A 287575-nucleotide genomic window follows, 5' to 3' on the forward strand; every position below is an offset into this window, starting at 1 on the left:
GATTAGCTTTGTAGACCAGGCCAGGTCTGGCCTTGAACTCACAATGATCCACTTGCTTTTGCCTCACTGAGTGCTGGGATTAAAGGTGTGTCACCACACCCGGCTGAGACAGGGTCTTGTGTAGCCCAGGCTGGCCTTGAACTCAATTTATAGTAAAGGGTGACTTTAAGCTTAGGATCCTCCATCCTCCACCTCCTGAGTGCTGCATTACAGGGACGTACCACATCACAAAATAAGCTGCGGATATACTTTGATTTGTAGAATGTTTGCTCAGGAATCCCTGAGTTCGGTCCCCAGCACCACATAAACTGGGTCTTACGGCACATGTATGTAGTCCCAGGCAAGAGAATCATAATTTCTTTCTTTTTTTTTTTCTTTTTCTTTTTCTTCTGTCCTGGACTCGCTTTGTAGACCAGGCTGGCCTCAAACTCACAGCGATCCGTCTCTGCCTCTGCCTCCCACGTGCTGGGATTAAAGGCGTGCGCTACCAACACCCAGCAAGGATCACAATTTCAAGGCTATTCTCAGCTACATTATGAATTTGAGGCTAACCTGAGAGATCTGAGATTCTACCAAAACAAACAAGCTAACAAAGAAACAAACAACAAAACCCAGAGATCAAAGAAGAAAGGAAGGAAAAGTCACAGGGAGGGAGAGAGAGAGAAAGGAGAGGAAAGAAAAACGAAATTTGAGACCGAGTCCAGCTATGTCTAGCCTGCCACAAACAAGCTGCAACAACTTTGGGACTTTCAGGTTTCTTCATCTGATTTTTTTTTCTTTTTTTGAGACAGGATCTTACTCCACAGTCTTGGTGGATCCCCCTGCCTTTGCCTCCCCAGGACTTGGATTACAGTTCCACGCACCACTGGGCCTGGCTAGTTTTCTTCTGTTTGAACTGAGGACATTGGTGTAGATGCCTAAGCTCTAAGAACCATGAACTTGGAAGCCACATCTGCAACTCCAAATCTGCACTTCATGTGGTGGTTTTTAGAAACGGGGGTCCCAGCTAGGCGTGGTGGATGTTCCCTCTGGTTTTGTTTTGTTTTGTTTTTTGAGGCAGGGTCTGTCTGTGTTAGCCTTACTTGTCCTGGACTGGCTTTGTAGACCAGGCTAGCCTCTACCTCCCGAGTGCTGGGATCCAAGGCAGATGTTCCTTCTGTAATCTCAGCTCTCTGGAGGCTGAAGCAGGAGAATCCTAAATTTGGGACCAGTCTGGGTTACAGACTAAACGGAGGGCATGAGACACGAGGGGAAGGAAAAAAAAGAGACTATCCCTCTCCAGGGTTTTCCAGAGGGTCCGGACATGAGAAAGGAAGACAACCCACCATAAAACGACTATGTAATTGAATCAGAAAAGTGGTGGCGCCGGGCGTGGTGGCGCATGCCTTTAATCCCAGACCTCCAGAGGCAGAGGCAGGTGGATTACTGTGAGTTCAAGGCCAGCCTGGTCTACAAAGTGAGTCCAGAACAGCCAAGAAACCCTGTCTTGAAAGTCCAAAGACAAACAAACAGAAAGCCCGTGGCTCCACATTCAAGATCAGCCACCTCCTGCTCCTATTTTGTCTTTCCAAAAATCCCACCGCAGGCGACAAAGCAGAGGCTCATCAGGGCTGTCACAGGCAGACCATATTTTCATGGGTGCCTGGTCTGCATCATGGCAGAGGGGATCAACAGAGCACAGCCTGCCCCACATCCCGTTTGGAGGATGGCACTAGGTGCTTGGGAATCTGACTTGAACATGGGAAGGGCTGAGAAAGCACACAGAACCCTGAAGGCTGAAGAGGCTTTTGATTCGGGGGCAAGACTGTGAAGTGTAGAGAGTCCTCATGATGTGGCCAAGCAGAGGAAACAGACTGTGAGGAGAGCCCGTCAAGAGAAGGCTGAGAGACTTTACCCATCAAGAGATGGCTGGGAGACTTTACCCGTCAAGAGAAGCCTGGGAGACTTTAAGGAACCGAAAGTCACTCAGACAATCAGGACTGCAGAAAGGGGATGTATTGGTGTATGGGGGGGGGTGCCGGAGGAAGTGATGAAGAGGGGTGAAAGTCCGGGGAAATATCTAGGGTCTAGGTCATGGGAGTCTTCAGGCCTGCGGAGACCTTAGGTTCTATCTACAGCCAAGGACAATATTAAAGAGTTCGAAATTACGCATGGCCTATCGAGCTGGGGGGTTCAGGAATCCTTGAGGGTCCAGAGGTTAGCTAGATGTTGACGTGGTAGATAACTTTACTACCCCAATTTGATCATTACACACTAAATACCTGTATGACACCCTGAACAGCAAGGTGAGGAGCTGTGTCTATTTTTCTGGTACTCAGAAGACTAAGGCAGGAGGATCAAGAGTCTGAGGCTAAGTCGGGTGGTGGCTCATGCCTTTAATCCTAGCACTCGGGAGGCAGAGGCAGGCGGAAATCTGTGAGTTCGAGGCCAGCCTGGTCTACAGAGGGAGAGACAGGACAGCCAGCGCTACCCACAGAGAAACCCTGTCTTGAAACAAACAGAAAAAGAGTTTGGTGCTAGCCTGGGATACATAGTGAGAGTCTGTTTCAAAAAAGAGTTCATAATATACCCTATAAATATGCACAATTATTGTGTATGTCTTAAAGTTTGGGGGGCTTGTCGCAGAGGAGGGGAGACAGCAAGATGGCTCAGCAGGTAAAGTGCTGTGATGATCTTAGTTCCGGCCCTAAAATGGACAGAAAGGTACAAGGAGAGAACTGGTTCCAGACAGTTGTCCTCTGACCTCTATGCTCAAGCCCCAGCACACGTAGCACAGGACACACATGAATAATAATAGTAATAATATCTCCAGGCCACAGGGAAAGAGGATGCACTCAGTCCTGATGTGACTTGATAAGTTGGAGTGGGTTGGTATGGGAGGGGCTCCCCTTTCCTGAGGAGTAGGGGAGAGGGGTAGGAGGAAGAGGGTGGGGCCCAGAGGACGGGAGGGAGGGAGAGAGGGAGGGAGGGAGGGAGGGAGTGAGGGAGGGAGGGAGGGAGGGGCTATGATCAGGATGTAAAGTGAATAAAGAAGGAATAAGATTAATAGTAATAATAATACTCATTTAAACATTTTTACATTTATTTACTTCGGAGTGTGTGTGTGTGTGTGTGTGTGTGTGTGTGTGTGTGTGTGTGTGTGTGTGTAGGGTGCTGGGTGGAGAACACACGCAGCATGCTCTCAAATGCCTGAGGAGAGTTAGCAGATGTTCCACTTCTTCCACCAGGAGAGTCCTAGGGAGTTGCAGGCTCGGGGGGGAAAGTACCCTTGTCTGCTGCACTATCTTGCCGGCCTTTACTCTTCCATTCTTTCTCCCCCAATTCTGCTTCTATTTATTTATTCACTTACTCATTTATTTATTTCATAAATATATTTTGATCTTTCCTCTCTCCCAACTCCTCCTAGATGCTACCAATTTCATGTGTTCTGAGTCACAGTCTCTGTGAATTCATACGCGTTATGAGCTCTGCAGTGTGTGTGTGTGTGTGTGCACGCGCACGCGCACACCCACCTGCACACACACATTCATTGAGATAAAGCCCATCTAGGCTGGCTTGACACGTAGGACAATCTTCCTACCTCCTACCTCCTGAGTGCTGGGATTCCAGCAACTAGCTACCACAATGTACTGAAAACAAACAAACCAAAAACAACAGAATGTAGGAGAAGGAGACATAAAGGAAATGGTGGTGGTCAGTGTGTAGACTGCTGAGAGTGGCCTGACTGGAGCTGTGGCAGGGAGGCGGGGAGTAGTGAGTCACCGGGGGCTGAGGTTCAGACGAGGAGGCATACTGGTGACAGAACTGGGACAGAGGTAGTGGAAACGGACGGACGAAATGGACAGAAGGGAGAGGAGATCTACAGGACTTGTGACTGACAGCAGGGGAGGAGGAGGCGGCGGGGCGGGGGGGAGGGAGGGGACCGTTTCGAAGCTCAGGTATCTCTGGCTTGCACAACAGGGTAGAGGTTTATGTCACGTACTAAGAGGTAAAAACAATGAGAACATTTGGAGGGCAGGCTGGGAGATCAGTTTGTGTTGTAGGACATCCGAGAGAAGGTACCCAACAGACAGTTGAGTGTGCACACAGGCAAAGTAAGACAGACAGGCTGCGGACTTGGGGAAGGGGCTTATCTTTATCCTGGAACTCATTTGCCTAATGGCTTGAGAAAGAGAAGCAGGAAGACACAGGAGCCAGTGATCCTAGGTCCTGAGGGATGGAACTGTGTGAGTCAGATGTTGGACGAAGGGTTTCGTGTACTAAGGAGAAAAGGCTAGGAGTCAACATTGCTGGTTAAAACTTGCTTCCTTCCCCAGGCGGTGGTGGCGCACGCCTTTAATCCCAGTCAGGAGGCAGAGGCAGGCGGATCTCTGTGAGTTCGAGGCCAGCCTGGTCTACAGAGTGACTCCAGGACAGCCAAGGCTACTCAAAGAGACCCTGTCTCGAACAAACAGGAAGAAGAAGAAGAAGAAGAAGAAGAAGAAGAAGAAGAAGAAGAAGAAGAAGAAGAAGAAGGGGAAGGGGAAGGGGAAGGGGAAGGGGAAGGGGAAGGGGAAGAGGAAGTAGTAGTAGTTATACACAATTGTAAGCTGCCATGTGGTTGCTGGGAATTAAACCCAGGTTCTCTGGAATAGCAGTCCCTGCTCTCCAGCTCTTTTTACTATTTTTGAATGAGGTTTTACAGTGTACCTCAGGCTGGACTAGAACTCATGATGTAGTCTAGGCTCCCCTCAAGCTTGTGGCAGTCCTGCCTCATCCTTTTAAATGTTGGAATTGCAGGTATGAGCCATCACATACTCATTTTGCATTAAGGAGGTTTTTGTTTTGTTTTTGTTTTTAGAGACAGATTTCTCTGTGTATCCCTGGCTGTCCTGGCTTTCCTTTGTAGACCAAGCTGGCCCTGACCACACAGAGATCCACCTGCTTCTGCCTCTGGGATTATAGGCAGGCGTGTGCCACCGTGCCCAGTTTACACATTAAAGACTGTTTCATTTCGAAATTTCAAGGTTTTTTTTTGGTTTTGTTTTGGTTTTTTGAGACAGAGTTTCTCTGTGTAGCCTTGGCTGTACTGGACACACTTTGTAGACCAGGCTGGCCTCGAACTCAGAGCAATCCGCCTGCCTCTGCCTTCGCAGTGCTGGGATTAAAGGCGTGCGCCACCACGCCCGGCTCAAATGTCAGAATCTTAGACATGAGGTCATGATGTATTCAGGCAACAAATTACTTTAGAGTCCTCTGAGCTGTGAGACTCTCCTGTTTCTCTTGTCTTTGCTGACCTGGAAAATTCCATAGGTCACGCATTGTAAAATGCTTGCTCTATTGGAATTCCTTTGCTATTTTCCTCACAATTAAACTAGGCTTGTGAGTAGAGGAGAAGAAGAGTGACATTTTTCTTGTATCCAGTCTGGGGAACATACCATCAACATGATGCATCACTGTCTGTGTTGACCTAGATCACCTGGATGAGGTGGGAAGTCAGGTGTTCCACAGTAGAGTTCCTTCTCCTTTCTGCTTGTACTCTGGAAAAATAACTTGTTAGGTGCAGCCTTCATTTAAGGAGTTGGGCAGGGTTTGATGGTGAATGCCTGTAATCCTAGCACTAAAAAGGCTGAGGCTGAAGGATGGAGAGTTTCAAGCCAGCCAGGGCTATTTAGTGAGCCTCTGTTGAGAGAGAGACAGAGACAGAGACAGAGACGGAGAGACAGAGAGACAGAGACAGAGACAGAGAGACAGACAAAGAGAAAGAGAGACAAAGAGAGAGAAAGACAGAGCAGAGAGAGCAAGCGACAGAGAGAGACAAAGAACAGAGACACAGAGACAGAGAGGCAAAGAGAGAGACAGGGCAGAGAGAGAGCGCGCGACAGAGAGAGACAGGGAGTGAGACACAGAGAGACAGAGCAACAGACACAGAGAGACACAGAGACACAAAGACCAGAGAGGAAGGAAACCAATAAAAGAAGTATGGAGTAAAATCTTTCTAGAAGATATATATTTCATATAACATATATGTGTTATGTAAACATGTTTTTGTTACAATCTCAGATGCGGGATATGGGGATGTTTCAGATTGACTGCAGCAGCAGACTGTTTGCCTGGTGCATGCTCTGGCAGGGATGTGATTCTGCTAGCTGAAGATAGTTTAATCCTGGGGACTCTAGAGAGGGTATAAAAAGAACAGAGCCCCACAAGGCAGTGGTGGCCACGCCTTTAATCCCAGCACTTGGGAGGCAGAGGCAGGCGAATCACTGTGAGTTTGAGGCCAGCCTGGTCTACAAAGTGAATCCATGATAGCCAAGTCTACAAAGAGAAACCCTATCTCTAAAAACAAACAAACAAACAAACAAACAAACAAATAAATAACAAGAGCCCCAAAAAGAGTGGTGTAGCTGTTCCTCCTCCTCCTGCTGTTGCTGCTGCTGATGGTGATGATGATGATGATTTGTCAAATTGTTGAAAGAAAAGAGACAACAAGAAGAATTGGGAGGTATTCAGACAACACAAAGATGGGTCTTGCCCCAAGGAACTGAAGGATCCTAGTCAGCAGGAAATAGTCTAAAAACATCTCAGGACCCCTCTCCTCTCTGCTTGCATCTGGACCCTTCTAGCCACTGCCAAGAACTGGATACAGAGCTCTAGGGAAGAAACCTCCCTCAAGCAAGTCTCTTCCTGTCCTTGAGCAAAGTATCAAATAAGGACTAAATGGACCAAGGCCGGTATGTATCCATGATGAACACTTATTATTCTGTGCCGGATGCTGGGAGGGCAACAGCAGATTGGGCTTGCTACTTTTCTTTCCTTGATAAACCCAGTTGTTCTGTGCCTGTTTGTCCTCTGTTTTCAGAGCTCATCGCTCTGTGTTTAAGTTTTGGCTCTCTGCCTTGTTCTATTTTTATTTTTATTTATTTCATTTTTAAAAGATTTATTTTTTTAAAGATATCGTATATTTTATTTTACTTTAGTAGGTGTATGAACATTTTGCTTGCATGTATGTCTGCTCACCAAATGCATAAAGTGCCTGCAGAGTTCAGAAAGTGGGTGCTGGACATGGAACTTGGGTCCCCCACAGTTTCCAGTGAGAGCCACCCATACATAGCTAGTAACTGGCCCAGGAGCTTGCACCCGGGAGCAACCAATCAGATCTATAGGTCACACTGACCAGAACAAATGAAAAATTGCCCACTCCCCTGTGCATTCTAACCCTGGTCCCTTGTCTTAGTCCTGGTCCCCTAGTTTGTTTTTTTAGGTAAGATTTCCCTGTGTATCCCTGAATGTTCTGGAGTGTGACTGTAGATCAGAGTAGCCTTGAACTCAGATATCCACCTATCCTTACCCTGAGTCCAGAGATTAAAGGTGTGAACCACCACACCCAGCTCTATATAAATAAACGTATTACTTTTTCAATAGAAGTTTTAGCATGTGTGGGTGTCGCATATGCCTTTAATCTCAGCACTTGAGAGGCAGAGGCAGGTGGATCTCTGTGAGTTCAAGGCCAGCCTTGTCTATAAAGCGAGTCTGGGACAACCAAGGCTACACATAAAAACTTTTTCTGGAAAACTGAAAAGAAATAAATAGAAGTTTTTAATTTTGGTGAACTGCAGCTTATTTTTCCTCTCATTTCTAATGTGCTTTTGTGTGAGATCTACAATTCCATTGGCAGTACCTATTGTTTTTAGATTTTGTTTTAATTTTTAAATCATGTGAGTGTGTGGCACTGTGTAGGTGTGTATCCACAAGTGTAGATGCCCACAGGGGCCGGAAGAAGGCCTTACATACCCTGGAGCTGGAATTATATGTGACTGTGAGCTGTACAGTGTAGGTGCTGCGAACTGGACTGCGGTCCTCTGCAAGAGCAGTACAAGCCCTTAAGTGCTGAGCCATCGCTCCAGCCCCCAGTGAATAACTATTTATTGAGTGCTTCCATGCGCCAGACTCTAGGGATTCCATAATTAATGCAATAAACTTGGTGCCTGTCTTTGTGGCAGTTGAGTCTAGTGAAAGCCGAAGCCATAGTCCTCTGGTAACTGCAGGAATAACTTGGCCATTGTGATTAAGGCCATAAGAAGAGGCCCCAGGGCTGGAGATAGAGCTCAGTTAGTTGTGTGTTTGACTGGCATATTAGAGGCCAGTGTTGCCGTCCTGATCCCCAGCACTACATCCAAACCAGGTGTGGTGATGGATGCCTAAATTTCTAGGGAGGTGGGGGTGAGAGGAACAGGAGTTCAAAGTCAGCCAGCATGAGGTGTATTAGATGATATTTGAAAGAAGAGGAAAAAGCAGTCACCACTGTTGGCCAGGATTTGATGAATGAATAGAAAAGACAAAACAAACAAACAAAACAGCCCCAAAAACAGAACTTTTTTTTTTGGTTTGGTTATTCAAGACAAGGTTTCTCTGTGTAGCCCTGGCTCTCCTGGACTCACTCTGTAGACTAGGCAGGCCTGGGACTCACAGAGATCAGCCTGCCTCTGTCTCCTGAGTGCTGGGACTAAAAGGTGTGCACCACCAAGCCCAGGTTGTTGCTATTTTTGGTTCATGGATCTAAGACAAAGTCTCCCCATAGAGCCTTGGCTGTCCTCTAACTCCATGTATAATAGGTCAGGCTAACCTTGAATTTGTAGCTAGCTCCTATATCTGTTTCCTGAGGGCTGAGATTACAGGCATGGGTACTATGTTTAGCCTGGCATGTTTTTTTTTTTGTGTGTGTGTGTGTGTGTGTGTGAGAGAGAGAGAGAGAGAGAGAGAGAGAGAGAGACAGAGACAGAGACAGAGACAGAGACAGAGACAGAGACAGAGGGACAGAGAGAGACAGAGACAGAGAGACAGAGACAGAGAGTGACACAGAGATATGAAACACATTTAGAGAGAGACATCCAGAGACAGAGAAGCAGACACAGAGAGACACAGAGACACAAAAACCAGAGAGGAAGGAAACCAGAAAAGAAGAATGGAGTAAAATCTTTCTAGAAGATATATATTTCATATAACATATATGTGTTATGTAAACATGTTTTTGTTATCATCTCAGGTGTGTGGGATATGGGGCTGTTTCAGATTGACTACAGCAGCAGACTGTTTGCCTGGTGCGTGGTCTGGCAGGGATGTGATTCTGCTAGCTGAAGATAGTTTAATCCTGGGGACTCTAGAGAGGATATAAAAAGAACAGAGCCCCACCAGGCAGTGGTGGCAGAAGCCTGTAATCCCAGCACTTGGTGAGGCAGAGGCAGGTAGATCTCTGTGAGTTTGAGGTGAGCCTGGTCTACAGAGTGAGTTCCAGAACAGCCAAGGCTACACAGAGAAACCCTGTCTTTGGGGCTGGGGGTGGGAAATCTTTTAAAAGACCAGAGCAGCCTGGCATGGTGGCCCACGCCTTTAACCCCACACTCAGGACACAGAGGCAGGTGGATCGCTGTGGGAACGAGGCCAGCATGTTCTACAAAGGGAGTCCATGATAGGTAAGTCTACACTATATCTAAAATAAAACTATATCTAAATATATATCTAAAAATAAATAAATAAATACAAAGCAAGAGCCTCAAGAAAAATGGTGTCTTCTTGCTGCTTCTGCTGCTGCTGCTGCTGCTGCTGCTGCTGCTGATTTGTCAAATTGTTGAAAGAAAAGAGACAACAAGAAGAATGTGGAGATATTCAGACAACACAGAGATGGGACTTGCCCCAAGGAACTGAAGTCTCCTAGTCAGCAGGAAGTAGTCTAAAAAGATCTCACCACCCCCTCCCCTCTAACCTTCTTTCTCTCCTACCTAGTGTTATTTTGAAATGGATTGGGGTGGAGAAGGGGGGGGAAGAGACATAAGAACCCAAATAAAATAGAAAAAATAAATAAGCCAACAGACAAACTTTGTCTCTTCTTCCCCACATATTTAAGTATTCTTTGATTTCTTTAACATTTTAAAAATTATTTTATACATAGTTATTCACTTTATATACTGATCCAAACCCTCCCTCCTCTCCTCCAGTCCCTCCCTCCCTCCCTCCTCCATCATCCCCCTCCCTCCTCCATCATCCCCCTCCCTCCCCCATCATCCCCCTCCCTCCTCCATCATCCCCCTCCCTCCTCCATCATCCCCCTCCCTCCTCCATCATCCCCCTCCCTCCTCCATCATCCCCCTCCCTCCTCCATCATCCCCCTCCCTCCTCCATCATCCCCCTCCCTCCTCCATCATCCCCCTCCCTCCTCCATCATCCCCCTCCCTCCTCCATCATCCCCCTCCCCTACTCCTCAGAAAAAGAGCCTCCCTCCCCCATATTCATTCATTTCTTCTCGTACTTGGGAGGTGGAGGTAGGAAGATCAGAAACAAAGCAACAAAACAGAAATTTCTTTGTATCAATCAGAACTTTTGAATACATTGTGTTATAATCCACTGTGGTTATGGTTTTTTTGTTTTGTTTTGTTTTTTATTGTTTTTTGTTTGTTTGTTTTTTCCACACAGGGTTTCTCTGTGTAGCCTTGGCTGTCCTAGACGTGCTTCTAGACCAATCTGGCCTCGAACTCACAGTGATGTACCTGCCTCTGCCTCCTGAGTGCTTAAGATGTTTTTTTTTTTCTGTGTGGTTTTGGCTGTCCTGGAACTCAGATCCTTGGGATTAAAGCCGAGAACAACCATTGTCAATTATGGTTCTTTTTTATTGGTAATTGGTTGTAGAAGGTATGGCCTGGCTGCCAGGTTTGTTTTATTTAAATAAATATGATTGCGTGCATGGACGCCACGGCCTCTGTGTGTGTGTGTGTGTGTGTGTGTGTGTGTGTGTGTGTGTGTGTGTCTTATTAGAAATCAAAGCTAGTGCTTTCTGAAGTGAACAGATGTAAATTTTATCACTAACCTGCAGTGTTGGAGTATGTCATGTTTATATGTGTGTTTCAGGTCTGGCCTTGATGTGTGGCCCCAGCTGGCCTGGAAGTGACCATCCTCCAGTCTCAGCCTCTGGCTAGGATTGCAGGGTCCAGCGTAGCTCACATTCTCCTTTAAAGTACTTGTTATGTTCTTATCTTACATGTCTGCATTTTCCTCTGCATGCATGTGTGTGCCCTGGTATCCTCAGAGGGCAGAGAGGACATTGGGTCCTCTGGAACTGGAGTGACTGATGGCTGTAAGTGGCCACGTGAGTGCCAGGACTTGAACTCAGGTCCTCTGCAGGAGCAGTAGGTGTTCTCAAGCACTAAGTGAGCCAGCACTCCAGCCCTTCTTTCTCCTACTTAAGCAGTCAGAGTTCAGGCAGAGGAGCAGAAGGCCTAGGTGATAAGCAGGAAGAGGTTCACTTCCGGGCCCTGGCTTCGGCAGTTCGGAGCCTTGCTGTGGCATTTGGGAAGGCGGTGGGACTGGCCTTCAGGAAGGACAGACTGAAGCTCCCAGGCATAGGCTGCACTAGGCTAGGGCTGCAGTCTGCGGACCAAAATTCTTTTGTCAGGGACACCTTCGCCCTGCTCCTAAAGCTACCTGGTTGATGAAATCAGTCCCTCAGGTCACCTCAGAAAAACTTCCCGGCACAGAGTGAGGTCATCATGAAACAGCCCACAATACCATTTAAGTTGCTGTTTCTTCACTGCCTGGGCCCTGGATCGCAGGCAAATTCACAAAACAAATGGACTTTCATACCTTTCTTTTCTCTGTAAAATGTATTTATTTCTTCCCTTTACATCCTGATCATAGCCTCATGTCCTCTCCCCTTCCGGCCCCACACTCCCTCCCCCTCCCACGTCCCCCTCCTCTATTCCTCAGAAAGGGGGAGCACCCCCCCTCTTGTCCTCCCCAGCTCATCAAATCCTACCCGGACTGAGTGTGTCCTCTTCCCCTGTGGCCTGTGTAGGCAGACCCAGCAGGGGAAGTGACCAAAAAGCTGTCAAGAGAGTCCATGTCAGAGACAGCCCCCACTCCCCTTACTAGGGGACCCACAGGAAGCTTGAGCTGCGCACCCCCTACATCTGTGTAGGCCCCTCTGGGCCCTGCTTAGTTGGCTCTGTTGGTCTTCTTGTGGGGATCCTGTCACCTCCTTATATCTTTGAGGAAGCCTCTAAACCCGGGGCTCCTCATTGGCTGACCAGGGTTTTGGGATTACCGTAGATGGTCCTGCTGTAAAGCAAAGGTTTTACTTTCTAAATTATTTCAGTGTGTTCAGTTCTTCGGCAGCACATATACTAACATTACAACAGTGTAGGGAAGATTAGCATGGGCCTTGAGCAAGGATGGCATGAAAATCTACCCATCTCTCCATACATTAAAAAAACAGAAACAAAAACGAATACAAACCAACCCCTGGTGCTTCAAGCCAGAGCCTGGTGAGTGCTAGTCAAGGTCACTCCCACTGAGCCACATCACCAGCCATGGGCTCCTGGCTCTTTAGGACACAGGATAAATGCCTCTGTCTTTTTGGCAGGTGAGGATCCAGATAGAATACACTAATCCATTTGCCATGCCCCAGGCCCCACTTTGAACATCTTTAGCATCCTGAGCTGAGCCACAAGGAATCTTCAGTCCTTCTGAGGGAGGCCCTGAAGACCCCTTACCTTTATCCCAAAGGGCCCTCACTGCTCTACACCTACAGTTAGCCTGGGAGTCCATGGGCTTCCTCCCCTTTCCTCTCTGAAGGACCCCTCTCCTCTCTGCTGTCATCTGGACACTTTCAGCCACTGCCTGCCACCAACCAGGTCAGGAGAGCCCCGTCCCCCCCACCCCAGAAGTGGATACAGAGTGCTAAGGAAGAAACCTCCCTCAAGCAAGTCTCTTCCTGTCCTTGAGCAAAGTATCAAATAAGGACTAGATGGACCAAGGCCGGTATGTATCCATGATGAACACTTACTGTTCTGTGCCGGATGCTGGGAGGGCAACAGCAGATTGGGCTTGCTACTTTTCTTTCCTTGATAAACCCAGTTGTTCTGTGCCTGTTTGTCCTCTGTTTTCAGAGCTCATCGTTCTGTGGTTAAGTTTTGGCTCTCTGCCTTGTTCTGTTTTTATTTTTATTTATTTCAGTTTTGAAAGATTTATTTTTTAAAGGTTTCATGTATTTTATTTTACTTTAGTAGGTGTATGAACAATTGGCTTGAGTGTATGTCTGTTCACCAAATGCATAAAGTGCCTGCAGAGGCCTGAAATGTGGTGCTGGACATGGAACTTGGGTCGCCCACAGTTTCCAGGGAGAGCCACACACACAAAGCTAGTAACTGACCCTAGGAGCTTGCACCCGGGGCCAACCCATCAGATCTATAGGTCACACTGACCAGAACAAATGAAAAATTGCCCACTCCCCTGTGCATTCTAACCCTGGTCCCCTGTCTTAGTCCTGGTCCCCTAGCTTATTTTTTTGGCAAGATTTCCCTGTGTATCCCTGAATGTTCTGGAGTGTGACTGTAGATCAGAGTAGCCTTGAACTCAGATATTCACCTATCCTTACCCTGAGTTCTGAGAGTAAAGGTGTGAGCCACCACACCCAGCTCTAAAGATATAAATGTATTACTTTTTCAAAGAAGTTTTAGCATGTGTGGGTGGCACATATGCCTTTAATCCCAGCACTTGAGAGGCAGAGGCAGGTAGATCTCTGTGAGTTCAAGGCCAGCCTTGACTATAAAGCGAGCCTGGGACAAACATGGCTACACTAGAAACTTTGTCCTGAAAAACTGAAAAAAAAAAAAAAGAAGTTTTCAGTTTTGGTGAACTGCAGCTTATTTTTCCTCTCATTTCTAATGTGCTTTTGTGTGAGACCTACGATTCCATTGGCCGTTGGTAACTATTGTTTTAAAATGTTGTTTTAATTTTTAAATCATGTGAGTGTGTGGCACTGTGTAGGTGTGTATCCACAAGTGTAGATGCCCACAGGGGCCGGAAGAAGGCGTTACATACCCTGGAGCTGGAATTATATGTGACTGTGAGCTGTACAGTGTAGGTGCTGCGAACTGGACTGCGGTCCTCTGCAAGAGCAGTACAAGCCCTTAAGTGCTGAGCCATCGCTCCAGCCCCCAGTGAATAACTATTTATTGAGTGCTTCCATGCGCCAGACTCTAGGGATTCCATAATTAATGCAATAAACTTGGTGCCTGTCTTTGTGGCAGTTGAGTCTAGTGAAAGCCGAAGCCATAGTCCTCTGGTAACTGCAGGAATAACTTGGCCATTGTGATTAAGGCCATAAGAAGAGGCCCCAGGGCTGGAGATAGAGCTCAGTTAGTTGTGTGTTTGACTGGCATATTGGAGGCCAGTGTTGCCGTCCTGATCCCCAGCACTACATACAAACCAGGTGTGGTGATGGATGCCTGAATTTCTAGGGAGGTGGGGGTGAGAGGATCAGGAGTTCAAGGTCAGCCAGCATGAGGTGTATTAGATGATATTTGAAAGAAGAGGAAAAAGCAGTCACCACTGTTGGCCAGGATTTGATGAATGAATAGAAAAGACAAAACAAACAAAACAGCCCCAAAAACAGAACTTTTTTTTTTTTGGTTTGGTTATTCATGACAAGGTTTCTCTGTGTAGCCCTGGCTTTCCTGGACTCACTCTGTAGACTAGGCAGGCCTGGAACTCACAGAGATCAGCCTGCCTCTGTCTCCTGAGTGCTGGGACTAAAAGGTGTGCACCACCAAGCCCAGGTTGTTGCTATTTTTGGTTCGTGGATCTAAGACAAAGTCTCCCCATAGAGCCTTGGCTGTCCTCTAACTCCATGTATAATAGGTCAGGCTAACCTTGAATTTGTAACTTGCCTCCTGTCTCTGTTTCCTGAGGCCTGATATTACAGCCATGGGCTACAATGTTTAGCCTGGCGTTTGTGTGTGTGTGTGTGTGTGTGTGTGTGTGTGTGAGAGAGAGAGAGAGAGAGAGAGAGAGAGAGAGAGAGAGAGAGAGAGAGAGAAAGAGAGAGAGAGAGAGAGAGAGAGAGAGAGAGAGAAAGAGAGAGAGAGAGAGAGAGAGAGAGAGAGAGAGAGAGAGTCAGTCTTGTAGTCCTAACTGATCCTCGTGCTTCTACCTCCCAAGGGCTGAGATTACTAACATGTACCATTAAGGCCAATTTATGTGGTACTCAGGATGGAGCTCAGGGCCCTTTTACATGCCTGGCAAATATTCTACCAACTTAGCTTTCCCTTTCCACCAAGCCATTCCCCTTTTCTTTTTCATTTAAGAGAAACGAGACTCCCTGTGCCACTCAACATGGCCTTACACTCCTGTGTTCAAAGGATCCTACTACCTTTGTTTCCCCCAGTTGCTAGAAGCATTGGTTAAATGCCACTGTGCCTGACTCCATGAGCTAAATCTTGACAGAAAACAGACATGCCCATCTGTTGAAATGAATGGGCGTAGGCAAGCCAGGGAGGCTGCAGGCACTGTACATGGTATGTCAGCGGGAGTCGGGGCATTTCCATAGATAAATAAGGTTAAGATATGAAAGGCATGTACAGGTTTATTCTCTTCAGTGCATTTCAGACTTGCCTTGGACTCCCATTTGTGACTTGGATGCACACAATATCTGACATATTTGCTGGGTATTTAGAAAAAAAAATACTGCTTTTTCCAAGACTTGAACTTGATAAGTAGTCAAAGATGAGCCCCCGAGCAGCTGACCCTTCTGCTCCCATCTCGCAAGGGCTGGCATGACAGGCCGTGCCACTCTGCTACCCAGCTTACTTGGTGCGTGGAGTGGAACCTCTGTGCTTGGGCATGCTACCCAAGCACTGTGTTACCCGAGCTGTCTACCTATCCTACTTTTAAAACTGGGCACAGTAGCTTATATCTGTAATCCCAAGACTCAGAAGGGCGAAGCAAAAGCGTCCTTGAGTCTGAGGCTAGTGTTGGCTGACAAACTGAGCTCCAAGCCAGTCTTTGTTGAGAAATTCTGCCTCAAAACAAAACCAGGTATGAAGAAAAGAGGGGTGGGGGGAGGTAGAGGGAGGAAGGGAGGCAGGGAGGGAGGGAAGGATGAAGAAAGAGCATATCTGTAATCCGAACACTTGGAAGTGGAGGCCGAAGCATCAGGAGTTCAAGGCTAGCCTTGGCTATACAAGACCCTCTTTCAAAATGAACAACGCCCCCCGCAGGACTATAACAGTACTAAAGGTGTATCTCAACGGTGAAGCATGTGCTTCTTGCAGGGCATCCTGGGTCCCACCCCAGCCCCAAATAACAGTAAGTAAATTAGTCAAAGAGCCACCAATGTCCCTCTGGCACATGTGGAAAGCAGCCAGGAGTAAACACAAGCCCTGTTTCTGTTCTTTCTGTCTTTTGTGACACGGTCTCATGCAGTCTAGTTCGGCACTGAACTCACTTATACAGTCAAGAATTCCCTTGGACTTTTTTTTTGTTGTTGTTGTTTTGTTTTTTAAGAAAAGGTTTCTCTGTGTGGCCTTGGCTGTCCTGGACTCACTCTGTAGACCAGACTGACCTGGAACTCACAGCGATCCACCTGCCTCTGCCTCCCGAGTGCTGGCATTAAAGGTATGCTCCACCACACCTGGCCTGTGCCCATTTTTTAGATGTAAAGTGACTAAGTGATTTGGACTGTGGTCCCTGCTCCACACATCCCCACTTCCGCTGCCAAGGTGAATTGGGCTTTCTGAGGGCTGGCAGAGCCTTCCCACTACAGAGCTGAATCTTCAGTCTCCTGGCTTTTGAGGGAAGATTGGCATGGAATGAGCATTCAGGGGGCACCTATATGAGTGGCCTTATAGAAAAAGTAAGAAGCCAGGCATCTTAACTATTACAGGTTTGAGGACAAGCATCCACCCTGCTCTTTGTTTTTTGTTGTTGTTGTTGTTGTTTTTGTTTGTTTTGGTTTTTTTGGTTGGGTTTTTCAAGACATGGTCTCTCTGTGTTAGCCTTGGCTGCCCTGGACCAGCTGGCCTCGAACTCACAGCAATCCACCTGTCTCTGCCTCCCAAGTGCTGGGATCAAAGGCATGTGCCTGGCTCCACTCTGCTCTTTGTAAGAAAACGAACTCAGCTGCTAGATTTCAGCATGGCTTTCCATAGTTGATCCTGTCGTTAGCTATGCCTTCCCACAGCTTTTTCTCATCACTGTGATATGGCCTAGCCTACCTCCTCCATGTAAAATTGAGGGTTGGCTGCAAAGGACACAATGCCATGCTGAAAATGCTCTGTGCCTAGCATCAAGGCATTGGCATTTCTGGTATGCTCTTGGAGGCAACACTGGTATGCTCACAGCAAGAGAAAGAGTAAATTCCCCGAGAAACAGAGTTAGGGAGATGATGCAAAATTAAAATCTAGTGCTGGATAGGGGCAGGCAAGAAAGACCTTTAAAAGCAAGAGTAGGGCAGGTAAGTAAGTGAGAGGGTTGGGAGATGGGTGCAGAGGAAGCAAGGGGGGAGGACTTGACTTGGCACCCAGGGACATGAGCAGCAAAGGCTTTCCGGGGAGGAAGGCTGGAAGGTACAGGAGGCTGGAGGATGAGTGGGAGCTGGCCAGTGAATGTAGCAAGTGCCAGGAACTGCCAGTCAGTTTGGCAGGATGGGAGCTAGGGAGTGTCTAATGATAAGGCTGCAAAAAATCGGATGGGAGTCCGGATCACAAAGGGCCTCCTAGGCTGTGCTAAAAGAGGCACGTTGATGAATTTAGCCAAAAGATAGCTACTCAGGAGTCATGGAAGGTCTCTAAGCAGATAGGACTCAAGGAAATCACTCTGGTGGTCACATGGAGGATGCATGGCTGTGCTGGGCGAGAAATGAGGACAAAGGACTCCCAAGGAAAGTGTCCCTAGGGCAATGCTTCAAGGAGTCATGCTTGAGCCACGGAAGACTCCTAAGGCAGGGCCTTGAATTTTTTTCCCTCTACACCAATGGTTCTCAACCTTTCTAATGCTGTAACCCATTATTATTATTATTATCATTATCATTATCATTATTATCATTATCATTATCATCATCATCATTATTATTATTATTATTATTATTATTATTATTATTATTATTATTTCGAGACAGGGTTTCTCTGTGTAGCCTTGGCTGTCCTGGACTCACTTTGTAGTCCAGGCTGGCCTCGAACTCACAGCGATCTGCCTGCCTCCGCTTCCCAAGTGCTGGGATTAAAGGCGTGTGCCACCACCTCCCGGCCTTGCAACCCTTTAATACAGTTCCTCATGGCCTGGTGACCCCACCCTCAACTATGAAATTGTTTCATTGTCACTTCAGAACTGTAGCTTTGCTACTGTTATGAATCATGAGGTAAACATCTGACATGCAGGGTATCTGATAGGGGACCCCTGTAAAACAGTTGTTGGACTTTCAAGGGGCTCGTGACCCACAGGTTGAGAACCACTGCTCCACAGCGAGGCTTACTTAGAAGCACAGAATTGGCAATGCGAAGCTCTTCAGCGGACTAAAAGTTTCCTGCTTCCTACCCCTTGCCTCCCTTTCTTTCTTCTAGACAGACAGACAGGCGGCCTCTGGAGGAAAAATCAAACCCACTGGTATAGTAGAAAGTGCCCAGCCTACCCTGAATTCAAATCCCGACTCTCAGATAGGGACCTTGAGCAGAGTGCCCACCTCTTTGAGTTGCAGTTTCCTTGTCTGTAGACCAGGAGTAAACACACTCACTGGGAGAGCTGTTCAGATTGCAGAGCTGTTCAGAATCCCACCACGCAGCATTCTAGAGAGGCAGGGAGTGTAGAGGATGACAGCTATGGGGGTAGCCACTGAAAGGGGGTCAGCAGGGGTCATGGTGAAAGTGCATTATCTGCTAGGGTAGTTCGGGAGGGATCTTGTGGCTGGCATATGTTAGCTCGGCTTTAGAATCTCAGCATGCATGAGATTCTGGGTCTCATTCCCAGCTCTACACAAACCTACCACGGTAGTACCTGCCTACCATTCTAGCAGGTGAGAAGTCGATGTAGGATGATTCGAAGTTCAAGGCAAAGCCGGGTATGGTGGCGCACACCTTTAATCAGGAGGCAGAGGCAGGCCGATCGCTGTGAGTTCAAGGCCAACCTGGTCTAAAAATGAGTCCAGGACAGACAGGGCTGTTACCCAGACAAGCCTTGTCTCAAACAAAAAACAAAAAACAGGCTGGGTGTGGTGGTGCATACTTTTAATCCCTACACTCCGGGAGGCAGAGGCAGGTGAATCCCTGTGAGTTCAACGCCAGCCTGGTCTACATAGTGAGTCCAGGACAGCCAGGGCTACACACACAGAGAAACCATTGTCTCAAAAAACCAAAACCAACCAACCAAACAAAACCGAAAAGATGGGCACAGGAATAGAGGGGACTAAGGCCACATGCTAGTGGCACTTGACAGGATCTAGAAACTGTTTTCTCTCCCCTTCCCCCATTCCCAAAACATTTATTTATAAGCCAAAGGAAATGTCAGGTTACTCTGGCCCAATATGCTCAAAGTGTAGTGTTGGGGTCCGTGCAAGAGGAACAGCAAAACTTCTCTAGAGTTCACGGAATGTGGCCCACCAGTTAGCAAACCCACTATGGGTGTGTCTTGGCGAGGCACAAGCCCGGGAACTGCATGTCCTGAGGACTTCATGCTGTTATGGAGCACAGCTCTGCTTCTTACCTTTGCGGTCCTTATAATCCCTTTAATATGTGAATTGTGTGAGTGCTATAAAGGGGGCTCCCAGCCCCTCACTGGGCAGTATCATTGGCATACGCAATAACAATGCTTGAGCTCTTTCAGGCATTGCTGCTGGAACAGATTAATGATTCAACCCCCATCTCTGAAAACAACCTGCAGATATAGATTGCTAACAATGATCACTACCCTTAGAAAGGATTTGGAAAAATAGATTATTCAATAGGTTAGATAAGATGTTTTTGCTAGGGGATCTGACATAGAAAGTCTTAGGGGAAAATAGATTGTTTAACAAAGTAGGGTAAAGATGGTTTTGCTACTGGTCCTGATGCAGGAAATCTTAGGGGACAATCGAAGTTAATAAAAAGTGCTGCCTTAATAGTAAATCTAGAGACTTTTTGAGGTTGGCAAAGCAAGAACAATGGCCCATAGCAGCATTGGCTGATGTGACTCTTTCAAGCTGGGCTGATGGCTGAGATGACAATTGATTTCCTTATTCTATTTTTCTGCCCTCAGCTTCCTGATATGATTTAATAAAACATATTAATGAGTAGATGAGCACCTTTAGTACTTAAAGTAGAAATGGGTGATTATTTTTATATAGGAGTTTAGACTTGTGATTCTTTTAAGATCTTTCTAAGATGACTTCTTACAATTATTGATTCCTTCTTTGTAACTGCAAACTGCAGCCTGCCAGTAAAGAAAAGCTGGCTGAGAAATTCCTTGCTTGCTTATCCTCTGTAATATGTAATAAGCTGTTTATGTACAAATGTATGTGGTTCTTAGAAATAACTTGTTATTCATGTTTGTTCCTTACCCATAATACATAAAACATTTGATCATGTGAAGGTTTTGGGGAACATGCTTTTCTTACGTATATCCATTGTAATCATTATCTATAGAGAAATAGAATGTAAAAACATTGTGATTTTTATTTTTCTTTTTTAAAATATTATTTATTGTATATGAGTGCTTTATCTGCAGAAGAAGGCATCAGATCACATTATAGATGGCTGTGAGCCAGCATGTGGTTGCTGGGAATTGAACTCAGGACCTCTGGAAGAGCAGGCGGCCCTTTTAACCACTGAGCCATCTCTCCAGCCCCACATTGTGATTTTCATACTGCTTGAAAGATTTTGTTGGGGTATTTAAACTGTGAGAATAAGGAGAAGGATAAGAAAATGGATGAGAATAAGGATACAGATGAAAATAAGAAGACAGTGATAAAAAGAAGAACAAGCAGCTTGTTGAAACCTACATGCTGGAGTCTGGCTTACTTTGTTGTCTAGTGTAAATGTGTGTGTGTGTGTGTGTGTGTGTGTGTGTGTGTGTGTGCGCACGCACATGTGTTTCTTTTCTCTCCTTTCCCTTTCTTTTTTAGACCCTTGCCACCATCAGCTCTAGTCCCCACTAGGGGCCATCAGCTCTAGCCCCCACTAGGGGCCATCAGCTCTAGCCCCCACTAGGGGCCATCAGCTCTAGCCCCCACTAGGGGCCATCAGTTCTAGCCCCCACTAGGGGCCATCAGCTCTAGCCCCCGCTTGTCACCATCAGTGGAAGCTATTGCCGGTAACTATCAGTTCCGGCTTGGAAGCTTGCCCTCAGAGAAAGTCCACATGGTCGCCAGCTAGCCAGCCACAGGATTCATGCCCCACCTCAGTTCTCCCCAGTTGATGTCGAAGCTGGACATCGGTAGTGTAGGTCCTAGAGACACCGGGTAGGCTAAGACAGCAGGAAGAAGGGTTTAGGTCATCCCACGGATAAGAAGAAACTAATGGGTTACTACAGGAAGGTAGGGTAGCTCCCAGCACACAAGGGACAAACAGGCCCATGAGGTATATAGGTGGGGAAGTCTGGATGTATGAGCTCAGGGTAGTGTTTCTGGGATGTTCTGTAAAGACTTGGCTTTTCTCTGGTGTTCAAAGGGTGGACTGAGAGGACTGGAAAGTACAACAGTCCACTGAAATACTACGAAAGCACCGAGGGATCCAGTATGGTTTTTTGAAGTGCTGTTCTCTAAAGCACCATGTAGTAGTCCCAGTTACCCTCCCCCACCCCCGCCCCGCCCCCCACCTCCTCGTCCAGCTGAGCCAACCCTCCTATGTTCTGTTTCATTCATGGCGCTTTGGAATGAGAGAAATTTTCCAAAGCTACAACCTTCATATCCACCTTAACTTTTAAAAATTTGTGGATGAGAGCCAGGTGTGGTGACTCAGGCACATCTGTAATCTCAGGACTCCAGAGGCAGAGGCGAGTCTAGTCTACATAGTAAGTTCCAGGCTAGCTAGGATGAAGAGAGAGAGCCCTTTCTATGGAGTGGGTGTGTCTAGTTGGAGGAAACAAGGCAGAGTCAATTACTGACTCACAATATCAAAAATATAATTTCGAGGGCTTTCCTTTATCATTACCCATGATCCTTCCCTCGGGGACAACTCTTCTAGGATGAGACATATGCCTAAATCCAGACCTGAATGCCAGGGCTGAGGAATCGGGGGCACTGAGGGTTTTTTTCCCCTTCAGAGCCAAGGTGAAGGCCATTCCTTTGGTGCCCCAACTTCTGGCCTTTTGCTGGGAGAATGAAGCCCAGAGACCGCCATGGATCACTAGCTTGAAGGGATTTTTTTTTGGTAGCCTCTTCCATGAAAACATAAGTGTCCCCCCTCCCCCCACCCCCCCCACCCTATCACCCTGTGGTTAATAAGGAAAAAAAAAAGACACTCAAAGATAGCTTTGTTGTGTGGAAAGAAAAAAAAATATATAATCCACTTTAATGTACTTAAGAACTCTTCCACGCTACATCAGGCCAGGCACTGGTCAGGCCTGGCCAATCTCGGGAGCAGGTTACCTGACGGAGTCCACCTCTACCAGCACATGGAGATTTATTAGCAGCACACCCAGGCAGGCAGATACTAGGCATTCGCTCTGCATCAGTCTTAAATTATTTTTCTAAGGTTTCCTAGTAAACTTAGCATGTCAGTCTGAAACGGCCACTAGAAGCTTAATTTCCCCTCTCTCTTCCAAGGAAGATCACAATCCTTGCTCCAAACATCTAAGTCCCGTGGTATTGAGGCTGGGTACCAGGGCCAACCTGGTTCTTCACTCTCCTGTATTGATTCTTCTGACAGTTAGCTGGCTGCAGGAGCCCTGGGACAGGACTAGGGGCCCAGCTGTCATTTGACCATTGCAGGCCCAAACTGCATGGGGAGGAGCATCTATATTTGGGTGGGGTCAGGAACAACCTGAGATTGAGCTCTCTAGTCCATGTCACCTTCAACGGTTCTGGATAAAGGGGAACAGGTGGCGCAGAAGGCCAGTGCCTTGTCCTCCCTGATTGCCCGCTGCCTTCTTCTCCTTGGCTGCCCGAGCCGCCGCCCCTTTGCTGTGTGTTCCCATGGACTTGAGGCGGGATGCGCTTGGGGCGCGTCTCAGCAACCACCCAGTAGTGGTAGTGGTGGTGGTGGAGGTCGTAGTGCTGCTGCTGCTGCTGCTGCTGCTGTTGGCGTTGTCGCGCTCTCTGTCGCGTGCCAGCTCCCAGTCTTCTGCACCAGACAGCTCCCGCAGGCTCTGAGAAGCATTGGGACGCAGATAGTGACAAGGCCGGTGGCCACTGTAATCGCGACGCGTGGGGTCCGCCCCCAGGGCCCCCACCAGCACCTTGATGACCATATCATGGCCGTGCAGAGCCGCCAGGTGGAGCGGCGTGAGGCCACCGCTACCTGGGGCACTCACGTCAAATGGCAGTCCCCTGTGCATGGCAAAATCATGCAACAGAATGAGCTCCTCGTGGCGCCCGTGCTTTGCCAGCCAGTGCAGCACACTGTAGCCCGTGATTGGGTCGTTCCGCATCAGAAAGCTGGGCTCAGCCTCCAGCAGGTCCAGCAGCACTTCATAACGCCCCTCGGCGGCCGCCAGAATCCACGCGTGCTCCCGCGGCTCAAGGCACACTCGGCTGCTGCCTTGCCCGCTTGAGCGGCGGGACCCAGTAGTGGCGGGCTCCAAGCGCTCCTCCGACAGCCACCCAGCGGGAGCCGCCCCCTGCAGCCCCAGCAGTTCCCGCAGCGCCCCCCGCCGGCGTGTACCGCTCGCCCTGGTCACCGTCTGGGAGCTGTGGAACATAGGCTCCCGGGACAGGAAGGCACTGTCCTCGACGGCTTTGCCCGTGTACCTGCCAAGGCTACAGAAGTCAGTTCTGTAGGAGCGGCGCTGCTGGACGCTGGGCTCGATCTGAGGGGCGCTGGCCTCATTCAACTTGGCTCGCCTGTCCCAGGCCTTGGGCAGCGGGTTCGCGTCTCTTTGGGACTCAGCCATGATCTTCCAGCTGCCGCCCGGGTGGCTTCGATGTCTAGCGTTCGTTGGCCTTCCAAGGGCCCCACAAGGAGAGGAACTGGCGCTAGTGGTGGGGAAGGAAGCGTCTTGAGCAACTGGGCTCCGAGGGAGGGAGTGAAGAAGGGGAGGAGAAGGACGGGTGGGAGGGAGCAAACCAGGGGAGGGTGCCTTTGTGGGCGGTGGGGGGCGTGGAGGGGTGGGCGGTCCAGTCACGTCCTATATACCAGCCAGGCGTCTACGTTCTGGGTACCACTGCACGGGCGAGCGAGCGCAGCGACCTCAGGACACAACCGGCTCCACTCCAAAAGGCCAGGTGAGCAGTAGCCCGGCCTTTGGCACCCGCCAGGCAAACACGGGAGGGGGTGGGGTGGATATGTAGTTCTCTGGTCACCCCGGTTCTCAGCATCCCTTCAGCTGCTGGTGTGAAAGGCTCCTAGGGTTGCCCTTTCCTCTGGGGACTGTGCTGGGCTTCCAGTCAGCCTCAGGAGCTCAGTCTTGTAGTTTCTGGGGCGATCGCTCCCCACCCTCTTTTTTCTTTCAGTCTTATCGCTTCAGGAATCTTCCTGCACTTTGTCCCTGTGCGCTCTCTCCCTAAGCCTTCAGGGAGGCAGCTCCGCCGCCGCCGCTCAGAGTGAGTCAGGCTCCTCTGTCCTGCTTGTTCTGTAACCTTGACCTTCTTTGTAACACCGGAGTGCTGTTGGGGATTCCTCCAGAGAAACTTGAGACCGGAACTAGGTATTCCCCAAAATTCAGCCCTGGATCTCTGCTTGCCTCTCTGCCGTCTCCTGTCATTACTTCTCTGGGTTGGTTTGAGAAAGCAGCTTCAGCCTGGCGGTGGTGGCGCACGCCTTTAATCCCAGCACTCGGAAGGCAGAGGCAGGCGGACCGCTGTGAGTTCGAGGCCAGGCTGGTCTACAAAGCGAGTCCAGGACAGTCAAGGCTACACAGAGAGACCCTGCCTCGAAAAACCAAAAAAGAAAAGGAGAGAGAGAGAGAGAGAGAGAGAGAGAGAGAGAGAGAGAGAGAGAGAGAGAGAGGAGAGTGAGCAGCTGCAGGTGAGAGGTGAGAAGCTTAGCTGTCTGTCCTCTTTACAGTGTCATCCCTGATATTTCCTTAGGAGATTTGCTACTGTTAGTAAATCATAGCTTCTAGATTATTGAAAAATGTGGATAGTTTATCTTTTTATCTCAACATTAGATTAATCTTAGTCTTTCTGTTTACCAACAGATGGTTTTGCCTTTTGTTTTTGTTTAGAGACAGTATCTTATTCTAGCCCAGGCTGGCCTGGAACTCCAGGTGAACCTCCCTGGCTCCAGTCCCAAGAGACGACATTCCGAGACAGAGTCTCTCTGTGTTAGCCTTAGCTGTCCTGAACTCGCTTTGTAGACCAGGCTGGCCTCGAACTCACAGCGATCCACCTGCCTCAGCCTCCTAAGTGCTGGGATTAAAGCGTGCGCCACCACCGCCTGGCCGAGACGACAGTTCTTATATCTTGGAGATAGGGTCTTATGTGGCCATGGCTAGCCAACAATGACGATGGATTTCTGATCCTTCTTTGTCCTCCTGAGGAGGACAGGGTGCCATACTACTCCATCCCCCCAAGAAACACACAGGGTTTCCCTGTGTGTCCCTGGCTGTCCTGGACTCACTCTGTAGACCAGCCTGGCCTCGAACCCACAGCGATCCACCTGCCTCTGCCTCTCAGAGTGCTGGGATTACAGGCGTGCATTGCCACACCCTGCTAACACAGTAGTTCTTAACCTCTCCCCTGTGATGTGGTGTTAAGGAACTTAGCCTACAAGCAAGAGGGAGGAGCCACAGAAGGTTTCTGAGCCAGGGAGGGACACAGCCATGATTCAAGTTGTGTTTGGAAGATGATTTCGGGAGAGGTAGAGGCAGGAAGCCAAAGTATTCAAGCAGCCCAGATGAGGGTGGGTGGTGACCAAGCCAGCCCTCTCTTGGATGTTACAGTGTCACCAGCCATGGGCAGTGTCACACAGTGGCTTTTTTTCCTTGCTGTTCAAATATTCAGGGCCATCTCTAAATTGTGTTCATTTGTGACAGTATATGAATTGTAGACTATTTTTAAAATATTGACTCTACTAGACACTGGCAGATGTTTTATGTGTGTTACTTCTTACTTCTCCCCCACGGTCTTAGGAACGAAGAATCATTCCTACTTTCAGTTTGCAGAGAAGTTCGACCACTTGCCCAAGGTCACCCAGCAGGAAGTGGCAGCGTAAGTCTGGGTGACACGGTAGCCTTTGTTCTGGCACAAAGAGGCTGGCATTCAAGCCACGTTTATCTGCTGTAACTCACTCACATGGGCAACAAATTGTCACCAAATGGCAGAGTGTGACCTAGCTGATGCTATCTCTCATTCGGCCTTCTCTGCTTGCATCTTTTAAGTTAATCAATTTATTTGGGGGTTATTTTTGATATTAAGGTCTTATATAATCCACGTTGGCCTCAATCTCCTGATTCTCCCGCCTCCACTTACCAAGCAGTGAATTACATGCTTCTGTCACCATGCTTGGTTCTGTTTTCCCCCCCTGAGACAGGGTTTCTCTGTGTAGCCTTGGCTGTCCTAGACTCACTTCATAGACCGGGCTGACCTCGAACTCGCAGCGATCCACCTGCCTCTGCCTCTCAAGTGCTGGGATTAAAGGCGTGCACCACCATGCCAGGCTTGATTTTGATTTTTGAGATAGGATTGTTTTACATAGTTCAGGCTACCCTGCTACTCACTGTATAGCACTGACTGGTCTTGAACTCTTAGCAATCCCCCTGCCTCAGCCTCCCATTGCCTTCACACTCCCCAGCCTCCAGACAGGGTTTCTCTGTGTAGTTGTGGCTATCCTAGCCTTGCTTTGTAGACCAGGCTGGCTTCAAACTCACAGAGATCCCCCGCCCCTGCCTCCCAAGTGTTGGGATTAAGGGCATGCACCACCACACCTGGCTTCCTTCACACTCTTCTCTAATAGAATTCTTCATGTCTTTTTTTTTTTCTTTCCCGAGAGAGGGTTTCTCTGTGTAATAGCCCTGGCTTTCCTGGGCTCACTTTGTAGACCAGGCTGGCCTTGAACTCACAGTGATCCACCTGCCTCTGACTCCTAAGTGCTGAGATTAAAGGCATGCACCACCACGCCCAGCTTGTTGTTATTTATTTATAATATTTATTTATTTATTTAATATGAGTGCACTACCTGCATGTACTCCTGGAGGCCAGTAGAGGGCACCAGATCACATTATAGATGGTTGTGAGCCACCATGTGGTTGCCAGGAATTGAACTCAGGACCTTTGGAAGAGCAGACAGTGCTCTTAACCTCTGAGCCATCTTTCCAGCCCCTTGTTGTTATTTTTGATTGATTGATCTAAGGCAATTTCTTCATGTTTTTTGTTTGTTTGCTTGTTTGTTATTTGTTTTGTTTTGTTTTCAAGACAGGGTCTCTCTGTGTTAGCCTTAGCTGTCCTGGACTCACTTTTGTAGACTAGGCTGGCCTCGAACTCACAACAATCTGCCTGCCTCTGCCTCCCGAGTGCTGAGATTAAAGGCGTGCACCACCACATTGGCCTGAATTCTTCATGTTCTAAGATCAGCCTCAGCATCCACCTTATCCAGCCAGCCTCCTCTGGCCCAGCCCAGAATGATCCTTTTCTTTCCCAACGCCCTGTTTCTGTCACTCCATTGTCATCCAGCTAAGAGGATGTTGCCTGTTACATTTCTCCTCTTTCTCTGACAGCTTACCCCGTTCACTGTGCTTCTCCTCCTTTCTCTGGCAGGTCAATTAAACTCTGAACTCTTTGATGACCATACCACACTATCCTTGTATGTGCAGAAGAAATAAATAGATGCTACACTGCTCGGGTTGGTAGCCTGGGAAAATGTGATTTTTGTGGCAAGTGTGAGTGTGCGTGCAACTCCATGGAGCAAGCGTCCAGGGCAACTCTTATTACTGCATCAGATCAAATCTGTAGGGCTCAGAAACTCAGTGATTTACTCAATGTATAAAACTAAAGAAAAAAATGTGATTAAATTGTTTCTTCCTTGAGGCAAATGGCCAAAGCTACCTCTTGGCTTCTGTGGAGTCCTTAAAGATCAAGCCCAGTTCCAGGCCAGAGTGGACTCCCAAGCTTTCGTTTTCAAAATGAATTCTGATTGACAAGCAGCTATTCCGTTGCTCTGGAAACTCCCCTCTGTAACCCCAAAATCTGTAAACACAAAACCACATGCATGCACACACACACAATACTTCCAGAATATGTGAACAGCTGCAGCGACATTTTCTTTAAATCACAATGCCAGCATGGTTCATTTTCCTTGCTACTAAGCAGGCAGTTAGCTCCCTTCCTATCAGCATTAATAACATGTCTAGTTCCGGTACAAAGACTGCAAAGGCGGGCACCTGCCAAGCACTACACACCCACGACACGTGCTCTTACTGAACTTTATTTCCAGAGACCAAAGCCACACTGCCTCTCTACTAACTTGTTTCATCTCTCCTTTGAAAGCCCTTTTGCGGATTCTTTTTTGGGGAGGCTGCTGAGAATCTGGCCTGAGAGTTTTCTTCAGCCTTTGGGAGGCTAGGTGAGGAAGGCTCTGTCCCGGAGAATTGTCACTCAGAAGGCCCCCTGGGCAGGGAGGGAGCTTTCCTGTTGGTTCCCCTAGCTTGAGGGCCATGTACTTAGCTGGAGTCCGTGTCCCTTCCAGTGTGGGTGGGGGTGGCGGAGCCTCAGACTTGGGAAAAGGCCAGACAGCCTCGAGTCAAAGAGCTAGGTTTTAATTCTCTAATGTTCTAACCAACTTAAAGATAAAAGAGAGACAAAGACAGGAAGCTACAAGAAAAGAGAGACGAGAGTGTCTGCCTCATCCCTGAGTTTTTAAAAATATATTTTATTAATTTACTCATATTACATCTCAATTGTTATCCCATCCCTTGTATCCTCCCCTTCCTCCCTCCCTCCCACTTTCCCCTTACTCCCTTCCCCTATGACTGTGACTGAGGGGGACCTCCTCCCCCTGTATATGCTCATAGGGTATCAAGTCTCTTCTTGGTAGCCTGCCATCCTTCCTCTGAGTGCCACTAGGTCTCCCCCTCTAGGGGACGTGGTCAAATATGGGGCACCAGAGTTCGTGTGAAAGTCAGTCTTCACTCTCCACTTAACTGTGGAGAATGTCCTGTCCATTGGCTAGATCTGGGTAGGGGTTTGAAGTTTACTGCACGTATTATCCTTGGCTGCTGTTGCCATAGTTTGAGCAGGACCCCTGGGCCCAGATCTGTCTGTCATAATGTTCTACTTGTAGAGGGTCCTAGAAACCTACAAGTACCACCCCTGAGTTTTAAGCCAAGGGTATGTAAATTGCAGGAGTCAGACCCTGGACACCCCTGGCTCTCGCCTCTGGGATCATTCGGGGCAGCTTTGATACGTGTTGCTTCAAAGAGCCAGCTTTTGACACCTTTTGGCCTGAAGTCTGTGCAGTTTACCTTGAAAGTGTCTCTGCAAGGAACTAACCAGCCTTTTCACCCATCTTGTCTAGGGTCTTGAAGGGCGGAGAGAGAGACTGCTGCCAGCAGGGGGTGGTACATCAGCCTATTTCAAAGCTTAAGGGGAGGGGGGCGTGTCCTCCACCTCCAGACAAAGGCCCACACCCCCATGATGCCCACAACCACAGAACCCATGTGTATTTCAGCAGCAAGGGAATGGGGTGGAAGGGGTGAGAGACAGAAGGGATGCTGTCAACCTACTGAATGGCCGAGACGCTAGTTGTATGAAGCAACTGCTGGCCTTCATCTCCCTTGCATGTCCAGGATGGACCCTACGTCTAAACAAGTACTCCACTACTGAGCTACATCCCTAGCTCCCATCTGTTCAAACCCCTGGAAATGATTGGCCTAGAGTTAGGGGGTAGCTATGTGTACCACCAGCACCAGCAATGCCACACCAAAAGGTGACTGTAAGATGGGTAATTTGTATTGATGCTGCTTTATCATCTCTAATGCCTCTGTGGTTTTCGGCGTGGATCCTGTACAGAGGAGAGAATGTTCAGAGAGGCTCTAGCGATGTTGTCTAGGCTGGCTTTCACCTTAAGATCTTGCTGCTTCAGTCCGCTGAGTCTTGGGATTATGGTGTGTTCCACAAAGCCGTGCCTAAAAGGAGTCTTTTTGGTGTTGTCTTGGGAAAGGGCGTCACTATGGAGCCCAGGTTATCTTCAAATGTGGTCTTCCTGACTCCACCCCAGGTGCTGAGATTAGAAGCCTGCATCAGTGATTCTAGCTAATGCACGCTTGCTTAATTTCTCAGGAACACTGGGCAAAGCCATGTGTAGCCTCTGATGTCAGTGGAATTTGGCAGCGGACATTATAGATTCCAAAAAACGCATTAGTGCCCAGCAGGCAAGAGGAAGCTGTATAGAATATGTAAGTAAATCTCTTAGACTCCCAGGGTCCTCTGTCAAAGAGGAAATGAAGAACATTCTAGAGACTACAGGTATAGTTTCCTTCCAAAGACCTATGCTGGGGGCAGGGTTACGAGGCAGAGTCTCACTAATGTCCTTTCTGGTCTGGCTCTGCTTCCCAGGTACTAGAATTAAGTGTGCACCATGACGCCCAGATATAACGTCGTCTGGTTCTCAGTGAGATAGAAATCTGTCTTTCCACACTATGTGGGTGTGAGTGTGTGGTAGTTGAATGAAAGTGTTCTCCATAGGCTCACACGGGACTGCTAGGACCCCACTTGGTGGGAGGTGTGGCCTTGTTGGAGAAGGTGTGGTTTTCATGCCGTTCCCTCTCCCATTTCAAGATGTCCACTCTCAGATGTCCCTGCTGTCACACCTTGCTTCACTACCATGGACTCCAGCCGGCTGGAATCATATGTCCCAAGTCAACCCTTTCTTTTATAAGTTGCATTGGTCATGGTGTTTAGTCATAGCAATAGAAAAGTAACCACTCAGAGTGTGTGTCCCAGAATGGATGTGGCGTGGTGGTGGTGGTAGCAGCAGCAGCAGCAGCAGCGTGTGTGTGTGTGTGTGTGTGTGTGTGTGTGTGTGTGTGTGTGTGTACAATGTCAGATGTTGATCTCTGTCATTTTCCCCTTCTTGAGGCTTTTACAGTCGGAGCTATTATTAAATTTAAAACAATTTTTGTTTTATTTATTGTGCATATGTGTGATTTGTGTGTGATTTGTGTGTGTGTACATGTGCTCAAGTGCACAAGGTAGTGTGCATTCCTGGTGTGGGTATAGAGATCAAAGCATAACTTTGTGGAGTCGGTTCTATCCTTCTACCTTTTTGTGCTTCTGTGAATTGAACCCAGGCCACCTGCTCTGTCTGTATCATCGAGGGGAGCAAGCAGCTTTCCTACTGAGCCATTTAGCCAAGCCAGGATCTCTTTTTCAGTTTTTCCCTTCCAGACTATGAACAAGCTCTACTTTGCACTTTCCCGGTATTTTGAGTTTTTATTTTCCTCTATTCTTTCACTGGAAAAAAAAAAGTTCAAGTCTTATTTTGTGAGCTGGGGCTACTCAGAATAGAAGGTCATGTAACCAAGTTGAAGTGTATTTGAATCACGTGTTCACACTACTCAAAATGACCGGACAGTGGGCGGGGAGCAGAAAGGAACCTTTCGGCCTGAGTGGAAGCAGGAAACCTGACTTGACACTAGGGATCGAACAGCCTGGCTGGAGCCCAACAATCCGGCTTCGGGTGTGAAATGTGAAGAGAAACAGTATTCCGCACTTCATCCATACTGTGATGCTGCCCACTGCCTCCTCCAGGAAAACTCTGCAAGTATTACCATGTGCCGACACACGAGGGCGCTCTAGCAAGCCAATGAGTGAAAAAACGTGAGACACAGGGGCCCAGCTGGAGACAGAGGCTTTGCGCGTTGTAGGAAATTCAGGCTCCTGCCACGCCCCAGGCTGCTCACCCTTGGCTTTTAAGCAGCAGCAAGGAAAGGAGTACTGGTGCCAGGGCTTGTAGTAAGACATAGATGCCTTCTTGAAGAGGAGAGGAAGTATGTGGAGACGGAGAGGAGAGGACAGTGAGCGACACAGTGGTTTTTCACCTTATTCAAGAGATAGGAGGTGCTGGGTGGTAGTGCGCGCCTTTAGTCTCAAGACTCAGGAGGCAGAGGCCGGCACATCTCTGAGTTTGAGGCCAGCCTGGTCTAAAGGGTATACAGAGAAACTATGTCTCGAAAAACCAAACCAAACCAAACCAAAAAACAGAGAGAGAGAGAGAGAGAGAGAGAGAGAGAGAGAGAGAGAGAGAGAGAGAGAGAGAGAGAGAGAGAGGGAGGGAGGGAGCACACAAGCGCTTTAGGAGTTAATTCCGTGTTAAAATGCTTACTTAGCACGTGCAGGGCCTTGTCACTGAAAATAATTGACTTCTATAATAGTTAAGGCTTGGTATAATACTGTTTTAGATTTTTTTAAAAGGCATGTTTTTTCTTTCTTTCTTTTTCTTTTATTTTTTGTTTTGTTTTGTTTTTGTTTTGTTTTTTTGTTTTTTGTTTTTTGTTTTTTTTTGGTTTTTCGAGACAGAGTCTCTCTGAGTAGCCTTGGCTGTCCTGGGTTCACTTTGTAGACCAGGCTGGCTTTGAACTCACAGTGATCCGCCTGTCTCTGCCTCCCGAGTGCTGGGATTAAAGGCGTGCACCACCACGCCCGGCTTCTTTTTTCTTTCCTTTTTGTATGTGTGCGTGTGTGTTTCTTGGGCTGGGACTGAACTCAGGTTCTCACAAGTGCTAGGCAAGCGTGTTCTACTGCTGCCCTCTCCCCTCCAGTTAGACAAGGAATTGTGTTATCTATGCTGGTCTTGAACTCCTGCATGCAAATAATTCTCCCACCTCAGGCCTCACCCTCAAGTATAGGCTCAAAGATCCTGGATCTTTTTTTTTTTTTAAGATTTATTTATTATGTATACAGTATGCACCAGATCACACTATAGATGCTTGTGAGGCACCATGTGGTTGCTGGGAATTGAACTCAGGACCTCTGGAAGAGCAGCCAGTGCTCTTAACCGCTGAGCCATCTCTCCTGTCCCCAAGATCCTGGATCTTAACATTTTGTTTGTTTGTTTTTCAAGACAAGGTTTCTCCGTTTTAGCTCTGGCTTCCCTGTGACTCACTCTGTAGACGAAGCTGGCCTTGAACTCAGAAATCTGACTGTCTCTACCTCCCAAGTGCTGGGATTAAGGGCCTGTGCTGCCACCTGGTGGAACAAATCTTTATGTGCAAATGTGCTTTGCCTGCATGTATGTACGTGTAGTGCTCACAGAGTCCAGAAGGTGACACCGGATTCCCTGGAAGTGAAGTTGCAGACCGATGTGATCCACCCATTGTGGATGCTGGGAACTGAACCTAGGTCCTCTGCAAAAGCAGCAAGTGCTCTTTCTTAATGACTGAATGATTCATCTTTCCAGTCTGAGTCCTGGCTCGTTTGTATTTTGAACTATCTCTTTAACTTAGGCAACAAGTCAACAAGGTTTGTATAGAAGACAGTGTTTATCTCCAATTCATACATAGGACTGAGGGGAGGTCAAGTGATCTGCCCCAAAACTAACTGGCTCAAAAGCCATAGAGCATTCTTGGTGTTAGTGGTGTGTGCCTCTGATGTCAGCACTTGGGAGGTCCAGGATCAGATGCGCAAGGTGATCCGTGCTTTCAAAAGCCCACTCCAAGGCCCAGTGTATCTCCCTCTCTGCCTACAGACCAGGACGCAGCTCTCAGCCACTGCTTCCACCAGGACAGCAATGGACTAAGCCTCTAAAACTGTAAGGCGGCTCCCAGTTAAATGCTTTCTCTTATAAGAGTTGTTGTGGTCATACTATTTCTTCACAGCATTAGAACAATGACTAAGACAGTGTTTTAAGGCAATACATAAAAGAAGGGTGGGCGGGGCTGGAGAGATGGCTCAGCAGTTAAGAGCACTGACTGCTCTTCCAGAGGGCCCAGGTTCGATTCCCAGCAATCACATGGCAGTTCATAACTGTCTATAGCTCCAAGATCTGACACCCACAGACATACATGCAGGCAAAACATCAATGCACATAAAATAAAAATAATAAATAAAAAAGAAGGGTAGGGGAAGGGGCCGGGACAGTTAAAAGAGGCCTGGGGTTCAGCTTTCAGCACACAGGGGGCTCACAGCTCCCTGTAACTTCATTCCAGGGGACCCACCGCCATATTTTTGGCCTCTGAGGGCACTGTATGTATGTGGCACACCTGTACACACACACACATACAGGGGGAGGGGGAGACAGACAAGAGACTGACAGACAGACAAATAAGTAAATAAATAAACCTTTTTTGAAAAAAGAAAGAAGAAGCCAGGCGGTGGTGGCGCACACCTTTAATCCCAGCACTCGGGAGGCAGAAGCAGGCTGTGAGTTCGAGGCCAGCCTGGTCTACAAAGAGAGTCCAGGACAGACAAGATTACACAGAGAGACCTTGTCTTGAAAAACAAAAACAAAAGAAAAAAGAAAAAAGGAAAGAAGAAAGCCAGGTGAGGTGGCACTCACTTTTGATGTCAGCACGCAAGAGGCGGAGACAGACAGATTTCTGGATTTAAGGCCAGCCTAGTCTATGAAGAGTATAAAGGAGAGATAGGGCTATATAGAGAAACCAAAAGAAGAAAAAAAAATCACACACACACACACACACACACAAACCAAAAAAAAAAAAAAAGGAAAGAAGGGTTTGAGGGCTAGAGATTAGGTCAGCAGGAGATTGGTTGGTACATTCACGGCCCTGGGTTTGATCTCTATTAAGGCAATAAGAAGGTGAAAAGGAAAAATAAAAGTGAACAGGAGCTAGAGATGTTTCAGCTCAAGGCCTTAGGTTCTGGCCCCAATACCCTTTTGCTTTTTGAGACAGGATTTCTCTGTGTAGCCTTGGCTGTTTTGGACTCACTTTGTAGACCAGGCTGGAATCACAGCTATACAGTATCTCTGCCTCCCAGTGCTGGGATTAAAGATGTGTGCCACCCACCTGGCTCTTTTTTTTTAAAAAAAGGTTTTACTCTGTATCAGAAGTTTTGCTCTTTCAGCCAAGCGTGGTAGTAACATGTCTTTAATCCTAGCACTCAGGAGGCGGAGGCAGAGGAAGGATCTCTGTGATTCCAGGGCTAGCTAGTTCTGGGACAGCAAGGGATCCATGGTGAGACTCTACTTAAAACGTGTTACCCTTCCTCTGTTACATTTTGCTTTGATTTTCAGAAGCACTGATAGAATCCCGGGCCTTGGCATACATAGGCCGAGACACCCGCTTGTTTTGTTTAGTGTACTTTAAAAAAAAAAATTGCTTATTATGTATATAGTGTTTCACCTGCATTATGCCTGTACACCAGAAGAGGGCACCAGATCCCAGTATAGATGGTTGTGGGCCACCACGTGATTGCTAGGAATTGAACTCAGGACCTTTGGAAGAGCAGCCAGTGCCCTTACCCTCTGAGCCACATCTTCAGCCCCCTGTTTAGTGTACTTTTTGGCTGTATGTATTGAATGTGTGTTATTGCTTGAGCCCGTGCCACAGTGCATGTGTGGAGGTCAGAGGGCAACTTGTGGGCATCAGTTCTCTCCTCCTACCCTATGGACTGAGCTCAGGTTTCAGATGTCTCAGTAAGCGCCCACTGAACTACCTTGCCTACTGTGGTGGTTTGAACGAGAACAGCCCAGGAGGCTCATCTATTTAACTGCTTGGTCCCAGTTAGGGACTGTTTGAGAAGGATTAGTTTGGCTAGGGATTTGTTTATTGTTCCTGTTTATAAACTTATTTTATTTTTATCTTTACTATGTTTTTGTTTTTATCAACACTGGGTTCCACTGTGTAGTCTTGGCTATCCTTGGAACTCTCTGTAGATCAGGCTGGCCTCGAACTCACTGAGATCCACCTGCCTCCGCCTCCTCAGTATTGGGAATAAAGGCGTGCGCCACTACCTACTCTCTTCAAGTCTTTTATCATTGAGAGTTGTTGGATTTTGTCAAGGACTTTGTTTTCCCCATCTAATTTCATGATCATGTGGGACTTTTCTTTCAGTTTGTTTACTTGGTGGATTTCCGTATATTGAACCTCCCCTGCATGCCTGGGTTGAAGCCTACTTGGTCGTGGTGAATGTTATTTTTTATGTTTTTTTGGATTTGGTTTGAGAGTATTGGGTATTTTTGTATCAATGCTCATGAGTGAAATTGGTCTGAAATTCTTTTTGTTGGGTTTCTTTTGTGTGGTTTAGATATCAAGGTGACTGTGGCCTAATAGAATGAGTTTGGTAATGCTCCTTCTGTTTCTGTTTTGTGAAATAGTTTGAGGAGTAATGGCACGTTAGCTCTTCTTTGAAAATCTGGTAGAATTCTGCACTAAAACCATCTGGCTCTGACGTTTTGTTTTTTGTTTTGTTTGTTTGAAGACTTTTAATGCCTGCTTCTATTTCCTTAGAGGTCTATTTAAAGTGTTTATCTTATCTTGTTTTAAGATCTTGATCTTAATTCTTTTTTGTTTTGTTTTGTTTTGGTTTGGTTTGGTTTTTTGAGACAGCAGGGTCTCTCTGTGTTAGCCTTGGGTGTCCTGGACTCACTTTGTAGACCAGGCTGGCCTCGAACTCACAGAGATCTACTTGCCTCCGCCTCCCGAGTGCTGGGATTAAAGGAGTGCACCACATGCTCAGCTGCATTTGCTTCTTTTTGTTCTAGAGTTTTCTGGGTTTTTTTTGTTGTTTTTTTTTGAGACAGGGTCTCTCTGTGTTCACCTTGGCTGTCCTGGTCTCGCTTTATAGACCAGGGTAGCCTCGAACTCACAGCGATCCACCTGCCTCTGCCTCCCGAGTGCTGGGACTAAAGGCGTGCGCCACCACCACGCCCTGTTCTAGAGTTTTCAAGTGTGCTGTTAAGTTGCTTGTATGAGACATCTACAACTTGTTTTATGTAGGCACTTAGTGCTAGGAACTTTCCTCCTAGCACTGCTTTCATTGTGTCGCATAAGCTTGGGTGTGTTGTGTATTCATTTTCATTGACTTCTAGGGTCTTTAATTTCTTTTTTTTTTTTTTGAGACAGGGTTTCTCTGTGTAGGCTTGAGCTGTCCTGGACTCGCTTTGTAGACCAGGCTGGCCTGGAACTCACAGCGATCCGCCTGCCTCTGCCTCCCGAGTGCTGGGATTAAAGGCGTGTGCCACCACTCACGGCTTAATTTCTTTATTTCGTCTTGACCCAGATGTCATTGAGTAGGAAGTTGTTCAATTTCCATGAGTTTGTAGGCTTTGTGTTGTTTCTGTTGTTGTTGAAATCCAGCTTTAGTCCATGGTGATCTGATAGGATGTAAGGGATTATTTCCATCTTCTTGAATCTGTTGAGGTTTGCTTTGTGACCAAGTATATGGTCAATTTTTGAGAAAGTTCCAAGAGGTGCTGAGAAGAAGGTATATTCTTTTGTGTTTGGTTGGGATGTCATGTAAATACCTGCTAAGTCTAACATAGATCTACATTGATTTATATCTGTTATCTCCAGTATTTCTCTGTTTAGTTTCTGCTTTATGCCCTGTCCACTGGTGAGAGTGGGGTGTTGAAGTCTCCCACTATTAATGTGTGGGGTTTGGTGTATGATTTAAGCTTTAGTAATGTTTCTTTTACAAACATGGGTGTCCAAGTGGGGCATGGTGGCACATGCCTTTATTCCCAGCACTCGGGAGGCAGAGACAGGTGGATCGCTGTGAGTTCGAGGCCAGCCTGGTCTACAAAGTGACCCCACAACAGTCAAGGCTACACAGAGAAACCTTGTCTCCAAAAACAAAAACAAAAACAAAAACAAAAAATGTGAGTGTCATTGCATTTGAGGCATAGATATTCGTAATTGATATGTCATCTTGGTGAATTTTTTTTCTCTAGACAGGGTCTCTCTGTGTAGCCTTGGCTGTCCTGAACTCCCTTTGTAGACCAGGCTGGCCTCGAACTCATAGCGATCTGCCTGCTTCTGCCTCCCCAGTGCTGGGATTAAAGATGTTTGCCACCACACCCAGCTATTGGTGGATTTTTAAAAATGAGTATGAGGTGTCCTTCCCCATCTGTTTTGAGTAATTTTGCCTGAAAGTCTTATCTTATCACTTAGTATTAGAGTGACTAAACCAGTTTGCTTCTTAGGTCTATTTGCTTAGAAAACCTTTTCCCAGCACTTTACTCTTGAGGTAATATCTATCTTTGATATCAAGGTGTGTTTCTTGTATGTAGAAGGATGGATCCTGTTTTCACATCCATTCTGTTAGTCTTGTGGTTTTTTTTTAAATTCAAGACAGGGTTTCTCTGTGTAGCCTTGACTGTCCTGGACTCACTCTGTAGTAGCTGGAGTTATGGAAGGTTCCATGGTCCAGCAGTGAGTCTGCACCTGAGTCACCCTAGCTGTCCTTTTGGCTAGTGTGGTTTGCAGGGGCTCGACTGGAATTTTCTATGCAGCCTAGCCTGACCTCAAACTTGTCATTCTCCTGAGGCCTGGGGTTATAGGCATGTAGCACTACACACTGAAAAAAGTCTTACTTTTATACCATGAACCATATTGTTGAATCACACATTTTAGCTTTTAATATCTTTGCTTCTGAGGTAGGGGAATCTTATCAAAGCATCCTTTCATTTGTATAAAAAATTCTGTTTTGAGGTTTAGTTTTATACATTTGTATTACATTTGTGTGTGTGTGTGTGTGTGTGTGTGTGTGTGTGTGTGTGTGTGTGTGTGTTGGAAACATGTATACCACAATGTGTGCTGGGGGCTTTGGGGGAACAGAGAACAACTTTCAAAAGTCAGTTGCCTCTTTCTATTACATAGGTCCTGGGGATCAAGCTAAAATGGTGTCAAGCACCCTTAAGCCTTGGGTCATCTGTTTTTCTGCCTCTGTGTGTCTTTGTTTTGTTGTTGTTTGTTTTTCTTTTCCATTGTTTTTGCACTCTACTAGTCAGAACAGTGTTCTGTTCAGTGTTTCTATATTTAAACAAATCACTTTTGATCATAATGTATCTTCTCCTTTACATTTTCCCTTAGGCCAGAAAAGTAGTATGCTGAGAACTCCCTCATCTTAATAGATTCTAGCAAATACACACCTGGAATTTTAGAGACATTTAGCTTTGCTGCAGATAAAACTGCCCGCGCTGTCTTTTTGGTATAATGCTGATTGTTCAAGTCATTATCAGTGATTTTAGATGTCTCCCAGAAGTGTTTTCTACAAAAGGCACGCATTTCAGTTTGTCACCACAGTGTTCCGTGGACATTATTTTGACTATTTTATCACTGATAAGTGAAATATATGTATCCCCAAAGGCTGGATGAATGCTCGTCTTTTTGTTACTAAACTAGAAAATTCAGGGCTTGGGGGAGGGGGCTGCTTAGTGCTAGAGCACACACTTTAGCATCATTTACCAGACTTGGGTTCCCTCTCCAGTGCTGGGGGGAAAGAGAAGCCTTTTCACTTTTGGTTTTTTGAGACAGGGTTTTTCTGTGTATCCTTGGCTGTCCTGGACTCACCTTGTAGACCAGGCTAGCCTCAAACTCACAGCGATCCACCTGCCTCTGCCTCCCGAGTGCTGGGATTAAACCATGCCTGGCAAGAAGCCTTTTCTAAACAAGTGCTTTACGAGAAAAAAAAATCACAATTCTCTTTCTTCCTTGTTTGTTGTTGTTCTTGTTTTTGTTTTTTGTTTTTTTTTTTTGAGACAGGGTCTCATATAGCCACCAAAGGACGTGCATAACCCTATCCCACCTTTTCTGATGAAGCCTATAATTCCAAGGATGTTTGATGAGCGCCGTGCATGGCCCATGGGATTTCCCATGCAGGGACGAGGTGGTTCTGACAGAATGCCTCCTGGTTGAGGGGGGGTGTCCCATGCTTCCTTCTAGAAGAAATTATGATGCGAGCCCTTGTCGAGCACCTTCCTCTCCTGGTTGAGGTGGCTGCGGTGGCAGCAGAGCTTGGCATCTCCCTCTTCCTCCACCGCCGCCACTTAGAGGAGATCTACTGGCTCACGACAGAAGAGGAAGGCCTGGAGACCACTATGATGGCATGGCTGGACTCGGTGCAGATGCACTGCATAGACACAGTAGACACAGGGAGCCCATCAGAATGGCTTATATACCTGGATATGTTAATTCCTATGCAGGGGTTTGTGGCTCATGTGGTAGGCTTGTTGAAGCTATTACTACTACACAGATAACTAGCCCCAAAGATTTGGCCATCGCTATTATTGACAAAGGTAGTCAGTGAATTTAACAAATCTGGCATGAGTTGGGAGCTTCAATCAAAATTGATAGGCCTTGATCCAAATCTTTGATCATTACCATCACAGGGACATAGGAACACATACAGAACACATACTGTTGTGGTTTGATTGAGAATGGCCCACATAAGCTCATATAATACAGTCCCCAGTTGATAAAGGATTAGGTGTGTCCTTGTTGGAGGAAATGTTTGTTTTTCAAGACAGAGTTTCTCTGTGTGGCCTTTGCTGTCCGGGACTCGCTTTGTAGACCAGTCTGGCCTTGAACTCACAGTGATCCACCTGCCTGCCTCTGGGCTTTGAGATTTTTTTTAAAAAAAAAATACGTATTTATTATGTATACAATGTTCTGCCTGCATGTACACCTGCAGGCCAGAAGAGGGCACCAGATCACATTATAGATGGCTGTGAGCCACCATGTGGTTGCTGGGAATTGAACTCAGGACCTCTGGAAGAGCAGCCAGTGCTCTTAACCTCTGAGCCATCTCTCCAGCCCTGGGCATGTTTATTTACCTTTTGTATCTAGAAGTTAGTTTTCTTAAGTAATTTATTTAATTATGTAAATTTTATATGAGTTCATTTCCATCTGTTTTTAGTGTGATGCAGGATTCTGAAAGTTTTTCTAAGAGTAGTGAAGAGCTCAAGGGGTCCTGCGTCTCTATTTCCATCTGTTCCTGTTTTAAAAGGCAGCATTTCCTTGTCCATAGGTGTTCTACATCTGAGATGTCATGAAAGTGTTGCCACCCAGCAGATGCAAGGGTTTTAGTACCGTACACACAGAGTTGGGGGAAGGACGTGCAAAAATTAACACTGGAATTTAGAACAGCAGCAGAGTGAATATATTTTATTTTTTAATCTATCGTTGGTGGCTTAAGATACGCATCACCGTACGATTATTGTTTTATTTTTGTTTGTTTGTTTTTTGAGACAGGGTTTCTCTGTGTATCCTTGGCTGTCCTGGACTTGCTTTGTAGACCAGGCTGGCCTTGAACTCACAGAGATCCACCTGCCTCTGCCTCCCGAGTGCTAGGATTAAAGGCATGCGCCACCATGCCCAGCTCCTCATGTAGTTATTGTGAACAGCTTGCTTTATGGTCACTGTAACATTAGGGAGTAGGATAGACAGGAAATTAATAGTCCCCATGTCCCTGGAATTTGTTCAGAGCAGTGTGCAGAATGTAATGTTAATATATATATAATTGTGTATGTACAAATATGCACAAACATGTATATGCTGTATCATAAAGATCAGCACACAGACAGAAGGTGGTGGCGCATGCCTTTAATCCCAGCACTCATGAGGCAGGCGGATATCTGTGAGTTCAAGGCCAGCCTGGTCTACAGAGCAGGTTCTAGGACAGTCAAGGCTACACAGAGAAACCCTGTCTGGGGAAAAAAAAAAGATCAGCAGGCTTGAAGGCAGCTTTTCTTATCTGCTAAGCCATTGTCCCTGGTCCATGGGCTTCCAACTCTTGGTCCTCCTGCTTCCCCCACAAGAGCTGGATCCCAGATGTGTGACCCCACAGCCAGCTGATTCCTCGCCGGAAGCAGCTTGTTCCTTCCTTTTGCTTCGTAATGGGGCCTCTGAAGAGTTAAGGGCAGGGGTGGGAGCTGCACCCTATCTGCCATCTTCCTCTTGCCCACTGTGTCCTTCCAGTATCTCAGGTAGACCGTGCTTGCCTGGTAGGAATCTTTTCAAGCCAGTTTTTCCATTTGGGGAGGACTGGTTTAAGTAAAACCAGATGATATAATTTGTGACTTCACAGCCCCAATACAGAAATTGCATAACTTTGGGATATACTAAAAATAAAATGAGAAAGAATGAGCACTGAACTTTGATGCTGTCACTCTGATCCCTTTGCTGTTTAGCAATGACCTCCTTACAAAGGGACTGAGTGAGGGAGCCCTTGGCAACCCACGTTTTGGGTACATTTAATTTTTTTTGTCTGATTGACATTTTTTTCCTTTATTAATTAATTCTTGTTACATCTCAATGGTTATCCCCTCCCTTGTATCCTCCCATTCTTCCCTCCCTCCCATTTTCCCCTTATTCCCCTCCCCTATGACTGTTCCTGAGGGGGATTACCTCCCCCTGTATATGCTCATTTAATTTAATTTCTTCATATATATACTTAACATTTATTTCATTTGTGTGTGTTTGTGTGTGTGTCTGTGTTAGTGTATGTGCACATGTGTGTGCAGGTGCCCATAGAGGCCCAAAGAGGGTATTGGATCCCTTGGAGCTGGAGTTATAGGTGGCTGTGACCTACCCAATGTGGGTGCTGGAAACCAAACCTAGGTCCTCTGGAAGAGTAGCAAGTTCTCCTAACTGCTAAGCCATCTCTCCAGCTCTATTTATTTATTTATTTTGCTACCAAACACATTTAAGTAGATGTCCTAATATTTTTTTCCATGCCTCAATGAACTGTTTCTTGTATACCACATTTTGGTGATGGGCTATTACATCGCGGCTGTTTTCCAAATAATGGCTAGACATGATGGAGGATGGCTTGTACTCTCAGCAACTGGAAGGTACAGGAAGGAGGACCTTGGGTTTGAACCAGGCTGGGCTACATAGAAAGTTCCAGACTTGCGTGGAGTATACAGCCATACTCTATCTCAAGCAACAAAACAAGAACAGCTAAGGTAAAGTGGCTACTGACAAGTGACAAAACTAAGGCAGGGACATATGCTACGGTGTGATAGGGCCAGTATGCAAATCCTTCTGTTAACTTAGTGCTGCTGCTCCTTCTAGTTAAGTCAGTCACACAGACGTTAAGTCAGTGGAGTAGTATTTCTTAATTGTACTATCTCATCTGGAAGTGCCTTTCCCTCTGGGGAAGAGTATGACAGAGTAGGGCTGGGATTAGAGCAAGGTTGGGCAACACCAATGCTGTGCCTGTGACACAGTGCTAGGTTTCCGTCCCCTCTTGTGTTCAGGAGACAGCTACTATTAGAGGCTCTGGGATGGGACTTACCCAACCAACCCCAAATGCAGTCTCCTAACCAACACGTGAAACAGCCAGCCTGCCATCCGCCTGCTCCAGTAGGATGTTAGTTGTGTGCTAGCTAGGCACTGTGTTGCCTTCCATGGTTCTATCTCGCTGGGTTGTCACAATAGCTTTCTAAGGACAGAGTTGTCAGGCTAGGAGAGATGACGGCTCTGCTGTTAAGAGCATGTAAGAACTTGTGTGAGGTCACTGACAACTACTTGATGTGGTTGCCTTCAATCATTGCTTGAGATGGAGAACAGACAGAATTGCCTTTCCTGGGGAAATGGAATCCAGACACATCTAGAATGGTGCGGACTGCAGATTGGTGTTTCACTAATGAGATAAGAAAGGAAACTGGGGCTGGTGGGGTTTCTCAGGCTGTAAAAGCAGAGCCTGATGACCTGAGTTCGATCCCCGGGACCCACATGGTGGAAGGAGAGAACCAAATCATACAAGCTGTCCTCTGACTTATACACACACACACACACACACACACACACACACACACACACACCCCACTGTGGCACTGCCACCATACAAATGTAATTTTCAAAAAGAATCTAGAATGCTGGGTATTATATGACATACCTTTAAAAAAAAAAGAAAAGAAAAGAGCTTACAGAGTGGCACACCCCTATAACCTCAGCACTGGGGAGGGGCAGAGGCAGGCAGATCTCTGAGTTCGAGGTCAGCCTGGTCTACAAAGTGAGTCCAGGACAGCCAAGGCTACACCAAGAAACCCTGTTCCATAAAAATTAAACAACAACAACAACAACAAAAATCAAAGAAAAGGAAAGGAGATCAACTGGTTCTCAAACCTAGGATGTACTATATAGATAATATAGATATAGATATAGATATCGAGTTTTGAGTTCTAGCTCCCTACAGGAAATAGCATGCTTTGAGTGAGAAAAGTCTGCCCCCAGAAGCCCTGGCCCTAGGTTCCAAGATAAAGGCTTAGCTGCTAACTCCCAACTGGAGCATGTAGCCAAACCTACCTACAGGTTTTCCTGCCTTTTGTCTGGTCCTTTTGGTGAGTGGTGATGCTTCCAGGGGCAACAGAGAAACATCATAGGACTGTGATAATGCTCTACCACCCAAGAACATGATCAATTGCTTTTGAGATTTTCAAACCTTTGCTGTTTCTGACATAGAGTCTCTCTACCTCCCTAGTCAAGGCTGGCCTGATACAATGTAGTAGTCTCAAACTCGGGGCCATCCTCCTGCCTCAGCTGAGATCACAGGTGTGAGCAGCTATGCTTGGCTTGTGGCTTTTAAAAATTATTTTCTAGAAGTACCTGTTGCTGACAGTAGAAATTTGGGAGATGAAGCAAAAAATTTATCTTCTAGTACACACTTACAGAAGCATTGGTCTTGACAGTGGTCCTGGTCTGTCCACCTTGAGAGCAAGAGCAGTTAACACCAAGTAAGTGAGCTGTCCTAGAGTGGTCCCCCAAATAGTTTGGGAGTAATTTGATCTCCCATGAGTTGAACTCGAAGAGGGTTTGTGAGAGGCAGGGAGGTCTGACCTTATTCCTCTTAGAAGATTTCTAAGAACTGGGTGCTTGACAGAAGATTGAAGAGCCAGTCTAGCCTGCTTCCCCCCCCCCCCCGAGACAGGCATTCTCTGTTACACAGAGCCTTGGCTGTCCTGGACTCACTTTGTAGACCAGGCTGGCTTCAAACTCACAGCGATCCACCCGCCTCTGCCTCCCAAGTTGCTGGGATTAAAGGCATGTTCAATTGCTCCTTCTGTAGGGCTCCAAGCCACTGCCATTAACAGAGCGTATCAATGTGCTGCCCTTCAGATTGGCCATGCCCTCAGCATCTGGTGGGCATCATCGTCTCTTGGATATGGCTAGGCACAGTGCAGCCAATGGCTACATGGCAGAACAGATAGTACATTTTTAGAAAGTGGAATTTGAAGCCAGGCAGTGGTGGCGCACACCTTTAATCCCAGCACTTGGGAGGCAGTGGCAGGTGGATCGCTGTGAGTTCGAGGCCATCCTGGTCTACAAAGTGAGTCCAGGACAGCCAAGGCTGCACAGAGAAAACCTGTCTCAAAAAAGAAAGAAAGAAAGAAAGAAAGAAAGAAAGAAAGAAAGAAAGAAAGAAAAAGAAAAAGTGGAATTTGACATTTAGGGAGCTAAGGGTCTGAGCAGGTGCCACCTTCCTACCTTCCTTCTCCCATGCACACGCTGCCACCCAGCCCTGCTTCTTCCCTCAGCTCTGCTTGACCATTCTCACCCTAACTTTGTTTCTTCTCACTGTACCCCAGAGTCAGAATGCTCAGCCTCACACTTTATCATTTCCTATCTTGACACGGTCTTAAATGACTTACGTCTCAATTCCACATCTCGGCTAGTGTGTCACAAAGTGAGCACAGTGGGAACGGCAAAGATTGAGCGACCCAAACTGGAGGGGCTAGGGAACTGGGACTTAGAGACGATGGGTGGGGGCTGCCAGTCTGACGTCATGCACAGCCCATGGTAAGGATGGAGGGAGGCAGAGTGCCAGAGGGCTGCCGCTGGAGCTGTTGATCTCTCTTTGGGCGAGAGCCTGGAGCAGGGCAGAACCTTCAACTAAGGGTTATTTGATTAGCAAACGTAGCTCCAGAGTGGAATGCAGAGGAGATGTCTTCTTTCTGTGCCTGGTCTCCCCAGCCCTTTAAGACCTGCCTTCCTTATACTGATAAAAGCTAACACCAGAGCTGCCAAGATGGCTCAGTTGGGAAAGGTGCTTGCGGCCAAGCCTGAGGACCTCAGTTTAATCCCCAGCACTCCATGGTGGAAGGGAGAGAACCAAGTGACACTAGCTGTCCTCTGATCTCCACATATGTGCCATGATGTACAGGAGCAAACCCGCACACATGCATAAACACAAAAGAAGTTAAAATGTAATAAAAAAAAACAGTCTCTAAAAGTAGTCAATGGGCTGAAGAGATGGCTCAGTGGTTAAGAGGACTGCCTGCCCTTCCAGAGGTCCTGAGTTCAATTCCCAGCAACCACATGGTGGCTCACAACCATCTATAATGAGATCTGATACCCTCTTCTGCAGATAAAGCACTCATATGCAATAAATAAAATAAATAAATCTTTTTAAAAGTCCTTTTATAAAAAAGTAGCCAATGGAGCTGGGTGTAGTGGCACATGTCGTTAATCCCAGCACTCAGGAGGCAGAGGCAGGCAGATCTCTGTGAGTTCGAGACCAGCCTGGTCTACAGAGTGAGTCCAGTACAGCCAAGGCTACTCAGAGAGACCTTGTCTCAAAAAACTGAAAAAAATGGCAATGGACAGCTCATTCTCCACATGGGGAAGGGGGCAGTGGGAACTGACATGAACTCTGGTGCCCTCTGATTTCATCACTGCCCCTTGGTAGGGGAATAGGAAGCAGGCTGCCAGGATGAGACCTGATAGGCTGTGGCCATATAGTGGGGGAGGAGGTCCCCTTCTGTCAGAGGTCTAGGAGAGGAAGAATAGGGCGGAAGATGAGGGAGGAAGGAAATGGGAAGATAAGAGAGACAGGATAACAATCCCGGATGTAATCTGAATAAATTATAATAAAATACTAGCTGGATGTGGTGGCATATGCCTTTAATCCCAGGATCCAGGGAGGCAGAGGCTTGTGGACCTCTGTGAGTTAGAGGCCAGCCTGGTCTACAAAGAAAGTTCCAGGACAACTGGGGGGGAAAAAAGCTTGTACTTGCTGAGCTCTTCCCGCCACTGCTCCAACTCTTAAGTTTTCAAACACACCTTACCAGTTGGTTCCATTCTCATCCCCATTTTTCAGGTATGGAAACTGAGGCCCAGAGTAGTTAGGTGACTTTGCCTGAGACTGTACTGCTAGTATGTAGTAAGGCAGTGTGACTTTAGTTCAGGCTCAGCTCGGAGCTTATGCTCTGCAAATCGCTGCCTTGTGGGAGGGACCTTTAGTGCATTGACTCAACGGAATGGTTCTGATGACAGGCATCCCAGATGCAGAGGAATTCAATAGGGAGAGCAGCTCTGGTCACTAGCATCTTTCCTGGTGGTGCAGGTGACTGCCTTCCAGGCCTTGGGGTTCGAGATGCTCATCTGGGAGACCACAGCTGCCTCATGTGGCACAAACCGTATGAGATGGACCTCTAACTGGAGTCATTCTAATTGACCTGGGGGGGGGGGGTGGCCAGCTGGCGCTTTTTGGTGTTTTTGGTTTTGTTTGAAACAGAGTCTCTCAGTGTAGCTCTGCCTGTTCTGGAATTCGCTATGTAGACCAGGCTAGCCTCTTACTCATGGAGATGCACCTGTCTCTGCCTCCCAAGTGTGACACCACATGTGGCATGGTGTTGTTTGTTGATGGCAGTCTGCAGGTGTATAGGTTGTTTGCCTAAATCATTCTGGCTTCAAATGTGAAGAATCTGGCGGAGCATTTGTTGGTCGCGTCATGGTTTGTGATCATGTAGAGATCAAGTAACAGGACCTGCGTCTTAATTGACACTGAGCTGGCAACGGTCATCTGTGCCTTCTGTGATCTTAGAAAGCTGGAGAGATGGCTCAGTGGTTAAGAGGACACAGTTCTTTCCCAGGGGACCAGAGTTTAATTCCCAACACGTATATCAGGCAGTTCACAGCCGCCCGTAACTCCAGTTCTTGGGGAACCAACACCCTTTTCTGGCCTCTTCTCAGGATCCCACACAAATGTGCATACACTCACTCAACCACACACAAGTGCATAATTTTTTTTTAAAATCTTACTTTAAAAAGATTTAAAATGTGAAGAAAACCGGCCGCACCTGGCATCGCTGGGCTAGTGACCAGGCAGCTAAGACCCAGAAGCCTGCAGTGGTTCCCCACCTGTCAAGAAGCGGTTCCAGCTCTTTTGCAAGTTCAGCTCCTCCCTGAGGAATCTAGTCCCAGCCCCTTACAAGCCATTCTGGTGGCCAGCTGGCATCATCATGGGGACTTCTGTTCCTAGGGCCCCCTGGCAGCCAGTTTGGCAAGAGCGGTCTGGGAAGAGCAGTCATTTGATTTGTTTCCTGTTGGCCAGACGCTTGAGCTGCTGGAAGTGTGCGCAGATGCAATAACTAGCTTTGCTTTCACCGGCCCAGATCCGGAGGGGGGGTTGGGGGAGGGGACGGGAGGGGGAGATGCACTCCTTCCAGAGCAGATAGGGCCTGCATGCCTATCTAGAGAGCTGGGCCGACTTCACATTTGCCCACACATTTCAAAGGCTGTTAAGTGCTAGGGATCTGCCTCCCGCGTCTCTGCCTGGGCTCACAGAACACGCATTTCCCAGGACTCCTGGAAGACTGCTGCAAAAGAACAAGACAGATGCACACATCCAAACGGCCATGCACAAACACATCTGTATGAGTGAAAAAACGCAGATGGATGAGACTTTGCTACCCAAGCTATAGGAATGCGGAGTTGGGGATAGAGGCTGGGGAGACCGGTCAGGCTTTACCTGGAATCTCAGGCTCAAGGGTTGGAGTTCATTGGGAGCAGAGAGCAGGAAGGGAAGGGCCTCTTGATAAGAAGTGACAGGGAGCATTAGACATGTTGAACTGAAGGAGAAGGTGCATTGCAAACATGGCCGCTGCCTTTACAAAACAGGATGACCAGCCAATGGGAAAGATGACCAGGATGGATAGGCGAAGGCAGCGTGGAGGACTGCAGTGATAATGGGCCCTGGGAATCAGGAATCTGGGTGAATTCATGGCTCTGTGACTTACTAGGCCTCCTCCCCTTGCTCAATCACTCTGTCTCTCCTAGCTTTGGTTCCCCCACTGCTGTAGTGGGTAAGATACTAGTTTCTTCACTGTGCTGCTGTAAGGATGCGGTGAAAGGATGCCTGTAAAAGAATGCTTGGAATCTGCAAAGATAGTCAGCAATTGGTATCAAGTCTCAGAGCAGAGAGCCTGGTCCAGTGAGTGATACCGACAAATAGGTGGATTTCGGTTAACTCCTTTAAGAAGAGCTACCTTTCTTGGTGCGTCTAAAACTTTGAATGTAAATCAATAGTCTTCACCACATCTTCAAGGCTGTCAAATACAAATAGCCAAAACACTGAGAATGTAACATTTATATTATTCCTGATTGTGTCATGGTTCTTCTTGCTGTATGTAGTTTATTGTATATATGTGTAATAATATAAATGTATATGTAAAAATATGTTTAATTTAAAAAAAAAAAGAAGAGCTACATGCCAGGCATAGTGGCACAGGCCTTTAATCCCAGCACGCGGGAGGCAGAGGCAGGTGGATCGCTGCGAGTTCGAGGCCAACCTTGTCTACAAGGCGAGTCCAGGACAGCCAAGGCTACACAGAGAGACCCTATCTCTAAAAAACAAAAACATCAAAAAATGATAAATAAATAAAAGCTACCTAACCTGATAGGGGTCATATCAACCAGTTTTTAAACACTATAGCAAAATATCTATCCTAGAAAACTTTTTTTTTTGTCATACATCTGCCTTTATTGGAAACAGCAGGCGGACAAGTGTGGCAATGGTAAAAAATTAATTTACAAAAGCAAGGACTTTGTGAGCTTCCTGGTGGGTACCCTTGGGGACTCAGACATAGATGCCGACCCAGAGCAGGAGGAACAGGACTCCAAAGCCCATGAAGAGTGAGGCCACCAAGGAGATGAGGAGCTCTTTGTAGATGTCGCGTGTGTCCTTGGTGGAGGTGACCTCGTAAACGAAGAACCAGGCAGTAAAGAACATGCCGATGGCCAGAAGTACCACAGTCAGGTGTGGGAAGACAGCTGGGTTCACCGGGCTGGTGTACCTGCTCATGGCCTTGAGCTCCATTTTGCCCCGCACTGGATAAACCACCGGTCCGCCACCGGAAGAACACGTCGGCAGGAGTATCCTAGAAAACTTAAAGGAAAAAAAAAGATGTATTTGGGCTTCTAGTTTTAGATGCTATCAGTAGTTGGGGTATGGGCTAGGTGTTTCCAGGTTCTTGGTGTCCTGGTTTGTTTTCTATTGCTTTGATAAAACACTGACAAAAACCTTAGGGAGGAAAGGGTTGATAGGTTCTTGCAAGCCTCAGGTCACAATCCATCACTGAAGGGAGTCAGGACAGGAACTCAGTGCAGGAACCTGGAGGCAGAAACTAAAGCAGACACAGTAGAGGGAAGCTCCCTACTAGTTTGCATTCTGTGGCTTGCTCAGCTTCCTTTTTTAAATTAAAAAAAAAATAACTTATTTGGATTACATCTCATTTGTTATCCCCTCTCTTGTATCTTTCCGTTCCTCCCTCCCTCCTGCTTTCACCCTACTCCCCTCCCCCATGTCTGTGACTGAGGGGGGAACCTCCTCCTTCACTTTATGGTCGTAGGCTATCAGGGCTCATCCTGGTAGCCTGCTTACCCTTCCTCTGAGTGCCACCAGGCCTCCCCACCAAGGGGAAGTGGTCAAATATGGGGGCACCAGAGTTCATGTCAGAGTCAGTTCCCGCTCTCCACACAGTGATGGATAACGTGATGCCCATTGGCTAGATCTGGATAGGTGGTCCAGGGTTACTGTGTGTATTGTCCTTGGTTGGTCCAGCAGTTTGTGCATCAGCCTACTTTCTTAAATAGGCTGCCCAAGGGTGGCACTACCCGCAATGAGTTGGACCCTCATACGTTAATCCTTAAGAATGAAGATGCTCAAGGATTGTGAGCGTTGTTTTGGGGCCTCCTTTATGGGGTTCGTAGGCAGGAGGAGCTGGCTCTCTATTTCGGTTGGTAAATTGGGTCATATAAATCATCTTCCTATTGAGTTTGTCCTTGTCATAAAGCATCTGATTTTATTCCTATGCACACCCTTACACGTAAGCATCCGGTGGTAAAGAGGGGATTCTCCATTAGAGTGCACTGGAGGCCACAGTTCTCCCTTACTGCACATGTGCTCAAAACCGGTTCAGGCCATAGCACCCTTTGCTTCTTTGTACTGAGACATATATTTGAATATATTTGAATCAAAACTAGGTTCATTTTTCAGGGGAGGAAAAACCTATTCTATTGCTCAGAGAGGGTGCACATATAGGCTACTGTGGTTGCTAGGTGCATTGCTCGGAGTGGAGTGTGTGTGCTAGGCTATTCCCTATGCTTGTCTGCCTCACAGAGGGGTGCAGTTGATGGTGTCTCAGCCTCATGGATTTGAGCCTGAAGAGAGACAGAACATCATGGTACAAGAATTCATGGTAGGAGTTGAGAGATAGCTCAGTGGTTAAGAGCACTCCTTGCTCTTCCAAAGGACCCAGGTTCAATCCCCAATACCCACATAGCAGCTCGCAACTGTCTGTAACTCTAGGACCTAACAACCGTATGCCAACACACCTAAATTAGAATTAAATAATTTTTTTTTAAAAAGGAAAGAATTCATGGTAAAGTCAGGCATGGTAGCACATGCCTACAATCCCAGAACGTGAGAGGTAGAGTCAGGAGCTTCAGCAGCTTACAGTCATCCTTGATACACGGGGCCCTGTCAACAGAGCGAAAGCAAAGAGTTCATGGTGGAGTGAGCCAAGAAGCAGAGAGAGAGCTAGACAGGAAGAGGCCAAGGACAAGTCCCTGGGGACCTTCTTCCTCCAGTCAGGCCCATCTCCTAATAAACCCATTTATCTATGAGCTCAATAGTGCACGATCGATTAAGTCGGCATCCTCACAGTCAGTCACTAGCCTCTCAGGAGCACTACCACTTGGGGACTTTTGGGGCTGTCATATTTTATTTCATTTTCAAAATATCTTATTTTTACTTATGAGTATGGATGTATATATCTCTGTATAAGTATGCATGCGTCTCTGTAGTAGGCATCCACAGAGGACAGAAGAGGGTGTTAGAGCCCCTGAAACTGCCCAACATGGGTGTGTGGGGGGATTAAATGATAGCCCTCTGGAAGAGCACTCTCAAACCCCTATCTTATTTTCTTTTTCTTTTTTCTTTTCTTTCTTTCTTTTTTTTCTTTTTTCTTTTTCTTGGTTTTTTTGAGACAGGGTTTCTCTGTGTAGCCTTGGCTGTCCTGGACTCGCTTTGTAGACCAGGCTGGCCTCGAACTCACAGCGATCCACCTGCCTCTGCCTCCCAAGTGCTGGGATTAAAGGTGTGCGCCACCACGCCCGGCCTCTTATTTTCTTTTTATTTATGTGAGTATGCCCGTAAAGGCCAGGAGAGGGCGTTGGGTCTGCTGGAGCCAGAGCTAGAGGAGATTGTGAGTCACCTGATGTGGATGCTAGGAACCAAACTCTGGTCCTCTGAAAGAGTAGCAAACACTCTTATCTGCTGAGTCATCATGGGCTATTTTCTGTTCAGTTATAGCATGAGTTTTCTGAAGCAAGTGGCTGCTACGGAAATGGCAGGTTCATCTCCCTGAAGATGTTCAAGCAGCTGCTGGACCAGTATTTTCTTGGGAGCTCCATGGGGGAACTCCTGCACGTAGAATGCTGGACCATATGTGAAGGATTTGTTTTGTTGCTATGACAAAATGTGTGACAAATGCAACTTAAGTTTGATGATACAGGTCTCCATGGCAGGAGAGGCAACATGACAGAAACTTGAGGCAGCTGGTGCTCAGCCACCTTTCCCTTTGTATTGAGTCCAGGTGCCAAGGCCACGGGTTAGTGCTGTACACAGAGAGGGTCCCTTATGACATGCCCAGAGAGGTTCGGCTCCTAGGGGATTCTAGACTCTGTCAAGTTGTCAGTCAGTATAAACCATCACACAGCGTCACTGCTAAGGGCTCCTCCAACCCTTAGGGTTGAGGATTTTACCCTGTGTTTCCACAAAGTCCAGTCATTAGAATGTACTCTCCACCCTATACTTCTGTCTTTGATTCCACTGATTTTGACCTACACAAAGGCCTTGCCCCAAGAGTTATCACATTAAAACAATTATTTATGTGTATGTGTCTACGTAACCATATGTCACATGTGTGGATGGCCACGTAGGCCAGAAGAGGGTGTCAAAACCCCCTACATTGGGAGTTATAGGAAGTTTTGAGCTACCCGAAATGGGTGCAGGGAACTGAACTCAGGTCCTTTGGGAGAGCAGCCCAAGCTCTTAACTACTGAGCCATCTCCCCGGCCCCAAAGTCAGTTTATTATTATTATTTTTTTTTTTTATGGTTTGAGAATTTCAGACATACATATGTATTTTGCTCAAATCTATCTGCCCAATCCCACCCTCCAATTCTTTCCTACCCACCCAATGTTTTCTTTGAAAGGACATCGCTGCAGTCGGCTCACTGTCATGAAGGAGGAGTTTCACCAGCTCTTAGCTTGCCCTCCTACCCATTGCTGCCACTCGGCCCAGCTCATCTGCAACAGATGTAGCTTCGAGCAGGCAGCTGCTGGGCTTGGCCATGCTCCCACGTGCCTCCTTTGTCTACTTTGCCAGCCTCCGGACAGATGGTCCTAATTCTCTTCTGGGCAGCCCTTGCCAGTGGCTGCTGTTTCTCCAGGCACCACTGTCTTTAGACTTTTCCTCCCAGTGGGGAGCTGGAAACGACTCAGGCAAGATCTCCCTCCCTCCTTCTTAGACCCCCAACGACAGACTACAGTTGCATCCCACAAACATTCTCCTTAGGAAACCCATGGCTTTATTGGGCTCTCTCAGAGAATATGAGTGGCTGGTTACGGGTAAGAGCGTGGGTGACCCTAAAACAGCATCACTGGAAGCTCTGCGCCCATGGCTGCTTAAGGGGACCATCCTGCACGTAGCCCTACTCAGCCCATCTCCTCTAACTGCTTCCTGAGACCCCATCCCCACCCCCAAGGCCACAGGCACACAGCTAAGAAGCCCCTGGCTCTCCTACTCCTGCCCCTCTCCGAGGAGGCACCGTCCATAGTGTCAATAGTTACCAAGCCCAGCTGTGATTTTTTTTTTTGCAAGCACACACAGCTGGTCTTACAAAGACAGCAGCAGTTTGGCTCACAGGATGGTGCGGGATAACAACCGCTGTTCTCTGGGGCAGAAGCAGGCAGCTTGTCCACCCCAATGCCCTGTGGAACCCCCTCACAGAATACTTGGCTCCAAGTGGGGCCTCTCCATGAGCATAGCTGGCTGCCAGCTGGCCAGCTCCGCAGTGACTCCGGAGGAGAGCTGCCAAGGCCTGGCCTGGACCAGTGGCACTGAAGCACAGCCCCCTGATCCCCAGGGGGAACCCTGATTTCCACACTTGTAAGTGGCTCTCCCATGAGGAATGTGTTACTTCTCTGCTTGGGTGTTAAAAGCTGGCTAGAATAGGCAGCCTAGGCTGGCGGTGGCGGGTGGGGCGGGTAGGGGGGATGTTTGGAGTCCGGGGTCTGCCATTCATCTGCGCTGGGACCTTAGACAATGCTCATTATCTTTCCGAGCCTCCATTTTCCCATCCGGAAACTGGCCATGCAAATGACATGCTTGCTTCAGCTCTCTTGCTTCAGCTGCCTCCCAAGATGATGACAAGGGCTGGTGCAGCTGCTCGGAGGTGGGGTGGCAGCATGGCAAGCAAGTCCCAAGTCACAGATTTCTTCTTCTTCTTCTTCTTCTTCTTCTTCTTCTTCTTCTTCTTCTTCTTCTTCTTCTTCTTCTATTGTGGGAGCAGACAGCATTCACTATTGATTCTTTGAAGTGTTCAAGTTCACACAAAGACATGTCCCTCCTGTTCTGGCATCTGCTTCCCATCCTACCCACAGAACACTGCTGTCCTTCCTACTCTTCTCTACTGGAAATTATAGCCAGGCCCCTCCCTCATGCTAGGCAAGTGCACTAACACAGACATATGTCTGTAGCCCCCCCCCCCCTCTTTACAAACTACGACCCAGATAGGCATGTGCATGACTGCGATCCCAGCACTCAGGAGGCTGAAGCACCGAGGCCTCAACTATCCCAGGGTCTTTGTACATGCAGTTTCTCTTTCATGATAGTCTCCATCCTTTGGTGAGGTCTGCTTCCTCACTTTGTTCTGTCCTGGTCAAGTGCTGTCTGGCCAGGAGGACTCTAGAGAAAATTGCAGTGTTGGTGCTCTTCCGTTCCCATCACTAGCTTTGGTTGTATCCACAGATGTCACCCACACCACTTAACACGACACGTACTATGTCTGCATGACACTAAAAATGGAATTAGGGGCTGGAGAGATGGCTCAGCAGTTAAGAGCACAAGCAGCTCTTCCAAAGGACCTGGGTTCAATTCCCAGCACCCACACAGCAGCTCACAATTGTCTGTAACTTCAGTTGTAGAGGATCTGACACCCTTGCACAGACATGCATGCAGACAAAACACCAATGCCCACAAAAAAATCATTAAAAAAAAAAAAGAATTTAGGCGACCCTTTTCCTGGATGAAAGCAATTATAACAACATAGTCTTGTTCTTGAATGAATGGGTACCTAGAGGTAGATGCATGGTTTGGCCACAAGGGGGCAGCAAAGCTCTCTATTCAGAGGAAAGCCAGGCACCTTTGTGTGCAAATGGCGATCAACCAGCAGATCTTTAAACTACTGGGCACCACCCACACCAGGGTCACCATATGAAAAGGAAAGTATAGTTTAAGTCTCAGCTCAATTATTTACTATGTGCTCTTGGTTTCATTATAGCCTATAAAGGTGTGTACCACCACTGCTCAGCTGTGCCTTGTTTGGGGGTACCATTTTTCTTATCTACGATAGCTAGTGAATCTAAGTACTGAAATAAACTGAGAACCACATCTATACTGTTGTTTTGGGTTAATGTTTGCTTTTAGATTTATTTATGTTGTGTATGAGTGTTTTGCCGCCTGCATGTTCGTGCATCACGTTTGTGCCTGGTACCCTCAGGTCAGAAGAGGGTGGCCAGATCCCCAGGAACTGGGGTTATGCACGGTTGTGTGCTGTTAATTGGCCATGGCCCTCTGTAAGAACAAGTGCTCTTGAACACTAAGGCCTCTCTTTAGCCCTTGTTTTGTGTTTTTCAGACAAGGTTTCACCATGTAGTCCAACTGGACTCTAACTTACTAACCTCCTACCTCATCCTCATCCTCCCAAGCGCTGGGATTACAGGTATGGGCGACCACACCCACTTTGTGTAATGTTTAAATCAGGTTACACAAATCCTTCGCAAACATTTATCATTTAGTTATGGTGAAATCATTCAACGGTCTTTCCTTTTTTCTTTTTTTCTTTTTTTTTTCCCCCTTTGGCTTTTCAAGACTAGCTTCAAACTCACAGCGATCCACCTGCCTCTGCCTCCTGAGTGCTGGGATTAAAGGTGTGTGCCACCACGCCTGGCTCCTTTGTAACTTTTTAAAGTGTACCATATATTAGCTATAGTTGCTGTACTGTGCAATGGCACACCAGAATGTCTTTCTCCTCTCTATAACCTTTTCCTTTTGAGCAGTCTCTCTGTCTCTGCCTCTGCCTCTGTCTCTGTCTCTCTGTCTCTCTGTCTGTCTCTCTGTGTCTCTGTCTCTGTCTCTGTCTCTGTCTCTGTCTCTGTCTCTCTCTCTCTCTCTCTCTCTCTCTCTCTTCCAAGACATGGTTTCTCTGTGTAGCCTTGGCTGTCCTGGACTCGCTCTGTAGACCAGGCTGGCCTCAAACTCACAGTGATCCGCCTGCCTCTGCCTCCCGAGTGCTGGGATTAAAGGCGTGCGCCACCACTGCCCGGCTTTGAACAGTCTCATACCTCAGTCTGGCCTGTAACTTATTATATAGCTCAGGCTGCCCTACGATTCTCCATCTTCCCGCTTCTCCATCCAATTTACTTCCAATTCTGGGATTGACATCGGTCTACCTGTTGTTTGGTGTCCGCTGACCAACCCTTCTTTTTCCTTATTGTGGTCAATGTCACTGCCATATTATTTTTGAAACAGAGCATCTCTTTGTAGTTCAGACTGACTTGGAGCTTCTGGGAATCATCCTGCCCCAACCTTGCAAATGCAGGGATTACGGGCCTGAACCACCACCCAACTGACTCATTCATTGATAGGTTTCGCCTGTCCTTCCTCCTTGCCTACACTGGCTCCCGGAAACCGCCCTTCTCTTCTCAGCTTCTATGAGATCAGCTGTTACGTATTCATATGTGATGGGTGAGATGCCCCACCACTAAACATAGTGCTCTCCAGTGCTTTTCATGCTGTTTCCAGTAGCAGGCTTTCCTTCTTATGGTTGAATAGTATTCTATTGTGCATACGTGCCACATTTTCTTTATCAGCTCCTACGTTGATGGATTTCAGTACTTAGGTACTTCCTGTGGCCAGTGCTGAGATGAACACACAAGGACAGATGCCTTTTGGACGTGCTGACTTCATTTCCTCTTGGTACATACCCGTCTGGGAGATTGCTGAATCATCTGATAGTGTTATTTTTATTTTTTGGGGGGACCCCGCCCCAGCCTGTTTTCCATAACGGCTATGTTAATTTACACTCCTAGCTTGCTCTGCATCCTGACCCTGATTACAGCTGTGACTTCATGTATCTTCATGAGCTTATGGGGAACTGACTTCTGCCAATCTGCAAGCTCTCTGAGGCCAACTTCATGTCAGTACTTCCCACAGCTGTGTTGTAGACCCTAGCATGGCGCTGGGTGTATATCATCTGCTCACTGAGTACCAGAGTGAAAAAGGATACTGATTTCTCCTTCTTCTTCTTCTTCTTCTTCTTCTTCTTCTTCTTCTTCTTCTTCTTCTTCTTCTTCTTCTTTGTCTTCTTCTTCTTTTTCTTCTTCTTCCTCTTCCTCCTCCTCCTCCTCCTCATCATCATATTTTATGTATATGGGTATTTTGACTACATGTTTGTCCCTGTACCACATGCATGCCCATGTTCCCACAAGCTAAAAAAAAAAAACAACAAAAACAAACGAACCTTTATTGTACCTTACTATCAATTGCATATAAATATATAAAAAGTGAGTAGCCCCTATCCTCCCTTGGCCTCAAAGCCAAGGTCCTTGAAGAACTTTGTTCCCTTCTTTTCTTAAGCACTGGGTCTGATTGCCCAGAGAGGGTACTGCCTTCCCCCAAGGTCAGACAGGAGAAGAAGGGGAGGAGCTAGATGCCGGAGGGGGCGGTGTAGGGGGAGGGGACTCAATAGCTGTGTGGGAAAACTGTTCCTCACTGCTGGGCCAGTAGGTGTCTGCCACTTTTCTTGAAGTTTCTGCATGAGCAGAAACATCCCCACTGCTATGAGGAGGACTCCCAGAATGGAAAAGACCATGGTGATGGCTACAACGGCCTCTAGAAGGTTATAGGCCACCATGTTAGTTCTGGAAGTCAAACCTGGGTTCTCTGGAAGAGCAGCAAGTGCTTTTTAACCCCTGAGGCCCCTTTCCATCTCTGGGCACTGTTTTCTTTTGCCTGAACTTCTAGCATTGCCTGTGCCACTTCATATCCAGGAAATTGGCTATTCTGGCCTACTTCTGCCAGGAGGAGGACTGGTTGATGGATGAAGCCATATACACGGGGCCAAGGAGTAATGCAAGCTAAGTCTGCCACCACTTTCAGTTACGGCTGTATTAGAAAAATGAAAACAGTCAGATGTGGTGTTGCCGGTTGTTATTCTTACAGCACCTGGAGGGATGAAGCAGGAGGAGCTTGGGTTTGGGTCTAGTCTGAGATGGTTTGGGTCTAGTCTGAGATGGTTTGGGTCTAGTCTGAGATACAGGGCCAGTTGCAAGCCAAGTTGAAATATATAGTGAGATGTTTGTCTCTAAAAATAAGATGAGGGCCAGGCATGGTGGCACAGGTCTTTAATCCCAGCACTCAGGAGGCAGAGGCAGGCAGATCGCTGTGAGTTCGAGGCCAGCCTGGTCTACAAAAGTGAGCCCATGACAGCCAAGGCTACACAGAGAGACCCTGTCTCAAAAAAACAAAATAAATAAATAAATGAATAAATAAAACAATATGAGGGATCGAGAAGAAGGAAAGGAAGGGGAGAGAGTAGGAGAGGAAGAGGAAGAAAGAGAGGGACTGTCACTTCAGCTATGTTGACAAATGGCTTTGGATAAAGGAGGTGTTTAGATGGCACTGAAATCATACTTTCTAGGGCTTGGGGACACAATGGTCATCAGGATTGACATGACCTCTGTCCTTGAATAGAGTGAACCAGATAAGCAGGACATTATAGGACCACATGATTAGTCATCTCAGATGCACAAACACCATGTGCTCTGGAGTCCAGAAGTGGGCCTTGGTCTAAGTCAGGAGTGGGCAGGGGGGCGGGTAGCCTTGAACTTCATTTTTCTTCTTTTGCTCAATTTTTGAGGTCTGACTTAAGACAAAGTCAACGTATAAAGTAAAGCATTTAAGTGGGGGTTGCTTACCATTTCAGGGGGTGAGTGCATGGCCAGCATACTGGAGGACCATGGAAGCAGGCAGCCACGGGGATGGAGCAGGAGCTGAGAGCGCGTACATCCATAATTGGGAGGTAGAGGAGGGTGGGGCTAGCATGGACTTTTGAAACCTCAAAGCCCACCCCCCCAAGTGCCACACATTTTCTAACAAGGCCACACCTCCTTATCCTTCCCAAAAGAGTTCTCCCAACTAGGGACCAATCATTCAAATATATGAGCCTGTGGAGGCCATTTTCACTGAAACCACCACAAGGCCGCATCTCACTCAGAGCACAGAGTAGCCTCAGATATACCATGTAGTCCAGGCTTGCCTTGGATCCCCAATCCTCTTGCTTTAGCCTCCTGAACATCTGGACTTGTAGGAGTAAGTCACTTTGTCCCCTGAACCCAATTGAGCCCACCCAAGTCATTGATGGTTGGGGACTGTGAAAGGTGTGCTTTCGAAGGAATTTGAGCAAGGCACTCTCACAGGAAATCACTTGACTACGGAGCCCCCAAGGGTGGCTCTGCTTTGATGAGCAAGATTAACCTCCTCAGGGAAGGAAGCTGCAGGTCTGAAGCATCTGTCACTCAGTGGCTTGGACACTGTAACATAGGCAGTGTAGAGAGCTTAGTGTAGGGCGATTCACAGGCAAGGGGTGAATTTGTGGTTTGGAAAGATCTTGCCTATGCTGGATTGAAGACACTCTGGTTAAGCACTAGGAATGATGACAGCTCAGAGGGGAGGTGCTTCTGGGGAGTGGTTGCATATCTGAGAGATGTTTGCCCTAGCAACAACCCATTGTCCAAGGTACACAGTTAAGGCTACATTGATTTAGTGGGTGAATACTGTGTTTGTCTAAAACCCCCATAGCACACAGTTAGATAACTCAGTAACAGCGAAGAAAATGGATGCCTCCTGTACCCAAGGAGCACCCCGCCCCAGCCCATCTGTCGCAGAGAAGCCACGCAGAAGGGAAATGACTAGAAGGCAGTTACAGAAATGATCAGTTTTGGTTTTTCTTATTCCCAGTTTATGGAAAAGATGCAAGGTTTCTGGGAAGAGATCTTGCTCACAAAGTGTCTGTTCTCTGAGGGTGATGCTGGTCCTTTCTGACTGGGTCATGTACCTTTGTCTAACTCCCATGTCCCATGTCATCTAGAGGGCAGCACAAAGATGTGGAGCTTGACAGTGCTGCTGGATTGGGAGGTGCTACTCATGGCAGAAAGTGTCAGAGAGCTACCGCATACTTAGCCCATGTGACAGAGGCAGTGACTTACCCACTCTGTTCAGGCACCATCTTGCTGATGCCTTTCTATGTGTTTTTGTGGATTTGTTTGTTTGTTTGTTTGTTTGTTTTGACAAGCTTTCAAATAATCCAGGCTGGCCTCCAGCTCACTGTTTTTCCCCAAAGATTTGTTTGTTTATGTGTTTTATATATATGGGTATTTTATCTGCATGTGCACTGGCCCATCACAAGATGGCATAGAATCCCATGGGACTACGGGTATAGATGGCTGTGAGCCACCATGTGTTTGCTGAGAGTTGAACTCAGGACTTCTGAAAGAGTAGCCAATGCTCTTAACTGCTGAGCCATCTCTCCAGACTCTATTGTGATATTTTCATCTTCTGTGTGTATGCTCCAAGTACTGGGATCGTAGGCAATATCACCATGCCTAGTTTATGAGGAGCTAGGAATGGAAGCCAGAGCTTTGTGCATGTTGGGCAAGCACTCTTATCAACTGCGCTACATCTCTAGTGCTAGGTGTTTTGTGTTTTGCTTTTGTTTGTTTGTGTGGTGGTTTGAAAGAGAATGGTCCCCACAGGCTCACCTGTTTGAATGCCTGGTCCCCAGTTGGTAGAACTGTTTGGGAGAGATCAGATGTGTGGCCTCGTTGGAGGAGGTGTGTCACCATGTGCGGCCTTCCTCTCTGCTGTGTGGTCGTGTCTCAATACAGGAGCCCTCAGCTGCTGCTCCAGCACCATGGCTGTCTGCTTGCTGCCGTGCTCCCTGCCATGACATGACGCCCATGCACTCCAATCCTCTGAAACTGATCCGAGGGCTTCAGCCTCCTGAACACTAGAAATACAGGCATCCGTATACAGCACTTTGCCTGTGTGTACACCTGCATGCCAGAAGAGGGCGCCAGATCACATTATAGATGGTTCTAAGCCACCCTGTGGTTGTGGGGAACTGAGCTCAGGACCTCTGGAAGAGCAGCCTCGGCTGTCCTAGACTCACTTTGTAGACTAGGCTGGCCTCGAACTCACAGCGATCTGCCTGCCTCTGCCTCCCGAGTGCTGGGATTAAAGGCCTGTGCCACCACCACCCAGGCAAATGACTTTTTTTTAAAGGGGACAATGAATGGATGACATCAGGGAACCTAAAAATATCCAATGTCATAAATAGGGTATGCATATGCAGATGTGTGTAACCTATGTTAAAATGTATGACAGGTCTACACACACTTCAGATGCGCAGACTGCTATTATCGTGTTGCGGGGATGGCCCATGCTCAAGGACAAGCATGTGTCTGCATTTCTCGGTGAGGGAAGAAGCAGGGGCAGCCATGGAGGAAGCACACGGGGAGCACAGAGAATGAATTCAGATAGCTTTGAAGCCTGGCTCTGCTACTTCCCAACCGTGTGACCAGCAGGGCAGGAAGGGAAGTCTTCTGAGTTCTGTATCCCACATCTCTACCATAGGGGTCATACGTGTTCTGAGAATGTGGTGACCTGTGAGCATAATACAGCTGCTGGGCTCCCAGCACCTCTTAGGAGAAAGTCAGAGTCTGTGAGGGCCTTCCTCCCCTGTTGTGCTCTGTGTATCTGTTTCAGTATTCCTTTTGGGGAATGGCTTTCTCTGCCATGCTTGCCCGTAGAGTTGGAAAACATCAGCCTTCAGCTCACGGTGTACCCAGTGCAGTTCCGGCCACATCTGGACACGGTATGCTTCTTAGTCCCAGCGTTAACCTTTGACTGATACACCAGGTTGATTCAGCTGTCCACCCATTATTCAAGTAGCCATGGTAGAGAGAAGAGGTCTGATGGATGAGGTAGAGCCTAGGGGTCAAATTATGATTGCCTGAGGTTTGCTGAGGGTTAAATTGTGTGTCAAAGCCCCGAGCTTCATTACTGCAGAGTATGACCTTATTTGGAAATAGGGGTCTTTAGGGTGGAGTTCAAATGAAGGCCTCGTTGAGGATGACTGGTGTCTTCATCAAAAAGGGGAACTTTGAATCCAGAGACGGGAGTGCATAAAAGGGACAGTAATGTGAAGACACACAGGGACGAGATGGCCACATTAAGATGGAGGATCGGAAGGATGCCTCTCTTGAGACTAGGAGCCCCAAAGATGCCAGCAAAGCAACTCAGGTCTTAAGAGAGGCAAGGGCAGATTTCAGAGCGAACAAGGCTATGCCACAAGCTTGATTTTGGACTTTCTGCTTTCCAGAACTGTGAGGCAATAAACTCCTGCTACTCTCAGCTCTGTTATTTCACTGGGGGTGGAGGGAGAGGTGTAGTACTTTGCTACTGTAGCCCTAGCAAGTGGATGCAGGCAATGCTTCCCAGGGACCAGAAAGGATGAGTCCAGAGCAGGCGGATGCCCAAACCAGGGACCATTCTGCTCAGCAAGCCCCTTCACTGTCAGCCACTCTCCTTTCGGAATGAACCCATAATGTTTAGTGACACAGGATCCCCTGCAAGTGGTCCTCAAGGGGACTCGATAGGAGATGGCTGTTTCCAGAACACCACGGCCACTTGAAATCTACCGCCAAGTGTTTATTTAGTGCCTCCAGCTCCTTGATTCTGCACTAGGCTCAGGGGTTTAAGACAAGGGAGCGTGGGGACAAGGGGGATGGGGACAAGGTGAGAGCACTTGCTAATGGCCTGAGTTCAATTTTCCACACCTATGGCAGAAAGAGAGAACGGATGCCTCTGCGTCTGGACTCACACTGTGGCACATGTGTGCCCCTACTCGCACATGTCATACACATGCATGATAATAAATGCATTTTCTAAAAGCCAAGGAGAGCAGGGTATCGTAACATATTTTTAATCTCAGAACTCAGGGAAGCAGAGGCAAGAGGATTCTGTGAGTTTAGGGCCAGCCTGATTTATATGGTGAGGACAGTGGCAGGCAGAGCTACATACTGAAAGCCTCTCTACAGCCAGTTTCCAAGTGTATACCTATCAAATAATCGTCTGAAACTGATTTCATACACGTCACTATGTTGAGAGAAATGAAAACTTGTCTTCGGGCAGACACCTTGTTCAAGAGCGGGGAAAACTGGGTTTCACAAGGCTCTCTCCTGGCCCTGATGAAATGTTGTGTCTTGGGCTGAGGAGATGCCTCAGTTCCTGTATGTAAGCATGAGGACGTAAGTTCAAATCCCCAGTACCCGTGTAAAAAGGAAGCGGCCCGACTGTGCACCTGTAAGCCCAGGGCAAGGGACAGTGACAGACCGATCCCTAGAGACTGGCCAGCTCCAGCTTTAGTGAAGGGCCAGCTCTCAAAAAAAAAAAAATCAATAATCAATGTGGACAGCAAAAGAATAAAACATTCAACATCAGCCTCTGTCCCCCGTGAGCACATGCACACACTCGCATGTACACCTGAGAGAACATGTGAACACACTCCAGATGTGCAGAGGCACACACACTAAGCACACATATCCAAGAAAACCGATTCTCGTTTGTTCCCTTTTTTTTGTTCCTGAGGCAGGGTTTTATTATGTAGGACAACTGGCCTCGGACTTGCTATGTAGCTCAAGCTAGCCATTTATTTATTTACTTGTTCTGCATACAGATACTCACATGCCAACACATGCCACAGCATGTATGTGATGGTCAAAGGACAACTTACAGAACTTGCTTCTCTCTTTTGACCACGTGGTCTCCAGGGCCATGCCTGTTCTTGAATTTTTTTCTTTTTTTTAAAGTTTTGTGTATTGTGGGTGTTTTGCCTGCGTGCATATCCATATACCACATGCATACCTAGTGCCCACAGAGACCAGAAGAGGGCATTAGAGTCCCCAGAACTGAGGCTGCATATAGGTTTTTTCCCCCAAAGGCTTGAATCTTTAAGACCAGACTGGTCTAGAACTTGTAGGTGGTTTTCCAGCCCAGCCTCCTGAATGCTTGAGATTTCAGGCATGTGTTACCATGCCCAGAAAATGTTTAATGCAAATAGAAGGTATTTGGATCTCCACTGGCCATATACCCTTCCCACCTGCATTTATTTGATTCATTTTTTTGTTTTATTAATTTTTAATTTAACATGTATGAGTGTTTTGCTTGCATGTACATATGAGGGCCACAAGTGTGTCTGGTGCTTACAGAGGCCAGAAGATGGCATCAGATGCTTTGGAACTGGAGATAAAGAGGGTTTTGAGCTGCCATGTGGTTGCTGGGAATTGAAGCAGGCCCTCTGCCAGAGCAGCCAGTGCTCTTAACTGCTGAGCTAACTCTCCAGCCCACTGGTCATTTATTATTGCACATTTACTATATACATGGCTGTGTTTTAGATGCAGTGAGTATATGAAGAATTTAAGTATGGTTTGTTTTTATGAGTATGCACAGCCCACTTTTATAATCTTAGGAGCACTGAGGGGCTGAAGCAGGAGAATCACAAGTTGAAAGCTAGTCTAGACTACAGAGTAGAATTCCATCCCACAAAACTATGGTTTGGTTTGGTTTCCATTGACTACCAGCTTGATATCTGTGTACTCTTTCCTCAAAGTAAAAAAAAAGGGGGGGACACACGATGGGCACGATCTAGCATTTAAAGCCACTTTAGGAGCAAGATATTACTGGGGCCTAAAGCAGAAATAAGAAATTGACTGTAGATGAGCAGATGGCACCAGAATGAGTTCAAAGCCAGTCTGGAGAGCTCAGTGAAACTCTGTGTCAAGCAGTCCGAGAGGGCTCGAGATGGAGCTCAGTGAGGGTTAGGGCACGTGGCAATCAATCACAAGCACCACACCCAGAAAACAAACTTCCTAAGCTAGGGAAAGAAGATATCTGACTGAGGACTCAGAGTCCTCACGACACTCAGGGAAATAAGACATTGAAAGAGAGCTGGGCAGTGGTGGCGCACACCTTTAATCTCAGCACTTGGGAGGCAGAGGCAGGTGGATCGCTGTGAGTTCGAGGCCAGCCTGGTCTACAAAGTGAGTCCAGGACAGCCAAGGCTACACAGAGAAACCCTGTCTCAAAAAAAAACAAAAAACAAAAAATACCTTACAGGCAGTGGTGGCACAAACCTTTAATTTCAGCACTTGGGAGGCAGAGGCAGGTGGATCGCTGTGAGTTCGAGGCCAGCCTGGACTACAAAGTGAGTCCAGGACAGCCAAGGCTACACAGAGAAACCCTGTCTCGAAAATCAAAAAAATAAAAATAAAAAAGAAAGAAAGAAAGAAAAAGAGTTCATAGGTCCACCCAGTGTAGTGGAGTTCAGAGTCCCCCCCCCCCCAGCTTATTGAAAGATTAGAGTTGCCCTCATTAGGAACTTTGTCTCCACCATGGAGGTTGGCCACAGAGAGTCAGAAGAGTACCGGACTGGGGTAGAAAATGAGTGACCTGAGGCAATCGATCAGAGAGAGTCTGTAGATGAAGCCTCAGGGACATCAAGGACAGATGCTGAAATAGAGGTTCAGAAACCAGACCACAGATGGCTGTAAAGCTTCATTGTGGAGAGGAGGGTTTGCAGATAGCTAGCTAGAGATGATGGTGGGCAGGTGAAGTAAAATTGTATGCAAGCAAGGAGAGTCCAAGGAGATGCATCAACCACACTTGGGTGGATTCCTGGGGGCGTTAGGCATTGAGTGACTTGTATTTTGGGTTGTGTATTTAAAGGCTGAGCCATCTCTCCAGCCTGATGGTGAGTGTCGTAAATGCCATCTTGGAGCTGGCGGTGCAGCTCAGTGGTAGAGCACTTGCATAACATACCTGAGGCCCCGAGTTGCACAAATAGCACTACAGTAATAAGAGTGAATGAGAACGCGAGGAAGAAAACCAAGGTTCGGGGGCTGGGAGAGGTGGCTCAGTGGTTAAGAGCACAGTTTGCCCTTCCAGAGGTCCTGAGTTCAATTCCCAGCACCCACATGGTGGCTCACAACTATCTGTAATGCGATATGGTGCCCTCTTGTGGATTGCAGGTGTACATGCAGTCAGACCACTGTTTACATAATAAATAAATAAAAAAATCTGAAAGAAAGAAAGAAAAGGCTCAATGCAAGGCAGGCAGCTTGTCAGTTGAGGAGAGAAGATATATCAGTCTCCCCATGCTTTCTGCCTGCAGCCTTTAGAACACCCAGATAAGCCTTCTGCTCTGCGTCTCTGTTCACCAAGCAGCCTCCTTATTACTGTGCACATGGATCTCCAGCTCAGGGACAATGGGCTGAGTTCTCTCTTGTCCTTTATTTCTCAGCATGGTTTTTCCCCCCAAAGTGAAATGTATTTGATCATTCTCTTATTACAACAGTGATAAATGCTAATTATAGAAGAAATAGATGTGCAAAAAAGAGAGCATAAGGATCACGAATAATCCTTGAATCCAGAACAGCTACTGTCAAAAATTTCATGTGAGTCCAGATCCTCTTCATGTGGCTTTGTGCATACAACACATACATACATGCATACATACATACATACATTCCTATGCATATTTATTTTTTTAAGATTTTCTTTTTATGTATACAGTGCTCTGCCTGAATGTACTTACTGCATGCCAGAAGAGGGCAGCATATCTCATTATAGATGGCTGTGAGCCACCATGTGGTTGCTGGGAATTGAACTCATGACCTTTTTTGGAAGAGCAGCCAGTGCTCTTAACCTCTGAGCCATCTCTCCAGCCCTATGAATATTTATTTACCTTTTGTATCTAGAAGTTAGTTTTCTTAGGTAATTTATTTAATTATGTAAATGTTATATAATAGAGTTCATTTCCATCTGTTTTTAGTGGTACTGGGCATTGAACCTCATTCACTTGTTTATTTTGTAAGTATTGCTGTATAGCCTAGGTTGTCTTTCAGTTCACTAGTAGACTGGGATGGCCTCAAACCCATGATCATCTTCCTGCCTCGGCTGCCCGGGTGCTGGGATTACAGGTGTGTGTTGCTGTGCCCAACTTGGTTTGTTTGTTCGTTAGATGTGAAGCGTTGACGAGATGGCTCAGTGGATAAAGGCACTTACTGCCAAGTCTGATGACCTCAGTTCAATCCCTAAAACCCCCAGGTAGAAGAAGAAACCCAATTTCCCTAAGCTGTCCTCTGACCTCCATATGTTTCCTGTGGCAAATACAACTCCCAACCTTACATACAAAATAAACAAATGAAAAGACAGCCATGTTACATAGTATTAAAATGGAATTTAGGGTTCTTTCATCATCTTTTGGTAGCTATTTTTTCATAACTTTATTGTAAATAATGATAACAATTCGATTTTTATTGTCAGTTTATTATTATTATTATTATTATTAATCTTGTGTGTGCATGAGTGTTGGCATATATGTTTTGGAGGGCAGCAGACCTTGGGTATCAAGCCTCACCATCTCATCAAATTACACACACATCCAGATTTCTGTGGATTCTGGGGGCTTTGGTTAGGTCCTTATGCTTTCAAGGTAAGTGCTGTATCCACTGAGCCATCTCCTCAGCCCTACATGACCAGTTTCAATGGCCACACGATATTCTGTTGTATGAGTTCACTGTGACTTCTTTAAGTAGGGTCTCATTGGTGAGCACTGAGGTTGTTTCCAGTGTTTGCCTACTGCAAATAGCACCTCAGTCAGCATCCACCTGAGTAGACCGGTGTGCACGTGAGTGATCAAGCGCTTGGGATAAGTTCTCAAGGGCAGAATAACAAGATCAAGCTGGGTGAGCATCTGAAGGGCCACTTGGCCTTCGTGCAGGAGCTGTCAATCTGCACCCCACCACCTGGAGGCAGAGAGTGCTCATTTGCTGCAGCGCTTGCCCATAGTGGGCAGTTTCAGTCTTTTTAGGCTTTGCCAATCCGTGGGCACAATGATAGGTTATTGTTGCTTTAATTAGCATTTGAAATTGTTCCTGAGGTTTATTCATTTATTTAACAAATATAATTCAGACCGGGTTGGACGTCAAACACTGCATTAGGAGGAGACAAATGGGCACAGATGTTGATCTTAAAAAGGTTCAATCTAATGAAAGAGACAGAAAGTCATGAAATAGTCTCGTAAACAAAGGCCACACACACACACACACACACACAGACACACACACACACACACACACACACACACACACGGCACGAAGGACAAGTACAAAGAGCTCTCTGAGCATAAAATAGGGGGAGTTGGGCTTTTTGGGAAGGCTTCCCTGAGAGAGTGGTGATTGGGTTGGTGAGTGAGGGGGGATGCGCATTAGCAGGTAAAGCAACAAAGGAAACAGTCTATGGGCCAGCAACGTGCTCAAAGGCCCACAGGTAGAAGGGACCATGCTGTGCTTAGCATGGTGAGTTGAGGGTGAGTTATGTGCTGCGCCAGGACTTCTGGACTTTCAGGGCAGGTCCATCATCCTGAGAATTTTAGTGTTTATCTCAAATGTCAAAGAAAAGCAGGATCAGACTTATGCTATGAAATAATCACTAAGCCTGAAGTGTAGAGGCGGGGGGGGGGGGGGGGGCGGAGAACATAAGCAGATGAGGCAGAGGGGGTGTGTCCAAGAGGTGATGGGGCTTGAACCAGTGTGGTGGTCTTGCAGATGGAAACCAGTACACAGACACAGACTCTGGAAGTATTAGGATGGCTAAAACGGAAGCAGGAACTGCATCAAAAGTCTTCTTAGTGGTTGCTGGAGAGGGAAAATGGCCTTCTGCAGTGCTGTAGACATGAGTAGGTTACCCATGCTCTGTAAATAACCCCTACCCATGTTCCTACAAGCAACCCTAATTGAACTCAGCAAGTAGCTGGTACGATGGGCACACTTTTAATTCCATCATCAAGGAGGCAGAGGCAGGTGGATCTCTGTGAGCTGGAGAGACCAGCCTGGTCTACAGAGTGAGTTCTAGGACAGCCAGGGCTCTACAGTGAGGTGTTGTTTACAAACAAACAGACCAAACCAAACCAAACAACAAAACAAAACAAAAGCCAAGCAGACATGAAAGTATGAGGAGGACTGTAGAAGAAGAAAAAACTTCTTTAGAAGAAGAGACAGCAGCCGGGCATGGCGGAGGCACCTGGTGGGGGGACAGAGGCAAGCGGATCCCTGTGAGTTCGAGGCCAGCCTGGTCTACAAAGTGAGTCCAGGATAGTCAGGGCTACACAGAGAAACCCTGTCTCAAAAAGAAGAAAGAGGAAGAGGAGGAGGAGGAGAAGAAACAGCTTCATTGGAGGGATATGAGAAAATGACACACATATGCACATACTTTTTTAAAAACAAAAAATACATTAGGGGGCCAATAAAAGGCAGAAGGAAAGAACTGACTCTATGAAGTTATCCTCTGACCTCCACCCCGACACTCAATCACACACACCCATACCTACACATCATCATCAGTGCAACTTAATACATTGTAAATTTTTCATGTGTGTGCGTGTGAGTCTGTGCACCACCTGTGTGAGGTGCCCTCAGAGACCAGAAGAGAGGGCTTGGAGTCCCTGGATCTGGAGTCACAGATGGTTGTGAACCACAGCATAGGTGCTGGGAATCAAAACTGGGTCCTCTGGAAATCTCTCCAGCCCCAGATGAAATACAAAAATTTAAATGCAAAACAAAACAACAAAAAAAAAACAAAGCCCAACTAATCTTCAGTTGGATGTGGTGGCATGTACCTGTATTCTCAGTCTTGGCAGGCTGAAGACGATCATAAGTTCAAGACCAGACAGGCTTAATATAGTAAGGCATTCTCCCATCATAATCCCTATCCATCCCCCACCCATCCCCAAAACCACCCAAAACACCAATTGCCAGCAAGTGTTGACCTATCTCTATTCTGAGTCTATCTAGTTAATGAACCGTGTCCCAGGTTAGGCTCCCTTCTTCTGCTCAGGGCAGGCACGGTTCATCCTATGACCTCCAGTCTTGCCTTTGTGGAGCTTTTGTAAAATAGCATCTTGACTGAGATAGAATTCATGTGCCCCACAATCAGCTCTTTAAAAATGTACAACTCGCGGCCAGAGAGATGTCCCGGCAGTGCAGAGCACCAGCTGCTCTTGTAGGGACCCAGGTTCAATTCCCAGCACCCACATGGTCGCTCAGAACCTCTGTAACACCAGTTCCAGGGGATCTGATGCCCTAGTCTGGCCTTTGTGAGCACCAGGCACACACGTGATGCACAAACATACACACACAGGCAAAACATCATACACATAAAATAAGAGTTATACACAACTCAGGGACTGTTAGAATTTAACCATATATGTGTGGCTTTTACAATCACCTATTTTTAGAACATTTCATCACTTTTAAAAAAGCCACCCCATACCCATCAGCAGTCCCTCCCCAGTCCTTCCTGCCCTCCAGCTCTTGGCTGTAATTACTAATTACTACTACTAATTTGTAATTAGTGGGTACCAATCCACTGTCTATCTCTGTAGAATTCTTTATTGTAGGCATTTCACAAAATTAGAATCATGCAGTGTGGGGTTTCTTTTTATTTCTTTCTTGTTTCTTCATTTAGTATGTGTTCACAGTTCACCCATGTTGTAGTGTATATCAGAACCTCACTCACGGATTGTTGCAGACCATACTGTACTGTGTGGACACACTGCATTTTATTAAAAACCATCCATCTACTGATGGCATGTATTACTTCCATCTTGGATTAATGCTGCCATGAACACTGATGTACGCACTTTTGTATAGATATATGGTATTCTGAATAGTGTATATTTGTTATACATTATATTTTCATACACGAATATTATGTACCTTGCTCATCTAGTCCCTTACTACCCTTTCCTGTCCCCACCTTTCCTGCTGGTCACCTTCCTCTTTTCAAGTAGTCATTCTATTTCCATGTAATGTGTGTGTGTGTGCGTGCATGCGTGCGTGCGTGTGTGCGTGCGTGCGTGTGTATTTGTGGTGGCTAGTGATACTGGGCATCTTGTTACAATGGGTACATGGCAATCATCTTTATTCACATCTTTTGCTTTAAAATTAGTTATTTGGTTTATGTACTTGTGGCAATTCTTTATATATTTTCATCATAAATGTCATCAGATATAATATAGTTTGCAAAAAGTCCTCCATTCTTTTTTTTTTTTTTAGTTTGGGTTTGCTGCATGCTGTTTTCACCACATGCTGGGATTGCTCTCAAAGCTATAGAACTTTAAATCTCAAAATTGTCACACTGTTTCAATTCATTCATTCTTTTTTTTTCTTTTTTGTTTTCTGAGACAGGGTTTCTCTGTGTAGCCTTGGCTGTCCTGGACTCACTCTGTAGACCAGGCTGGCCTCAAACTCACAGCGATCCACCTGCCTCTGCCTCCCTGAGTGCTGGGATTAAAGGCGTGCGCCACCACTGCCCGGCACGTCCTCCTTTCTTTAGGTTCCCTTTTTCATTTCTTGTTTGGTATCCATTAGAGCAGAAAAATTTTAAATTGTGATGAAGTTAAACTTATCCATATTTTAACAATATTAAATTTATTTTATTGATACAAATGAAGAGGGAGGTGTTAGAGACATAGCTCGAATAATAAGAGTGCTTCTCTGGCATGAACAAAGGCCTGGGTTTGTTCCTCATAGAGCAGCGGTACTGGTGTACAGTTGTAATCTCAGCACTCCAGAGTTTGTTTTGAGACCTGAGGATCGAGAGTTCAGAGTCATCCTCAGCTACATACTGAGTTCCAGAATAGTCTGGGACACATGAAACCCTGTCTCATGTAGGAAAGGAAAAAGGAAAAGAAGATTGTTTTCAGGGATTATGCTGCATGAGTAAATTGGTAGTCACGAATTCTTTGCCAATGGCCAGGACGTCACCAGCACTGATTAGGTAGCTAGCTTTCCTGTAACACATGTGGTCCCTCTTGTTGGTCTTAAGTCCAATTAGAGAGCAAAGAAACTTCTCTTTGCCACAGACACAACCAATCAAAATGCAGAGTCGCGGAGCACAATCCCAATGGATACATTTACAAAGCACCCCCACACCTCATGCTCAGGGAACACTGCAGAAGAAGGGACCAGAAAGACTGTAAGAAGCAGAGGATCAGGGAGGTTTTAGGGAGTTTGCTGTGAGACTGTATCTCCTCAAAACAACAGAAGCTGCACCCCTAAAGCCTCATCTACATGACCACTCAAACGTGAGCTAAACAAGGATGACACCCAAAAGCCAGCCAAACTAGACAGGGAAAAGTCCACAAGGTGCCAAGCCTACACAGACAAGCAGGAGAGGTGGTCCTTCCTGGAGAAGAGCACACCAATTGTTTGTCCAAAGGCAAAAAGTCAGCCCTGAAGACATACATACATACAACATTATATGGACTGAGCAGGTTATATTTATGAATATATATGTGTATACACACACACACACACATAAACAATGAAAAGAGACCATGAATTGAGGAATATATGTATGTGTATATACACATATGTAATAACAATGAAAAAAGAGATCATGAATTTGAAGGAGAGTCGGGAGGGATATATGAGAGGGTTTGGAGGGAAGACCGGGAAGGGAGAAAGCTACAGTTATAATCTCAAAAAGAGAATAAATATTTAAAAGTACACATAGGACTGATAAAAATGTAAAAAAAAAAGTCACTTTTACTCAGGTGTAGCATAAAAAAAGACACTTTTACTCAGGTGTAGCAGCAGTCACATTTTAAAAAAGATTTATTTATTTATTATGTTTACAGTGGTCTGCCTGCATGTACCCCTCAGGCCAGAAGAGGGCACCAGATCTCATTATAGATGGTTGTGAGCAGTCATGTGGTTTCTGGGACTTGAACTCAGGACCTTTGAAAGAGCACCCAGTGCTCCTAACCACTGAGCCATCTCTCCAGCCCGTGAAATCACATTTTATGTAGATTTGTAAAACAGATATGTAAAAACAGGTAGTATCTGAGCAAATAAGAAGACAAGACATGCCCCAGCTGGCTTTTGTAAGGATTATACTTTACAGTGTCATGATTGAAGAGTATGAGAATGGGCGGAAACAATGATGCAAGGAAGCTAGTGCGGCTGCTTGATAAGCGTTAAGACAAGGACTAATACTAGACGCAAAGGCAGATAGCTAATAATAAGGAAAAGGCCAATTCGTTAGGACAAAATAAATAAATAAATATATATCTACCTGATAAAAGAGTTTCAAAGTTCACGAAGCAAAACTTGACAGGGCTAAAGGGAGACATGCACAAATCCAGGATTGATTTTCTTTCTTTCTTTTTTTTTTCCCAGGATTGATTTTCAAGCATTAAATAATTCAACCTCACATTCCATTCCTGGGAGAAAAAAATCTCACTTGGTTATATTATGTTCCTATGTATTTATAAGTTGATGTGCTAATATTCTGTTAAATACTATCTATGCTTTTAGTGTCATATCTAAGGATCCATTGCCTAGTACATGATCACAAAGATTTAACATTTAAGGGTTTTATACCATTGGTACTTACATTTTTTGATGGGTACATATGTGTGACATGCATGTAGGTGTGCAGTTATGTGACCTGTGTGTCCCATGCAAATGCAAGAAGGGCATGTTAGATATGTTCCTTTGTCATTCTACCTAATTTCTTTAAGACAGAATCTGCCCTCTGAGTTCAAGGCCAGCCTGGTCTACAGAGAAAGTTCCAGGACAGCCAGGGCTACACAGAGAAACTGTGTCTTGAAAAACAAAACAAACCAACTAGCCAACCAAACAAAGACAGAATCTCTCACTACACTTGAAGTTTGATGCTTGGCTAGGTTGGCTACCTAGTGAACTCAAGTGATAAACCTGTCTCTGCTCCCTAGTTCTGGGATTACAAATGTGCAGCCATACCTAGATAGTGTGGCTTTGAACTCAGATCTTTATACTTGCACAAGACCTCTTACCCACTGAGCCATGACCCCAATATAGTATTTATATTTTAAGTCTTACATTTGAGTCATTTAAATTTAATTCTTTTTTATTTTAATATTTATTTTTCACATACATTTATATTATTATACATATATAAAATAAACTACATATATCAAGAAGAACCATGAAACAATCCGGAACTACATAAATGTTACGTTCATAGTGTTTTGGCCATTTGTATTTGGCAAACATATTTCCTATCTTGGTGAGTCTAAAGTTCTGAATGTAAATCAACATGAAATCTCATCTACATCAACTTAAAACATCTATCTAGACTTAAAAACATCTTAACCTCTAATTAACTAAGCCTAATTGTAAAACTAAAAGAAAACATTTTATCAATGGTTTGGAGAGATGGCGCAGCAGTTAAAAAGTACTGGCTGCTCTTGCAGAGGACCTGGGTTAGATTCCCAGCATGCATATAAATAAGTTTAAAAATTAAAAAAAGATTTTATCATTTTTTATTTTATGCATGTGTTTACCTGTGTGTGTGACCTTTGCCCACAGAAGCCAAAAGAGGGCATTTGATACTCTGAAACTGATTGTGAGCCTCTGTGTGACTTCTCAGAATCCAATACAGGTTTTCTACAAGAGCAGCAAGTGCTCTTAAATTTTGAGCCATCTCATAAGACCTCTTTGTTTGTTTTTGAGACAGGGTCTCCCTGTGTAGCCGAGGGTGGTCTCAAACTCACAGCAGTCTGCATGTGCCTCAGCCTTATGAGTACTGGGAATACAAGCACATAGCATCATACCAAATTTGCATTTTTGTACATGGGATGTGGTAGGAATGCAACTATTCTTTTACATGTAGATATCCGTTTGTCTTAAAATACTTGGTTTGAGAGATTAATTCCCCATTGAATTAGCTTGGCAACTGCTCTGGTCCCTCCCCCAAATCCATGAATTGTGATTATAACCACTAGGTGATGGCACTAGAGGTGGGGTCTTTGGGAGATAAGCCTCTTATAGAAGAGAGCTAGTTAATACCTTCCACTATGTGAGGACATAGCAAGAAAGTGCCATCTGTGAGCCAAAGAGAACTTGCCAACACCTTGATTACAGATTTCCAAGCCTCTTGAACCAAGGAAAATAAATTTCTGTTGTTTATAAGCTGCCTGGCGTATGATATTTTGTCAATAGCAACCTGAATGTGCAAGACAACATTCTTGCTGAAAATCAATTGACTATAAACCAGAGGGTTTATTTCTGTACTCAAATCTATTCAATTGATCCTTATGTCTATTCTTAAGCTAGGACCTTTCTGTCTTTTTCCCATTGTGTGTATGTGCATGGTTTGCATGTGTGTAGGTACACATATGTGTGCTTGTGAGAGCCCAAGGTTGATGTCAGGAATCATCCTAGATGCTCTTTTACATTGTGCACTAGGGCGGGATCTCTCAGTCAAAGTCTTGCTAGCCAGCTTGCTCTGGGGAGCCTCTCTGCATCTTCTGAGGCTGAAATTGCAGGCTGGATTCCATGCCCCTACCCAGAATTTGCATGGGTTTCTGAGGATCTGGAACTACAGTCTTCGTGGTTTTAATGCTTAACCATGGAGCCCTCTTCCTAACCCCTCACTATCTTATTGTAACTTTGTGATGAGCCCCCACCTCTGTCTGTGTCTGTCTGCCTGCCTCTCTCTCTCTCTCTCTCTCTCTCTCTCTCTCTCTCTCTCTCTCTCTCTCTATCTATATATATATATGGCAGCATCTCTTTTTACTCCAAGCTGCATCGAACTTTGCCTTGGATGTGATACATTTTTCTTCTTTTGGAGTATTTGTTTGAGACTGGGTCTTGCTAGTTAGCTCTGATTGCCTTGATATTCGCTTTATAACTATATAGCCCAGGCTGGCCTCAGACTCACAGCAGTCCTCTCTCTCTCTCTGCATTTTTTATCTTAACCTCTCTAGTGCTAGGATGACAGGCATGTACAACCACACTTGATTAGCATTTTTTCGGTTTCCTTTTTGATGTTTTGCACTTTTGGGAATCAAATCTAGGGTTCAACATATGCTTAGCAAGTGCTCCTGCACTATTCAGCCCCTTTGGCACCCTCTACAAACCATTTTCACTATTCTGTGTCCTTTAAATTGCCATATGAATCTTGAGATCAGCTTTCCAATTTCAAGAAATAAAGGTAGCTTTGATTTTGATATAGATTGTTTTAAATCTATAGGGTATTATGGGCTTTTAAACAACTTTAGGCCTTAATAAAAAATCATTACAGATACATTTAGCAAGAGAAACACAACAGCTTGGAGAGATGGCTCAGTTGGTGGACTGCCTGCCACACAAGCAGAGGTCTTGAATTCTGATCGCCAGCACCCACACAAAAAAAGCTTGGGTGATGGAGGCACTGTGCATTGGGAACTCCAGCGTGCAGGGAGATGGAGGTCATGAGAGGTGGAGACAGGGTGGACCCCTCAAGCTCCTTCAAACACCAATCTAGCCAAAACTGATGAGTTTCAGGTCCAGTGAGAGACCCTGTCTAAAAGATAAGAAGATGAACAATCTAAGGAAATCACCTGACAGAACTGTCAGGCTTCCCCACACTCACCCCCACTCACACTCACCCCCACTCACACTCACCCCCACTCACACTCACCCACACTCACACTCACCCACACTCACCCCCACACTCACACTCACCCCCACACTCACACTCACCCACACTCACACTCACCCACACTCACACTCACCCACACTCACACTCACCCACACTCACACTCACCCACACTCACACTCACCCACACTCACATGGCCACACATACACACCACAGTCGATGCAAGAAAGCCAAGGCTGCTTCTCTTTGCAGGCGCTTGCCTAGCACGAAGGAGGCCCCGGAGTTGATCCCCAGCCCAGAATGAAACCAGTCCCCCTTAGGAAGGACCCACAGCATGAGCTGGTAACGGTGGCTCAAGCCTGTAATCCCAGCTATGGGGAGGCAAAGGCAGGAAGAACAGAAGTTCAGGGTCATCCTTGGGCAAGCTATAAGGACAGTTTGAGGCTCACCCGAGCTTCTTAAAACCTGTCTCAAAAAAGCAAAACAAAAGCAATTTATAAAATATTATCGAGCAGGGCTTGGTGGCGCACGCCTTTAATCCCAGCACTCGGGAAGCAGAGGCAGGCGGATCGCTGTGAGTTCGAGGCCAGCCTGGTCTACAAAGGGAGTCCAGGACAGCCAAGGCTATATAAAGAAACCCTGTCTCAAAAAACAAAACAAACAACAAACAACAACAAAACAAAAACAAAAAAAAGTTTGTCAATTTGATTTTTTCCCCCCGAAGAATCAGCCGTCTGTTTCATCCATTCTCTCTGTTGCTTTTCTGCTTGCTTTTTTTTTTTTTTTACTTCCACTCTAGTCTTCTTTCCTTTGGTGTTGATTTTTAAAAAATTATTATTTTAAAAATATTTATTATGTTATGTATATGAGTGTTGTGCTTGTATACATGTATGTATACCACGTGTGCACATGGTACCGGAGGAGGTGAGAACAGTGTTGGATCTCTGAGAACAGGAGTTAAAGATAGTTGTGGGTCACTATGCGGATGCTGGGTATCAGTGCTCTTAACTGAAGGGCCATCTTTCCAACCTTCTATTATTTTACTCTTGATGATGTGTATATGTGTGTGTTGGGGTAGAAGGATGTACACTTAAGCCTAGTGTCCACAGACGAGGTATAGACAAGGTTGTTGGATCCCCTGGAGCTAGAGTTGCAGGTGATTGTGAGTCACCTGACATGGATCCTCAACACGAGCAGCGTGTGCCCTTAATTGCAGAACCATCTTTCCAGCCTCTACTGCGGGTTTCATTTGACCTCGCTTTTGTAGTTTCCTGGTGTGGAAGGTTAGGCTATTTGAGAGCTTTCTTTTTCTTTTTAGTGTATGTATTTAGAGCCCCACGTTTCCCCCTATGCACTGCTCTAGCATTGCTCCTTAGCTGGTGGTATAGTATGCCATCGTCTTTATTCCTCATAAGAATTTTCCTCATTATCTTGTCATCTCTTCTTTGGCCCATTGCCGCTAGTGAAACTGTGTTGCTGACCTCTTTCCTGGTTACAGATCTCAGGCTTCTGGTTTCTTCTTTCAAGGACACTAGCCCCATTCAGGAAGGCCCCACCCTCATGAGCTAATTACCTCCCAAACATCCCAACTCCAAATACTGTCACAATAAGGATTGGGGTTCAGCCTGTTAACTTAGTAGGGATATGAACATGTTATATATATCGGGAACTCACTAATTTGCTTAATAACCATACAGATGGGGCTGGAAAGTAGCTCAGTTGATTAAGTTCTTGCCCAGCACTGGTGAAGCCCTCTGTTTGATTTCTGGCACCACACAAACAGGATCATGGTAGTTCAAGCCTCTAATCTCAGCATTTGGGAGATGGAAGCAAGGTTATTATTATTATTTTTCTTTTGGCTGCATTGCAAGTTTGAGGCCAGCCTAGGATACTTGAGAGCCTGTCTTTAAAAAAAAAAAAACAAGAAAAAAATAAGAAAAACCAATTAACATAGCTTTTAATTATATAACAGTGTTGTTTGAACATCTGACAGATTTTGACGTATTTAATTTTCGTATGATCCTATACTATAGGTTCTCTTCTTATCATCATCTCAATTATATGAGAAAACAAGCTTAAGGCCACATAGCTATCATGAGGCTTAAACCTAAGAGGTCTGGCTTCAGATTCCATTTTTTAAAAAATGCCACGCCACAGGAATAGGTAAATGGATGAATAGGCTCTACCAACTCAAACAGAAGCTATTAAAATGTCAAATATGTTCACTTGCTATTGGTGGGGTATGTGCACCAAAAGGCATGCAGGATTTAAACAGTGTAGTATTTAAGCCAAGAGAAGCTGGGTAGGTCCAGCTGTCATTGCCTCAGACCATGAACTTTGCAAATCTGATTTACCACATGACGTGATGGAGGATGCTGTAAAGAGCATGCATCTCCTCAGCCCTCAGGCTCTAGCCACCACCAGCTACCAGCTTCCGGGTTGCCTGGAAGAGGCTGATACCAGATCTGAAGATGTACTGAACTGCAGCCATTAGTCAAGGACTTTAGGGGCACAAGTCCTCCAATCCAACTTGCTAGCCCTCAGGTGATTTCCGATGTTGTGTTTGCTCATGAAAGTGACAATATACCCGAACACACTGAACTTGAAACAACAGGAGGCAAACAAGAGCTCTGCTGATTCGTTCAGAGAAGCGCCGACTCCAACTGGCCATGTGGATTAGGCAGATGGCGACTTGGAGTCTCTCATCTCCTATTGAGGGGCTGACTTGTGCCCAGTGCATTCATAGGCTTTGAAGAATGCTGTGCACTATTTGGTGGGAAATAAGTCATGGTCACATGAGGATTCTCTTCTCTGAGTATGGCTGGGTGGGGGGTTGGGGGGGTTGGGAAGGGTACAAAAGAGGGTTTAGACCATGGGGTTCTGAGAGCTCAGGGCTGGAGGGGGGAAAATCTCACTTTAGGTTAGATGTACAGAGCCAGGAACTCACAAGCCCAAAAGACTGGAGTCATAACAGCAGGGACAAAGCCAGCCTCAGGATGTGCCATGCCTAGCAGAGGTCTGGCACATTTGACTGTTCTGTCTTTTGTGTGGCAATCATGGTAGAGTGTAGAGGCCCACCTGAGTATAAGACAGTGATGGCATAGGTGGATGAGGCTCTGTTATAGCAGCAGCAAGTGCTCTTAGCTGCTGAACCGTCTCTGTACCAACCCCTGTCTTTTGTTTGTTTGTTTTATTTTGTTTTCGAGATAAGGTTTCTCTGTGTAGCCTTGGCTGTCCTGGAACTCACTCTGTAGACCAGGCTGGCCTTGAACTCACAGAGATCTTCCTGCTCTGATCTCCCAAGTCCTGGGACTAAGGATGTGTGCCACTAGTGCCCTGTAGTGAGATTTTGAAATGTTGGTTTCTTTTAAAAAAAAAACCACACACACACACACACACACAGACATGAACCAGACATGAACCGGACGGGGTGGCACATGCCTTTAATCCCAGCACTTGGGGAGGCAGAGGCAGGTGGATCTATGTGAGTTCGAGGCTAGCCTGATCTACAGAGTGAGTCTAGGACAGCCAAGGCTACACAGAGAACCCTTGTCTTAGAAAAGGTAAAACAAAACAAAACAAAAACCTCAGAAATATTGTAAGAATATGTTTTCATTTTAATCCCAGGTGTGGGGATAAGGGACTGCTTCACAGCAGATGACTATAATTTGCTTCGAAGTCTAGCACAGGCATGATTTTGCCAGATGCAGATAGTTTCTGTGATTGTGTGATATTTGGAATTCTGAGGGTTTTTCATAGGATATATAAGTGCTAGAGCCCCCAATAGGTGGGTGGTTGGGTGGTTGTTGGTGGCTCAGAGGGAGTTGGTTGCAGTTTGTTAAGTAGTGGTGCACAAAGAAGAAAACCAAGAAGAAATTAGATACCCTGACAGCAAATATCAAACTTGCCCCAAGGAACTAACCAGCAAGAAGCAGCCTAAAGATAACTTTGACCCCCTTTCTCACCCCTGACTTTATTCAGGGATTTCATTCCTTTCCTCTCCATCCTTTTTTCCCCTCTTATATCTAGTGTTAGAGGATTGCAAGGGAAAAAGAAAAGGGGTGGAGAATGGTGGAAGAAAGGAGAACCCACAAAGTAGCTAAAGTTCAGTTACAGTGCCCAGGAGCACCTCACTTTCTTAAAATTGTCAAAACCGAAGCCTCTATCACCAATCTGTCAATGGGACTCATCATGAGATAGGGCCAGACTAAATAGCTCCTACTGGCCTAGTTCATTTTGTTAAATACCAGTGTCCTATTCATATTATTGGGTCAATCAATACTGATCAATGGCCAACAGTAAGCCTGGAAATGTGCCCCGTTGAGTTCACACAGTTGATTAAACTCTTAGGGAATGCTTTTGCATTATTGTTCATACAATACACATTATTGAATAGATAATAAGCCATCTTTTATCAACGATTTATTCCATACATATTTGTATTTTTTATTAGATGACCTGCAATAGCAAATGTGAGTAGTCTGTCTAAGCAAGCTTTCCTAAAACTTTAGGTATTTTGCTTGGATTTATAATCAGACCCACAGCAATTAAATTTTTAAAAAACATTTTGTCATCAGTCTTCGGAAATTTTGTGCAGTATATTTTGATAACATTTACCTACCTTCCCCCATTTGCTCACAGATCCACTGCACCTTCCCTACCCACCCAACCTTATGCCATGGCAGTTTATTTAAATCCCTACTTTCTGACACGGGATTTGAGAACTACTATTTTTATTGCTATCACTGCTGAAGGCTGATGCATTGCCTTTGGGAACCAGGAGAGGGGATGGCTTGTGAATATCCTATTATGAGACCTTTGGTCTCACTTGAACAGACAGTAACAGGCCTTACGTTGAGATGGGCTGGGAAACCATTTGTAATGGAAGCCCATCTCATGCCCAGAAGCAGCTTTGGCTCTTTGGCAACTTGTGTCACAAACTGAGCGCATCAGGTCCCCAAGTTCCACAATAAGAAGTGTATTCTTAGGTAGATGAACCTCCATGTCATGCAGCAGCGCAAAGGCCATATGAGGGCCCCTTTATGATATGACAACATGGAGGATGCTTAGTTTATCTGATACGCTGACTGGCTTTAAGTGAGAAAAATGTTTCCATAAGATAGGACCATACGCAGGTTGACCATAAAAACAAACAAGGACACCAGTCACCAATTGACCGAAGGTACTTATTGTGTACTTGCTGTAGTAGATAAAATAGCTGATCAGGGGAAATGAATGTAAATTCAACTTTGAAAAGAAGGAAGCAGGCTATTTAAAAGTGCTCTCTGCACCGCTGTGATATTTAAAATACTTAGCTGAGGGACTAGGGATGTAGGACATTTGATTTAGTGTTTGCCTAGTTTGCATAAAGACCTGAGTTCAATGCCAGCACATTATAAACAGGGCATTTTGATACATATCTGTGTGATCGCAGCACCTTGGTGTAGAGGAAGGTTAATTCAGAACATGGCTGCTCTGGCAAGAGATCACATCCAAAGATCTAGGTCTGTGTGATCCGGCTGGAATACAAACATGTCTCTAATCCAGGGGACAGAGGCAAACAGATCTGAGTTCAAGGCCAGCCTGGTATAGAGCAAATATCAGGTAAAGAAAAGCTTAGATCCAAGCATGGTGGTACATGCCTTTAATCCCAATCAAAGGTAAAGTTAGTTTCTAGAGGGAAGCACCCATGTTTGAAAGTGATGTCTAGTTGAGTGGCAGAAAAAGGTGACAAATCAGAGAAGATTTGACAGAATAGGATTCGCCCAACTCTCATGAGAAGACAGAGGAAAGGGAAGCTACTTAAGAGGCAGTTTTTCAGAGAGAGAGGAGGCAGTTTTACCAGGACAGCAATAGAGAGATGGGTTGCAGAGAGAAAGAACTCAGGTAAAGACGGGACAAGCGAGAAAATGAGAAGAAGCCAGGAGATTAGAGCAGATCGCTGAGTTAGTTTGAGGCCAAGCAGAGCAATTCCAGTCCAAGAGAGAAGCCATATTAAATCAATCAGCTGGGAGAGGAGTTTGAGCCAGAACAGCTGAGCTGAACCATCCAGCCCAGAGCTCAGAAAGAACAAGTAAGGGTGAGCTTATTCAGCAGTAAGTCTCAGAGGCTGAAAACATTGTAGGCCTAGGTTAGATTGTGTGGAGGCTAGAAGCTTCCAGGAGTAGGCCTAGGCCAGCAGAAGGAGGCAGTAAGCCTCCCAGATAACAACTGAGCGAGGAGAATGAAATTACTTTTACACTTGGGAGGTAGAGGCAGGAGAGACTAAAAATGCAAGGTCATCCTCAGCTATGTAGGGAATTCAGAGTCAACTGGAATACATGAGATTTTTCTGGAGAGTGAAGGAGGGAGGGGGGGAATCGGAAATATTTAGTTAGCCAAATACACACTAATCAAAGCAGAGTACTAATTTAATAGTTTACAAAAAAAAAATACAATACCAGGGGGCAAAAATCTTTGAGCGTAATGGTGATAGATTTGGGCATATAAATATTTCAGTCTCTTTACACAGAATAGGAACAAAATTAATGACTGCGTATGCTAATCCACATGGAAAGGCATCATAGGAGTTAACAAGAGAAAGACAAGCATTTCAGTGTAAAAGTAGGCAAAAGGCACATACGGGCAATTCACAAGACTGAAGAGCTACAGCTGGCCAGCAACTGAACATCCCAATCCTCCTTTCTGCTGCCAGCCACGCGCAGTGTGCTTTTACCTGCTTGCCAAGCCCAAGATGTCATATTGATAACTTGAAATCAGTCTCGGTGAGAGTATTTACACCATGGAAATCAGCAAGTGACGCAGAAGTGGGCTCGTTGGTGTCTTTTTGTTTTGTTTTGTTTTGTTTTGTTTTGTTTTGTTTTTGGTGAGCTAGCTATTAAATATTTACTGGCTCGCTACTGGGTGCAGTCAATCACTGCCTATCACCTGGACCTTTCCCAAGTACACTGAAATGTACGCGCGTGTTCTGCCCTCGCAGTGTCTTTAAAGAAACTCTGAGCCCTACAAACTCGCAGCCGATTGTGTGTGCTGAATCTCTTTTTTCACGTCCCAGTCACTCTTCAACACACTTACTGGGTTTGGGGGCTACCAGCCCATCTCTGAAATAGCTGTTGCTGATCTGAAAGACCTCCGAGAAGCTGGGATTTTATTTTATGGATACTTTTTTATCTTCATTGACCCCATCCCCCCATCCGTGTGTGTGTGTGTGTGTGTGTGTGTGTGTGTGTGTGTGTGTGTGTGTGTGTGTGTGTTTCTGGCTGTGGAGCCCCAAGGACTCTCTCAGGCTAGGAAAGCACTGAGTCCCAACCCAGACCTCCTGGGCTTTCCCACAGCAATCAGTTCTGTTGACTGTTACTTTCTTCTTGAAACTCTCTCCCACTTCTACTTCGTGTCCCTTCATTTTGGTGGCACCGGAGGTAGACCCCAAGGCCTCACACATGCAATTCGTTCTATCCGCTCAGCTTTGTCTTTGCTCCCGTTCCCACTTCCAAGTATTGGTATTTTCCAGAAATTAGTCTCCAACCTTCTCTATTCTCCCTGTATGTAATCTCATGGACTTAAATCCCATGTATACACATCAATGATTTCATGTTTGTATTTCCCCTCTAAGCTGTACTTTCCTACTTGATGTTGTCCCTTCCGGTGTCAAAAGAGTTCCTAGGTTGACATTACTCTCCACATCACCAAACCCGGCTTGATTTTCTTTTCTTTTCTTTTTTTTTTTCTTTTTTCTTTCTTTCTTTCTTTCTTTCTTTTTTTTTTCTGAGACAAGGTTTCTCTGTGTAGCCCTGGCTGTCCTAGAACTTGCTTTGTAGAACAGAGATCCACCTGCCTCTGGCTCCTGAGTGCTGGGATTAAAGGCGTGCGCCACCACGCCCGGCTAGTTCCATCACTCTTTAACCTGTTTTTCTACCATTATCTACTCTCCAGTTACCCTAAATCACTCCTTTTTGTTTTGTTTGTTCGTGTTTTTGTTTGTTTATTTCTGTTAAATTCTCTCTCTCTCTCTCTCTCTCTCTCTCTCTCTCTCTCTCTCTCTCTCTCTCTTTCTTTCTTTCTTTCTTTTGGAGAGGGGGGCAGGAGTATGCCACAGTGCATATGTGGAGATCAGAGGACAACTTGCAGGAGTCTGTTCTCTCCTTCCATCATGTGAACTCCTGGGATTGAAGTTTTACTCCAGATCCTCTTACGTTAAGGCTTATTGCAGAAAAATTGTTCATCTAATAGAGAACTGGAGAGGAATAGAGAGTAAAAGATGAGCCCTGGATCCCACATACTCCTGTCACAGAATGATCTCTAATGAGGCTCTGATTCTTGAATTTTCTCTTTTACCACTTTTCAGTGGTGCCAAGTTGGGGATCAAACCTTTAGTGTATTGGCCTTTAGGGGGTAGTTAAGATCTAAGTAGAGGAATGGGGTACCATGATGTTTTGATGCACGTATACATTGTATAAATTCAGGTAAACACATGCACATTTTCAATGATCCATTTCAACGGTTTATCATTCTATTACGGTGAGAACATCCAAAATAATTGTTTATCTTTATGAAAGGTACAGTGCATTATTACTATCTGAGATAACATGACTGCATAATAACACACCAGAACTTTTGGGGAGGCAGTGCTGGGATTGAACCCAGAGCCTGTTGTATGTTAGAGAAAAGCTGTACTACTGAAATGCAATGCTGTATGTTTTGGTTAATGTTTTTTTTTTTTAACAGAAGGTCTCATATAGCCATGGTTGACCTCCCACCTGCCCTTGAGGAGAATCTTGAACTCCTGATGTTCTTGCCTTCCCCCCCAAGTGCTGGGATTACAGGCATGCACCCCATGCTCAGCTTTAGAACATCTTCTTTTTATCTAACTGTAACTTACTACCCCGTTTCCTGGCCTTTCCCCAGCCCCACTGGCCCTTCTAGTGCACATTAAGTGTCACCCATTAAGAAGCATGGAGAGACTAGACAGATGGCTCATACTCATAAGCCCAGCACTCAAGCGGAGACAGGAGGGTCAGAGTTTCCTGATCAAGATGGAGAGCTGATGTCCCAGGAAAGGGCAGTTATTGCTCTTTCAGGGGACCTGAGTTCTGTTCCCAAGTTTAACAGGCTGGAACTCCAATTCCAGGGGAGTCAACCTTCTTCTGGCCTCTAAGGACCCCTGAACACATGTCACATACACTCACACAGATACATACATATACATAAAAGTAAGTGTTGTTTAAATTCAATGTTATGCCTGGCGTGGTGGCGCACACCTTTAATCCCAGCACTTGGGAGGCAGAGGCAGGCGGATCTCTGTGAGTTTGAGGCCAGCCTGGTCTATAAAGCGAGTCCAGGACAGCCAAGGCTACACAGAGAAGCCCTGTCTTGGAAACAAAAACAAAAACAAAAACAAACAAACAAAAGAAACACACACACACACACACACACACACACACACACACACTTATATATAAGTTTTTGCATGCCTCTGTTAGTTTCTTTACTCAGCAGCCATTTGGCTGAGCACCTGGCAGACACTGCACTGTGCTGAGCCTTGTTTGCCAGGGTACCACAAGGACACCACACCTTATATGCACATATGTTCATGGTAGTGCCTATGAGCTCAAAAATTCCTCTTTGCCAGGTGCAGTGGCAGATGCCTGTAATCCCAGCACTTTGGGAGACAGAGGCAGGCAGATCTCTGTGAGTTCAAAGCCAGCCTGGACTACAAAGTGAATCCAGGACAGCGAATGTACACAGAGAAACACTGTCTCGGAAAAAAAAAAAATCCTCATCATAAAAAGCATCCACCCCCTCCTCTTTCTCTTCCTCCTCCTTTCAAAAAATGGAGACAGACTCTCACTTTAGCCAAGCTTGCCTTGAACTTGACTTGTAGCTGGAATAACCTCAAATATGCTGCTTCCCACTTCTGACACGCTGAGAGCACAAACATGCTGGAGATGTGGTGCTAGGGATCAGGTCCCCAGGGCTTCCTGCACGGTAGGTGGACAAGTGCTCTATGAACTAAACAAGCTACCCAGTCTCTTCTTTCTCTGACCTCTGTTTTTTTTTCCCCTCAAGTTGTTGTGTGTGTGTGTAGGGGGGGGTTCCCTATCACGAAAGATCTTTTCAACCCTCTGGAAGGAGGAGAGGAGGAACAAAACTTAGCCACTGACTGACCACTTATGAGATCTCTTCTCTCCTCAGCCTTTCTGCCTACCCTGTCCCTGAGAAGGGAACCGGGACCAAAGACTGGCAAGCACAACTCAAGCAGTTTCCAAAACCTCTGTAGAACTGAGTGTTCTTTGTCTAGATGGACAGCAGGTGAGTAAGAAAGGAACAATGGTGTCACAGGAGACTTGAATTACACACTCCATCCCAGGCTGGGAGGTCCAGTGTTGGGAAGAGATCTTGTTCGGGTTCTGAAAGCCTCTAGGGACAGGAGGCTGAGGGTGGCACATCCGTTGGGCACCAAGTTGTCTGTGCTGAAGTGTCCCCAGTGCTTAGGAGGCAGTCTGTGTGGGATGTGTGTGTTGGGGGTGGAGGCTGGCAGGACTCCTGGGGAGCCCCGTTACCCCATTATGGCCTCCATCCAGCTCAACCCTCCTGGTAGCAGCTTTGAAGTCTCTTTTCGGCCAAATGCCATGTATACACCTTGAGAACAAGGTGCCAATATCAGAGCTTGGCCTGGACCCTTTGGCAGGGAAGACTCAAAGGCTACCTACCAGAGGCCTAACCTGGAAGCTGCCAGCACTTCTGACTCCCCACCCCCATCCGGTTGAGGCCCAAGCCTTAAAGTAGTTCCTCAATTTGAGCCTTGGTTTAAATGTGTTTCTGCTGTACCAGTCCAGGGCCTAGCCGTTCTCCAAGTGTTCCCGAGGAGGGTCTCCAACACTACCGCTGGCTGCTCCTCTTCCTGTGGTCTCTGATTGTGTCAGGTCCGCCTCTTTAGCCTAACTCTCTCGAGTATCTAGAACAATTATGGAAGGCAAGAGTCGCCTTGCCTCCCGAATCCTTAGTTCTTCATGGCTACCCTTCCTGCTACCTGCTCTTTATGCTACTTTCTTTTGTTCTGGGATCGCTTAATGGACTACCACTTCAGACACTGGGGACACGTTTCATAGAGTCCTTGTTGTCAACTTGTAAACGTTACATAAAGCGCTCCTGGAGAGAACAGGAGAAGTAGTCACTGCCAGGTGGGATTGGAGGGCCAGGGGAGGTCTTTTGTGGTGACTGAGGTTCCCTGACTCCTCTCTCCACATACTTTCTAGGCCTGGCCTTTGTGTGAGATCCCCTCCTCAGTACCTTCTCTTTTTCTGCTGTCTCCTCCTCAAGAGAGACCTAAAGATCTTATCATTTTGAAGAGTGAGGTGTCCCTCTTGGGCCTCTGGCAAACCAGATCATGCCAAGTCCATCAATCACATGAAGGCAACAAAGCCAATCCCAAGACAGAGAGAAGGGGATTCAGGGATGGGATGATGGGGAGACATACGAGGGACAGGACCACAGAAAGCAGTCTGCTAGGAGGGAAAGGAGAGCAGGCAGGTGCTCTAGTTTTGGATGATATGAGCTCTGTTCCAAGTCAGCCATGTAGTCCTGGGCTGAGTTAGTATTGGAGCTGGATACAGTGAGTTGCCCCTCTGTATTTCTGTCAGGCTCAACTGAGCTGGAGACCCTCGGCTCCCATTCTGAGACTCCCTTCTGGCTCCCTAACCTAGAAAGTGGTATGCTCTGCATCCCTGTTCATCCTGTTCATCCTGAGGGCTGAACAGTGAGGTCAGTTTTTATCAGGGAACCAGGCTCCCTGGAAATTACAGCCTACTGCAAGCAACGCTTGGGAACCTTCGGACAGGAGAGGCAAGCGTCCTCCACAAGTCACAGCTCAGTTGTGGGGCTGCAGTGCGGTTCCCCCATTAACGCTTCATTTCTGAGCTATAATGTGGTGGCGCTGCAGGTGCTGCAACCCCTGCCCTGCCACGGCCCCACCCCCCACCCCAAGGAGATAACATGGTTAGGTAGGATGGACTATAGTGAAGCATTGAGACTCCAGAGGCCAGTGCTCCCATGCAAGCACCCGGGTTTCTCCGTGGGGAGACTGAGGGGTTATGGGGGCTGGGAAAAGAAAGAGAACTGCAGATCCCAGCCTAGGAGCAGAGAGGGGGAGGGGCTGGACACCCTTCCAGCCTCAGGTCTGGTGGGGGGGCGCTCAGGGATGTAAGGGAAAACGTGTGTGTGTGTGTGTGTGTGTGTGTGTGTGTGTGTGTGTGTGTGTGTGTGTGTGACAATTCAGCAGAGGTCGGGACGTACCACGGAGCCCAGTAGCCGCAGGGAGGGGGGGTGGAGGACGTGGTCACCGAGGGGAGCCCCCGCCCCCTTCACAGAGGCCGAGGCTGGGGTTGCAGAGAGAACTGGAACTGGGCTCGCCTTGGGGGAAGGCAGCTCGGCCAATCCGTCCCCTCCCACACCCTACTCCAAGGGGGTGGGTGATAGAGGAGAGGTTGGGGTTGGAGCAGCAGTGAGGGGGCCCCTCCCTGCACCTCCCCCCACCAGACTTGGTCGCGCCCGAAGTGTAACACTTTCTCTTTGTCGGAGGAGCTCCTCTGTTTCCTGTGCAGCGGCTCCCGTTGTGGAGGCACCCGAAGCAACCCTGGCGGACCAAGGAGCGATGGCAGCGGCCGATATAACTCGCCAGGTGGTGAGTGCGGGGCTTGAGTACCAGCCCCTGGGCCAGGGGGTAAGGTTGGGGGGTTGGGGACGGCCGAGCAGACTTGACCACGAGGAGGGCAGTAGGGGTAGCATTCAGGAACAGAGGCAACGCGGGACTTTTTGCTCTGGGGGTCAGCCGCTCAGTCCACCCTCCCCCCAGCATGTCTTGGAGATCTGTGGTGGCGGGAGGGTGGGGGGCGGTTAGCAAAGCATACTGGCGGGCAGCTGAACTTGCATCGCAGGAGAGAGCTGCAGTGAGCGCCTCCGCCTCCCTTGCTGCAGCTGCGGCCCCGCCGCTGGGGCGTTGCCGAATGAATGGCCGCACGAGTCTAGAGCCCTAGGTGCCCCTGTCCACTTAGCTTGGCAGTGTCCCTGCCACAGCTGCCTGCTGGGCCTCCAGCTTGTTCAGAAAAAGGGGCGCGGAGCTGGAGGTAGCCCGACCGAAGGCAGAGTGTGGTGAGGGGGGCGGGGAGATGACTGGCTGGAGTAGGGTTTCTCCATATGCATTACATATGTGACTGCGTGTGTCTCTGTGTGTGTGTGTGTGTCTCTGTGTGTGTGTGTGTATCAGTGTATGCACATATATGTGCATGTGCACCCTCCGGCCTTCCCTGTGGCAGGGTTATGTGACCCTGAATGAGTCGGCCTGTTTCTATGTGCTCACCTCTACGGTGCATGTTCCTGTGTTCTCGAATGCTTCTGTGTCAACTTGTACCCTGTCCTGCAGGGTCCCATTTGTGCCTCTGTGGAAGAGGAGGAGGGGTGCAGTTCACCCTGGCCTATAGGTGACTGGCTGCATATTTTGGCACGTTTCTGAGTGATTCTCTGAGAGTCGGTCTTGGATTCAGTGTACATGGGCTTATATGCTAAAACCTGTGGAGCAGACATCTTTCTGTAGAGACTGGAGAAAACAGCTTGAGACTTCCAGAAACAGTGCTCTCTTCGTTTTGGTGGCGACCAACTCTATAGAAGCAATAACAACAACAATCATTTTAAAAACTAAAGTTTTCTAGCCTGGGATGTGCAGAGCAATCATACCCAAGAACCCAAGGGTCCATGGTTGTCTGATTCAGATCAGAAGTTTGGTTACAGAGGACGATGAAAATTGGTGGGAACAATCTAGTTTTTATTCCACCAGCACCCAGAATGAGGTAGAAGTCAGGCAGTCATAGCCCACTACCACAAATAACTGCTGGATGAAAAATAGTAACTCTTTTACCTCACATTTATTTAGAGAAATTGCCTGTACAATGTGAGTCCTGTGCCAAAGGCCGGAGTGGGAAGCAGCCCGTAGGTATTTTGTGTAATTGCAATTGATTTGTTTTCTAAATCTGAGTCCAGAATCTGATAGCATTTTTTCTCTACAGATAAAGAAATTTATTCCATTGCCTGTCTGGCTTTTGGGAAGTCAGGGTCATTTATTTGAAACCTAATCTACTCTGTGCACCCCAGCACAGAGCTCCTCAGGCAGTCATGGTGTGGAAGGCCGGGGGGCCGATAGGAGAGTGCCTGCTGCTGATGGAATTTGAGAGACTTCTCAAGATTGACACTAATATTTATTGCTTCTAGTGTTCTGAGGACAAGCAGGGTGATTTTCTCATCTGCATTTTCAAGATGCCATAGTTTTAAGTAGATGAATCAGTTTCCTGGATTACATTTGCTCTATTCTTAGTGACCAAAAAAAAAAAAAAGACACTAATGATTTTTTCCTTGTCATAATGAATTTGCACCAACCTGCCCTCACTAGTCTCCCTTGCCTGGGTTAGGATTGCCAGGCTGATGTTGGCACGGGAGACCGGTTCAGAAGGTTGCTGCACCTTAGGCACAACTCAGGCAATCCAGAGACCATCTTTGTTCTGCAGATGGAGGGGGGCGGGGACGGCTGCAAGGGGGTGGTTTGGGGTCCCTTGGTTGGCTTTGGGTGGTGATTCCAGTCTGCTCTGGCTGGCCTTACCACACTGTATATTGAAAAACATAATTGCATGGCGAATTCGGGAGCAGCCCAAGCACTTGAGACTTTGTTATCATGAAAAATGGGGTTCTGGGAAAACTGACGTCAATCTCTACGGCTTCCCTCCCCCAAGCCAGGGAAGCTCTTATTTATGTGTCATTTGTCTCTCTGCTTTCCTTTGTGTCTGCAAGAAGTTGTAATTCACCAGGGGAAGCTGGGATTAAGTCAAGAGACTTTGGGTGGCGGGATGCTTCTGGTTTCTTCAAAGGAATCTGTGTCCAGGGCTTGCGAAGAGAAGACTAGAGAGTCAGGCTACGTGTTGTGAGCTTAGAAGTTCTTCTTTGTAAACTGAGGCCATGATGATGCCATGCGAGTGGTGTCTTGGTGTGTGTGCTTTGGTATCTTCCCTGAGTCACTGGAGGGTCACGGTGGACAAATATTGTTAGTGGTAAAACTGGCATGGGAGCGGTTGAGTAGGGCCTGCATTTGGGTCTGTGCGCAGCTTGGAAGTTCCTAATTCAGTCGTGTCCCATCTGAATGAACAGCACAAAGGATTCTGGGTGGCAGCACTATTTCTCCACTGTTGCTGTGAGTCCTTGTGTGACTGATGTGACCAATACTATGGCTGGCCCTTGTCCACTATACCAAAAATGGGACAGCATACATAGTTCATGACTTTAAAGCTTCTAGTCTAGTTGGAGACACAAATTGTGGATGTAGAGAGAATTAAAGAAGTAATGAAAGATCTGTTGGGTGCGTCCTACCTGTGAGGTGACCTGAACTGTCGCTGTTGTGTTTAGAGAGGTTACTTGGCTGACTCATCCAAGGTTACCTAGGCAGGAACAGTGCCTCTCCTCCCAGGGAGGGAGGGAGGGAGGGAGGGAGGGAGGGAGGGAGGGGAGGGAGGGAGATTGATTAGAGGAGGGCTAACCCTCCATGTATGGCCTCTTCCTTCAAAGGAGTTCCCCTCTAAAGGTGGAGGCAGACACAAGTCTTTATGTAGAGCTGGGCTCCGTGGGTAAAAAACACTTGCCTCGAAAGTCTGACTTTGGGGTTTGATCCCCAGAATCTACAGACTCAACACAACTCTCTGGTCTCTGTACACCTGCCATGGCATGCAGATCTCCCCCCCCTCCCCCGCCCCCGCCCCCGCCACAACCATACTTGAAAAATTATAATGTTTTTTAAAAACTTCTTATTTAATTATCATTATCCTAAGTGCTAAAGGAGGGAGCCCCTGCCTGCCATGAGAAGTCATTATAGGGGACCTAATTGAGCTATGGACGAAGGCTGTAAGTGATAGGAGAGGCTTCCTGAGGACTTCCGGGTTGGAACAGGGCAGGTGTGAAGATGGGTGACATCACATTTCCGCCACTTGTTTGGGAGTTCATTTGTCAGTTCACTCGCTGTTTTCATTCATTCTTCAACCTTCATTTCTTGGGCACTGACTCGGCTAGGTCCTGTGCCAAGGGCTGGGGATGTAGTGGTGGCCAAGGCATGGAGGAACCCTGCCCCCTCTCAGAGCTGCCAGACGAGGCAGGAACGAGCCCTGTTTCCTCTTGACATTTTAAAGCCAGGAAATGTGAGTGTTACTGGTGTATTTATTACAAAACTTCATTACAGTAGGCTAATAGGTCTGCATAATGAAAGGAAAAATTGATGTGTAACCATATGCATAGCATTCGCTTTGTGGAGTGGCTGATATACACTTTTCTATTAATTGCTGGCTTTGTTACCAGTATGGCCCCCACACCTTGTGTCGGGAAGGGAACAACCCCATTGCTTTAACTTGAGCAAAGCTAATTATGAAAGTTAGTCTGCTGTGGGGGGTGGGGGTGGGGGAAAAGCACTATTACAAAATTAAACAGCACTGATTGCCAGATTTGCTGGGAGTTTTGAATTGCCAATGCCATGACTTAATATTAGTCTGGACAATTGAGAAAGCCTTTATTTGCATCTGCATTGAGAATACATACAAGACAGTGGGAAAGAAGAAAAGGAGAAGGAGGAAGGGGAGGAAGAAAAAAAAAAGCATACATAAATGTAAGATGCTTAGCTCTCTCAGGATGCTGTGTTTGATCTCATTTTCCCCAACGACTTCCTGGACAGGTATTCTGAGCCTCTTCATTTTGTGCCTTCAGCAGGAAGAGACTTAATCCACACCGTTAAGGCTGGTCAGTGGACAAAGCAACGAAGCACCCACCAGGAGCACAGCGACTTCCTTTTTAAAAAGTGCTAGTCTTTCCAAGGTGCTTCTAAGAAATTAAAATTTGGCCATGTCCCCATTTCCCCCTCTTCTCCTTGCAGCTGCCAACATCCTCAAAGTGGTCAGAGGAGAGTGAACTCGGGAGACCTGGAGACCCTCTGGTGTTAAAACGATTCTCAGCTTAAATCCAAGATAGCACAGTCACGGGTTGTGTGGGTTTTCTTCTTTTTCTTCTTCTTCTTCTTTTTTTTTTCTCTCTCCATATTGCTTTAAATAAAAATCTTGGAGCCACCAGCCATGTAATGATGGATTATTTTAAGTAACAACTGGAGGGGGTACAGAATAAATTAGAAACACAGACCCTTCCTCCTCAGTTTGGCAGGAGGCGGCTTCTGCTGCGGGGATTTGAAACCGTGGGTTTCTCGGCTGCCTGCACAGAGGAAGGAGGCCACATGCTCATGTCCTCCTCCTCCTCCTCCCCAGTGTCTTCCCACTAGAGACAGCCATCTGCTGAAGTATGCAGCAGGCTCTCCGCTGGCCCTGGAGTTGGGTCATTCCTGTGACCAGGGAAAGCTTTCCAGGCCTTCTCAGGGTTCCGGTTCCCTCTGCCAGGGCTCTCTCAGACCCCTAAGGAGGGCCCTGAGGTAACAGGAGCACAGCTCTGCTCTCGCAGCCCTGATGAGGTGCGAGGTGGTGTTCAGTTTCCTTTCACAGCAGAGGCCCCCAGCTCTGAACACTGGCGCAGAGGCAAGAACTGGGTTTTTTTTTTCAGATCCCCATTAAACGAGACCAGATGGAGGCAGAGGCAAATTCAGGCTCCCCAGAGGGCAGTTGGGCATTCACCCAGAGGCGTATGGGTAAACCTTTTCTTTCTTTCTTTTTTTCTTAAAAAAAAAAAAAAATTAACAGATTGGAGGTAACAATGACCAGAACACTTAGAAAACTGTCCAAACTGTCTGACTTAAAGGAAACGTGTGTGGTGGCTTTTGTGGGAAAGTTGACCCACTCAGAGCGGGGCGGGGGGAGGGGGGTCACCCCCGACCTGAAGTGGAGATATTTTACCTAGACAATGGCTCGTTGAGTTAGGTAGACTCATTAGCTCTGGGGCTCTTGAGTAGAGCTGGGCAGCTGGCCAAGCCTAGAATCAAGCTGGAGTCAGGAGAGAGAGAGAGAGAGAGAGAGAGAGAGAGAGAGAGAGAGAGAGAGAGAGAGAGACTAGAGAAGGAGAGAGAAGAGTAAGGTAGCAAGGTGGGAATTGAAGCCCACATCTCGGCGGCATGGGTTGCCTTAGTTGCCGACTGCCGGCCAAGAGCTGTCCTGGTGAGGCCACAGGCTCATATTCCTTCTCCTTTATCACTCCTACCTGCATCAAGCTGGGAGCCTCATGGACTGGAATTTTAGCAGCAGGAAGAAATACATCTGGTATTTAAGTCAGCTTTTCCATCTGAGAGAAGCCGTCTGCCTGGGTCCTAGCATCACCCTCTGCAGCTAAATCACTGGATGACTCTGGAACAAGTCACTTCCCAGACTCCGGGTCTCCATTTCCCCCTTTGCAAAAGGAGCCCTTGGGTTAGATGATCTTTAAGGGAGTTTCCCAGTTCTCACGTTGTCCTGGCCTTACGTTTCAGTGTTCTCAAAACTCCATTCTGTTAGGTCCTTGCCTGCTTCTGCTTCTGAGGTGGCAGAACTGAGCTCCGCCCCTTCCCTCCTTCAGCCTCTAGCTGAGTGAGAGGAGAGTTTTGGAGAAGGAACTTGTGCTTTTAGCTCAGCAGGGTCTCTGTAAGTGAACTAGAAACAACCATTTGAACATTGTCTGGATATATATATATATATATATATATATAATTTATTGACATTTTCGAAAGCTACATGATGACTGAATGCTTGTCTATGGAACCCCACTTCAAACGCACCAGGACAGTTGGCTACTTGATGGAGGCCTGCTGTGAATCCTTTTTATAGAGTGAGGAACCACTTTGGAATTTATCTTTGGTAATAAAATCCACTGCCTCTATCAGCTTTGCCAAAGAGATGCTTTCGTCCTTGCCTAGTAAAGATGTTCTTTGTGTTTCCTTGAGGCCCCCTAAACTGCTTCTCCACGGAAGCTTTGGCAAACCTAATTTCTCCTTAGAATGGTCCCCAACTTTCTTTCCCAGCCCAGAACAACAGTATCAGTCCATGAAAACACATGGCATTTGATGTGTTGGGTTCATTGGTTTTTACTTTTATTTTTGGACCTTCTTAATGTTGTGTGGCTCTTGAGGCTGATGTATACTTTCCATCCCTTTGACAACATTGAAGGCTGCTGGTAGCGTTTTATCAAGGACTTTCAACATGTGCTTTGTCTTCTGATTTGCACAGCTCTATAATTGTGTTGCATTGTTTAATAGTAAGTTATATATAATATGTAATAATAAGTCATAATAAAAGCTGATAATAAGAATTTATTGTATGGTTGGTAAAACAGCTGTCTTATATATAATAAAATTACCCAGATGCTAAAGTCTGTACTTAACCAAACTTGCTGATTATCTCCCGATGAAACATTTTCTGGTTGAAGTTGAGGATTTTTTCTAAAATATCTGAGGCCACTTTCCTGCCTAGGAATGTCTCATCATAGACTCTTTTTTCAAAACAAAACAAAACATTTTTTCCAGATTATAGAACTAAAGTATGCCTACTCTAGAAAAATTGGAAAACCGAAAGGCTCTCCCCAAAGTAACCCGCCTTACTAGTTTTCTCTCCTCACTAAGCACTCGTGTGTCTGCAGGGGTTTTGTTTTGCTTTACATAACGGGTTTTGGCAGATGCTTCATGCCATTCTGCACTCTTATAAACTATTTTCATTAGTTCCTGGATATTCCATCATATGTCATTGGATAGGTGAATTGCTTCCGAAAGTCTAGGAGATGTGTGGTTTCTCAGTGCCAGGATGGTGGTGCAGTGAGGAAAGGGGCGAAGGATTGGGCCCACCACTGAGCCGTCAATGAGGCTGCTGACAGACGATCTCATTTCAGCATTTGTCTCCTGATGTTTGAGTGCAAAAGACCAGAGGAGAAAGTTAAGGGAAAGCCAAGTCATAGGTCACGAGTGCCAAATGTTTCCCCTTCATCCTTCAGGACGACACGTGCTAACTTAGCTACCTTGGCTTTGAACAGAGACAGGAAATTCTCTATTGACACAGGTGGGCCCTGACTTCCCAAGAGGCCTCACTTAACAATTTGCTTTCTCTGCCAAGGCTGTTAGAAGACAGGCAATGGGCAGTGCAGGACAGCAGGACAGCGACTGGGACCCTTTATTTTCCAACCTAACAGCCACGGGAGAAAGCTACACAGCTGGAAGCGCCATACCTCCTTGTTCTTAGCATGTATCACACACATTTTCAATTAAAAACTGAAATTGGTGTGGCCTCTAGAGGAGGCGGGAGAGAGCGCGAGCCGTGTTTCTGCCTCTGCTACCAAATGTGGTATAACGTATTTCAAAACCGCAGGTGACTGCAGATGAGAAGCAAACAGGAAATGGAATTGGGAGGAGGGAAGTGGGGACTTTCTCAGTTCTCTGGAGCATCTCTTCATTTTGCCAGCCTTTAGCTCCTTTCAGACTATATCCTAACTAATTGCCCCTACTGCAAAGCTCAGTGAGCAAGGCCTTTCCCTTTTTATTATTAAAAATATCTTGTAAATTATACAGGTAACATGTGAGTTCATCTGTGTTATAAGAGAGTCAAACACTACAAAAGCGGATGACACCTCTGATTATGCCCCTGTTTCCATTTCCTGTCCTCTGAGGTAACTACCGGTATCTTTTGGTTTGGTGTCTTTTCATGCATCTGTCTAGGTATTGTCATCTCTTTATGTGCATATGATGCACATATGGCAGACCTTTCATGCATACATTACTCATTATGCACATTTTTCTACAACTTGTGTTCTATAACCTATGGACCTGCGGCATTCTGGCTGCAGATTGTTCCAGAATATTTATGTTAATATTTGTTTTTTTTTTTTTTTTTGGCTCTCTAGCATTTAAGGAGTTTCTATCTTGTCATTACTATAAACAATGCTGTAACACATTTCCTCATACATGGATCTTTGTAGACCTGGGCAGGCTTCCACAGAACAGATTCTAAGGATGGTGGCACGGTTACGGTAGATTAACGATTTTGATGATTGTGGCTGTGAACATGGTGACACCTGCTACTCAGGATAGCAAAGGTACAGTTTCAGTGTCAGATGTGCTGGGCCAGGTTGCTAGTCCCATTTCCTCTTTTGCACCTTGTAGTCAAGTGAACATTCAATTAACTGCAATCAGAGTAATTAGGATCTCAATTAATTATACCAACTTAAGAAGGACTAAAGAGATAAGGCATCAGCTGCGCTGTAAGAGAGAGGGAAAGACATTTCCAGGGTTGTCCTAGGGTCAGTGTACATTTAGCCCAGCATTTTGTTCGTAATTTGCATGCATAGTTTTCAGTCTGCATGATGATGATCTTGGTGTAAGATTTCTCAGAGCAAGACAGGTGCTCTCTAGACAATTTCCTTAATCAAGAGCCGTACAAATACTTAACCACAGACATTGAGACAAAAAGTTGGCTCTTCAACCCAGTAAGTAGCAAGAAAAACACATCAACCAGCTCCTATGTTCCAAGTTTTCAGGCTCACTAGCTTAGGTTGAGTGGACCCAGAGTTAATGCACAGAAGAAATGGAGATCCCAGGTCACCAGCGATGCCACGAAAGGCAAATCGATGGCCACTTCTCTGTGATTCTTAGTGCTTTTACTTTTTGCTTCAGATGACAGGAAACTATTGGGTCATCTTTTACTTTTATGATTATTCCCCCCTCTTGGGAAAATCCCCTTTGTCGCCTCATTATTTGTGGTGTTTCCCACATTCATTCTGTAGCTCACCCCTTGACTACCTCTCAGAGAGCACATCCAATTTTATATCTCTCACTCCTCAAATTTATATCTTAGTCTTAAATGCTCTCTGCACCTAAAACCCCATATTGCTAACTACTTATTGACTTTTTTTCTCTTTGTTATCTCACCTTGAAATCAAATTTTATTTTCTTTGATACATGTAAGGTTCTTACAAATCAAACAGAAAAGACATAGTTTTTAAGTGAGAGAACATGTCTAGATAAGTTACATACACGATAAAAAATAAACAGTTGATATTCTTCCGAGACAGGGTTTCTCTGTGTAGCCTTGGCTGTCCTGGACTTGCTTTGTAGACCAGGCTGGCCTCGAACTCACAGCGATCCACCTGCCTCTGCCTCTCAAGGGCTGGGATTACAGGCGTGTGCCACCACTCCCAGTTCGCAGTTGATTTTTTAAAAAATGTTCATTATCACTAATGAAATGCAAATAAAAGAATGTGATACCATTTTCCAGTGAGTCATTTCACAGTAGATAAAAGCCCATGAAATGTCATGGATACACAGACACATATAGTAGTCATGGAAACACACATTAGTACTGCCCTCTGTTAAGTGAGGTATCAGTGTTCAAAATGTGTGAATCTTTTGACCTGGCAAGATAGCTCAGGGGGTAAAGGCACCTGCTCCCAAGCCTGACAACTTGAGTTTGTCCCCCAAGGTCCACACAGAGGGAGAGAATTGACTCTTGGAATTTGTTTCTTACCTCCACATATGCACTGAGGCACGTGTGCTGCCGTAGGTAGGTAGGTAGATAGATAGACGTTAAAAATATGTAGACCCTTTGGTCCAGTAGGCTTCAATTTTAGGAAATAGAGACATTTGAAACCCTGCAAGAAGACTGTTGTTGGGTGTTTTTTTTTTTTAAGTAGAAAACTTGGAGACACACACTAAATATCCAACAATAGAACATATATTAGGAAAAGGTGTCAGATTCCTGCACAGGTAGGCTATATGGCCAGGAAAAATAATGATTTGGGGCCTAGAAAGATGGCTCAGTGGGTAAGATCTCATCCCGTGCTTGCAGAAGATCTGCACGTGATCCCCTCCATGTATATCACACGGCTGACAGGTGCTTGAAACCCCAGCTCCAAGGATTCTTCTCTCGTCTCTGCGGGCACCTGCACTCATGTGTGCACCTTTGAAAATACAGATCTTTAGAAAGATGCTTCTAAAGACATATACTTATTTACTCACGAAAACATATGCCCTAAGTGTCAGGGTATTAGATCAGATTGTGGGAAAGGAACAGATGATATTACCCCTATTTTGTTAAATAAAGGTGTATTAATTGTCAGGAAATACATAGACCTGTTGATCATCTTGTGAGATTGAGAATATGATCCATGATTTTTATTTTCTTCCTTATAATTTCTGTGTTTTCTAATAAGTTCTGCTGGGTATGATGGTCCAGGCCTAGTCTGAACACCTGGTAAGTAGAAGCAGAAAGATTTTAAAGCATTTTTTTTTTTTGGTAATATGTTGACTTTGCCACAAGCATGGGCTCCATAAGACCCTCCCTCACATTGAAAATTTGCCAAACCCTTACCATATGCCCACCATGATCTCCCCCAGTATAAAGAGCCCCAAACAGCAGAGGGAAGAGCATAGGCTTTGCTCCCCAAGCAATGGGCTTGGGAGATTTGGGGGCATTTTTGAGCATGGAGTGCCGTGATCCGTGTAGTATTTAAAAGAATTTTATTTTTTAGATTTGTTTTATGTGATGAGTGTTTCGCCTACATGTATGTGTACATACAATGTGCATGCCTGGTGTGCCCAGTTTCCCTGAAACTACGCTTAGGAAACAGTTGTGAGCCACCGTGTTGAGTGTTGGGAGCTTGTCCTACCTACAGGGTACTTGACTGACTGACAGAACAAGACAGTAGGGGCAGGATATGTCTCCACTGTTGAAGTGACCCAGTGACATTCACACATTAAAGTAACCTGACATGACTTGAAACTCAAGAGTGGGGAGCTGGGCCTGGAGGTAGAGTGCTTAGCCGCACAGCATGGGGATTGGAGCTGTGCACCACCACGCCCCATTTATGTGGTGCTGGGGATTGAACCTAGGGCTTTGTGTGTGTTCGCCCAAGCATTCTCTCAACAGAACTCCATCCTAGGCCCCATATTTGGTAATTCTTTACATCGTGGAGTGGAGTGAAATTTTAAGGTAGGGACCTCTCCCCACTGCCTGCTAGCTTTAGTTTGAGAAGTCCTTGGACTTTCGGGCCACATAAAGTTTCATAGTGCTGAATTTGGAGACAGGAAGAGATGATAAAATATGGCTCAGAAAAACCTCAGCTCTGAGTCTGTCCCAATTTTGGGGCCTGCTACGTAGGAGGCTCCCTGGAGAGAGCATATTGGATCTGAAGTCTCTTTGCTTCTCTGAGGGCTGAGAACCGGCAGTGGTAAACTTCCAGCTTACTGTTTGCTTTAAGCAAGAATGAAAAAAAAAAGGGAAATGGGGAAAGGGAAGTGGAAAGGGGTGGAGTGAGTACACAGCAATGTGATGTGCATCCCTCATGAAGTTCCTCAGCTTTAGGTGAGCAAGGAATGCATCAACCTGACTCTGTGACAGCCTGTGGCAGTGGTCAAGTGTGCTCTGATGACAGTTTGTGCGAAGAGATGTGAGAGGGGAGCGAACATGCCAGATGGTAGTCACCTGTGCAAGCTCTGGGAGGATCCAATGGCACTGATGGGAGCAAGGACCGCCCCTCCCCAGTGCCCCCTCACACACTGGGTTAAGGGGTTGTCTGACCACATCAGTTGCTGAGGAGCTCCTCCACCATCACATCCCATCCTTTTGGGTGTGGACGCCTAGTCTAACAGCAGGCCCAATCAACATAGGAGCTGCCTGCTGGCACAGCCTGGGATGCTGGGATGGTCCTCTTGGCGCAAACTGTGGCCTTTTGGGTTGCTTTTGGCATCTTGCTGGTTACGGAAAGTTTGGTGCGGCCTCACCCCACAGAATCTCTGCCTGCTTCCATAGCCCATCATTCCTGGGAAGTCCTGCCCCCAGCTTCCATTCCCCACCCTTCTCCTGACACCCCACCCTCTGCTGCGACCATTGGCAGTAAGCATATTTCATGAGTGCGCGCAGGCCCCTTTCATCCTTCTCCTTGCTTCCTTGGAAGGCTGCCTGAGTTTGAGACTCTCCTTATTTTGTAAAACCATTAACTATAAGAAGCTTTGGCCCTGTGCTTTCCAGGGCTGGGAGTGGTTTGGCTGACCCCAGTGGAGTCAAGGGAACCGGAGGAAACCTAGAGACAGTTCCCTCCAAGCTAGAGGGAGCTACAAGTGTTTTACTGCATGATGGGCCACTTTGTGGTTCAAAGTTCGCGCCCCATCCAACCCCTCCCCTGTGGTAATAAGGGCAGCTACTCTCTGACCGCTTCCCACATGCCAGGGCGTTTATGTGTGCATGAGGAGTAGTGTCCTATGTAATCTGCACATTAGCTACCGAACTCCTGTCTTTATAATGGGGAGACTGAACTGGGTGTGGTGACGCATACCTTTAATCCTAGCACTCGGGAGGCAGAGGCAGGCTGATCGCTGTGAGTTCGAGACTAGCCTGGTCTACAAAGTGAGTCCACTACAGCCAAGGCTACACAGAGAAACACTGTCTCCAAAAACCAAACCAAACCAAACTAATGGGGAGACTGAGAACTTGTTAGAGTGAACTGCATGCGGAGGTTGGCCTCTGACTCAGACATGCCTGATTTATTTACCCCCCCCTCTCTCTCTCAGTGTGTGTGTGTGTGTGTGTGTGTGTGTGTGTGTGTGTGTGTGTGTGTGTTGGAAGGGGCTGGTGCCACACAAGTGCGGAGGTCAGAGGACAACCTTTGGGAATAGGTTCTCTCCTTCTATCGTGTGAGTACCAGATTTTGAACTAAGATCGTCAGGCTTGGCATCGGGCACCTTTACCCTCTGAGCCATCTCGCCTGCCCAAATCTGTGAGCTTAACCTCTACCTCTCTGCCGTGCCACTTTTGTAGGTTTCCAAAGTGTCCTGAGCCTTCTGAGGGCTTTGGGATATTTGTTGGGTGCGTGGACACACATTAAGTTCATTACAGATACTAATAAACAGGCTGAAATCCTCTGGTCCCCTTTAAAGCACATCCTATTGTCTCATATGACAAATGTGGAAGGGAAGTGAGTGTCAGGGAGGTTCTCCCAGCCTCTAAATGATAGAACGGAGATCTCACCCAAGTTTGCATGGGCTGGTTACGCTGCCCACGTAGTTTGTTGTGTCTAGAACCACAGTGCTATTTATTACTGAACCTATTGACTACCTGTACCCAAGCATCCATGATTTTCAAGCTGATGGGTCATTTTGCTTTGAAGTGTATGTGTTGGGGGCGCGGGGAGTGCAGCTAAGAGAAGAGGTGACCCATTGGGCCTTTCTGGTTGTTACTTCCTGGCACAGGATGGAGTGCATGTAGATGGGGTATGGCGATCCAAATGGCTTTTAAGCACATTGTCATTTTTTTCCCTCCCCTCCCTCTCTCTCCGAATTAGGACGAAGGTTGCCGAACTGTCCCCCTGGCTGGACATGTGGGGTTTGACAGCTTGCCTGACCAGCTGGTGAATAAGTCAGTCAGCCAGGGCTTCTGCTTCAACATCCTGTGCGTGGGTGAGTATTTCCAGGGCAGGAAATTCTATTACAGGATATAGATCCTTAATGTCTAGATGTGGCTTTGCAGGTAATTAGGTTAAATAATGTGTCATTCTCATCTAGTTGCAGGCTTGTTTCCCCACCACACCCCACACCCCCACACCCCCACACCCCTCTTATCCTTTTGTTTATTTTTGTAAGCACCCAGCTGTAATTAATTTTGTCCTCTGCCCAGCCCAGAATCTAGGACCATACCTTGCGGGGGGCGGGGGGGGGGGGGGGAGAGCGGGAAATAGAGCTTTGTGAGACTCAGTGGAAAATTTTGTTAAAGGGGGCTGGCTGGCTGGCTGGCTGGCTGGCTGGCTGGCTGGCTGGCTGGGTTATTGTTGTCCGGTTCTTTTTGACTGCAGAAGATAAGAACCAGGACAGGATTGGGAGCGAGGTGATGGCTAAGCAAATAGATGCCAGCCGTCTAGTTGTGGGTAATTGGCCGGGTCTCTGTACTTTGTCTAGGCTTGGAACAGTTGGAGCGGAAGCATAGGAATCCCACAGCTGTGTGCAAACATCTTTTATTCCACCCCTCCCCCCACCTGTATCTGCCTGGGTTTGATTTTGTTTTCAGACCGAGTCTCATTCTGTGGTCTAGCGGGGCATGAAAGTCAACAAGTCGCCCAGGCTAGCCTGCCTCTAATTCAACGTCTCCCTACCGTAGCCTCCCAAGTCCTGGGCTTATGGTAACGCACCGTCACACCTAGGTGGGGAGGCGTTGGTTTAGTCTCCTTGCTGTGCTAATCACGGCACGAGGAGAGTTCAAGAATATTTCTGAAGTGAATGAATGAGTGAAGACTCATTATCCTTTTCAACAGCTGCTCCCATTAGTTGGTTTTGGCTCCCAAAGTCTGCAAAGTGAGGCTTGGAAGCAGTGTTCTCCTCCTCATGGAGAGGAAAACTGAGGTGGGCAAGGAAGGCATTTACCTGAGGAAACATGGGAAAGAATGGCAGAGCCAACAACAAAACAGGGATGCAGGCCTGACTGGCCTCTTGTTCCTCTCAGTGCCTCTAGCCACTGCCAGCAACATCCTTTGAGACCATGAAAGTACTTTAGAAACCATTGGGTACTGTCGAACAAACATGAGGAACAACGGTGCCTTGCCGTTCTTTAAGAAGAATGTGTTTTGAAACCTTAAAAAAAAAAAACAACTCAAATTTACAAACACAGTGGTAACATATAATTTTCACCCCACAGTGCAAGAAGGTATACCTGCATATTTTCAGTGAGTCCGTTCCAAACCTTAATGGTTGCATAAATACCATAATAATGCCAATTTTCACACTGGCTGGAACACTTACACACTTGTGCTAATTTTCCTTTTCTGAGTTCTGTCTAGAGCATATGTGGGAACTCATTCACATCATAGATTCAAACTACCACTAAATTAGGTACTTTACTGTTTAATGTACTGAAAAAAAATCCTTTTCTGTCAGATGTAGTGGTATAGGTCTGTAATCACAGCACGTAGGAGGCCGAGACAAGGGGATTGTGAATTTGAGTCTAACCTGGACTGCACGATGAGACCTTGTCTCAACTAACTAACTAACTAACTAACTAACTAACTGTCTTCAATTTTTTTTGAAGTCATTCATTTCCTTGGGCTTTGTTTTTCTTCTCCTTCATCTCCAATATTTTGAACCAGGCCATTTTCTGGAGGGAATTCACTGAACTTGTAAGGACAAACAGAGCAATAAGGTCTCGTCTAAATACGGGTGACAGGCAGTCAGCTCAGCTCATTCTTTAACAAAAGCAACTCCTGTCCATGTTTCGGCTTCAGAGCCCAGGAGACAACATATGTGCTTCATGGGACTACACATCTGAACCCGTGGAGTCTGCATAGAGGTTGCCAAGTGCTCGAATGCTGAAACTCGAGCGCACAGCCATGTTTAGGTGCTAATTAGGACAGGGATACAAAATAAATGCAAGCCAGGGTAATCACCCTCAAGAACAAATGTCACCACGTCTAATATTGGCACTACCACATTTCTGTTTAACTAACAAGATCAATCTTTGGCTAATGGCCAACTTATTTCACACAATATTTGATGACTGAAATATTCCAGTGCACACACATACCAGATTCCCTTGGCATTCCTCCCAGAGTGCCGTATGACCTGTGCTGAAGTTGAGATGAAAGCAAAATGACAAAGCCACTGTAAGCAACCTTTCAACCTCGAGCAATAGACTGGACTGGTAAAGCTCTGTGAGTCAGAAGGGCCCCTGATGGTAAAGTGTAGGGAAATTTGTCATATGGATCTTAAGACTCCCTGGGGCCCCCAGGATGAGGCAGCCAAGAGTAGGCTGCCCTGTGAGTAGGGCAGACTCTCTCTCTCAGACGGGAAGGGAGGGAAGAAAGGGAGAGCCCTTTCATCTCCCAAGAAGTCATGCATCTTTTTCTTTCTCTTTCTGCTTGTCAAGATGCAGGAAATGGCCTCTGCTCCTAAAATGTCCCTAGAAGGACCTTAAGTAAAGCAATCCCTGTACTGGATCCAAAAGTGCTCACAGCACACACATTCCCCCCTCTCTTGCTGTATTCATGACCTTTATATTGTTCAGAGAACCCTCACCTTGCGTCAAGGTCATAAATGGCTCTAGGTCTGCCATCTCAGCCCAGCCATAATGCTAGGGACTGTCATTGACACGGCTGAGTCCACAGTGAGGTTGCTGAAGGCGATCTTTGCTCCTGCAGGAATTTTGGTTACTGTATTCTTATGCCTCTTACCTGTGTGCACCTATCAAATTTACCTCCTTGATGACTGTTATAAAATTATTCGGTTTGGCTACGGAAATTGTTCACCCAAAGTATTTTTAGTGTTGAATTATGGCAGTGCTAGCCTTGATTATTATTAATGGAGAGCAAGGATAGTTTTTTTTCCATTATTGTTTATTTTCATGTTGGCTTGCTGATCTTATTTATACCCATACCCAGCAAAGCAAGTATTATACATTTATGTATGCCTATGTGCATGTGTGTTTGTTGAGATTGACAGAGAAGGGAAAGAGACTTTTCATGAACCCAGAACCTAATTTTATAGCACCAATAATTGCCCTCTGTGATTGTTATGGTTTTCAGCTGAGCACATAGGCAGAAGCATATTATGACTTCAGCCTGATGTATCTTCTAGGGTTGACAGTAGTTACCTAGTAGGGTGATTTCTCCCTTTCCCCACGCCATCAAAAATCATATCCCAATCCCTTAGCTTTGGAAAATGTGAGGATCCAGTAACTGTAAGTAAGCATCCGTGTAGGAGGTCTCAAAAGAACCACCTGGGCCAGCAATCCCAGTGTTCTGGGCCTGGTGCTTCATACTGCTGGGAAAGAACCCCAAAGGGACTTGCCCAACCAAATGTGCTGGCAGCACTAATGGCCATGAGAGGCACAAAGGCTCATAATGATAATATTTACTTTGAAGCTGCTCAGGATTCCAGGCTCAACTGGGCTCGGTTAAACTTGGAAAATACAGGGACAAGCAGGGTTGAGGCTTTACTGTGGGAGGTGAGGTGTGCAAAGGGCACCTAGTATCCCATGGAGGTCAGGGGCTAATGTTTCCATCCCTCTGCCTCTGGGGAAAGGCAGTTGTTAGCACAGCGTGGCTACAGGGCTTGGTCACTGGCTCACAAGGCATCATGGAAGAACCTGAGCCACAGGTTGGGGCATCCGCTGATTTCCATGGTGTCATTACTTCCACCACAGCTGATTTGACGCTATCAGGCTTACTGCAGACAGGCTTGAGAAGAGGTGCAGGAAGCCGCCTGTGTTGGCTGAAACACACCAGTCTGCCAGGCCCCTGCCAGAACAGGAAAGAGAAAGGACAAGGTCGTATAGCCAGGCGTGACCTTGTCTCTTTCCACAGACTCTCACGGCCAGCTGTAGTTCCTGGAGAGTTTCCTTTGGGACACCTCCCCGTTGAACTCAGCGGCCATTTCTCTTGGCTTATTTCACCATGTACAGCTCAGTGAGACTTCTCTCCAAGCGAACAGGGACTGCAGCTGTCTTGCTCTTGGTTGTATCTTCGGCCTCTATAACTGTTTCAGAGGCTATTTAAATACTTGTTGAGTGAGTAAATGAATGAATATGTCAGGCTTGTGGGCCTCACTCGAGTATATTGGTTCAAAGCATGGGCCACAGACATAGCCTGCCTTGGTGAAAAGACTAGCTATGCTATTTATTAGTTTGTGACCTTGGACTGTCATTTCCTCTCTAGTGTGTAGAAGAGGAAAAGCAGGTACAGAGGAGAGGAGGAACTTGCAAATTCATGAAGCTAGTGGGTAACAGGTTAACCTGACTATAAATTAAGGGCAAAATGTAATATCAAAGGCTTGTCCAGGTTGTAGTTTAGGGGTAAAGCTTTTTAGCCTGGCCTGGCCTGGAACTCACAAACCTCTTCCTGCGACACAAACACCTGCCACTTTGCCCAGCCAGAGGTAGAGCTCTTGCTTAACCTGATCAGCTTTTGTCCTTGGACTCCATCACTAGCATTAAAAAAAAATCATAGTGCCAGCTGGGCAGTGGTGGTACACACCTGTAATCCCAGCATTCAGGGAGGCAGAGGCAAGAGGACCTCTATGAGTTCGAGGCCAGCCTGGTCTACAAAGGGAGTCCAGGACAGCCAAGGCTACACAGAGAGACGCTGTCTTGGAAAACCATACAAAAAAGTGTCTACTTTATAAGCTTGCTGTGAGGAACAAATAAAGTATATGGAAGCTGAGGGCATGGTTCAGTAGACGAGAGCTTGCCTCACATATGTGAGGCCCTGGGTCCCATCCCCAGCACTACAAAGACAAAAAGAAGATACGTGTTGACTCACAGCAGCGCCTGGCACAGAGCACATAAATCTGCTACACTTGGGAGGCTGAGGCAGAGGACTGAGGAGTTCAAGTCATTGTCTTAAAATCAAGCCAAATCCAAACCATGCCCAATTATAAGTGAGTATATACATTTGAGTCTTTCTGCTTCTGGGTTAACTCACTCAGTATGATCATTTCTGGTCCCATCTATTTGCCCACAAATTTTGGGATTTCCTTGCAAAACTCAAGTCCAAGTGGATTAAAAAAAAAAAAAACAAAACCTCAACATAAAACTTCCATCTTCGTTTATTTTATTTTTATATTTTATTAATTTATTCCTATTACATCTCAACGGTTATCAGTCTTCTTCTAATGCTGCATTTATTGCATTTCCCTAGATAGGGGAGTTCTTCTCTTCCAGACCGTCATGCTCTAACATCTAGTTGCCACAATCCTTCTGGGCCACAATCCTTCTGTGCTAGCAGGCATCTGGGTGGTCAGTTTCCTTGCTGTTCCTCCCTGCTGCTTGCCCTACCCTACCCAGCCCCCATTTCTCCAGCTGTGCAAACAGGGTGGGTCTCTGGCTCTGTGGAGCTGCTCCCAAGACTGTCTAAGTGAGGCTTTCTTTAGGCACTCTCAAGTGGACAGAGGAACCTCTGAGAAGTCTTAGGATGTGCAAGCAGGGAGCCCATTTGGGAGAGCTGGGGAGAGTGGACCCCTCCACTGTCTGGGAGCAACAGGAATATTTAATAATGAGCTCAAGGGGCAAAGAGGGATGCAGCTGAAGAAAATTCACTAGATGGAGGAAAAAACAATGGTTAAAATGTGCCTGAAACACCGGCGTCCAGAGAGAAGTGGAGTTAGGGCATGGTGCTCATCTTTGCGTTCTCACCTCCGAGATTCTAGCCCTGTTTACAGCTGAGCTGCAGCAATGTCTTTTGGTGAGGGGATCGGTGGTGTCTTCCGCTGCATGCTTGACTATGTGGCCTCCCGTGGCAAAGACCCCACTGCCCCAGATTTTTCTTGGGACCCGACTATTACTTTCTTTAGGGTTTCCCCAAAGACAATCTCTGTCCCTGTTGGATATAGGAGACCATGTGGCTGAAAATGCAATCTGTGTGAGGAACGTTTTCGGTTTACCTTGGCAGTTCACCTCATTAGTCACACCTGGCTGTGAAACAGGGCTGGGCAAGAGGCAGGTTTGGTTCCCCATCATGCAGTTCTATGCACTGCCTTGCACATGTGTACTGTTGGTCTCCAGGGGGAGATTTGTCAGGTCAGGAATTACCCAGAGTAAACCTAATGGCAACTATGAGTATAAGTCAAAGGTCACACAATCTCTCCTTGGCTGGAGATGGCTCAGGGCTAGTAAAAGAGTAGTATGGTCTAAAAGTGTTCAAAGAATAGTTCAGGGTCATTAACTTTGTTTGTCTGAGACAGAGTCTTTCTATATAGCCCTGGCTGTCCTGGAACTTACTCTGGAGGCCACGGTGGCCTCGAACTCACAGAGGTCTGCCTGCCTCTGCCTCCTGAGTGCTGGTATAAAGGGCATGCAACACCATGCCCAGCCTCACATTAACTATTGCTTTAAAGACTAGGCCAGTCTTAAACTGGGTATGTACAGAGGTCCATCGCATCCTTCTTTTCTGTCTCCATGTTCCGAGTGGGATTACAGATGTATGTGCTCCCTCGCTCAGTTTCTTCAATGCTGGGAATCAAACAGATCTCCAGCTTGGATACTGACTTTCATGCTTAGGATTTCTGGTTCTCTTGGGGTGGGATGAGGTGCCAAATACAATCTGAATTCACAGGGATTATAAGTGATTTTAGTGCCTAGCCCAGCTCTAGCTTTATATCAGAATTCTGCCTAACTCCATGTCCTCTGATCCTCTCTACTGTGTGGCTGGGTTGTCTCATTCCCCAAAGTCTCCTTGGTTCTAGGCAGTGGCTTGGTACCTCTAGTCTCCCAGGAATAACCTCCCCAACCCATGAGCAATTCACCATAACCCTTCCCCCATTTTCCCCCCAAGTGTGAAATTCTAGTGGTTGGGTTTATTAGTGTCACACAGCCAGCGTGCTAGTTAAGCAGGCAAATGCCTGGTTTGTTTGAAATTTAAGGAGAATAATTTGTGGTTTAAGGTCATTCCTCAGTAGACAAAAAATGATCTCAGTGAAAGGCTATCTAGGCTGTGAGAAGCCAAAAGTAGATACAGTCTCCCCAGTGGGAGACATAGCTGTGACATTTGCATGGAACATAGCTTAGGCCTGGCAGAACCTGAGGCAGTCAATGAGAGAAGGTATTTATTTGACAATTGGTATTTATTTACATGTTCTACTTAGAAAATACAAGAAAAATAAAGAAAAAATGGAAACGATATATAAGCCCACCAGTCAGAAATAAGCATTAACAAGACTGTTATATCTCTCTATAGTCTATTTCTAGGGATAATTATACTCCATATCTGTAGGTGTAGCATTTCTTTCTCTGCCTCTAGAAGCAGAATATGCTCAAGGTAAAGCTTCAAATAATAAAAATTTGAAGAGTAAAATGGAAATTTGCCCAGCTCTCTAGTATTTCAAGCTATTTGCTTCTGGCATGTGTGTGCTTTCCCTTTTCACATAATTAATACTATATATTCTATGTACTTTGGCATGAATTTTCATTTAGTGTTTTAATATATATACTTCTCCCTAAACACATATGTGAAATGTGCTACGTAACGGCTATGTACATAGTCACTGTGTAATATTTTTTTACTTTTCAGGGGAGACAGGTTTGGGCAAGTCCACCCTCATGGATACCTTGTTCAACACCAAGTTCGAGGGAGATCCAGCCACCCACACACAGCCTGGTGTTCAGCTCCAATCCAACACCTATGACCTCCAGGAGAGCAACGTGGGACTGAAGCTCACCATTGTGAGCACAGTGGGCTTTGGGGACCAGATCAACAAGGAGGACAGGTAAGGAAGGCAGGGGGTGGGAGGGTGAATGGAGGAACTATGTAAAGGAGCTTACCATGGGAAGGTTGGAGAGGGCACAGGTTCTGTGGCCCAGCCTGTCTCACTAGAGCGATGGGTATAGGCAGCTCGGAAGCATGGCATCATTGTAGGGTCGCTCTCTACAGCGGCTGTGCCACTCCATATGCTTTGCCAAAGAAGGGTGACTTTCTAACACATGGGAGTGGAGCCTTGATTCCACTGAGCCTTGTACCAGGCCCTCCTGTACTCTTAACCACCTAAAAAAGATTGGCTTAATCTCTGCTCTTGAGGCATTCATGGGAAAGGCTGGTCTTAAGCAAATAATTTCCATAGAGTGGACTATGATCTGTGAAGGACAGAGTACAAAGAGGTAAAGGACGGATTGCAATGAGACCATAAGGGCAAGAACAGTCAACACCATGCAGACAAGGAAGACAGGCCTTCACAGAAGAGCCTCTAAGCTAACTCTTGATGGGCTTGGCCACACATACGGGTGATGAGAGAGAAAGGCAATCCAGGAAAAAATCTGCTTCTTCAAAGGAAAGTGGTCCAGAGAACTCTGCTATGGTCCAGGAGGCTGCAGCCTAGTGTGTTTCAGCAAAGAGGCAGGCTTCTTGAGAAACCAATGAACTCTAATCTTTGGGGTTCCCATGTGCAGGAAGCCCCTTTCACAGCCCCGTAGCTAACTTTTAGTGATAGCATAGTCTTTTTCTTGGGTTGTCATTTGAATTTTATAAGCATAAGTCCCCATTAAACTAGAACTTCCTCTGGGCTAATAGTTGATGTGAGCTTGGGGAAAATAAAAGGAGGTAAATGGAGGTCAGATCTTAGAGGGTTTTATAGAATGTGCAAATATGGAGCCATTCAGAAGTTATAAGAAGCAGAATGTAGTCTGACTGGCTTTTGAGAAAAATCCTCTGGGCTAGTGTGGAGATACATTGACTGGGTAAGCAAGACCAATCAGGAAACTATTAAGACCAGTGAAATTGAGGCAAGAGATAATATAGGAGCTAAGATAGAGAAGAAGGGATGGATTCCGTCAATATTGGGTAAGTAAAACTGACAAAACGTAGTAGGCAGAAGTATCTAGAACAGGGTCTGAATTTCTGGCTTTGGAGAGTAGTTCAGTTATGATGGCCTCCTATGAGATACGTAAGAGAACCGGACTTTGAAGTAACAGAAACAAGGCATTCTGAATTTGAGCTACGTGTAGAATATTTACATGCTTGATAACAGTAGGCAGTTGCCCATGCAGAGTCACAAGTCCAGAGAAGGTCTGGGCTAGAAACGTAGGTAGATGATATGTATGTGTAAGCTCACCCAGCAACCGGGGGAAGAAGGATGCTGTGCTAGACACAGAAACCTCAGGATGTGAGTGAGGTCAGCAGATGGAGGAGATTGTGAAAAGGGACCAAGAAGGTCTAAGCAGAGAGAAAGGAGTTGAGCCAGAAAAAGCTATAGGACTTTGGGGGTACATGTGAGGGGTGAATGAGGCTCTGAGATGAGGATGTGATAAAGGGTTGGCTAGGGGAGGAAAGGCTGGTAGGACACTCATAGAAAGGGCCACTCAGCAGTCCTTTAGAAACAGCTTTGTGTATGCAAGTGTAGGTGCATGTACCCCAGCATATGTGTCATGGTGCATGTGTGGAGTTAAAAGGGCAACCTCTTGGTTGATGGTCGTCACCTTCACCCTTGTTTGAAAGTTTTTCTTTCTGTTCTATGCATATGCCAGACTAGCTGGCCAGAAAGTGACTTCTCCTGTCTCAGCCTCCCATCCCGTTGTGAGACCGCTCGGATTACAGATGGCTGCTACTTTCCCCAGCTTCACATCATTTCTGATGATGTGAACTCAGATCCTCATGGTTGTGTGACAAGTGCTTAACCCACGGAGCGTTCTTCCAGGCCTTTGATTTTTTTTAAAGATTTGTTCTATTTTTAAGCATATGTATGTGTGTGTGTGCGTACAGTGCCTGTGGAGGCCACAGAAAGGCAACAGATTCCCTGGAGCTGGAGTTGTAGGCATTTCCCAGGTACCTGATGTGGCTGCTGGCAATGAAACTTGGCTTCTTTGGGAGAATACAAACTCTTAACTGCTGAACCATTTCTCCAGCATCCTGGTTTTGGTGGTGTATCCTCGGCTTGCCTGAAGTTCTCTTTGTAGACAAAGATGGCCTTGGCCTCACAGAGACCCATCTGTCACTGTCTCCTGAGTGCTGGGATGAAAGGCATGCACCACTACACCCAGCTTGCATTCGCTTTTTGATTTTTATTTGTTTGTTTTTGTTTTTGAGACAAGGTCTTGCTCTATATCCCTCTCTGGCCTGGAACTTGCTCTGTAGCTCAGGCTGTCCTCAGATTATTTGTGATCTTCCTACCCCTGCCTCCTGAGTGCTTGGATTACAGGTGTACATCATCACACTCAACCTCCATCCATCATGTTCAGAATAGCACATATTAATCCCTCAGGGACTCACTCTCTTGCTTCTTAGATGCACTGTATCTAAAAACTTCTATTTCTCCCTTGTCATTGACTATTGCTGTGAAGAGACACCCAAACCAAGACAACTCCTATAAAAGGAAGCATTTAACTGGGGGCTTGCTTACAGTTTCAGAGGGTGTGCCCATGACCAGCACAGAGGAGATCAAGACGGCAGACAGGCATAGTGCTGGAGCAGCAGCTGAGAGCTTTTTTTTTTTTAATTGTTTTATTTATAGGAAATCATCCTTAAATTTTATGATTCTTTTTTATTAATTTATTCATATTACATCTCAATGGTTATCCCATCCCTTGTATCCTCCCATTCCTCCCTCCCTCCCATTTTCCCCTTACTCCCCTCCCCTATGACTGTGACTGAGGGGATTTCCTCCCCCTGTATATGCTCATAGGGATCACAGAGGCTTGTTTTTTGTTTTTGTTTTTCGAGACAGGGTCGCACTGTGTAGCCTTAGCTGTCCTGGACTCTCTTTGTAGACCAGGCTGGCCTCGAACTCACAGCCATCCACCTGCCTCTGCCTCCCAAGTGCTGGGATTAAAGGCGTGCGCCACCACCGCCAGGCTCGAGAGCTTTTATCTTATGTACAAGCACAAGGTAGAGAGCCACTGGGCCTGGCATAGGCTCTTGAAACCTCAAAGCCCACCCCTAGTGACACACCTCCTCCAAAGAGGCCACAGTTTTTTGTTATTGCTTTTTGAGACAAGGTTTCTCTATGTAGCCCTGTTTATCCTGGACTTGCTTTGTAGACTAGGCTGGCCTCGAACTCACAGAGATCCACCTGCCTCTCCCTCCCAGGCCTGTGCCTCCATATCTGGCTAAGGCCACAACTCTTTTTATTTATTTATTTTTTATTTATTTTATGGTTTTTCTTTTCCTTTTTTTTTTTTTTTTGGTTTTTCGAGACAGGGTTTCTTTATGTAGCCTTGGCCATCCTGGACTCACTTTGTAGACCAGGCTGGCCTCGAACTTACAGCAATCCACCTGCCTCTGCCTCCCGAGTGCTGGGATTAAAGGCGCGCGCCACAACGCCCGGCCTTTTTTGAGGCCACAACTCTTAATGTTTCCCAAACAATTTACCAACTGGGGACCAAGGGCCATTCTCATTCAAACCACCACAAACTGTATCTAAAAAATTTTTTTTAAAGTTTTATTTATTTTATGTATATGAGTACACTGTCTTCATGCACACTAGAACAGAGCATCAGATCCTATTACAGATGGTTGTGAGCCACCATGTGGTTGCTGGGAATTGAACTCAGGAAGAGCAGACAGTGTTCTTAACTGCTGAGCCATCTCTCTGTCCCTAATTTTTTTTTTTACCTCTCCATTAAAGTCATATTCTTGCCCTTATAATGAATGAACATGTGTAGCTTCTTTAAAAATATTTCTTTCGGCTGGGCAGTGATACCACATGGTTTTAATCCCAGAGCTCAAGAGGCAGAGGCAGGTGGATCTCTCTGAGTTTGAGGCTAACCTGGTCTACAGAGTGAGCTCCCAGATGGCCAGGCTATACAGAGAAACCCTATCTCTAAAAAGCAAACATTTTTTTAAAAATTTATTCTTTGACAATTTTATAGATTTTGATCACATCCATTCTCCACTTGGTTCTCCCACTCCTACATGTCCCTCCCTGTATCCTTCCCCCATCCTTTTTCTTTTTAACTCACTGAGTCTGATTGGTACTTCCTACATGCATGGGGGCATGTGCAACTTATCAGCAGCTGTGCTCTGGAAGAAAATTGGCTCACTTTCCCAGCAGCCATCATCTGCCAGTAGCTCCTCAGCTAGGAGAGGGTCCTCGTCAACTCCTCCCCTATCTGGGCTGGAATGTTGTTGACTGGTTTGATCCTGTGCAGGTCTTGTGTAGATAACAATAGCAGTTTTGGACTTGTGAGTCCAATGGCTGTGTTTTGTCTAAAAGACATTTCACATTTCACAGCGTTCCTCTCCATACTTTTACATTCTTCCATCTCTTCTTCTTTGCTGTTCCCTGAGCCATTGTCGAGGGTTGATGGAGATGTCCCATTTAGGGCTGAGCACTCACACCCACTTATTAGCCCTTTTTGACCAGTTATGGACCACTGTATTTACTGCTGCCCACAGCCAAAAGAATCTTCCTAAGCAAGGTTGAGAGTAACACTGATCTATGGGTAGAAACAAGTGTTTAGAAGGAGGTTTGCCAACAGAGCCACTCAGCAAACTAACAATAGCAGGTTACCCCCTAGAGCCTATTAGTGTCCCAGCCATAGGCTTTGACAAAGCGTACAACAACAGGCATGAATTCCCTCTTGTGGATGAGCCTCAAATCCAGTTAGAAAGTAGTTAGTTACCCTATAACAGTTCTGCCATTACTGAAATGCACACAGCTTGCCTAGCAGATGAGTATTCTAGGCTCTAGCACTGGATAAGGTCATCAGTGCCTTTTCTACCCCAGTGGCCTGTGTAATACCCCCAAGCACTACACTATGAAAGCTAGCCAGTAGAAGTTCTCAGGGCAGTTGCAGATTCATTTCTCTGTGTCCTACACAATAATATAGTATCTTTAGAAATATGGTCTTCATATCTAGTTAGGCTGGACAACCAAAAGCATTAGTAATAGCCTCCAGGGCCTGCAAGACCAATAACTCAGAGGGAGGTATGTCATGCCTGGCACTTAGGTTTTTGTTTCAAAACCCATGTCTCCTAAGATCAGCATTGTGCACCCCTTCAGTACACCTCTGTTCAAACTGTTTTGTTTTTAAATTATTATTTGTGCATGCGTGTGTGTGTGTGTGTGTGTGTGTGTGTGTGTGTGTGTGCGTCTCTGTGCGCGCGTGCATGCGTACTAAAGATTAAACTTCAAGCTTGTGGCCTTTGAAGTCAGAAGAGGATGTTGGATGCCCTGGAACAGAAATTACGTGGTTGTGAGCTGCCACATGGGTGCTGGAACCAAACCCAGGTCCTCCGCAAGAGCAGCGAGTGTTCTTAACCCCTCAGCCAGCTCTCCAGGCCTAACTTCTCTTTTAAATTGCTTACAAAGTAGTAGCTTTCCATAAGGCTTTTTCATATATTCTTACTTGGGGTTACCTCTCTCCCTCCCTCTGCCTCCCCATCTTTCCACCTTATCTCTGCTTAGACTGTTACCCCCTCCCCCATAGACATGTAGTTTCCTAAGGACTGAAACAGTCTGCTTTCTATATGAAACTCTAAAAGGAAGACACCTCTCTTTGTTAAACAATTACATTTCCTTAGACATTTATGTATCAATTAATTAATTTAATTGCTTATTGTGTGTGTTTGTACACATGTGTACTGGTGCCATGGCATATTGTGGAGCTCAGAGGTCTACTTTGGGGAGTTCTACCATGTGAGACCCGGAGCTCAAACTCACTTTGTCAGGCTCTGTAACAAGTGCCTTAATCTGCTGCATCATCTCACTGGCCTCAACCACTTTTTTACCTTTTACTAGATTGCTTATTATGTTACTCTTGTTTGGTTGAGCCTCATTTATACCCTACTCCCATCAGTTGAGTCGTTGGACCGTTATTCTGAGCACTACTCTGAGCTGCACATTTTTTAAAAAAAGAAAGTCTTCAATGAAATTTCTAACAGTCCTTTCAGTTATAGACGTTGCACATATGGATAGTGTCTTGATCATGATGGCCTGGGAATACTGAATAGATACTGTCTCTTAGATGCTAACCTACCTCTCTTTGCTTTCTAGAATATCCTTAGTAGTTTTTTTATGATTATAAAATTGATAGCTAGACATGGTGGTACATGCCTGTAATCAATCATAACACTTGGTAGGCTGAGCCAGGAAGATAGAGTTTAGTGCCAGTGTAGTTAACATACTGAGAAGTTGTCTTTTAAAAAAAAAACAAAAACCAAAAAACATATCCCAAACCCTAGCTAACCAAATGAATGAAATATATGATACATACATATTTTTAAAAAGCAAATAGTGCAAACTCAAATGTTAAAGCTTCCCTAAGATTGGGGTAGGAAGCAAGAATGAAGTAAGCGGCAGTCATCTGTAATAAAAAAGTTTTTCTTCTTGAAATACTGGGGCTTGAGCCTAGGGACCTTTTGCATGCTAGACAAGCACTCTACTACTGAGATACATCCCCAGCCATTTTAAATTTTTCTTATTTTGAGACGTGGTCTCACTAAACTTCCAACTCTGTCTGTACCACAAACAGGCTTTGACTTTGTGGTCCCCTCAGCCTCTCTAACAGTAGAACTACAGGCCAGTGCCAATGGGACCTATAAAGTCAATGTCTTCTATATGCTGTCAAGGGTGTTTTACCAGACATATCCATGCTGCTGCATTAAAACAGGTCTTCAGAACAACCTGCTCTGTCTTTTTTCTTTTCTTTTTAAATTATTTATTTATTTATATTATTTATATACTTATTTATTTTTGGTTTTTCTGCTTTTATTTTTCTTTTTTACATATACATTTATATTATCACACACATTTATAATAAACTACATACAGCAAGAAGAACCATAAAACAATCAAGAATTATATAAATGTTACATTCAGAGTGATTTGGCTACTTTTATTTGGCAACCTTGAAGAAAATATCTTTCCTATCTGGATGAGTCTAAAATTCTGAATGTAAATCAATATCTATCATATCTCATCTCTATCAACTTAAAACATCTATCTAGACATAAAAACCTCTTAATCCCTAAACAACTAAGCTTCATTGTAAAACTACGCTACCTGGTCTTCAACTCCATCAGAGACTTGAGAAGGAATAAAATGAATTACCTGAGTAGACAGGAAGTGCAGGTTAGCAGCCACACCCTGCACTTTCCATGGCATATGTTTAAGCAAGGACAAAACAACTCACACTGGGGGAATTCAATTTTGATGTTACACCCGGGTACTTCCAGTAGTTGGTAATCCAAGTGCTTAAGAGGCTGAGGCAGAAAGATCAAGCCCTGTCTTATGAAAAAAAATATTAAAGTAGGGACTGTTGTAGTTCAGTTGGTAGAGTACTCGCCTAGCATGCACAAAGCCCTGGGTCTGATATCAGCAGTGTACCAGGCATGGTGGCACACACCTGTAATCCCAGCCGCAGGAAGGTAGAAGCAGGAAAATCTGAAGTTCAATGTCATCTTCACTGCGTAGTGAGTCTGCAGCCAGCCTGGGATATTTGAGACCCTGTCAACAAACAAACAAACAAACAAACAAACTGATTGGTGCTACTTTTCTGTTCATAGTGGTGCATGCCTTGAATCCCAGCACGTAAAACATAGAAGCAGCAAAACCAGGAATTCAGGGCCAGCTTCAGCTGCAGAGTGAGTTTGAGGCCAACTTAGTTACATCATGGCACACTGTATAAAATCAAACACACATGCGCGCGCGCGCGCGCGCACACACACACACACACACACACACACACACACACGCACACGACTTGCCGGGTATGGTGATACATGCCTCTAATTCCAGTTCTTAGGAGACAGACACAGACAGATCTCTATGAGTTCTAGGCCAGTCTGGTATACTTAGTGAGTTCAAGACTAGCGAGTGAGACTTTCTCTCAAAACAAACACCCAAACAGCCAACTATTACATAAAACCCCCAAATACTTAAAAACCCTGAACACTACTAATAAATAAAATAAGAAAAGAAATGGGTGCTGGATAACAGAGAACCCAAGGGTGAGGCTTTTCAAGATAGGCTAGAGAGAAGAGGATCTACGAATTCAAGCTTGCTCTCAACAGGCCTGGGTTCAGATCTCATATTGCCATTTGCTAGACCAGGGGCCTTTGGCAAGATAGTTCAGTTGCCTCTGCATCAGTTTTTAAGTCACTTGTAAAATGGGTATGATGACCATAATAATCATTTTGTTTTTTTGTTTGTTTGTTTGTTTTTTGAGACAGGGTTTCTCTGTGTAGCCTTGGTTATCCCGGACTCGCTTTGTAGACCAGGCTGGCCTCGAACTCACAACGATCCACCTTGCCTCTGCCTCCCGAGTGCTGGGATCAAAAGTGAGTGCCACCACGCCCAGCAACCATAATAATCTTTATTGATATCAAGTTATGCTATAACATACTAGACATGGATGACAAAAAATGCTAAAATCTTGCCTGGTTCAGATAACTACCTAATAATAGATAGAATGTATTCTTGTGATCATGATTTTTATTGATAAGAATCAAAGGAGTGCAGCATTATGTAGCATTTAGGAGGAAATGATAAGTGGTATCCAAGAAAAGGAGAATTTTTAAAACTCCACTGTGCTTGGCAGCATGCAAATTTTCAGTGTATTTAGGAGTGATCATTCCCGGGAGACTGTAGGTAGAAATTAGGTTGCCATTCTTACTTGTGAATGAGACATAGAAGCATCCGAATGGGGGTAAAGTGATAGAAAAGAAAATTGAGTACAAGGTCAGATTCATGTTTGTATGGAAATCTCACATCTGTAAGTCAGCAGGAAGAGAAGTGGTGCTGGGAAAAATAGGCCATCCATTTAGAAAAACATAAAATGAGACCCTCTCACACAAACACTGCTTATAAAAATAGATTCCTGTTGGACTAAAAACAAATTCTAAAAATATAAAGAGAAAATGTCGGAGATTATTTTTATAACTCTGAGGGTAGAGAAGGCTTTTTGAGTTGTGAAACAAAGTCTAAAAATCATAGGAGAAAAGCGGGTTGGGTCTAAGTTAATTACAGGGAAAGTGCTTTGGAGATGGAGCCATGCTTAATGGTTAAGAGCACCCACTGCTCCTCCAGAGGACCTGAGTTCAATTCCCTAAACCCACATCAGGTAGCTCATAAGTACCTGTAACTCCAGCTCCAAGGGACCTAATGCCTCTGTGGCAGATACTTGTACTCACATGCACAGACCCAGCCACACACATGTAACTGAAAATGGTAAAAAAAAAAAAATGGTAATAATAAAACATTTTTAAAGTGCTTTATGTTTCAAAATGTAAAATACCACAAAGCAAAAGTGAAAACAAGCTACAGATGGGGCCAAAAATGTTTGTAACTATAATAATAGAAGAGGCTATTAATGAAAAAAGGGCTTCTGCAGTTCTGTGAGAGAGAAACAGATGATTGACTGCAAAGAGTAATACAAATGGGGCAATCAACATTATGAAGTGATACAAATGGGGCAATCAACATTATGAAGTGATGCCCATTCAGCTTCCCCAGCAATTAAGGGATGAAAAATACAACAACGATCTGCTTCCCGCTCAGAGTTGCAGAAATAAAAGCATGATATAATCGCCACTACTACCAGGGAATTTCATTCACATGGGTGTGTAAATGGATACAGATTTTTTTTTGGGGGGGGAGGGCAAATTTGGCACCATCCATTCGATTTTTGGGTGTGAATAATTCATGACCCAGCAATTCCACTTTTCTTTACATTGCCCATGCTTATAGGAAGCAATAGTGTTCACTGCAGCATTGGCTATCAAATGAAAATCCTTTAACCTGCCAAACTGTGCATCAGTAGAGCAGCTACATTAGCTGTGATGGGACCATACCAAGGGAATGTATTTGCAGTTTATACTCACAAGGATATAGCATTAGGTCATACTGTTACAAAAATGAGAAGCAGCTGAATCATGGTGCCACTTATGAAAAGTCCCCTTCCCTCACAACAAATAACCCTCTCTACATCTGCAGATAAATATATAGGAAAGCTCTGGAACAATATAAAACAGACAGAAAATAGTGATTGCTGATAAGGCAGGAAGAATGTATGTATAGATTGTATAATTGAAAGGAAATTGAAAGGATGCTGTTTTAAAAGAGGAAATAGATAAAGTAGGTGTAGACAGTGGATTTATAAAGCAAGGAAAGAGATAAGGCAGTGTGTGGTGAGAGATAAGGAGGGCAGGGACAGGTTTTTTTGGTTTTGTTTTGTTTTTTGTTTTGTTTTTTTTTTTTTTGGTTTTTTCGAGACAGGGTCTCTCTGTGTAGCCTTGGCTGTCCTGGACTTGCTTTGTAGACTAGGCTGGCCTCGAACTCACAGCGATCCACCTGCCTCTGCCTCCCAGAGTGCTGGGATTAAAGGCGTGCGCCACCACAACAGTTCTTGAGGATAAGAGAAATGATGAAAGCTTAAGCAGGAACAGAAAGTTATATGATAGAGAGTAGGGGGTAGACTTGAGAGAGAATCCACAAAACTTAGCATCCAAGTGAGTACAGAGGATCTTATTCAGTTTAGCAACTGCTGAATGTCTATAGTGTGCCAGGAACAGTGTGAGAGGCTAGTGACCCTAAGAAACATGTTTATTTGCTTGCTTGTTTATTTATTTATTTTGCATGTGAGGACAGTGTTATGTGACACGTGTTATGTGGGGAGACATGCCACGCACATCTACTCACCCAGATAAGGAGCCCACAACAGACAAAATACAGATCCCACCAAAGTCCAATTTGGTGAACCAGTGAGTTTTATCGGGGTTATTTCTAGAGTACAGGGAGGGGCTACTTACAGAGGCAGAAATGACTCAAGGACAGCTGCATCTTCAAGGTCCACTCCAGCTTGAGTGACAAACAGCTCACAAAAGCGGGGAACCCGTAGCACACTGCACAGTCTTCAGGCAGCTCAACAGGTTGGAGAGTGTCCTTTCCAAGTGCCTCAGTTGATCTAAACCTCTTCCTGGCTGCTGGGCCTGTTTTCTGCTTCTTCCAGGCAGCTGATGTGGTCTGAAAAGGATTCTTTGAAGCTCGACTTACTTGAGAGTCTTCTTTGCAGGTTGGCCAGAGTGAAAGCGACTCTTAGCAGTCTTTATTACCTACTCTTGGAAGTGAGGAGCCTAAGGGAGTCTGGTCAGTTTCAGGAACTTCCTAAAGCTATTTTGAGTCTTTTACCTTCTGCCTTAAGGAACATCCCTACAGTATGAAATGTTTCAGTTTCTGAGGAAACGACTACACAATAGCATCTGTGTTAGAGAGCTGGTGCTGTGATACATGCCTGGAGGTCAGAAGACAACTTGCGGGAGTTCTTTCTTTCTTTCTTTCTTTCTTTCTTTCTTTCTTTCTTTCTTTCTTTCTTTCTTTCTCTCTTTCTTTCTACCATGTAGGTCCAGGGCATCAAATTCAGCTGGTCAGGCTCAGCAGCAAGTGGCTTTTACCCTCTGACTCATCCTGCTGTCCTACTGAAATACAAAGCATGGTGTTTGGTTAAGGAGCTTTTATCTCAGGGGAGGGGATAAATATATATATGCAGATTCTGCTTAATGGGGTTAAGTACAGTAATAAAGATGTGAGGGGTTCAAAGTAAGGAAACAAGGAGGGATAACAATTGACCAGACCTTGTTGATAAGAGGGGTGAGCAAGTAGTCAGGAAAGGCTGGGCTAATTCTTGAAATCATCAAGGATAAGTACAAATTAGCCACCCTGCATGTAGTTAGTATTCAGTATATGATTTATAAATGAATGTATGAGCTATACATTGGTAGGGAAAATAGAGTACCCATAAGTTTTTATCACTTGATAACAAATGTATCCATTAGATGTATTAACTAGGATGTTGACATGGGGTAGAAAATAGTCTACAGTGAGTTGAAGAGTGAATTAGATTTTTTTTTTATTTTTTAAAGATTTATTTATTTATTTATATGTACACAGTGTTCTGCCTGCGTGTACACCTGCAGGCCAGAGGAAGGCACCAGATCTCATTACAGATGATTGTGAGCCACCATGTGGTTTCTGGGAATTAAACTCAGGACCTTTGGAAGAGCAGACAGTGTTCTTAACCTCTGAGCCATCGCTCCAGCCCCTAGATTTTTTTTAAAAAGCTAAATAGATTTTTCTTTTCAAGAAACTTCTAGTTGAATCAGGGCATGGTGGTATAAGCCAACAATCCCAGGACTTAGTAGAGGTAGATGGGTCAAAGTTCAGGGTCATAGGGCCAGAAAGATGGTTCAGCGATTTAGAGTATATAGTGCATTTCTAGAGAACAGAGTTAAATTCCAGCACATATGTCAGGTGGCTGTTTAACCACCTGTAACCATAGCTCTAGGGAATCTGACAGCTCTGACATACCCAGACCTCCACATCCATATGCACATCTCACTCCCACATACACACATGATTAAAAATAAAATGAATAAGAGATTGGGAGAGATGGCCCAGCAGTTAAGAGCACTCTCCCACGGGACCCAGGTTCAATTGCTAGCAGCCCTTAGCCATCATCTGTAATTCCAATAGTAACGATTTGTCACCCTCTTCTGTATCCACGTGGTGCACATCTGTGAATGCAGGTTAAACACCCATATACATTTAAAAACACATATTTTTTATTTTTTGGTTTTTCATACATTAGATGTTGATTATAATCTCTCCCCTCTCCCACGTTTCCACAAATCCTACCCATTTCCTTACCCACCCAATGTCATGTTCTTTTTCTCCAAAGAGAGGGAAAGAAACTGCGAACACAAAATAAACAACAAAAGCAAGCCCCAAAGCAAAAAGAAAAACAAGCCACCAAACGCAACAAGTACACACACAGAAAAATATGGAGTCTGTGTAGTGCTGATCAGCGATTCCTCCTGAGCATGGAGCCTGTCTCGGAGGATGATTGATTTTGCCACTGTCAGTCTATCGGAGAAAACGGATTTCCCCCTTTCCAGCGGCTGGCAATTGCAAATCACTCCTTGGTTAGTGGGTGGGGCTTCACTGTACAGCTTTATTCCCTTGCCATCCGTAGGGTTCTGGGACCCAGGACACATGGGAGTTGTCAGGCCATGAATTTATTAAGGTATCAAGACCCACAATTTTGTGTTTGTTTTCCACTAACTTTGGTGGCAAGAGAGCTATCAGAACCTGAAATTTCTTGTTATTATTATTTTTTGTTTGTTTTTGGTTTTTTGAGACAGAGTTTCCTGTGTAGCCTTAGCTGTCCTGGATTCACTTTTGTAGACCAGGCTGGCCTCTAACTCACAGAGATCTGCTTGCCTCTGCTTCCTGATGCTGGGATTAAAGGTGTGTGACACCACGCCCAGCAGTTTTCTTTTCTTTTGTTTTCATTTCTTTTCTTTTTTGAGACAAGATTTCTCTGTGCAGCCTTGACTGTCCTGGACTTGCTTTGTAGACCAGGCTGGCCTCAAACTCACAGAGATTTGCCTGCCTGTTATTATTCTTTTACCAGGCCAGCAGGTTGGAAGGACAGGGATGGAACAGAGCTGGGGGTGTTGATAAGAATGTTTCAGAAGCCGAGAGGCAGAGGCAGGCAGATCGCTGTGAGTTCGAGGCCAGCCTGGTCTACAAAGTGAGTCCAGGACAAGCCAAGGCTGCACAGAGAAACCCTGTCCCAAAAAACAAAACAAAACAAAAATGTTTTGGGATGGGCACCGTATTGCACGTCTGTATTCCTGGCTACTACAAAGGCTGAGGCAGGAAACATTGCTTGAACCCAAGAGTTCAAGACCAGCCTGGCCAACATAGCAAGACCCTGTCTCAAAAATGAAAATCTGCTTCAATTGACCAGTCGTCTGATCCAACTTTGCCAGAGAAAGAGCTGAGGCCAGTAAGACATTGATGTCCTATGAAATAAGGAAAGGGCCTAGATTCCTGGAGCGTTCTGAGGAGATAAATCATGTTTAGAGGGCTCAAAGACTTGAGACAGCTAGTAGATCCCGGGTTGTGGGCAGAGAGTTGGCTGTTTCAGGGAGGATTTCTTGGGTGGGGAGCAGAGGGAGCCAAAGTTATGAAGTCAAGGTGGTTACAGCATGTGGAGCCTGAAAGTTGATGAAAGTCAGCAGGCACATTGTAATCACTGAGAGTGGGGAGAAAGATCGGCCCAGGGACCACCAAAGGAAGATAGCTGTTCTCTGCCAATGAAATGAGCCAATTCAAGCCAAATCCAGAGTATATAAAGGCAGGTTTATTGGGGACAGCAGCTCTCTGGTGGGGCCACTGATGTCACAGGGGGAGGTCAGGGAAGTCAGGCAGGGAGACAGAAAAGGGGGAGGGGGAGATGGGGGCACAGAGAGAGAGAAAAATATGAAGTCGGGGAGAGGGAGGGAGACAGAGAGAGAAAGAGAAAGGGAGAGAGAGAGAGAGAGAGACAGAGACAGAGACACACACACACACACACACACAGAGAGACAGAGACAGAGACAGAGACAGAGACACAGAGAGAGAGAGACAGAGACAGAGAGAGACAGAGACAGAGAGAGACAGAGAGGGAACCAAAATGTCTGGATTATATACTGAATGGCCTGTCAGGGAGAGGAAGCCCAGCCCCTGGCCTGGAAAGTTCAGGTAGGGACTGAGGGATGCTGGGAGAACCTGGAGGCCAGCTGCGTTGGCATGCTAAATAGGCACCTCAGCTGCTTGTCCCTGGTTTGAATCCCAACAGCCTCCAATGAAAAGAGGTTTTACATTGACATGGGGGAGGTGTCTAGAGGGGTTGCCCAGAAGAGCTACAGGCTTGCTCACCTTATCTCACCTCAAAGTGCACGGGTTGTTAGGGAAAAGAAACATATCCTGGAGATGGCTGCTGGGCGATGATAGTGTCTCCAGGGGAGAATTAGGTTTCAGTCAGGTGAGCAGGTAGATGTCAGATGCCAGCACTCCTCAGACTTTAATGTGTGCCCAAGCCACTGAGACTCTTGACAAAACTCAGGTAAAATTGACGATCCAGTGGCATTTAATACACTGTCAAGTACCACGATCTGTTGTTCAGCCATTGCCTCAGTGTAGTTCCGGCACTGGACAGGTCTCCGTTCCTTTCTCGCCTCAGCTTCTGGTAAACACTGTGTCCTCTATCTCTGTGAATGTCACTGTTCTGGGTGCCTCATATAGATGAAACCATGGAATTCGTCTGTATATGAGTGCCTTTCTTCCTCCAACCCCTCACCCCCTTTTCAGTGTTGGGGATTGAATGCAGCGCTGCACATGTGTGTCAGGCAGGTTATAGGAGAATGTCTTTCTAGCTGAAGGTATTTTATTGTACGGATAGTCTCCATTTTCTTTGTCCAGTCATCAGCTGTTGCGGTTGTGTGGCCGTGGTTGACAGTTTCTCGTTCCTCATCCATGCAGTACATTTTAGCTCCCTGCCTTTCTTCCTGTTGCTTAAGCTTGTCAGGCTGCCTTCGGCCTAGGATCATTATTCCGTGCCTAGTGCTTGGACTGCCCTTCACCTGGATCTCACTGTGGCCTGCAGCCCAGGTATTATAACCTCCGAAGCTGTGCTTGGTCATGGTATCAAAAGTAGCTGAACACCCAGTACTTTCGAATCAGTACTCGATTGTGGTGTCTCCATAGTGCATCTCCCTACCAGAAAGGAAGACGTATTTAGACCGTTGTGTGGTTTAGATCATTTGGTACTGTGCTGTGGCCCATGGCCTCATTCTCAAAATAACTTTAAATGCCTAAAATGTACCAGTTATATTAAAAATACAGTTACCAGAATATTTTTAAGTCATGATTTAGTAACACATATGCTTCTCTGTTAGGTCCCAAAATAATGATATCTATTTGCAGGCTTAATAATTACCAGAATACAGAAACAATGATGGATGTAGATGCTATTTTGACATGTGTACAACCACCAGCCTAGGAAGAAAAATATGAGTGATCTCTAACTGGATAGAAAAGTCACAGGTGCTGCAGACAGTGCTATAGATTATTGTCTAGGTTAATAACAGAAGAGAATAGCAAACTTCAGTTAGACATGTATTTTAAAGAAAATAACAAACTTCAGTTAGACATGTATTTCGAAGAAAATAACAAACTTCAGTTAGACATGTATTTTGTTCCTGTCCAAGTTTGTGGATTCTCTAAATTCTATCCATAGGCTCCTTGGATGTCTGTGGACTCCATGTTTAGAATTGTATGGCTAGGGCTGGAGAGATGGTTCAGCAGTTAAAGAGCATTTGTTGCTCTTCCAGAGGTCCCAGGTTCAATTCCCAGAGCCCACCTGGGGCCTTACAACTGTCTGTAACTTCATTTCCAGGTAAGCCATCGCCCTCTTCTGGCCTTCATAGATAGCGGGCGTGCATATGGTGCACATGCAGGCAAAACGCCTATACAAGTTAGAAAAGAAGTGCATGGATGGTTCAAAAAAGTCTCGGTCTTGCTGCCTTAAAAGGGAAAAGATTGATTGTGATGGTGAGGAAGGATGGAGTCTGCTAGGGAAGAAAGTGCTAGAAGCAAAGCCATCTTCTAGACCTCTCCATGGAAACTAGGGCGTAGGACATAGAGAAACATTATTTTGGGAGGGGCATGAGAAAAGCAGTGCCTTGAATAAAAGGGGGGCCATGCGTGGTGGCGTATACCTTTAATCCCAACACTTAGGGAGGCAGAGGTAGGCTGATCGCTGTGAGTTCGAGCTCAGCCTGGTCTGGTCTACAAAGCGTGTCCAGGTCAACCAAGGCTACACAGAGAAACCCTGTCTCCAAAAACCAAAAAATAAAATAAATAAAAAAAAAGACTGGTAATACAGTTTCATACAGAGTAAGGATTTTCCTTGCCCCAGAGTGGAGTTCCGCAAAGATAGCAACATGTAAAGACAAGGCCACTGTGGGGAGATCAGCCATGGGGGCACAGGTGAGGGAACTTGAAGAAGTAGGTGGAATCCTTACTGTAAGGCAGACAGCAGGCCAGAGCTGACTAAGACAAAAGATGAGTCACTCAGCTTTCAGATCGCTCTAAACCGAATCCTGGTGGCCAATGGGCTGGTTTGGCAGGTCTGATCTATGCACCTCCTCAGAGATGCTGAGAGCCAGACGCGGTAGGAATAAGATGAATGCTGGAGTTCAGATAGTCGTGAGGAAGGAAGCTGAAGAAAAAAAATTAAGCTCTTCTGTTTCCTCCGCCCCTTTGGGTGAAGCAAAAACTGAAGCAAAAAAAAAAAAAAAAAAAAAAAAAGAAGTTATATAACAGAAGAAAGTAAAGTCATGGCCTGATCATAGAACTCAAATCAGCTACCCATCTAAAAATTAGCTACATCTGACGATTGCATCCTCCACTCTCACTGTGAACTCTTCAGGGACCTCCTAAGATTCTTTGCTACCAAGGGGTCATTTGAGCTTCAGAACAGTCTTGGCTAGGTGGGGGGGGTGGGGGGTGGGAATCAAAGGAAGAAAGAAAGAATGATATTTTTAGATTTTTTTTTCGCCCTTTAGGGTGCCAGAGATACCCTGCACCTGGGTCTCTTCCTGTATGCGCTTCTCAGGATGCAGCATTCGGTGGTTCTTTTTTTAAATGCTGCTTTCCTCCTCTCTCTCTCCTAGAGGCCTCTTTCACAAAGGCTCAGCTTGGGAGCTGCTGGAGGTGGGAGGTGTTGGTTGGGCTCATGCCTTCCTTTGATCACTCTCTTCTGGCGATGGAATCTGACAACTCCCTGCCCGGGGCTGAGGGAATGATCCTCTTCTTCCCTGAAGGGAGGCAGCGTCTCTACTGGAGAGGCAGTATGCAAACTGAGGACGGGAGAAGGGAGGTGGGGCTGAAGCTGAGATGACCTAGTTAGAGCTGAAAGATGACGCTGGGGTCCGATGACACAGAGGCAGGTAGGATGGTTCAGTGGGCAAAGATGTTTGCTGCCACCACCACGCGGGTGATGTGAGGCCTCATCCCTAGATCTCTCATGGTGAAAAGATAGAACTGACTCCCACAAGTTACCCTCTGACCTCCACACTTATCACATGGCACACACACCCACATTCACCCCCCCTACACACACACATGCACTCACACACCAAATAAATATATTTTTACATAAAAGAAAGGAATGAAGAGAATGCCAGGGCAATTGAGGTGGCTTCAGTACAGACAGGGCTAGGAAGAAAGAAATTTCCAGAAAAGGGAGGAGGACTGGGCTGACTATTCTTTTTTCAAGTTTTTAAAAATTAGCATATACTAATTGTACATGACAATGGGCTTCTTTATGATACTTTCGTGCATGTACAGCATGTAGTTTTTATTTCAGTAGTCACATTTTCATTTATTTGTTAGCGTGTGCAAACACGCCTGTGTGCGTGGGTATGCACACCATGGTCCATGTGTAAAGGTCAGAGGGCAGCCAGTTCTCTCCTTCCATCATCTGGCCTCTGGGAATCCAGTTCAGGTCCTCAGGCTTGATGGCAGATGCCCTTCCCCACCCAGCCATCTTACCAGCTCTCTCTTCTACTTTTATGCCCATATGTAAACAAGTAAGTTCAATTAAGGTTACTTTAGGAGCATGGCTACGCTATTAGCTATAGAAACATGGGCAGCTCAGCAGTGGCTACACTACTGAAGGAAATGTCATTCCCTCCCTTAGCAACTGCTGACTGCCTGTAGGCCTTCAGCCCACTGTTGTTTAGGAGGCCTTGATGAATTGAGTGTGGTGATCCACAGAGGTAATTCTAGTACTCGGAAAGCTGAGGAGGAGGTTCATGGGTTTGAGGCCAGCCTGAGCTCTGTAATGAGTTCCACACCAGTGTAGGCTGTGTAGCAAGATGTTGTTTCAAAAATAAACAAATAGACCTGTGCGTGGTGGTGCACGCCTTTATTCCTGGCACTGGGGAGGTAGAGACAGGCAGATCTCTGTTGAGTTTGAGGCTAGCCTGGTACGCACTTCAAGATCCAGACCAGCCAAGGCTACGATGAGACCCTGTGCCAAGAATGAATGAATGAATGAATGAATGAATGAATGAGTCTTCATGGAGTCTGCCTAGAGGAGTTTTGCACAGCTACTCAGTGAGCTGGGGGGGGGGTCCTATGTAGATGATATGGGGGATGTATCTTTATCAAAGTTTGTCTGGTTGCTTAGGTGAGAAGTAGAAAACTATGTGGCTATCAAGGTTGTTAATTGATGTGCTCCACTCACTGCTGCAAGAGTGAACAAAGATCCCACAGCACTTCGATACAGTTTCTCCCAGGGCGGGTGTGACAGAGAGGTCTTGTGTACACAGCCCCAGGCCAAAGCCATGGTGTGGGGAGATGCAGAAAGCATCTAATTGGCTTAGATTGACATATTGACATCCCAATATGGAGGAATGTCTTCCTACCAGTGGCTTCCACATGGCCTCAGCGCCTGTGGGTTTGAGAGAACATCAGCTCCTGTCAAGGAGAATCAAGCGAGCCAATATCACATATGTATTTTTACGCTGCTGGGTTACAGAAGGGATTTTTGAGCCTAAGAAGAGAAGGCATTAAACTGATCCCTGAGGTGGGCAAAGGCAGGATTAGGATGAAGAAAGGGTGAAGAAATAAGCTGGGCTCGTGTGGGGACCAAGACGTCAGCCAAAGTCAACAGTAGGAAAGCCCACTGTGAAGAGATGGAGAAGCCTGAGGAGATGAGGGAGGGTCCAGTTACACAGGATGCTTTGCAGTCCTACATGGGACTGACCGGATCAAAACCCAAGCATTTCAAGCTGTTTCTCTCCTCTCCACTCTAGCTACAAGCCCATCGTGGATTTCATCGATACTCAGTTTGAGGCCTACCTGCAGGAGGAGCTGAAGATCCGGAGAGTGCTGCACACCTACCATGACTCGCGCATCCATGTCTGCTTGTATTTCATTGCCCCCACGGGCCATTCGCTTAAGTCTCTGGACCTAGTCACCATGAAGAAGCTGGATAGTAAGGTATGGGGCAGGAGCTGGCGCTGAGCAAGCTGGACTCTTACTTACTGAGCTAATACACAGGGGATGCTGGATTGTGGCATCCTAATCCAATCCTTTGTCCCCTTACTCCATAAAGATGATGTTATTGATCCTGCATTTGTGTCATATGCGTTGCCACCTGGATTCCTAGGATTAGGGATGGATTTGTCCTGCGTGTTCTTCTACCCTGTTCTGTCTTGGAAATATGGATGGATGTAGACAGGATGGCTGCTTAAGCACAGGGGTGCTGGTTTGCCAGTGGAAAAGTGTCTTTATTTTCCTTTTGAAAATTAGATTTGTTTTTTTTTTTTTTTGGAGTACTTTTACCTGCAAGTATGTACCCCTGTGCACCACTGGCATTCCGGGAACTGAAGGAGTTCAGAAGAGGATATCAGATTCCCCGGAACTGGACTCGGGAAAGGTTGTGAGCCACCAAGTGGGTGCTGGAAACCAAGCCTGGGTCTTTTGCAAGAACAACAAGTAGTCTGCACTACTAAACCATCTCTTCAGCCATGTACAAGGCCCTACATTCAATTCCCAACACCATAAAAGCAAAATAAATTGAATGTTGGATTCTTTAGCATCTAACAGATTATTTATTTATTATGTTTACAGTGTTCTGCCTGCATATCTGCACCAGATCTCATTATAGATGGTTGTGAGTCACTATGTGGTTCCTGGGAATTGAACTCAGGACCTTGGGAAGAGCAGGCGGTGCTCTTAACCTCTGAGCCATCTCTCCAGTGTTGGATTCTTTAAAAAGCCCAAGGACTATAGGTTTTCTTCCCTAACATTTGGCATGCCCCAGGCACTGTGTGCTTATTCATGTGATTTCATCCATTTTTTCCTTTTCCATTTGTATATGTGTATATGTTATTTATGTGTACATATGCATGTCTGCACATGTGAGGGTACACATGTGGAGGTGCATATGCTTATGGGTGCTTTTGCATGTGGAGACTGAAAATTGATATTCGCATTATCCTCTATAGTCTCTCTTTCACCTTATTCATGGAGGCAGAGTCTCACCCAAACCAGAACTCACCCATATTGTTAGTCTTCCTAGCTAGCTTGCTCTAGGAATCCTCTGTCTCTGCCTTCTGAGGCTGAATTATAGGTAGGCTGCCATGCCCACCCAATGTGTTTGTAGGCTCTGAGGATCCTAGTGCAACAAGAGCTTAGCTACTGGGCCCTGTTTTTTGCTTTGTTTTTGTTTTGAACAAAAAGTGTTTTATTTTGTTTTCATGGCTTTAATTTTTACTTATTTTTTAATCAAATTTTTTTCATATAATATATGCTGATCATGACTTTTCCATGCCCCAACTCCACACAGACCCTATGCAGGCTGCCATAGTCTCTGTGAGTTTATATGTGCATCAGTCCCATTGTGTCTGGAAGATGCTGTTTCCTTGGAATCATCCACCACCTTTGGCTCTTTCCACCTCCTCTTCCACATAGATCCCTGAGCCTCGATGGGAGGGCCTTGATGAAGCCATCCCATTTAGGACTGAGTGCTCCCAAGTCTCTCTTTCTGTACATTGTCCAGTTGTGGGTCTCGGTATTAGTTCCCATCTACTGCAAGAAGATGACTAAGCAAGGCACTGATCTATGGGTATAGCAGAATGTTGTCCGGAGTCCTTTTATTGCAATATTCTTTTAACAGAACTGTGGTATTTGCTTTTCCTCTAGGTCCACGGCTTATCTAGTCTCAGGTCTAGCAGTGTCAGGCATGGGTTCCTATCTCATGGAGTGGGCCTTAAATTCAATTAAATAGTGGTTGCTTACTTTCACAGCATTTGTAGCACTGTTGCACCAGCATCTCACTCAGACAGACAGCCATTGTAGGTTGCAGGGTTTGTAGCTGGTTGGGTGGTTGCCTGTCTCCTTTGGTAGGGTGCAAAGTACATTCCAGTACCATGACCACTAGTCAGTAGCGGGTGAAGGCTCTAGTTAGGCACCAGCTCAACTTTTGGTCGATGAGATCTATAAATAATTGTCTTCAGCAATATGGACTGGGCACTGTTTTTGTCCAATAATCTAGTGTATTTAGGTCCTGTTAGTCACATTTTACATATGAGATCACTAAGGCACAGAGAGGCAAGAGGCTTGTTCAAGGTCAGACAACTTGTAACTGAGCTGAGAATTGGCGTTAGCTCTCTAATTGTAAGTTATTTTAGTATACAAAATTCTAATTTACATGTAATCATTTGGTAGCATAGCCATTATAAAAAAACTGAATGTCAGCTATAATCAGGATAAGACCAGTTTTTCCATTTTTGCAGCAGTGAGCTCACTGCTCATGAATAATAGGCCACTCCTGAAATGTCTTCATGCCCAGCGTGCCACTGTATAGGGCAGCAGTGAGCCATGCGGTGGGCAGCCTGGTGGCTAGGGTGCATTAAGTAAGAAGTCTTTGACTTATGTTGATTGTGTACCAATGGGAGCTTGGCCAAAAAAAAAAAATGACAAGAAGACTTAGATTTGTTCACTCTTTCCCCTTGGCAAAGATTCTGATCTCTTGACCCCCAAAGGCTTCAAGACAGATAACGGCAAGGTCTTGTCTTTGACTAGCATCCCTAAGCCATGTGGTATGAGCCTTCAGGAGACTTTGAAAGTACAAAAGAGAGAGGACTTCTTCAGTTCTAGAGCTTTCACACTCTCCTCTCAGAGCCTCAGGTCTGAGCACCATTCAAGCTGCCCCAATGGGGTCTGCAAGCAGGAACAACTCCATTCTTTGCAGGAACTCGAGCTTTTAGTGTTCTCTATCTCCCAAAGCCATGCCCATCTCAGATTTCTTTACCTTTGGCAATAAAAGTTTTCTCCCATACTGGAGGGATTTCAAGGGTCATGGTGCAGACCAGTTGAACTTTGAGCTTGCACTGGGCCTTTCTCTTGCTGTCTGCAATTGAGCATCCACGCCTGCTTTCTTTATCCAGAGACAAGCCCTACAAGACTGAAGCATTAGTAACTTGTGCAGGGTGGTGCTGGGGGGTTGGGGGCATGAAACAGGATCTCATGAGGCTTAAAGCCACCCTCGAACCCACTATGTAGCTGAAGATGACCTTGAGTTGATCCTCCTGCCTCTACCTCTCCAGTGCTGGGATTATAGGTGGAGCTGAAGCTGGACCTACACTAGCATCCTACCAACTGAGCTGTATCCCCCCAGCCCCTGTCTAACATTTCTGCATAGGTTTCATGCCAGATTGTTAACACTATGTCTTCTATGCCTAACTGGCTGCTGCAAGTAAGAGAGCCACATGTTCATGGTCACCAAGTCTGCTACTGCTTTCTTTTTCTGATACCTCCCATGTGGATCCATGTTATATCTTGTTGGAATGTGTCTAGGTTGAACAAGTTGGGACATCTTACTATTACCAATGAGTGTCTACCTTGTCAACCCTAGATTCCCTGTCATCTTTCTTCTTTGGCTCACTCTAGCAGTGACCTTCATTCCAAGGTATCACCTGCCTCACCAATTTATATCTGAACTGGTAGATAGCTCATAGACGCTATTAGCTTTTGGGGGTTAAGGCTGACTTGGACTTGAATTTCAGCTTTGCTACTTATCTGCCCTGTGGCCTTAGACTGGTTACTTAACCTCTGTGTGGTCCAGTTTCACAGTGGTAAAACATTAGTAATAACACCTTCTGGGAAAGTGATTGTTAGGATTAATAGAGTACTTAGTTCAGTGGCCAACACCTAGTAAGTACCCATTATCGTTTAATATGTTGTTTTTGGCTAAAGGTGGAGAGTGCTGGACCTGCTTGCTGAGCTGTCTGCTCTGGGAGCTGATGGGAACCCTAGGTCATGCACTTGTGAGTTGCTAGTCCGCAGCAGTTGATGCCACTTTGTTCCTCATTTTCCTAGGTGAACATCATCCCCATCATTGCCAAATCTGATGCCATTTCTAAGAGCGAGCTGACTAAGTTCAAGATCAAAATCACCAGTGAACTTGTGAGCAATGGAGTCCAGATCTATCAGTTCCCCACGGATGATGAGTCGGTGGCCGAGATCAATGGAACCATGAATGTGAGTAGGACCACAGAGGGCTTCAATTGTCTAGTCACGGGTCCTAATGAGCAGCCCTTGTCAAGTTGCAGTGAAGTGCCTTCATCGTCCATCTTAGTGTGGTAACTCTTGATTACTGGAGTCTCGGGTATGGGTGACAGAGGGTCCAGAGGCTAAATAGCTTCTGTCTTTAGTGATGGCTGCTGAGAAGCTTCAGTGGCCTAGAGATTCGTAACAGGGAATGGCTGACCTTAGGCTGAGTGTTGAGCGGAGATTTCAGACCTCTCCTTCCACTCTGCTCCTCCTTTTTTGGTTCATATGTGCGTGCAGGGGTTCATGTGTGTGGAGACCTGAGGTTGATGGTGGCCATCTTCCTCAATCCCTCTCCCATGATTTTTTTGTGGTAGGGTCTCTTGCGGAAACCAGAGCTCACAGTCTCATAGTCTCAGCTGGCCGACGTGCCCTGGGGGGTCCCATCACTGCCTTCTAAATTCTAGGATTACTGGTAGCCTCTGGGTCTGGCTGACTTTTGTGTGAATACTGAGGATCTTAACTTAAATCCTTGATTACAGGGCAGGCACTCATTGTGCCATCCCTCCAGCCCACAAACCTCCCTCTTAATACCCTCCGATCCAGGCCAGTCAACATTTCAGACTAAGTGTCAAGACAGGCATACCTCGTTTGTCCCTGATCCCAACAATGAGGAGCAGTGAGCACAGCAAAAGACATAAAGGCTGAAGAAGCTGATTGGCCCCAGAGTCGAAGGGATGGGCTGTTGTCTGACAATTAATCCCTGTTGTCATGGAAAGAACAATCAATTTCTTTTTTAAAATTTAAATAATTTATTCAGATTCCATGCTGATTGTTATCCCCTCACTTGTATCTTCCCATTCCCCACCTCCCTCCCTCTTTCACCCTATTCCCCTCCCCTAAGCCTGTGACAGAAGGGGACCTCCTCCCCCACCATATGATCACAGCCTATCAGGTCTCATCCTGGTAGCCTGCTTCCCTTTCCTCTGAGTGCCACCAGGCCTCCCCACCAAGGGGAAGTGGTCAAATAGGGGCTACCATCCGGGCATGGCGGCACATGCCTTTAATCCTAGCACTCGGGAGTCAGAGGCAGGCGGATCGCTGAGTTCAAGGCCAGCCTTGTCTACAAAGGTAGTCCAGGACAGCCAAAGTTACACAGAGAAACCCTGTCTCAAAAAAAACAAACAACAACAAAAAAAGAAAAACCAAAAAAAACAAAAAAAATAGAGGGTACCAGAGTTCATGTCAGAGGCTGTCCGCGCTCTCCACCCAATTGTGGACAATGCCTTGTCCATAGCAATTGATTTCTTTTAAAGGTTTTATTTATTTTTATTTTATGTGTATGAGTGTTTTGGCTGCATGTAAGTACGCCATGTGCCTGCAGTCTCCACGGAGGCCGGAACCCCTGGGACTGGCATTGCAGATGGTTGTTAGCTGCCTGTGGGTGCTGAGAATCACCCAGGTCCCCCGCAAGAGCAGCAAGTGTTCTGAACAACTGAGCCATCTCTCTAGCCCCAGTGCTGTTATTTTTAACCACCGGGGTTATGCTTTGCCTTATTAAGTGTGAATGAATTGGGAAAAAAAAGAGTCCTCTTTTCTCGCCTCCCCCACCTCCCCCCTACTAGAGGAATGAGTAATAAAGAAGGCAGAGAGAGTCAAACACTCCCCGGGCTTCTTTACAATGTGTTGATGCTGTTGCTGTGAAAGCTTCAATGTTGTGATTTCCAGGAGACAGCTAATAGCTTTCAGCAAGCCTCTGCTTCACGAACAGATTGCTTTTTCTCTATTGAGAGGCATCAGTGTTTCCTAATGACATAATGTCAGGGGACAGCCAAACTCAAGAAAGCCTTGTAATAAAAGCCGTGTTTTAGCAAACTTTTCCTGCTGCTGCTGCTGCCCTCTTAAGTTATCATTACAACATCAGCTGCCACCTCCTGTGAATTGGCCAACAAATTAGCATAGCCAGGCAGCAAGTCCCCGGCTGGCCTGATGTCCTCCTGCCCATGGGCAGCCTGCGCAGCCCACCCAAGATAGGTTTCTTAGTAGAAAGAAAGCTGTCAGCAGCCTTGACAAGCCTCACTCCACTGACTCTAGTCACGGTGTCTTGTGGGGTTTTATTCCCTGTGACCTGCTATGGATATGATCAGAAAAAAAAAAAAAACCCACAACTCTGTCTTCTCCAGGAGTCAGGGCATTTTGATGGAAGAGAGGGTCTGTGTGAAAACTGGACAAGGTGCCCAGCCTGCAGGAAAAAAATGGGAAGTGACTTCCTGGTGTAGCTTGCACTAAGGGCTGGCAGCATCTAGTCATCTCAGGGCTACTTTAGTCCCAGTACATAGCTTCCCAGCTCAAGCCGGGCGTGGTGGCGCACGCCTTTAATCCCAGCACTCAGGAGGCAGAGGCAGGTGGATCGCTGTGAGTTCGAGGCCAGCCTGGTCTACAAAGTGAGTCCAGGACAGCCAAGGCTACACAGAGAAACCCTGTCTCGGAAAAAAAAAAAAAAAAAAAAGAACCAAACCAAACCAACAAACATAGCTTCCCAGCTCATTCCCTGGACACCACGCAGTGTTCAGTCTCGTGGTTTGCTTTGCTAAGAACAAATAGGACTGGTAAGCTTTCAGCAGTTTGAAGGTGTCCCACCCAACTACGTCACTGCCTTATGGCTTAGGAGTGACAATCACTTTTTCTCTGCTCTCAGCTCAAATCTGGCCTGCCGATTTGGCCTCCGAGTTGGAAACTTGCCTTTGCTAGGAAATAACAGTTCTCAACCATCCTGCTGTGGCAGTGAAGAGATTATGCTCCCCCCCTAACCCCCCCACCTCCGCCGATACTCATAACAGCCCATAGCTCATCACCGTATCACTTTGAACTACTAAATTAAAAGCTCGGGATGTGGTGGTTGCCTCCCTGTGATCCCAGCCCTGAGTCAGGAGGAGACTCCTCACGTGTTCGAGTCTAGCCTGGGTTATATATAACAAGAAGATCTTGTCTCCAAAAGAAAAGTAAGCTAAATCTGGTGGGTGCGGGATCGTCTCTCTAAGTAACATGGCTCAGTATTCATTCCCTTGGATTCCATCACACTCCTTTGAATGGGAAGGAAAGAGAAGGAGTGCATTATAGCTAGGTCTGGATGTGGGCATATCTGTGGGAGGGGCCTGTAGGGGGAGCCTCTGTGTTCCAGATGGTGAATTGGGAAACAGGGGGGGGGGGTCTCTGCTCTAATAAACACAGGAGTGCTTTGCCCACCTGCCACCACTACAACTGTGTCAAAGTCTGTAGAGAAACCATGGTATATGCAGTGGCATCACCAGCGACGGGGAGGGGCTGCCTGGCTGCTCTGAGGACCGGGTGCTGGCCTTCCAGTTCCAGATATGGTTCCATATCTCCAGCCCCTGGGGCCACTACACAGCCAGTTGTGTAGAGGCGGTTGGAAGAGGCAGAAGGTTTTTACCTAGTGACTGAAAACTATACAGGTGTTCTGTTGTTCCCAAGTAGGAAATATTCATGGGGGACCATGCGTGGCTTCACCCTTGGCTTTGAGTTGGTTCTAGAAAAACCTTATTTCAGATGGTGGGGGCAGGAGCTGAAGAAGTTGGGGGAAAAGGGGGGGCTGCTGCATGCTGTTTTCAGTGTGTACTGGGATTGCTCTCAAAGCTATAGACTTTAAATCTCGAAATTGTTACACTGTTTCAATTCATTCTTTTTGTTGTTGTTGTTGTTTTGTTTTTTTTGTTTTTTGGTTTTTTGAGACAAGGTTTCTCTGTGCAGCCTTGGCTGTCTTTGTAGACCAGGCAGGCCTCGAACTCACAGCGATCTGTCTGCCTCCTGAGTTCTGGGATTAAAGGCGAGCACCACCACACCCAGCTTCATTCATTCTTTTGAGACAGGGTCTCACTGTGTAGCCTAGGCTGTTCTTAAACTTGTGACCTTATTGCCTCAGCTTCCTGGTTGCTGGCATTAGAGAGCTGAGTCACCCTGGCCAGCGTACTGTTTAGCTGCAGTGCTGGTGTGGCATAAATGATACACTTGCAATCTCAACGCTTGGGAGGGAGAGGCAGGAGGATTTGAAGTTTAAGGTCATCCTCAGCATCACAGAGAGCTGGAAGACATGAACCATATGACACTCTTTCAAAAAACAACAACAACAAAAATTTAATGCTATTCTTAGAATAGCTCAAAGTATAGCCAGAGGTTAAAGAACAGGCCAGTTACTTGATTAAGCTCAGTTAATTGGTTATTTGGTAAGCATTGGGTTTGGTTCCCACAGAGACATTGTATTGGTGCCCAATAAGGGTGCATCGTTGGATCACAAGGAGGCCCATAGGCCCAAGTCTGTCCTTTCCCTAAATCCAGCAATGGTGTCCCCATTGTTTCCATGTACGTCTTTTGGAGTGACCAATGCTATTTGAGTGAATTAGGTGACAGTCTTGTTTAGCCACTAGTGGGAGCCTGAAATGGGGGCAAGTAGAACCAGACAAGGGAAGCCTTGTCTACTGTGGGAAGAAACCAAGGCCATTTAGTATACGTCACCAGACAAGAGCCTGATGGAATTTCACAGCCTAAAACCAAACCAAACCAAACCAAACCAAAAAACCATTCTTCTGGTCTTCAAAGCATAATACATGTGGTCGAGCAAGAATAAACTAAGTCGTGACAGTTGGACCATCAGACAACTTTCAAATGGACCAAGGGGAATTTTAAGGGAGACAGGAGACTGGAAAGATAGTGATAGTATTAGGAGATGGAGCCTTGCAGGGCCTGGTGATGCAAACCTACCATCTCAGGCAGCCTGGAGGCGGAAGCAAGTTTAAGATGTGTTTAGACTACAGAGTGAGTTCCCAGTCTGGGCAACTTAGTGAGACCCTGTGTCAAAACAAAAACTGAAAAAGAAGGCTCAGATATATAACTCAGTGGTAGAGTATGTGCCTGACACAGCCAAAGCCCTGAGTTCAATTCCTAGCCTAGAGAGCGGCTGGAGAGAGCTTATAACCTCCTGTAACTCGGGCTCCAGGAGATCTCACTTTCTTCTGGCCTCTGTGTACACCTGCATTCACACGCACATGCCCACATACAGACATAATATACACAATTAAAAATAAACCTCTTTTCCTTTTTGGTTTTTTCCAGACAGGGTTTCTCTGTGTAGCCTTCACTGTCCTGGATTCACTTTGTAGACCAGACTGGCCTTGAACTCAGAGAGATCTGCCTGCCTCTGTTTCCCTGAGTGCTGGGATTAATTGTGTTTTCAAAAGAAAAGAGATTGGAGGGGGTGCGAAATAAGATAGGCGGTGGTGGCACATGCCTTGAATTCCAGCAGAGGCCGGTAGTTCTCCGTGAGTTCAAGGTCAGCCTGGTCTACAAAGTGAGTTCCAGGACAGCCAGATCTGTTACACAGAGAAATTCTGTCTTGAAAAAACAAACCAAAACAACAACAGCAAAAAAGAAACAAAAAAGAACCGTGTGTGGTGGCACATGCCTTTAATCCCAGTACTCAGGAGGCAGAGGCAGGCAGATCGCTATGAGTTCGAAGCCAGCCTAGTCTACAAAGTGAGTCTAAGACAGACAAGGCTACACAGAGAAACCCTATCTTGAGAAAGAAAGAAAGAAAGAAAGAAAGAAAGAAAGAAAGAAAGAAAGAAAGAAAGAAAGAAAAGAAACAAACAAACAACAACAACAACAAAAGGAGGAGCGATTGGGCCTTTAGTGGTTAGGTAACCACAAAGGCTGCCACTCCCTCACTAAAGATTAAAGGTCTTTAGAAGAGAGGCTTTATGCAGAATTTAGCTAGCTTCGTAGCCCACCTTCTGCAATGGGAAGATGTAACAAGAAGACCCTTACCAGATACCCAAATGTGCTACTTCTTTGAGCTTAGATTTTTTTTTCAGCCTCTAGAACTATGAAAAGAAAGTCCATTTATGTCTTTTATAATTTACATGGCCTCAGGTATTTTGTTGCAGCTGTACAAAATAGACTAAGCAGTGGATCTGGGGCCAAGCCAAGCCTCAGGCTATATGCTGTGATAGCGCTCTGCACCTGGGAGGCGGCCAATCTTGGTGTCCCGTCATCAGAGGTTTAGGTAGAGTCACACAGGGTCCCCTTATCAGTCTGCTCATCAAGTGTCAGCAGGAGCCTTGTCTTGCAACTACCAAGAGTCTCCTCCCTGGGGATACATAGATGAAACATAGAGGTAGTCATGCAGCCTCCTGAAGGGACCTGAACAAACTAGGAGGAAATCTGGCCTCCATTTGGGGGAGGGTGGCGGAGCTATCATGGCTAGGACCTAGTAGTGTGATTGAAAGTTAAAACTCAAAAAAAAAAAGTAAGTTAAAACTTCTCTTTATTTTGCTTGATTCCATCCTGGTTGTCATAGGCACATGTCTTTCTAGAGCCGCGGGGCCAGGGCTTACTCTCATGAGCCTTGGCCTGCTGTGCTTAGTTGACTTCTAGCAGATGCTGTCTAGCCAGGACAAAGAACGTAGACCACCCTAGGTGGCTTGGGAAGACTGGCAGCCAAAGAGCGGTGGCCTCACTGCTTCCTGGAAAGACCTAGCATTGGAGTTCAAGCTCTCTGTCCCGGCTCCCTCCGATAGTGTAGAAGGTTTATATTTATGGCCCTTGGAAATGATCTTGTTTGCCTGAACTTTCCCGAAATATCTTTGCTGCTGTGGGAGGTCTTATGAGGCCTCAGTTTGGTGGGGGCTGTGTGTTTGAGAATAGTCGAGGAGCTAGAGAAATCAAATGACAGGCATTTGAGGAAGAGAGTACTAGAGCGACCCTGTCATTCTGACGCTGTCCCTTGATAAAAAATAACAGGCCTAAGGGAAGACTGGCATTTGCTATGCCTTTTATTTTCTCCTTGTGTTTTTGTTCTTTCCCACTTCGCACACACAGCCCTCCTCCATCCCTTTAGAGCTGAGAGCCCAGGATGCAAGCAGATGATGATACAGCCTGGTTGTCTTTCTCACCTCCTCCCTCAGTCTAACCCTCTGCAGTCGCTGCCCCTCATTTCTCCTACGAGCACCAAGCTCATGCCCCTGCTAGAACTTTCCCTTTTCTCCTCATCCCTACTCTGATAACCTCGATGTCTCAACCCAAGGAGTATTTATGAAGTCCCCCACTATGTGCCTTTGGGCACATACTATCTAACAGGATTTCAAGTATGAAATTTAGACTTTCCCCAAGGAGAGTTCAAGTTCTCAAAGTGCAAGGGACTGTGTCGTCTACTTTTTTTTTTTATGTCCCTTATAGTGCATTATCAAAGCTTGTGGGTGAAGACTTGGTGACTTGCCTTCTAGGCTCACAGGGTCAGTGAAATCTTGTCTCCGTGGCAAAAACAAAGACAGTCCATCTTAGTCAATTTAGGCTGTGTTCTCATACTCTAGGAAGAGAGCAGCAATGCCAGCATCTGTACCCAACCCCTTCTGATGCCCACCCACCGACCCACCCCCAGCAACCGTGACTGCGAATAGAGATTGCTAGGCCATATATCTGCTTGTGTTCCTGCTCTGTGTTGGACCATGTCATCGTTATCTGTTATTGTGAATTCCAGAGCAGAGAGAGCTGGAGCTTAACGAATGCCCCTTAATGCTGATGCACTGTGTGATGTTGCAGATGGGAGGTCCCCAAGGCCTCAAGATAAGCAGCAGTTCCATTGTGGGGTGCTTGATGCCTTTCTTCTGGTGTTCTGAGTGCTTGTTTGCCTCTGTTCCAGGCCCACCTGCCGTTTGCTGTTGTTGGCAGCACAGAAGAAGTGAAGATAGGCAACAAGATGATGAGGGCGCGGCAGTATCCTTGGGGGACTGTGCAGGGTGAGTCTCCTGTAGATGGGCTGCACTCACCGAGCCCCTTCTCTGTTTCTCTGCCGCCCCATGCCATGACAGGACAAGTCCCTAGCTTATCCCGAGCCCCTACTACTCAGTTTGGGTCTCAAAGAGCCATAGGGGTCACTAGCAGCAAGCTCTGGCTCCATGCCTGGATTCTGTGATGTGAGCAAATTCCTTTTGTCCCTAATGAAGAAAGGGCTCCCTTGCAAGGGCCCCCAAACAAGGCAAAAGATGAATGCATTTGGTGGACCATAGAAAGGACTATCGGAGTGAGTATGCCGCTAGGAGAGGCACAAGAATGTTCACAGCAGGGTTAGTCATAATGATAAATTACTACAAACAATGAGGAGTCCATAAATAGAGACTGGATAATTGGTGAAATGGTCATATAATGGGATCTTAGAAAATTAACGAATTACAGTTACATCTGCCTGAATGGATCTCAGAGACACAACATTGAGCTCAAGAATGCATTTGATAGCTTTCTATTTATGAGTTCCAGGGGTAGGCTAAAATAACATGACAGTTTTATAAATTCATGCATAAGTGATGAATGATAAAATAACTTTTTAGACACACACACACACACACACACACACACACACACACACACACACACACACACCCAATGAGAGCTGGAGCAATGACTCAGAGGCAAAGAACACTACTATTCTTAGAGAGGACCTGAACTCTGTTCCCAGTAGTCATGTCATGAGGTTTCACTCCTACCTGTTACTCCATCTCCACGGGATCAGAATCCTCTTCTGGACCCTGCAGGTACCCATACCCACACACATACACAAATAAAAATTAAAGATAAATGTTAAAAAAAAAAACAGCCTGGGACCACTGAGATGGCTTGTAGGGGAGGAGTAAAGGCATTTTCCTCCAACTGTAATGGCCTGAGTTTGCTCTCCGGAGCCCACACAGTGGAAGGAGAGCTGACTTCTGAAAGTTGTCCTCTGACTTCACACGAGTTTACTCATATACACCCATACCCCTTCACACTAAAGCAATATTAAAGTTAAAAAATACACACATGAACGAGGCGTGGTGGTGCACACCCTTAGTCCCAGCACTCAGGGAGGCAGAGGCAGGCGGATCGCTGTGAGTTCGAGGCCAGCCTGGTCTACAAAGTGAGTCCAGGACAGCCAAGGCTACACAGAGAAACCCTGTCTCGAAAAACCAAACAAAATAATTCACAGTTGAATCCTAAACCCCAAATACAGAATAGTGCATAAGTTTCATTGCCAGAGGAGGCAAGGAATAGAGAGGGAACCATGAAATCCAAAAGAGGCCAGCAAGGGCTGGCTTCCAAGGAACTGCTAACATTAACTTTGGTTGTGGAGATATTTACAGATTTTAAAATTATTTAAATTGCATGTACCTAATTCATATACTTATATACATATATATTTGATTATTTCATAATTTTAAAGAATCAGATATATCCTACATATACCCATCACGGTTCTTTTGGGTTTTTTTGTTGTTGTTGTTTTGTTTTGTTTTGTTTTGTTTTGTTTTGTTTTGTGATGTGCCTCACATATATTATGCTACCCTTGCCAGTTCAGTAGGTAACACAAGCCCTAGGGCACTGCAGTGGGAAGAAGTTTGAGGCCCTGAGTCTGTTGCTATAAACCCGGCCTCGGCTAGCAGTTTCTCTGTAAATTCATCCCAACCCTTGGACAAATCAAATACTGGGCACCCAAGAAGAGTAGTGTACATCTGAAAGCGCAGTACGAGGAGGGGGGGAGTGCAACTGAGATGAAAGGACCGTGAGTTCAAAGGCAGCCTTGAGAGACTGTTTCGAAACAGCAAAGATGAGAGTTGATAGTGAGCTGTCCACCTCACACACAAAGGCTGGCATGGTTCAGAGCATAGCAAAGTCCCACTGACAGTGGCGGGCTTTCATTCCTTCTCTTTCTTTTTGGGGTGCTGAGGATATAACTGAGGGCCTCAGGCATATCGGGCGAGTGCTCTGTCACTATACTATAGCCTCAGTTCTGTGTTACAGCATCAGAGACAGAAAGCAGGCCTCGTGCATGCTAGATGCACACTTTATCCCTGTCTGCATATCGCATGAATAGGAGAAGGCTGTCAGAGCTGTGCTCAGTTTTGCTCTTCTCTGACATTTGGAGCTGGAGATATTACACTAGTGACATTGGGATGTGGCTTCTGGACCAACAGTCCTTTGGAGACGGGAGCCTGAGGTGGGAGGAGACAATCCAGCAGACACAGTTCTGGTGACTTTCTTCCTCCAACTTGGACTGCCCTGCTCTTATGCCAAACTTGGGTTTTCATTGGTGGTGGTAGTGGGGCTTGTTTAGTTTTTCCTCCTGAGTTGACTATTCTTTTTGAATGAGGAAGCATGTAGCCCAGGTAAGGCCTTATACTCATTATGGAGCTGAGGCTACCCTTGAATTCCTGACCCTCCTGCCTCAGCCTCCTAAGTGCTGAAATTACAGGTGTGTACCATGATGCCTTGCTCTAGAGTTGGTCCTCCTGACCAGGGATCACTGCCCTGAGGTGGAGAAGCAGATACATGTAGCTTGGTCCTAAGGACTTACTTTATTGATGCAGATTTTTTTTATTACTGAGATTTTATTTTATTTGTTATAAACATTTTTGATTTTTTACATATACATTTACATTAGTACACATATATACAACAAACTACCTATAGCAAGAAGATTTTATTTAGTGTAATTGAAGCAAAATGTATAAACAATTTATATTGCAGGTAGAAATAAATAAAAATAATAGTGTTAAAAAATAATAGTGTTAAATATTTTTATATTAGTTTGTGTTCAATGGCAGCGGTTCTTAACCTGTGGTTTATGACCCCTTTGGGGGGGGTCAAACAATCCTTTCACAGGAGTTACATATCAGACATCCCACATATCAGATATTTACATTATAAGTCATAACAGTAGAAAATTAGAGTTATATGGTAGCAACAAAATAATTTTATGGTCGGAGGTCACCACAACATGAGGAACTGTATGAAAGGGTCGCAGTGTTAGGGAGGCTGAGAACTACTAGTCTATGGTGAGCGTAGCGTTCATGTAATGGAAAGGGCCTTAAGCAGAAAGAGTAGAAAATGGACCACTCTGGACTTTGGACAAATACTTCTGATGACTGTATCTGACCATCTCTGATGGTACAACTATGCTCAACTGTGTCATTCGTTCCTGAACCCCTCCTCTCTGTCCCTACTGTCCTTCCCCAGACCCTGAGAGACAGAATCATGGGGAACTCATCTTTTCATCATCTCAGACACCACTGTCCACCTCTACATGGCCAAACACTACCATCCAACACACTGGGGACGGACCTGGCGACATCCTGACAGAGCCCTGCTTGCAGCACGGCTCTGGCCAGCAATCCTCTTTGCTGTGATTTAGTCCCCATCTCTCACATTCTTGTCCACTACCCAAAATGAAGACCTTTGCCTTCAAAGAAAAGAAATGGTACATGCTTTCTCCTGCTTAAGCTTGCCATGGGCAGGCCATTATGGGCCCTTGGCAAAACACCTCCTTGGAAACTTCTGCCACCCACATGGGCCACACCTGAGGTCTGTCCCTCCTTGTCCCCATCACCTGCTGCTACCTTAGTTCTTTTTCCTTGCTCTTTGGAGACTCATCTATGGTCTCTGCCTCTCCCCTACACTAGCTGGGTTTGAAGCCTGAGTCTGCAACTTGCTCTCTATATGACCTTGCCTGGCCTTCTGGAGACCTTGTGGAGATTATGTTCTGTTATCTGCCTGATAAATTCTGTTCGTCCTTCCAGAGTCATCCAAGAGATTTTATCTTTGGGGAAACCTACACTGTCTTGGGAGTTTGTAGGTCCCCCTCTTCTGGGCTTTTACTGCATTGCAGCCACCATACCTCCGTGTTTGTAATTTTAGCATTGCCTTATACTGTTCTGTTTACACGTGCTTTTCCACTAAACCGCAGGTTCCTAAAAGCATAACCCTAAGATTTCATTTCTTAATTCTCACGGTTACACAGAATACTGGCAACAGAGCTTCCACAAATATTTATCAGCTGGGTGGATAGACAGATGTGCACGTAGCGTCATGTGCAAAGCAGTGCAGAGCAGATGTTCCTGTGGAAGTCTGCGTGGTGAATTTGCATTGAGGCATTAATGAAAGTTCTTAGATAGTCTCACAGCAGTACAGTTTTTTTTTATTATTATTACTGCCCTTTCATAAGGTTTCGTTCCCAAGTTTGACAGAAAATAGAATCAGGAGGTTAAATTTGTAGGTGCCATATAAGCAGCCTGCAAAGCAATGTCAGCCTTAGACATTGTGCTTCTCACTTCATCCATTTCTTCTTCTGCCGGCCTTCCTTTCGATATACTTCCAATGCCCCAATCCCCGCTATACAGTTGAAAACGAGGCCCACTGCGATTTTGTGAAGCTGCGGGAGATGCTGATTCGGGTCAACATGGAGGATCTGCGGGAGCAGACCCACACCCGGCACTATGAATTGTACCGCCGCTGTAAGCTGGAGGAGATGGGCTTCAAGGACACCGACCCTGACAGCAAGCCATTCAGGTACCATTTACGCCAGGCCAGGCCAGCCTGGCCCAGCTCAGGATGCCTTGCCCTGGTCAATCGGCAGGGGAAGAGGGGCCTGGGGGCTAGCTAGAGAGTCCAAAGTAACTCCTGGATCTGCTTGAGCGTTTCCTCTCTGTATCTGCACATCTGCCAGAACTCCCGCTGCTCGCTTAGAAAAGCAGGGAAGGGAGGGGGCTCGGAGCAACCATTGTGCTGATCACTCATTGCTTTAGCCCCTCCTTCCCATATATAGTCAGCCAGGCTCACACAGACCCTGAGCTAGAGCTTTGTTCTGTTGGGTGGCACTTAGGGACTATCCTCTCCTCTCACATCCTTTATCTGGCTCTCCTGGTACTTAAGACAGGTTTCCAATATGTTCTTTCCCACCTTCGCTCTTCTCAAAACCAGGCATAGTGACACATTCCTGGAATCCCAGGGAGGCTGAAGCAGGAGGATTGCCATGAGTTTGAGGACAGCCTGGGGTACCTAGCAAGTATCGCACCAGTCAAAGCTGCATTAGCAAGAACATTGCTTAAAAAAAAAAAAAGGAAAGGAAAGGAAAGCTGGGTGTATGATTTGGTAGTAGAATGTCTGCGTAGCATGCACAGGCCATGGTTTATCCCTAGCACCAACTAAATAAGTAGATAGGAAAATACAGAACAGGACCATGAAGCGGTCACTTTGCTTGCATTGCCGACCTCCGTGATGCTCTCTTCCTCCACTGCCTTAGCATTTCAGGGTGAGTTTGGTGTGACCACTGAAGATGAAGAATCCCTGGTGTTTCCTTTAAATGAGAACCTAGAGTGCTCTTTATTATGCCGGTGGGAGCCGTAGACCAATGAACGCCTCTGCTCTGTATATACAATGTGTGTCATCAGCCCTGCAGTTTGAATTACCATGTGCTGCCCTTTATTGTAGCTCCATCTCCTTTCAGGAAATGTCAGGCATCCATGAGCAAGGCAGGGGAGAAGGGATATCTGTGAGTGGGGGAAAGGCTTTCAAATGGCCTCTGGGATCCCACAGAACCTGTTTATAGCAGAAAGGGGCTGAGGACACTGTACAAGCAGTCCTTTGGGGGACGGCTGCTTTAGGAATGGCAGCGTCCTACCCATCTTGGACAGGACAGGCAGGTCAGGGCCCCAGAGCTCCTGAGCTGTGGTGGGGGTGGGATGGGGGCTTATCTCTAATGGAAGCTCCTCTGGCTTTCTCCTCCTCTGTGGCTTTCATCTGCATCCTGAAGGAGTTGTGTCGCTGTCTGACCATTTTTTTTTTTTTTTGGTTTTTCGAGACAGGGTTTCTCTATGTAGCCTTGGCCATCCTGGACTCACTTTGTAGACCAGGCTGGCCTCGAACTCACAGCGATCCGCTTGCCTCTGCCTCCCGAGTGCTGGGATTAAAGGCGTGCGCCACCACGCCCGGCTGTCTGACCATTTTTAGTCCTGGCCTTTTCCTTTCTCTCCCGTCCTCAACACCTGCTCCTGCATCCTCACACTCGTCCCTCTCTTCCACTGGCCCCTGTCTACCTTGCTTGTCAATACTCCCACCTGAAGTACTTTTTTTTTGGCCTTGTTCTTTCTTGCCAGCCCTTCGTCTGTGACAGGAAGGAAACATTTCTGTATCCACTGTTCCTCTTCCTCCTCTCTCCCTCACTTCCTCAACCCACTACACCCTGGCTTCTGCCTGCCTCCGGCTCTCTACAAATAGGCCTCTCTCCAAGGCCTGCAGTTGTAGACCGATGGGTAATGTCACTGTGGCCCTGATTTTTGCCTTTGATTTGATTGTGAAACTTTATTTTGGCTTTCTTGAGCTACCCTCTGCCTTCAGCTGTCAGTATTGGCCTGGCCAGCTTTATCCCTCTCTCTTCCTGTCTTATTGCCCCTTGGTCTCACTTTCAGGCTTGTTTTCTTCAGCTCTCTCCTTTAAATGTTGATGCTCCCTTGGGAGTCCTTTCACATGCCTCAGCTCTTTCATACTCCCATCTCTTGGTTCTGGTTCTTTCTATTCTCGCAACCTTAACCAGCACCTAGCATGCTGATGAATCCAAAGCTAAAACTTTACCATTGACCTCTGAACCCATTGGTGCAACTGCATCCTGGACATTTGCATTCAGGTATTCTGTGGGTGCCTGACCCAAAGCTCCAGCAGTCTCTCATCTAGTCCATCTTCTTCTTCCTCCTTTTCTAGCATTTCCTGTTCCTGTTCTGCCATCTACCTAGTGGCCCAAGCCAGGAACTAGAATGAGTTTCTTTTAGGGGGGGTATATCAAGAGGGCTAAATGTAGATTGTAAGCACTAAGATTCAGAGAAAGATGCTCGCGAAGAAAGGAAGATACACTTGAGAAAGTAGGTAGGTATGAGCAAAGGGAAGCCCCAAGTCCTGGGAATTCTGCAGCCCCATTGTTCCTCCAGATCTCTGCATTTGCCAGCAGCCTTTATTTAACACAAAGACCCTTCCCATTCCATACCTGAATTGCTGGAAAGCTTCCTTCTTAGGATAGCCAAGTGGACTTCCTCATCTTCTGACTGATGGAAGCCACTCGATGGATATAAATCCACTTCTCTAATGTGGGATCCAAAGCCTGTCCTCATCTTCCAGACGCAGGAACCTCCTGTCTCACTCCTCCTCCATGGCTCACATGGCCCCAGGAACACCACTCTCCACTTGTGCCTTCCTTCCCACATTGTGTCTCTTTGGAGCACAGTCCTTGTGCTCTTCACCAGGCTGACTCTTACTTTTTAAAACCTAAGTGCAGGTTAGGGGCAGTGGTTTTGATCCAGGCATCTCGCATTAGATCCTAAGTTCCTTTAGGACACGCGTGGTGACTCTGGGCTTTAGATGCTGAGCGACTAGCATCATGTCTGTTCACATTGATCACATAAGTGGTAGGTAAAATCTCAGCAAGTGTGTAGTGAAGTGGCCAATCAGTGTGTTCAGTTTCAGAGGCAGGGACTGGCAGTGCAGTGCAGTGGGAGGGAAGTTTCAAATAAAGAGACAGGAGGCCCAGCTTCTGGTTTCAGCTCTGCCTCTAACCAGGGGTGCCATCTTAAGCGAGTCACTTCACCTCTATGAGCCCCGGTTTCCTTGTCTGTGTGAGAGAGAGAGAGACAGAGACAGACAGAGAGAGACACACAGAGACAGAGACAGATTAAATTTCTACAAGGTATCCAGTTCACCAGGGCTCCTCTGCCTACTCCGGTGCCTGTGTAATATTGCTGCTGCATGCCAAGCCAGCTGTCATTCCCGCCCCCCCGCCCCCACCTCCCTTTTGTGGTTCTTGCTTCCTAGTTCTCTGTCAGAACCAGGGAAGAATTAGTGCACTTAAGGAGGATGTTTGGGGCCTGTTTTCTTGACCAGGGGTTGCCTTAGTGGCAGTGGAATTGACTTGATCATATCTACAGTTTACAGGAGACATATGAGGCGAAAAGAAATGAGTTCCTAGGAGAGCTCCAGAAAAAAGAAGAGGAGATGAGACAGATGTTTGTTCAGAGAGTCAAAGAGAAAGAAGCCGAGCTCAAGGAGGCTGAAAAAGAGGTAAATGCAACCCTAGAGACCAGGCAGGCAGGGAGGAGAGGCTGACTGTGGCAGGAGGGGCCCTCAGCCTTGACAGAGCTACTTGGAGGGTAGAGGGACTTGGGGGCTCTGGGAAGGGCTGGAGTGCAGCGTGGATCGACAGAGAATCTGATGATACCTGTGTCTTCTTGACCTTTATTTCCTAAGGCTGGGACATTTTCTCATTCTGTTAAGTATTTACAGCCATTGCCATCCAACATGGTAGCCACTAGCTGCAAGTGGGTATTTCTTTTAATTTGAATTAGTTAATTTATTTAGGTTTTGAAACAAAGTCTATGTAGCCCAGGCTGGACTGGAACTCACTATCTAGCCCAGGCTGGCTTCAAATGGGAAAGGTCTTTGTGTTAAATAAAGGCTGCTAGCAAATGCAGAAGTTTTAACTCTTGCTTGACCATCGTAAGTCTTAGGGTTTCAGGCATTCATTACAATGTCCAAAACTATTTTATTCATGACAAATAATAATTGCATATATTTATGGAATATGATGTGCAATTTTTGTGTTCATAGAGTAGGATTATTAAATCAGGCAAATAAGTCACTTCATATAGTTATCTTTTTAGTTCTGTTGGAAACACTTAAAATGCCTCAGTGAGCAAGAGTGCTTGCCCTTCAAGCATGGGGACTTGGGTTCAGATTCGGAACACCCACATAAAAAGCCAGGCATAGCTGCACATGCCTGTAATCCCAACCTTGGGGGGAAGATATAGGTGGATCCTAAGATGGGCTTAGCAGGAGGAGACCTCTACATATGGGAGATCCCATTACAAAATCTCCTAAAGGTTGGGTTGGCCTTCAGCAAATGCCTTCATTTATGAGATTTTCAGTTTCCTCATAAAACAGACATAAAAGCAGATCCTATGCCAGCATTGTTGTAAGCTAGCCATGGTGGCATATACCTGTAACCTCGGTATCAAAAGGCAGAGACAGGAGCTTTGTGAGTTCTGGGTTAGCTGGAGCTTCACACAAGACCCTGACTCAAAAAGAAAAAAAAAATAGAGTGCTGTATTGATGAAAAGAGTTTTTATATCTCAGATTTAGTGGTTGGCTTGTAACAAACTCAGTAAATATTATCAACCACACCCAATAGCTACAGAGGTTGTTTTAAATAGAATGGTTAATCAGAATGCATTGGTCCTAACCATTTCAGGAGCGGAGATTATGAGAACAGTTTACAGCAAGCAACAGAACAATCCTTGGTGCCACCGTGGTAGCCACTAGCAGGAATGTCTCCTAATGTCCCAGTGTCCTGTAGGGTTGCGGTCATGTTGTTCCCTCCGACTCTGGTCTTGGCTAGGGTGGAGAGTGCCAGCTGCTGCCTGGGGACACTCTCTGACTTCCTTGTGCCCTTCCGCCAGCTGCATGAGAAGTTTGACCGTCTGAAGAAACTGCACCAGGAAGAGAAGAAGAAGCTGGAGGAGAAGAAGAAATGCCTGGATGATGAAATGAATGCTTTCAAACAGAGAAAGGCAGCGGCTGAGCTGCTGCAGTCTCAGGGTTCGCAGGCTGGGGGCTCCCAGACTCTGAAAAGGGACAAAGAGAAGAAGAAGTAAGTAGCAGGCTGCTGGTGTGTGTGTGTGTGTGTGTGTGTGTGTGTGTGTGTGTGTGTGTGTGTGTGTGTGTGTGTGTGTGTGTCTGTGTGTGTGTGTGTGTGTGTGTGTGTGTGTGTGTCTGTGTGTGTGTCTGTGTGTGTGTGTGTGTGTGTGTGTGTGTGTGTGTGTGTGTGTCTGTGTGTGTGTGTGTCTGTGTGTCTCTCTGTGTGTGTCTGTGTGTCTCTGTGTGTGTGTGTGTGTGTGTGTGTGTGTTTGTGTGTCTCTCTGTGTGTGTCTGTGTGTGTGTGTTCTTTTTTTTCCTGTTCATCCCCACCCATCCATCCACTACCTGGCAGGATCTAGAAGCCAGGGGCGGGGTGGGCATATGTGAACTGTGGGCTGACAAGTTACACTCCTGTACTGGTCACTGTCCCTGTGGCACCCAACTCTGAATTGCTGAGAGGAGGAAAATGGTATTCCCGGGAGTGTGGCTTTTCTGTTTGTCTCATGGGGGAAGGCTCTGCAAACTCCTGGCAAATGAGAAAGGAAGAAGGGGAGAAAACGGGAAACAAACCATGAGAGCTATATAGAGGGATAAGGAGAGGAACAGAAAGGATGGACAGAGCAGGATAGTGGAAGAAAGAGAAGCTCTCCTAACAGAAGCTCTAGACACTGGCACCGAACCTGGAGCAACGGCTCTCAACCTATGGGTCATGACCCCTTGGGGTTGATGACTCTTTCACAGGGGTCGTATATCAGACATGCTACACATCAGGTATCTGCACTGTGATTCATAGCAGTAGCAAATGTACAGTTATGAAGTAGCGACAAAATAATGTTATGGCTAGGGGTCACCACAACATGAGGAGCTGTAGGAAAGGGTCCCCAACCTTAGGAAGGTTGAAAAACACTGCCCCAGATATTTAATATCATGGGGCTTACAGGCTTGCTTGCTCCTCCCACATCTGAAGGGGAGGGGTGTCAACAGTCTAACCCTTGCCCTGCCTCCGTTCTCAATAGCTGCAGCCTGTGAAAAGTAAATGCTGCCACTGATGGCTGAAGCCTGTCTTCCCGTCTCCCATTCCTTTGCTGTGCCTCTTTCTTCTGGCTGCTTAGTTATGCCCAGCCTGGGGGGCGGGGCTAAGAACTTAATGGGGGAGTCTACAGATGCCAGTGTCCTCGTGCATCCCGTTCAAGCTGCGGGAATGATCCTGAAACCATTCTGTTTCCCCACATGTTTGGGGACTTCACAGTCCCAGTGTCTACTTGCAGAAATCACCCAGTCCTCATTTTGGAGCCGGAGAAAAGGAAGACAACCCGGACTCCCTTGTGCTCTGTAGTTGTTTCCGCAGCAGGGCTCAGGGGACGCCAAGATGGCGTGATTAACAGTGTCCTTACTGAGGGACCCTGAAGGTCCCAGAGGTGACCATGGGTATGACCTTCAATTTTGGGCCACCAGTTTGAGACAGCCACTGGCTGCTTCCCAGAAGAAAAACACACCTTTTTGCCTCTGTGTTGTCTTCTCACCGAGGAATCACACCATGAGTGTGATTTAATATTTAATCACTGTTTAGCATTTCAAGGCACTGAGTCACAATCTTATTATCCAGTTTGAACATTTTCATCAACTTGGTCCAGAGAATGTTTTTTCCAGAATAGAATCTTAACAACTACGTATCACTAGATGGTGGTGGCCAGCCTGGTCTACAAAATGAGTTCCAGGACAGCCAGGGCTACACAGAGAAATCCTTTCTCTAAAATCCAAAAGAAAAACCAACGCAACCCAAACATATTAAATACAATAGGGGTTTTTGTTCCATTTTTTTGTTTTGTTTTGTTTTTTAACTAAGATTCAACTAGCCAGATGGAAATCGTCTTTGGATCGACCATCCATTAACTTATCAGTGGTTATACTCTAGTCATACTAGCAGGAAATGATTAATATTTGTCTTTTTAACTTTTGTCATCATCTTTCTTGTAGTGAGAGTGGTGTAGGTGGAGCCCCAGGCTCTGCACATGCTAAGCAGCACTCTACCTCCGAGCTGTATCCATGCTCTTGGATTCCTATTTTAAAGATCAGAAACTACTCAGTTTTTATTTCATCTATAACCTCTGCCTTCAGAACACTGTCATTCTTGTCACCTCAGTCCCTAGAATTGTCTAAAATTGGAAGATCACCTGGCTTGTTCAGGCTGCACTGATGCTATACACCAGCGGTTCTCAGCCTTCCTAATGCTGGGACCCTATACTATAGCTCCTTATGTCGTGGTGACCCCCAACCATAAAATTATTTCATTGCTACTTCCTAACTGTAAGTTGCTACTGGTATGAATAGTAAATATGTGTGTTTTCCTATGGCCTTAGGTGACCCCCGTGAAAGAGTCGGTCAACCTCCCCAGGGAGCCATGACCCACAGGTTGAGAACCACTATTGCACCGTCCCTATTCTAGATGTTCAGTGAAAAGTCTCCCCAGACCAGACACTTTCCCCACAAATGACTGAATTCCTCCCACCCCATACAGAAGACTCTAGACAGTGGGACAATTTCTCCCATTCTTCAGAAATATCTGGGGCTGGGGACAGTGGCCTTTTCCAGTTCTGAGATGGGTGAAAACCTTACACTAGCTGGACTGTGGCACCTTATACTAGCAATCAAAGCTAGCACAATAGTCTGTTCCCATCTATAGTCTAGTATGTATGAGTGGCCACAGGTCTGGGCTCCTTATGCATGTCTGTAAGCAATTATGTAGCTTCTGGGAGACGTGCCACTAAGCTTAGGCTACTCTGCTCCCACGGTGCTTTTGCTGGTGATGATTTGGGGGTGGGGTGGGGATGGGGATAGAGATTGTGGTAGTTAGACAGGCTATGCTTGGATTTGATCAAGTTCCAGATTTGGGACTAAGAGAACACCAGTGTTTCAGGCGGTGTCTACCAAGCCGCCCCTCCCCTGTTCCTTTCCCCGTTTCTCCTGTTCTCCTTTGACCGCTAACATTTCATTATTTGTGTCAATTCATGATATTGGATTTCTCCTCGTGCTTACTCCATCTTCATCAGCTCTTACTGTTTTACAGTTAACCCTGCTGTTTGCTGCATGCTGCATGAGACCCAGGGCCCTGGTAAGCTTTATTAACTCTAAATAGAACTGGCAGTGGCTTCTAGAACGCCTCTCCCCAACCCCCGCCCTTGTAACATATAGAGCTAACCATAAAAGCAGTGGTAACATACAGAGCTAACCATAAAAGCAGTGGCTTCATTGGACCTGCTAGTTTCCTCCCGAGACTTGTAGTATGGAGATGTGATCTGATGTGGTTTGAAGTGAACATCCTCTATGTGGAATGCCTGCTTGCCTGATTGGAGGTGTGTGTTCTCGAGAGAGCATTTGCAGACCTGGGACGGCTGTGTAGCATAGGTAGCTAGATTATGTGACCAAACAAGTAAGGTTTCAGTTCAGATTTTTTTTCATAAAGAGCCATAATCCTGACATTCAAAATGAACTGTGATGACTAAGGAAACCACTAGGATCGTAGTCCCTACCTGAAATGTCACAGTATTGACCCCCCCCCCACACACACACACCCCAGATTTAGGAACGGCCATGAGAAATTGCTTCTGTGTCTCCCTCTAGTTCCTTATCTGAGGGGTTCAAGTTCTCCAACTTCTTTTGGTTGTATGCCCCACCCCCCAAAATATAACCAAAGTGGAAAATGATGAAGGCCTCAGTCAGATACTATAGGGAAATCCTTACATTAGCAATCACTTAGATCTCACTTAGTTCTATGAGGGCTGGCAAGGTGGCTCAGCAGGCCGCAGTAACAGCATTTTCCTTTCACAGAATGCTACTTATGCCTGGCAGCTAGAACCCATATAATGGTGGAAGGAGAGAACCAACTCCAAAACTACTCCACGGATCATGCCACACCATGGCATGTGTGCCCACAAACAATATTAAGAAATTATTTTTTATAAAGTTCAATTCTGAGCCGGGCATGGTGGCACACATCTCTAATCCCAGCAAACTCTGTCTTGGAAAACAACAACAACACAACACAAAAACAAAACAAAACAAAAATCAAATCAAGTCTGGGTCTGAAGGAATGGTTCAGGTGGTTAAGAACACTTGCTGCTCTTCCAAAGGAGCGGAGTTTTGTTCCCAGCACCCTTCCATTAGGCAGGCCACAGCTGCCTGTAACTCTGGCTCCAGGGTATCTGATAACCTCTTCTGACCTTAGTGGTCACCTGCACATACCACACACACACACACACACACACACACAGAGAGAGAGAGAGAGAGAGAGAGAGAGAGAGAGAGAGAGAGAGAGAGAGAGACAGACAGACAGACAGACAGACAGACAGACAGAGAGGAAAGACAGAGAGAGAGACAGAGAAACAGAGACAGAAAGATAGAGACAGAGACAGACAGAGAGAGAGACTTTAAAATGTAATTCTGTAAGTGCAAGCTTCCTGAAAACCTCTGCTAAGAGGTGAGTAGGTAATTCTTAGTAAGGAGCCCCGAGGGTAAACAGAACCGTCTCTGCTATCGCACAGCCTTTAAGCGGCGTGAAGGCATTCATTATAGAATGGGTGGAAGCAGTGATTAAGCACCTTACCTTTCCGTCTCCTCTACCAAAATCAGGCAGTGAAGGGAAATTGAAGATAAAGGTTTCTAACCCTACACTTTGATTGATTTATTTTTAAAACTCAACCTTGGAAACTTTCCAATGTAGATAAGAGAAGAGATTAAGAGGACAGTTCAGCCCCACATCCCTGGAGGCCAGCCATCAAAGAATCCTTGACCTACAGCTAACCCTGCTTCCTCAATTACCCCAGACATGCTGGATTATTAGAAGGCAAAAGCTAGATCATTGCATGTGTAAAATACATAGAACATATTTCTAGGAGTTAATGGTGCTTAAAAGCAAACACAGTCACCATTTTTACACCTACAAAATTAATAACAATTTGCTAACCTAAAATGTCTAGTTGGTCTTGGAAGTACCCCAGCGGTCTTATAAATTGCCCTTCTTACTTTTGGCTTCTTTGCCTTGGGAACTATTGAGAAGCTGTCCCCTGGCTCAGCCACACAGTGGTTTAAATAGGGAGCCTACTGTCAGTCACCAAACCAATGGCTGCAGCACTAGAAACTTCAGGCAGCTGCCAAAGGCATCCTCCTTCCAAGCCAATCCAGCAAGGAAGTCCATCCAGGCTTCTGAAACAGAAAGTCCAGGAAACTGAGCCAAATCAATGTATCCTAGAAGAACAATGAAAATGATTTACTGCCTGGTTTCAAACCACGTCCTGGAGCCCCTGCTAGAACAGTGGTGTCCAATAGCAGCTTTCTACTGAGGAGGACTAAATTCCTGGAATATCTGCTCACCACCATGTGCCAGGTGCCTAGGCAAGTGTCTGACACATAGTAGGAGCTCAGCTCATAGGGAATTTCTTTCTTCTACCATCTTCAATGAATGCTGGGGGATTCCGTTTTGGCTAATTCAGATTTCACTGCATACCAGTCGACGCGATTTCATTCAGATTTCCCTGAGTGCATCTTTGTTAGTGGCCAGCCCTACAATGAACCCTGGAGAAGTATAATTAAAGCCCTGCCTTAAAAGTAAGAGAAAAGGGATAAATAGCCAGAGCAGCCAGTTTCAACCCCATGTAGGTTGTCTTTTCGTGGCAAACTTTTCCGCAGTAGACTGCAAAAACAGTTCTAGATGAGTTGGTCCGAGAGAGCCTTAGCTGCCGAGATTCTGAAAGCAGCAAAGGTTATGTGCCTCCTTCCCAAAACCTTCACTTGGGAGACTGATCCGTAAAGCCACGTGGAAGGCAGGCAGAGTGAGGCTCATATTTGTAGGAGAGCAGCTACATTCATTGTGGGAAATTGATTGCATCGTCTCATGTATGCATGTTCTGCTAACTGCACTCCCACCAAATGGCCCTTATTTAATAGGATGGATGCTGCGTGCATTTTTTTTGTTTTCTGAAAAATACTTGAGAAAATCAGCTGAGGGGAGGGCAGTTCAGTTCTGTTTGTGGTCACTTGGCCTCATTGATGTGCCCAGCATAGGTCCTGGCAGAGCCTCATGCTGGAGGAGGGGTGGCCTGGGACAGAGCTGCTCACTTCATATTGACCAGGAAGCAGAGAAAAGAGGCAGAGGCAAGGTAGAGCGTTACAGTGCTTGCTCCGGTGACTGACTTCTTCCAACAGGCTCACCTTCCAGTAAAGCCCTCATGTTATGAATCCTTCAAAGGATTCCTCTGTTAACTCAAAGCCCTCAGATTCCAGTTACTTCCTCAAAACCTTTTAGCTGACAAAGAAGCCTTCAATACATGAGTCTTTGGAGCACACACCATATCTAAACTATTTTTAAAAATCTTTCTTCAGGTCATAAACAAGGATTCTGATGCATAGCTAATAAGATTCTCCCGGTGGCAGGAGATTCTCTTATCCTGGATGTAATGGCACTTTCTTTATGACCACAAACCTGTCAGTCTCCACACATGTGACACAGGGAGGAATAGGACTTGACCTACATATAACATAGGAATGAAATCCCAGCAGGAGACAGGTCAAAATGTTACATGAACACAAACCAGTGATGGGCTTCTGTAGTTCAGGTTGACAGGTCACTGGTTGGAACACCATCCCATGGCATATACTTAACAAACAGGTATCGGCTTTGGGTAGCAGTTGGTCAGCTAAGCTTGCTCTGAAGGATGCCAAAGTTGTGCCCTTAGCTACTTCTTATCCTGTGGGACAAGGCGGCTGGTGGCCTAAGGTCACTAGAGATTTGGTATTCATGGATAAGGTGTGTGTGTGTGTGTGTGTGTGTGTGTGTGTGTGTGTGTGTGTGTGTGTGTGTGTGTTGGGGAGTTGTTTGTCAAGAACAGATTTTAAACCTTTAGTTTGCTTTTTAATGCTGCTAGTGCTGCCATTCATGTGAGAAAGCATGTTCACAGGAGCCAGTATATGAGACTTTAAGACTATCTAACATAGTTATTCTATTTTATCTATTAGTTATGACTTAATTTCCTTCTGACCTTTTTTTTTTTTTTTTTTTGGGTGCATCCATCCATCCATTCATTAATCCCCCTTCTCTTTTCATTTTCAGTTTGGGCTTCCTGTAGACACGCCCTTTCCTGTGCAACAGAGCTGGCCCTCCTTCCCTCTCTTTATTTTCTCCTTAATATGTTTTGGTGGGGGGCATATGACCCATGCCCTCCCTTTCCTGCCTGCGAATGTTTATAGAAGCCCGGGAGTCAGATGATGATGGTTGGCCTCTCACCAAGATGCCAGCAATCACGTGGCTTGAAGTACATTCCATCCATACCTCAGTCCCTCTCCTAGGACCCTCAGCCATATGTGCCTCCACTCCCCCATCCCCATCTTTGCCAGACTGTCAGGTGTTTAACGGGTTGCTCTTTGCACCTTTTCATGTACTAGCGTTGAATTTGACTGATACTGTTTCCTTAAGGCTGTTTCCATCCACCATGGCTGGATAAGCACCAGCCAAGTCTCAGAGCTATCCCCACAGACCCTGCATCCTAGTCACTGCGACTGTTCTCCCGCTTCTCTAATCCCTGGAGCCATAGCTCCTTATCATATTGGCTCTACAAGAATTTTCGGCGATACCTTCTACCATCTTAGCCCAGCCCTTTCTTGATTCCATGGATTCAAAGTCACCTACCACCAGCTGTGTTAAAAGTCAGCTACACATTTATTCACACCAAGCCCTTCCTATACAAAATGCAACTGCTGGGACAGACAGCATATATTTCCCCTCTCTCTAATTCTGGGTACCCGACAGATACAAAAGGGAAAATAAACCAGAATGTTATTACCAGCCTAGAGTCTTGAATAGACTTACAGAATTCTCCTTGGGGGTTTCAGCATGCCGTCGGCCATTTCTTGCCACCCCGCTGAGGTGGAATAGCGAGAATAATAATCCTCGTTTGCTGACTGGTGAGCTGGTCCAAGAGTCTGGCCTTGAGGTTGCCTGCATGAGTATTCTAGTCTCCTCGATGAATGTAGTGATGGGTTGGATCTGCATCTGCACACACGCCACTTCAAAGACAAGAGACCATTAGCTGGAAGGAAGAAAAGAGGTGCTGTACTTGAAAGGTCATATACGTTGGTCTCGGAATTTGATGTGTTCAAAATAGCATAGTCTTAAATTTTATAATGGGTTCCACCTGATTGTGGGTTTTGGCAGCCCTTCGAGGTACAAAGCCTTCTACTGTCAGGGCCACGAGGCACAGTATGGCCTTTGGTGTTTGGCTAGTGACAGAGCAACAGCTAGAGGCGACCTGGCAATGATCTGTGGCTAATATGGCGTCTCTCTGCCCTTCCTTTGCAGTAATCCATGGCTGTGTACTGAATAGTATGCCCCGCTACAGCTGGACTGGACTCCACTTAGCCTTTTAAGCGAAGGTTCTTATTTTAAATGACAACTTTTTTTTTTAAATGGTGCCAAACAGCTGGGCTCTCCATCCCTGCTTTGGTCCTTCAAGCCTCTTTTTTTTTTTTTTTTTCCTTTTGAGTTCTGCAACTTGCTTCTGCCTCCCAGTCCCACTGACATGGACCATGATCCTCTTCTTTCTTTTGTCATATGTTAAAGGTGGTTGTATGAGCACTACCTCTAAAAAAAAAAAACAAAACAAGGTGATAATAAATTCGCAGGCCTTCTGAGCGGTTGCAAAAGGGCAGGGAGCCATTCTCTACACTCATAGCTAATATCCTGAAGCCAAGACTAAGCTCCATGCAGAACTAGTTAAAAGCAAGCAAGGCAATGTGTGCACTTTCTCTTTTCTTGTTGGCAAAGATAGAAGGCGACTTTGATATGTACTGGCCAGTGGCCAGAGGCAAGTGCAGGGTGACAATGGGAAAGTGTGAGCTATTTCCTCAGGGGAAAACCAACTGGAAGTGGAGAATTTCAGGAAACCCTGGAGGTCAAACAAAACAAGCCACTGCCACCAAGAACAGAAAGCCCCAAAGCAGAATCCCTAAATATCTCAGACATAGCTGTAGTGGGGGGGGGGGGAATTAAGGCTGTCTGGTTTCTCCTTGAGACAGACACCTTATTTGTAGCCATGGGGATCTGTGGGGTTTTGTTTGTTTTTAAGACAGGTTCTTTTCTATGTAGCCGGGGCTGGCCTTGAAATCACAATGTAGACCAGGCTGGCCTCAAATTCCCAGTGTTTTGCCTGCCTATATTTCCTGAGTGCTGGGGTTAAAGGCTAACACCAGCACACCCAGCTGCCTTCGGGGTTTTAATCGGCCTTCCCAGACTGTTAACCAGAAATCATCTTTCTGAAGAAGTACTTGCATTTTTAAATGAGGCATCTCAAGTATTTGAGCTACACAACCTTCCAAAAGCAAGCAGGACTTGTATATAAAGTGGGGAGATTTTGGGGTGGCATGGCTGATATATGCCCCCCTGCTACAGGAGGATATTGATACGTAGATAAATGAGGGGACTTATCCAAGGGCCCACTGCTGTTTCTTGGCAAAGCCTAAGCAAAATTTCACCAAGGGATCCGAGTATTTATCTGGAGACAAGATGGTTTTTGGTTTTGGGTTGTTTTTTTTGGGGGGGGTTGTTTGTTTTTTGTTTTTTTGTTTTTTTGTGTGTTTTTTTTTAATGTTCAGAGAAACCAGTCAGTATTAGAAGAGCCTTGAGGGTTTGGTGGGCAGACCCAGGTGAAGAGAAGACTCCAGGCCATTTGCCATGATGCCCAATAAACCAGTTAGTGTTTCTGTAAGTCTAGACCAGGACAAAGCCAGTGTATATATTTCACTGGTGCACTGTGTGGCTTCTGGTAATTAGAGAATGTCTGTGAATATAAAAAGCAATCAAAACCTATTAAAAGAATTGAGATCGGGCTAAATTTCATTGAGTAGTTCTTCTCACTGTAAATGGGAAGGTTTTTATTTTTCTTCACTCGACCATCTTTTTAATTAGTACAATTATTACAAATTTTAAAAAGTACGCTAAGCTCTCCCTTTACTTCTAGTGAAACAAAAACCAATCATTAGAAATGGTCTGTGCTTTTCTTTTCCCAGACTAGAAAGGAATGGCATTTTTTGAAGTGTGTACACACACACACACACACACACACACACACACACACACACACACACACACCCTTCATTTCTCTTAAGCCAAGAAGTCTGCTTTCTCTATACTTAGTTTGGATCCTTTAAAAATCATTTGACATTTACATTTGGCTGTTAATATGTGTTTATTTTTCATTAAAGCAAGACAAGACACATTAAACTGGTGTGTGGTGTTCTTCAAACCTTCTCCACAGATTTTCCCGTGGTGATGGCCCATCCGTGACCTGTTCCTGTCTTCTCAGCATTTAATCTGTGCTACCTTCCACTGCCGACTCCCCTCACGTGTCACTTTGAATGTCCTTTCTCTTCGGCTAATTTTGTGTTTTCTCTCTCTTTCTCTCTCCCTCTCCAGCTTTTTTTAACCTTGTCTTCAGCAGCTGTACTAAGTCTAAAGGAGAAGACTGCCATTATAGAAGAGTTAGTTAGGGCTCCATATTGTCTCAAGCAAGAAACCAACCAGTTCCCCTCCCCCTGCAACCGCGCACATATACACCACACTCAACAAGTGTACATGTGTCCCTGTGTCCAGGCAAGAAGCTCTCTTCTGACTCACATGGTGTTTTACACGGAAGTGTCTTGTCCTAAACTCACGAGGCAGGAAAAGAATCATCAGAGCTGGAAATGGACCAAATGTAACCTCAGAGAGACAACGACAGGACCACTCACCCAGGTGTTAAGTGACTGGGGCAGGAGACCTCAGCTGTGGGTGTGGAAGTGCTGTTCACAAGGTTTTGAGTTTTATGTTTGTTTTGTAAACAATTCTTTGGTTCAATGGGTTGACTGCCTTCAAACGCTATTAAGCTGATTCTGAATATGGAAGAGAAAGTTGAGTGACATTTGCCTCTTCAGCACTCACGGGCCTTCTGCAGACCCCAGCAAGGAGGGAGAAGCGGAGCAATTAGCATTCAGCTGGAGGAATATGGGAGGGGGATTTCAGCTTAATGAGAGCAAAGTTCCTCCACACAAACTTCCAAGGGGCTTGGGGGGGGGAGCTTTCTGCTCAACTTGGTGTCTGAAAGGTGGGCTTTGCTGTGGGTAATCTGCCTTGACTTCATTGGCTTTCCTTAACATCCGAACGCCATGTGAATGTGCTCATTCCTGTATATTCACAGCACAGACACCACCCGTCTGCCGTCTCAGCTCTCGAGAGAGCCTCTCTGCATGTTCGCCAGCATCTGTGTGTGTGTTTTCCTTTCTTCTCCGTGGTTCTTTTTGCTCAAAGGTGTGCCCAGTCACTGCCCGTCTTGGGCTTTCATTTTCCACGAGATACATCCCAGAACCAGCACTGTTTAGCTCATGATCTTTCTAATGTCCATGTCAATTTTCAATAAAATTCAAAGAAATGCTCAGTGGCTCTATGATCTGCTCCCATCAGTTGGTAGCACGACTCACTCGCAGTTTGCTTTTAGGAACGGGTGGCCGCCTCCTGAGTGGCTAAGTTGGGTGTCTCAGAGGGAGCCCATGAGCCCACAAAGTCTTCCTCACTGCACTGCCCCTCCTTTCTGCCTCCTGGTCCTGAAATTCCAATGGGACATGGTGGCTATAGCACTCTTCTGCTTTCCCCTTACTTAGCACTAGTTAGACTAATCAAACGAACTGAGTCTCAGCCAGTAAGGGAGGCGGTGAAGACAGAAAATGTCATTGCCCCGAATAAGATCCAGGTAAGTTTTAGTTGTGGAACAAAACCAGCTCTGTGCTACTTCCCTCATTTTCTCCTATTATGTGAACATTTTCCCAGTGTCGTGACTTGAAAGGCATTCTGGAGATACTAAGCTTTGGGTCTCTCAGGGATGCCTCCCAGGTGTTAAGGTAGGCAAAAGGGAGAGTGGTCAATTGTCAAGAACTCTGGTTGTGAGTGCAGTGAGGCTTGCTTCCCTCAGCTTCCTTTGCCTAATGACCAGATGCTGAAGAGTCATTTCTGTGGGAAAACCTGGGAGCCACTGCTTGGGTACCAGAGCAAACAGCATTGACCGGCCTCTACGTAGCTCACACACTAGGGGGCAGTAGAATAAGACTATACTCGCTTAAGATGGCGAGGGGGGCCCGGGGAGGGCGGGGAGGGCGGGGGGCGGGGGAGAACCCTGACGATTCTGTAGAGGTGTGGGAAAATGCGGGATTCGTAGCCTGTTGGAATAGCGGGACAGTTGTGTTAAGAAAGCCAAAAAGCGGCCTGGCAATATGGTGAGGCGCCAGGCGCAAAGCCCAGCTCTCTGTGTTCCATCCCCCGCCCCCGTCCCCGGTCCCACCCCACCCCCCACCCCCGATCCTCATGGTGGAAGGAGAGGCCTGATTCTTTGCAAGTTCTCTCTGATCTCCCTACACACACATGCCCCAGCACTCTACCCCCACTCCCTCAAAAACGAGGAGAAGGAGAAGGCGGCGGCCAAAATCTGAGTTCAAAGCCCTGGATTCCGTTTCCAGTACTAATAACAAAATACAAACCCGCCAAAGCTAGGGATGGGGACACATTCCTATTATCTCAGTATTCAGAAACCAGAGGTCAGAGGACGTCCTGTCTGATCGAATGTAGTGACTCCAGAGCCAGTCTGGGTTACATATCCAGACCCTGTCTCGATAAACCCAGCATGGGTTGGCAGGGGATGGGGCGAGCGGAAATACCAGCGCATCCTTTACAGAACTAATAAAACTTGTTGAAAACAAGAAACAGAAAGTATCTGGGTATTAGGGCCAACGAGATGCCTCAGCAGGAAAAAAAAAAAATGCCTGCGGTCCAGCCTAATGTTTGATCACTGGAACTCACCTAGTGGAAGGAGAGAAGTGACTCATGCAAGTGGTCCTCTGAGTGTAAGTCATGTGCTGTGGTGTGGGCAAATGTGGGCCCACACTAAGTATATAGAGATGAAGGGGAAAAAGTTCATTCATGGATGGAGCTGGAGAGATGACCCACAGGTTAAGAGCACTTGCTGCTCTTGCTGAGGATCCAGTTTCTAGGACACAAGCCCCTGTAACTCCAGCTCCACGCATTCCCTCTCCTTCTGGCCCCTGAAGCTCCCGAATCCACATGCACATAGCCACACACAGGCACACATACACATGATTCCAAATAAACCGTAAAAAAGAAAAGTTGTTTGTTTACTAAATGGGGTTCCTTGGTTTGGACACCTCCCATTCAGAACCATCTCGGTTTGCACTACTGCTTGCCTTGGCCGACATGGGCTTTAGAGTGTCCCTGCCTTAGTGGGGTAGGGATGTGGTTCGGTTGGTAGAATTCTTGCCTGGTACTCAGAGCCCTGGGTTCCATCCTCAGCAGAAAATGGAACCAGATGCCTGTGATACAGCACTGAGGAGGTGCAGACAGGAGGATCAGGAATTCAAAGCCAGCCCTGGCTATTGTGTCATGTTCAATGCCAGCTCGAGTAATGGGTAATCAGGGCATTCTCTTCTATAACCACAATTGTCAACTTCTGTAATTGACTCTGTTATTACACCATTTTAATCTACCAAACAATTTCATTTACTTAACTTTCCCTCAAAATGTAGGATCTAGTGTAGAGCCATATGTTTTGCCTTGTCTTTTAAATATCCTTTAATTTGGAACACAATTTCTTTGCCTTTATGACACTGACCTTTTTTTCTTTTCTTTTCTTTTTTTTTTTAATGTATGAGTGCTCTATCTACATGTACATCTGCATGCTAGAAGAGGGCATCAGAGCCACCAGGTAGTTACTGGGAATTGAACTCAGGACCTCTGGAAGAGCAGCCAGTGCTCTTAACTGTTGAGCCATCTCACCAGATCCTTAATATTTTATTTTAAAATTACGTGTGTGTGTGTTGTGTGTGTGTGTGTGTGTGTGTGTGTGTGTGTGTGTGTGTGTGTGTGTACAGGGCCGCCAGTGGAAGACAAAAGAGGGTGTGTGAGCCCTTGGGACTTTAGTTAGAGCAGGTTTGCGGTACTGGGAATTGAACTCTGGACCTCTTGTAGCGTAGTAAGCATTCTTGACCTCTATGCCATCTCTCCATCCCCAACACTGAGCTTTTTGAAGTCCCGTATTTTGCATTTGTAAGATGCAGAATGTGGGCTGTCAAGAGAGCTCCGCATGTGGAAGGCTTGCACACAGACCTAACAACCTGAGTTGGATTCCCAGATCTTACAAGGTAGCAGGAGAAAACCAAGTCTGGAGAGTTGTCTTCTGAGTTTCACAAGTACACCACGGCACACGTGCACCCATGTATACAATAAATTAATAATCAGTTAATTAACGAATGAATCATTGTCATGGGGGGGGTCAAAGTGTTGCCTCATTGCTCCACGACATAATTGCCAGGCTTATTCTCCCCGTCTCCCATCAACGATCTTGCTACTAAAAAACCTATGTGGGAAAACTGTAAGTCCTTGCACACACCTTGCTCCTCATCGAAAATCTCCTCCTAGATTTAGCATCTGTTGCTAGCTCTTGCCTGAATGAATCTACAAAATGATTTTCGATTTCAGTTCTCCTTCCACCGCTGCTGGTCAGTGTCCTGTTACCCCACAGTAAGCCCGGCCATCTCTTCTCGCTCACTTACCTACTTAACATCACGGTGGATTTATGACCTTATGTAATAAATGTGCTTGTCTGTGTATAGATAGGGATTTAATTATTTCATTAACTTTTAAATGTAGCATACAGAGTGACGGGTGTCACCGGGACATTGTCATAGATCCAAGTCATTACACTTTGTCATTTGTCCCCCTCCCTGACACACTCCTCCCCCTCCTGTCTTCTTGGTTCCCTTTTTCCCCAAGTCCTCTTCCTTTGCTCCTCCCTTAAGATTTTTCTCTCCCTTCTCATATTCCTCTTTGGATTTTCATCACACACACACACACACACACACACACACACACACACACACACACCAACATTTTCTACTTCATTACTGTTCCTAATTATTTTGGTGCTCAGTTTACCCAAACTTGGCCTAATTGGAGGTTCCCAATTATTGCTTTGAATCCATTAGTAAACAAACATTCCTCGAATGCATTTGTGTTAAGGAAGATTCTGGTCAAGAACTCTGAGGGATGAAAGTAGAAGTATAATTATCTAGAACAAAGGGGACTAATTGGAGGGGAGGGAGGACAAAAGCAAGGGGGATGGGGGAGTATTGTTAATGCACAACATATATTCATGTGGAAATGTAAAGGCTAATCAATCAATAAATACTTCAATAAAGAATTTTGTGTGAGACTGAGACAGCAGGATTGCTGTAGGTTTGAAGCCTGGGCTACAGACTGTGACTATGTCAAAACAAAAGAAAACAAAGCCAGGTGCAGTGGCACACACCTGTAATCCCAGCACGCAGGAGACAGAGGCAGGTGAGTCTGAGTGAGTTTGAGGCCAGCCTGGTCTACAAAGCAAGTCCAGGACAGCCAAGGCTGTTACACGGAGAAACCCTGTTTCAAAAACCAAAAACCAAAAACCAAAAACCAAACCCCAGAAAACCAGCCAGCCAGCCAGCCAGCAAGCAAGCAAAAACCTCTCTAAGGATTTATACGCAGATAATGGCTGCTTGCAGCAGAGATGTTTTCTTCCATGGTGTAGCAGATGGTGGGATGTCCATGCTCCTGTAAACAAACTCTGACCCATGCAACTGTAAACTTCCCTAATGAATCTCACTGGATTACCAAAGAATGCCATGAAAGTTCAAAGGAGTTAGGAAGAAGGGGCTTAGCAGGAGGGGGGAGGGGCAAGAGAGTTACAGTAGTGGGGAGTGGTGGGTGTGATCAAAAGAACCATGTAACCTGTTCCAACACACTCACTCACTCACACATACTCACACCACATTAGTAATGCTAATGGGACTAGTGCTTAATCTCACACACACACACACACACACACACACACACACACACACACACACCCCACAAATGAATTTTGGACAGTCTAATTGTGGTATGTTAATGGGACTAGTACTTAATCACACACAGATCATGCAAATTTTTCTTTTTTTCTGGAGACGAAACTGTTTATATTTGATAGTGGGAATCACAAACAGAACACCATTATGAGTGTTCTAGGAGAAATGGCCCCTGGCCTCTTTTTCTTGGATATCTGGGAATACAGGGGATTGAATCCAGGACTTCATACAAGCTAGGCAGGTGCTCAACCACTGAGCTAAATCTACAGCCCACTACATCAGTTTCACTCCTTTTCAGTTTACAATTCAAATGGCAGATCCCAAGTATTTGTTTTCTTGCTTGTGCCCCGCCCCCACCACGCCTTCAGCTAATACTCTCTAAAAACAACCCTACAGATATACTCAGAGATGCATCTCTTTGATGCCCTAGGTAATTTTTAAGTTGTTTTTGAAATTAAAATATAATCACACCATTCCTGCCCCTTTCCCTTTCCTACCTTCATGCTCTCCTCTGCAGCCTCTTGCTCGATCTCAAACGCACGGCCTCTGGCCTCTTCTTTCGTTGCTGTTACACATACACACTCCCAAATATACAAACACAATCTGCTCAGTCTGTATAATGTTACTCGTATGTGTCTAGTTTGACGAGCAAAATTAATCGCTACAGGTGCGAAGATCCTATAGCAATTTTATAATTTCAAAGAATACATAAGAAAGATAGGTATTTACTCAAGTATCCAGAAATTCAGTGGCAAATTTGTGAGATACACACTGACTTAACCACCCAGGCTAAGACCACACATGTTCTACACAAAATGAGTTTTTCTATGAACCACCTGTATAAGCCAACTTAGGAAATGGATCATACGCCTGTCATTCAAGAATCTATAGAATACTTCCCAGCATAATTCTAACTCCCTAAGGAAGAATGTGTATGGAATATAATCATGTCTCAAAGCCAAGTATATTTTGGGTTTAGACCAAGAGGAAAAATGGTAAAAAATTGGGACCTATGGGTGTCAGCTACAATCAGTGCTAATATGGGAGTCTTAAGTGCAACTCTGATCAAGATTGGTTCTGAGCCAAGAGGACGGTGCTTTCCTTTTTCTCAGATTTAAGGAAAGATGTGTTATAAGTGCAGTGCAGATTGTGATGATGCATAGCTACATGTTAGTTCTGTGCTGCTCTTACCTGAGGTTGCATGGCTTCTAAAGAACTGAAGTCTATTTCTCAGCGTTCTGGGGGATGGGAAGTCCCAGATCAAGACGTGAGCAGATGTGTTTGTCTGATGAGGGATGTTCTTGGCTCCCAAGATAGTTTCTTGTTGTTGTATCTATCAGAAGGGAGCAGTATTGTGTCCTCATATGGGGAACACAGACCACACGGTTGAATGCTGGATGAAATATGTTTTATAAAGATCTAATCTCTATCAAGAGTGCGTAGCCCAGGAGGACTAGTTAACCCTTAAAGATCCTATCTCTTTTTCTGTTCTTGGTTATTTTTTGTTTAGTCTTTTCTTTTCTTTTTCTGGTTTTTCAAGACAGGGTTTCTCTGTGTAGCCGTGGCTGTTCTAGACTCACTTTGTAGACCAGGCTGGCCTCGAACTCAAAGCAATCCACCTGCCTCTGCCTCCCGAGGGCTGGGATTAAAGGCATGTGCCACTGCGCCCTGCATCTTTTCATTTTTTAAGATGAGGTCTCACTTAGCCCAGGCTGGATTTGTAGTCACTTTATAGCAGCAGCTAGCTCCCAAGCACATTGATTGCCCTTGAGCCTATCACACCTAGCTTAAGTTCCTATCTCTTTTTTTCTAAAGAGTTATCTTATGTGCACTAGTGTTTTGCCTCCATGTAGGTATGTATGTATGTCACATTCATGCCTAGTACCCACAGAGGTTAGAAGAGAACATCAGGTTCCTCTAGAACTGGAGTTACAGATGATTGTGAGCCACCCTGTGGCTGTTACAAGTCAGGTCCTCTGCAAGAGCAACAGGGGTTCTTAACCACTGAGCCATCTCTTTGGCACTAAGACCTTACCTCTTTTTTATTTAATTAATTTATTCAGATTACATCTAAATTGTTATCCCATCCCTTGTATCCTCCCGTTCCTCCCTCCCTCCCACTTTCACCCTATTCCCCTGCCCTATGTCTGTGGCCAAGGGGGACCTCCTCCCCCACCCCCCACCATATGGTCACAGCCTATCAAGTCTCATCTTGGTAGCCTGCTTATCCTTTCTCTGAGTGCCTCCAGGCGTCCCCACCAAGGGGAGGTGGTCAAATATGGGGCACCAGAGTTCACATCAGAGTCAGTCCCCGCTCTCCACTCAACTGTGAAGAATAAGACATTACCTCTTAATGCCCATCACATTGGCCAGTAAAATTCAGCCACTGAATTTTGAGGGGTACCTAACCATAAAAGCCTGAGCTTAATCTAATTATTAAAACAGCATCTTAAGAGGTGGACTCTAAGAAACTAGACTGGTGCAAAGAGAAAGACATTCATTCATCGGAGTAGCCTATGGCATGCCCATGGAAGCCAGTGCAGGCATTAACAGCAAAAGGGGAACTCCCTGCTTTCATAGACTGGACATTTATTTTATCAATGGAAAAAGAGTCAGTTGTTTTAATGTTTTTCTTTCTCAATTTTTTTTATTTGAAGATTTTTTTTTTGTTTTTTTTTGTTTTTGTTTTTGTTTTTCGAGACAGAGTTTCTCTGTAGCCTTGGCTGTCCTGGACTCACTTTGTCGACCAGGCTGGCCTCGAACTCACAGTGATCCGCCCGCCTCTGCCTCCCGAGTGCTGGGATTAAAGGCATGCGCCACCACGCCCGGCTTTATTTGAAGATTTAAGAGATACAATACTAACTTAAGAACAATATCAAGACCAGAATAAAAATTACACCACTGAATGGAAATAGTTAAATGTGTAGGAACGTGCATAAACAGAATACAACAATGCACTCAGTAACAGTACTAATAACAAGAGGAGATAAACCTAGAAGGAAATTTGCACAGCACTTCTTAGCAGAACAATCTCAAGAATTAAAAAATTTCTCATAAATGATTAGGTGTGGACCCATTCAATGAGTTTTGATATTTTTAACTATAAACTCTGGTGAAAGAAATTCTCCACCTCCCATGCATCCCTTTAAACTTTTCTGGCATCTGCCCTCCCTCAGTGCCTCATAGACACACATATATAAATTAGAAGCTAAATTTGCCATTCTTGTCGTTCTGCAAGTTGAGCACAGAGATAAATATCTGTAATCCAACCACCCAAAAGGGCTGGGAAGAAGTGTAGATTCGAAGCTACCCTTAGTTATAATAAGACTCACTCTGACTCACTCTCTCTCTCTCTCTCTCTCTCTCTCTCTCTCTCTCTCTCTCTCTCCTTTTTTTTTTAAGTTGAAGGTAATAGGTCAAAAGACACCTTGTCGGTAGTTCTGATGCTAGTGCAAATGTTAAATCTATGCAGGATAAATTTTCATCACCAAGATTGTAATCTATACAATGATTTGGCCGTTACGCTGCCTAGCAGCTTTTAGCTACTCTTTTGGAGGCTTCTTAGTAAACTGAAATATAACAGCATATGATGATATACTTTGCAATCCCAGCACTTGGAAGGTGCGGGACAGAAGTTCAAGATCACCCTTGGTTTCAGTGATTTGGAAGCTAGCTTGGGCTACCGCTGAAGAAAAAGCAAAACCCAAAAATACATTGATGCGACACTGAATAGTCTGCAACCATGATCATAATAGTGTATTATGTTATTTTGTTTGCAAATGTCTCATTTTCAACCACCTTTTCATAAGCATCTCCAAAGCTGATGAGAAACAAGGCATTGATTTTTCAAGCTCTTCTCTGAAGAGGAGTCTAAGAGAGCTAACCGGGAAACCATGCCAAGTGTCCCTGAACCCTATAACACTTCCAAAGGCCACAGCCTCAGGCAGAGCCCACAGCCAGGCATCCCTGCCAACTAATCACCTGAGGGCACCTTCCAGGGACTTAACGGAATCATGATACTCTGGAACCTAGGCTTCTGTCAGTTAGTCCCCTACCCAGAGTCTCCGCCCTCCGCTGGTCACCAGCGTGCGTCAATGGTGAGTAACGTCAGAGGAAGGAGAAAAATGCCAATCACGCGAGATTTAGCGGCGTGATTTTGAACTTGGAGACCGGCTGCGGCGCGTGCGCAGTGGCCTCACAACCTCAGGGTGGCACGCGGGGAGGTAGGCTGAGAGACCTGAGCCTGGCAACCCAGCGTGCTGGTGCTTCTTTTTTTTCCTTGCTGTTACTCTCTCACTGTATGGGTCTGAGGGTCCGAGGAGGCTCAGTGTAGCAGGGCTCAACTCCTCTGGCCTGTGCGCCGAGTATAAGGAAACCCTCATGTTCCCACACTAGTTGGAACAGTGTGCCCGGCATAGAGACCGGGACCGTTGTTAACCATTTTCCCTGTGAGCGTAGTAGCCCCCAGGCATACACTCCCGTCCCCTTCCCTCGAGACTTGGCCTTGACCGTCCCTCACACGGGTCCGGCCCCTCCTCACCCCCGCCACCACCTGCCCGTGGTGGCCAGTTTGTCGGCATCGTCCCTGGGGGACGTCCCCACTGTGAAGCAGAGAAGATGGCTGGAGGACGTCTGCTGCTGGGGGGCGACTTCCTGTCGCCGCCGCCGCTGCCCCCCCTCCCGCCGCCACCGCTGCCCCCCCTCCCGCCGCCCCCGCCTGAACCAGTGCTGGAGCAGTGGCGCTATAGCCACGAAAGTGACTGGCAGTGGGCTCTGCGGCGGAGCTTCATCTGTAGGCACCTGCACAGCTATCCCGGAGCTGCTCTCGACCAGCTCCTCGCGCTCTCCGCCGCCTGGACCAACCACGTTTTCCTGGGCTGCAGGTGAGGCTGGTGTTAGGAAGTCGAGTTAGGGACGAGGGTGGGAGATGGGTGATGGGGGTTGCCTTAGGGAGTAGGGCAAGGGACAGATGATAAGAGTTAGGTTTACAGACAGCCCAAGGGAAAGAGAGGGTTAGTAAAGGTGGTCCAGATGGGAACGGACAGGATGCGGATGATGGCTTGGAGACTTAAGATTTTCAGATTTGCTAGATAACACGGAGAAGCTTCACTAGTGGTTGGGCGGTGCGGTGGGATGCCGTGGTGGCCGGCAATGACATAACACAACAGCACACGAGGGCACTGAGATACTCCTCCAGAATCAGAGCTGGAGATAAAGTAGGTCCTGGAAGAGGATTATTGAGAGGTAGTCGTTGTGATTGGTGATAAATAGCAGAACCTCAGACCTGCATAGGGGCTTCCAATGATGCGGCATCTGCAGAGGATTTTCGGTGGAGCTTCAGGGGGGAGGACAAGGATCTCCGCAGTTCTAACCCTAGGCTCCTGGCCACTCTCTTCTTCCATCTCTATTAGATAAAGCACACTCTTGTCCTCGCAGCCCCCCAGCCGGGTCTTACAGTCTTCTCCTGGGGAGGCGGTATGTGTCAGGTCTTTGAGCTGCAGTGTCAGGCTTGCTTATAGATTGGCGCATAATGTACTCAAACAAAGAAATGGATCTATCTGCTGTAAAAATGGATTGCCCTCTTTGCACCCTAAATGGACTAGAAGGAATTAACATTTGGCCACTGTGTGAGGTTTTAGGGTTGTATGTGTCTCTGTTTCCTCCTTTCCTAGAACCTGGTAGCTTCTGAACAGGCCTCTTGGAAAGCACTTTGCGTTCTATGGAGACTGCAGTAAGGTTCCAACGCAGTTTTATTTTTCCCCTTTGAACAGGATGCTTGAGTCCTCTGTCCTTCAGAACCTCGAAATTGGCCTTATCCTAGACTGATTTGTTCAGTAGACTGGGAAGATTCTTTCTTTATATTCCTGCCTAATACTCAGTTTGTTTTTATTAAGAAAAATGAGAAATTCTGGAAAATGATCAGATTTGGTTCAGCCAGATCAGTTCTAGGGACGACTGTAAACAACGCAGAAGAAATTGTCTATACTCCAATAGTTGAATATGCCATCCAATGAGAAACTTTGCTTTGCCCTGTCACAGAATTTTTTTCTAGTTAACATAGTTTCCACCTCTAGAGATAATGACTGGTTGACTGGAAGAGCTAGTTGCTCCTGGCAAAGCCTCAGCAATTAATTGTCAAATAAATGTAATTTATCTAACAGTGTGTACCTTTATCATACAATCCTTAGTCTTAATAGCACAAAAGGCTATATGGAATAAAAATCCTAAAAACATCTTCAATAGAGGAAGATAACTATCCTTTGTGGTCATAACTAAACTTACCTTCCTGCTAGAGTGCAGGCTTTGTGGGGAGTAGGATTTTATTCTGTTATTGGGATTCACACGTCTGTCCTCAGTGCCTAGAAGAAATCCTGTGTCGTATTCTACTTTAGCATAATAGCTGCTTAGTAAATGCCTGGGGAGTAATAGATGTATACAGCTTTGTGACATACAGCATATTTTGAACTTTCTATCTTATAACCACCCTAGGGGTTATGGAGTATCTTTTTTTTTTTTTTTGAGACAGGGTTTCTCTGTGTAGCCCTGGCTGTCCTGGACTTGATTTGTAGACCAGGCTGGCCTTGAACTCAGAGATCCACCTGCCTCTGCCTCCCTGAGTGCTAGGATTACAGGTATGAGCCACCATGTCCAGCTTCCTTTTTACAGCTAAACCAATGGAGGTCAAGAAATTAAGTTACCAGGGGCTGGAGAGATGGCTCAGCGGTTAAGAGCACCGACTGCTCTTCCAGAGGTCCTGAGTTCAATTCCCAGCAACCACATGGTGGCTCACAACCATCTAGAATGTGATCTTATGTATACTGTATACATAATAAATAAGTCTTAAAAAAAAGAAAGAAATTAAGTTACTGTGCAAGGTCTCACAACTGTTTCCAATCTGATGCTTTTCCCACTGAGACACAGCTGCCATGTTTGGGAAAGATTGATGAGAAACAAAAGCAAGTAACTGGCATAAGTCAAATCTCTAAATCTCAGGCTCATACCCTGAAAACAGCAGCTTCACGCATAACCAGCGTATGAACACAAACCAAGCCAGTGGGGGTTGGCCTTAAAAGCTCAAGCAGCCAAGGTGTTATGGATGTGTATTGGCAAATCCTTTATTTAGAAGAGTCACTGTGTTGTGGTGTACCTATATCACTACAACAATTACTGTAAGCTTACAAAACAGATGAGCTGAAAAGCACTGTTTGCATTAGATCTGACCATTAGCCATAGGAGAATGGGAAGAGCCCAAGAGAACTTTAGAAGTCTGTGACATGGTGTAGTCTTTAGTCTGGTAGGCCTTGTTAGATCTCTCTTTGGGTGCATAAAATCTACCTTCTCAAAGTTGGCAGGGCTTTTGTTTTGTGTGACAGACTGTTCTTCTATCAAGTGAATTGCAGAAACTTGGTGACATGGCCCTTTGTTAACTCAAATTGTTAATTGGTTGTTCAAAGGATTCCATTTGAGTAGAAGCTGAGATTAAAAAAGGAAATCTGAAATTGAGATTCAGAGGATGTTTTATTTCCTTTCGGTATATTGACCATTTCTGTGGAACAAATTTGAATTTGTTTATATGTGCATGCTTGAGAGAGAGAGAGAGAGAGAGAGAGAGAGAGAGAGAGAGAGAGAGAGAGAGACAGACAGACAGACAGACAGACAGACAGACAGACAGACAGACAAAGAGAGATGGGGGGGTGCAGAGGTCCATATTGAGTGTCACCTCTATCATTCTGTGCCTATTGTTTGAGACAAATTCACAGAATCGAAGCTTAGCAGTTAGGTTAGACTGATTGGCCTCTGAGCCTCTGGGGTCTGCTATCTCCTCTCTACCAGCTTAGGGCTTGCCCAGACCACAAGGACACCCTGAAATAATAACAATAGCAATGACCTGTTATGTTTATTAAAAGACAGGTTCCTGGGCTCCTACTCCCAGGCTTTCAAATCAGAAGATCTGAGGAAGGGCCTCAACATTTTTTTTCTGTCAGGTTATCAGGTGTTGCTGATATTGCTGATTCGAGGGCCAGTCTGAGAAACGCCACTTTATAAGATAAAGTAATAGCGTAATGTTTTTCAACCTACTTTTTTTTTTTGAGCCAGGATTTCATGAAGCCAGTCTGTCCTTGAGCTCGCCATGTAGCTGAGGATGATCTGACACTTGTGATTTTCCTGCCTCCGCCTCTTGAGTGCTGAGATCTCAGGGTGCACTACCATGTCCGGTTTTATCCATGCTGAGAATCGAACCAAGGGCTTCATGAATGCTAGGCAAGCACTCTGTAAATCAGTCTACATCTAATAATCTTTCCCCATTGTCCAAGCAACCAGGAAGCTCAGAGAACTTTCCCCTCACTTTTTCTGTTTTACAAAAGTACAGAGCGTATCAAGAAGTCTTGCTGGCTGTGACAGCTCATGCCTAGAATCCCAGCACTTAGGAGTCTGGGACAGGAAGAATTTTCTGAGAAATTTCTAAAATGGTTTCAAAACATTAGTCTTGTAGCTAATGAAAACTTCTTAGTCCTTTGATCAGCTACATATATGACACTTATATAATTATGCATATGAAGACCTAGGGTATCTGTGCAGTTTTTATTTACAGATTATAGCTTGTTTGCTACTGTATTGGTTTTGCAGGACTGAATGTAGAAACTACGGTTTCATGCATGCTGGCCAAAGACTATACCGTGGTGATCTTCTCACAGCCATTTAAGAAGGCATAGTGTCTAGATTACATGGAATATTCAGCTTCCTAGTCTTGATCCATAGGATTTAGAAGCAGAGTTCTGCCCTACAATCCCTGGCTTATTTATCTTTGTTAATGTATTAATAGAGAAATAGAATGAACAGCTACCTTAACTTCTTTTCCCCAGTACAATTCTGGAGAGGTTGGAAGGTAGATTCCAGATATATGTATGCTGGGAAACGTAACTTTGCACATAGGTACACAAGTCATTGGTGAAGGAAGTGGGAGTGGGGGCACTTTTGAAAACTTCACCTCCAATCTATACATGTATTAACTTGGACCATTAAGAATCTTATAAGTAGTTTTGAATGAATTATTTTCTATTTTGAAGCCCTAATTTTTTTGTTTCTTTTTCTTTCTTTTTGTTGTTGTTCGTTTGATTTTTGAGACAGGGTTTCACTGCGTAGCCCTGGATATCCTGAAATGCACTCTGTAGACCAGGCTGGCCTCCAGTCCCCAGAGTCCTGCCTGCCTCTGCCTCTTGACTGCTGGGATTAACTCGAGAGTTGACTCGCTGGTTAAGAGCGTGCGTTGTTGTTGCAAAGTTCCTGGGTTTTATTCCCAGCATCCACATGGAGGTTTACCACTGCCTCAAGCACCACACATACATGTGGTACCCAAGGCATACATGCAAGTAGAACATTTATATACATAAAATAATAATTTAAAAATACATGTGCAACTACATCTGGCTTTTAAGTTAGTAATCTTAGCATTTTAATTTAGATTTAGTAGAGCTATTTAATATATTTGTAAATTACTTATAAGCATCTATTATTGAATACTTACTACATTTCAAGTTCCATTGTATATAATGATTTATTTTTCTCTTGTAGCTGTTCACATAGATGCAATTGTCTTGTGACCAAGACTGTGATATCTATGCAGAAAAATATGTTGCCCATTATAAATCATCTTTTAATAATATGCTAGGCATGGTAGGTGAGTTAAAGAACATCCTGCTTTCCAAAAGCTTGGTGCATTATAAACTACATAAAGAACCTCAAGACCTGTTGTAGTTCTATGGTTTTTGCCTTACGTATTTACAGCCGAATGTTTGATCTAATAGGCATATAAATATGTGATGTGCATGCATTTAAAATTTATAATAGATTTGCCTTATAATATTTTACTTCATATTCCATAATACAGAACTAGGCAGCCATTGAAACCCATATGGCAGTGGGCTGGGCAATATAGCTCAGTAGTAGAATCTCTGCCTTGAATGCTCAAGTAAGTCTGTGAGTTCAATTTTCAGCACGGCAAAACCAAGACAGAATAGATGTGGTAGCAACATAAAGAAAACTTTTACAATAGATAACAGATCAACACAGGTGATCAGTTAGTAATGGGAGGGCATAGAAAACATACAAAAAGAACATAAAGTAGGGACTGGAGAGATGGCTCAGAGGTTAAGAGCACTGCCTGCTCTTCCAAAGGTCCTGAGTTCAATTCCCAGCAACCACATGGTGAGTCACTACCATCTACAGTGAGATCTGGTGCCCTCTTCTGGCATGCAGGTGAAACACTGGATACTTAAATAAATCTTAAAAAAAAAAAAAAAAAGAATATAAATTAACCCCTTAAATGATACTGAAGTTATCACTGGTTGAGATGTGAAATTTTTCTTGGTCAGTTTTCCTTGGAGTTAAAAGTATTATTTTTTAGTATATTAGGAAAAATCACTATGGAAGATAGTAATAACTTGACCTTTATTCTTGGGTGGGTATTGGGATAATTTTAGGAATAGAAATAGATTCTAGTGAACTTATTAAATACTCTAAATTTTTTGTATTGTATTTTGACTAGGCAAGCATTAGATAACATGATGGTTTCTCCATTCTTATTTAAGCCTGCTGGGCTTCTTTTGTATTATGAGTCCCTAATAAAGGACAAAATCTGACTGTGTTGCCAACCTACGCAAGGGTTTATTTTTATAGCCTCTGGGAGATGGTGAATTGTAGCAATTGTAATGAATAGGGAGCAATAAATAGGTACAATAATTACCGGTGCTGGAAAAAGTGAGAGACAAATGAACGCGAGTGGAGGGAGCCATAGGTACATCCTTCACAGCATCATATGGCCTGTGTACCATTTTCAGGTACACTGTATATTCAGAGACAGGTTCTAACTGGAGGTCTAGAGAATTTTGACTGGACCCAAGGCACTAGCTGGGTTGTACCACCAATTTTTGCAAAGATGAGATTAGTGCTTTTAAAAGTTGTGGGCTTTGGGCTAGAGAGATGGCTCAGAGACTTAAGAGCACTGTCTGTTCTTCTAAAGGTCCTAAGTTGAATTCCCAGCAACCACATGGTGGCTCACATCCATCTATAATGCGATGTGGTGCCCTCTTCTGGTGTGCAGGTGTACATGCAGGCAAGAACACTGTATGCATAATCAATAAATAAATCTTTTTTTTAAAAGTGTGGGCTTTGGACTAGAGAAAGGGCTGAATGATTAAGAGCACTGGCTTTCAGAGGACCCGGGTTCAGTTCCTAGTGCCCATATGACAGCTCACATCTGTCTGTAACTCCAGGTCCAGGAACACCCTCTCTGGCCTTATGGGCACCAGGCATACATGTAGTACAAAGACATATGTGTAGGCAAAACATCAATAAACATAAATACTTTTTAGAAGTAATGAATAAAAAATGCTTTTAAATTGTGAACGTCACCTGATTTCATAGTCTTTTGCTTTCATCTCTTCCTTGGGAAATTGGACTCCCCACATCCAAAAGGAAATGATGTGTAGAATATATGATGCTTTAGGTATCTTTTCTGATGCTCAGGTAAGAGTAAATAAAAGTACAGTTACTCTTGGTATTCAAGTACTGATGATAGCTGTAATAACAGTTGTCTGTAAGACACTCAGGCTATAGCTAGCTTCCCACAGTCTGACATTGGTGACTACTAGGTTTGGGTGTATGCTTTACAAGGAAAGCTGTCTGATGGGCATGGAAGCTACTGCACTAGAAGGGGAAGATGTTAATCTTCAACCTCACACCAATTCTGGAAAAGCTGTACTTGTTTCTCAAATTCAGGACTTTCTTCCCAAATGTTACCAGTTAGGCCGAGAAAGGCTCTGGAAATAGGAAGGGTAAGCAGGTGCTCGTGACAACAAAGCTTTAATTGCCCTTACTTTTTAAACTGCCGTGCAGGAAAATTATGTTATCAAGAAGCCGATCTAGCCTGCTGTGGTGCACACCTGTAATACTAGCACTCCGGAGGCTGAGATGGAAGGCTAGCCTGAGATACACAACAGTTGAATATTGAGACCCTGTCTCAAAACAGAAGGATGCGGTGGGTGGAAGGGAACAACGAGAAGAAACACAAGACACCTATAAGGCTGGTGAGATGCTTCAGGCAGTTGCCACTAAGCCCGGCAACCTGAGTGGGATTCCCAGGACTCACATGGTGAAAGGAGAGAGCCAGTGCCCACAAGTGGTCCTCTGACCTCCCTATGTACAATGCGGCACATGTGCAACCTCCTCTGGACATAATAAATAAGTGCAATAAAGCAAACCCAGTAGTACTCTAGCAGTTTCCCTCAGTGATTATAAAGTACTACACTTAGGATAATGGCATTGTCATCACCAACAGATCTTACTCAGAGTCCTCTAGTTTTACTAATATGCCTGTGTTTCGTTCTGTATAATTCATCAGGTATAGATTTTTGGTTTTCTTTTTTTTCCTGTGGCACTGAGGATGGAACTGCATACTAGACCAGTACCCTATCACAGAGGAACACCCTGAAACTGTAGGGTTTTTAAGTCAGTCACTATACTCAATATGTTTTAATATTCTGGGCAGGTGAGATGACTCAGTGGGTAAAGGTGTCTGCTACACCTTTGATCATCTGGAACCCACAAAAAGGCGAAAGGAGAGAACTGACTCCAGTGTTGGTCTCTGACCAACACATGTGGCAGACACCATGGTGTGTGCCATTATACACAATTGTAATTTTTGTTTCTTTGTTTGCTCATGTGTTTGTTTTTCAAGACAGGGTTTCTCTGTGTAGCCTTGGCTGTCCCGGAACTTGCTTTGTAGACCAGGCTGGCCTCGAACACACAGAGATCTGCCTGCCTCTGCCTCCCTGAGAGCTGGGATTAAAGGTGTACTTGACCACCATGTCCAGCTGTAATAGGTTTTTTAAAGAAGATTTTTAATATTCCCAGTGTATTATTATTTTAAAATAACTAACCTAATACCCTCCCACACACTGTGACCTGTATCAGTGGTTGGTTCCTTTTTCTTGCTATGTAGTTTTCTATTATGTATTTGTGTGTTTGAACAAAAATTTTAACCATTTACCTTTTGAAGATATCTGGACTGATTATGGTTAGGACTATAAAACTGTTGTGAGCGTTCGTATACAATTTTTTAAAATTTTATGTGCATTGGTGTTTGGCGTGTGTGTGTGGGGGGGGGTGTGTGTGGGGGTGTGTGTGTGTGAGTGTGTGAAGGTGTCAGATCTTGGAGTTACAGAAAGTTGTGAGCTGCCATGTGGGTACTGGGAATTGAACCTGGGTCCTTTGGAAGAGCAATCAGTGTTCCTAACCACTGAGCCATCTCTCCAGCCCCCATACAAGTTTTTTGTATGAACATAAGTTTTTAATTCTTTGGGATAAATGTCCAGGACCAAGGGTCATATGGTAATTGATGTTTAGTTTATTAGAACATGCCAAATTGTTTTCTAGAGTAACTGTACCATTTTATAGTCCCACCAGCAATGTCTGAGGGATCCAGTTTCTCCACATTCTTGCCAGCATTTGATGTCGTAACTACTTTATTTTGGCTATCTTGGTATGTCGATAGTGTCTTTCAGTTGCATCTCCCTGGTGGCTGATGGTGCTCAACATCCTTTGTTCATTTGCAGTTGTCTGTACTCTCCAGTGATGGGCTCTATTAATGACCTTTGTTGGGGGGGTATACATATATACATGTGCAAGCATGTGTGCAAGTGAATGCACCTACAGAAGCCAGAGTAGAATGTCAAGCATCTTCCTTAGGTGTTCTTTACTCTCTCTTTTTTCTTTTTTCTTTTTTGTTTTTTTAAGACGGGGTTTGTCACTGAACGCAAAGCTTGCCGTTTTGGCTAGGTTGGCTGGCCAACAAGCTGTAGCATCCACCTGTCTCTGCCCCTCAATGCTGGGGCCACTGATATACATGGCCATGCCCAGCTTTTACAGAGGTGCTGGGTATTTCCATCCTGGGCCTCCTGTTTGTACAGCAAGTGCTTTAACCCTCTGAGCCATCTCCCCAGCTCCTTCTGTTCATTTGAAAGCTTGATTCTGTTCCTCTTGAGTTTGGAGCTAACAAGTTCTTGACAAGTACACAAATATTTGCCCCAGTCTATAGTTCGTCTTCTTTGTAGAGTCTTTTAAGATTTGAATTCTGAGTAGGTCCATTTTATCATTGTTGTCAGTTTTAAGACTGTCACTCATTTATGTGTGGGCGTATTTAGCTCACACATGTGTCTGTATCATGTGCATCCTGGAAATTCTAAAGTTAGTATGTCGTGAACTGGTTGTGAAATTATTGATGGTTAGCTGCCACATGGGTGCTGGGAACTGAACAACAAGCACTCTCCAGCCTACACTTCTTTACGATCATACTTCTGGTGTCAAGTGTAAGAACTACTTGCATAGCCTAGATTTTTTTTTTTTGAGACAGGGTCTCTCTGTGTTAGCCATGGCTATCTTGGACTCACTTTGTAGACCAGGCTGGCCTCGAACTCACAGCGATCTGCTTCCCTCTGCCTCCCGAGTGCTGGGATTAGAGGCGTGCACCACCACTGCCCAGTCTCCTAGACTTGACAGTTTTCTCCTACTTATTTTTTTATGGAAGTTTTATAGTTTTACATTTTATGCTTTTGTAAAGTGAGGGTTAGGTTTGCCTGCCTGGTTTTTACATATAGGTATTCATTTTTTGCAGAGGCTCTTCCTCTGTGGGGTTCTATTTGTAACTTTGTCGACTACCAGGTTTGTATTATTTATGTGACTCTAGTTCTGGGTTCTCCCCTGCCTACACTTCACCAGTGCCTTGCAGAGTGATAGTAGGCTATCATTTCTTCCTTAATTAGCTGTAATGCTTTGGTAAAAGTTTTCCTGGGGCCAGAGAGATAGTGTTCTTACTGTTTCTGAAGAGGAGTGGAGTTTTGCTCCCAGCGCCCACATCAGGCAGCTCACACCTGTAATTAAGAGTTCTAAGAGATAGGGTGCCTCTGGCCGCCCCGCGGCACCTACACTCATGTGTGCACACCTCCCCCATGAATATACATAACTGAACCTAAATCTTTTTTTTTTTTGAAGATTTTTATTTTATTGTGTATGTAGTGTTCTGCCTGCACCCAGTAGAGGGCACTATTTTCATTGTAGATGGTTGTGAGCCACCATGTGGTTGCTGGGAATTGAACTCAGAACCTCTGGAAAAGTAGACTATGCTCTTAATATCTGAGCTATCTCCCCAGCCCGAACCTAAATCTTTAAAAGAGGGTTTCCTTGACAACACTTTGGTGTTTTTTTTTTTTTTTTAAGATTTATTTATTATGTATACAGTGCTCTGCTGGCTTGTACACCTGCACACCAGAAGAGGGCAATAGATGGTTGTGAGCCACCATGTGGTTGCCAGGAACTGAACTCAGGACCTCTGGAAGAGCAGTCAGTGCTCTTAACCTCTGAGCCATCTCTCCAGCCCCCACTTTGGTGGTTTTAAGATACAGTTTATACAGGAAAATGCAGGATAAATGCCTGCTTTCTTCCTTTGATATTGTTTACAGAAAGTTGGTATCTTTCACCCTTCAAAGGTGACTGATAATGGGTTTATAAGTGTTGTGAGCCAATGAATTTGAACAAATTTGATGTGTTTCAATCCATGCTACCTATCAATAATATTCAAATAGGCTCATGGCACCAGGAGTTTAATCTGATTGGCTTCTGGCACAACTCCTGTGACCTTTGACAGTTTCTTTGTTTGTAGGCCCAAGATCTCCCAGGCACTTCTTAGACATTTCCTGCCTCAGATTTGGAAGCATGCATTTCTCTGAAGAGCATAATTTCTTTTCATGAGAAATGAAAGCAGCTGCACTTGGGAAGTTGGCAACTCAGCTGTCCTTAACACTCTTAGTATTTTTGTAAGCATATAAATGTAATTGTTTACATGTAATATGTATAGGAAAGAGAAAAATCACGAGTACTTATTTTCAATTCACATGTTAAAAATAACACTTTTGGGCTGGGTGTGGTGGCGCACACCTTTAATCCCAGCACCTGGGAGGCAGAGACAGGTGGATCACTGTGAGTTTAAGGCCAGCCTGGTCTACAAAGTGAGTCCAGGACAGCCAAGGCTACACAGAGAAACCCTGTCTCAACAAAACAAAACAAAACAAAACAAAAACACTTTTTGGCTGGAAATTATGCCCTTTAAAATTATTTATTTAAAAAAATAAAAATAAAAACATTATTTGTATGTGTATGGCTGGGTTTTGCCTGCATATATGTCTGTGCACAACATGCATGCCTGTTGCCTGAGGAGGACAGAATAATGTTGTATGCTCTGGACCAGGAATTATGAACAGTTGTAAACTGCCATGTGGGTGCTGAGAGTCAAACCCAGTCATTGGAAGAGCATCCTATGCTCTCAGCTGATTTCTCTGGGGATGAGTTTGTATATTTTATGCAGAAAATCTTGATTTAATGCCCAATGAATAACTTAACTATTCGTTATACAGGTAAATATTTTAAGTCTGATGATTCTTTGTTTTCATAACAAAAATACTCTGTTGATAAAGTCCTTTGGGAGCAATGATAAGGCTGTCTCACTTAGAAGCATAAAAGGTCTATCCATGCCTATTTTAATTATAAATTATGTTAATTTATAGATACAGCCCACGCTTGATGGAAAAAATTCTTCATATGGCCGAAGGTATTGATATTGGGGAGATGCCGTCATATGATCTGATGCTGCCCAAAGCTTCCAAAGGCCAAAAACGCTACCTTTCAACCTATGATGGTAAGTATAACTTGTTTCTGGAAGGTGGGATTTTAAAAAGCGTGGCTTCTTAAAATGATATGAGTGTGGCACATGGCATCAAATAACACTGGTAGAATTGAATCCTATGCAAGACGAATGATTTTTAAAAGTTTTCTTTTTGAGACAGAGTTTCTCTGTACAGCTCTGGCTGTCCTGGAATCTACTTGTAGACTAGGCTGGCCTTGAATTCAGATATCCACCTGCCTCTGCCTCCCAAGTGCTGGGATTAAAAGTATTCCCACTAAGCCTGGCCCAGATAAATGGTTTCTAACACACAATTTTTGAGGATGCTAAAAAGAACTAAAAGTACAGAAGTCTTAGTATAATGCTGTCCTTGAAGTCTATGCCATGGAATGTGCCTCTAACTAGAAGAGGCTCATTCTGAGAGCATCTGAGCATCTGAGTAATTAAGTATTCTGGGACAGGTCCAGATGGACTAGCTTTCTACCGAGGAATGCTACAGGAAAAAGGTACAAGTCTCTGTTATAGCCTTCATAGTAGGTCTCCATGGTTTCAAATGTGGTACCCTCCATTAACCACCAGTTCCAAGTGTTGTTTGTTCTAGAAATACAGGTAACAGCCTTTTGTGCAAGACAAGTCAGAACTAAAGGTTTTGGTTGAAAACTGTTGATTTTTGCTAAAGCAATATCATAGTCACTCACCTCTGATATAAAAGAGAAAGATTTAGTAAGCGCATCTGGTCATCCATCATTTCTGTTTCATTAGTCAGCTGAAGTTCTTCTGGGGACCTTTTCACACAGGTGGTAAGCAATTGTCCCAGTACATCCAGTATTGGTGGAGAGTACATTTCACTTGTGTTTTAGCTCTTTTTTTTTTCTTTTTTATAAAGTCATCTCCTGGTCATGCGTGGCAGCAGCCTACATTCGTGATTAGATGAATTATTTCCTGCTTAGAGTCTTTATACACAGAGGGAAAGGGAGCGTCGCCGCTCATGGTAGAGTCTTACTATGAATCCCTTTACCCAGGTGACTGGAACAGACCTTGTACCGACAGTACAGTTTTCAGATAATACGGTTGGTGCTATTTTCCTGCTTGGTTCTTTTGAAATATTCCCATTTTAATGAATTGTAAATTTCACTCATTCTATAGGTCAAAATCCTCCTAAAAAGCAAGCTGGTTCCAAATTCCATGTGAGACCTCGTTTTGAGCCTGTACATTTTGTAGCTAGTAGTTCAAAAGCTGAAAGACAGGAAGATCCTTATGGCCCTCAAACAAAAGAGGTAAATGGACGAACACATTTTGCCAACATGCCAAGAAACTTCTACCAAGATTATACTCAAGACTCTTTCAATATACAAGATGGAACGTCTCAGTATTGTAATTCGTCAGGATTTATTTTCACAAAAGAGCAGCCTGTAACAACCAACATGTATTTTGACAGTGGGAACCCTGCCCCAAGCAGCACATCCCAGCAGGCAAACTGCCAACCACTTCCCGAGCCTTCTCCTTCACAGATGTACCCTGAGTCAGTGGTCGCCGAGAAACAGTATTTTATTGAGAAGTTGACAGCAACTATCTGGAAGAACCTTTCTAATCCAGAGATGACTTCTGGGTCTGATAAAATTAATTACACTTACATGCTAACTCGTTGTATTCAGGCTTGTAAGACAAATCCTGAATACATATATGCTCCTTTAAAAGAAATCCCTCCTGCCGACATCCCCAAAAATAAAAAACTTCTCACAGATGGTTATGCTTGCGAAGTTAGATGTCAAAATATCTATCTAACTACAGGTTATGCAGGCAGCAAGAATGGGTCCAGGGATCGAGCCACTGAGCTAGCTGTGAAACTCTTGCAGAAGCGGATTGAGGTTAGAGTTGTCCGGCGGAAATTCAAGCACATAATCGGAGAGGACCTTGTGGTGTGTCAGATTGGTATGCTTTCCTATGAATTTCCCCCAGCTCTGAAATCACCAGAAGACATGGTAGTACTGGGAAAGGATGCTTCTGGGCAGCCTATTTTTAATAGTTCTGCCAAACACTGGACCAATTTTGTCATTACAGAGAATGCAAATGATGCCATTGGCATCCTTAACAATTCTGCCTCATTCAACAAAATGTCAATTGAGTACAAATATGAGATGATGCCAAATCGCACATGGCGGTGTCGAGTATTTCTGCAAGATCACTGTTTAGCTGAAGGTTATGGAACCAAGAAAACAAGCAAACATGCAGCGGCTGATGAGGCTTTGAAAGTTCTTCAAAAAACACAGCCCACTTATCCATCTGTCAAAAGTTCCCAGTGCCACTCAGGCTCTTCCCCCAGAGGATCTGGGAAGAAGAAAGACATAAAAGATGTTGTGGTTTATGAGAATTCTTCCAATCCTGTGTGCACATTGAATGACACGGCTCAGTTTAACCGAATGACAGTTGAATACGTCTATGAAAGGATGACAGGTCTGCGCTGGAAATGCAAGGTGATTCTAGAGAGTGAAGTCATTGCAGAAGCAGTTGGGGTGAAGAAAACTGTCAAATATGAAGCTGCCGGAGAAGCTGTGAAAACCCTGAAAAAGACCCAGCCGACTGTCATCAACAACCTGAAGAAAGGGACTGTTGAAGATGTGATTTCAAGAAATGAAATTCAGGGCCGCTCAGCAGAAGAAGCTTACAAACAGCAAATCAAAGAGGATAACATAGGGAATCAACTGCTGCGAAAGATGGGTTGGACAGGAGGGGGCTTAGGTAAATCTGGTGAGGGGATACGGGAGCCTATCTCAGTCAAAGAGCAGCATAAGCGAGAAGGGCTGGGTCTAGATGTAGAGAGAGTCAATAAAATTGCCAAGAGGGATATAGAACAGATCATCAGAAACTACGCCCGCTCTGAGAGCCACTCAGACTTGACCTTCTCCACAGAGCTCACCAATGATGAACGGAAGCAAATCCATCAGATTGCTCAGAAGTATGGCCTGAAGAGTAAGTCTCATGGGGTGGGCCATGACAGATACCTGGTGGTAGGTAGGAAACGGCGGAAGGAAGACCTACTAGATCAACTCAAACAGGAGGGCCAAGTGGGACATTATGAGCTCGTTATGCCCCAAGCAAACTAAGAGTTTACTAGGTATCTTATAAATGCCACATGAGGCAGAGTTACAAATAGTAATTTTTAAAACCTCCATGTTCTGGTTGAAGAGCGTTCTTAAGATGTTTCACCTTGTTCATTTCAGATAGTGCTTTATTAGGTATCAGAACCTGGAGAATTCTGTCCACTTGTATTAGCTTAATCCAGCAGATGATACTGTGCCGTTACTGTTCATGTCTTTGATATTGCTCTGTCCCTCAGATTTTAGTAGTTTGTACGAGCAAAAACACACATCTAAGTGCAATTTCACCCTGAGGAAAATAATTCACATTATAAAGGGCATAGCACAGCAATCTGCAACAATATGTAAACTCAATGCTGACTCTAATAAAACTACAGCTAATTCTAGATTTACTTAAATGTCAAGTCATTTTGTATTATCAGTTTTCATCTTTGTGTGAAGCCAGTTATAGAACATTTAACAATAAAGTGTGCTGTATGTGTAAATGTCCTTATCAACTAAATGATGTATAACTTTCTTAAAAGCAATTTTAGTGTGTGTTTTATTTATAACATTTACCCTGTGATTTCCAGGATATTGGAAGTGATTTACTGTATCTTGTGATATATGACTTTTAATAAATTCTAGTCTTCATGCTAAGAGAGCACTACTTGAGAGAGATGTTGAAAAGTTCCAAAAAGCCTTGATTCGATCAAAAGAAAGGAAGCTTGAACTGTTTGTTCTTGGTGCCTTGCAGAAAGACTCAGAGCAACTCTCCATTGTAGCTTTCACACGGTCTGTGCACCACATCCAAGGCAACCACAGCTGTGGGAGAGCTTGGTAAAAGACTGAAGATACATTGGTGCTTTGATGAAAAGGTCAGTTGGCTGGTCCCCTTCTCAAAAAGCTTATTATGCCCCAGAGCCAACTTTGTAACATACTTAAAACTGCTATTTTCGCTTATTTCCGGAATGTAAAAATGTATAAAATTAAAGAATTAGTTGTATGCTTCCTGAATAAAAAGGAGCCAAAGTGATCAAAATGGTGGTGTAATTATTTCTGGAGATCAGCCTAGTAGCAACATTTTGGGTCTTTAGAAATGATGGTTGGACAAAATATTTCAGTCAGAGCATATGTGGATAAATGTAGTGATATAACAAATGGGAACAGAGTCTGTCACTCGTCGTGGCTTTTTTGTTTTGTGGGGTTTTTTCCCCGTAAATGCCAACATTCTAGCTTATCAAATTTTTGGCTGTTTACTTTTGTTTTATTGTATCTCAGATGAATCAAGTAAAATCCAGCAATAGGACATATGAATATTAATATTGATAAACAAATCCAGAAAAATGGTGGTAAGGACTTTTAGGTTGTTTGCAACGTTTTTTTTCTAAAAAGTTTTTTTTAGTGTGTGTGTGTGTGTGTGTGTGTGTGTGTGTGTGTGTGTGTGTGTGTGAAAATGGAGTGTTATATGCATGTGAGTGCATATGCCATTGGAAGCCAGGGGTGTCAGATGGAGCTGGTGATACAGGCAGTTGTGATCCTCCCGACATGGGCACTGGGGACTGAACTTTGCAACTCTAGAAGAGCAGTATGTGCTCTTAACTGCTAAGCAGCTCTTCAGCCCCCATTTGCAGTATCCGTGTTTGGCATGTAACTAGCCCACAATACATGGTAAATTCCTTCTTGTCCTCCCCTTTTCTATCTTATGCTAAGAAGCTAGAGTAAAATGAGCATTTAAAAATATAGGTTAGCTTTCTACCTGGATCTTTTAACCTACATTGGCTAGCACAGTATGGCTTCAGCTTTCTACTCCTTTTCCATACCATAGTCTATGTACTTACTGTATTAGTTATGGTAGGAAAAAAATGTGTATTTTATTTTGGTGCAGAGAACTAGGGTAGAACTTTCATAGATCTTGCGATTATAATTTTTATACCTGCAAAATTCACTTCCACTTGGGAAGTTGTTAGAGCACGGTGTCTTTGGTTCTCTGAATGAGGAGAGATGGTTCTTAGAGATTACAAGATGTGGAAATGTGGTTGGCTTTTCTCTTGTCTTTCTTCCTCCCAGAATGTTTGTTGTTTTGTTTTGGAGGAAAATGCTAGGGAATCTAAAGTCAATTTTGTTTTCTGATAATTGGGTCAAGTATATAGGAATTGAGATCATTTGGGCGGGCAGATAACTTGATAGAGCAGCTTTAGTGGAATTAGAGCAAAGTCACTGCCTAAGACTAAAGTAATGTGGAGAAATGAGGTTGACATGAGCTGCTGACGACTTTGCTGTTTCAGTTTCCAATTTTCCCTTTAGTTGGTCCTTGCATTTTCCTTTTCTAAGAGATAGTCATTTTTAGCCCAGGAACTTTGCTGACAGTATATGACAACTTCATTTGATGTGTATTAAATATGATAAACTGGGCGCTATGCATATATGCTTCTGCTCACAGAACCTTTTTTTAATCCCCCACCCCCTTGATTGCAAGAGTAGAAATACACACTCCATCAGGGTCCTTTTCTTTTTTCCTGTTTTAGTAGTATTCAATGTGTTCACTTGCTATGAGTAACCCTTGAAATGGATCCTAAATAAAGGACTCTAATTACAACTTTGGTTCTTCAGCATACCCGCTTCTGCACATAAGCAGGTGCAGAACTGAAGACAAGTTTGGGTCTCAGAAAGACACCTTGTAAATCTGTTTTAACTTTCTTGTAATTACATGCAAACAAAGCAGCTTGTGTTAAAACTGTGAAGGAGAAAAAGGGTGATTTGTACTAAATGTTCCAGTGAGTGTTTAGTGGTAGCTTTGACTATGTCAGCTTTACTGTTAAGGTTGTAAAAGAATTATCCCATGAAAAATTGGAGATGGTGTTTCTCAGGAAGTATACAAAATAAAATGTTACTAAATTGGCCTGTTCCCAGTCTCATCCTGTTTTTCAAATATTAAGAAGTGTCAATATATTTAAGGTGCCCTGACAAAACAGGGTGAAAAAGTTAATTCAAATACCAGGAAAAAAAAAAAAAGACAGGGGTTCTACTTTAAAGCAGAAATTGACTTAAGGAGAAATACTAAATGTATTTGAGGATATCACTCCTAAGTGGAACAATGCAGTTAATGTGGTATTTAATAGTGTAGATTGAACTCTCCCATGCTGAGGTTTAAGTACCCTTCAAAAATGACTGGGGTGCATGCATCTTTTCCCTATTAATAAGACACAGCATGTCATAGTCTCTTTAAAATGAGATGGTTGCTCCTCACTCAGGAAAGCCTACTTGCATTTCAATATATCAGAGGATACCTGCCTTCACAAGTTTACTAAAAATTATACAAAATTTTTCAGTATTAAATGATTATTCATTGTGTATCTGCCTGAGTGTATATTTGTGTACCATCTGAGTGTGGCCAGGAGGCAGGCATCAAATCCCCTAGAACTGGAGTCAGCAGTTGTGAACAATCCAGTGTGGGTCCTAGGAACTGGAACAGGGTCCTGGAAACACAGCAAGTATTCTTAACCAATTGTCCTTCACCTCCCCATTATTTTCCTTTGAGACAGGGTCTCATTATGTAACTGGTTGGCCTGGAACTTGCTCTGCAGACAAAGCTGGCCTCAAACTCGAGATCCGTCTGCACCCCAAATGCTGGAATTACAGGGGTGCATAAACATGTCCCACTAAGCTATAGATTTTTTTAAAGAGGTGGATTGTCAAGATCAATGAGTTAGAGCTTGGTCTCTGGGGATACTAGTAAAATACTTATTATCACGTTTTTTATTGCCTACAATGTATACCAAATTAATTCATGTCAAAATGTTTGAAAAGCAGTAAGTGTGACTGTAAAGTTGAAGGGAAAAAAAAAGTTTTCTGACAGTACTAGCTGTCTATTCCCAGAAAGCATTTTGTTTTTGTTTTTGTTGTACTAATTTTTAAAAGGGAAGATAAGTAAAAAGTAAATAAAAGTAGGAACTAAATTTTAAGATTTTTTTATTTACAACTTTTGAAAATGTACAGTTTTTACATGGGTTACTTGTGCAAAGTTAGAAGTGCTATAAACGCATAAAAGATTAACAATTAAAATATATTAGACAAAACATTTACAAGCCTTGCCCCATACTGTATATTTAAAAGTGTAAATATCCAAAGAAAAGTTGCAGATGTGGGCATTAAGAGTCTCAAAACACTGAAAGCATGCATCAATAACTCAGGATTTTTATGGGAAAAGTTTGCATGATATGTTCCCTTCCTTGAATCATAAAAAGAAAAGTTTACTTATGCTCCTTTGAAATGATTAGAGGATCTTCCGTTTTTCCTAACTTAAAAAAAAAAAGACAGCTTCTAGTCCTATTCTCAAGCCTCTTTAAAAAACAAAAACTCTGAGGCCAAGATTTTGAAACAATTGAGTTTTGCACTATGAATATCTTGCAAAAAGTGGACTATGTCAGTTATTAAAATGCTTCGTTTGTTAGCTGGGTCCTTTAGCAGTCTCCTTGATACTAATAAGTGCCATCTTGCAGTTCATATTGCTTATGATAGGATTTTTCAGTTTTCCTTCCCCTTTCAAATAATGTTTCTATAGATGCATTCCTGTTTTCTTTAGGTCATATTCTAAATATTCTTTGCCAAATCAAACACAAGGAAGGACTGGCCAGGATGAAACACAGCAGCAATCATTTTGTTACAAATATCATCCTGGTCACCAGGCTATACATAACATTTTATCTTAAAAGCTTAGTATAAAAAGTACAGTAACCTGATAACTGCTTGGAGGCTGGAGATGAGATACAACAAAAGGACATATGCAGTTGTAATGTTTGCAAGTAACCCAGGTACAGTACATTGGATTTCAAATAATATCTCTGCCGCTCCACACAGAAAGGGGAAGAAAAACTTGAGAAGGGAAGACAGAAACAGCACAACAGCTATTTTGTTTTTTAATAAAGTAAATGTAATGAATTAGGAGTAAGAAGGTGATAAATGCATCAATATACACTTCTCTTATAGCCAGCCTCTTTCTTTTGCTGCCAGCCTCTTTTGCTCTACCCTGAGTCAACAGTCACGCCAGCTTTGTTCTACTATTGCAGAGACACGCTTTTCATACTCCCGCTTGTTCTCCTGGTACAGCTGTGCAGCCTGGCTGTTTGCTGGACTATTGGGATTAGGTTCATCCAATAGAGACTTCAGAGAAAAGATAACATTATGTCAATTCTTCAATACAACAAGACTAAAAACTGTTGAGAGCAAACAGATATTTTATCAGTTGGTGACAACACCACTGTTCCAAAATAAGTTAAATTTTCCATCTTCCACATACTAACCTAAATCAACTGCAAGTAGCTCAGGCAAATATACACACCCATACACATTATTTCCTGGTGACCTGGATATTAACAGTCTACTCCCTTTTACTTACTACAATAAGCTTGGTCCAAAAAGTTAAAAGATCAAAACACTCACTAATGTAAAAACATCAAACATTAAACAAAACAAAAAATCACCTGTATGGATGTTAAAATGGAAGACACATCATAGGTTGGGCTCCAACGGTTCTGGAGTATATCCAGACATATACTACCGTCTGCATACACTAAGAACACAAAAGTAGTTATGTTAAACATAAGACTAATAAAGACAAAAATGCTTAAGAATACTTTGCTTTTGAAGTTTAAAGGTTCCTAGTTAACCATCTAAAAATGTAGGATAATCATTACTAGGGAAGTACAGTGATCAGGAAATAATAAATGGTATAAAACTGGAAGGCGGTGCTTATTCTGAAGAGTCCTCATGTTCAGGGTGTCATATATATTTTCCAGTGGGTACCCTAACCATAGAATTGTGGGAAATTCAGCCCACCAAATCTGAAAAATATATATCCTACTTGTAATAGTAACAACTTAACATTCCCAAGGCTTAAAGATAAAGAAAATTATCATTACTAGAAAAAAAAAAAGGTAGAAATCAGAATCATGTAGACTAGCAGCACTTTTCCAACAAACTGTGTCAGGTCCTTCAACAGAATCTGCTATTTGGTTGGGTCTGGGGTGGGACCACAGCATCTATGTAGTATTCAAAATGTTCCGTGGTAATTCTGATTTGTACCTGTAGTTGAAAAATACTTTTCTGAATGCTAGTGAAAATAATTACAATACACAATTATTTTAATTTTGCCTGTCATTAAACAGGACCCCCAATAGCATCCTTATTTTTGTTTAATAAGTAACAAAGATCACAAAGCCAGCAAACTGTAAAGACTACAAGCGAAGGATGGTACCATCCTCTTGCATTTTTAGGGCTACAGATTAAGACAGTAAAAGACCATGAACAAATTCCAATTTCTAGAGAAAGGAAAATAACTAAGGAAATACTCAAGAATGACACTAATTTCTAGAGAAAGGAAGATACCTAAGGAAATATTCAAGAATGACACATAACAGCAGCATTTGGAATACCACTGTAATAAGCATTGTAGGACCTTACAAGAACATGTTTAAAATACTTGCCATTAGGATGAAACATCTTAGAGATAAATCTAACAGCAGGTGGTTTATTTGGATATTCTTCAGTGAATTCAATTGTAAGTTTAAATGTTCCTGTAGTGAAAAAAGGGGGATAAAATTTTGTTTTGTTTTGTTTTGTTTAACAGTACTTTGCTTTTAATGCTGGGGTTTTTTTTTCAGTTATTAAATGAGATAACAAAGATAGTCAACATAAACAAAATGGCTTTTCACTGTATGTTAGTCACTATGCATTTTGAAAATATCCTTCAAATGACAAGGTACCGAGCCCCAAATTTTACTTTATTTCTTTAGACTAAGAGAACTGGGGACTAATGATACAGCTCAGTGGGAGAGCACTTGGATAGCATGCAGGGAGCCCTAGTTTAACCTCCAGTACCCCTCAATACCTCAAAGGCCTACTGCATTCAGCCATCACCTTAAAATTGACAGGAGAAAAGGTTCCAAAACCATTGCTAGAAATGAAAACCCATAATTGAATTAATACATAAACTGAGCACAGAAAGACATTGTTTTTATATAGTAGTATTATAATGAAAACTTAATTGAACATAAGCCAGAACAAACGTTGTAGTGCTTCTTAAAACACTTACGTTTGACCCATAAAGTATTTTAAAAAGCACCAATGCAATCATTCATTCTAATGGAGGGACTAACAAAAATAATTATATTTGGTTTATACTACATTAATGCCTCCTACAAATTTATCTTTAATCATATGGTAAGGTTACTGGCATTAAGAAGAAATGACTTTTAAAGCCAGTCAGTGGTAGGACATGCCTTTAATCCCAGCACTTGAGAGGCAGAGGCAGGTGGATCGCTGTGAGTTCAGGCCAGCCAAGGCTACAGAGAGAAACCCTGTCTCAGGAGAAAAAAAAAAATGACTTTTAAAATATATGCCAACCTAAGGTTAGCTGGAGGCCCTAAAACATACTAGGTTATAGCTACTCTGGAGATCATTCAAGAATTGAAGGCTGCTGTGTTGTGGGGAGATGGCACGTTCAGTAAAGTGTTATTTTTAGCTGTGCTTCTTAGTTTTAAGAAAGCAATTAGGCTTTTTTTTTCCTTGAAATTTAATTGAAATCTCTTCAAGTAAACCCAAAAATCAGTCAGTCAGTCATGGGGCCTGATGAGGTGACTAAGTGCTTGGAACCCAGATAAAGATGAAAAGACAACTTCCATGAACTTGTCTCCAGACCTCCATTAGCACAGCCTGGCATACATAGAAATGCATCAGGCGCGCGCACACACACACACACACACACACACACTAGCAAGAAAGAATCAGGCAGGGTGGTGATTATGCACACCTTTAATCTCAGCACTGGGAGACAGAGGCAGGTAGATATCTGAGCTCGAGGCCAGCCTGGTCTACAGTGTGTGAGTTCCAGAACAGCCAAGGCTATACAGAAAACCCGTCTCAAAAAAAAATATATATATGTTTATATACATATGCTTATATATGTGTGTGTGTATGAATGATTCATTATTATTACCTGGTTAGTATGCATGTGCATTACAATGGCCCATTTGATAAATTATTTACTGCAATAAAGTAGCCTACACTTTAGAGTATAACCTATTACTAGTACCTTTAAAGCTGGCAATTTATTTCCTGCTGGATTTCATTCATAGTTGTATTCCTACTATGAAAAAAAGAATACTACGATATTTCTACTGTTAAACCTGACCCATAACAATATCAAATTTTTTATTTTCTGCTACTAACCTGGCCTTGCTATGAATGTGTAACAAAAGGCACTAAGCCTGAAAACTTGAATTTGATTCCCAGAACCTATGAGGTTAAAGGAGAGAGAACTACTAAGTTGTCCTGTGATTTCAACATGTGTATCCACAAGCATATAGAAAACAAATTTTTAAAAAAGAAAAGAAATGCCACAAAGCACCCTAGACAGACACACAGACACAGACGCACACACACACGGAGGGAAGGAAAGAAAGAATTGCTGATAAAAGCAACATGGGTCTGGGAATGTAGCTCAATAATAAGAGCATCTTGTTTAGCTTGTTCCAAGCCCTGGGTTATACCCACAGCATCAAAAAAAAAAAAAAAAAAAAAAAAGGGAACAACTGGAATAGTACCATTTCCCAAACTACTGTCACTCTAAAAACTGTTTTCTTTTGAAGGCCATATATACAGTAAAACATTAAGAAATGGACAAACTACAGGGCATCAGAGCATACTTTCTGCTCATCACCTCCTGCTTCCAGTTTTCCTTTTTGTTGTCTGAGACCAGGTCTCTAGTAGCCCTGGCTACCCTGGAACTCCATACATAGATCAGGCTGGCCTTGAACTCATTCATAGAGGCTCATCTGCCTCTACTCCTGAGTGCTGGGAATAAAGGTGTATGGTGCCACACCCAGCCATCTTCCTCTTCTTGAGGAATCATGATCCTTCCTTTCCAGTATTAATGACTGAAATGCAAGAAAAGTGGAAATGGTAGACCATGTTCAATACTTAAAATTCCCTTATGTATAAACACAACTGGATTAGTGATAAAATCTCACTAAGTTATAGATAATAGGTTTATGATCAAGAAGCTGCTCTAAAACTGGGCAGGCTTAACAGCACAGAGACCCCAGCTACTCTGAATTAAACGGCCATTAAATGTGGTATCCAAAATAGGTAAAGCAATACACAGGGAAAGCAACAACAAAAACCACAACAGACTCAAGAGTAAGGGCTGTCGGTTTAGGGGAGCCCATGCCCTCTTCAAGCCTTTATGAGCAACAGGCACACACATGGTGCATAGACGTGCTAAAACACTCAGATCTTTGGTGCTATATTTGACTAAACCTCAAGTTTTACATGTGCAAAAGAAGGCTAATAATTAGTATCCATTCCAACACTGTTGTGAGGCTTAAATGTGGCAGGTGTGTATAGTCCTACAATGTTCTCCATAAATGAACAATTACTTTAGCTATAATTCTGCCTTACTTATCTAGACCTGGTTGAGTGAGAAAAATCCAAACTCTGACATTTACTACCAGTCATAAACACACAAGTAAATTCAGATATTAAGTAGCATTCACTTTCTGTCACACAGCAAATATATAAATTGAGTATATATGCAGCCAGTTCAAATTCCTTGGCTAGAGCCCTCTACCTAACTGTGGCCTGGACAAGCTAGCTTACCCTGGCTACAAAGTAGTGAATCCAGTCTTTCTAAAACCTTTAGCTATCTTCAGAAGATAAACAACTTGTTTGTTTACTTGATTCAGAAATTAAGACTTACCCAAATCTTACTCAATACATACATTAAAAAGTCAAAATTTCTCTCAGTTACATTAAATAAGCACAGCCTCTTCAGGAGAACTCTTAATACAATTTATGAGACCTAAACAAATGTTAAGACAATTTAAAAAAATTATAGGCTATTAAACAACTTCATGCTAGAGCTCACCTTCAGAGGGCTAGGCTCCAAAATAATAAAAAGTGAGGATTCATCATTGTTGTGTACAATCTTTAATGATATTTTTTCATCTTCCTGAGGAGGCCAAAACATTTTAAGTACCAACAGAAATAAACATGGAGCCCATAAAATATATATAAATGTCTAGGTTATGGCAATAAAGACTGACATTGTTGAATTAATAAGTATATGTTCTGCCTAAAGACTTAATATTCAGTGTTTTTGAACCTGAAGTTAAGAGTCAGGCCTGATGGCCTATGTGGCACAACCAACCTCTAATCCTAACACTTGGGATGGGGAAGCAAGAGGATTAGGAATTCAAGGTCATCCTCAGCCACATATTTAGTTTGAGGACAGCCTGGACTACAAGAAACCCTATCTCAAAAAAACAAAACAAAACACACACACACACACACACACACACACACACATGCACACACACAGAAAAACAGAAAAGAAATCATGTTAGTCAAAGAAAACTTTTCCTGGCCATATTTCTTGTCATCTGACTAACTTAGAAGCCTGAGAGGAAAAAGCAAAAATATATGTACTTAAAAACTTTTTTTGATGACTGAAAGAAAATTCATCATTCTTAGTGGTCTTTAAGAGATACCTTTTTAAAAAAAGATATACACACTCAAATTCTAAAGGTCACATATACCATTAAAAGTAACTGTAATTATCTCACTCCTAATAATTTTGGATATGATAAAGAATATATCCCATAACTTTATTTATGCTTTATACATATTATACATACTTAGCTTATATACAAATTATATATATATATATATATATATATATATTTTTTTTTTTTTGGTTGCAGGCTGGCCTCGAACTTACAGAGATCCACCTGCCCCTGCCTCCCGAGTGCTGGGATTAAAGGCTATACAAAGACAGTTTAACAAAGTATTTCCTTATAGTGTTCTGGTAGCTGAAGTTTTCCAGAACATATTTTCTCTCATCTTAAGTATGTTAAGCTAAAGCAAACTGCCTTTAAGAATTCCCTTTCTCTGGTGCATGTACATGTTTAATCCCAGCACTCAGGAGGCAGAGGCAAGCAGATATGAGTTCAAAGCCAGCCTGGTGTACAAAGTGAGTCAAGACTACAAAGAAATCCTATCTGGGGGAGTGGAGAATTCCTTTTTTCTGGATTTCCTCTTTTGTTTGTTTTTTGAGACAGGGTTTCTTGTGTAGTCCTCGTTATCCTGGACTTACTTTGTAGACCAGGCTGGCCTCGAACTCACAGAGATCCACCTACCTCCGCCTCCCAAGTGCTGGGATTACAGGTGTGCGCCACTGGGCCCAGCTTGGGATTTCCTCTTTTTAACTAGGACCAGGTTAAGAAACATCTACTGAGGAATAAGGAAAAGTTGTGAGGGCTTTAAATTTGGAACACATTTGAGACAGAAAAATCAGCTGTCATTTATCTCTACCAAATTTCTTCCGTAAGTATAAATTCTCCTAATTAGGAGTAATGAAAAAAAAAAGTCAGAAATTGTTTTTGCCAGTCAGAGCTCTAAACACCCAAGGAAGCATCCATATACCAGAATCAAAAGACGTGTACTGTCGTTTTGCCTAACTTCTTTCAGCACTGCCAGGTTAGAGATAGATATACAACATCAAAAACAAAGCCAGGAAATGTCAAAGGCTGTACCTAGGATAAAACAGTCTGAGCAAAATGGGGGGAGATGAAAATAAAGCCCACTATTGCTAAACAGTCTATACCAGTGGTTCTCAACCTATGAGTCCCAACCCCTGGGAGAGTGTTGAATGGACCCTTTCACAGGTGTCACCTGAGACCATTAGAAAACACAGACATTTACAATATGATTCAGAACAGTAGCAGAATTACAGTTCTGAAGTCTCAATGAAAATTTTATGGTTGGGGAATACCACAATGCTAGGAACTGTATTAAAGGGTCCCGGCATCAGGAAGGTTGAGAACCGCTGGCCTACACATAAAACATACATATGAAGACCTAGCTGACACCAGCCAGATGGTAGTGGTGCACACCTTTGATTCTAGCACTCAGGAGGCAGAGGCAGGCTGATCTCTTAAGTTCAAGGCTAGCCTGGTATTCAGAATGAGTTCCAGGACAGCCAAGGCTACACAGAGAAACCTGTGTCAATTAAACAAAGCACCCATCTCATAAAGTCTGGCTAGCTCTTACATTAAATTCATCAAAGCAGTATGCCCTAGAACTATTTTCTCCGATGTCATTTCTTTTTCTTGCAGCATGGAACAGCAGCGACATTTACCTGGTCAGTGAGGTAGAAAGCAAGCTAAAAGAATTCTGGTGATAGCCAGGCGTGGTGGCGCATGCCTTTAATCCCAGCACTCGGGAGGCAGAGGCAGGTGGATCTCTGAGTTTGAGGCCAGCCTGGTCTACAAATTGAGTCCAGGACAGCCAGGGCTGTTACACAGAGAAACCCTGTCTTGAAAAAAAAAATTCTGGTGACTATTCAGTTTCCTAAAGATCCCTTGAGTATCTGAGACAAATTTTGTCACTAGCAGTATCAAAAAACAATCTGACTCAACAACATATATATGAAGTACTTTTAGGAATGTTTTGGCTGTCACCTTTAAACTGAAGGGTGTGTGTGTCTGTGTGTGCACATTCAGATGTTAATAAAGAAAGATAAGTTCTTGAGAAAATAATTACAGAAAGATTATTTTAAGTACCCCAAATACTAGAGAATTTCATAAATGCAAATAGTTCTAATCATACTTTAAAGAATTAAAGGCAAACACACAAACACACACACTCACCCCTTGATTGTATGCATATAAAACTCTATCACTGTCAATTTTGATTAGGATGTTGTAGTCTAGTCATTCGAGAGATTACCAAATAAGGGAGAGTACATGGGAGTGGGATAAGTGAAGAGTTCCCAAGGCCTCGTTATAGTATTTATTTCAAATACACAGGAATCTGTAATTATGTCAAATTAGAAGGGTTTTTTTTCCTTTGTTGTTTTATTTTTGAGACAAGGTTTCACCAATATCTCTGACTGGCCTGAAACTAGGCAGAACAGACTTGTCTCAAACTCATGGAGATCCACCTGCCCCTGCCCCTCCGCCTTCCCTTCCAAGTTCAAGGATTAAAGGCATAGAGCACCATGGCAGCATTCAAAATTTAAAGCTGTGATGAGCAGTTAATGTGTGTTTTCAAAAGTTAAACCTAAATCACCTAAAAGTTATACACCTCTTGCTACAACTCAACATTCAGGAAGGCTGGATACTGGCCAATAGGGTACTACTCTAAGGCAATCCTCAGTTCTGAAACTGTTTTGATTTCTGATCAGATGATCTTAATGAAAGCACACCGTGTACATCAATTTAAAATCAAGGGGCAGCCGGGATGGGGGTAGTGGCACCTTTAATCCCAGCACTCGGGAGGCAGAGGCAGGCGGATCGCTGTGAGTTCGAGGCCAGCCTGGTCTACAAAGCGAGCCCAGGATAGTCAAAGCTACACAGAGAAACCCTGTCTCGAAAAACCAAAAATAAATGAATAAAATAAAATAAAATCAAGGGGCATTTAAGAGCATCTTTAAAGCAGTGAGGCTGATGTGCCTTCTAAGTCATATTGTAGAAGCCAGGTTACCCTGTGTGTGTTAGGGAATCCTGCACCCATTCAGCCAGCACTCAGCAAACTGCACACTAAGCACTGCTGGGCACAATTCTTGCCCTTGGGATGGAATGCATACTAGACCAGATGGTCTCGGGTGGACAGAATTATCTCCGTGGGGGCTGTATTTAGCAGGAACACAGCTCGAACCTCCACAATCCTTAATGCCAGGCGGTACTTCTTTTAAAAAGTAGACTACTTCTACCCAAAATGTATTAAAAACGGAGGAAAACACCCGAAAAAGTACAGTTCTGGTTAAGCACGGGGCCCATCCAGAACAACCCGCTACACACACTGGAGCTTTTAGTAGGCAGAGAGGAGGCAAGGCAAAACAGGTTCTTTAAGTAGGGGGCGCTTACTGATGACAGGGAACCCCTTCCCCTGACGAGGAGGCTCCTAAAAGGTGGGTTAAGAAACTCTCTTACCATCCTCAAATGGGGTCCCTTCGGGCCTGCAACGCAAAAAAAAAATAAATAAATAAAATAAAAACAAAAACAAAACCCAGTCAGTAACCGCCCCGCCGAGAGGGTCCCCGTCTTCCCAAAGCCTCCGGGGAGGCGGTGGCTCTGTCAAGGTCTGCCATCCCTGCCTCCTGTCCACCACCGCCGTTTTGTGTCGGGGAAAGCCGCTCCACTCCGTTTGGGGCAGAGGCAGCGCAGGCCGCCGCCGCCGCCGCCGCTACCACTCCCCACCCCGCCCCCCTAAGAACCCCAAAGGGCTCCCCTGGCAGCGGGAACAGAGCTAATCGAGGCAGAGGCTCCGGGGAGGCGCCTAGGCCCAAACAACCCCAAATATCTTCCCGTTTCCCCCCCCTTCCTCCTCCGCTCGCGGCTCGTCCAGGGGCCGGCCCGGGTCCCTCATCCCCAGGCAGCGGGCGGAAAGCAGACTCACCCGAAAATGACCGCGTTCCAAACCAATATGTTGTTCTCCGACGGAGCCCCGCTCACTCCGGCTGGGGGATCCTCCTGTAACCTTCAGAAACACACGCCGGCTCCCCCTTAGTCCCCCGACGCGAGGCCGGCTCCCCCTCACCACACCCCGAGCCGCTCCTTTTCGGGATCCGCCCTGTGCCCCCAAGCAGGCAGCCCCCCAATCGCCTCTCCCTCCCCCCCCAATTGACGACGGCTACCTCTTGAAGTCCCTCATCAGGCGCCGCCGGGCCGGGGTCGACATGTCTCTAGCCGGGTCAGTGGAGGAGCATAAACCAGGGTCTACGGTCCCCGAGGAAGCTGAGGAAGCCGACGAAGCCGCGGAAGCGCCTAGGGGAACGGCACTGCCTCTCCGAAGTCGAGGGTCTGTCTGGCGCCGGCTAAGCACCACCCCTGAGTAGACCGGGGCTGAACCAACCTAAAGAGAAAGAGGGGTGGAGGTGTGAGACGCCTTATGCCGGACAGGCCATACCAAGACGCGCACGGGGCGGAGGGTGGGGCAAAGTTGTTACATCACTCAAGCCCCAGGCCTGAAAGACCCCGCCCAGGACCGCGGGGAGGTGGAGGCCAAGTTCGGGGCGGCGAGGGCGGGGCAAGGCTAGCGAGGGAGCAAATGGAAGCCTTCGTTTCGCGGGGTTTTAAGAGAACAACCGCCCTGAGTCCACTCGCTGATTCGAAAACGAACCCTGCGAAGTTTTCTTTTTATATGTACTTACTTTTTCTTTTTTATTTTTTTCTGTTTGGAGACTAGGTCGCCCTTAGGCCAGGCTGACCTCGAACTCACAGTTTAGTTAAGGATGCCCTTGAACTCCCCACCCCCCTGCGTTTACCTCCCAAGAGCTAGGATTACAAGAGTGCACCACCATGCCAGTCTTTAATACCATTTGCTTTGTTGTTGGCTCCCCTCCCCTCCTTTTCCTTTTCCTCCTCCTCTCCTCTTTTTTTAATTTTTAATTTTTATTTTTTATTTTGTTCTCTTACAATAGTATCCAATGTAACACAGGCTAACTTAATGAACCTGCCAAGGGCTGTGACTACAAGAGTATGCCTTCTTTTCTTAACCCTTCTTTTGTTTTGAGAAAGAATGATTTCTTAAAGTGCCAACTTTAATCAGGTGGGAGAAAGAGGACAGGAAAAGTTGGTTAAAAAAGAAGAGAGGAGGAAAGAGTTGGCAAAAGCAAACCCATTCTCAAAAGGCAAGAACATTCGGGTCACAGTCCTGCAGACACAAGAGACTGGGGTAACTGGTTAAAATTATGGGAAAAGTAAAAACCAATAAAGGGGTCTTGACTGTGAAAATGGACTCTGGATCCATTTTCTTTGGGATGAGGGCGCACAATTTAATCCCAATATTTAAGCCTAGGGCTGAATCAAACAGTGTTGGGATGTTGGTGGAAAGGAGACATTCAGGCAGAGAAAATAGGCTTTTTACAGTTGCTATAGGCACTCACACTTTGTCTCTGGAACCACATTTCTCCTTGGCAATTCAAGAAGCCAAGCAGCTAGTTTAGAAGACTCCAAGGTATGAGACTCTCCAGCTGCAGAGAATTGTTAGGACAGAAGATCAGAAGGAAAGGTAACAGTAGGGTGCTCTTGGGAAAGCTGCAGCTTGCAGGGAAGGCTCGCAGGTCAGGTCGTATAGGGACCTGCAAAAACAATAACAATTTGAAAGAAGCATCTTTAGAGAGTAATCCAAAAAGCTCTTAGTAGGCAGACAAAATACACCTTTAAGAATGATGGAACTTAGATAAAGGCAGGTTGGCCTTTCAACCCAGAGAGGTTTGAATGCCGAGCTAATGGAATCCTTGGAAGGTAGTTAAGCAGGGAAGTGGCACCATTAGCTCTGCTAATCAGAATTTGCTCCCAAGAGAGAGCAGCTGCTGGCCTCTTGTGCTACTGTGTGTGTGGGGGGGGGGGAACTTTACTCTCACCTCTCAGTGACCAGCCGCATGGTTTATTTACCCTGGCACCTACTACAGCTTCAAAGTCTTCAACAGAGATTTTTTTTTCTCCCATTAGATCTCTCCCTCCCTCCTTCTCTGGAGGGGGTGAATAAACAGCACTTGGCAACAGATTAAATGTGATGACAAGAAGTCAAAAGTTCCTGAAGCTTTAAACCCCCAGATAAGTGGAGATTTGAAGTGCTCGTTAACAGAATTAAGTAGAAAGGGCGAAGGACACAATGGGAGAGGAAATTTCAAGTAGAACTTTCTGAGCTAGTGGGCCTGAGGGGAAGATGTACAGAAATCACCAGACGCCCAACAAAATTGATTTTAAGCACAGGAATAGGAAGTGCATGCCAACAGTGACGAGTTTACTAGGGGCTCAACAGCAAGCACCTTCCTGGCTAACAATTGTTATCTCCCGTTTACCCGCAGCTTATCAGTCAAAGCAAGTTTCCCTAGCAGTAGTGTTTTGCAGCTGTGGTCAGAAAAGGGTGCAAGCCCAAATTTCAAAAATCCTTTCCCCTCATCTAGGAACTTGAAGTCGTCTGTTTTCACACGTGAAACTAGCAAAAGCAAGGCCTGCAAAAACAAGAGCATTTGCTTTCTAGCACCGCTCAGCTGACCACCATGAACTATAGGCAAAGACCAGTTCCTTATGGTTGTAGGACTCACTGGGGGGGGGGGAGGCTATTTCATTAGTAACTGCCAAATGGAGACCACTTCCACCTCCCAGAGGCTACCTCCGTTCTGTGGCCTACTCCCTTTTTAGTGACAAACAGAATATTTCTGTCTTATTAACTGCTTCTCACACATTAAACCTTTTTCTTCAAGGAGAACCCAGTGTACTTTTCTCTAACTTATCCAATTAGAGCAGACCCAAACCGCAATAATCTGTATATCTTAAAAACCCTCTAACTTCAGGCTCAAGTTACTTTTTTCAGGGGACTGAAAAAGAGGAGCTCAGTGGTGGAGTGCTTGCCTAGCATAGGTAAGCTGAGTGCCGTGCCCCGTCCCTAGTGCATAAAGAAATAAAAAACCAAACAAGATCGATTCAGTTTCTCCACTGTAGAATCTAGACTGTTTGGTTTAATATCTAGACAACGATGTCAGTGCACCAAGGACCAAGAGTCTTTGTAAGGGGTGGCATCATACAGCCCTACCTTCCACAGCAAAAGTGGGACTTACAGGAGGTGTGCGGGAATCCCTTGGTGTCAAGAAATGGCACCACCAAAGGACCACCAGTCTAGTGTGCTCAAGATAATCTTCCTGAAACAAGCCCATTTCAGTTCTGTTGTGAAAGACACAAAAGCCCAAACAGTTTATATAAAAGGCACCACCATGAACAAGCGCATGGAGCTAAACCATATTCTATAGAAGCAGGTACCCTGGCTCAGTTAATTGAGGAGTTCCTTTGTTCCATTTGTTGTTTACAGTATGAGACAAGAGCTTACTCTATAGCCCTGGCTGTGCCTGGAAACCGCGATGTTATGTAGCCTTAGCTGGTCTCAGTCTCATAGTGTTTTCTGCCCGTTTTAACCTCTTGAGTGAGGAGGTTGCAGGTGCAGACCCTCATACCCAGACTGGAAGAGGCACTTCCCAGAGAAATAATAAAACCTCAGCTTGGGGGAAAAAAAGAGTAACAAAGTTGATTAAATGCCCTTAAATGCTTTTGTGAGAGTTTGAGGATGAGAGAGAGAAAGAGAGAGAGAGAGAGAGAGAGAGAGAGAGAGAGAGAGAGAGAGAGAGAGAGAGAATGAATGTATACTGTTGAGAAGCAGCATGCAAGCTGGACATGGTGTCTCTAAGTTCAGCATTGGGGAGGCTGAGGCAAGAGGAGTGCAAGTTCAAAGCCAGTCTAGGTTACATCATGAGACTGGGAAGAAGAGAGAGAGAAAGGGTTAAGGGAAAGAGGAAAGATGAGACAGAGAGAGAGAGAGAGAGAGAGAGAGAGAGAGAGAGAGAGAGAGAGACAGACAGACAGACAGACAGACAGACAGACACAGAGAGACAGAGACGAGAGAGAGACAGAGGGGGGCAGAGAGGGCGCTAGGCAGATCCTCTAGGGGCTCAATTAAAGGATTCCTTTATTAACTCGTTATGTGTCTGAAAGTAGTTACAAAATACAGTGGACGCGTTTAAATTTTCTGTAGACTTGTTTGTTTTTATTTTTGAAAAGTTTCTTGTCTTTCTGTCTTAAGCTCTATACTCAAGACAAGTCAAGGGTCTGGATCAAAGTAATTTGTTAGCCCCAAGACACCTGTCTGGGGATAGTGTCCTCTGACTGAGGCATGGAATTGCATCTGGGGACACTGAGTCTCCCACGCTCCTCATCAAGCAAGGTTGCCATAGCAAGCAGTACCACAGCGTTGTTTCCCAGTACAGAGGCTTATCAGGCTAGAACACATTACCTATAGCACAGTTAACCAAGCATTCTTTCACCTCCATCTCACCCTGACATCTTCACAGCCAAGGCTTCCACTCTGCCTGAGAGCAGAGGTTCATTTGCTCACTTTCATGGCCGGAATCTTTGTCAGTTCCCTGACTGTTATCAGAAATGGCAATTGAATGCTTCTGACTTGCCCTGCCAGCTGCAGCTCTGCAGATCAGCAGCTGAACTTTCTTAGAACTTGGGACTGAGACACCAAAAGTTTTCCTAAATTCTCAAAGAATAAATAAAAATACTATTAAATGTTAAAGGTTTGCTTTTTTGTTTTTGTTTTGTTTGTTTGTTTATTTTTTCGAGACAGGCTTTCTCTGTGTAACCGCTCTGGCTGTCCTGGAACTCGCTCTGTAATCCAGACTAGCCTCAAACTCATGGACGTCCAACTGCCTCTGCCTCCTAAGTGCTGGGATTAAAGGCGTGCGCCACCACTGCCCGGCTGAAAAAAAATTTTTTTTGAGACAGAGTTTCTCTGTGTAATAGCTCTGTGTGGATGTTCTGGACTCACTTTGTACACCAGGCTGGCCCCGAACTCACAGAGATCTGCCTGTCCCTGCCTCCCAAGTGCTGGGATTACAGGCGAGTGCAACCATACCTGGCTTTAAAGGTTTGCATTCGTATTTGTCTTTTTTTAAAATGTGAATTAGTATGAATGTGTCAGATCCCTTGGTACTGGAGTTACAGACAGATGTGAGCTGCCATATGGGCACTGGGAATCAAACCCAGGTCCTTTGGAAGAGCAGACAGTGCTCTTAACCACTGAGCCATCTCTCTAGCCCCAGGTTTGCATTCTTATATAAATTTGCAGTGAATGTGATTCCCAAGCTCATATTACAGTTCCAATAACATTTTCCAGGTCATAATGCAAATGCAAAAGCATGTCTTTCAGAAATCAGTGCAACTGTACAATTAAGGGGCATCAATTCCAACTTGTATTGAAGGCTATTAATCTGCAATGCAGGGACATGCTATAAGCTAAATGTCTTCGATTCCCTGCACTAAGGAAAAATAACAAACATCAAGTGTATATATTATGGCTGGGGAGAGACAGCTCAGTGACTGAGAGCCCTGGCTGCTCCTCCAGGGGATCCTGGGTTCAATTCCCATCACCCACATGGCACCTCACAACCTTCAGTAACTGGAGTTCCAGGGGGTCTGATGCCCTTTTCTGGTCTCTGTGGGCATTGAACACACGTGATGCACAGACATACATGCAGGCAGAACATCCATACACATAAAAGTTTTAAGAGTATAAACTATGAGACTTGATAGCCCATGATCATATAGTGGGGGAGGAGGTTCGCCTCAGTCACAGACCTAGAGGAGGGGAATAGGGTGAAAGCAGGAGGGAGGGAGGATACAAGTGATGGGATAACAATTGAGATGTCATCTGAATAAAATAATTAAAAAATTAAAAAATAAGTAAAAGAAAAGAAAAAATAAAATAAACAGAAAAAAACAAGTAAAAGAGTATAAACTAATAGAATTGTATAAATGCCTTCTCAGTGATTAATGTGCTGAATTAAAATAATATCCTGTGGACTGATAGAAGTATGTGGTAGTATTTATCTCTGTGGGAAAAACTCAAAGATCAAATGCAAAAATTTTATTACAGATAAATGTTACTCTATCAATATCTGCAACTGAATTTACTGATCAAGAATACTTGAACCTTAACTATGAGAAATATTATTCCTTTTTACAATAGCATGCCATCCTTCTAATTAGGAACCTATATTAGTAAATCTATATAATATACATATATATGTTACATTTTGAGATTTCGTTCAATAAAGGGCTTATGAAAATTTATTTCCTCTCATGTAAATTCCTAGACTATATTCTTGATTTTGTTTCTTGCTCCTCTACCCTAAGGGATTCATTCTCTAGTTCTTTACAGAAAAAAAAAAAACACTTGCTAATTCCAGCACTAGACTAAGCCACATGAGGGGTGAGACCACTTGCAATTGATTCCAATAGCACAGTGCCTAACACAGAACAGATGATCCACAAACATGGCCTAGTATGGAATGAAAGGGGTGATAGTAGTTTAAGACCTAAGGGCCAACGATTGTGATTCTCTAAGACTTTCATGAATAATTCTCTTATTCTTGGGGCTAGGTGTGTAACTAGTAGGCGAGTACTTTCCTAATGTGCACAAAGCCCCTGGTTCAATTTTGAACAACCCAATACAACAAGAGGAACGATCTTGGCAGGGGTGTGGTGTTTGTCTGTTTTCCACGCTAGCAAGGCTGAAGCAGGAGTGTTGTGAGGGCAAAGCTAGCATGGAGCCTGCTGCCAAGCCTGATGGTCTGAGTTCTATTCCTGGGATCTATCTTGCAGATAGTGCACTCGTGCGTGCACACACACACACACACACACACACCACATACATTAATAAATATTTTTAAAATTTAAAACTGGAAGTTCGAGGCCAGCCTGATCTATAAAGCAAGTCCAGGACAGCCAAAGCTACACAGAGAAACCCTGTCTCAAATAACAAAAACAAAAAACAAAAAAACAACAACAAAACAAAATTAAAACTGGAGACTGGAGAGGTCATAGGCCCAAGGCACCTAATTACCTTCTTCTTCTTCTTCTTCTTCTTCTTCTTCTTCTTCTTCTTCTTCTTCTTCTTCTTCTTCTTCTTCTTCTTCTTCTTCTTTTGGTGTGGGGGGGGGGGTTGGAGACAGAGTTTCTCTGTGTAGCCTTGGCTGTCCTGGACTTGCTTTATAGACCAGGCTGGTCTCGAACTCACAGCGATCTGCCTGCCTCTGCCTCCCGAGTGCTGGGATTAAAGTTGTGTGTCACCATACCCACCACGCCCGGCCTAATTACCTTCTTATATTTATGTTTATGCCCATAGGTTAATGCTGTTGTCAACTTTGATTGCCGAAGCATCTTTTTGCAGTGGGCAATGGTTACTGCAGAGACGCACACCTGGTCAAAATGCTGAAGAGTCTTAATGTTGGAGGCTCCATCCTACATTGAACATCTTAACCATCAACTTCAGGAACAAGGAAACATCCTCAAGGAGAGGGTAAGAATATAAGAGCTGAAGGAAGGGTTGGGAGCAGTTGGAACACTGCTTTCTGGACATGCTTTGCTGCTCTCTTGGACTCCCAGCAGCTGTGCTTACTGCCTCTCATCATTTTGTCGTGGAGGGGGAACTGGCTCATTAGACCTCAGGCTTTCTTGTGGAGCTGTAGGCAGTTAATGATTGCAGAGGGGGGTGGGGGGTGGGACCCAGCTGGGCATGGCTGCACATGTCTTTAATCCCAGCACTCAAGGAGGCAGAGGCAGGTGGATCTCTGTGAGTTCGAGGCCAGCCTGGTCTACAGAGTGAGTCCATGACAGCCAAGACTACACAGAGAAACCCTGTCTTGAAGAAAAAGAAAAAAGAAAAAAGAAAAAAAGGGAGAGAGAGAGAGAGAGAGAGAGAGAGAGAGAGAGAGAGAGAGAGAGAGAGCCTTTCTTCAGTGGTGTAGGCACTGGTAGATTGCCCACACTCTTGTAAGTAACCCTTCATATAACTCCTCATGCACACTCCTTTAAGTAACTATGCGACAAGGGAGAAAGTCAGTGGAGGTGGGAGAGGGACAAGATACAATAATGAGTGGGAAAGATTTATATGATCTGTGGTGGCACACACCTTTAATCCCAGCACTCAGGAGGCAGAGGCAGGCAGATCTCTGTGAGTTCGAGGCCAGCCTGGTCTACAAAGTGAGCCCAGGACAGCCAAGACTACACAGAGCAACCCTGTCTCGGAAAAAAAAATAACGAGGGAGAATATGACCAAAACACATTAAATATATGCATGAAAATGTTGCAGTGAAACCTATAATTAAGCATAATTAATGTATGTTAATAGTTAAAAATAATTTTGATATGTGCATTAGTATTGGCTAGCATTTATACCTGTGCACCACAATGGTGCCTGGTGCCCATGGGAGCCAGAAGAGTTGAATCTCCTGAAACTAGAGTTGTTGATGGCTGTGAGCCCCCATGTGAGATCTGGGAGTCAAGTCCAGGTCCCCTGGAAGAGCAGCTAGTGCACTCACCCACTGAGTCATCTCTCCCCCGCATCCCCCAACTTGTAAAAAGAAGAGTCTTAGATATATTTATTTGTTTATTTGGATTTTGTGAGACAGGGTCTCTCTGTGTAGCCTTGGCTGTCCTGGATTCACTTTATAGACCAGGCTGGCCTCGAACTTACAGTGGTCCACCTGCCTCTGCCTCCCGAGTGCTGGGATTAAAGGCGTGCGCCACCATACTTGGCTGAGTCTTATATTTTAAATAATACATCTTTGTTGAAGGTTTGGTAAATTGCTTTACATTCCAGTTGGTGTACATCCTGTGTACATCTTGTGCTTGTTTCTCTAGTCACTAGCTCCTGCAGTCTTCACATAAGTCTTTCTTTGAAATAAAATAGTTCAGTGTTGATACTTGGATTGTTGAAATTATTTGTTATAAATAGTCTGGTTTTTATTTTATTTTAATATATTTTATTAATTTATTCATATTACAGCTCAATTGTTATCCCATCCCTTGTATCCTCCCATTCCTCCCTCCCTCCCACTTTCCCCTTACTCCCCTCCCCTATGACAGGGACTGAGGGGGACTTCCTCCCCCTGCATATGCTCATAGGGTATCAAGTCTCTTCTTGGTAGCCTGCTATCCTTCCTCCGAGTGCCACCAGGCCTCCCCTGTTGAAATTATTGAATGTGAATTGTCTTGATGTATTTATTCTAAGGTTCCCCAGGCTGCTATCCTCCAGAAAGAGAATGTTGGGGAACTTTCTGGGATTGGAGTAGGAAGGATGAAAGATGGGCCCCCACACATAGAACAAACAAGATCAGCAAGATTCCTCTAATGGAAAACCGTTTACATGATTAAGGCTTAATATCCAAAATATATTAAGAACCCTGAGACTTGATGATAGAAACCTATCCCAAAATTCATGAGGGCCTAGGCTTGATCACTGCAAGAACTGTTACAAGTCAGTAACACATTGACTAATTAAAAGTGGCCAAAAGATGTGAGTTGGCATCCATCCAATGGAGATGTAGAAATGATATATGAAAAAAAAAATGCTCAACATCATTAGTTTTCAGGGAAATGCAAATTGAACCCACAGTGAAGCACCACTTCATACCCATCATGACGGCTATAACAAAAAAGACTGACAATGGGGGCTAGAGACATAGCTAAGCTGTTAAGAACACTTAATGGTCTTTGCTGAGGGCCCCGTTTGAGTTCTAACATCCATATCAGGTGTCTCACAACTGTTGCTAACTCCAGCTGCAGAACACTGCAACTGGTCACACATCCGGCTTTCACAGGCACCACACAGATGTTCAATACATACATATACATAAATAAATAATACAATAAATGACAGAAAAACAATAATTATTGGCAAGGTTACGGAGAAATAAAACCCCCATACACTGCTGATAGGAATGTAAAATTGTGTACTGTTTTGAAACACTCGAGTAGGTTCTCAAAAGATTAAATGTAGACTTGGACTTGATCTAGCCATTTCCCTACTAGGGATATAACTGAAAGAATTGAAAAGAGCCATCCTGAATATGATCTGTACATACATGACCATTGTAAGTTGTATGTGAATGCCCATTGTAGCATGATGTATACTAGACAAAAAGTGGAAACAAGAGCTGACCATTAATGCTCAGATAAATAAACAAACAAACAAAAAAAAGTATTTCCACACAATGAAATACTATTCCAAATAACCTAGACCCATGGGGGCTCACAGAGACGGAAGCACCAAGCAAAGAGCAGGCATGGACTGGACCTACACCTCCTACGCATGCGTAACTGATGGGCAGTTTGATTCTCATGTGGGTCTCCTAGTAGGTTCAGTGGGTACTGTCTATGACATGGACTCTGTTGACTGCTTTCGATCACATCTCCCTAACTGGGCTGCCTGGCCTGGCCTCAGTGGATGAGGAGGAGCGCAGTCCTGATGTGACTTGATGTGCTGGGGTGGGGGTGGGGCTCCCATTTTCTGAGGAGAAGGGGAGCGGGGATAACGGGGAAAAGGGTGGAAGGGAGGGAGCTATGATTGGGATGTAAAATGAATATATAAATTAAAAATAAATGTAAAAGAGAAATATTATTCAACCATAAAGATGAATTAAGGTCTATAATATGGAAAGAAGGCAGGCAATGACTAAAAATAGATTTCCTTTTGAAATGATAAAAAATATTCTGGAATTTGATGATGGTATCAGTTACACAACTTTGAGTAAACTTTTCCCAAATTGAGCAGGGCATGGTGGCACTTGCCGTTAATCCCAGCACGTGGGAGGCTAGAGGTAGGATGTGAGTTCGAGGCCAGCCTGGTCTATAAAGAGAGTCCAGAACAGCCAAGGCTACACAGAGGAACCCTGTCTCAGAAAAACCAACCAAAAAAAACCCTATTACCGAATTGGTTTACTTTTTTTTCTGAGACAGGACCTCACTGTGTAGACTCAGTTGCCTTTGCTTTTTGAATACTGAGATTGAAGGCCTGCAACTATGCCTGGCTAGTAATACACTCTTAAAAAGTGAATTATGGACTCTCTACCCTCTCTCTCTCTTACCCTTTTATCCCCTTTCTCTCTTCCTCTGTCTCTCTGTCTCTTTCTCTGTCTGTCTGTCTGTCTGTCTGTCTCTCTCTCTCTCTCTCTCTCTCTCTCTCTCTCTCTCTCTCTCTCTCTCTCTCTCTGGGTTCCCCCTTTTCTTCTCCTCCCCATGCCCATTTAATAAACTCCTCTATAATATAAAAAAAAGAAGTGAATTATGGCTGGGCACAGTGGCACATGCCTTTAATCCTAGCACTTGGGAGGCAGAGGGGTGTGTGTGTGTGTGTGTGTGTGTGTGTGTGTGTGTGTGTGCGCGCGCGCGCGAGTGCAGATGCACACCACAAGTCAGAGTACAGCTTAAGAGACTTAGATTGCTCTTGCTATCCATTGTGTGGGTCCTGGAGATGAAATTTAGCTCATCAGGCTTCATGGGAATCATTTTTGCTCACTGAGCTTCCTCGTTGCCCAAATTGAATTGTATCTTTTTTTTTTTAACTTTTTTTTTTTTTTTTTTTTTTTTGGTTTTTCAAGACACGGTTTCACTGTGTAGCCTTGGCTGTCCTCCTAGATCCACTTTGTAAATTAGGTTGGCCTCGAACTCACAGTGATCTACCTGCCTCTGCCTCCTGAGTGCTGGGCCACCACGCCTAAGCTTTAAAAAAAGAATTTGAATTGTATCTTTTAAAAAAATCAGTATGGCCATCTTACCAAAAGCAATTTACAGATTCAATGCAATCCCTATCAAAATATCTACACAATTTTTTAAAGACATTGAAAGTTCAATTCTCAACTTCATATGGAAAAACAAAAAACCCAGAATAGCTAAAACAATCCTGTACAATAAAAGATCCTGCGGAAAAATCTCCATACCTGATCTCAAGCTGTACTATAAAACAACAGTAATTAAAACAGCATGGTATTGGCACAGCAATAGGCTGGTTGACCAATGGAATCGAATCAAAGACCCAGATATGAATCCACACACATATGGTCACTTGATTTTTGACAAAGAAGCCAAATCTATTCAATGGAAAAAGGATAGCATCTTCAACAAATGGTACTGGTCTAATTGGATGTCTACATGTAGAAAATACAATTGGACCCATATTTGTCACCATGCACAAAACTCAAATCCAAGTGGATCAAAGACCTCAACATAAGACCAGAGACACTAAATCAGTTAGAAGAAAAAGTGGGGAAGAGCCTAGAACACTTTGGCACAGGAGACACCTTCCTGAACAGAACACCAAACAGCCCAGGCCTTAAGGTCAACAATTAATAAATGAGACTTCATGAGGTTGAGAAGCTTCTGTAAGGCAGAAGACACTGTCTCTCAAAACCCAGCTATTCCACTCCTTGGAATAGACCCAGAAGATGCTCCAGCACACAACAAGGACATATGCTCAACCATGTTCATAGCAGCCTTAGTCATAATAGCCAGAACCTGGAAACAGCCTAAGTGTCCCCCAGTAGAAGAATGGATAAAGAAACGGTGGTACATTTACACTATGGAATACTACTCAGCCACTAAAAACAAGGACTTGCCGAAATTTGTTGACAAATGGATTGAACTAGAAATTATCTTAATGAGCGAGTTAACCCAGAAGCAGAAAGACTCAAATGGTATATACTCACTTATATCAGGACACTAGCCCAAGGGGCATGTCTCATGAAAGTCTTCACTTACCATGAAAGTAGGACAGAGGGGAGGACATCCTATTGGGTCTCTAGGTGAGAGAAGCATGGGAGAATGGGGAAATAGAAGGATCCAGAGGGTCCTAGAAACCTACAAGAATAACATTATGATGGGCAGATCTGGACCCAGGGGTCCTGCTCAAACTATGTCAGCCAAGGACAATAGGTGCAGTAAACTTCGAACCCCTACACAGATCTGGCCAATGGACAGGACATTCTCCACAGTTGAGTGGAGAGTGGGATATGACTTTCACATGAACTCTGGCGCCCCATATTTTACCACATCCCCTGGAGGGGGAGACCTGGTGGCACTCAGAGGAAGGATAGCAGGCTACCAAGAAGAGACTTGATACCCTATGAGCATATACAGGGGGAGGAAGTCCCCTTCAGTCACAGTCAGAGGGGAGGGGAATAAGGGGAAAATGGGAGGGAGGGAGGAATGGGAGGATACAAGGGATGGGATAACAACTGAGATGTAATATGAATAAATTAATAAAATATATTAAAATAAATAAATAAAAATCAGCAATACATGCTTACAATCTCAGTACATAGGAGGTAGAGGGAAGGGGATTATGCATTCAACGCTACCTTGTACTAGATAATGAAATCCTGCATTAAAAAAAAAAGGGATGTAGGGGCTGGAGAGATGGCTCAGAGGTTAAGAGCACTGGCTGTTCCTCCAGAGATCCTGAGTTCAATTCCCAGCAAGCACATGGTGGCTAATAACCATCTATAGTGAGGTCTGGTGCCTTCTTCTGGCCTGTGAGTGCTTATGTCAGCAGAGCAATGTATCCATAATAATAAACAAATAAATCTTAAAAAATAAAACGGGATGTAGAGATAGCTGAGTGGTTAAGAGAGCTGCCATCTGTAATGGCAGTTGCAAAGGATTCAAACCCTTCTGGCTTCTGTGGATACCAGGCACAAATGTGGTGCACAGACATATATGCAGGCAAAAACACTAGTACACATAAAATAAAAATATATAAATCATTGAAAAATTATGGTTAAGAGCACTGGCTGGTCTTTCAGAAGACTCAGGTTCAATTCCCAGCACGCACATGGCAGATTACAGTTCCAGTGCATCTGCCCCCCTCACACAGACATACATGTAGGCAAAACACCAAATGCACATAAAAAATAAATTTAAAAAAAATCTAAAAACCCCCAAGAATTTAAGAAACGGGGCTGGAGGATATAGCTCAGTGATAGAATGCTTGTCCAGAATGTGCAAACATCCTATATTTAATCCCCATTACAGCAGGAAAAAAAAAAGCTTCTACTTCATTAGATACTCATTCTGAATACAGCCAGTAAAATCAAAATATTTACTGATATATTTAAAATCTAGGTTATATGTATATGTGTAATGTATAGTGTTTTATTTTGTTTTACATATACTCATAAATATTCATGGACAAGAGAGATGGCTTAGAAGGTAAAAGTGGTTGCTGCTAAGCCTGAAGACTTGAGTTGCATCTTTTCAGATCCACAAGGACACAGAGAAACTCTGTCTCGAAAAACAAACCAAAAACCAAAAATGGAATATGAAAAAAAAAATCCTGAAAGTTGTCCTCTGATTTCAACATGCGCGCAACACACACACACACACACACACACACACTAGCTTGCGCTAATAAATAAATACAATATTGATGACTATATAGAAATAAAAATAACTTAAATAACACTGAGCTGTCCCAACTAACTGCCTAGCCCAGGAGCTTCTGTCAACTCAGCCTCCCCCGCCTCCCCCGCCTCCCCCGCCTCCCCGGGCAAGTTAGCGGGATGGGACATTCCGGAAGTTAATCTGGCCGCTACCAACACGTGACCTGGGTGGGGAAATAGTCTAGCACGTTTATCTGTTACGTCATCTCCGCGCGCCGCTTCATTTCTTTCGAGTTTTCTGGCTGCTGTGGCGGAGCTATGCCGAAAGTCGTGTCCCGGTCGGTTGTTTGCTCCGACACCCGAGACCGCGAGGAATATGATGACGGCGAGAAGCCCCTCCACGTCTACTACTGTTTATGCGGCCAGATGGTCCTGGTGCTGGGTGAGTGGCGGGAAACGGCGGCTGCCTCGAAACGTCCGGCTTTTTCTTCTTTCTTCCTTTGGTTCCCCGTCCCCCGCCCCCGTTTGTCTGTTTGTTTTTTGTTCTTCCCCTTTGAGACAAGCTCTCATTAAGTTTGCTCAGGCCGGTTTTAAACTCATTGTGTAGCTTAGACTGGTCTCGAATTTGCTGTTGATCCTCCTGCATTACAGGCGTGCAGCGCCACTCAGTTCAAGCTTGGCTTGAACTAAGACTTCACCAGCTCTTGGAGGAAAATGAGGAACAGTCCAGGTAGAGGGAATCTGGAAGCATTAAGAGCATGAAATATGATGTCCTTGGGAAACGTCAATAGTCTTTGGTGGCCAGAGCATGGGTTACTAGGCTCAAGATATTTTCGGTGACGAAATCTTCCTCCATTCTTTCAGATTGTCAATTAGAAAAATTGCCCATGAGGCCCCGGGACCGGTCTCGCGTGATCGATGCTGCCAAACATGCCCATAAGTTTTGTAACACAGAAGATGAGGAGACTACCTATCTTCGGAGGTAGGGGCTTAGTGCTCTAGTTGCCTGCTGTGTTGAGGTCTGTTTCTGAAGAATGTAAATTATCCTTTGTAGTGGTAGTGTTAAGCAGCTCATGCAGTTAGGCCTGATACTTTGGCATTTGTGCTAATATCCTAACTTATTTTAATGCAGCAAATTCTTTATTATACTTTATTTATTTATTTCCGGGACAGGGTTTCTCTGTGTAGCCTTGGCTGCCCTGGACTCACTTTGTAGACCAGGCTGGTCTCGAACTCACAGCGATCCGCCTGCCTCTGCTTCCCGAGTGCTGGGATTAAAGGCGTGCGCCACCACACCTGGCTCTTGATTATACTTTAAATGGTACTGAAATTTGATTCTCTTGGCATTTGATAGCTATGCTGTTCCAATTACAGGTTTGAATGAGTTAGTACAACCTGTGTAACTTTTATTGTTGTTGTTGTTGTTGCTTTCAGTATTTTTGCAGGGCTGGGGATGGAACCGAGAGCCTTAACCTTCCTGGGTGAGCACTCTCCCAACAGAGTTACCTCCCCAGCCTATAATCTTATGCGTGCCTTGTGCCAGGTACTGAGCTAGCTACCAAATCTGTGACTATCGAATAAGTCACAATCTTTATTAAAGAATCAGTGAGAAAACAGGCTTCTTAATTGTGATAGAAAGAAATGCTGGCACTGTGAACAAAGGCTATGGGAAAAGAGGTGGGAGAGGGTTGTTTTACATGTGTTGTGGTTAGGAAAGGCTCTGAAAGATAGTGGAATTTGTGCTTGGCTTGACCTAAGGCTACACCAGCTCGAGGAGGAGGAGGAGGAGGAGGAGGAGGAAGAGGAGGAAGAGGAGGAGGAGGGGGGGAGGGGAGGAGGAAGAGGAGGAACAGTCCAGGTGGAGGGAATCTGGGAGCCTTAAGAGCATGAAATATGATGTCCTTGGGAAACTTCAATAGTCTTTTATAGCCAGAGCATGGCTTACTGTTTTACAAAAAAAGGCTTCATACGTTCTGTGGTAAGGAAGGTGAAATGCTTTTCCTGAAGGCAGTGAAAAGCTATTTCTTTGTGTGTGTTTGTGCTTTGGCCAGGAGCTGTTGCACATGTGTGTGTGTGAATGCTTGGCCAGAGGACAACCTTGGTCTTATTCCCGACTGCCTTCTGCTTTTTATTTTTTTAAAGAAAGTTTCACCAGGTGGTGGCAGCGGCAGTGGCACCCAGCTCTCAGGAGGCAGAGGCAGGCAGATGTCTAAGTTTGAGGGTAGCCTGGTCTACAAAGTGAGTTCCAGGATAGACAGAGATACACAGAGAAACCCTGTCTCAAAAAAAAAAAATGAGAAAAGAAAAAGGAAAGAGTTCCTCTTACTAGCCTAGACCTTGCTAAGTAGTCTACATTGGCTGGCTAGTGGAGCTACTTGCTTCAGTGCTGGCATTATACAAGGACACCACCAAGCCTAGCATTTAGCTAGGTTCCAGGTGATCAAACTCAAGTTCTGCTTGCTTGCAAGGCAGGGGGTGATTTACAGACTGTCATCAATTTCCTGTGCATGCGCGTATGTGTGTGTGTGCGCAGATATGTTCCTGTGAGTGCGGGTGCCTGTAGAGGTGAGGAGATGCTGTTTGATTCCCCCGGAGCTGGAGTTCCTGGTGGTGGTTGCCAACCATCTAATAAGGGCCCTGGGAATCAAACTTGAGTCTTCTGCAAAAGCAGTGTACTCTTAGTCACTGAGCCATCTCATAAGCAGAGAGTGACATAGTTGGATATGTATCTAAATTGAGGAATTTTTGGTGTGGGGGGAGGATAAAGTTACATAGAACGCATGTAGAGCAAGGGATAAGGCTATAACTCAGTTGGAGTATTTACAATCCTTGGTAGTACACATAGTGGGGATGGTAATAACACACTTGTAATCCTAACTCCAGGGAGATAGAGGCAGGCTGATTAAAAGTTCAAGGTCACCGGGCTTGGTGGCGCATACCTTTAATCCCAGCACTTGGGAGGCAGAGGCAGGCGGATCACTGAGTTCGAGGCCAGCCTGGTCTACAAAACGACTCCAAGACAGTCAAGGCTAAACAGAGAGACCCTGTCTTGAAAAACCAAAACAAGACAAAACAAAAAAAATTCAAGGTCATCCTCAGCTATATGTAGCCTAGGCTTACTTGAGAGCTTTTACATGCCTACAAGATAAAGCAGATGGGAGGGAAAGAAAGAAGAGGACTGAAGAGTTACAAAGCAGACAAAAGAATTGGACAGAATCAGAAGAACCTAAGGATACAGGGAATAAGACAGGAAAGAGGGGCTGGAGCAATGGCTCTGCAGTTAAGAGCACTGGTTGCTCTTCCAGAGGGCCATGGTTCAATTTCTAGCATTTATATGGTGGCTCACAACCATCTGTAACTCCAGTTCCATGAGGTATGATGCACTCTTCTACAGACATGCATGCAGGTAAAGCACCAGTACGTACGTACGTACACACACACACACACACACACACACACACACACACACACACACACACACTTTTTAAAAAAGAAAGAGCTCCATGGTATGTATGAAAGATGAGTGGTCACCCACAGGTGCCTGATAGCACAGGAGGTCTGTCCTATAGAATAAAGCCCACCTATTCAGCAAATATTTCATTTTCTGAACTCCTGTTTTATGCTGAGCACTATCTTAGACACTTGAACACACTGGTATATTAATGTGCTAAATCTGCTATAGTAAAATACCATATCCTGGGTAGCTTTAAGAAACAAAAGTTAATGGGCTCAGATTTGGAGCCTGAAGTCTGAAAATTGTCAGCTATGATCTTGCTGACTTACCCCCTCCTACTGCCTGTGTGGCGTGTGTGTGTGTGTGTGTGTGTGTGTGTGTGTGTGTGTGTGTGTGTGTGTGAGAGAGGGGGGGGGGGAGACGGATGGAGGGGTGGCAGTGGCCTGGAGCTCAAAGATCTACCTGCCTTTACTTCCAAAATTCTGGGATTAAAACCATGTACCACCAAGCCTGGCATTTTTTGTTTGTTCTTTTAAATTTTTCTTTTATGTACTCTGTGTGGCAGTAGTGGGTGGGGCATGCTTGGGGCTGCCATAGCCTGCCTGTGGAGGTCAGGGGACAGCTTTTGATGGTTTTCTTCTACCGCGTGGGTCTCAGGGACAGACCTTGTGTCATCAAGTTTGGGGTCAGATGCTTTACTCTCTGAGCCTTCTCTTTCACTCTTCTGGATTTTCCCCCCAGCTATCCTTAGTGTTCCTTGGCTTAACAGTGCATCACTCCATTATCCGCCTAGATCATCACGTGGCTTTTTCTGTGCCTTTTCATTTTTAGAAATTTTATTTCCTATGTATGAATTTTTACCTGCATGTATGCTTCTGGAAGTGGAGTTACAGATGCTTGTGAGTTACCTTGTGGTTGCTGGCAATAGAACCTGAGTTCCTTGGAAGAGCAGCCAGTGCTCTTAACCTCTGTTGTTGTTTTGTTTAGTTTAGTTTTGGCAGTCTCGCATGTAGCATAGGCCTTGAATGGGACACTTAGTGGAAAGTGACCTTAGTTCCTGGTCCTCCTGCTTATACTTCCCAAGTGCTCGGATTACATGTGTCACTTTGTCTTAGGCTTTATCTTCAGCCATTATTTAGATTACTGATTTTGAAAGTCGTCTACTATTTTTAGGATCACTGTAATAATTATATATAATATTTATACAAAGTTCTGCATATAATAATATTATATATTAATATGTATTATTCAGTTAGTACAGAAAGTAACTTAATACAAGGAGGCTTTAGGCTCCTGTGACATAATAAAGCTAGTCAAAAAAACTACTTCGTGACCCTAGACTGAAGTAGAAACCAGAAATCCAATCAGCCTCACCTTTGGGGTGAATCAGCCTTAGCCATAGCCTTTCTCAGTGTAGAAAGTAGTGCCTTATTTATGGCCAGGCCACTCTTAGGCTTCAGAGTTCTTAGCACTTACTAACAAGCAAGTACACTCCCCTTTGCCATCGTCCATGCTCTAGTCATAAGCAGCTTCGCCAAGGGCTCGCTCTAAGCTCTTCTGCTGGCTAAGGCAGGATTCTAGTCCATTCTTCGTGGTCCTCCTTTTCTCCAGTGACTGCCGAGCACACGGCCCATGGCCCATCTTTCCCATCTATTTCTTGAGTGAGCTTAGGCAATTTGGGTTACTTTTTCCTCTTTTGCTTTTTGAGACAGGGTCTCAGCATGTAGCCGGCTGGCCTTCAGCTCAGTCCTGCTTTAGCTCCCCTGTGCTGGGCTTACAGCAAGTGCCACCACACCCAGCATGCCATTCTTTTTCATTCTAGGACTTCTAAGTTATCTAATTTATCGGTATATGATTGTTCATTGAATAATCTGGCAGTGTTTTTATGTCTAAAAGTGGGAAATCCTTGACTTTTAAGTCCTAATGACATCAGACAAGAATTCTCTGTAGCAGTTCCATGAATACACTATGCATATATGGAGTATTTCCTTTGGATGAAATCTCATTTTCTGTCAGGACTGTGGCAGGAGTATAACCTCTTCATGAGGTCTTTGTGTCTTCCTCGGACAGTATGGAGATACCACCTCTGCTGCCATTACAAATTCTTCCATTTAAGTACTTAACTTCATCAGCCAGATGTGATGGCTTAAAACATATCCTAGTATGTAGAAGTCTAAGGCAGGAGGATTGCGTGAGATGAAGGGCAGCCTGGGCTACATAGGCAAACTCCAGATCATCCTGGGAATTTCAATAAGATCTTATTGCAGAAAAAGCCTTCTCAATTCTAAGCATAGTTTCCTTATTAAGATTAATTCACCAGGCGTGGTGGTGCACGCCTTTAATCCCAGCACTTGGGAGGCAGAGGCAGGCGGATCGCTGTGAGTTCGACACCAGCCTGGTCTACAAAGGGAGTCCAGGACAGCCATGGCTAACACAGAGAAACCCTGTCTCAAAAAACCAAAACCAAACCGAACCAAAGATTAATTCATTTCAATTCATTCACTGCTTATTATATATCTGTGTGTCCAGTACTTGTAATTTTATGCATATGGTGTTTTGTCTGCGCGTATGCTTATTTAACTACGTGTGTGCCTTGTGCCTGCAGAGGCTAGAAGAGGGCATTGGATCCCTGGAACTGGAGTTACAGACAGTTGTGAACTGCCGTGTGGGTGCTGGGAATCAAAGCTGGACCCTCTCTCCGGTCCCTAGATGTAGTGCTTTGCTCGGCTCTGGTGATAGAGTGATAAAGCAGAGTCTGTGTGATCTCAGGGAATAGATGATAGAAAATTAATACATCAAAAATTCAAGTAATTAGTAGGGAGAGTCACATGAGAACGTCTTAGTGAAAGAGGTCAGGGAAAGGCCTCTGATTAGGTTACTTATGAAGTGGCATCAAAGTAGATGAAGAGGACAACCATAGCAGTGTGATGAGCAGAACATTCTAGGCAGAGGGAGGAACATGTATGTGTGTAAGCTGTCAGCTGTGTGAAAGGACATGTTCTTTCAAAGAACTAAAACAGGAGGAGGACTGATTTGGCTAGTGTATATGAGGAGGCAGACAGCGTATAAGATGCTGCAGCTGTGTTCTTAGGACTTTGAGATTTATTCTTTAAAGAGAAGCCACTTCTGCCTCTATTTTGAGAGTGGTTTGAAGGAAGAAACAGATTGGTAGCAGATTCTAGAATAAGTGGTTGGAATTTCTTATTTCAGATAGGAATTCAGATTGGAGAAGTCTTGGCTGTGTTATAACATACATGGCAGAGAGTGAGAGCAGGAGAGAGAAGTTAACTGCAGTGACTATAGGATAATCTAAAGATTCCCACACAATCAAAACCAACAAAAAAATCAAAGACAAATGACAAACTGAGAAACAAATACTTGGAGGGCCCATTAATAAATAGTGCAAGTCTCCTTAATGTAAAAGAAAAAGGTGACTGAAAAGATATGAGCTAATGGTTCACCAAAAAATATACAATGGTTGTCATGTTGGTGCTAAGATGTATAGCTTCAGTTTGGGGGGGGGAATCCAAGTTTGGAGGGCCCATTTTCTTTTCTTTTTGTTGCTGAGTCTTGCTATGTTACCCAGGTGAGTCTCAAATTGTGATCCTCCTGCCCCAGCCTTTGGAGTAACCATGATTATAGGCACATGCTACAGCACATTTGAAGATCTAATTTTTCACCTGAGAAATTGAGCAGGTTGCAGTCAAATAGCATACACCATCAATGAGGCAAAAGAGAAACAGAACTCTCAATATATTGCTGCTAGTATAAACTGGTTCAAGTTCTATAGAGAAGAATTTGGTACTGTGGTGGTTTGAATGAGAACAGCCCCCATAGCCTCATATATTTGAATGCTTGGTTCCCAGTTGGTGGACTGTTGGGAAGGATTAAGAAGTGTGGCCCTGTTGGAGCATTTATATCACTGGGAGAGTAGGCTTTAACATCAGCCCAGATTGTTTATAATATGTAGTCCAATGTAAACACTATGAAATAATTAATACTGTATTACTTAGGGGGGATAATGTCAAGAAAATACATATTTTCAGGACTAATACAACTTTTGTGATACATGTGTATGTGTTGCATGCACATTCAGAGTCTAGATCTGAATGTTGAGGTGTCTTCCTCCGTCACTCTCCATTTTATTCCCTTGAGACAGGGTCTCTCACTGAGCTAGAAACTTTGTCATTTCTACTAGGCTGGCTGGCGGCCAGTGACTCTCAGGATTTGCCTATCTCAAACCCCCTAGTTCTGGGGTTGCCTGGCTTTTTGTGTGGATGCTGGGGATTCTAACTTAAATCCTTGGTCTGGCAGAGCAGGTACTCTTACTCACTGAGTCATCTCCCAGCCCCTGATACAACTTTTGTCTAATATTTTCTATCCCTGCTTGGTAGAATTTACAGATTCAGAAACCATGGACACAAAGGGCTGGCTCTGCAATGGGTTGCTGCTAGATTGTGGTTATTATTGTTGCTAACATAAGTCCAGCCCCTCTTGTAACTATTAATATGGCTACCCTTTTCTCTGCTCAGTTAGCATGATACCTGACCGCTATTAGTTGGTTCAGTACATGCTTGTGAAAGAAGGAATGCGTGCGGGACGTGTGAATTTAATATGTGCTTAACTAGCCAGCATATCTATGAAATGAGGAACTTCTGAGCTTTTCGCATGAACTATGATAAGTGATGAATGAAGAGAAGAAATGAGCTAAGAGGTTAATCGGGTATGAAATTTGCTCTTAACTTTTCATTTTTAAACTTCCATTTTCTCTGCAGACCTGAGGGTATTGAACGCCAATACAGGAAGAAGTGTGCAAAGTAAGTAAAAGCAAGTGTTAGGAAAATAAGTCTCCCCTGGCCTCAGTAATCTCCAACGCCTTCAGACCAAATGCTAATAATATGCTTCCCAAAGACGCTAGCTAAATTCCATCCCTGACCAGCTGATTACAAAGGTAAGGAAAATGACGACCTTTTTTTTTTTCTTTCTTTTGAGGCAAGGTTCAGGCTAGCCTTGAGCTTTGGATCCTTAACCCTAGCCTCCCAAGTACTGGGATTATAGGCATGAGTCACTATACCAGGCAAAAACTTGAGGGTTTTGGTTTGGTTTGATTTTGTTTTTTTTGAGACGAGGGTTTCTCTGTGTGGCCTTGGTTGTCCTAAAACCAGCTCTGTAGACCAGGCTCAAACTCCCAAAGATCTGTCTCTGCCTCCCAAGTGCTGGGATTAAAGGCATGTGTCACGAGTGCCTGGCTTCTTTGTTTTTGTTTTTGCTGTTGTTTTTATTGTTGTTGTTCTGTTTTGTTTTGTTTTTGAGACAGGGTTTCTCTGGGTAGCCTTGGCTGTCCTGGACTCGCTTTGTAGACCAGGCTGGCCTTGAACTCATAGAGATCTGCCTGCTTCTGCCTCCCGAGTGCTGAGATTAAAGGCGTGTGCCACCGTTGCCCAGCCAAATGCATATTTTTTTTATACCTGGTCTGCCTTTCTCTTTCTTCTCCCTTCCCTCTCCTCTTCTCCCTTTCCCTTCCTCTTTCCCTCCTTGCCTGCCTGCCTCCCTCCCTTCCTTCCTTCCTTCCTTCCTTCCTTCCTTTCTTCCTTCCTTCTATGTAGGGGTTGAAGGACAACTTGTGGAATGTTCTCATCTTTTTCCATGTGGGTGTTGGGGATCAAACTCAAGTTGCCTGGCTTGGCCACAGGCTCCTTTAAAGACTCAGCCATCTCAAGCCAAGCATGGTGGCACACGCCTTTAATCCCAGCACTCAGGGAGGCAAAGCCAGGTGCATCTCTGTGAGTTTGAGGCCAGCTTGGTCTACAGAGTGAGTCCAGGACAGCCAAAGCTACACAGAGAAACCTTGTCTTGAAAAAAAAAAACTAACAAAACAAAACAAAAAACCAACAACAACAAAACAAAAACCAAAGAACAAAACAAAACACTCGGCCATCTCACTGGCTCCTATACCTAGTTTTTTTGTTTTGTTTTTCTCAATTTTGTTTTAGGGATTCATCTAAGTTGTTATGTGTATCAGTCATTTGTTTCTCTTTATTGCTGAATTATCCCATCCTATTCTTTCATTTACTCATTCAAGGTGCTCTTTATTTTGAGTATTCCATTGTACTGGTTTGTTTACCCATTCACAGTGAATTTGAGTTGCTTGTAGCTTGGGCTATTACCAGTAATGTTGCTCTGAGTATTCTAGACAGGTCTTAGTGTGGGAATGTATTTTCTTTTGGAGTAGAATTGCCTAAGTCATAATGTAAAATGTGACACAATATCATTTAGTTCCAGGATTATGTAAAAATGTATCATGTGGATTGTAAAGCTAAGAATCTTAAAGGATGTTGTTTAAAGCAAAATTTCCAGCTTTAAGTTATTAATAGTAAGAATATTAGTGAGTTCAGTTTTTATTGTTGCTGATTTGAGACAGGATTTCTCTGTGTAATAGCCTTGGCTGTCCTGGAACTTGCTGTGTAGACCAGGCTGGCCTTGAACTCACAGAGATCTACCTGCCTCTGCCTCCTGAGTGCTGGAACTCCAGGCCAGCCACTATGCATGGTGGTTAAGTTTAATCTTGATGTAAGGACAATTGTGTCTTGGCTCTCAAAAGCCTCAGAGTAGGGGGATTGAAACAGAGGAAAATAAGTAGAAGATAGGCGAGCATTTGAGTTCCTAGCCATATTGGATTCATGAAGCTGGTTTTTATTATATCTTATAGGTCTGTTGTTTTTTTTTTTAGCTCAGAAAGTATAATGGTCAGCCACAGAAAGTGGCAGCTGTACAGGATTTTGTTTGCCAAACACTGTAGTGGCTTCTGTCCATTTTTTCTTGATGCTGTAAAATGAAACAGCAAAGTGAGCAGAATGCCTAAAGCAGTGCAGAAGCGCCTGGGAAGAGTGGCAGCATTAGCTAGCACTGCCTAAATGTTGTCTAATGGCAATAATTACATGCGATGCAGATGAAAATAGTAGCCTCGGGCCTCACTCACCTTACCCCTACTGCCCATTTGCCAAACCAGGATATTCTGACAGGGACCTAGAAATCTGATCAGAAATTTCCACATGCACCCTAATTGAGTCTTATCAAGTTCTTCTGGGTAAGCATTTTATGCCAGAAACAAAAGTGTTCTCAGAAACTGAGTCTACTTTTGCAAGCTTTAAGGATGTACAGTGTGAAGCCTCCCAGAGACTCACGTTGCCATTTGCAGGTGTGGACTGCCGCTCTTCTACCAGTCCCAGCCGAAGAATGCTCCTGTGACCTTCATTGTGGATGGAGCAGTAGTGAAATTTGGCCAAGGCTTTGGGAAAACCAATATATATACTCAGAAACAAGAGCCTCCTAAGAAGGTAATTATCATCATAGGACACAGACTGAATAATATAACTACACATTTAGCCCCAAATTTAATTAGCACTGGAGATCAAACCCAGAACATGTTAGGCAAGCGACATTGAGCTGTAGCACCGCCCACTAATTTTTAAAATAAGGGTGTAATACCTAAGACATTTCCATTTATAAATGAAATATTTATTAAGAAGATGCCATTGTTGTGTATAAGCAGATGTTATAGAACTGTGACATTTATTTGCTTTTTATATACATTAGAAGTTGAGGTTAGAAATTCTGTAGTTTTTATTTTCCTTTTCAGGTATTTTTCTTTTTAGAGTAGGAACAAGTAAATCCTCAATGAATTAGACTGGTTTTTAAATATACTTAAAAACCCTCAGTAGTGGTCTAGAGAGATGGCTCAACCATTAAAGGCTAGGCTCACAACCAAAAAGATAAGACTTTGGTTCCTAGCACCCTTGGGTATCTCTTCAGCCACCTGTTTGCCTGGTGGTGGTGCACGCCTGTAATCCCAGCACTCAGGGAGGCAGAGGCAGGTGGATCACTGTGAGTTCGAGACCAGCCTGGTCTACAGAGTGAGTCCAGGACAGCCAGGACTACACAAAGAAACCCTATCTCGAAAAACCAAAAACCAACCCTCCCCCCGCAAACCAAAAACCAAAAACCAAACAAACTTCAAAAACAAAAACCCCAATAGTAATGGTTCAAAGCATTGCCATTTAGCTAGCCAGCCTGACCTTAAGAGGCAGGTCTTCTCACACCCCTCTTGTACACAGACATGCACACAAATGCACTTGTATACACAGCTCATGGATTCTTCTGGGCTGACCGTAGCTTGATGGCTCTTCCTTCTATTCTAGGTTATGATGACCAAACGGACTAAAGACATGGGCAAGTTCAGCTCTGTTACTGTGTCTACCATTGATGAAGAAGAAGAAGAGATAGAGGCTGTAAGTGCTTCTGCTTTCGGGGGACTTGGAATCGGGGAGGGGGATTGAGGTGACTTCAGGGTCCGAGTTCTTGCAGAGCCGTACAATTGGCTGCTCAGCTTTCTTACCCTGCTCTGCTAGTAGGAAGTTCTATGCTATTGGACTAGTGCCTGCTTCTCTGAATGGGAGGGACATCTGTAAAAGAGAACAAGGAATTTGGGCCCTCGCATCACTTTTTAATTTTAAAGCTACTGAACTGGATTCAGGCCTGAGAGGTCAAGTCTATAATTCCGTTACTCTGGAGGCTTAGTCAGGAGGCTCGCCAGTTCAGGGTCTACATGTACTACATAGCAGGATTCTGTTTCCAAAACAAACAAATAATAAATAAAGGAGGTACTGGACTGAATCATTTTCAGTCCCTTCCAGTCTGGCTCTAATGGTTTAAGTAGGTCCTTAGCAATACCAGCAGTTAACGTTTCTGTTTTCAAGTGTTTTTACGAAGGGTTGTTATCAAATGATCGCCATGGAAACCCGATCTCTTCAGGGTTATTGAGACGATGAAGAGTGTGTAGCTCTTGATAGGTATGCTGGTCTCAAGGTCCTTTATTTTTCCTATAGAGAGAAGTTGCTGACTCCTATGCACAGAATGCCAAAGTGATTGAGAAACAGCTGGAGCGCAAAGGCATGAGCAAGAGGCGGCTACAAGAGCTGGTAAGTGGCATGGAGGGGAAGGGCTCAGGCCTCCTGGCTTGGATTCCTTGCTTTCAGTGATTTGCAGGGGCAGAGGGAGCCTTTAAGAAGCTGTTCGGACTTACTGGTATAGTTGGCTGCGAGCGTTCTCACGCCGAGCTCTGGCTGTGTTGATAAGCCCTGCTCTACAATAGCAGTTGGAGTCTAAGGCCTAAATTAGAAATCTTATTTGATAGGTCTAGCTAGGATGACATTTTACTCTGTTGCTCGTGCTCTGAGGTCAGGAGTTAAGGACCAGGGTTTTGAGTGTCCTCCAGGGTGTGATGGCGTACAGATGAACGACCTCAGCGTACCTGAATTGGAGCTCTCATTGCTTTTAAAGTACTGCTAGTATTCTGCCGGAGCCATGGGATTGCCTTCTGTGGATGGTGGGGCCTACTTTTTCTTTTTTTAATTATTAATGAAATTTGTTCTTTGATAATTTCATGTATGGATGGATAAAATACACTCTGGTTGCTCTGCTTACTCTCACCCCCACCCTCTCTTCCTTCAACTCCTGTGCACATCGAAGTTCATTGTGGTTTTTTTGTTTGTTTGTTTTTTGATACTAATGTTTGGATAATAATAGCTGCTTATTTCATTGACCAGAGATTACTGCATTGATGCTTCACCAAAAACTATACAAATGACTTTTACATTTTTGTTTTTAGGTTGGCACACAAAGTAATAAGTTTCATTGTGGCATTTTCATAACTGTGTTCCATTTCCTTTGTTCTCATTCTTTCCCTTCCCCATCACCTTTGCCATGCTCCTTGCCCCCTCTGATTGGTTCCATCCCCCCCCCCCAGCCTGACAGTATTAATCCAGGCTGACTTTGAACTCCTGACCCCCCCTCCCCTTAGCTCCCTGGTTTCAGGTCTATACTCTGCTTTCTTTCTTTTTTTTTTTTTTTTTTTTTTTTTTTTTTTGGTTTTTCGAGACAGGGTTTCTCTGTGTTAGCCTTGGCTGTCCTAGACTCTCTTTGTAGACCAGGCTGGCCTCGAACTCACAGCGATCCGCCTGCCTCTGCCTCCCGAGTGCTGGGATTAAAGGCGTGCGCCACCACGCCCGGCTTACTCTGCTTTCTTAGCACTCATACTCCATCACTCCTCCTCCCCCCTTCATGACCTTCTTTCTAGACTCATGGCCCATCACACACATACACATACGCTTTTAAATTAGGTTCCATGAACCGGAGTTCTAAGTTGATGGATAAGGAGTCTAAAAGCACTTTTGGCTTGTCCACCGAGCGGTAGAGGAAAGTGGACAGTTAGAATAAAGAAGAAATATTAAAAATTCCATGTTATTGTGTTATATCAGGGCATACTTTTTTTTTCTTTCTAGGCTGAATTGGAAGCCAAGAAAGCAAAAATGAAGGGGACCCTGATCGACAACCAGTTCAAATAACCAGGATCTTTCTGAGTATAGACTGGAGGTCAGCACTTAAATCAGGAAGAAGAGCTTCAAGATTGTAGTGGTCTGCTTTCTAATTATGTCCTAAGAGGACAACCATCCCATTGAGTTTTCCTACGTTGTTTTTCTTTTCCTTAATTCCATTTCATTTGGCTGTCTAGGAGATAGATTATTTTCAGAATTTTTGTATATATGTTTTCTGTCTTTTCTTGCCTTTGATACAAGGTTTTATTACATGCCAGAGGCTGGCCGTGAACTTGTGATCCTCCTGTCTTAGCCTCTCCAATGCTGTAATTATAGGGCTGCACCACCATGCCTGGCTTCTGTACCAGCCTTCGTTTCATTTGAAGTACACTACTACTGTGATGTCTTTGGGGCTAACAGGTGTCTCTGGTGTCTGAGGTAGATGTTTTTTATTTCTTCCTCAAAGTTAATACAGTGTTTAAAGACTTTTAAAAAAATATGGTATGGGAGGAAAGTGGCAGGAATAAAGTTTAAAATTATAGCCAGGTGGATCCTTTTAAGAACCTGTGTCTCTGATCTTCAAACTGTTCTTAACATTTGACTGTGGTTTGAATCTTTCTGTAGTTGTCAGTAGAGATCACTGAGAACCCCAAGCCTACAGAAGTGTTTCTTTATGTAAAGTATTAGAGTTATAGGTGAACCATCCATATCAGACTTTATAATTAAAGAAGGAAAAGCCATGTGCCTGGGGGTGTAGAAGACTGCATGCTAGGCATGTGTGAGGACATCCCAAGCACTAGATAGATAGATAGATAGATAGATAGATAGATAGATAGATAAAAGAAAGCCAGATTGCAAGATACAGGGGTAGGATAGCTCAGGTCTGAATTAAAACATGGCCTTGCTAAGGAACCCAAAGGAGTTAGTCAGTCATCTGGAAGAATACTCTGTGTGAAAGCACAGGAGCAGGCAGAGTGAGCGTAGATCATCTGTGGGGTATCTTGTTTTACATTTGCTATTTGCAGAAGAGCATTTTAAGTGTGTCCTTCTACTTCAGTTTTGTCAATATCCACATGATACTTGCCCTGCTCTTATCTCTTTGCCTGTATTGCAAGGCCTGAGGAAACATGGAGTGTGTTGCCCTCCTCATCTTATCTATGGCAGATTGCACTTTTTAATCACTCAAGGCTTGCTTGTGATGTGTTGCCAGGAAATAGGTTTCTTTGCCTTTTTTCGTAGAAGTATAATTGGGCTAGCATGAACAGGGCCAAAGTGGATTGGGGATCCTGGGAATGCGAAGGGTGAGGCTATGCTACCACTTTCCCGCTTACTCTGCAGCCAGTTGGGGTTTTCTATAGCTGATTATTCTGCACCTCATTTCCTGTGGTAGTTGTGAGACAGGATTAACATCGTGTGGACGGCCAACTGTGTCCACCAGACAATGCCTTGTACTTTTACCCCACTTTATCCCCAAGTTCCTATGTGTACAGCTTGGATATGCCTACACCACCTTGGAAATTCAGGTTTCTATTCTCTGGCCACAGCCTCTGATTGTTGCTAGTCTCATGTGCTCAAGTCCTTGCAGAGCTTCTTAGGTGTTTTTAGATTTGAAAGATGATTCTTTTCTTTGTAATAGTGAAGCATAATGGTAGTCATAGCAATATTAGTATTCAGTAGTCTCCATTGAGTCCTCGGCTGTGGAAAGCACTTTAGAGGTATTAGTTCACTCTTAACAATACCTCCTGTGAGATAAGTTAACTGTTGTCATTGCTGTTTTACAAATGAGTACTCTGAAGCTCAGAATTTTCCTTCCCCAAGGTCCACTAGACAGTAATTGGTAAAGCCAGAATACTGACTTTAAAACTCAACCCTTTTTACCGGACATGGTGGCGCACGCCTTTAATCCCAGCACTCGGGAGGCAGAGGCAGGTGGATCACTGTGAGTTGGAGGCCAGCCTGGTCTACAAAGCAAGTCCAGGACAGCCAAGGCTGCACAGAGAAACCTTGTCTCAAAAAACCAAACCAAACCAAACCAAAAGACAACCCTTTTAGTGATGCTGAACTGCTTCTCCTGTAGAATCTTGTGTAGTTTGATCAAACCATAATTTCATTTTGAAAAAAACAAGTGAAGTGCGATGTGAAACTGCTCAGCCAGAGGACCCCTAGACAGTTCTGTGGCTGTGTGTCTGCAGATCTTCTGAACTATTTGCTCTTAGGTAAACCCTAGCCATTTCAACATCGGGCTTAAGCTACACACTTTGCTTCTCCTAAAGATTGTGAAACATGTTGTTGGTACCAAGTACATGTGTACTTTTCATTATATTGGAAGGTATGAAAACAATATGATGTACTTGCTCTCTCAGCATCTAGTGGTTTTATTGCAAATGTGTTTTAATGTTAATAAAAAGAGCCATATTGAAATTTGGAAAGTCATTCTTTTCTTCTTTGTCTTCCTTTTACAAATAATCAATTGTGACCAAAATGTGAAATACTCTTACTCTAATAGTTGGTGACATAAGGGATTTTAACTATCATTTAAGAGAAATTGAGAAGCTTTTTAAAGACTTAACCTGTCTTGTTGGGGGAGCAGTACTGGCATGTGCATGTAATTCTAATGCACACAAAGACCACTCTGAATGCCATAGCAAGAAAGACTCTATCTTAAAAAAATAAAACAACTATTAGAATGGAATAAACTAAAACAAGTTTGTTTTGATTATCTTAAGATTCATATTCCCCAGCACTGAGGAGGCAGAGGCAGGTGGATCTCTTGACTTTGAGGCCAGACTGCTCTACAAAGCAAGTCCAGGACAGTCAGGGCTGTTACACAGAGAGACCCAGTCTTGAAACACCAAAACAAAACAAAACAAACAAACAAACAAAAAGAGCCCGGCGTGGTGGCGCACGCCTTTAATCCCAGCACTCCAGAGGCAGAGGCAGGCGGATCTCTGAGTTCAAGGCCAGCCTGGTCTACAAAGTGAGTCCAGTACAGCCAAGGATACACAGAGAAACCCTGGAGAGAGAGGGGGGGAGGGAGACACACGCTCATATTACTATAGGTGGACCATATTTTCTTAGTCTGCTCTGATTTGTGTGTTTCTCAGGGGCATCTACTGATTTTCATTTGATTTCCTATCACAGATGATGTCGAACATACTACTTTTATTACATTTTTTAAAAGGTTATTATCTTAGCCATATTTCTTGTTTGTTGTAGTAGATGTAAACATGTTTTTGTTTTGATCCAAAATATGGGATGGGGAACAGACTTGTGAGAGAACAGGTGATATTTATCCACTTAGAAGTCGAGCCACCTCCTCGTGCAGAGGGGGCGGTGGATGGGTTTTTGCCAGATGAAACACCCTAGTTCAGAGAGAGAGAGAGAGAGAGAGAGAGAGAGAGAGAGAGAGAGAGAGAGAGAGAGAGAGAGAGAGAGAGAATATACAGTAGGTTGGGGCTTTTGGGGTCTTGGTATTGTGTGGCTGTTGATTGCTCCACTTCGAGACCCTCCTAGAGAGCCATGTCAGAGACCGCTTCGGGGCTCAGGGTTTGGCCTGCTGTTCCAGGTTCCAGCAGCAACTTTGGTGGAATTGCTGATCTGCTGAAATCACTCCCAGGAACTGAATCCAACAAGGCCTACCTCTCTTGATCCCATTAACGTCTTTTCTCTCCCATCTAGGGTAGGTGGATTGGAAGGGAGGTATATGCATTAAAGAACCCCAAATAAAGTAGGGTTGGAAAAGATGAAGCCTATAGTGTGGTTTTAGATGGGGTCTCATGTAGCACCTGGCTCTCTTGTTTTGTTTTGTTTTGTTTTTAGTTTTTTGAACCCAAGTCTCATAGAGCCCAGGCTGACTTCACACTCCCTGTGTGCCTGAGGCTGACCTTGAACTCCAGATCTTTCTGTCTACCTCCAGAGTGGTGGCATTATATACTTAATGGGTTTTAGTTTTAGTGGGTGGTTTTTAGACCTTTTAAGTTTGTGTGTGTGTGTGTGTGTGTGTGTGTGTGTGTGTGTGTGTGTGTGTGTGTGTGTTGCTTGTGTGCCTGGTGCCTACAGAGGTCAGAAGAGGTCATGAGATTCCTGGAACTGGAGTTATGAGTGGGTGCGTGCTTGGGACGAAAACCAGATCTTCTACCAGAGCAAAAGGTGCTCTTAAAACTAGGCAACACCCTGTATAGTATGTGGGGGTCCTAAGGACCAACACTCACTACAAAAACAAAAAATTTCCCCCAAAAGACAAAGCCCAGTATACAAAATGCTCTAGCCCCTTTCGTTAGTTTTTTTTGGAAACGGGAAATATTTTCAAATCATCCTAAACTTGAAGGCTGTGGGATTTATTTATTTATTTATTTATTTGCTGCTAGCAAAGATTGAATCTAGTATCTAGTGGCTGCTTGTCAGGCTCCACCAGTAACTAACTCTCCTTCCTGCACATCCCAAGTGCTGGGACTACAGACTTGACCTACAGTCCAGTTTCTCTCACCATTATTTTGTTGTTTGTTTGAGACAGTGTCTCACTATATAGCCCTGGCTGGCCTGGAACTAACTCGCTACGTAAACCAGAATGGTCTCAACTCAGGTCCCAAACTCGAACTCCCCCAAGGGCTAGGATTAAAGGCATGTGCCACCTCCTCTGACCCTTTAAGCCATTTTTAGTTATGTGGTTCAGTAGTGTTAATTTGCATCTATAGATCTTTCCATCTTCTACCAAAGAACCTCTTTAAGGAGGTGGCTTCAAACATGGCAAACCAGCCACTGGGCAAAATGTCCTTGTTTCTGCCACCGACAGAATTCTGTTTAAAAGGGGGCAAGTTTGGATGCAGGCTGAGTCGAGGCCAAACTCTGCCAAGACAGCGTAAGCACATCCTTAATAGTTCCTGCCTCACAAATATGTCTGTCAGATATACTGGGCCAGAAGGCTGAAGATGAGGCTCCAACATTATACAGAGTGTTGGGTGACTATTCAAGAAGCAAACTGCCTCACTCATTTCTTCATTTTGGGAAGGGCTAACCTGCACTACCGGTTCACTCAGGCATTTTAGTTTTATTCCTTCTCAAGTCTCTGAAGGGGTTGAAGACCAGATAGTTTAGTTGGTTAGGGGATAAGATCTTTTCAGATCAGCCGGGCGTGGTGGCGCACGCCTTTAATCCCAGCACTCGGGAGGCAGAGGCAGGCGGATCGCTGTGAGTTCGAGGCCAGCCTGGTCTACAAAGCGAGTCTAGGACAGCCAAGGCTACACAGAGAAACCTTGTCTCAAAAAAACCAAAAAAAAAAAAAAAAGATCTTTTCAGATCAAGATAGATTAAAGTTAATAGAGATGAAATATGATAGATACTGATTTTCATTCAAAAATTTAAACCCAAGGAAAGCTATTTACTTCAAGTTTGACAAATACAAATAGCCAAATCACCATGAACATAACTCATGATTGGCTCATGGTTCTCCCTGCTGTATGTAGTTTGTTTTATTCATGTGTAATAAGTAAATATAGAGCCGGGTATGGTGGTGCATGCCTTTAATCCTAGCCCTCAGGAGACAGAGGCAGGCGGATCGCAGTGAGTTCGAGGCCAGCCTGGTCTACAAAGTGAGTCTAGGACAGCCAAGGCTACACAGAGAAACCCTGTCTCAGAAAATAATAAAATAAAATAAATATATATGTTTTTTAAAAACCCTAAATCTGAAACCATACACACATTGACGACTCCCCTTTCCACACTTTTCCTAATCCCTGGTAACCACTGCTGTTCTTTCTGCTGTTACTAATATGTCTTCTTCAGATAGTTAAAGTGGAAACATTTAGCAACTTTTCTTCTTCTGATGGGCTTACCTCACATGGTGTGAGGCCTCATTTATCCATGCATGTGAGGAATTGCCTTCCCTTTTAAGGTGAGTACTAATTCCCTAGGATGAGTACCACACGTCTTTCATTCATTGTCATTTGGATAATGTTGCAGTGAATGTGGTATGTAAAAATAGCCTTTGGACATCCTCATTTCAATTCTTTTGGATAAATATTCAGAAGTAAGATGGCTGCAGGGTTTTGAGTTTTTAGGGAGAATGTTTTTTTAAATTAATTTATTCATATTGCATCTCAATGGTTATCCCATCCCTTGTATCTTCCCATTCCTCCTTCCCTCCCGCTTTCCCCTTACTCCCCTCCCCTATGACTGTGACTGAGGGGGACCTCCTCCCCCTGTGTATGCTCATAGGGTATCAAGTCTCTTCTTGGTAGGCTGCTATCCTTCCTCTGAGTGCCACCAGGCCTCCCCATCCAGGGGACATGGTCAAATATGGGGCACCAGAGTTCATGTGAAAGTCCGACCCCACTCTCCACTCAACTGTGGAGAATGTCCTGTCCATTGGCTAGATCTGGGTAGGGGTTTGAAGTTTACTGCATGGATTGTCCTTGGCTGGTGCCATAGTTTGAGCAGGACCCCTGGGCCCAGAATGTTTTGGTTTTGCAGTGGGCATTGGACCTTGGGTCCTTCACATTCTATATAAGTACTCTATCACTGAACTGGATCCCTAGCCCTTAACTTTTTTTTTTAATAAAATTTTTGAGACAGGGTCTTGCTAGATTTTTTTCAGGTTATACTTGAACTCACTCTGTAGCCCAGGCACACCCTTTTCTTTTCTTTTCTTTTCTTTTCTTTTCTTTTCTTTTCTTTCTTTCTTTCTTTTTTTTTTTAAATTATCTTTATTTCACATGCACGGGTGATTTGCCAGCATGTATGTCTGTGTGAGGGTGACACAACTTCTGGAACTGACTTACAGAAGTTGTGAGCTGCCATGTGGTTGCTGGGAATTTAAGCAGGGGCCTCTGGAAGAGCAGCCACTCCTTTTAACTACAGAGCTATCTCTCCAGCCCGTTCTTTTCTTTACTTTTTAAATTTTTATTTTATTTTTTGCCTTCCCAAGGATTACAGACTCCCACTGCCAGGCCTGGCTATTTGTAGTTTTCCCAGGAGATTTCATTCTGTGTTCCTTAGCTGTTGTGCTATTTTGCAAACTTTCATAATCACAAACCAATAGTATACAAATGTTCAAATTTCTCTATACTCTTATTGAAATTTCATAGTATTTTTATTTCATTTCTTTAATGATTGGTACCTTTTCATGTGACCTTTTAGATATCATCTTTGGGAAAAGCTTTTATTTCTACACACATATTTATATGTTAAAATTCCATCTGTGTACTTTCAGTAAAATCTGTATTCAGCTCTTCTACCCTTTTTCTTGTTTGTTTGTTTGCTCTGTTTTGGTTTTCTTTTTTTAAAGATTTGTTTATTTTATTTATTGCATATGAATGCTTTAGCTGCAGAAGAGGGTATCAGATCACATTATAGATGGTTGTGAGCTACCATGTGGTTCTGGGAATTGAACTCAGAAACTCTAGAAGAGCAGGCAATGCTCTTAACCTCTGAGCCATCTCCCCAGCCCTGGTTGGGTTTTCTGAGACAGGGTTTCTCTGTGTAGCCTTGGATGTCCTGGGCTCGCTTTGTAGACCAGGCTGGCCTCATATTCACAGAGATCCACTTGCCTCTGCCTCCTGAGTGCTGGGGTAATATGAATCTTATGACAGGATTTTTTTTTGTGTGTAGCCTTGGCTATCCTGGACTCATTTTGTAGACCAGGCTGGCCTCAAACTCACAAAGATCTGCTTGCCTCTGTCTCCCTGAATGCTGGAATTACAGATGTGTGCCACTGCACTGGGCCCATTTTTAAACTTCCTTTTTTGAGGGTTTTTTTTGTTTTTTGTTTTTGTTTTTAAAGTTTTTCAAGATAGAGTTTCTCTGTGTAGCCTTGGCTGTCCTGGACTCGCTTTGTAGACCAGGCTGGCCTTGAACTCACAGTGATCCATCCACCTGCCTCTGCCTCCCGAGTACTGGGCTTAAAGATGTGTACCACCACGCCTGGCTTTTTGAGGGTTTTTAAAAAATGATTAATTATATAGTCTGGATCTAAGTCCATATAAGTATATGGTTTATAATCTCTCAGTCTGGTTTGTGTTTTCATAGTGTAATTTTTTTTTAATTATTTATGTTTACTTTTATTTCTGCGTGTGTGGCCACTTGTTTGTGGGTACCTGTGGAAGCCAAAAGAAGGCATTGCATCCTCTGGAACTGGAGTTACAGATGGTTGTGGGTGTTGGCAGCTGATCTTGGCTCCGCAGCAAGAGCAGATGCTGTTAACCACTGAGCCAATTCTCCAGCATCCAGTGCCTTTCTTGACGTAATCATAAATATCTTTGGAATCAAGACGTTTTAGTTTTGACAGTTACCTCTGTAGTCTATTCTTTTGTATAATACCCAAATCGTGTGTCAGTTTATTTTTAGCAACAGATGTCTAGTTGTTTTGACACCTAATTATTGGCAAGACTATTTTTCCTTTGTCTATTCTTTTATAGTTTTGTCAAACATCAGCTCATGGCTGGATGGTGGCACATACCTTGAATTTCAGCACTCAGGAAGCAAAGGCACTTTGTATCCCTGTGAGTTCGAGGCCAGCCTGGTCTACATAGCAAGTTCCAGGCCAGCTAGGACTGCATAATTGAGACCCTGTCTTAAAATTAACACTATATTTTATCCATTATCATTTTACCCAGACAGTACTTTTCTGTTTTCCTTTTTGATGTGAGGCTCAAACCCAAGGACTTTTTGTTTGTTTGTTTGTTTTTTGAAGACTGTTATTTTATTTTTGAAATTTCATGAGAGTAGACTTATGTTCTCATCATGAAAAATTAAATGTACAAGGAAATGCATATGTTAATTTGCCTTAGCCCCTCTGTAATATGTATTTTCAAAACAGCAATTTGCTCACATAAATATATTGCATTTGACAAATGAACCATTTTGGTACCAAGACATTACTCATCCAAATTCAGAGAGCTCAGAGGCCAGCTGTCAGGAACCACAACTCCAGTGGGATCCCTAGGACAGTGCCTATCAACTTGTGGGCCACGGCCCATTTGGCAGTTGAACAACCTTTTACAGGAGTTGCCTAAGACCTTCAAAAAACCCAGATGTTTGCATTAGGATTCCTAACAGTAGCAAAATTACAGTTATGAAGTAGCAATAAAAATAATTGTATGGCTGGGGGTTGTCACAACATGAGGAACTGTATTGAAGGGTCACAGCATTAGGAAGGTTGGGAATTGCTGCTTTACGAGCTATGACCCCCTTTACTTGTACTCACTTTCGTGCCCAAGTTATATCCACACAAAACCCAAATCCATAGCAGAGTAGCCGATATTTATGTCTTTGCTTACAGGAAATCAAACCCAAGGTTTTACGTGTTATATTCTACCACTAAGCACCCTTAATTCCCTTTAGTTTAGTTGTGTTTCCCAGGCTGACTGTAAACTTATGTGCTCAAGTGCTTCTCCTGCCTCAGCTTTCCAAGTTAACTGTGACTGTAGGCATATGCCATTGTACCTGGCTATAGAGTGCCTTGATTTGATTATTGTAGCTTTATGGTTAGTTTTTAACATTGGATCATGGCTCTTCCAGTTTTGTTTTGTTTTAAAATTATTCTTGGCTATTCTGAATTTTTGTCTTTCTACTATTTTGTTGATTAGTATTATTTTGATGATTTTTGCGATTTTGTAAAATCTGAAGATTATTTTAAGGATAATTGACATCTGTTTAGGTCTTTGGTTCTTTTCATTAGAGTTTTATAATTTTCCATGTACAGATCCTGTAGACAATTGCTTAAAATGTATACTTGGGTATTTCACTTTTTTTCTAGTGCTGTTATAAATGTAACTTTTTTTTTTCTTTTTTAAAAATTAAATTTTCTGCTTTTCAAAATTTTGGATGTATATGAATGTTTTGTAAATGCACCATGTGCATGCCTGGTGCCAAAGGAGGTGAGAAGACGGCGTTAGGTACCCAGGGACTAGATTTACAGATGGTTGTGATGTATGGGTGCTGGGAATGAAACCAAGGTTCTCAGCAGGATATGATCCTAGCCCATGAGCCATCTTTCCACTCTTATTTTTTCTGTATTTGTTTATTTTGTGTGTGTGTGTGTGTGTGTGTGTGTGTGTGTGTGTGTGTGTGTGTGTGTTTTGAGACAGGGTCTCATGGAGCCCTGGCTGATTTCAAACTCATTGTATAGGAAGAGAAAGACCTTGAAACCCCTGTTCTGCCTGTCTCCACCTCCCAAGTGGTACATCCTTGCACCACCACACCTGGCTTTTTCTTTGTATTTTTGAAAAATTCCAGTGAGCTGTAATGTTCCATTCTGACTTTTCTATTTAATTGGCTTTGCTTGCTATTCCCCATCAATTTTCTTTTCCGTTCCCCTGGTCCTCCTGTACCACTTCACTCCCAGACAAATCTGTGTCACTTTGGATCACTGTGTTCTGATACTCGAGTCCCTCCTGTAAAACCTTTCTCCTCTGTTGTGATCCTCTCTAGTGTTGTGACTGAAAGTAGGATCCACATAGGAGAGAGAATATGTGTGTGGTGCTTGTCTTCCTGTCTTTTGCAGTCTGGATTAGGTCGCAGAATTCATGCTACAGACTCTCAACTTAGAATCACTCCCATGGTCTACCTTCTGGGAACTTATACCCTGATAGTGGAATGGCCTCGTGCTGTAAATGAGTGGAGTTTGAAGGCTTGAATATATGATTCTTGGGTGATATAGGATCTTATCACAGAGAGTTAGTTGTTCAACTCAATGGATGTTTGTTATGCTTTTTCTGTGTAGCCTTGGCTGTCCTGGGCTCACTTTTTAGACCAGGCTGGCCTCAAACTCACAGACATTGACCTGCCTCTGCCTCCCAAGTGGTGGAATTAAAGGTGTGCCCCACCACGGCCTGACAAGGGAGACCCCTAATAGCATTAATAGCAAGGACAGCAGGCACCCTCACCTTGTTTATGACATGAATGGAAATGATTCTAGAACTTCATCTGAATTCTATTTAGAACTTTCATCCGTATCCAGGATCTTTGTGTCTATGTCTGTGAGACTGGTGGACGTCTCTTCCCAACTTACCTTCGTTCCTTCTGTGAGAGTCGGAGTTGTGACATCCAGTTGTCATTCTCGAGTTAGTTCAATTGGTCGTGGGAGCCAAGAGCGGGCCCCCAGAGAGCCCTGAGGGCCCCACAGCCCATGGCAGCAGAGTCACCATCACAACCAGGAAGAGCCTTGGCCTAGGCTGCCTGGCCCACTCACCAACAGCTCAACCATGAGAAGAAAGGCCAAGACCAAGCAGCTGCCCAGGACCTCCACTGCCGCCCCCAGTGCAGCAGCCACCCCGCCCAGATCCAGGCAGCTGCCCACCACCTCCACTGCTGCCCTCAGTGCAGCAGCCGCTACGCCAAGCTCCAAGCAGCTACCTGCCACCTCCAATGCTGCCCTCGGTGCAGCAGACACCAAGACCAGCTCCAAGCAGCTGCCTGCCACCTCCACTGCCGCCCACGGTGCAGCAGACACCAAGCCCAGCAGCAAGCAGCTGCCCATGACCTATAGTGCCGCCCTCAGTGCAACAGCCACCAAGCCCAGCTCCAAGAAGAATGGCACAGGGAGTGGAGGCCCAGGGGGACCCACATCAAGACAAGACAAGAAGAAGGTCATCCAGACCAAGGTTTTGGGAACAGTAAAATGGTTCAATGTAAGGGACGGATACGGTTTCATCACAAGGAATGACACCAAGGAAGACGTATTTGTGCACCATACGGCCATAAAGAAGAACAACCCCAGGAAGTACTTCCACAGTGTAGGAGATGGAGAGACCGTGGAGTTTGACATTGTAGAAGGAGACAGGGGCACGGAGGCAGCAAATGTTACAGGCCCTGGTGGAATTGCTGTTCAAGGAAGTAAATACGCTGCAGACCGGAACACACGCTGTGCAGATCAGAGGGGTCCTCCAGGCCATCACCAGCACAACTGCCAGAACAGCCAGAGTGAGGAAAAGAGTGAGGGAGCGGAAAGCTCTACTGAAGACCAGGCCACACAGCGCTGGCCATTTCCTGAGCGAAGATTCGCACATTTCACTATGAGGAGACACTGTGGGCGCCAACCACAGTATTCCAGCCGCCCTGAGCAAGAAAAAGCGATGGAGGGTGCTGACAAGCAGGGTGCACGAGAGCAAGGCCGACCTGTGAGACCGAATATGAATCAGGGCTACACACCAAGATCCCTCAGGGGCCCTCCTCGCCAAAGACAGCCTAGCGAGGACCACAAGGAAGAGGACAAGGAACATCAAGGAGCCTCTGGGACCCAAGGTCAGCAGCCACCTCAAGGTCGGCGTGGCTGCAACTTCACTTACAGATGCAGACACCTGGAGATCCCTAACCCACAAGATGGCAAAGAGACAAAGACAGCAGATCCACCAGCTGAGAATCCGCAGGCTCCCCAGGCTGAGCAGGGCGGGGCTGACTAAATGCAGGCTACCATCTTTACCATCAGCTGGTTTGGTCATCCAACCAGGAAAAATGAAAGGAAATTTTAGCCACAAGAAGAGAACAATGATTAGATCTGAAGACCTTAAGCGTGCTTCCTTTTTCCCTGTTGACCAGATACTCTAGAACTATCTGCATTGTTTGTGCTGCATCGGGTTATTACTTTTCATAACGATGTCCCTTTTTTTGTCATGGCAGACATGATTTTTTTCAAGGCCTGGTTTTTCTCGATACAACTTTAGTGGTGTTTACCTTGTTAAATATCAGGTCAAGTTCAGATTTTTAAGAACTTTTTTTTTCAACTTTATTTTTAAAACATCAATAAACTGCAAGCACACTTAAATAAAGGTCTCAATACATATATAAAGTTGTCATTCTCAGTTATTTGAAACAAATTCTAACAAGTCATGCTAGAACTCCATGCCATACACTGCTTACCCCCAAATGAGAGAGAGAGAGAGAGAGAGAGAGAGAGAGAGAGAGAGAGAGAGAGAGAGAGAGAAGGAGGGGGTGAGGGAGAGAGGGAGGGAGGAAAGAGGGAGAGAGGGAGGGGGAGGGAGAGGCAGAGAACAGCCTGAGGGTCTTACTGTGCTTTCCTGGCTAATCTCAGTTCCTGAGCTGAAGCAATCGCCCAGCCTCAGCCATGTGATTTCTGGGATAATACAAGTGCACCACCACTCCTGCTTGAGACCACTGTCTTCTTTCTTTGGTTGTGTAAGGCAGGCTTCTGTGATACAGCTCTGCCTGTCTTTGACCTCCTGACTTTCCTGCTTCTACCTCCTGGGTGCTGGGATTACAGATGTGTAGGATCGTGCCTGGTTCTGAGACCATCACATCTGTTGTCTTAATGTGTATCCATGTCTGTCCCTTTGTCTTCTCCCTGTTCTCCCTTTACATGCATACACACACACACACACACACACACACACACACACACACACGCTCGCGCGCGCGCACACACACACACACACACACACACACACACACACACACACACACACCAGGTACTAAATAATATCATTCTTCATACTATTCTGTAAACTGTTCTTTTCTGTCAACAGTCCATCATCTTAGGGGCACAGTTGGTAGAGTGCTTGCCTAAGTGGCCCAAAGCCCTGATTTTATCCCCAGCACCTTGTACAGCCAGCCATAGTGGCACACCCCTGTAACCCCAGCACTCCAGAGGTGAAGGCAAGGGAATAAGACGTTCACACTGTCGCCGGGCATGGTGGCGCACACCTTTAATCCCAGCACTTGGGAAGCAGAGGCAGGAGGATGTCTGTGAGTTCGAGAGCAGCCTGGTCTACAAAGTTGAGTCCAGGAAAGCCAAGATTACACAGAGAAACCCTGTCTCGAAAAACAAAACAAAACAAAAAAGAAGTTCAAAAAGTCATCAGGGGCTGCAGAGTGAGTTCAAGGCCAACCTCAGACATGAGACCCTGTCTCAACAACAACACTCTGTGCAGTAACCTCACGCCCTTTTAGCACTATGCCACACCCCCCCTCAGCTGTAGGTAAGCATCTATAAGTCCTGCCATGGGAGCACTTCAGCTGCAGATCCCTCCCTCCCCAGCCTCCTCAGCCCTGTCCCCAGACCATCCCCTCTCCTGCATCATCCAATTGCATTCACCAATATTCAAAAAGGCTGTTATTTCTCCCAAGGTATCAGAGCTTCAGACCCACAACTTCTTCTCTCCCTGGGGATCTGCTGCCTGCCTCTGCCTCCCATGTCCTGACATGAAGAGCAAAGCATGTGGCCGGTCTGGTCTACAAAGCAAGACCAGGACAGCCAAGGCTAATAGAAAAACTCTGTCTTGATAAACAAAACAAATAAAGAAAGAAACCAAAAAAGCATGGGCCACCACCACCTGGCCCAACTCAGTGTTTTTGAGACAGTAGCTCTCTTATTCCCAACAGATCAAATTGGGGCCCTTTTTTTCCCCAGATCTTTCTTTCCCTCCAAGCACCCCTCCCCCCACAAGCAGATGACCTCTGTCTCCAGAGCACCAGTAGCAGAGAGTACACTTGGATCCTTCTGTCCTTTGGGCTTTGCAGTCCCGGAGGGAAAGATGCCTGTCTTTCTGCTCAGGGCTAATGCACTTCCTTTCAGCTGTCAGCTGTCTCCGTGTGTGCTGCTGGAGCAGGGGACATGGTGGTGAGGAACGCGGTTCACATCTTAAAAGTAAAGTGACAGGAACTACTGAATATGAAAATGTGAATTAAGGGCCTGTGAGATGGCTCAGCAAGACTGACAATTGGCATTCAATTCCCAGACTCCGTGATGGGACGAGAGAACTAACAGTTGTCCTCTGACCTTCACATGCGTGCCCTGATTGTGCATACACACACACACACACACACACACACACACACACCCAAGTAATACATTTTCTTTTCAAGTTGAGGAAATTTTTAATTAAAATAATGTGATGTGAAGGTGGGCAGATGGCTTAGTGAGTATGTTACTTCCCATCCCCGTGTGTGGAACTGGAGTTCACATCTCCAGACCTCATGTAAAAGCTTGAGGCGCTGTGTCTATGGGGAGATGGGAGGCAGAGACAGAGAGACAGGAAACCCCAGGAGCTTGAGGCTAGCTAGCCTGACTCTGTGTCAAGGTGCAAGATGAGGGGCGATAACGAAAGTTGTCCTCTGATCCTCCGCACATGTACTTGCCTACACACACACACACACACACACACACACACACACACACACACACACACACAAGCTTTAAAAACACAGTGTAATGTCACAGGGAATTATCGGTCATAAGAGAGGTGGGCTGAGGAGAGGGGCCATTTCTAAGCCATGTGAGTATCTGAAAAAGCTGTCTGGGCCAACACCTGAGGGTCATTGGGAAGCACAGAAGGAAAGAAGCTTCCTGTGGAGAAAGCAAAAGGATGGCCAAGTGCGTCTGAGTGAGAGAGCAGGAAGGAAGGTCAAAGGAGCCAGTGGAAGCCAGGCCGCAGAAGTTGGAAACTGTCTGAAACTTGAAAGCCAAGGTGTAACATCATACGATTTATGGCTTTCATTTCATAGTGAAAAATTGCCTGTTTCCAGGACCGACCATTTGGTACTGGATCACCGCTTGGTGTGCCCTTCCCTGGGGAAGACTGTTTCCCCCACTTTAGCTCCTGATCCCTCTCCAGCCTCCTCAGCTCTGTCCCTCAACAATCCCCTGTCCTGCATCATCCAATCTCACTCTTCTCAGATTATTTTTCACCAATATTCAAATGTGCTGTTATTTCTCCTATCTTGAGAGTACCTGTCAGCCTCTCTTCCCCTCCACGTATCACCTCATTCCCCTCTGTTACTTTGCAGCAAAAACATTTGCTTTTTTCCCCCTCTGTAATCAAAGCTGCAACTGCTCTTAGCCCTTCTTTCTCGAACTCCTTTCTTTCCGGTGTTTGCTGACACTGTTCAATTCCAATTGCTCTTTTCTAGGTCACCAACCTTTTACTTGTTGCTAAATGCAACAGGCATTTCCCAGCTCTCGTCATATTTATCTTTGGTACTTGGCAGAGGATCATTTCCTCTTCCTTTAAACTCAGGCTGGCTGTGTGCCTATTTGCTTCTTCCTGCTATGCTGAGTACAGAAGACAATGACATTTCCCAGGCTCCTTTCTTTTCTGACTTCCTGATATGTTTGGCTAATGGGAATTACTGCCAGAAGTTTGGCGGAGACAAGGACAAGGAGGTAGTTCCCTTCCTTTCTCTCTGCTATGACTGCTGTCTCCAACAGCAATCGTACCTCCTCTGTAGTGTGCTACTGGACTGCTGTTTCTGCTGTACTGCGTAGTCCCTGATCCTGTACTAACATCCATCCTCCAACCTTAGCCACGGCATCTCTGTCTTCTTTGATGATTTTATTTCTAGCCACAATATGGTACCAAAGGATTCAGTTCTCTAAGATCTATTCTCTTTACTGGCTATACTTTATCTTTAGCAACCTCATCCTGTTCTGATATTTGTTTATTTTTTATTTTATGTGTATGTGTGCCTGCATATGTATGTATGTGTGTGTTTGTATGTATATACATATATGTATATACTCTGTGTGTGTCTCTCTCTCTGTGTATAACATGTGTGCCTGGTACCTGTGGGGGCCAGAAGAAGCTGTCAGATCTCCTGGAGCCAGAGTTACAGACAGTTGTGAGCTGCCATGTAAGTGGTGAGACCCAAATCGGTGTCCTCTGAAAGAGCAAGTGCTCTTAACTGCTGAGCCATCTCTCCAGTCCTAGGCAACTCCCAAACTTGTATCTGCAGCAAGCCATCCACAATTGTGCTGAAAGATTCCATCTCCGTTATCATTCATCTTGACAACTTGATTAAGTTGAGAGATGCCCAGAAGATGCTCCAGAGGCAACTGGACTGTAAGGGTTACAGCCATTGATAGATTTTCAAATTGGACAGTGGGAAAGTAGTGACAGTTAAAGGAAAAGGGTCACCGGAGGCATGCTCTTGGGGCTTTATCTTGCCCTGGCCACTTCCTGTTACTGTTTCCTGGCTCTGCTCCTCCACTTCCTTTCATCATGTTCCCCCTCAGTTCAGGCCTAGGAACAATGGAGCCTAATTATCCCCCTGTACATAAGCCCTGAAACCTCACACCACACTAAGTCCCTTTTTAAAATGACTTCTCTCAGGCTTTTGGTCACAATGACAAAATGTCTGACTAATCCAACATCTGACTGCTTACCTGATAGATCCACTTACATAGGCAATAAGCATTTCAGAAACATGTCCAATGCATGGTCACTGGCTTTTTTACAAAGCTGTTCCTCTTCATCTGAGAAAATGACACTTCCGGGCTGGCAACGTCGCTCAGTGGGAAAAGACATTTTCTGTGCAGTCCTGGAACTTACAGGGTGAAAGGACAGAACTAACTCCACAAAATTTTCCTTTGACCCCCAAATGTACACCATGATACCCCACCCCACCCCACTCCACCCCACCACACAAAGAAAGATAAGACAGTTTTTAAAAAGAATATGGTACTTATTCTCCCAATTATTATAGACATAATTCGAGGACTATCGTTGGTTCTTCTCTTCCTCTCACTCCTTACATCACATCCAGCTGATAGAATTGAGAGCGAGCCCACATCTCAAATGCATTTACTTTCCTTTCAACAGGTTCTCCTTATTCATTCCTCATACTGGATTGTGGAAGTGGTCCACTAACTGGCCTCCCTGCTTCCATTCTTGCTTCCCCACAAGCCGTCCTCCACATCGCAGCTACTACTTTAATGCATGATCAGGGATACAGAGAAGGCTGGGCAGTTAGGAGCACATATTACTCTTCCAGAGGACAGGCTTTGATTCCCACCCGCAACTGGCAGCTCATCAGAGCCCGTAACTCCAGCTCCAGGGAATAGAGCACCTACGCCTTCATGACCACTTGCACACGTGTGGGTGTACTTACACACAAACACACATAGATACACATAACGAAGAATAGATAGGGAAAAAAGCATAAACCAAGAAACCCAGAGACATAGTTTAGTGGTAGAATGTTTGTGCCGAATGTGTGCAAGGCTGTAGCCAGGCATGGTGGCACACGCCTTTAATTCCAGCACTCAGGGAGGCAGAGGCAGGCAGATCTTTATGAGTTCAAGGCCAGCCTGGTCTACAAAGTGAGTCCAGGACAGCCAGAGCTACACAGAGAAACCCTGTCTAGAAAATGAAAATAAAGAAACAAAAAAAAAAAAAAAGAAAAAGAAAGAAAGAAAGTCCAAGGCCCTAGGATCAATCCCTAACACTTTAATTTTTGAACTTTTAAAAAATATTTCTTTATTTTGGTGATTATAACATAACATAACATGACTGAACAACGACACCAAGCATGCTAAAATGAATGAGGGAAAGTCCTAAGGCCTCATCCCCACAGAAAGAACCACAGACAACTAAGGAACGCTGAGGGTGGGGGAAACAGTCTTCCCCAGGGAAGGGCACACCAAGCGGTGATCCAGTACCAAATGGTCAGTCCTGGAAACAGGCAATTTTTCACTATGAAATGAAAGCCATAAATCGTATGATGTTACACCTTGGCTTTCAAGTTTCAGACAGTTTCCAACTTCTGCAGCCTGGCTTCCACTGGTTCCTTTGACCTTCCTTCCTGCTCTTTCACTCAGACGCACTTGGCCATCCTTTTGCTTTCTCCACAGGAAGCTTCTTTCCTTCTGTGCTTCCCAATGACCCTCAGGTGTTGGCCCAGACAGCTTTTTCAGATACTCACATGGCTTAGAAATGGCCCCTCTCCTCAGCCCACCTCTCTTATGACCGATAATTCCCTGTGACATTACACTGTGTTTTTAAAGCTTGTGTGTGTGTGTGTGTGTGTGTGTGTGTGTGTGTGTGTGTGTGTGTGTGTGTGTAGGCAAGTACATGTGCGGAGGATCAGAGGACAACTTTCGTTATCGCCCCTCATCTTGCACCTTGACACAGAGTCAGGCTAGCTAGCCTCAAGCTCCTGGGGTTTCCTGTCTCTCTGTCTCTGCCTCCCATCTCCCCATAGACACAGCGCCTCAAGCTTTTACATGAGGTCTGGAGATGTGAACTCCAGTTCCACACACGGGGATGGGAAGTAACATACTCACTAAGCCATCTGCCCACCTTCACATCACATTATTTTAATTAAAAATTTCCTCAACTTGAAAAGAAAATGTATTACTTGTGTGTGTGTGTGTGTGTGTGTGTGTGTGTGTGTGTGTGTGTGTGTGTGTATGCACAATCAGGGCACGCATGTGAAGGTCAGAGGACAACTGTTAGTTCTCTCGTCCCATCACGGAGTCTGGGAATTGAATGCCAATTGTCAGTCTTGCTGAGCCATCTCACAGGCCCTTAATTCACATTTTCATATTCAGTAGTTCCTGTCACTTTACTTTTAAGATGTGAACCGCGTTCCTCACCACCATGTCCCCTGCTCCAGCAGCACACACGGAGACAGCTGACAGCTGAAAGGAAGTGCATTAGCCCTGAGCAGAAAGACAGGCATCTTTCCCTCCGGGACTGCAAAGCCCAAAGGACAGAAGGATCCAAGTGTACTCTCTGCTACTGGTGCTCTGGAGACAGAGGTCATCTGCTTGTGGGGGGAGGGGTGCTTGGAGGGAAAGAAAGATCTGGGGAAAAAAAGGGCCCCAATTTGATCTGTTGGGAATAAGAGAGCTACTGTCTCAAAAACACTGAGTTGGGCCAGGTGGTGGTGGCCCATGCTTTTTTGGTTTCTTTCTTTATTTGTTTTGTTTATCAAGACAGAGTTTTTCTATTAGCCTTGGCTGTCCTGGTCTTGCTTTGTAGACCAGACCGGCCACATGCTTTGCTCTTCATGTCAGGACATGGGAGGCAGAGGCAGGCAGCAGATCCCCAGGGAGAGAAGAAGTTGTGGGTCTGAAGCTCTGATACCTTGGGAGAAATAACAGCCTTTTTGAATATTGGTGAATGCAATTGGATGATGCAGGAGAGGGGATGGTCCAGGGACAGGGCTGAGGAGGCTGGGGAGGGAGGGATCTGCAGCTGAAGTGCTCCCATGGCAGGACTTATAGATGCTTACCTACAGCTGAGGGGGGGTGTGGCATAGTGCTAAAAGGGCGTGAGGTTACTGCACAGAGTGTTGTTGTTGAGACAGGGTCTCATGTCTGAGGTTGGCCTTGAACTCACTCTGCAGCCCCTGATGACTTTTTGAACTTCTTTTTTGTTTTGTTTTGTTTTTCGAGACAGGGTTTCTCTGTGTAATCTTGGCTTTCCTGGACTCAACTTTGTAGACCAGGCTGCTCTCGAACTCACAGACATCCTCCTGCCTCTGCTTCCCAAGTGCTGGGATTAAAGGTGTGCGCCACCATGCCCGGCGACAGTGTGAATGTCTTATTCCCTTGCCTTCACCTCTGGAGTGCTGGGGTTACAGGGGTGTGCCACTATGGCTGGCTGTACAAGGTGCTGGGGATAAAATCAGGGCTTTGGGCCACTTAGGCAAGCACTCTACCAACTGTGCCCCTAAGATGATGGACTGTTGACAGAAAAGAACAGTTTACAGAATAGTATGAAGAATGATATTATTTAGTACCTGGTGTGTGTGTGTGTGTGTGTGTGTGTGTGTGTGTGTGTGTGTATGTAAAGGGAGAACAGGGAGAAGACAAAGGGACAGACATGGATACACATTAAGACAACAGATGTGATGGTCTCAGAACCAGGCATGATCCTGCACATGTCTGTAATCCCAGCACCCAGGAGGTAGAAGCAGGAAAGTCGGGAGCTCAAAGACAGGCAGAGCTGTATCACAGAAGCCTGCCTTACACAACCAAAGAAAGAAGACAGTGGTCTCAAGCAGGAGTGGTGGTGCACTTGTATTATCCCAGAAATCACATGGCTGAGGCTGGGCGATTGCTTCAGCTCAGGAACTGAGATTAGCCAGGAAAGCACAGTAAGACCCTCAGGCTGTTCTCTGCCTCTCCCTCCCCCTCCCTCTCTCCCTCTTTCCTCCCTCCCTCTCTCCCTCACCCCCTCCTTCTCTCTCTCTCTCTCTCTCTCTCTCTCTCTCTCTCTCTCTCTCTCTCTCTCTCTCTCTCTCTCATTTGGGGGTAAGCAGTGTATGGCATGGAGTTCTAGCATGACTTGTTAGAATTTGTTTCAAATAACTGAGAATGACAACTTTATATATATATTGAGACCTTTATTTAAGTGTGCTTGCAGTTTATTGATGTTTTAAAAATAAAGTTGAAAAAAAAAAAGTTCTTAAAAATCTGAACTTGACCTGATATTTAACAAGGTAAACACCACTAAAGTTGTATCGAGAAAAACCAGGCCTTGAAAAAAATCATGTCTGCCATGACAAAAAAAGGGACATCGTTATGAAAAGTAATAACCCGATGCAGCACAAACAATGCAGATAGTTCTAGAGTATCTGGTCAACGGGGCAAAAGGAAGCACGCTTAAGGTCTTCAGATCTAATCATTGTTCTCTTCTTGTGGCTAAAATTTCCTTTTCATTTTTCCTGGTTGGATGACCAAACCAGCTGATGGCAAAGATGGTAGTCTGCATTTAGTCAGCCCCGCCCTGCTCAGCCTGGGGAGCCTGCGGATTCTCAGCTGGTGGATCTGCTGTCTTTGTCTCTTTGCCATCTTGTGGGTTAGGGATCTCCAGGTGTCTGCATCTGTAAGTGAAGTTGCAGCCACGCCGACCTTGAGGTGGCTGCTGACCTTGGGTCCCAGAGGCTCCTTGATGTTCCTTGTCCTCTTCCTTGTGGTCCTCGCTAGGCTGTCTTTGGCGAGGAGGGCCCCTGAGGGATCTTGGTGTGTAGCCCTGACTCATATTCGGTCTCACAGGTCTGCCTTGCTCTCGTGCACCCTGCTTGTCAGCACCCTCCATGGCTTTTCCTTGCCCAGGGCGGCTGGAATACTGTGGTCGAGGCCCACCTCGCCTCCTCATAGTGAAAGGTGTGAACCCTCGCTCAGGAAATGGCCAGCGCTGTGGGGCCCGGTCTTCAGTAGAGCTTTCCGCTCCCTCACTCTTTTCCTCACTCTGGCTGTTCTGGCAGTTGTGCTGGTGATGGCCTGGAGGACCCCTCTGATCTGCACAGCGTGTGTTCCGGTCTGCCGCGTATTTACTTCCTTGAACAGCAATTCCACCAGGGCCTGTAACATTTGCTGCCTCCGTGCCCCTGTCTCCTTCTACAATGTCAAACTCCACGGTCTCTCCATCTCCTACACTGTGGAAGTACTTCCTGGGGTTGTTCTTCTTTATGGCCGTATGGTGCACAAATACGTCTTCCTTGGTGTCATTCCTTGTGATGAAACCGTATCCGTCCCTTACATTGAACCATTTTACTGTTCCCAAAACCTTGGTCTGGATGACCTTCTTCTTGTCTTGTCTTGATGTGGGTCCCCCTGGGCCTCCACTCCCTGTGCCATTCTTCTTGGAGCTGGGCTTGGTGGCTGTTGCACTGAGGGCGGCAGAATAGGTCATGGGCAGCTGCTTGCTGCTGGGCTTGGTGTCTGCTGCACCGAGGGCAGCATTGGAGGTGGCAGGTAGCTGCTTGGAGCTTGGCGTAGCGGCTGCTGCACTGAGGGCAGCATTGGAGGTGGCAGGTAGCTGCTTGGAGCTTGGCGTAGCGGCTGCTGCATTGAGGGCAGCAGTGGAGGTAGTGGGCAGCTGCCTGGATCTGGGCGGGGTGGCTGCTGCACTGGGGGCGGCAGTGGAGGTCCTGGGCAGCTGCTTGGTCTTGGCCTTTCTTCTCATGGTTGAGCTGTTGGTGAGTGGGCCAGGCAGCCTAGGCCAAGGCTCTTCCTGGTTGTGATGGTGACTCTGCTGCCATGGGCTGTGGGGCCCTCAGGGCTCTCTGGGGGCCTGCTCTTGGCTCCCACGACCAATTGAACTAACTCGAGAATGACAACTGGATGTCACAACTCCGACTCTCACAGAAGGAACGAAGGTAAGTTGGGAAGAGACATCCACCAGTCTCACAGACATAGACACAAAGATCCTGGATACGGATGAAAGTTCTAAATAGAATTCAGATGAAGTTCTAGAATCATTTCCATTCATGTCATAAACAAGGTGAGGGTGCCTGCTGTCCTTGCTATTAATACTATTAGGGGTCTCCTTTGTCAGGCTGTGGTGGGACACACCTTTATTTCTACCACTCGGGAGGCAGAGGCAGACCAACCTCTGTGAGTTTGAGGCCAGCCTGGTCTAAGGAGCGAGTCCAGGACAGCCAAGGCTACACAGAGAAGCCCTGTCTGGAAAACAATGAGTGATGAAATACTTAAAATAAACTTATAAACTCCTGATTGTTCCAATTATGTTCTTTGATAGGAGGATAAAGAGGGACAGGGACTTTTTTACAATTATGATAAATGTTCATCTGTCAGAAGAATCGTGGAGCAAGCATACTTAACAGTTCATCTCATGAAGTTCAGAATTGGACAAGGATTCTTTTGGTTACATCATGGTTAGGCAAGCTTAGTGAGCACTAGGCTATGGAAACACCCTACCTCTGTTACCAGTGGATTGAAAATAGTAGCTGGTAGAGTGAGAGGAGGAAAATAAACAAAACCCTCAAGTCTTGAGAAGGAACAAATCATACCATCACATACTACTTGTAGAAAATCTGGCTGTGCGTCTAGGATATCTAAGCTAATTAGAGAATAAAGATTTGCATTAACAAATGAATTAGATTCTGCTTTTCCAGAGGACCTGGGTTCAATTCCCAGCACATACATGGCAGCTCACAACTGTCTGTAACCCTAAGATCTGTCATCCTTACAGAGACATACATGCAAGTAAAGCACCATGCACATATATAAAAATAAATAAATTTTTAACAGAGCTCAGAACAGGGCATAGTGGTACATATCTTTAATCCTGGCACTTAGGTGGCAAAGGTCTCTAGTAAGTTCGAGGCCAGCCTGGTCTTCCAAGTGAGTCTGGAACAGCCAGGGCTAGTACATAGAGAAACCCTGTTGAGAAAAACCAAATATAAAGGAATACGTAACTATTAAAAAGCTCAGATTTCAGTAAGAATAGCAATGACATGTCTGTGTGTGAGTGTGTATGTCTGTGTGTGAGTGTGTGTGTGTGTGTGTGTGTGTGTGTGTGTGTGTGAGTGTCTGTGTGTGTGTGTGAGAGAGAGAGGGGGGGGCGGGGAGGGAGTGTAGTTAGAGCCTAGTAGACTTCCTAGTAATGCAATAGATGCTTACTCAATAAATATCAATTGAATGAATGAATGAAACATTTACTGATTGTTGACCTGATGCTACTGCAACAGTGTCCTCTCCCTCCCTGTGGTACACACTGTGATGTGCTTCTCTGCTCTCCACACTTATGGCCTCTGCCTACAACAGACAGATGCTGAGCTATCTGTGTGCTAGAGAAAGAGGCAGCAGATTGAGAGTAGAGTTTGAAGTTTCCTAGCATGGAGGTGTACTAAAAACTGAATCGATGGCAATACCAACTACCATGATTTGATCATTACATATCTGAGAACATATATCGAAGTACAGCCATTCTCCATAAGTCAGGGTAACTATCATATGATAAACAACACACTTCAAAGAATAAATGGAAGAATGATTCAGGCCTCCCAATCTTGCCCCCCTAGAGAGCTCATGGTCTCTCCAGGAAGAGGAGATGGAAATTGTGGGTCTGATGCTCTGATACCTTGGGTATTAGCAGCACTGTCACATGACTTGCATGGCCCTTGTGCACTCCTGCATCCTGTGAGACTCATAGCTTCTTCATTTCCAGGACTCAATACCAGCAGCTGACTAGGCCTATCTTGCAATAGGGTGGCTTTACTCCTGTTTAGCAGCTTCCCAAAAGCTGGAGCCTGTACTCCAGCCCCATAGTCCTTTAGGCCAGTGTCCATGCCTTCCTCCCCACATGTGATCCCCTGAAAACTCCCTTATAAACTGTGGCTGGTATTAACTAAAAGTGTATTAATAGGGAGATGGGGTGGAAAGGTGACTCCGTGGTTAATACCACTTGCTGCTCTTGTGGAGGATCTGAGTGGGGTTTTTGGCACCCACATAGCAGCTTAACAATCTGTAACTTTAGTTCTAGGGTATCTGTCTCCCTCTTCTGGCCTGCCCTGGTACTGCATGTACCTGGTCCACAGACATACATGCAGGCAGAACATTGCTACATGTAAAATAAAAATAAATGAACTCTGGTGGCACACACCTTTAATCCCAGCACTCGGGAGGCAGAGGCAGGTGGATCTCTGTGAGTTCGAGGCCAGCCTGGTCTACAAAGTGAGTCCAGGACAGCCAAGGCTACACAGAGAAACCCTGTCTCGAAAAACCAAAAATAAATAAAATAAAATAAAATAAAATAAAATAAATAAACTCATCCTGTACCCCAAGGACAATATTCATCATGTGTTCAGACACAGGTCCCCTTACGCCTCCTTGACTTTATCACGTATTTCCTCCCTTTCTGACAACCATCTTAGGCATGCAAATTTGAATAGATTTTCAACAAAATTCCCTTCTCACCACATCCATTTCCTCCCGTTTCACTGGCTAACTTTTCTTTTTACGTGTTTATTGAAATGTGGTCTCAATATGTAAGACAGGCTGACCTTATATTTGTAAATGCTTCTGTCCCCCCCCTTCTCCCCCCAGCGCTAGGATACTTGGAGCTCACCCCCTTTCCTTCTATCCTTTAACTGCTTGTGGTCATCAAGGCTCCATTCTTAGGCTTCTTCTCATTCATCTCATTCATAGCCATAGCTCCAGCCACCCCCTGCTACATCTCTTCAGCTCAGGCTCTGCTGCTGAGGCACCTTCACGTCCAAGTGACATTTGTCATCTCCACTCCAAAGCCGCGCATTTCAGCCGCAACATATCCACAGTAGCCCTGTTATCCCGTGTTTCCGGCTGTCTTTCTGTTCCAGTGAATGCTACTACCAGGTACCCTCTTACTCAGGCCAGAAATCCGATTTCACTGGGGTGACCCCTCCCCCTTACCACCTACCTCCCGGACCACCATGGCCTCCTGGCTCTGCCTCTTTAAGGGTTCTCAGATCCCTGCATTTCTTCTCACCTCAATGTCCTAGTTAGGCTTTAAAGCCATGTGACCCTGAATGACTCCGATAGCCTTCTCCTGCCTTAATAACCCTGCCTTTCCCACTTCTTCTAGACCAGACCGAGCTCCAACTCCACATCCAGAGTGGAGGGCCTGTAAAGCAGTGGTTCTCAACCTGTGGCTTGCGACCGCTTTGCGTTCGAGTGACCCTTTCACGGGGGTCGCATATTAGAGAGTTCCATTATGATTCATAACATACAACATACAAAATTACAGTTGCGAAGTAGCAACCGGAATAATTGTATGGCGGGGGGGGGCGGGGGGCGGGGGGCGGGGGGGGGGGGCGGGCGCGGCGTCAGTGCAACATGAGGAACTGTATTAAAGACTCGCAGCGTTGGGAAGGTTGACAACCATGGCCTTTTAAAGCAAGCAATCTTGGAGCATGGTGTTCGACTGCTCAAAATGCCTCCAACGGATTCCTGCTGCCTTCAGAATGAAGTAGGGTTTCTTTCAAGTGCCACTCCTCTCAACCCTATCTTGTTTACCTAGCCTCACCAAAGCTGCCACTCTAACATAACTCACTGCTTGAAGTCATTGAACATGCCTCCTTCTGCCATGTCCAGGGCCTTCTTTGTACATGCCCCCTTCTGTGAGAAAGTACCTTACTCCCTGCTGACCCCCTCCTCTTTCGCATCAGTACAGAGCTTCGAGTGCCTTTACCTACTCTCCAGACTCTCAGAAGCTGATTTAGGCCCTCGCCCTGTCCCTCCTCTTCACAGACATCTATCGGTCCTACCGCACCCACCCTGGTACCTCTCAAGTTAACTTCCTTGAAGCCAGAAGTTTCATGCCCTAATCCCAGGACCCAGCATAGGCTTCGGCCTGTGCTTTGTTGCTCGCTGAGTGCTGGTTGCACGAATGACTCATTGAAGTAAGGAGTGAGGAGGAACAGGAGGAAGGGAGCAAGGGATGTGATGGGAGGCAAAAGGCAGATGCTCCTGTCTCCCAGTTTAGCTCTGGAGACGCATCCTGTCATGGCCTGAGTGACACACTCAGATGATCCCAAACACTCTAGCAATCTGCTTTTGTCTCCAGATCTGTCCCTCCTCCTCCTCCTCCTCCTCCTCTCCCCTCCTGTTCTTTTATGCAGGAGATGGGACCCAGGGTCTCCTAGAGGCTAGGTGAGTGCTTTGCTACTGAGCAATGCCTGCAGCTTGTAACTATGATCTCTTCATTTCCCTGAGCAAGAAGAAGAAGAAGTGGGACGGATCTCAAGGAGTCCTGCCCTGTGCTCAGGACAGGTCCGGAAGACCCTCTCTCAACTGCTCAGTGGCCATTTCTACCTCGGCTCATAGGTGGATAGGATGGTACCGGGAACACAGGGACTTTCCAAGAAACTGTGGCTTCTGCAACTGCTTATCTAAAAGAACAGCAGTTTTGCCGCTCCAGCTGCTACAGGAGGATGCCAGACATCCTGAGACATCGATGCTTTCTGCCGTCACAGTGGCTAGGCAGGGGCTGAGGCTGGTCCGCACACAAAAGGCTTTTCTCTCTTCCCTCCTCCCTCCCTCCCTCTCCCTTTTCCTTTCTTTCTGTCCTGAGGAAGGAAGCTAGAGCCTCCGGCATGCTGGGAAAGTGCTCTGTGGTGCACTGAATCCCCAATCCCAGTCTCTTCCATCAGCTGCTTAAGACTGGGTTTTGTTGTGTATCTCGGGCTGGCCTGGAACTCACTGTGCAGCCCAGGCTGCTCTCAAACTCCGGACAAGCTTCTTGCATCCATCTTCTAAGCTCTGGGATTATAGGCATGAGCCCCCCTCGCCTGCCTCTCAAACTTTTCTCTCTTAATTCAGTTTTGCTAGGCAAATGTTTTCTGTGTGTTCTGTGACCTGGAAAAAAAAAATGAGTTGATTTGAAGTGTCACAGAATCTCTAATAACGATGGTTAGGTACGAAGAATGTCGTGAGTGCCTAATTGGGGCCTTGACATCTTAGAATCTATTCATAAATTTCCCTGTATGAAAACTTTTTCTTGTTTTTTTTTTTCCTTCTTTTTTTTTTCTTTTCTCTGATACAGGCTGTCATATATCCCAGGCTAGTTTCAAACACACTGTGTAGCCAGGGATTACCCTCAGCTCACGATTGTCCTCGCCCAACCCCAGAGTGCTAGGATTGTAAGTGTGAATAGCCACAGCTGTTGTTGTTGTTGTTGTTTTTTGTTTTTTGTTTTTGTTTTTGGAGACAGGGTCTCTCTGTGTTAGCCTTGTCTGTCCCGAACTCACAATGATCCACCTGCCTCTGCCTCCCGAGTGCTGGGTTGTTGTTGTTGTTGTTGTTGTTGTTGTTGTTGTTGTTGTTGTTGTTTTAGTACTCGAGATCCAACGCAGGGCTTCATGCATGCTAGGTAGTCACTCTAAATGAGCTATATTCACAGACTTCCTCTGATTTAAAGTAAGGCTGGGGACTTTGTTCGTCCCTGCTCTATACGTAAGGAAACCAAGGTATAGCAAAGCTTTAGAGACTAGCCAACTCCAGCATTGTCAGCGCTGAGTCCAACTGACCACGAATAGATAACTAGCTTCTAATGCGAGAGGGCAGCTGGCTGGGTTCCGGCAATATAAGCAACCCAACACCGTGAATTTATACTCTGCCCACAAGAGGTCAGTAGGTCCTCCAGGAGCACAGTGGGCACGGAAAGGCCTGCACAGTGGAAGGCAGGGTGTCCTCTGTGCCAGTGGCTCCCTGGAAGGGATTTCTAATGCAAGTCTTCCCACACATTCCTCCGCATCCCAGAGGTGGTGGGTAGCCAAGGATTTGAGTATCCCAGGCAGGCTCTGCAAACTTCTTTATATATATATATATATATATATATATATATATATATATATATATATATATATATATATATATCACTGTCCTCAGAGTACAATGGGCCACCTGTGAAGGGAGGGCAGTGCTAATAGACGGACTTCCTCCTGAAAGACTGTTGCCTCTCTCTGTGTCCCCTTGGCCAGAACCTGAAGAGCCACATAAAAACCTTTTGATTTAGAATCCAGAGATCTGGATTTGGGTCCTGACTCTTCTTATCTGAATCATCCGGCGTGTTGGTTAATTTCTCTAAGCATCAGTCTCCCTGTTGTGGTTGCAAGGACTGACATCCGCTGTCCAGGCTGTTCTGAAGATTTATGCGGTTGTTCATCTGAAAACAAGCACTGGGGCGCCTGTCTTTCCCGTGCATGCGATCAGACTCAGGCGGGCAGGACATTTAGGCCCAGGGCCTGGCATGTAGCAAATGCTGATTTAGTGACAAGCTCTCTTTGAAGGTCAGGCCATGAACTTAGACTCACGGTTGGAGGCAACCTAAGCAAACAAGTAGGAGGGAGAAACTGCCATTAAGGAGGCTCCCCTCCTTATTGCACTGGGGAGCCAGGGGCCAACAATGCCTGCCTTGTTGCTTTCATAAGCGCTCTTCTGAATGCCATAAAACATATGGAGTGGTGGCACACATCTATAATATCACTACCCAAGAGGCTAAGGCAAATAGGCCGTATGGGCTGCACAGGAAGTTTGAGAACAGTCTGATATACAGAGTGAGACTCTGTCTCTAAAACACCACCACAGCCAGTTAGTTGTGTTTGCTGCTCTCGCAGAGGATCAGGGTTCAATTCTCAGCATTCATGTTGGAGGCCTCACAACCACCTGTAAGTGCGGGTCCAGGAGATCTGGTACCCTCTTCCAGCTTCCAAAGGTAACCTGCAACATGTACATATACAGATGTACATACGCATTCACATAGGTAAAAATAAGTATTTAAAAAAAATACAGCAAGTTGGCCGGGCGGTGATGGCACACACCTTTAATCCTACACTCAGGGAGGCTGAGGCAGGCAGATCTCTGAGTTTGAGGCCAGCCTAGTCTACAGAGATAGTTTCGGAACAGCCAGGGATACACAAAGAAACCTTGTCTCAAACAAACAAATGGGAAAAAAAACTAATACAAAATAAAATTTTAGCAAGCTAGGTAGGGGCATGAATCAATGATAAAAGAGTGCTTAGCATGCTTGAGGGGAGGGCAGGGGGGAGGAGGGAGGGAGAGAGGGGGGAGGGAGGGAGGGAGGGAAGGAAGGAGAGAGAGAGAGAGAGAGAGAGAGAGAGAGAGAGAGAGAGAGAGAGAGAGAGAGAGAGAGAGAGGCATACAGGCCCTTTTGTCGGTGACATTTAAGGAAATTATTTATTAGGGAATTTATCCATGGCTTTGAGAAGCTGCAGCACCCTTTCAGCCTGCCTCACGAAGAGGCAAGTCTTAGTCACACTTTTGCTTCCTCTTAAAGTGGAACGCTGTTCTTTAAAAGGCTCCTTTCCTGGGCTTCTAGTGGTGGCCAGCCTGTGGGGCATCATAATTCTCTCCTTTTCCTCTGAGGTCGCGGGTGCCAGTGGTAGCAGTAACTCTATTATTGCAGTATTGGCAGGTGGAGACCTTCTGGAGCAGGTTCCCTTTCCCACCTTCCGCATAAGCAGAGCAAAGTGCAAAGATGCACAGGCGCTTGTTCACAGTCTCTCGACAATACTGGCAGGGCCACAAGCTTGTGGTCAAGCAGCTTGGCCTCTCACTTTAATGAAACATTGGTGGACTTGCCCCTTGCCCCCCTCTCCCTCATCCTCCCCTGATTTCTTTTCTTCAGTCCATCTAGGCCACAGCTAGCAGCTAGGCCAGAGTGACTCATCCCCTGCAGGGTCCAGAGGTCCAGGCACTCTGTTAGCCAGGTGCCTGGCCTTCAGAGGAGCCAGGCAGCTTTGCCGTGAGTTGTCCCAGGAAGACCTGATGGAGCTGAGCTACTGTCAGGACACATCAGCCTAGAGCAAAGGGGGCCTGGGGATGTGGTACTTTCTAGGCTAGCAATGATAGGTCTGGCTCTCCAATCAGGCCCATTTCTGGGTAACATTTTGGTGATGTTAGAACAAAGTCAGTTCACTAGAAGAACTGTTGCATTTCTTCTAAGGAAAATGGAAAGAGTGCCTCCCATGGGGCCTGCCAAGGGCCAGTTTTGTGCCAAAGGACCTGCTAGGAACAAAAAGGGCAAAGTCTCTGCCTTCTTAGGTTTTACAGCCTAGGGCCATTTAAAAAGTGTTTATTGGTTGCTTTAAACACACATACACACACCAAAACACACACATGTGTTTTCTCCTCACATGTCTGTCCTCTTAAGTTTTGGTCAGGGTTGAAGTACCTCTAGGACCTTTGAACTTTGTATTTCTACTGCCAAAATGGTTTTGAACCTTGGGCTTAGCCAGTACTGCTAAATGTTTAACAGCCAGCTCTCTCTTAGGAGATCCTATATATGTATGTGTGTGCAAATAAGTTAATGATAAATTGAGTTCCTGTATACAAATAACATATAGTAAGCATATGATGTTACTTATTGTGCATTTTTGGTTTTTTGAGACAAGGTTCCTCTGTATAATAGCCTTGACTATTCTGGACTCACTTTGTAGACCAGGCTGGCTTTCAACTTATGAAGATCCACCTACCTCTGCCTCCCAAGAGCTAGGATTAAAGGCATGTGCCAGTGTACCCAGTGCTATTATACATTTTGTATTATAAATGATTCCCACAAAATGCTTTTGTTTTTGCCAACTCATTTCTCTGTAATTGCAATACAGGTTGATACTTGGCATTCATGTGTGAACTGGTGAAGGTGGTAGACCATCATTTGTCCTCAATAAGGACAATTTCTTTGATAAGAAGGCTAATTATTTTCAAACAGTGGAAGCCAAAGTCCTCCTCCCCCCCCTTTTTTTTTTTGCTTATTCATGGTGCAACATATTGCAAGCCTTTTGGTTTAGTCTGAATAACGTCTTCTTCCATCACTTTCTCAGATTCAGTCAGCAGAGCATCGAGTAGGATTCTGACTTTCAGCATTTGCTTACTACTGGGCTCTAAATCTTACTACCATAACTGATTGCAAGCTGACATCTACAATGCGATATTCAGAAAAGAGGCCATTGCCCATCTGTATACACTTCAATTCCTCAGGCATCGTGATGTAAATAATTTTAGGTACATAGATAATAAGACACAATAGTAAAATGAAGTGATGAATTTGGGACCGTCATCATCTTAGTTTTCAATAGGATTTTAATTTTATGTATTTGCTTTTGATTTTTACATTAGAGATTGAATCCAGGGCCTTGAACATGCCATTGAAGTATTTCCCCCAACAATTCCATGTATTTTTCTTGTATTTTTGTTGTTGTTGTTGTTTTATATTTATTTATGTATTATATATACAGTGTTCACCTGCATGTACACCTGCAGGCCAGAAGAGGGCATCAGATCACATTATAGATGGTTGTGAGCCACTATGTGATTGCTGGAAATTGAACTCAAGACCTTTGTTAGAGCAGTCAGTACTCTTAAACTCTGATCCATCTCTCCAGCCCTATTTTTCTTCTTTTATTATGTATGTGTATGCTGTGTGTGCACGTTTATGTGTGTGTGTGTGTGTGTGTGTGTGTTGTGTGTGTGTAGGCCTGACATCTGATGTCTTTCTCAGTCTGTCTGTATTTGGTACATCGAGGCAGACTCTCTCACTTGAACCCAGAGCTCATAGGTTCATCTAGGCAAGCCAGCCAACTTGTTCAGGAACATCCTGCCTCTGCTTTCGGTGGACCGGGATTACAGGTAGGCCACCAAAGCCTTTCAGTGGGTTTTGGAGGTTCACATTTTCACCGTCAGCACTTTATCTGATGAGCCATATCCCCAGCCCTCATGCACAGTTAACTAATAACTGTGTTGAAGTGGTTAATGCAGTTTCTGAAAAAATGGAACAATCAGTTGTCATTGGCCAGGAGAAAGAAGCACACCTACAGGGCCAAGTGCACTTCTAGATCCCCCATGACCCTCTTTCCTCCTCTAATGTCCCTTCCCCCATTCATTCCAGACCCTCCAGCCTCCAGCCTTAGATGGCAGCGCTTAGAGTCTCGAGTTGACCCTTGCTGGCACCAAAGCATGCTTGTCATAGGTTGGTGCCCCCTTCTGACTTGGCCAAAGACACACTTGCCCTGATTCTAGAAGACATATCTGGCAAGCCATTGAGCCTAAAGGAAAGAAGAAAGATGTAGGAGGAAGCACAGAGGCTTAGCACTTTGTCCACTTGGCCATGCTCCACACTGGGCTGCAATTGATGGTTGAAGGCGTTCCAGAGAAGCCGGGAGGACTGACACCTATAGGCCATGGGGCAGGAAGGGTACAAATCCTTTTGTCCTGACTTTAAGGTCTTACCCAGAGCCCTTGAACCTACTTCTGAGCATGATTCCATGTTTGCCCCCTGGAGAGTACCTTTCTGTTCTGTTTTTTTTTAATGTTGAAATAGGCTCTCGCTGTCTCTCAAGCTGACCTGGAATCCACAGCAATCCTACTGTCTCAGTTCCCCAGATGCTGGGATTACAGGTACAAGCCACCATGTCTGTCTTGGAGTCTCCATTATTTTTTGTTTTTGTTTTTGTCTTTGCTTTTTCGAGATAGGGTTTCTCTGTTATAGCCCTGGCTGTCCTGAACTCTCTTTGTAGACCAGGCTGGCCTCAAACTCACAGTGATCTCCCTGCCTCTGCCTCCCAGAGTTCTGGGACTCCAGGCCTGTGCCACCATGCTTGCGTGGAGACTCCATGTTAATCCTTGGTTGCATTCAGCAGAAAGAGTTGGTAGCTGTGAGCCTTTGGGTCTGCAGTTGGCCCTCTTGCTGACAGCCAGGATGGGCCTAAAGGGTCCCTAGTGGAAAAGCACCCAGCACCCTGGCCATCCGTTGCATGTGTAGGCTTTGTATGAACTTCGTCTACTTGAAGACTACATGTGCTTATCTGCTCTCCTTAGGTAACCCTTGGGCAACTGATAGGGTGTGAGTGCTCCAGTGCAGTTTGAGGCCATGTTTTAATGCCTTCCTCTGTGGTTAGTGCACAGAGAAGTGTTCATTGTTGGCACCTAGGCTGAAAGCGCTCCATTGGCATAGTCCCCGGCTCTGTCCTACCCAGGACTCAGTACAAACATCAGCCCTCGGTGAATGAATCAAGCAGTCCAAGCCTGGCTGACAGTCAGCCTTTCTTTCTGGCAAAACACAAGCACAGTGTGGAGTCCTGCAGGGGAGCCGTCATCTTGGACAGGAAGTGTCCTTTTTTACTGCTAACCCTTAGACACTGGGGGAAGGGGAACCTCAACCTTTCAACATACACTCACTAGTGTACACAAACACACACACACAGACAGAGACACACACAGTTTTTTATGAGCCAAATTGGTCTATAACCAGGAAGTTCAGATGCCAATAATTTTTCCCGCAGCTTTTCTCCACTGCCCTCGCCCACCCCACCCCAGGCACATTGCTGCACCCCGTGTCTCTGAAGGCTGGCGGAAGTGCTGACTGGGAGTGGTTTGCTCTTGGCTTCAGTCTGAGAACATCCTGTGCAGCTGAGAGAGTGGCGCTGCCCTCTGTGTAACGCCCAGCATGGGAAGCCACCAGGGCGAGGACACAGATGTTACAGGGTCAGTCATGCTCAGAAGGAGAAGGCCCAAACCTCAGCAGAAATTAGAAGCCCTTCACTGGCTGCCAAGACCTGCCCAACACACACATCCCAGGATTGACCCAGTCTTTGCCAATGCTTCCAGGGTATCTGGAAGAGTGGAGGCCGGAGATGGGGGTCTACAGAAGGGCATGACTCTGTATCTCAGTGTCTAGAACCTAGATTCCCATTGTCCTTATGATTATGGATAATAATAATTAAAGTGATGTTGTAAAATCACCATACAGAGTTGGCTGTGGTGGCACACAGCTGTGATCTCAGCACTCAGGAGGCTGAGGCAGCAGGATCATGACTCTGAGGCCTGCCTGGCAACTTGGGAACATCAAGAAATAAAAATATTTACATTTTTCTGGGAAAGTGTTTCTCTGTGTAGCCCTGGCTGTCGTGGAACTTATTCTGTAAACCAGGCTGGCCTGGAACTCACAGATCTACCTGCCTCTGCCTCTGAGTGCTGAGATAAAAGGTGTGTGCCACCACCACCCAGCTAAAATTAAAAAGAAAAATTAAGGGCTACCAGGGCTAGAGTGATGGCTCAATAGTTAAGAATGCTTGCTGAAACAGGTGTGGTGGTGCATGCCTTTAATCTCAGCACTCAGGAGGCAGAGGCAGACGGATTGCTGTGAGTTCAAGGCCAGCCTGGTCTACAAAGTGAATCTAGGACAGCCAAGGGCTACACAGAGAAACCCTGTCTCCGGGGGAAAAAAACTGTTTGCTGCTCTTTCAGTGGGTCTAAGGTTGATTGCCCAGCAGCCAAAACAGGTGGGTCCTCAGGTGCCTATACACATGTGACATACACACACATACAAGCATGCACATAAAGCAATATAAAGTCAAGATATTTTTAAAAAGAGCTGCTGAGTTAACTCCATGGTAGGGCATTTCAAACCTTACAAATCTTTCTTCCAACCCTCTAGGGGAGTTCACTGTGGTTGTGGCTTCCACCTGTCCCTCCAAACTCTGGCAAGGGAAAAATAAAACCCCTCAACCTTGTTACAGCTGAACCTGACACCCCCAGAACTTTATTCCAACTACTTTTGTGGGGTGCTTCCCCACCAGAATTTTTGGAAAGAGACTATTGTGCCTTCTTCTTCTTCTTCTTCTTCTTCTTCTTCTCCTCCTCCTCCTCCTCCTCCTCCTCCTCCTCCTCCTCCTCCTCCTCCTCCTCCTCTTCTCCTTCTCCTCCTTCTTTTGTTTTTGTTTTTTCAAGACAGGGTTTCTCTGTGTAATAACAGCCCTGGCTGTCCTGGACTCTCTTTGTAGACCAGGCTGGCCTCGATCTCACAGAGATCCACCTCTCTCTTCCTCCCCGAGTGCCGGGATCACAGGCATGCACCACCACACCCAGCTCCACTGTGCCTTTTTTATCTTTGTACCTCAGGTATTATATTCTTCAAATACAACAGGCATTCATGAAAGCATTGTGATGCACCCTCTGCCCAGGCAGTGATACTTTGCATCTGCTCTGCCCTTGCACATCCTCAAACCACAGAATGTACCCTAGGTTCAGATTCTAACCATGGTGTGCAAATCTCCAGGATCTCCTTGCTGTTTTCATTTTTCTTTTTTTGTTTCATTTTTTTTCCCTTTTAAGACAAAGTCTCACTGTGTATCCCTGGCCAGCCTGGAGCTCACTGGAGCTCACCAAGCTGCCCTCAAATTCACAGAGATCTGCCTATCTCTGCCATCATGCCCAGCTTATTTTCACTTCACCCCATTCCTCCATCCTGAGGTCCTTTCTAGCCTATGTCTCACCATATTCTAAAAATCTTTAATTTAAGAATACATTCAGATTTCCAAGATTTGAAACAGTGGAAGAGATAACCTCATAATCTTTTCCATAGTCACTTTCTGTTAGCATTTAATCACTTTGTCTTTGCCATTTGTGTTTACACATTCAGCTCGCACTTTGCAGATATGGGGATAGAAATAAAAATAAATCCACAAATATATACACTTGCATAAGCATATATATACATGTATATATGTATATATATATATACATACACACATTTGATGAATGGGTTATATTTATGTTATGTGTATGTACACATATATGCAATTGTATATGCATTTTATGTGTATCCTACATACATACAAACACACACAGACAATTTTTGGAGACATTTTAAGGTAAGTTGTATATACTAGGGTCTTTTACCCCTATTCTTTCATATGTGCCTCTTTTCAAAGATATTTACATTTACTATTTTAAAGATTATATATACGTGTCTATGCATGTGAATGCAGGTGCTCACAGAAGCCAAAGGCATCAGAAGCTCCTGGGGCTGGAGTTACAGGGAGTCAAACTTGGGTTCTCTGGAAAAGCAGTACATACTCATAACCTCTGACCTATCTCTCCTGTGTGCTTCTTTTGTTGTTGTTGGGGTTTTGTTTTTTTTTTTTGGTGTTTTTATTTGTTTATTTGGTTGGTTTGTTTGGGTTTTTTGTTTCTTTGTTTTTGTTTTAAGATTTATTTTATTATTATGTATACAGTGTTGTCTGCTTGTTTACCTGCAAGCCAGAAGAGGGCACCAGGTTACATTATAGATGGTTGTGAGCCACCATGTGGTTCCTGGGAATTGAACTCAGGATCTTTGGAAGAGCATGCTGGGAATTGAACTCAGGACCTTTGGAAGAGCAGGTGGTGCTCTTAACCACTGAGCCATCTCTCCAGCCCCCTGTTTTTGTTTTTTTAAGACAAGCTTTCTCTGTGTAGCTCTGGCTGTCCTGGACTTGCTTTGTAGACCAGGCTGGCCTCGAACTCACAGCGATCCGCCTGCCTCTGCCTCCCGAGTGCTGGGATTAAAGGCTTGCACCACCACCGCCTGGCTAAGAGGACAACTTTCAAGAGTCAATTCTCTTACACTTTGGAGTCTGGGTCTGGTGACTGACTTTAGGGTACCATATTTTAATTTTATGTACCATCTTAGACATATATAGGGACATGGGGGAACAGATAGAGGGTATCACTGTCAGAAGACAAAGTCCAGAAAGGCACCAGAGACATTTGATTCATCCTTGTATTTTCTCCCCCATCCCTTGATTTGTGTTACAGAACTTTGCTCATAGCATGCACTCAGCGTTTGCTGAGTTCACATGTGTATACTGGTTGTTAGGGATTCCTCCCCACACTCGTTTCTTTTTTCTTTTTTCTTTTTCTTTCTTTCTTTCTTTCTTTTTTTTTTTTTTTTGAGACAGGGTTACTCTGTGTAGCCTTGGCTGTCCTGGACTCACTTTGTAGACCAGGCTGGCCTCGAACTCATAGCGATCCGCCTGCCTCTGCTTCCCGAGTGCTGGGATTAAAGGCTTGCGCCACCACGCCCGGCCCATCACACCCGTTTCTTTAGAAGCCCAATAAACCACATTAGGCAAGATCTGAGTCCTAGAGTGATGTGCCCTCTGACCTCCTGCCAGTCTGTACACTTGGATCCAGCCCTGGTTGCTCATGAAGCCAAGAAAATGTGGTTGTGTGTAATCAGGGTTATCAGGATGCATGGGTGAATCTCTGAGGGAATTGGAGAGCTGCCAAGGGCCCCTCTTGAAGTGCTGAAGCCTTCCTAGTTGGTAGTCTCCAGTTTCTCCTAGGGTCTCACTCCCGACACGTCACCTAGGTATGGAACCTGACTGTGGAAGCCCTTCTGGGGCTGCACCACTTGGGAGACAATGCTATTTATGTCAAGCTAATGCAGAAGTAAGAAGCCTGGGGTGGGGGTGCCAGGGAGGCAATGCAACTCCAAAATTGAAAAGCACAGGGCACTTCCAGGGTCCTGGTTGCAGAGTGCCATTATGGCTGAGATTCTGATAGGTGCTGGGGTGGTGTCTTGCTGGGCAGCCCTCCTTTCTCCCGTGGCTCTCCAGGCCTGCTGCCATAGCAGCAAATATATCTTTGGGGAAAGCTGAGAGTTTGGCCCAGCTTAGTTGCCAGAACAACATTTCACAGAAGGTACTGATGGCGAAGCTCTCCAAGGAGGATTCTTCTCAGCTCCCCAGAGGAGTAGTCAGGCTGCAAGAACAGCGCCCCCCTCAGGAAAATGTTAGCAACTGCAAAGCATATTGTTTTGCTTGTTTTGTTTTATAGTGCTAAAAATGGAACCTTAGGAGCCCATGCAAGTGTTTTACCACTAAGCCCTCTTTGGAAAAAGATGGGTTTTTATGAATTAATTTTGTTTTTGTTTTTGTTTTTGTTTTTTAGGACAGTGTTTCTCTTCTAGTCCTGGCTGTCCTGGACTCACTCTGTAGACCAGGCTGGCCTCGAAGTCACAACGATCCTCCTGCCTCTGCCTCTGGAGTGCTGGGATTAAAGATCTGCGCCACCACGCCCGGCTATGAATTAATTTTTTGAGACAAGATGTCACTATATAGTTCTGGCTAGCCTGCAACTTGACTTCACTACATAGCCCAGTCTAGCCTCCAAAACACAATTATGTACTGATTTTTAGCTTAATTTGGAAGTTTTTGATTTTCAGAAATTTTGCATTATGAGATGACTTTATTATTTTGAATTCATCTTAATTACCATGAGGTTTAGGGGCTCCCCCTATGCTTCATCTCAATACCAGCACAGGTGGGAGAAGTGAGGAAGGAAACACCTGTAATGTTTGTGTTTCTCTAGTTCTTGGCAAAGAACCCAGGGCATTACACATTTGAGGCAAATGCTGTGTCCCCAGCTTGCAAACTCTGCCTTTAGACCGGCATTTTACCTAAGTGCAGACTATTCTGTAGTTCCTTTACTTCTTATACAGATAAGACACATACCATAGCCGGGCGTGGTAGCGCACGCCTGTAATCCCAGCACTCAGGGAGACAGAGGTAGGTGGATCTCTCTGAGTTCATGGCCAGCCTGGTCTGTAAAGTGAGTCCAGAATAGCCAAGGCTAACACAGAGAAAACCTGTCTCAAAATAAGCCAAAAAAAAAAAAAAAAAAAAAACAACAACAACAAAAACAAACACATGGTCTATAAGAGCTGGGGGGTAACTCAGTTGGTAGAGTGCTTGCCTAGCATGCACAAAGTCTTGTGTTTGATACCTAGCACCATGGAAACCAGGCATGGAGCCCCATAGTCCCAGCACTCCTGAGGTGAAACCAGAAGGATCAGAAGTTCAAGGGTATCTTTAGCTCTATAGTAAATCTGAAGCCACCCTGGATTAAATGAGAATGCATCTAAAAAAGCAACAACAAAACATGCACACCCATTTGTATATGGGCAATACAAATTGATCTCAATGGGTTATTTTTTTTAAAAAAGGAGCCGGACATGGTGGCACTCGGGAGGCAGAGGCAGGTGGATCTCTGTGAGTTCGAGGCCAGCCTCGTCTACAAATCAAGTCCAGGACAGTCAGGGCTACACAGAGAAACCCTGTCTTGAAAAACAAACAACAACAACAACAACAAAAAGACATGAAGTTGGGAGGAGCGGGGGCACTGGGGGCTGGATCCAGGAGGAATTAGTAGGGGGAAGACTGGGAGTGACTGTGATCAAAATATATTATATACATATATAAACTTCTCAAGTGATTACTATAAATATTGTATTAAAAATGAATAGCAGGGCGTAGTGGCACACTTGGGAGTCAGATCTCTCTGTGGGTTCAGGGTAAGCTTGGTCTACAAAACGAGTTCTAAGACAGCCAGGGCTGTTACACACACACACACACACACACACACACACACACACACACACACACACACAAAACTGTCTTAAAAAAGAAAGAACGAAAGAAAAGAAGTAGGAAGGAGGTGGGGAGTGGGGTGGATCTGGGAGGAGTTAGGGGAGGAGTCTCAAAGAATTAATAACACTATTATACTTTTTAACACATTGCGTTCACTATATGCCAGGCACTCCTTTATGCTTCACAATCTGTAGACTTGTTGCGTTCTTCTAACAGTTCTGTGAAGAGGGTACAGCTGTCAGTCATCCACTGTCAGTGGAAGATGGGAACGCGAAGAACCAAGCAGCACTCCCAACGTCACACAATTTGTAAGCCATAGAATCTGCATTCCAACCTGCGGCGACTCTGAGCTCCATTCTCCTTACGATTCTGCTCTGCTGCCACCTTGAGTTGACAAGCCTTGTCATCATAAGGTGGGCAGAGGGGCCAGCTGTCTCTCCTCCCTGTCCCCTTCCTTCCTTGGCCTCTTTACTATGACTCAAGTGCAGACATCCAGCCCTTCCCCCTTTGTCATGGTAACGGGGAGGATGAGAAAGGGAGAGAGGCAGGGAAGGGGAAGAGGCTGGCAGAATGTGAGGAAAAGCTAGCCCTGGGAGGCGTTGAGGGGACCCTGGAACACAGCACTGGTCAACCTCCTGTGCTTCCTTTTCTTTTTCTTCCTAGATAAGATCTCACTGTGCCCCAGGCTTGTTTAGAACTCACTATGTAGTCCGAGCTGATCTTGAACTTTTGGGAGGCCTTCTGCCTCCACTTCCCAAAAGGCATGGAAGATGCTGAGGTTGTTGACAACGGAAGAGACAATATATAAACTGCATTGACAATTTCTCGGCCTGGCTTAGGCCAGAGTGTGGGTTTCAGGTGGTTTTGCTTTTCCAATGTCTTAGGAAGGAAATGAAAGAAAAGCTTTGTCTTCTAGCCAAGAATGCCAAGGCAGCTTGAGACCTGCCCGAGGCAGAAGAGGGGGTCCTTCCACAAGTTTGGCCTTCTGTCCTTTTTGAACATTGATTTGTTTTTGTTTTGTCTGTGTCTATGTGAGTGTGAGTGTGCGAGTGCACATCTGCCACAACATGTGTATAGGCCAGAGGACAACTCTTAGGAGTTGGCTCTTTTCTTCCACTTCGTGGGTCTGGGCCATCCGATAGGTTATGGAGTTTAATAGCAAGAATTAACCCTGGGCGGTGATGGCACACGCCTTTAATCCCAGGAGAGGCAGGTGGATCTCTGTGAGTTCAAGGCCAGCCTGGTCTACAAAGCAAGTTCCGGGACAGCCAGGGCTACACACAGAGAAACTCTATCTTGGTGGGGGCAGGGCGGGGGGAGGGGAGGGGCAGGGACTAGCAAGCACTCTTCGCCACTGAGCTATCTCAGGAGCTGGAGGCTTGGGCTTCTTACCCTGCCCCTCACCCTGCCCTGTACAAAGGTGTGAAATGGGTCTCTCAGAAGAAAACCACCCTCTGTTGAAGATTCTACAAGCTTGAGTGACTGCTCAGAACTTGCCTATGGAGCTGGGCTGTTGCAGATCTAGAGCCAAGCTGTTGAGAGGTATCCTAGCCTCCTTCAGAGCCGTTCTTTGCCTGCTTGTCTATGGGACTTAACATACCCGTGGCTATCATGTGGAAACTTTGCGGATGTACTAACAGACCACTAGCTTTCATCTAAGGCAAAAGCTAAGAATACCATCGGATAACATGAGGCCTACAGCAGAGATTGCCCCCACTTTGCTTGTAGCCACCTACCAGATGTTTCCATCAATATATTAGAAACTTATGGCTTTTCTTCTGCAACTCTAAAACCTGCATAGAACGGTCCCCTCATCTGCATTTGTGCTAACCTGAAGCTGTGATCCCAGGCTATGATCCCCTGTAAACTCTTGTTTGTTCTCTTTGAGGTAAGAGCTGCTTTTGCTTGATCCCAGGTACCAGCCATTGACCTTGTGAATACACACTGGCCCTGGCCCTGCCCTTGGCATTGAGACATATTTCCCAACAGGCCCTGCTCAGCTGGTCTCAGGCCAACAGCACCTGCTTGCTCTTGCCTAAACTTGCTGAGGACTTGGCAGAGTCCTGAGAAGATGGTCAAGAAGTCGGTCTCTAGTGGGCTACAGGGTAAAAACTACATGACTTGCCCTCTGGGCCCTGTCTGTTGCCTTCTGAGTTATATGCAGAAGGTTGTGATTCCTGACATGACTTTATCCCAGACACCCTTGCTGAAGTTTACTTTGTGCAGTGCTTCTAGGCACAGCACTAGACTGAGAACATTTTACGCCTTAGATTTTGTGGGGGGCTACGGTGAAGTGTGCTGGCTATGTTTGGCACAGAAGAAAATGAGCCCCAGAAAGACAAAGAGTAAGTGGTGGTGACTGGAATAAAAATCAAGCTGCGGTTATGAGCCTGTAACCCCTGGGCTGGAAAGGCATTTATGTATTCAGTCTCTTCTATTGCCTCCCATAAAATGATTTTCTTTGTTTGTTTTTTTGAGACAGAGTTTCTCTGTGTAACAGCCCTGGCTGTCCTGGACTCACTTTGTAGACCAGGCTGGCCTTGAACTCACGGAGATCTGATTTTCCCACTACAGCCTGTAACCGAGGGTTACCCAGGAGTAACCCATTCGGTTATAGAGGAAAAGAGCTCAGCTTTGCGAGATCTAAGTCAGGGCTGTACCCAGATCTGATGACAGGGAAGGTAAACTTTTTGGTTTGGTTTGGTTTGGTTTGGTTTTAGGGTCTCTCTGTGTAGCCTTGGCTGTCTTGGACTCGCTTTGTAGACCAGGCTGGCCTCAAACTCACAGAGATGCACCTGCCTCTGCCTCCTGAGTGCTGGGATTAAAGGCGTGCGCCACCACACCCAGAAGGGAAGGTAAGCTTATACATGGAAATAAATACCTTAGATAGGGTACTGGACCTAAGAAATGGAGAGAATCTTTTTCCAGTTTGTCATGATGGTCACAGCACTCAAGAGACAGAGACAGGAGGACTACTACAAGTTCGAGGCCAGCCTAGTACATGTGTGAGACTCCATCTCAACAAACAAAACAAGAGGCTGGTAGAAGACCCAGGTTCGGTTCCAAGTACCCATATGGTAACTCAAACATCTGTAACTCTAGATCTCAAGCATGAGGGGATCTGATGCCTTCTTATGACCAGCATGGGCAACAAGTATTCACATGGTGTGTGTGTGTGTGTGTATGTGTATGTGTGTGTGTGTGTGTGTGTGTGTGTGTGTGTATACACATACATACACACACAGAGGCAAATACTCATATACATAAGTAAATTAATTAAAAATTAGAAACCAAACTACCAACAACAACAACAAAAATGTAGGAATGCAGATGGCCTCAGTGGGTAGTGTTTGCTGTGCAAGCATGCGAGTGTGGCCACATGAATTTGGACTCCCCAGTACCCACAGCAAAGCCCAGACACAGTGCATGTCCTGGGTGGCTTAGAGATGGACAGATCTTAGGGGCTTGCTGGCCAGCCAGTCAGACTGAAATGGAGAGGCTCCAGGTTCGGTGGGAGAACTTGTCTCAAAAGTTATGGTGGAGAGTGATAAGGGAAGTCACCTGGTATTCACTTTTGGCTCCCGACATGTGCATACACAAGTGAGCACACCTGCATACACCTGTGGACACACACACACACACACACACACACACACACACACACACACACACACAGATATAAACAAGTAAGGAAATAAATAAGTTATACAAAAAGAATTTCTAGCCAGGCATGGATTGCATACCTATAATCACAGCACTTGGGGAAGCAGAGGCAGGCGGATCTCTGTGAGTTCAAGGCCAGCGTGGTGGACAAGTGAGTCCAGGACAGCCAAGGCTACACAGAGAAACCTTGTCTTGGAAAAACAACAACAATAAATTCCTTATAGTTTATTATTCCTGGGAGTTACAGGGACATGTGGACCTAGGAATGAACATTTAGCAGCTGTGATGTTTGTGTGCTGGCCTCTGGGTCCACTGGGTCGTATTCTTGGACTTCTAAGACAGATTAGCCCTGTGTATCTGGGACTTCTACACTCACCCACTGTAGACTGAGAATAGGTTTTTTTTGGGGGGTTGGTTTTTTTTTTATTAATTTATTCTTGTTACATCTCAATGGTTATCCCATCCCTTGTATCCTCCCGTTCTTCCCTCCCTCCCATTTTCCCCTTATTCCTCTCCCCTATGACTGTTCCTGAGGGGGATTACCTCCCCCTGTATATGCTCATGGGTTTTTTTTGTTTTGTTTTGTTTTGTTTTTAAGTTTCATGTGAACTAAACATAGTGACTCACATCTAAGATCCCAACACTTGGGGTATTAGGCAGGAGGATTGCTTGTAGTTCAAGGTCAATCTGAGCTAGCTAGTGAGTTTGAGACCAGCCTAAGCTATAATATGAGTCCCTGTCTCAGGCACCACCCCCTAATTGCATCTGTACTGAACCTGAAGATTTTTTTTTCTTGTCATTTTCTTTGAATGACGATATAGTTTAATCTTCATCTATATAGCATATAGATTGTGTCCATTATAATAAGAAATGAAGCTCAGATTATGATTCCCGGGAGGGCCCTTTGGAGTCTCAGGCAAGAATCTAGCCTGAGCTTCAGCTGAAACTTTTCCTGGCTGCCCAGGAAAAGCACACCATCCAAACACCAATCTCACAGTCACTGCTAAGCCTCATGACCCGAATGTAATCCCATAGACTCACCACATCATTGAAGGAGAGAACCGACTCCCCTAAATTGTCTTAGACTTTCATAGACATGTATCTACCCACAAAACAAAAATTTAAAGGTCATAAAAATTTAGAGATGATTTACAGTATAACTGGAGAATATGTGTACATTATAAGCAAATACTGTATGCTTTCCTGTGTGCCTGGTACACACTTGCTACACAAGTGTTCTAACACTGAGTCTAACACATGGGACTTGAGTGTCTAGTTTTCAGTCTCCTGGGTCAGGGAAAGGGTCCTGGAACTAAAACCACATATAAATTATGGGATAACTGTATGTGCTCAGGGTACAGATGAAAGAAACTTCCAGACTGTCTATATTTCTTCTTCCTCCAGTGACTACACCAAGGAAGCATTAGGACACCTCTTTCTTTGCTTTTATGGATTTGCCTTGCTGGAGAGATGGCAAAGTGGTTAAAAGCACTGACTGCCGCTGGGCATGGTGATGCATGCTTTTAATCCCAGCACTCAGAGAAGCAGAGGCAGGCGGATCACTGTGAGTTTGAGGCCAGCCTGGTCTACAAAGCAAGGCCAGGACAGCCAGAGCCACACAGAGAAACCCTGTCTCGAAAAAGCAAAGACAAAAACAAAAACAACCCAAAAAGAGTACTGACTGGTGTTCCAGAGGATCCAGGTTCAATTCCTAGCACCCACATGGTCACTAAGTGAACTCCAGTTCCGGGGGGATTTGGGCAGCCTTCTCTGGCCTTCATGGGCACTGCGTACATGTGGTGTGCTGAAATACACACAAGCAAAGCACGCATACACATATCATCAACCAATCAAGTACTGAGGCTAAAGAGGAGGAGACAGCTGCGCTAATCACCCTAGACGCTTTCCCATCATGTCACTGACTTTTTATTGTTGAGATCAGGAGCAAAACAAGTTCCTGGCAAAACCTGCCTGGTCCTGTGCTGGGCTTGGCTGGCCGGGCATCTGCTCAGCTCCACAACAGCAGACTCTGTCCTTGACAATGTATATTCACCAGGGCCAGCCCAGCAGTCCCCTTGTCACCCCCTGAGCAGCCTCGCTTTCCCTCTGCCTGGAAGCCCTTCTTTCTCTGCTTTCCCAGCTTCTGCCCCCCCCCCCGCCCTGCCCCCCACACTTTCACCAGCTCTGGGTAGCCCGTACTCCTCTGCCATGTGTACTTTCCAATTGTTCTGCATTCGGTACATGCATCAGAACCGCATTTCTTTTTCATAACTGCCAACAGGAACAACCCCCCAATCCCCACCCCCCAGCAGCATTTCCTAAGTGCTGACTGTGTGGCAGGCATGATCTCACTTCTGCATGAAAATCCGCAACCACCCTCTGAGATGGCCACTCCTATCACTCTCCCCCATTTCACCAGTGAGAAGCGGCAGCTCGGGAAGTTAAGCAACGGAACTCAGCCCATGAACTGGGATCTGAGCCCAAGTCTCTCTGATCCCAGAGCTGTGCTCTGAACTCTCATTGGGTAAGGTGTTTCCTTGCTGTCCATTTAGCTCCTTAAGACTTCTTCCATTTCAAAGCCAGGCATGGTGGCGCATGCCTTTAATTAATCCCAGCACTCAGGAGGCAGAGGCAAGCAGGATCTCTGTGAGTTCAAGGCCAGCCTGGTCTACAGAGTGAGTTCTAGGAAAGCCAGGGCTACACGGAGAAACCGGACATTCTGTTTCTTTTGGATTTCCATAATGCCTTAGCCTGGGTTCTGTTGGACGTCACTCTGCCACTTCTAGCCTTGCTAGGTAGATGCAGCTAGCAGGGCAGACATGCCCTAGGGACAGGCGGAAGATTAACTCATCAATAATCCATATGTCTCGTACTCTAGCCAGGACTTCACTAGTGTTCGGTTCATCAGCACATCTCAGTTCAAATGCCTCTGTGATCCAAGTTCCTGTTACTAGGGCAGGGAGAAGGGATGCCGTCCACGTCCGTGTTTGTGCTTGCTTGGTCAAATCATTAGACTGCCTTTTAAACATCGCCAAATCGCTGCTGAAACTGGACTTGGCCAGACATCATCTGCCCCCTTGTGGACGGAGCTTGCCTGACTCTTTGAGGAAAAGGAGGGGAAATAGATGAAAGGTCTGAAATTTCCCAGCAAGTCTCACTGCTGACAGTCTTGCAAAGCCTAGGGACGGGCCACTCTGACGTCACTGGCCAGGGGCTCCTTGTGAATGTCCCAGGCGTTTTTAGTCTGTATCAAGGGTGTTGAGTGCCTCTGGTGGTAAATCCCACTTCGTGGGTGTTGGCAGCATTCTAGCGCCCCTTCTGTTCTTAAACACAACGCCAGGCAAACACCAAACAAATAAACAAAAGCCCTGCTTTGTTGATTTCCCTCTGGCCTTCTGCTCCTTTCACTAACCCTCTGGCCACTATCCCCACCTGGAGCAAATCCCCTGACTGTTGTCACAACAGCCTTATCCCTGGCACTCCTGCCCCTTTATTTATTTCAGCCCATGTCTTACCATACCCTGCCTTCGTGGTACGCATCCAAGCCTCTGTTTCGAATGCCAAGCCCTCAGTACCTACAGGGAGTCAAGGTTCAAGGTCCCAACCTACCAGTCAGACCACAAATGCCACCTGGCTGCCTGCCGCATACAGAGCCCTCTGCAGGGATCTGTTCCAGTCAAAAGGCTGCTGTGCTCTTTTTTTCTTTTGTTTTTGTTTTTGTTGTGTTTTGTTTTGTGTCTGTGGGGGAGTGTTGTCATTTTGTTTGTTTGTTGTTTCTGTCAACTCACATAAGCTGAAGTCCTCTGAAAAGAAGGAACCGCCACTGAGAAAATGCCCTCTCCAAATTGGCCTGAGGGCAAGTTTGTGGGGGGCATTTTCTTGATTGATGTGGGAGGGCTCAATCCACCGTGGGCAGTCCCACTCCTGGGCTCCTGTGTTATATTAAAAAAAGTACAGCTAGGCCGGGCGTAGTGGCCACGCCTTTAATCCCAGCACTTGAGAGGCAGAGGCAGGTGGATCACTGTTGAGTTTGAGGCCAGCCTGGTCTACCTGGTGAGTCTAGGACAGCTAACGCTACACAAAGATACCCTGTCTTGACACCACCCCACAAAAAAAAAAAAGTAAGCTGAGAGAGCAATAGAAAGCAAGCCAGTAGGCAGTGTTTCCTATAGTCACTGCTTAGGTTTCTGCCTCCAAGTTCCTGCCCTGCTTGATAGTTTCTGTCTTGGCTTCCCTCTGATCGTGTTTTTTCCTTCCTTCCTTCTTTCTTTCTTTCTTTCTTTCTTGTTCATTTATTTATTATGTATACAGTGCTCTACATGCATACACACCTGCAGGCCAGTAGAGGGCATCAGACCACACTATAGATGGGTGTGAGCCACCATGTGGTTGCTGGGAATTGAACTCAGGACCTCTGGAAGAGCATTCAGTGCTCTTAACCTCTGAGCCATCTCTCCAGCCCCCTGATCATGGTTTTTAAAACAGCAATAGAAAGGAAACTAAAGCCACTATCTACTGCCTTCAAGGGATACAGTATACACTTCATACATGTTATATCCATTAATCTTCAGGACAACTCTGAAGTGGATATTATTCTTTGGAAAGGAAAATGAGTCTTGGAGACATTAAGAAGTTTGCTTAAGTCCGGGCAGTGGTGATGCACGCCTTTAATCCCAGCACTTGGGAGGCAGACACAGGTGGATTGCTGCGAGTTCGAGGCCAGCCTGGTCTACAAAGTGAGTCCAGGACAGCCAAGACCACACAGAGAGACCCTGACTCAAAAGAAGAAGAAGAAGAAGAAGAAGAAGAAGAAGAAGAAGAAGAAGAAGAAGAAGAAGAAGAAGAAGAAGAAGAAGAAGAAGAAGAAGCAGAAGAAGCAGCAGCAGCAGCAGCAGCAGCAGCAGCACCAACTTGCTCAAGAGTGCCCAGGCTATAAATAGCAACCAGAACTTAAACTCAGAGCCCTTTGATTCCACTCTTTGCCTTTTCCACCATTGCTACATTCACTTCCTTCAGATAATTTTTCTAGAGCCTTCTCTGTGTGATGGCTACTGTTCTTTTTTTAAAAAATGTTTTTATTAGCATATATGAATTATACATAATAGGGTTCACTCTGGCATTTTCATACATATGCATAATGTATTTCAATCATCTTTACACCCATCACCCTCTCTTGTCTCCCTTTCATTCATCTTTTTATCAACTAGCCCCCACCCCCCTTTCTACTTTCCTCTCCCTCTCTTTTTGGTGCTGGCTACTGTTTATGCTAAAAATACAGGGATGAACAAACCATGTGTGTCCCTGGTCTCCCCTTTTAGGGCATCCAATCTCAGGGGAGAGGCTATTTTTGCTCTCTGCAGCTGTATTCTCCTAGTTGTCCCAACTCTCACGATTTGTAGGACGTTTTGGTTTCTAATGGCCAAATACATACGCTTCCCTCGTTCCTGCCATCTCTTCCTTGCCCCCTTTTCCTTGATTACAGAAGCGCGTGCTGGGAGCCCACTATATGCAAGGGATGGCACTACGTACTAGGTAGAGACTTTTTCACAACTGGAAATCGTGTCTCACGGCACTTGCAATTCCTGGCCTTTGTGCCGCCATCCTGCCTCTGCACCATGACCCTTGTCACGCCTTGAGGCCCCCCCACTGTCATGCTCTTGTGTCAAACTTCAAGGCAGTCCCCAGGGCCCATCCGAAATCTTGCCTCCATCGTGGAATCTCCCTTGCCCGCCCCCCACGCCCCCCCCCCACCGGCCACAATCATCCTAGCCCTCTCTGAAGTCACGGAACCTGTGTCTGGGAAACTCACGTGTCAGAATAAACGCGTTGAGCACACATTTGGTGTTCTCTAGCCGTGCCTCGCCCGTCTCTACACGGAGCTTATCTCTTGACCCAAGAAACATTGACTGAGTGTTTATTATGGATTTCAAGGGAGGAAAAAGTGGCAAACCTTTATTATCCCGGGAGGCAGAGGCAGGCAGATTGCTGTGAGTTCGAGGCTGGCCTGGTCTACAAAGCGGGTCCGGGACAGCCAAGGCTACACAGAGAAACCCTGTCTCAAACAACAACAACAAAAACAAAAACAAACAAACAAACAAAAACAAAAAAAAGAGCCATCATGGCTGTTTTATCATACGGTTGTCACAAAAGCCGCTTCCATTTCATCTCTCACCCAGAAAATTGCAATTCAAATGACTTCCTGAATATATTCTCATCGGGAAAGTGAAAGAATGACAGATCTGACTGCTGGTGTTCTTTGATCAGCCCCACTCCCATGCCAGACTCTAAGGTACAGAGGCGGAAAATGAGGTTCAGAGAAGGGACATGATGTGCCCGAGGTCAGGCGGCTTAGTGCGCATGGGGGATTTTTTTCAGACTCAGTCTCTTGCCGTTCTCATTTTTTCCCTGGTCTGTTTTGCAGAGGGCAAGAATCATGTTTTCTCAGGGCTTCTACATTAAAGCTGGAGCTTAGGGGGAAAAAAATCAAATGAATCCCCCCGTACATGGTTTTTTGCTTTGCACAAGCCATTGCCCCCTGACCCCATGTGGTCAGTGAAGGTTCCAAGGGGTAGTTGAGGCCCTTCACGCATCCTTGTAGGTGTCTCTATCATCTCGAGGCACTGTGCCATTGGGACCCTGAAAGTCTCCTTTGGGAACTTCTACAGCAAGTCGAGGCCTGTCAAGCGTTTGTTGGACATGTGCCATCGAAGGGAATACTAGGCATGCTATTGTTGAGGAGCTAGGACTTGCCTAATGCATCCCACACACTTAGCTGGCCAGCCAGCACATGCCCAAATTCTATATCATGCAGTGCTGATGACGTTTTTCAGAGTTCAGGCCAGCAGGCGAGTGGCTGGCGCGGTGTTGGGAAGGCTTCCTGGAGGAGGTGAGTCAGACTGCAGTAGTTGCCTAGCAGCCTGTGTGGCGAACAGGCTTCGTGAAGAAGAAGCGCGCCCTCTGCAGGCCGCTTTGAGAAGGACGGCTAGAAATCGGCCTGGAGGTGGCGGAAGGGAGGTGGAAATGACGGGTATTCTGCAGCCGCCGCTCCTGTGGCTGCACCACGTTGTGCTGCCACCGCTTCCTTATGCTTCTCTTTTCGTCCAGTCTGACACCACGCGGCTTCCAACCCCCATTAGGCCCAGAGCACTTGGGATTTCCGCTTGGGGCGTTCCCAGCCTTCTCCCCTATTTGTCCTTGGTTCTAGGCGTGGCGAGCAGGGGCGTTTCCTTCAACTACAAGCCACTTGCTCAGCAGCGATCATATTCCCCACCATGCTGAAAGCGCCCAGGCAAACTTTCCCAGGGGAAGTCCCGCCATCTGAAGAAACCAGATGAGCGGCTACCGAAGGAACACTTAAGCACTTCGGGTTTGTTTGTTTGTTTGTTTGTTTGTTACCAGGCTTCTGGTAAAATACTCTATTAATCCTCACCACAGCCCTAGGCAGGTGCCATTCTCCAGGCTATTTTCACAGCAGAACAAACGGAAGTGCTGAGAGTTTAGTGTCTTGCCAGCCTCACATCTGGAAAGGGACTGGGCTGCACAAGCACCTCAGGCACTCCTGGTATGTGTTGGATCAGTACCCCTAAAGGCCAGTGTCTTCTGGTCTGAGCCACTCTCGCTTTCTTTTTCTTTTTCTTTTTCTTTTTTTTCTTTTAAGGTTTTTCGAGACAGTGTTTCTCTGTGTAACAGTCCTGGCTGTCCTGGACTCACTTTTGTAGACCAGGCTGGCCTCGAACAGCAATCCGCCTGCCTCTGCCTTCTAGAGTGCTGGAATTACAGGCGTGCGCCACCACACCTGGCTGCCACTCTCACTTTTAAGTCCTCTTGGCCATTTTCTACTCCTCTTCTTCTTCCTCCTCCTTTTTTGTTTTTGTTTTTTTTTTTTTTGAGACAAGGTTTCTCCGTGTAGCCGTGGCTGTCCTGGATTTACAGAGATCCACCTGCCTCTGCCTCCCGAGTGCTAGACTTAAAGGCTTGCACCACCAAGCCCTGGCTCTCCAGGTCATTTTCTAAACACCACACCATCGGGTGGCTGGCCTTCTTGAAGTGGAAATGTGTGTGTTGATGTGTGTGTTTTTATTGTTTATTGGACAACTTGACACAGGCTAATACCACTGAAGAAGAGGGAACCTCAATTGAAAAAATTCCCTCATCAGATTGGCCTTGTATGAAAGCCTGTGGGGCATTTTTTTTTTAAATTGATGATTGAAAGGGAAACACCTAGCCCACCAAGGGCCGTGCCATCCCTGGGCAGATGATCCTAGGGTACACAGGAAAGCAGGCTGAGCAAGCCATGAGGAGCAAGCCAGTGAGCAGCACCCCTCCATAGCCTCTGCATCGGCTCCTGCCTCCAGGTTTCTGCCTTGACTTCCTGCCCTGCTGTAAGTGGAAATAACGTCCCCCCCCCCACACACACACAAGGGTTTTTTGTTTTTATTTTTGTGATTTTTGTTTGTTTTGTCATGGTGCTTTATTGTAGCAAACCTGAATAATAAAAGCTGCGTTGGGGTTTTTCAGCTGTGGATTTTATATATCGATATGTTACTGGCTACCTCAGTTTCCCCCGTCTGGAAACTGCATTGTAAGGCTGTTGGCAGCAGGGTGGAGGCGGGGGTTGCCCGACAGCAAAAGCTGAAGAAATGACAAAGAGCATTATTGTGAGAGGGAACAGCATATGAGAAAAACAGACCCTACTGGCTTTTTAAGCAGGTCAGAGCCTCATAACCACTCTTAAGTTTTCATCTGCTTTCTGTGGATGGGCTTAAGAGTAGGGTACTTAGGCCCAGGCCTAGGAACATGCCTCGTCTAATAAGCCCTAGTTAGTCACATGGATGTGCAGTTGGTGCAGCTCTAATGGCAGTGTCCTCAGGTGCTCCAATAATACGATCGCTCTTCTCCCCTTGGAGAGGCTTGAATCATCTTGTATGACAGCCAGTGTTCATTATTGTAGCCGTCGCAGCCAGATACCCATCAAGCACTATATGGGTGGCTCTGTGTTAGAAGTTCATTTAGGAATGGCCAGCATATGTTCAGACGGTGGTAAAAGCATTTGAAGTGGACTCATCTGGGGTGTACACAAGGTAGGGGAGGGGATTTTTTTTTTTCATGTTCCTGCCTCTCAGAGTATCCTAGCTTGCAAAATGAAATGAAAATACAGAAATCATGCTCCGTCCAAACTCCTACTGTATCTATATCTATGCTCCTAAGCATTCTGCTTCAAAATAATAGGTACCCTCATGAAGACTGAGCTGCCCCATCAACTACATATGTGTTGGGGACCTAGGTCCAGCCCATGCATGCTCTTTGGTTGATGATTCAGTCTCTGTGAGCTCCCATGGGTCTCCATTAGGTGACTCTGTTGGTCTTCTTGGAGAGTTCTGGTCACCTCCGAGTCCCTCTGGCCTTCCCCCAGTACGGCCTCTCTTGCCTGCTTTTGGATCCCTTTCCCCTAGCTGGACTGCCTTGTTGGGCCTCAGTGGAGAGGATGCACTTAGTCCTGCTGCAGTTTGATGTGTGGGGGTGGGTTGGTGTGTGTGTGTGTGGTCCTCTTTTCTGAGTAGAAGGGGAGGAGGGAAAGGGGAAGAGGGTGGGAGGGCAGGGCCAGGAGGATAGGAGAGAGGGGGCAGTGATAAGGATGTAAAGAGAATAAGTAAGTAATTGAAAGAGATACAAGTCGAAAGGATTCTGAACATTTTATTGCTGCAGAATTGTTTCCAGGTATCAAGCTATCAAACCAAAGCTCATTCATGCCAATCAATAACTAAAGGAACAAACCCTATAGCCTGTCATTCATTCATTCATTCATTCATTCATTCATTCCTTTCTTTTTCCAAGGAGCATTTACCACACATCTACTATGTGTGTTAGGTTCTATGTTCAGTGGTAGGAATGTAAAATATAAAGAGGAATAAGACAGAACACCTCATGGAGATACACAAGCAGATATACTGTCACCATATAATCAGACAATTAGAATAATTAATCAGTTGAACAAATGTTTCCTTTTTTTTTCATTTTTTTCCCGAGACAGGGTCTCTCTGTGTAGCCTTGGCTGTCCAGGACTCACTCTGTAGACCAGGCTGGCCTCGAACTCACAGCCATCCGCCTGTCTCTGCCTGCTGAGTGCTGGGATTAAAGGCATGCGCCACGCTCAGCTGAACAAATGTTTCTTAAATATCTGTTACTTGCTAAGTACTGTACTTCCTAGGCACTGAGGTTAGCACCATGAATGAAACAGAATCCCTGCCCCCATGGAACTGACATAACTGGAGTGCTTTGGAAGTCCAGAGGAAAGGTCAGTGATTACTGCCTGGAGGCGTGTAGGAAAGCTGTTGAGGAGGTGTGGTTTGAAAACGAGGCAGGGGAAGGCATGCTGGGAATAGACCCTAAAGGAAAGCTTATACAGATAAGAATGACCGATGTGATCGCAGAATGGTAAGTGGGACCATGAGCATATGCACTAGTCACAGAACAGAAGGGATGTGCTCCTGTCTCCCCATCTGAGGTACTCTCTCTCCATCAGGTGCTGGTGCGCTGGTTCTGCTGCCATGCCTGATGAACTGACTCTGACCCTGGGTGGTGAAAGAGGAGAACTGAGAGAATTGACTCCTACAAGTTGCCCTCTGGTTTCCACAGGTACACAGTGGCATGCATGCATCCTCTATACAAGGGAGGCAGAGGCAGGCAGACCTCTGTGAGTTCGAGGCCAACCTGGTCTACAGAGTGAGTTCCAGGACAGCCAAGGCTACATAGAGAAACCCTGTCTCAAAAAACCAAAATAGTACTAATAGTAATTAGTAATAATAATAATAATAATAATAATAATAATAATAATAATAATAGTCACAATCAGCAAATAGATGAAAGCCTCAGGTTTTTTTGTTGTTGTTTTTTATTTATTTATTTATTTTTGGTGGTGGTGGTGGTGGAGGTGTTTTTGTTGTTGTTGTTGTTGGGATTTTTTTTTTTTTGAGTGACACCCTGGCTAAAAGTGAAGAGCTTTCAATGTCCTTAGCTCATGTGCTTGTTAATTGGGGTCTCACCCAATAGGCTAATTACTCTTGTATCCCAAGCAGGGGCTTAGCATTCTCAGCTAAGACCCTTCATGGAAGACAAGCCCAAACCTGGTGGAGTGGGGTACACAGGACTGATTAAAGGCATGGTGGCGCACGCCTTTAATCCCAGCACTTGGCAGGCAGAGGCAGGAGGATCGATGTGAGTTCAAGGCCAGCCTGGTCTACAAAGCAAGTCCAGGACAGACAAGGCTACACAGAGAGACCCTGGCCTAGAGTTCAGAGGGTAAAGGTGCTTGTCATCCAAGCCATCTGATGGTTTCCATCCTGGGGACTTGCTCACACACAAAGAAATAGTTCTTAAAGGCAAACCTGTTTTGGAGAAGGTGACGAAATTTGAATAAAATAAAACTTAAATCTAGAGCTTTTGGTTTGAGTATTTTGTGCAATGGTGATTCCTACATGATTTCTAACATTGGCTAACATAGAAACCCACCCACATGTGGAGAATGGGGTCTATCAGCAGTGCTCTTCATGATGAAAATGGCTATTTGGTATCTGCAAAAGGACTTTGTTGGTGGATACTAAAACTAGCTGGCTTTCATCTTTCTTTTAGTTTGACAGGCTCTCCATATGTAGCCTAAGCTGACCTTGAACTCAAGAGATCAGGAATTACATGCATGCATCACCATGCCTTGTTGGCTTTCACATTTCAGTACATTTTATGGCTCATTTCTGACCGATCACCTTGAAGTATTCCTTGAAGTCCTCTGATAGGTCAGATATGGCTGGACCTCATCGTAACAGTTGTGAAATGGAGCAAATCATAACATCTGCATAGCAGGGCTGGTGAATTGAATTCATGTAGACTGCTTAGTGCAGCACCTGACATAGGAGAGGTCCAAATAATGGGCCATGATCCTGCATCTGCGGCTTGAGAGGAATCCCTGGTGTGTAGTAGTTAGCAATTATTTCATCACCAGAAGCACATTTTCTTACTTCAATCTACCTTGTTCTAGAAATCTGTAAAGAACCACAGTCCCATTTAAGAAATGAGCGAGATGTGCTGGTATATTCCTATATCCCCGCCTCCCGCCCCCACCTCAGGAGGCCGAGCCAGGATAATCACAAAGATTCTCAGTTTTATGTGAACCTGGGGTACAGAGCAAGACTTTCTCTCTCAGTCAACCAACTAACCAATCAAATTTATCCACTAATAAAAAAATTCACCTTCCTGAAAAAAGTTCCCTTCTTGAATGTAAACACACACACACACACACACACACACACACACACACACACACACGCACATGCACATGCACATGCATAAGCACATAATTAGATTGCAATTTTCTTGATGGAAAACCTGATGGAATGTGACATGACTCAAGACAAACATGGGACTGAAGTAGGGTTATAATTTCTATGGCCAATTGTCTAATTGGCAAGCAGGGTGTTTTTATCCCATGACTTTCATTTCTGCAGTGAAGCTACTTTACTACAAGGCCTTAAAAAATTATTTTTAAAATATTTCGCAGTGCTGAGCATCGAACCTTGGCCTTGGGCTGGCAGGGCAAGCACTCTGCTCACTGAGCTCCATTCCCACCTCTCACTGCTTTTACAACTC

General features: G+C 45.1%; 8 protein-coding genes across 14 annotated transcripts; 4 read left to right on the plus strand and 4 right to left on the minus strand.

Moving 5' to 3' along the window:
- Positions 1-22276: 22276 nt before the first annotated feature.
- SOWAHD (sosondowah ankyrin repeat domain family member D) lies at positions 22277-23964 on the minus strand. Its single transcript, XM_084789838.1, has one exon. The coding sequence runs from the start codon at positions 23824-23826 to the stop codon at positions 22789-22791; it is 1038 nt and encodes a 345-aa protein (XP_084645964.1). The 5' UTR covers positions 23827-23964; the 3' UTR covers positions 22277-22788.
- Positions 23965-24053: 89 nt separating this feature from the next.
- SEPTIN6 (septin 6) lies at positions 24054-164183 on the plus strand. Of its 7 annotated transcripts, none has more exons than XM_084789833.1 (13): positions 24054-24157; positions 87120-87236; positions 89505-89607; positions 103227-103341; positions 110928-111123; positions 130992-131178; positions 135064-135225; positions 142946-143042; positions 147450-147618; positions 151020-151152; positions 152547-152737; positions 155792-155836; positions 161075-162821. In XM_084789833.1, exons 2-12 carry the CDS (start codon positions 87226-87228, stop codon positions 155793-155795), a joined length of 1368 nt encoding a protein of 455 aa, XP_084645959.1. In that variant the 5' UTR covers positions 24054-24157; positions 87120-87225; the 3' UTR covers positions 155796-155836; positions 161075-162821. The 7 variants fall into 7 exon arrangements, with proteins under 7 accessions (XP_084645959.1, XP_084645958.1, XP_084645957.1 ...); XM_084789832.1 differs by lacking the exon at positions 161075-162821 and adding an exon at positions 159830-160561; XM_084789831.1 differs by lacking the exons at positions 155792-155836; positions 161075-162821 and adding an exon at positions 163187-164183.
- LOC311602146 (dolichyl-diphosphooligosaccharide--protein glycosyltransferase subunit TMEM258-like) lies at positions 49509-49921 on the minus strand. Its single transcript, XM_084789843.1, has one exon. It carries the CDS (start codon positions 49868-49870, stop codon positions 49631-49633), a length of 240 nt encoding a protein of 79 aa, XP_084645969.1. The 5' UTR covers positions 49871-49921; the 3' UTR covers positions 49509-49630.
- An 8701-nt stretch (positions 164184-172884) lies between the features above and the next one.
- On the plus strand, positions 172885-189541 carry NKRF (NFKB repressing factor). The gene is made up of 3 exons (XM_084789213.1): positions 172885-173573; positions 185307-185437; positions 186569-189541. Exons 1-3 carry the CDS (start codon positions 173308-173310, stop codon positions 188524-188526), a joined length of 2355 nt encoding a protein of 784 aa, XP_084645339.1. The 5' UTR covers positions 172885-173307; the 3' UTR covers positions 188527-189541.
- STEEP1 (STING1 ER exit protein 1) lies at positions 185307-233532 on the plus strand. Its single transcript, XM_084789214.1, has 9 exons — positions 185307-185437; positions 210247-210420; positions 217571-217718; positions 218141-218258; positions 225506-225547; positions 227929-228067; positions 228929-229018; positions 229616-229708; positions 231071-233532. The coding sequence occupies exons 2-9, from the start codon at positions 210346-210348 to the stop codon at positions 231131-231133; spliced, it is 768 nt and encodes a 255-aa protein (XP_084645340.1). The 5' UTR covers positions 185307-185437; positions 210247-210345; the 3' UTR covers positions 231134-233532.
- UBE2A (ubiquitin conjugating enzyme E2 A) lies at positions 192455-203479 on the minus strand. The gene is made up of 6 exons (XM_084789142.1): positions 203195-203479; positions 202957-203037; positions 202491-202516; positions 194985-195074; positions 193983-194071; positions 192455-193662 (listed from the first exon to the last, which is right to left on the minus strand). The coding sequence occupies exons 1-6, from the start codon at positions 203236-203238 to the stop codon at positions 193534-193536; spliced, it is 459 nt and encodes a 152-aa protein (XP_084645268.1). The 5' UTR covers positions 203239-203479; the 3' UTR covers positions 192455-193533.
- An 8258-nt stretch (positions 233533-241790) lies between the features above and the next one.
- LOC311601907 (Y-box-binding protein 1-like) lies at positions 241791-243849 on the plus strand. Its single transcript, XM_084789676.1, has one exon. The coding sequence runs from the start codon at positions 242302-242304 to the stop codon at positions 243496-243498; it is 1197 nt and encodes a 398-aa protein (XP_084645802.1). The 5' UTR covers positions 241791-242301; the 3' UTR covers positions 243499-243849.
- Positions 243850-252197: 8348 nt separating this feature from the next.
- Positions 252198-254072, minus strand: LOC311601726 (Y-box-binding protein 1-like). Its single transcript, XM_084789417.1, has one exon. The coding sequence runs from the start codon at positions 253744-253746 to the stop codon at positions 252550-252552; it is 1197 nt and encodes a 398-aa protein (XP_084645543.1). The 5' UTR covers positions 253747-254072; the 3' UTR covers positions 252198-252549.
- Positions 254073-287575: the final 33503 nt, after the last annotated feature.

Source organism: Acomys minous (genome assembly GCF_964271855.1).
Source record: "Acomys minous genome assembly, chromosome: 7".
NCBI lineage: Eukaryota > Metazoa > Chordata > Mammalia > Rodentia > Muridae > Acomys > Acomys minous.

Excerpts from the sequence above, each read along its gene's own strand:
- SOWAHD (XM_084789838.1), bottom strand. The coding sequence starts at position 23,826 with ATGGCTGAGTCCCAAAGAGACGCGAACCCGCTGCCCAAGGCCTGGGAC.
- LOC311602146 (XM_084789843.1), bottom strand. The coding sequence starts at position 49,870 with ATGGAGCTCAAGGCCATGAGCAGGTACACCAGCCCGGTGAACCCAGCT.
- SEPTIN6 (XM_084789828.1), top strand. Across the intron at positions 103,342-110,927 it reads CTTCAACATCCTGTGCGTGG|GGGAGACAGGTTTGGGCAAG; the intron begins GTGAGTATTTCC and ends TTTACTTTTCAG. Across the intron at positions 151,153-152,546 it reads TCAAGGAGGCTGAAAAAGAG|CTGCATGAGAAGTTTGACCG; the intron begins GTAAATGCAACC and ends CCCTTCCGCCAG.
- NKRF (XM_084789213.1), top strand. The coding sequence starts at position 173,308 with ATGGCTGGAGGACGTCTGCTGCTGGGGGGCGACTTCCTGTCGCCGCCG. Across the intron at positions 173,574-185,306 it reads CACGTTTTCCTGGGCTGCAG|ATACAGCCCACGCTTGATGG; the intron begins GTGAGGCTGGTG and ends GTTAATTTATAG. Across the intron at positions 185,438-186,568 it reads CTACCTTTCAACCTATGATG|GTCAAAATCCTCCTAAAAAG; the intron begins GTAAGTATAACT and ends CTCATTCTATAG.
- UBE2A (XM_084789142.1), bottom strand. The coding sequence starts at position 203,238 with ATGTCGACCCCGGCCCGGCGGCGCCTGATGAGGGACTTCAAGAG. Across the intron at positions 203,038-203,194 it reads CTGATGAGGGACTTCAAGAG|GTTACAGGAGGATCCCCCAG; the intron begins GTAGCCGTCGTC and ends GTGTTTCTGAAG. Across the intron at positions 202,517-202,956 it reads TGGAACGCGGTCATTTTCGG|GCCCGAAGGGACCCCATTTG; the intron begins GTGAGTCTGCTT and ends TTTGCGTTGCAG.
- STEEP1 (XM_084789214.1), top strand. The coding sequence starts at position 210,346 with ATGTTGGAGGCTCCATCCTACATTGAACATCTTAACCATCAACTTCAG. Across the intron at positions 218,259-225,505 it reads GAGACTACCTATCTTCGGAG|ACCTGAGGGTATTGAACGCC; the intron begins GTAGGGGCTTAG and ends TTTTCTCTGCAG. Across the intron at positions 229,709-231,070 it reads AGAGGCGGCTACAAGAGCTG|GCTGAATTGGAAGCCAAGAA; the intron begins GTAAGTGGCATG and ends TTTTCTTTCTAG.
- LOC311601907 (XM_084789676.1), top strand. The coding sequence starts at position 242,302 with ATGAGAAGAAAGGCCAAGACCAAGCAGCTGCCCAGGACCTCCACTGCC.
- LOC311601726 (XM_084789417.1), bottom strand. The coding sequence starts at position 253,746 with ATGAGAAGAAAGGCCAAGACCAAGCAGCTGCCCAGGACCTCCACTGCC.